Here is a 288,358-nt window from a genome sequence, read left to right as displayed (position 1 = left end):
AAACCAAAGTTCGACACATTGGGTCCTCCAAGTTCCGGAAGTAGCAGGACGAGGAGCACGAGGTTTTTGTATTGAATTCAATGGAATTTTCCTGCGTGGTATTCGACCGATACGAGTATTCGATTGTATTCGATCGAATACTACTCGCTCATCTCTATAAGGCATACCAGCAAAAGATATAGGAAGAATTATAAACTGTCCCTATAAACCCCACAGAGGGAAGGGACTGAGTAAAGGCCTATCTCAGGGTCACCACCCTAAACAGCGTATGCCCTGACCGAAACCATTGAATATATTTTTGGATAACCACTATATACTGGCGATACACCAGTATCAACATACAGGAGAAGCTCTCCCTGGCAGTACCTTCTTAGCATATTGCTAGGGATAACTTTAGAGCCTGGTTTCTACTGAAAGGAAGTGAAATAGGTTAATAAAGTACATTACTAACCCCCCCCCCTCCCCCTCCCCTCTTCTCCTACACAATAGAAAAATAAGGTGAAATGGAATTGACACTATAAAGTTGGTCTCACAGCAGGCTATGTTCCCCTAATTTTTTGTACCATTTTGGCTAAAAGGAGAGCGGATATGTCCTCCTTTTCTGCTGGTATTATATATGCTGACAAATCTGCTTTATCGTACCCAAACACATCGAATAACACACTAACAATATGGTTCTTACTAAAATAGCCGCCACTATTGAGCACAAACAACCTTTCATTGAAAAACGGTTCCAGAGGTACAGATGGAACGAGGGACAGCAGTAATATAGGTGATGTGAGAACAGACAATGATCCTACAATCCTTGCTTTTATGCTTCCCAGGATGGACAGACCAGATGTGCAACTAAATACATAGGGGCCTAGTAGATATGGGAGTTTATGGCTGGTGGATGGGACCACTGTATCTACCCTTGACTGGCTTTAATATCAGAACTCATTCTGTCATGGGTTAAAGGATTTTCCAGGCTTGCTAATTGATGACCTATCCATAAGATGATTAAACTGAAGGTCAGCTAAGGTCAGACACAAGGGAGCGGCAGTGTTCTAGTGATTATTGCGGACTCTTTACAGAAATACAGCCCATTGTACATTATACAGCAGCTATTCTTGATATCACAGCTTAGGCCCTATTCACATCTGCATTTGGGTTTCCATTCGGGGAGTCCGCTTGGGGACCCCCGAATGGAAACCTATAACCATTAAAAAGTGGTTACCTTCAGGAAACACGCGGACTCCATAGACTATAATGGGGCCCATGTGGTTTCCACATGAAACATGTGGAGAGAAAAGTCCTGCAAACATCACTTTTCTCTCCGCATGTTTGTGTGGAAACCACATGGACCCCATTATAGTCTATGGGGTCCACGGGTTTCCTAAAGGTAACCGCTTTTTAATGTGTATAGGTTTCCATTTGGGACACCCAACCGCAGATGTGAACCACACCTTACCCTACTCACTTGACCAATATGACCACTGAATGTAACATTATAAAACCTGTGCTCAAGGAGCATCAAACAGCTGATCCGTGGGAGACCCAGGTGTCAAACCACCACTGATCTTCATCAGGGCATTGGAATGAGGTATGTGTACACCAATAGAAGCATATTTGTCTGGTACAGACAGAAGAGCCTCCAGTCTGGAATCCTCATATGCTATTGGCTACATTTATTTACACAGCTCCGCGGGGGCGTGGCTATAGCAGATGCACAAGTAGCATTAGCAGTCTGGTTCCTACATAATAAGACACCAGTATAGCAAATGGCACATAAATATTACATATTCTGAGTCCCAGGAGCTTCTGGGTATATTTGTGCATCTCACTATTCAGCGAGTTTATGGCTGTCCGTCTAGCTGAGAACCCTGTTCTGTTTTCTGTACAGTAGCTGAAGATTTGTTAATAATGTAGAGGTTAATAAGATATTGAGAGACTGTTCCGGGGATAATCACCTTCCCAGCACTGCTATTTAATGAGAAAATTGACAGTTCAGCCTTGATGAATCCATGGGGTTTATTGCCCGCATAAGCCGCAAGCAGCTCTCTGATTAGCAAGGGAAGGTCACAGATTTCCAATATGTGGAGCATATGAGATTTCCCTGGATAGGATCAGCAAACAGACGCTATCCAGTTCTAGGTGCACATCAACTGCGCAAACCCTATTCACTTTTTATTTATTTATTAAGTTAAGCTACTTGGCTGAAAAATGAGATAAAACTCGACTCCGAGATAGCGAGGTTAAGAGAAAATCGACCCCATTATTTCACCCCAAAATGAAGATGACATGTGACATGGGAAAGTATATACAAAAAGAAGAGAATACGGGAGAAGCAATTTACATTAAAATAGATAGAAAGGTAACAAAAGGAAGGGAAGAAGGTGAAGAGATAAAAGGAAACAAATCACAATTACAACGGGATAGAATAAAAGCCATAAAAGTAAAGAATCCCTAATAACTAAGTATTAACGGAAGGAGAAGGGTTAAGGTGTTCCCACCAGAGACAAGATAAGAGTCTGACCTTGAGATGGAGTGCAATTTATTGTATGGTACAAAGGCTCACCTGACAGTACCAGCCACACCGTGTACCGTACAATACATCATCCAGCCTGACCATCCTCAGAGCCTGGATATGCCACATAGTATCAGCGGCGCTGCTCAGACACCGTCATAACATTCACATCACATTGACACCAACTCCATCTCTCTCCTATAGCGTCCATATAGGCCTTCTTATATTGTAGGGACATCTTCTGTATACTACAGAACTTCACGGCGTTTGTTGTTCTATGTATTTCTGTGCTTAACCGCCATTATGTCCTGGTTCACGACCGGACACATTTTCTGCTTTTCTCGTACGAGTGGTTTTGACTACTATAATGTTATTTTTTGTTCGGGTTATTAATATAGAGCTTGACATAGATATAGATATTGTTCGGGATATATGGAGTGTTATTTTTTTTAGCATATTTCTTTTTCTCGCTAGCGGAATAGAAAACGCTAGTGGGAAAAATAGCGAGCGGCTCCCATTCAGATGAATGGGTGCCTTTTTTGCAGGTGGATTTTGAGGTGGATTCCGCATCAAAATCTGCCTGAAAAAGATTGCGTGTGAACATACCCTAATACACAGTCCAGGCATATTAATGTGACCACCGCCTATTTTTGACGTCAACGTTAAATAACCAATCGCAGAAGGCACGTGTCATCAGCTATCATTGTGGAAGGCACGATGGACCAACACAAGTGTGCATCTATCCTTGCGGACCATGTTCACCCCTACATGTGAATTGGTTTTCCTCAGGATGATGGCATCTACCAGCAGGACAATGCGACGTGTCATAAAGCTCGCAGTGTACGTCGTGGTTTGAGGAGCACCAGGATGAGTTTACCGTACTCCCTTGACCAGCAAATTTCCAGGACTTGAACTCAATAGAGAATCTGTGGGACCACCTCGATCGGGTTGTTCGCGCCATGAATGCTCAATCGCGTAACCTAGTGCAGCTGGCCACGGCACTGGAGTCGGCATGGCTCAACATCCCAGTGACCATCATCACAACGTCCCCTCTCTTCCTGCACGTCTCGCAGCGGTCCGCTCTGCCAAAGGTGGTTATTCTGGATTTTGACAGGTGGTCACATTAATGTGACTGGACTGTGTAGATCCATGGGGGACTGCTCCATATTAAGACAACCAAGAGTTCCATAGGTCCATATGGTCTAGTTTTAATATGGAGGCTCACATTTTTTTTTTTATGTAAAAAATGTGCATACAAAATTTCATGTCATATTACAGAGGTACCCTATAGTGGGACAGATAGAGCTTAGACATCTGTATTAGAGACTTGTAGGGACTCCATATGCTGATACACAAGGTTTATAGATTGCTCTATGCATAAGTCTTTATACTATTGGTATTTTTGGCTTAGTCTACACCATGGTTTCAGAAACATTTTTGAGTCTGGCACCACCAGTCAATCTGTTGAGATACTTGGGCCTCACCAGTAAATAACTACTATTATGGAGAGCCAGACAAATGCCACTGTGCCGTATACAGGATACCCTTACCAGTGGCAACCAAATACCACAGAAGAGCACCGGTCCTAGGGGACCAATAAAACCTGTGATTGACTCTCAGCAATCCCACTGGGGGCACTGAGCGACATTATGATGCTTAGACACAAGCATCATGACATCTGCTGCCCTCCTGACCGCTAAACATAGTCAGAGGCCTCAATGGTCCTCAGGGGCTGCTAATATGATTCAGGAGGTCCAAATATGACACGGATCCACGCAGATACCATGATGGAACCGAGGAGTGGTGAGTATGGCTGTTTATAATGTTTCTGCACCTCCACTTGGTCTCCACTTATTATACACTGAGGACTGAAGAGGCCCAAAGTATCTTATAGGTAGCGAACCACAAACCATTTGAGTTTTTTCGAACTAGGAATTTTTGGAAAATTTGTAACAAATTCAAGTCCTTACGAACCATTGTACTCATCCTTAGTCACTAGCCAGTGAGATGTGTCTCACCAGTGGGGTCCTCCCAAATTTTAGAAGCACTGGTCTAGTCAATACGTAAGGGAAGGAAGCTAAACCCATTTTCGACCATGTTAGAACTACAGAACAGAGTTTTCTGGTCAGTTGGTCACCGACTTGTATATAAATATTAGGCACACGGCTATTTTTCCTTTCAGTCTTTCAGTCTTATACTGTACATTCACGTAGTATATGTATCCTCTGTGTCTACAATATACAATAATATATAGTTTGCACATAAGAGTGCTGTATTATAGGAGTAGTGTCATAACATAGTAATAGAAGTAATAAACCTTCGACTTACGTTGGCCAAGTTGACCAACTTCGTTGGTACTGGCCAACCATTTAAAGGGGTATGGAGGACTCCTGACTCCTCTGATGGGAGATGTTGGGGGAGATTAGGATTAGGCCATTGGTTTGTAACATACAGACTCCTTTTTGGCTTCAGGGAAGATACGTGTGCATATATATTTGCCAATAACAGCTTCCTATCCCTCCATTCAGAATACCAACAGGATTGGCCAAATGAACAGATGACAACTTTGTATGGCCCTCTATTAGATAATTTCACTCTTACCCTATATAGATGCTATACAATGTGAAATAATTGCACGCAAAGGATTATTTACTGCCTTGGTAAGATACACAATACCATATATAAGAGTACAGGTTGTCCTGACACGTCTATTATTACACCAAGGTTAGTCTCCTGACCAGCCCCCATTTCTTGCACGCCTTCACATGTACCTTTTATTATTTTACAGATAGAAGTCCATTAGCTTTTTATTTCTGACACCCAGATAATGTGATATTCTAGGTATCTTTATACCTTCACACCCTTCACAATCTTTGCTATAAAAATAGAGACTATTACTGATCCGATAGCCTTGAACACCCTGCTAACTGCAACCAGAGCTTACAGCGAGGCGGTATTATGTAGATAACACCAGATACTCAGCTGTCACAAGATTAAATTTAACCTAGAAACAATGTGACTCCTTTGGATGACCCCCCTTCTGTCTGCACATCACACTGGAATCCTATGATACACTATATTGTATTGTCAGTGGCGGACATGTGTTCTGGATTTGCTCAATCACAATAATTTCCAGTGTAGAATTTATGACATTTTCCTTCTTCTACTATTACATTCAGCAAGTACATGCACCATAAAATCAATATGGCCAAACAATTTACTGTAGGTAGCTGTCGGCTGAACCCTATCGGGTAAAGATGCATTCACCAATCAGCCTTGCATTAGGAGAGGAGGATGGGTAATGACCGTACACCTCTGGCAGAGCCAATTCCCCAGGGGAACAAGGGATCTGGATTGTTAAAATCCTACATGCCTAATCTTTACTTCCCTAATGTCAGACATGGAGAGACGGTCAGGCGGCCACCATAAATCCCTTCTTCATCACACCATTATGTAACATGAATGGCCAGCTGAGAGAATTGCACTAGCATAGTCGGGGTTGCCTCGATAATTGGGGTTGCCTAAGTAGCAATTCCATCACATATTATTCTCAGAATTATTTGCCCTGGACTGCAATGTGTTGTGAGGTTTTTTTATTTGCACAATTTATTCACTAGCATTTTTATTTTTTGTAATAAAACTTAGTATATTAGCACATTGGTTGAAAGCCTTAAAGGAGCAGAACTTGAAGATTGCTATTACTTTTGTTCTTTTTTGGGAATTATTCATTAGGGATCAAGGCCATCTCTTTGCCATTGTACAAGTGTAACCCCCTCACAGGAGTTACTAATTGTTATTTGGCCATAAAAGTGCCTTACAAGTTATGATTGATTGTATAGGTTGTCATGTTCATTCTGTATTCATGTTCAAGCTGTTGTTCTCTGGTTTCACTTGTCCTAGTGAGCTGTAGTCTCCATAGCAACACACACTATGGTGGATGGATCTGTAGCTGGAACGGGAAATAGTCATAGCAGAGAAAGGAAATAGTATCCTGTAAGCAGCCAGGGAAAGAGAAGCAAGGAGAAGTGTGGCAGTGGCCATCTTGTGTTTCAGACACTGTGTGCTGTGAGGATTGTCACTGCAGCAGCAGGACAGAGAAGCTGTGACAGCGCCGCCATCACTATCAGTAAGAGGACAGGATTATATCAGACTAAGCGGAGCTATAACCCTGGCAGCCTGCACCGACCTCTACAAGGTAACTGAACTTCTGCAGAAGCTCCAGAAGTTGGACCTGCAGACATCTTAGACTCTCTGCTAATACATGGGAAGGTGTCAGCCGGCTACAAGCCACTGTGCTACAGCTCACTGCTACAGGACAAGTGACCAGCAGATGCCTGTTACAATAAAGCAGTGAGCACTTCACCTGATCCTGGCCTGGACATTGCCTTCCTTGTAGCTAAGCCCTGGGCAAATGCTCTTTGTTGGAGTAGAGCACTGGCACCCACATCACCATCTCAGCCCAGGGACCAGCGGGTGTCTCAATACTCCAACTGGCGTCACATCTAACTGACTCTGCCTGTTACCCTGTGCACCTCTCTAGGGAGTTCTGGTGCCTATAAGGTCACCGTGACAGTCCAGGCTCCTGCACGATTCTCCCGGGGTGGTTTTGCAAGTACCTTCACATGTAGGAATTTGCTGCAGATTTGTGGGTTGGATTCTGCCCCTGAATCTGCATTCCATTGTTTCCAATGTGAGGCAGAGATTGCAGCAGGCGACTGCTCAATTTTGCCATGGATTCCATAGTTGATTCAGCCGTGGATTGATACTCCATGTTGATTAGGCCCATGCATTGATTAAGCCTCATCAGCAGAGGAAAGCCGCGATGGAATGCCTGCATCAGCAGGTGGAAAATGAAGAGGAATTTCTACCATTGTTAATGTCCGTTGCTGTCTTCTATCATAGGATGCTTGTAGGACTTTATCTTCCATTATAATAATAAACAAACTTGGTGGAAGATATCTATTTAATGTCAGATTAGCCCACCAAAGTACCTGAAGGTCTGGTGGGTCCTGGCACTAAAATGAATCCTTACGTGTTTAGTGGAAGACTATCCCATTTGGAGATGACTTTGGAGCCATTATTTACCACAAGGGTCTATTTATTATGTGTTAGCTCACAAATAACTGTATATCTTATGGCATATGTCCTGTATGTGCAATGATAATGGCAAAGTTTAAAATGTATCTAAAAGTGGACATGCACATGTTCGATATACAAGTAGGGTGTGTAAGGAGGTCAGACCTTACCCAGGATTTTTGGCAGTCTGGCAGGCATGGCAGGTGAATTGAAAACATAGTATTACTCAAGATGAGTCAGCAAGTGTAACTGTTAAAAACAACCTTACAAGAGGAAATAGGTTTGGTTGATACAGAGTCTGACATAAGGCAACTAGCTTAGCAGTTACTGAAAGTTCTCTATTGCAAGGATCTAGATTGTTTGGCATGTTTGCACAAAGCTTAAATAAATAGAACATAGTCCTTGCAGAGAACTGGTAGATAACCACACAAACACTGAAGGATGACCAATCCATGGCAATTCTCCAAGTGGATGTCCACAATTCCCTTCAGCCAGTCCGTGCAGCTGCAGAGGTCTCTCAATATACCCTTTGCTATTACTCAGCAACAGGGCTGCAGGTGGTGTAATACTAAAACCTAGCCCTGCTCCAGCCCGACTCATAATTGGCCAAACTCTCGCACTCTATCACTATCTTCCTATGCACTGGTAACATCAGGTGTTGTCCCCCACTCACAAGGCAGTCAGCTGGTTGGTCATACTGCTCTATGGTGGCTCAGTGGTTAGCATCACTGGAGTCTTAGGTTCAACTCCAACCAAGGGTGACATCTGCAAGGAGATTATATATTTGAATGGGTTTCTTCCCACACTCCAAAGATGTGATTTTGGAATTAAGGCCAGTTGCAGACAACCATGCCTTCTGTGAATTCAAAGCATGGGCGGTACACAAGGGACATGGTGATGTTCCCCGTGTGCCACCTGTGCATGGGTTATGCTCAGTGCTTCCTTTCACTAAAGCTATTGGAGCCACAGAAGCACGGACCACAAAATAGGGCAGGAATAAGGCTGTATTCACACAGAGTAATGCCAGGCGTTTTTTGTGTGCTTTTTGCACATAGCGCCGCGTTAACGCCGCGCTATTTTGCGGTGGCGTTGACCGGCGTTAATGCGGCATATACGAGGCATTAACGCGGCGCTATGTGCAAAAAGCACACAAAAAACGCCTGGCGTTACTCTGTGTGAATACAGCCTAAGACCTGTTCCATCTGATGCGATCCAGAGTGTTGGCCTGCACTCTGGACCATGAAATTCACGGTCATATGTATGAGCCCATAGAAAAGGATGGGTCAGTGTGCTATCTGTGAAATTCCCACATCACAGTCGTCTGCAAGGGGCCTTAGATCATGAAAATGTCTGACCTATACATGTAATAAATAAAATAAATGGGCATCAGTCACCCATCTCATGGGACATGGTACCTCTCTCTTTGGAACAATGGCACAGCCTTTGTTGCTCCAAATAGTTAATTTGCATATTGACAAAAACGGTGATATCTTGGTTTTGGAGACAGCTAATCACAAAAGGAAAAATACTTGATTCAGATAACATTACCTACAGTGTTGGGCAAAAGTATTGGCACTCCTGCAATTCTGTCAGATAGTACTCATGTTCTTCCAGATAATGATTGCAATCACAAACTCTTTGACATTATTATCTTCATTTAATTTGTCTTCAATGAAAAACCACAAAAAGAATTGTCAAAAAGCCAAATTGGATATAATTCCACAGCAAACATAATAAAGGGGGTGGACGAAAGTATTGGCACTGTTTGAAAAATCATGTGATGCTTCTCTAATTTGTGTAATTAACAGCACCTGTTACTTACCTGAAGCACCTAACAGGTGGTGGCAATAACTAAATCACACTTGCTGCCAGTTGAAATGGATTAAAGTTGACTCAACCTCTGTCCTGTGTCCTTGTGTGTACCACATTGAGCATAGAGAAAAGAAAGAAGACCAAAGAACTATCTGAGGACTTGAGAAGCAAAATTGTGAGGAAGCATGAGCAATCTCAAGGCTACAAGTCCATCTCCAAAGACCTGAATGTTTCTGTGTCTACCGTGCGCAGTGTCATCAAGAAGTTTAAAGCCCATGGCACTGTGGCTAACCTCCCTAGATGTGGACGGAAAAGAAAAAATTGACGAGATTTCAACGCAAGATTGTGCGGATGGTGGATAAAGAACCTCAACTAACATCCAAATAAGTTCAAGCCGCCCTGCAGTCCGAGGGTACAACAGTGTCACCCCGTACTATCCGTGGGCATCTGAATGAAAAGGGACTGTATGGTAGAATACCCAGGAAGACCCCACTTCTTACCCAGAGACATAAAAAAGCCAGGATGGAGTTTGCCAAAACTTACCTGAGAAAGCCAAAAACGTTTTGGAAGAATGTTCTCTGGTCAGATGAGACAAAAGTAGGAAAAGGCATCAACATAGAGTTTACAGGAAAAAAAAGAGGCCTTCAAAGAAAAGAACACGGTCCCTACAGTCAAACATGGCGGAGGTTCCCTGATGTTTTGGGGTTGCTTTGCTGCCTCTGGCACTGGACTGCTTGACCGTGTGCATGGCATTATGAAGTCTGAAGACTACCAACAAATTTTGCAGCATAATGTAGGGCCCAGTGTGAGAAAGCTGGGTCTCCCTCAGAGGTCAGGGGTCTTCCAGCAGGACAATGACCCGAAACACACTTCAGGTCAGCACTAGAAAATGGTTTGAGAGAAAGCACTGGAGACTTGTAAAGTGGCAGCAATGAGTCCAGCCCTGAATCCCATAGGACACCTGTGGGGGAGAGATCTCTTGATGGCAGTTTGGAGAAGGCCCCTTCACATCTCAGGGGGGACCTGGAGCAGTTTGCCAAAGAAGAATGGTCTAAAATTCCAGCAGAGCCTTGTAAGAAACTCATTGCTGGTTACCGGAAGCGGTTGTTCGCAGTTATTTTGTCTAAAGGTTGTGCTACCAAGTATTAGGCTGAGGGGGCCAATACTTTTGTCCGGCCCATTTTTGGAGTTTTGTGTAAAATGATCAATGATTTGACTTTTTTTTTCATTCTCATTTTTTCAATTTGTGTTTTTTCATTGCAAGCAAAATAAATGAAGATATTAATACCAAAGAGTTTGTGATTGCAATCATTTTCTGGAAGAACACAAGTATTATCTGACAGAATTGCAGGGGTGCCAATACTTTTGGACAACACTGTATCTACCTGCCAGGCTGAGTTCTAATGGCTCACTTAAATACTTTTGCACCAGGCAGGTAAGTTGAATTATATATGTTGTGAGAAGGTGACAGGTACAGTTCTATAGTGCTGCTATATCAGCTCCAGATTCCTGACTTATGTGTGGTCCTGTGTGGGTCTGGACTAGGCTCAGCCCCCGGTGTGGGTCCTGAGGCTCGTTACTGACCCATAAAAGGTTGCAGAGCCTTCACTTCAGGGCAGATCCAGGAAGTGAGAAGGTGACTGGGTCTGTCCTGTAGCCCTGAGTCCAGTGAGACCATTTTGTGCTTGTGGTTTTGTGTGGCTGGTAGAAAGCCACACGTATAGTTAGGTTATTACTTCTGTTTAGTTACTCGCTTGGACAAGCATGTTTTTTTTTTGTTTGTTTTTTTTTGCCTGAAGTTAAGGCTGTATTTTGTTTTGCCCATTTTTGCCTAAAGTCAACGTTTATTTATTTTCCAGTTTGTTTATTCTTTAATTTAAATAAACCTGTTTTCTGCACAGTTTGTGTCCCTGTCTTGACTATTTGGGGCCACACCACTGCTTCTACCGAACTAACTTCCCCACAACATCTATCACTATTGAGCCTTACACCATCTAAGTGATCCACCATTGTGAAAACGAGAAGGGGAAGTTAAAAAAAAAAAGTGTCTCCTCTTTAAATACTGATGACTTTCTATATGCATTTCCTACACTTCACGGTTTGCATTCAGTAAGGTTTCCCACCTTCCAAATGTCAACAACTGCCAAATGTAAATCTATAAGGTGGCTATGCAACACATACAATCCCGTGCTGAAAGGACAACAGATGGTTAAACTCCTGCACGCCCGCACTGCTCTCTAACCAGAATAAATTGAAAGCGCGCTTTAGCAAAATGCACCAGTTTAAGGCTTCTCTTTCTTTGGTGCTGCAATACAGGAGAAATTTGGGATTTTGATGACACCGCCACGCGCTATTAAACTGGTTACAGGTTACTGAGCAAGGCTCTGGCGTTTTAAATTCCATTCCAAAGTCATTTTAACCTAACAAAGCAAAGCAGCTGGTGCCGGCACAGTAATAGGGGAAGGCTGGGGGGGCGGCTGTCTGAGCTGCGTGCTAAGTACATAGAACACTATATATTGTAATTGTGGAGGGAAGCTTACAATCAGGCTAAACCAATGGTACGCCGCTAGAGGCGTCAGGTGGCGCGCAGTCGGTAAGTTGTAATTCACGCTCTTCTTAACCCCTTCCTGCCTGCACAAATACATTGCTGCTTGGGTTGATGTCATTTTTTTACCTTATTGAAGATAAGGACTGACGTACCGCACACTTTATAGACGTCTTATCAATGTGCCCCTATTCCCCATCTATATTTCTACTTATTCTAATATTTCATGTACTATGGCCGGTAGACTGGTATTAAAAGAAAATGTAGAAAAAAAACATGTTCCTTATTATCAAAAGGGGCTGTCCCATTATGGACAATTATCCCCTATCCACAAGACATCGGATAAGTGTTCGATCGCTGGGGGTCTCCTTGTAAACGAAGCGTCAATGCACTTGCATGAACGGGACTCCTTTCACTCCTAGGGGGCTACCTGGTTTGTAATCTCTGTCAGCGCCCTCAGCCCTATAGAAGGGAATGGAGATGCACTGTCACTTCATTCACAAGGAAGCCTTAGCGGGACTTTTGGTCTTCTGTCCTTCTGATCACTGGGAGATACAGAAAGGGGATAAATGTCCATAATGGGATAACCCCTATAGGATTGATCCTCAGATGATCGCTACTAGAGATGAGCGAACAGTGTTCTATCGAACTCATGTTCGATCGGATATTAGGCTGTTCGGCATGTTCGAATCGAATCGAACACCGCGTGGTAAAGTGCGCCATTACTCGATTCCCCTCCCACCTTCCCTGGCGCCTTTTTTGCTCCAATAACAGCGCAGGGTAGGTGGGACAGGAACTACGACACCGGTGACGTTGAGAAAAGTAGGCAAAACCCATTGGCTGCCGAAAACATGTGACCTCTAATTTAAAAGAACAGCGCCGCCCAGGTTCGCGTCATTCTGAGCTTGCAATTCACCGAGGACGGAGGTTTCCGTCCAGCTAGCTAGGGCTTAGATTCTGGGTAGGCAGGGACAGGCTAGGATAGGAAGGAGAAGACAACCACAACAGCTCTTATAAGAGCTAAATTCCAGGGAGAAGCTTGTCAGTGTAACGTGGCACTGACGGGCTCAATCGCCGCAACCCAGCTTTCCCAGGATCCTGAATGGAATACACTGTCAGTGTATTCCCGTATACCCGATATATACCCCGATACCCGTTCCAACGGTGTGCCCCCCCACCTTCACCCCAGAAATACCCTGCAAGTCCCCTAGCAATAGAATTGGGGCTATATACACCCACAATTTTTACTACTGGTATACAGTGCCATTGTCTGACTGGGAATTCAAAGAATATATTGGGGCTATAAATACCCTCATTTCTTGCTACTGCCATATAGTGCCAGTTTCTGACTTGTAATTCAAAGAATATATTGGGGTTATGTGCACCCACAATTTTTACTACTGGTATACAGTGCCATTGTCTGACTGGGAATTCAAAGAATATATTGGGAATACAAATACCCTCATTTCTTGCTACTGCCATATAGTGCCAGTGTCTGACTGGGAATTCAAAGAATATATTGGGGTTACGTGCACCCACAATTTTTACTACTGGTATACAGTGCCATTGTCTGACTGGGAATTCAAAGAATATATTGGGAATACAAATACCCTCATTTCTTGCTACTGCCATATAGTGCCAGTTTCTGACTGGTAATTCAAAGAATATATTGGGGTTACGTGCACCCACAATTTTTACTACTGGTATACAGTGCCATTGTCTGACTGGGAATTCAAAGAATATATTGGGAATACAAATACCCTCATTTCTTGCTACTGCCATATAGTGCCAGTGTCTGACTGGGAATTCAAAGAATATATTGGGGTTACGTGCACCCACAATTTTTACTACTGGTATACAGTGCCATTGTCTGACTGGGAATTCAAAGAATATATTGGGGTTATAAATACCCTCATTTCTTGCTACTGCCATATAGTGCCAGTTTCTGACTGGTAATTCAAAGAATATATTGTGGTTACGTGCACCCACAATTTTTACTACTGGTATACAGTGCCATTGTCTGACTGGGAATTCAAAGAATATATTGGGAATACAAATACCCTCATTTCTTGCTACTGCCATATAGTGCCAGTGTCTGACTGGGAATTCAAAGAATATATTGGGGTTACGTGCACCCACAATTTTTACTACTGGTATACAGTGCCATTGTCTGACTGGGAATTCAAAGAATATATTGGGGTTATAAATACCCTCATTTCTTGCTACTGCCATATAGTGCCAGTTTCTGACTGGTAATTCAAAGAATATATTGTGGTTACGTGCACCCACAATTTTTACTACTGGTATACAGTGCCATTGTCTGACTGGGAATTCAAAGAATATATTGGGAATACAAATACCCTCATTTCTTGCTACTGCCATATAGTGCCAGTGTCTGACTGGGAATTCAAAGAATATATTGGGGTTACGTGCACCCACAATTTTTACTACTGGTATACAGTGCCATTGTCTGACTGGGAATTCAAAGAATATATTGGGAATACAAATACCCTCATTTCTTGCTACTGCCATATAGTGCCAGTTTCTGACTGGTAATTCAAAGAATATATTGTGGTTACGTGCACCCACAATTTTTACTACTGGTATACAGTGCCATTGTCTGACTGGGAATTCAAAGAATATATTGGGAATACAAATACCCTCATTTCTTGCTACTGCCATATAGTGCCAGTGTCTGACTGGGAATTCAAAGAATATATTGGGGTTACGTGCACCCACAATTTTTACTACTGGTATACAGTGCCATTGTCTGACTGGGAATTCAAAGAATATATTGGGAATACAAATACCCTCATTTCTTGCTACTGCCATATAGTGCCAGTTTCTGACTGGTAATTCAAAGAATATATTGGGGTTACGTGCACCCACAATTTTTACTACTGGTATACAGTGCCATTGTCTGACTGGGAATTCAAAGAATATATTGGGAATACAAATACCCTCATTTCTTGCTACTGCCATATAGTGCCAGTTTCTGACTGGTAATTCAAAGAATATATTGGGGTTACGTGCACCCACAATTTTTACTACTGGTATACAGTGCCATTGTCTGACTGGGAATTCAAAGAATATATTGGGAATACAAATACCCTCATTTCTTGCTACTGCCATATAGTGCCAGTGTCTGACTGGGAATTCAAAGAATATATTGGGGTTACGTGCACCCACAATTTTTACTACTGGTATACAGTGCCATTGTCTGACTGGGAATTCAAAGAATATATTGGGAATACAAATACCCTCATTTCTTGCTACTGCCATATAGTGCCAGTTTCTGACTGGTAATTCAAAGAATATATTGGGGTTACGTGCACCCACAATTTTTACTACTGGTATACAGTGCCATTGTCTGACTGGGAATTCAAAGAATATATTGGGAATACAAATACCCTCATTTCTTGCTACTGCCATATAGTGCCAGTGTTTGACTGGGAATTCAAAGAATATATTGGGGTTACATGCACCCACAATTTTTACTACTGGTATACAGTGCCATTGTCTGACTGGGAATTCAAAGAATATATTGGGAATACAAATACCCTCATTTCTTGCTACTGCCATATAGTGCCAGTTTCTGACTGGTAATTCAAAGAATATATTGGGGTTACGTGCACCCACAATTTTTACTACTGGTATACAGTGCCAATTTCTAACTAGGAATTCAAAATGCGCAAGGCTCCCGGAAAGGGACGTGGACGAGGCCGTGGGCGAGGTCGGGGGAATGGTTCTGGGGAGCAAGGTAGCAGTGAAGCCACAGGGCGTCCCGTGCCTACTCCTGTGGGGCAGCAAGCATTGCGCCACTCCACAGTGCCAGGGTTGCTTGCCACATTAACTAAACTGCAGGGTACAAACCTTAGTAGGCCCGAGAACCAGGAACAGGTCTTGCAATGGCTGTCAGAGAACGCTTACAGCACATTGTCCAGCAGCCAGTCAGACTCTGCCTCCTCTCCTCCTATTACCCAACAGTCTTGTCTTCCTTCCTCCCAAAATTCCGAAGCTTTACAGAACAATAACCCAAACTGTCCCTGCTCCCCAGAGCTGTTCTCCGCTCCTTTCATTGTCCCTCAACCTGCCTCTCCACGTCACGATTCCACGAACCTAACAGAGGAGCATCTGTGTCCAGATGCTCAAACACTAGAGTCTCCTCCATCTCCGTTCGATTTGGTGGTGGATGACCAGCAACCCACCCTCATCGACGATGATGTGACGCAGTTGCCGTCAGGGCATCCAGTTGACCGGCGCATTGTGCGGGAGGAGGAGATGAGACAGGAGTTGGAAGAGGAAGTGGTGGATGATGAGGACACTGACCCGACCTGGACAGGGGGGATGTCAAGCGGGGAAAGTAGTGTGGATGTTGAGGCAGGTGCAGCACCAAAAAGGGTAGCTAGAGGCAGAGGCAGAGGTCAGCAGCTTAGGCGAAGCCAGGCCACACCCGGAATCTCCCAAGATGTTCCAGTTCGTACCCAGCCCCGAAAAACTCCCACCTCGAGGGCACGTTTCTCGAAGGTGTGGAGTTTTTTCAAGGAATGCGCCGAGGACAGATATAGTGTTGTCTGCACAATTTGCCTCTCGAAATTGATTAGGGGCTCTGAGAAGAGCAACCTGTCCACCACTTCAATGCGCCGTCATTTGGAATCCAAGCACTGGAATCAGTGGCAGGCAGCAACGGCAGGACAAAGGCCGCCTGCCGTTCACGCCACTGCCACTGCCTCTGCCACTGCCTCTGCCTCTGCCACTGCCACTGCTGACTGTGCTGGCGATGCACTCCAGAGGACGAGCCAGGACACCACTTCATCTGCCTCCGCCACTTTGTTGACTTCTACCTCATCCTCCCCTGGTCCTGTCTTATCTCCTTCTCCTGCACCATCAAAGGCACCATCAGGCGTTTCTTTACAACAACCCACCATCTCTCAGACATTGGAGCGGCGGCAGAAATACACTGCTAACCACCCACACGCGCAAGCCTTGAACGCCAACATCGCTAAACTGCTGGCCCAGGAGATGTTGGCGTTCCGGCTTGTTGAAACTCCCGCCTTCCTGGACCTGATGGCAACTGCGGCACCTCGCTATGCCGTCCCTAGCCGTCACTACTTCTCCCGGTGTGCCGTCCCCGCCTTGCACCAGCACGTGTCACTCAACATCAGGCGGGCCCTTAGTTCCGCGCTTTGCACAAAGGTCCACTTGACCACCGACGCGTGGACAAGTGCATGCGGACAGGGACGCTACATTTCACTGACGGCACACTGGGTGAATGTAGTTGAGGCTGGGACTGCTTCCCAAACTGGCCCGGTGTACCTCGTCTCCCCGCCTAACATTTCTGGCAGGGACACGAGAAGAACACCCCCCTCCTCCTCCTCCTCTACCGCCTCCTCCTCCGCCACCGCCTCCTCCTCCGCCACCGCCTCCTCCTCCGCTGTTAGATTGACCCCAGCTGCGAGTTGGAAATGTTGCAGCACTGGCGTTGGTAGACGTCAGCAGGCTGTGCTGAAGCTGATCAGCTTGGGGGACAGACAGCACACTGCCTCCGAGGTGAGGGATGCCCTCCTCGATGAGACGGCAATATGGTTTGAGCCGCTGCACCTGGGCCCAGGCATGGTCGTTTGTGATAACGGCCGGAACCTGGTAGCAGCTCTGGAGCTTGCCGGACTCCAACATGTTCCATGCCTGGCCCACGTCTTCAACCTAGTGGTGCAACGTTTCCTAAAGAGCTACCCCAATGTTCCAGAGCTACTGGTGAAAGTGCGGCGCATGTGCGCCCACTTTCGCAAGTCGACAGTAGCCGCTGCTAGCTTAAAATCTCTCCAGCAACGCCTGCATGTGCCACAACACCGGCTTTTGTGCGACGTCCCCACACGCTGGAACTCAACGTTTCAGATGTTGAATAGAGTGGTTGAGCAGCAGAGACCTTTGATGGAATACCAGCTACAAAACCCTAGGGTGCCACAAAGTCAGCTGCCTCAGTTTCTCATCCATGAGTGGCCATGGATGAGAGACCTTTGTGACATCCTACGGGTGTTTGAGGAGTCCACAAGGAGGGTGAGCTCTGAGGATGCGATGGTGAGCCTTACAATCCCGCTCTTGTGTGTTCTGAGAGAATCCCTGATTGACATCAGGGATAACTCAGATCACACAGAGGAGTTAGGGATAGCATCCGATCCGTCACAGCTGGAGAGTAGGTCCACACATCTGTCCGCTTCACTGCGTTTAATGGAGGAGGAGGAGGAGGAGGAGGAGGAGGAAGAAGAGTTGTCCGATGATGTGATGGTGATACAGGAGGCTTCCGGGCAACTTCGAATCGTCCCATTGTTGCAGTGCGGATGGGTAGACATGGAGGATGAGGAGGAAATGGAGATTGAACTTTCCGGTGGGGCCAGAGGAGTCATGCCAACTAACACTGTGGCAGACATGGCTGAGTTCATGTTGGGGTGCTTTACAACCGACAAGCGTATTGTCAAAATCATGGAGGACAACCAGTACTGGATCTTTGCTATCCTTGACCCCCGGTATAAAAACAACATCTCGTCTTTTATTCCGGTAGAGGGGAGGGCCAATCGCATCAATGCTTGCCACAGGCAATTGGTGCAGAATATGATGGAGATGTTTCCAGCATGTGACGTTGGCGGCAGGGAGGGCAGTTCCTCCAGTAGGCAACCAAGTTCTCACCGGTCCACACAAACGAGGGGCACACTGTCTAAGGTCTGGGACACCTTGATGGCACCCCCTCGCCAAAGTGCCGCCACGGAGGGTCCTAGTGTCACCAGGCGTGAGAAGTATAGGCGCATGTTGCGGGAATACCTTTCCGACCACAGCCCTGTCCTCTCCGACCCCTCTGCGCCCTACACGTATTGGGTGTCGAAGTTGGACCTGTGGCTTGAACTTGCCCTATATGCCTTGGAGGTGCTGTCCTGTCCTGCCGCCAGCGTCCTATCTGAGAGGGTGTTCAGTGCAGCCGGTGGCATCATCACTGACAAGCGCACCCGTCTGTCAGCTGAGAGTGCCGACCGGCTCACTTTGATAAAAATGAACCACCACTGGATAGAGCCTTCATTTTTGTGCCCACCTGTGTAAAGCACCCCAACATGAAACTCCATGTCTGTACTGAACCTCTCCAATTCCTCCGCATCCTCATACTCATCCACCATAAGCGTTGCACAATTCTGCTAATACTAGGCTCCCTCCAACATGATTTCCCCCAACTCTGCTGGTTAGAGGCTCCCTCCACCCTGATTTCCACCAACTCTGCTGGTTAGAGGCTCCCTCCACCCTGCTTTCCCACAACTCTGCTGGTTAGAGGCTCCCTCCACCATGAATTTGCCCAAACTGGGCTGGTTAGAGGCTCCCTCCACCATGAATTGGTCCAAACTGGGGTTTTTAGAGGCTCCCTCCACCATGAATTTGCCAAAACTGGGCTGTTTAGAGGCTCCCTCCACCATGAATTGGTCCAAATTGGGGTTTTTAGAGGCTCCCTCCACCATGAATTTGCCCAAACTGGGCTGGTTAGAGGCTCCCTCCACCATGAATTGGTCCAAACTGGGCTGGTTAGAGGCTCCCTCCACCATGAATTGGTCCAAACTGGGTTTTTTAGAGGCTCCCTCCACCATGAATTGGTCCAAACTGGGGTTTTTAGAGGCTCCCTCCACCATGAATTGGTCCAAACTGGGCTGTTTAGCGGCTCCCTCCACCATTAATTGGTCCAAACTGGGCTGGTTAGAGGCTCCCTCCACCATGAATTTGCCCAAACTGGGCTGTTTAGAGGCTCCCTCCACCATGAATTTGCCCAAACTGGGCTGGTTAGAGACTCCCTCCACCATGAATTGGTCCAAACTGGGGTTTTTAGAGGCTCCCTCCACCATGAATTGGTCCAAACTTGGCTGTTTAGAGGCTCCCTCCACCATGAATTGGTCCAAACTGGGCTGGTTAGAGGCTCCCTCCACCATGAATTGGTCCAAACTGGGTTTTTTAGAGGCTCCCTCCACCATGAATTTGCCCAAACTGGGCTGTTTAGAGGCTCCCTCCACCATGAATTGGTCCAAACTGGGCTGGTTAGAGGCTCCCTCCACCATGAATTTCCCAAAACTTGGCTGTTTAGAGGCTCCCTCCACCATTAATTGGTCCAAACTGGGCTGGTTAGAGGCTCCCTCCACCATGAATTTGCCCAAACTGGGCTGTTTAGAGGCTCCCTCCACCATGAATTGGTCCAAACTGGGTTTTTTAGAGGCTCCCTCCACCATGAATTGGTCCAAACTGGGCTGTTTAGAGGCTCCCTCCACCATGAATTTGCCCAAACTGGGCTGGTTAGAGGCTCCCTCCACCATGAATTGGTCCAAACTGGGCTGGTTAGAGGCTCCCTCCACCATGAATTTGCCCAAACTGGGCTGTTTAGAGGCTCCCTCCACCATGAATTGGTCCAAACTGGGTTTTTTAGAGGCTCCCTCCACCATGAATTGGTCCAAACTGGGCTGTTTAGAGGCTCCCTCCACCATGAATTTGCCCAAACTGGGCTGGTTAGAGGCTCCCTCCACCATTAATTGGTCCAAACTGGGCTGGTTAGAGGCTCCCTCCACCATGAATTTGCCCAAACTGGGCTGTTTAGAGGCTCCCTCCACCATGAATTTGCCCAAACTGGGCTGTTTAGAGGCTCCCTCCACCATGAATTTGCCCAAACTGGGCTGGTTAGAGGCTCCCTCCACCATGAATTGGTCCAAACTGGGTTTTTTAGAGGCTCCCTCCACCATGAATTTGCCCACACTGGGCTGGTTAGAGGCTCCCTGCACCATGAATTGGTCCAAACTGGGGTTTTTAGAGGCTCCCTCCACCATGAATTTGCCCAAACTGGGGTGTTTAGAGGCTCCCTCCACCATGAATTTGCCCAAACTCTGCTGGTTAGAGGCTCAATCCACCCTGATTTTCAAAACAAATGTTGGTGCCAACCTCAACTTACTACAAGGGCCAAATTCACTGCTGGTGACAAGCTCTCCTCACTGCAAGTGCCAAATACACATGTTTCAAGGTGTTTTCCTACTGTCAGAGATGTGGTATTGAGTGTGTAAAGTGTGTAGTTGTTAGGCTGTGATGTTGGGGTAATAGAGGGTCTTTGGTGTGTTAGATGCCCCCAGACATGCTTCCCCTGCTGTCCCAGTGTCATTCCAGGGTGTTGGTATCATTTCCTGGGGTGTCATAGTGGACTTGGTGACCCTCCAGACACGGATTTGGGTTTCCCCCTTAACGAGTATCTGTTCCCCATAGACTATAATGGGGTTCGAAACCCATTCGAACACACGAACATTGAGCGGCTGTTCGAATCGAATTTCGAACCTCGAACATTTTAGTGTTCGCTCATCTCTAATCGCTACCCATGCAATATCTGATGTAGAATAATCAGTCACTTCTATGGAGTTTTGCAGCAGTTCCCTGCACAGCAGATGGATGAATCTGTTCTTGAATAGGAGCTTAAAGGCAGTCCATCAGCTCCCCAGGTATATTCAATTGCTACCACCCCATTATAAAGTATATTACACTGACAAACAACAGACCTCTATTAAGTATGTCACTTATGTAGAGCTTGAGAAAAATAACCTTGAAACTTTGCAAGAAAGGCAGTTGGTGCACTGGGGGCGGGCCCTCAGCTCTCTAGAGCACTGATCTTGCTGCTCAAGTAGGAAGGGTGATGTCATAGCAGAAGGAGGATCAATGCCCAGTGCACAGAGTGCTGTGAGCAGGAGCAGTGCTCCAGGGAGCTTAAGGCCCGCCCCCAGTGCACCAACTGTCTCATTTGCATAACACTAGAAAGTTGTTTTTCTTTTTTTATGTAGATTGTGAGCCCCATATAGGGATCACAATGTACATGTTTTTTTTTCTTATCAGTATGTCTTTGTAGAATGGGAGGAAATTCAAGCAAACATGGGGAGAACATACAAACTCCTTGCAGATGTTATTCCTGGAGGGATTCAAACCCAGAACTCCAGCGCAACAAGGCTACAGTGCTAACCACTGAGCCACCGTGTTCCCGATAAAGTTGTTTTTCTGCAAATCTGAGTATATGTGAATGACGTCACCTGTCCCTCTCCACCAATGACTGTGGTATCTGATAAGCAGCCAGTGATGTAGGTGAGTGATGTCACCAGTCCCTCTCCACCAATCACTGGTATCTGATAAGGAACCAGTGATGTATGTTTATGATGTCACCAGTCCCTCTCCACCAATGACTGGCCTCAGTGATATCTGATAAGGAGCCAGTGATGTAGGCGAGTGATGTCACCAGTTCCTCTCCACCAATCACTGGTCTCACTGGTATCTGATAAGGAACCAGGGATGTACAGTATGTGTATGATGTCACCAGTCCCTCTCCACCAATGACTGGCCTCAGTGGCATCTGATAAAGAGCCAGTGATGTAGGTGAGTGATGTCACCAGTCCCTCTCCACCAATCACTGGTCTCACTGGTATCTGATAAGGAACCAGGGATGTATGTGTATGATGTCACCGTTCCCTCTCCATCGTTTAATGGCCCCAGCAGTTTATGTGAGTCTCTTCTCTTCTGGAAAAGGAAGATCTGGCATGGGAGAGAAAGGGTACAGGACCCTTGCTTGATTTACACCTACCCCAGTCATCCCTGAGTTTGCCCTAATAATGGCCAACCTCTTTAACAAACAAACCATAAAACCCCCTATAATAATATACATATATCTGTTATCATCACAATTAATAGAAGCCGTACAATAAATGTATAGCCTCATTTAGGATGATTAGATTATGAGACATAAAATATATAAGAAATACTGCAGGGAATGCTGCTTTACCACCAACATAAAGTACAAGCTGTCTCACAGTGAACAAGGTGTCAGACGGCTATGTCAAGCCATAAATAAAAAAGACAGTCTGAATAGAAAGAGGAAAAAACAAAAAGACTGATCTTGTCCTCAAGGCGAAAATTATCCTCGTTCTCGAGGGTTAAGTAACAAAATGTATATTCATATAAACAGGCAATAAAAAATATCCTACAACATTACTTAATGATCCTGTATCTTTTCATTCCGCCATGATGTGAATGGTTGGATAAGTCCTTTATACCCTGCTCACAAAACCCATATACTGTATAGAAAACATCCTAAGAAATACGGCGGCTGTAGATTTCTGGATGATGCATGGGACAATAGCTTATAGAAGGACACCAGAGATTACATTATACAGTTTTTCACTTCTAGTCTTCGTTTAGCCTATGGCACAAAGGATTCAAGGTCCAAGCAACTTACAGCCGCTTGAAGTGATGGGAAATGCAAGGAAGAATAAATGACCGATCAATAGGACTAAGACTTTATATACAAAGTTACACAAGACGCCATAAACCTCCCTACATTGTATCTTTAAATATTGTAGAACAGGCAGACAAAGCTCTCCATTGAAATAGAAATCCTTATAAGATGTAGCAGTCTTTAAGAAAAAGTTCATATTGGGTATTCACTTTGTATGACAGCGACTATTATGTAGCATACCATGGATGGAAGATGGCAACATTTGTTTAATACTACTGCATTGGTACATTATAGATATAAGTAAGTCTTTAGAATTTTCTTCCACATCCAACTTCCAAAAGTCATAACGTAATTTTCCCATCAAAGTTGTTTTTCTGGCACCATTTTAGGCATACGTATAAATATACAGTAATATATCTCCCTATATTATAAAAATGAATTCTTGTCTGTTTGTCTATCTGTCTGTCTGTCTGTCTGTCTGTTCTCTATGCTCGACCAAATGACTGGACCGATCTTCACCAAATTTGGTACAGAGATACTTCAGGTATCCGGGAAGGTTTAAGATGAGACTCAAACTTGCTCGGATGTACCGTTGCTGAGAAACAGCATTCCCACTACAATTCCCCCCCCCCCCTTAGCCAAAACACAGCTTCAAGTCTTTCACTTATATTTCAACTGCAATACAGACGGTCACTCCCCATGCACAATCCAACACTGATATCCAAACTGAGATACACGCATCAGAGGATTAGATACACAGATCAGCACAGAGTATCACACACCAGAGGATTAGATACGCACTTCTGCACACATTTCCACACACTGAAGGATTAGATACGTGGGTCTGCACACAGTTCCACATGCTGAAGGATTAGATACAAGCATCTGCACACAGTTCCACACACCAGAGGATTAGATACACGCATCTGCACACAGTCCCACACACCAGAGGATTAAATATGCGCTTCTGCACACAGTTCCACACACTGAAGGATTAGATACGTGGGTCTGCACACAGTTCCACATGCCGAAGGATTAGATACACACATCTGCACACAGTTCCACACACCAGAGGATTAGATATGCGCATCTGCACACAGTTCCACACGCCAGAGGATTAGATACGCGCATCTGCACACAGTTGTACATGCCATAGGATTAGATATACGCATCTGCACACAGTAGCAGATGCCGTAGGATTAGATACGCACTTCTACACACAATTCCACACGCCGTAGGATTAGGTACACGCCTCTTTACACAATACCACACAGGGGAGGATTAGATACATGTGTCTGCACACATTCCCACATGCCAGAGAATTAGATACGTGCGCCTGCACACAGTACCACACGCCAGAGGATTAGATATGCGTGTCTAAATACATTACCACCTGCCAGGGGATTGGATACATGCGTCTTCACACAATACCACACACCGGAGGATTAGATATACACCACTGCACACAATACCACACGGGGGGAAATTAGATATGTGCCTCTGTACAAAGTACCAAACGCCAGAGGATTAGATACGCACCTCTCCACAAAATACCACATGCCGGAGGATTAGATACATGCCACTGCACACAATACCATATAGGTGAGGATTAGATACCTGCATCTGAACACAGTACCACATGGGGCAGGATAAGATACATGCCGCTGCACACAATACCATACGCCAGAGAATTACATACACATCTCAGTACAGAGTACCACATGCCAGAGGATTAGATACGTGCGTCTGCACAAAGTACCACATGCCGTAAGATTAGATATGTGCGTCTTCACACAGATTCACTTGCCGGAGGATTAGATAAGTGCCTCTTCACACAATACCACACGACAGAGGATTAGATATGTGCATCTGCACACAGTACCACACTAACAAGGATTAGATATTTGCGTCTAAACGCGTGTCTTCACACAATACCACACACCGTAGGATTATATACCTTCACACAATACCACACCGTAGGATTAGATACACGCCACTGCACACAATACCACACGGGGGAAAATTAGATACGTGCCTCTGCACACAGTACCACACGGCGGAGGATTAGATACGCACATCTTCAGACAGTACCACATGCCAGAGGATTAGATACGTGCATTTGCACACAGTACTACATGGGAGAGGATTAGATATGCACATCTGCACACAGTCCCACATGCCGGAGGATTAGATTCACACCTCTTCACACAATACCACACAGGGAATTTTAGATACATGCCTCTGCACACAGTACCACAAGCCGTAGGATTAGATACGTGCCTCAGCACACAGTACCATATGCTGGAGGATTAGATAGACGGCTCTGCACAGAGTACCACACATTAGAGTTTTACTCCAGGTTTCCATAGCAATCCAGCCATTTTTCTTCACTGCTGTATGTCAGCTTTAAAGAAGCAGGGCACTGTGGATGACACTGTTACACAAGGTCACATACACACAGCTTTACTACAGGTATCCATAACAACTGATCACAGGTTTTTCACTGATATCCAAAATGAGATACACATGATCACATGACGCTTATGGACATACACACAAACGACATACAAAATACACCAGTGCAAAATTGGACAATTCTTATGGGGCCACTACACAAACAAAAAATGTAATATACCCGTGCGAAGTTGGATCCTCCTGCTAGTATAATATACATATAAATATAATTTATAAATAGAATTTCATTTGGGGGAAAGAGTGAAAAAATAATATGAGGTTGACCATTGTTTTTGGGTATTGCTTTGACAGCATTTACTGCGCAGTACCAAGGACATGTTAACTGCCAATATGACCATTGCAATATCAAATTTCAAACTTTCCTCATATCAATCTAAGTTAGGCTGCCGTTATAAATGACCATTGCTGTCTTCCGTCATAGGATGACAGTAACGGACATTAAACTATTCTGACTGATTTTGTGTCTGCTCTTATTGACACTAATGTTAACAACATGACGGAATCTTCCGTCATGTTTCTTTACATTTGTAACAGTAGATAAAGTCCTGCATGCACAATTTTTTCAGACACAACTTTTTAGGAATTTACAGATAATGCTTGCCATGCTAAGGATTCTGCGAAAAAGATCTGAAGCAGGGGAATAACTTGAGGGGATGCAGAAGGTGCAGTTCCACTGGGGCCCAGGAGCCTTAGGGGCCCATAAGCACTGGCATCAGTATTGAGATTAAATCTTCCATCTGGCCCATAAGCCAAGGAGACCCAAACATCTCCCTAACCACACTAAGGTGGATGAAACTCTTTTGCACATGTAACCATCACTATCAAGAATTCACTGTAGGGATGAGGTAGGGGGCCCGGACAAAAGATTGCACTGAGGCCCACAAGAATTTAGTTACACCACTGATGTGAAGTCCTTCTTGCGTAAAAAGTCCTCCTTGGGGAGGAAAAGAAAACTTGCTCTGGCTCCATCTTTTTGACCGTAGCTAACTAGAGATCAATGGCTGGTTTTCTTGAAACTTAGTAGCCTAATAATAACGGGTCAGATCACTAGATTTCTGGAGTAATCGTTTAACATTGAATTGAACATGGATGTACATAGAAAGACTATAAAGCATCAAAAGACTCTGTCAAGGGGTTGTAGAACTTCTCCTTCACAAACACAAGACCAATGCTTTTTAGGACTACTATCAAGCAGCAAACCCAGTGCACTTTCTAGCCACTGGCAAGTAAATTTTGTATGCCATGTAGTATATCCTGCAGCCATATATGGCTCATACAACTCAGGCTGAGCAGGGGTTAACAAGTTCCCATGAACCATCTTCAGGACACACAATTCCCTTGATTTATATTCCTTTCAGGGTTTTTAAGATCTACGTTATCACATCATACTGTATAATAACAGCGCAGTAATTGTTTTGGCGGATCCTTCCCAGCACTTAATTATGGCGCTGTCACTTGCCGGCCTCTGTCTCGCACAATAACCTTGCCGCGGCAGAATAGCCAGGCAAGGCAATCAACAAAGGGATTGAGACTGACATGACAAGAAGTGGCAAATGTGAGTCCGCTAAAGCTTTTTTGGAAATGGACTCTGCTTTCAATCCTTGTGTCACTCCCTGGGAAGTGCAGAACGAATATTATAGGTTTGTTTGTGCTAGGATCAAAGAGCACAATACAAAGTGGGGTTTTTTTTTCAAGATTTCTGAAGTTCTGTCCTCTCCAGCTGTCTTCACCCATCGTCATAAATAGAGAGCTGGGATGATGATTATGTTAAAGTTGCCAGACGGCGAATGCTGAAAAGTGTTGCTCATTATTTAAATCCCATTTTTATATTAAACATAATTTTTAAGAATTTTAGGTGGTTTTTAATTTTTCATGTTATTATCTAGATTTTAAAAAATTCTAAACATTTTGTAATTCCTATTTTTGCTATTAAGTCTAAAATAGTTTGTGACTTTCTGGAGATGGGCCATAGACACAATAAGGGTGCATTCACACTACTGATACGCTGCCTGATTCTAGCTCTGCTCATTCTGAGCCGTACACGCAAGCACTTCCCATTCACTTCAATGGGAGTGCTCGTAGTGAAAAAAGCAGCCCATTCATTTCAATGGGGAGCGCTCGTATGACGGCTCCCATTGAAATGAATGGGAACTGCTTTATACGCGCTGATTCTGAACGTGTTTTAACGTTCAGAATTAGGCAGCATATCAGTAGTGTGAATGCACCCTAACTTGGTGCAGATTCTATTGATTTGTATGGGAAATTTTTCTTGGCATGCTCTGTGACCTCCAAAGAGGTCATTGCTAAGGGAGGGAGACAAAAGGAGAGAGACACTGAGCGCACTAAGTGTAGTATTTAACCATATAGGTATAGGATATTGTGGATAAGAGATGTATCAACCAGATGGCTTCTTCCCTGATGAGATTGTGAACAATCCCAACCCCCTATATCGCTTGTAGAGAGAGTGGCAGGTGAGAGTGGCAGCGGTTCATCCTTTGCACCAGTGGACCGGAGGAACCATGGACAACAACAATAAGAACCGAGGGTCCATTGCAGAGGATCCGCACTCACTTGGAAGATAAGGCACAAGCCAAGGATTCCAAGATAAAAACTCTTTATTGAGGTGAGTATAAAACAGATTACCATGACACGTTTCGGTCCAAACACAGGCCCTTTTTCAAGTGCAAAGTGAATTTCAGGACTAGCAGCACCTGTCCCATGGTTTGGACAAGGAGAGAGAACAAACCTCCTTATCCAGACTGTGGGACAGGTGCTGCTAGTCCTGAGAGTCACTTTGCACTTGAAAAAGGGTTCTGTGTTTGGACCGAAACGCGTCATGGTAATCTGTTTTATACTCACCTCAGTAAAGAGTTTTTTTTATCGTGGAATCCTTGGCTTGTTACTGACCCCTGTTTTACAACATTGCTGGAGCTGGCCATGGTCCTGAAATTCACATTAGTGCTAGGGGAACTGTTGTGCTGGGCTAAAAAAAAAAAAAAAAAAAAGCTGGAAGGTGACTGATGGTTTTAAGCACTTATTAATGTACGCCAAGGGCTTGGCCAAAAATAAACCTATTTGAGTCTTGCTCACAAATTCTTAACACATCAATCCTGTTCTCTGTACAATGATATGATGCATACAAGAGAAATTGTATCTAATTATTACATTTTTCTAATCTTTACCTTCTGAGAGACAGAACTTTTTTTTTTTTTCGTTTTACACGGTCATATGAGTTATTTTTATCAAGTAGCAAAATGAAGTGAATGAATAAAAGAGAGATCTAAATTCCACCAATATTTGGCCCTTTGGAGGAGGAGTCCTGTAAGTGATGATATGGCCCCCACAGATATAGCCCTGATCTTCTCATCATCCAGTCTGTCTGGGATAACATGAAGAGACAGACGGATTGGAGCAAAGCTACAGCCACAGAAAATCTGTGCTTAGTTCGCCAAGATGGCGGCGGGAACAACCTCCCTGCCGAGTTCTTCCAAAAACTGTCTGCAAGTACCGAGGAGAATTAATGGTAAAGGTCACACCAAATATTGATGGGATTTACATTTTTCTTTTCTTCCTTCACTAAATTTGGTTAGTTGACAAAAATAAACTATTAACCCTTCTATTTCTGAAAACATTCTTGCTTGAAAGCATTTTTTCCCCATCTGCCTAAAAAGTGGAAATGCTATACATAAGGAGATTCTAAAGAAGACCTTTCATGTCCCCTGACATTGGTTGTAGAGATAACTATGGACCAGTCTCTAACCTACCTTTCATGTCCAAAATCTTGGAACGCTTGGTCTATTCCTGCCTGATACACTATGTTTCCGCTAAATCTTTTTTGACCCCTTACAATCTGGTTTTACACTGTGCATCCTATTGGAACAACGCTTACTAAATTCTTCCATGATCCCTTGATGGCTAAAAGTAATTAAATAATAAATAAAATATATTAGTAGTAGTAGTAGTAGTACCATTAGTTTCAGCATCAATGTCACTGCACTGTCAGAAGGGTTGGCCTTACAAATCAGCATCAGTATAGGTCATCAGTATGTGACCTGTTGGGGTCTGAAACAAGGACCCCGCACAGATTAGCTATTCTTGCATCCTCGGGGCACCGAATGTAACTTGTGGACAAGCGGCATATGCAACACTGCTCCTTGCTAAATTGATTAGAATCAACTCCATGAAGTAGACAGGGTTGCAGGCGCCATTCATATTACTTGACTATGAGCAGTGTAGCACCTGCTACTGGTCCACCCAGAGGCTGCTAGAATAGATGATCTGTGCAGGGTTCCGGTGTCAGACCCCAACAGACTATGTAGATAGTTCATCAGTATGACAATTCGATTTGGGGCCAGACAACCCCTTTAGGGCGATCAACCTTTCGACATGAATGGATTGTGTCGAGAGTAGGTAACTTCTGTGCCATGCATGGAGATCGGCAGTGATAGGGTCCATGTGAAATCCAGACATAGTCTCAGTAGATTCTAAAAAGTGGCATACAATTTCATTTCAATGAGTGAAGTGTGGGACCGCTTTATTTCCAGTAGTCATTTGTTTCCTCGGCATTATGTTACAAGGGTATTATTTACACCTGGCATGACTGCACTTCTTGTTGTATTCTCATCTCCCTGTAATTTACCTTCTCTTCGTTAATATGCAAATTTTCTAAATTGGGTGCTGAGAAAATTGGATTTCCGGCAACAGTTGGTCCGAACATTACAACAGGCCGGTAAATCTGCATATAAATGGCGCTGAGAAAAGCGTGTAACCGATAACAATTGAGCACAAATAAGATAGAGTTTGGAAATTACCCTCTTGGGACGCCATTTGTTAGATTAATGCTTTACTTTTAACAATACAAAAAAAGCCAACATGATACAAATGTGTTTCACAGTAGAACTGTATTTACCTCTTGTCTCCTGTGTTTTCTTCTCACTTATTGTATCTGTGACAAATGGTCTTCAGATTTCCGCCCTACACACTCAATCCTCACGTTCAATATCCACTCTACTCGAAACAGTTTCCTTGTGTAAAGACACTTTGCTGCTTCATAATTACCGTAGCTTTTGTATCCACATTCATAAAGAATATCTCCTACCAATAGATTAACATATTCTTCATTATCTTGAAGTCTGGACCTGATGATTTCAATGTTAGGAGTGAGGCTGAAACCTCAATGGCGCCATGCGGGGATGCCGGCCCTCTTCTGTCACGGACCGCGGCCTATCTCCTTTCGGCTGTTAGGAGTTGGGCTGGAACCTCCGCGGCGACATGCGGAGGTTGCTGGCCCTCTCCTGACATGGGCCACAACCTACCTCTGGGGCAGAGGTGATGTTGAGCCTGCTGGAGCCTATATGTTTTAGACTTCCACTCTTTCTCACCATTGGCTATTTGGTCCATTCTGGTAGTTAGCTCTTCTCTGTTGTGTCCTGTGTGTCTCCTGCTTTGATCTCCTGGTTCCGTTTTTGACTCTGCTTTTGCCTCTTGACTCTGTACTGTGCTCTCTCCAGTTAATGACCCCAGCTTGCCTTCAGACTCTTGCTCCATGAACACAACTTGGTACTGCTCTGCTCTCCTGTTACTGACCCAGACTGCTTGACCTCTTTCCTGGATTACCCCTCTGTACTGCACTAACTTCACGTTGACGAATTAGATTGGACAACTTCTTTATTAGTGCTCTGCTACCATCTACTGGCCACCGCCATCCACTCCCTTCTGGTTCTTCGGACCTTCATCTCAACTCTGAAAACCTTCTGGTAAGTGATTTCAGTTTCTGGGTCTAGTGGTGCGCTCTCTGACCCCTAACTGCTCTGTCCGACAGTAGCTTCCAAGTCCATCCCCACCATCAGGGGCTCTGGTGAACATCTCTGGAGGGTTGGGTTTGGTGTGGCTCAGAGTGCACAGGACACTCATTATAGTTTTGTTTCATTTGACCAGTGTGTCTAGTGCTGGGTCTCACTATTTTGCTCAGTGCTGCATCTGTTTCCTAACAGTAAAGTGCTTAAAAGGATATTCCAGTAATTACAAGTCTTCATTGGTGGAGGTCTGTTGGGATTCCTACTGAGGTCTTTTGTAACCCCTATGAATAAATCAAGTTGTACATGTGAGTTGCTGGTCCATTCATCTTTAACCTCTTCCTCCAGCAGGCACCTTTCAATTTTAGCTTTTGACTCCCCACATTCCAAATCCCAGAACTTTTTTTGTTTTTAGAGCCATATGATGGCTTAATGTTTGCAGGAAAAATAGTACTTTGTAAAGATACCATTTAATATTCCATACAATGTCCTGGGAAGCTGGAAAAAAAATTCAGAATGGGGTGGAATTGGAGAAAAACAGTGTTTCTTCAATGTTCTTACAGCCTTTATTTTTATGGCATTCACTATCACCTGTATTCTATGGGCCAGGACGATTCTGGCAATATGAAATTTATATATATGTTTTTTAAGTTTTAATCCGAAAGTCAACATATTCTGACAGCCATAACTTTTTTGTATTTCTTGACTTTACAAGGAGACAGCCGCTCAACAATTTAAATAGTGAAGGGGTCACGGGACTTGCCCAAGCGCCATGGTTCCCTTCAAACGTCCTAGGTGTTGGATGTCCACTGATATCTTATTAATGAAATATCCTAAAGATAGTAAAGAACTGTAATAACTCCTTAAAGGGGTTATCCACCTTTTATAAATCAATGGGCAACATTAGGATAGGTCATCAATTTTAGATAGGTGGGGGTGGGGTTCTGACTGTTTCCCAGAGTGCACAGCTCTCTGAATTGTTTCAGGCTGGGTATTGCTCTACTCACTCACTTATTCTTGATAACGTGGGTTGTGGGCACCATGGCTGTATCCCTTTCAAATCTATGGGACACTCCTGCAGCTCCCATAACTTTTGCTGTCAAGAATAATCTATAAAGGGATGGGGTAGGGGCGCCCATTCAAAGATTGCACTGGGGCCCACAAGACTTTAGTTATGCCAATGCCTAAAAAATTGCAGGGGATTGACAATGTACGTGTCCGGACCATTGTTACATTTATACATAGGAGGTCTGTTCTTGTCATCAAAACGAACGCCCCCTTCTCCTAAATGGAGAGTTGTACCCTATCCTATAGATAGGAGATAATGAAAATGATGCTATGCACACAACTTTTTTGCACTATCCCCACACAAGTGATGCTATAGACAGTAGTTATAGTAATGTCAGTAAACTATCTGGCTCATGTATTTCCAGACTGCATAAATAGAACACACAGGATAGTTGTGGCTGCAGATACAGGATAGTTGCTGGCTTGGAATGGTTAATATTAGAGGTTATACTGCCAGATTTCACACACGGCAGACATGCCTCTGGGAATAGAGATGACGTACAACATAATTGGGCTATTGTGGGGGAGCATAAACAATTACTATAATCTGGAACAAAAAAACGCAACTTTCCAGAACAAGTGGCCTCACCGCTAAAGTCAAATACCAAAAATGTTTCAGAATTTCTATTCTATAAATTTCATACAGATCCCATCAGTCTACATGTCTTGCAACATAAAGCATTGGCCAAAAAGACCACAAAAATTGTCTCTTATTAATGTGTCTTAGAATGCTACATAATTCCAGGGCACAACCACTAAATGTACTTGTCGAGATCTCAAGAGCGCACTGAACACTTTACATAAGGATTGCTAACTGTAGTTCTGTATTGAAACAAGCTTTTAACTTTTCTTCCATTTTTTTGAAATAATAAGGTGAAATAGAAGTCTCAGCCGAGGGGAAAAAAATTTGCAGTTATAAGGCTCTCTGAAAATCTACAACGTGCCCAGTATTCCAAATAACTGCAGCATCCAGGCCTGATGAAGGTCACTAGAAGAAGACCTCAAGGTCATGTTTGTAGTCTAAGGCTTCATTCAGGGGATCGTGGTGCAAAAAGATGGTAGTTTTTCACGGCCTCCCTGAACCCAAGGGGCACCTTTGAGTGTATGGAGGGATCTGTGAAAACGGACAAAGTTAGAACATGACCTATATTTTGATGGCCCATGATATTGAATTTCCGTGGACGTCGCAAGACCATTATTCACTGTCGTGTGAATGTAGGTTAAAGATGGTGATTCTATTTATTGCATTAAAACCTTATGCAAACTCGTGTTTGATTGTACAAAGAACGAAAAGAGAGAAGCAAAATGTATCATGGGAGTAATTTTGTAAATAAGTTGTGCTGGAGTTTGCGTTACACAAAATTTATTAAATGGATGATACATTGGGGCAGTTCCGCCCTGAAAGGTTACTCCACCTTCTATTCCAGCTCCTAACATTTGCAACTTTTTAAAAAAGTTACATTGGTAAGTCTGATGTAAATGATACTAGACAGGATAACCACTTTCCCTATGTAGTTTTCAAATGTGGTGGGTCTAATGGGAAAATTAAAAATTTACAAATTCTTAGAAAAAAAGAAGAAAAAGGAAAAAAGAAAGGAGAGAGAAAAACGAGGAGCAAAAAAAAAAAAAAAAACAAGACTAATATAAAGAGATTATTGGTGTATGAGAGAAGAAGACAAAGAGCACAATGATAGATGAATTGACTTCTAAACTTATTCCATTTAGAAAAAAGATGTCTATGGAGAGATCTAATAGCAATGTGCAAATACATGAAAGGGACAACACAAACAACTTTCTAATGATCTTTTTACTCCTAGGCCAGTGACAATGACAAGGGAACATCCTCTACGTCTGGAGGAGAGAAAGTTTTACCAGCAACATGGAAGGGGATTCTTTACAGTAAGAACAGTGAGGATATGGAACGGTCTGCCCCCGGGATGGAACTGGCTGCCCCAGGAAATGGTGATGGTGGATTCACTGTGCAAGTTAAAAGAGGGCCTGGATCTCGAATAGAAAAAAATTGCCAGTTATGATTTTAGATTTTGTAAGGACAGGGTTGAGACAGAGTTTTATACTGATTGCCAGATTTGGCGTTGGGGAGGAATTTTTTCCTCTGACATGGGTCAATTGGCATCAGCCTCATGGGGGATTTTTTTGGCTTCCTCTGGATCAACACTGTAAAGTTATAGGTTAGACTTGAGGAACATGTGTCTTCATCCAACCTCATTTACCACGTGACTATGTAAGAAAAAAGGGACTAAGAGAGGAAGGAAAGAAGGATCAATCCATCCATCCAGTGGTTAACAAGGTTTGGTCCTTGCCTCCTCAAGAAGCCCTCATTCTGATCTTGAAGGGGGTTGCTCTCTCCCAAATATGGCCCAGAATATCACCTATCCATTTCTTTCCATGACATGAGAAGGATGTTCAGTTCTTTGCACTAGAGCTTCCCTCTGTTCATTCCGCAGGACGTTCCACCATCTATTCGAGGGAAGCTGAACAAATCCTTTCCTGCACACCGTGCCTTCTTACTATGCATCCACTGAGAGAATTATTATTTACAATGACTTATTTCCATAATTCAGAAGATCCAGCCATAGTTCAGATCCTTTGCATGATACATTAATATATGTTTTACTTTAATATCAACTCAGTATATTCCAGTTTATTGGAGCACGAAGAAAATATTTGTCAGTTCCTTTTGGCTCAATATCTACCTGTAGCTGTAAAACCTATTACATGCTTCTGACAGAGAAGACAAGCCTGATGCATGAGTTCCTCTTACAAAATTTCCTTCTGTAATACAGAGAATCAAATTCAAGAGGCATCTCTACCAGTTCTTCGTGAAACGCAAGGTCTACAGCGAAGGACCAGATCTCTCCAGGGACTCCCTAGAACTCCGGCACGCGTCTTGTATATGCTCTAAGGTAGAATCCATCTCTGATCTCCATCAGTTATCACTTGGAGCATGAATTTTTCATCCCCTGTCCTACACATACATGACAATGTGCTTGGCGGCTCAACCGCAGCAGAAATATCACAGATTTTATTCCACTGATCTTCCTCATGTTTAATCCAGAAGCTTCACATATTACTAAAAGGATCTCATTTTATACTAGGCTTTTATCTATAAAAATGATAATATAGGAGGTTTCACAATTTGGCTCATTAAAGGGAACCTGTCACGTTGTATATGTAAATCGATCTACAGATACATGTAGAGCTGGAGGAACTGAGCAGATTGAGATATAGATTTGTGGAAAAATATTCAGTAATTATATTCCCTTCCTTAAATTCCTATTCACTCAACGCTTCTTATTCCTATTCCTTGTCTCTTGAAGTGTAACTTCCATTTTGTTTTAATTTTTTTGTTATTTTGTCAGAGGTTGTTGAACATTGTAAAAAAAATAGCTAACCTATCTAACTTCCTATTAATAGAAAACAGGCTCTAAAATTCTCCCAAGCAACCCTCGAATTGAACTGTTACCAGGGAAATTTGTACTTATTTGTCAAGGGGATGATCGCTTCAAATGGCTGCATCTTTGGGTTTTATACTCCGCAGAACAATGGTTCTGGTATCATGTGAAAGCTGAGATTCTCAGTATAAGTGTAAGTGAATTGCAATAGGAGCAATTCCCCAGTAGCTGCTGGAAACCCTGGGAAAGGGGCACAAGAGACAGTGAACCCAAAGCTGAAACCCTACTCTGCCCCTACCTGCTTGCCTGGTCTTATCCTACGTAATAGGCGGCAACTTGGCGACGGTCCCTTCTTATATACATGAAACACAAAACGCAGACAAGACAAACAACAACAAAGGGAGGTCAGCTAGCCGAGGGTCTAGAATAGTCGAGCAATGCAGTGTCAAAAATCAAGATCCAAAAGAGTAGTCAATAGGGAAAGCCAAGGTCAGGATTAAGAATACAAGAATAAACAGCGAGAGAAAAGCCAGCACGCACAAGGCAATAGCAAGCACCAATGTGAATGTGAGCCAAGAATAAATAGGGAGGAAGAACCCGCCCTGGAGTTGATAGGTGGACAGGTTGTCAATCACAGGGCAAGGCTAAACTTAACTATTAGAGGAGCAGATGGAAATGAAGGTGAAGGCAGACGGGTGTGGTGGAAAATCAATTACAGAGATTGCACAGTGTGAACACTGCTCAACGAAAAACAGAATCAAACTGGATACGCCTCCTGCGCCGTAGCGTGAGAGCGGAGGTTGGCACAGAGACCAGAACAGGCAGAGATGTTAAAATAAGCTGTAAAATAATCAGAGATGTCATTAGTTAAAAACACAGTTAGTGGTAAGTCTGTACCGTTGATATCACAAAAGATCATCAAATGTTACTAGGAGAGCGCCGGACACCACGAGGAGGGGGCCAAAGAGACCCCATGAAAGGCCTCCTTTAGGCTGAGCCCCACGTTGCAAAAAAGCTAAGGCTTTTGTTTGCAAAAGCATTTTTTTTTAGCCATAGTCAGGTGTGGCTTTAACAGAAGGGAAACATGTACGGATTTCCTTTATATCTTCCATTCCATCAAATCTGCAACACAAAAAGTTTTGTTTTTTGCAACGTTGGCCTTAATTTTAAACCAAATGCCCCCATTTTTGTGCACTATCTTTCTTACATTTATTTCATGGTTTTCAGTATGGTGAGAGTAGAAGCCTACAAGATGCAACTCTTTTGTTTTCAAACACATATATTAGGATAATACTGATATACCAGAACATTTTGCCCTTTTTTTTAAAAAAAAATGTTCTTATTGATGAAACAATTCTGATCGTATCCAAACAACGGTGTGGGAGGAAGACAGAAGACAACTGTCCTTGTGTGAATAGATACAATGTGATACAATACACAACACAGATTAACTGTGTTACATCGAGTTCCCTTTGTGTCACCTGACTGAGGACTTTTCCATAGCCGAGACTTGACTGTACAGATTTGTATATGTTTGGGATTGGGGAGATATAAGGTAAAAATAAGTAGTACAATATAGCATGCTGCTTCTTATGTATATAGAACCTATGTATCTATGTTTAGAGATGGTCAAATATTTGTTTAATTTCAGTTGGTTTGGTCCAAATATTCATTGGAGTCAAATACATTTTTCAGGAAGTGTAACTATTATACTTGGGGCTCTCTTCAGACCCCCAGACTATAATATGTAGACCCCCATGGGAGGAGGGTAAACATCACCCAAGAGGCCAAAAGTGGATCCAGAGGGAGCTATGGATGATGCAATGATGCCAGGTGAGATGAGGGAATGACCACAAAAGGTTTTCTATATGTAAGAAGAGGAATATGAAAAGTGTCATCCAAAAAGTGTCATCCATTTTAGAATTTTAGAATTGGCCCAAATAGCAATTAGCTGATGAACAGCAAGCTTCTGGAAAGTGGCTTGGGTCCAATGGGAAACCCATGTGGGTCCTTAGCTGTATGTCATTGGATGAAAGGACCCATTAAAGAGGATTAACTGAGGGTAATCGTAAAAAGGTTGGTATTGGGAGGAGAAAAACTATAAAGAAACCTTCAATCTCGATTTGACCATAAGGAAGAGATATGACAAGACTGTAGAAGGCCTGGTAGAGAAGGTGTGTCCGGGACTCATTGGTCTTAGTCCAACATGAAGTAGAGTAGAGGGGAGTCACTGGATTCTTGGTAAAACACATGCTGGTTATAGCCTCAAAAACCATGTCCACTCTTAAGAAATTCTATTCCACATATATTTTACCTGTATATTCGATAAGCAGTACCTACAGTGTATACCGTGTGGAATGAATGGGAAAAAACATAAAGTCAAAAGGAACGGAGTAAGCCGTATTCATCACTGAGCAATCGAAAAATTGATTTGAGGCGTTCCAAAAATAAGTGTCTACTACTGGATCCCTACGAGGCAGCCTGTAATTCACCAAAGTTGAAGACTCAGTTTGCTGCCCTACATGTAACCACCATGGACAACTCCTGTACCAAGCACCATCTCTCCACCAGATTCTCCCCTAGCTAAGGGGCTTATGATGGGGGTATCATAGTTATCATCTTACATATTAAACTTACTGAGACATAGCATGGCTTTTGTTTCAATGTTCTCGTCTGTAGTTCTGTGTCCCCTATGCTACTGAAGGACATATGAGGGTAATACTAATAGAGTACATCAAGGTGAGGTGTGACAATGATCAGATCAGAAGTTTCCTCCTGCTAAGTGCACTTTTAGAAAGACACAGTACGGTCTCCAAGGACCATGTCCACTGTGCAGGCAAGCATAGGACAAATAAAGGGCACTCTGCTTTTACATCTAAGAGTTTTAACCTCATTACAAGATGGATCTCCGAACATCATGTCATAGCATATTGACTTTAAATGTTTTCGTACAATCACATATTCAAAGCAAGGTATCCACTATTAATTTAGAATGTGTGTTTGTGGAGTTCTACAACTTACAACACAAGTAGTTTGGATACAGGTTACCAGTTGTATTATGTGGACCCTTAAGAGGCCAACAGCTATATACATGTAAAATCAGCCGGCGTCTATCATTAAAGGGGCTGTCCAGTCGTCACATGGGGCTCAGAGGAAATCTCCGTTCCCCCCCCCCCCCCAACTGACCACAGTGATAAGCCATAACAGCTGTAGGTCCACTGCCTAGAACCTCGGTGGTATGGTGTAGTTGTATCAGAAGGAAGAATACCCAGATGATCTCTAAAACTGGAATCAAAGCTTTATTGATCTTCATTACAGTTGCAAAGACAAGTACAAGTACACATAGGTTAAGGCAGGTAAATCATGGGGTGGAGTAAAATAATAAAAAAAATATATTCACCTAAACAGATTCCTCTATTCTAGCATAGGGTCCCCGATTCCTTCTCATGCGGACACTGCTTGGCCTGGAAGTACTGGCCTCAGCTGTCATGTTGGGTACCAAATATGTCACCAGTACCCAACATGTGACTGTTGAAACCAGAGATTGGCCACAAGAGCCATCTTAGCCTCTTCACTTCCTTCCCAGCTACTGCTTGTGCAGGATGGGACAGAGGACCCAATACTGGAATGGAATTGGTGGACATCACTCCTGTTCTCACAGATAATGCTCATTGACACTTTGCTGGATTAGATCTTCAACCTCTTGTGATGTGAAAGCTTTGTTCCAGAAATATTTAAACCAAGCAACTAAATGGTATTCCTATGTCAATTACCACTCTTATACAGCACACCTTTACCCCCAACATAATCCACGTGTTATGATATTGCTAACGTGGGGTCATATTATGGGACATGCCAAGAAATATTTAGATAAAACCTAAAGTTCTGCCTGTGTACGTAGTACCTGCAAATATTATACACTTTGCCAAACCACTGGTTACATAGCACATCCAGACAACAATCACAATGGAACATAATTGAAAGAACACCATTACTTGGGTGAGGCTAACTTGTTTTGGGCAGGGACACAGGGTATGGCCAGTTATGGTTCCCCAACTAAAATTAACCCTCACCATGCTAGGTATTGTAGTTTCACAACAGCTGGAGTCCTACTGCAATAAATCATGATGACGCCCTTGTCCATATGCCCTATCAGGACAAATGGAGATATTGGAGGGGTACCCCTACTTGTCACTTCCCTCCTTCTTTACGAGATGGAATGGATAGCCACTCTGTAGGAACAGCTCCAGTTATGGTAGACTTGAACTATTGTTGTCTTAGAGTCATCTGAATGGACTCCATGTACTACCAACTGGATGGAGGGGTCCCTGGGGTGCCATGAGCAGAACCTGGGGATAGCGACTGATCAACCTATCAGCTGCATTTTTAAAGGGGTGGAAAAAATTCCTTTTAAGGAAAAATTCCTTTTAGAGTCCTTTTAAAGACTCTACTTTTAGATTATTTAGTTCCTATCTACATAAAATTTTCTGAAACTTTTCAATTTACAGCCATGAATTCTGAAAATCTTCACCAATTTACACCATTTCCATCTATCTTCCCTTTAACACATTTAGAATATCCCTCGATACATTTTCAAAAGCATTTAGACTCCCTTTATGTCTAAGTGAGATGTTTTTACCATAGGTGGTATATCTCTTTTTCCACTAACAATCGGTTACTGTAGTTTTGGATATGGATGCATGGAGCGTATAAAGCCGCTACTTTCAAGCAAGTCTGCGTTGTAAATTGGAGCCTCATGTAAAGGATTTTGTGTTCTCTCGGTCTATTCGTACTTTGTTGGAACATGCTTTATATAACAGCCTTATGTCTGGTTTAGTAAACATTTCTATTTCATGAAAAGCTATGCTGGAGCTTTGTGTTGTGTTGTATCACTGCGATTCCTCCTGGAAATGTATCGGTTGATAACTTGGTGTTACTATTCTCTGTGTTAAAAGCTTTTAAAAACTAATGTGCTATCCATAACACAGGCCGTTAGTTTTGGATCGGCTGGGGTCGGTCAGGGACTGTTTCCTAGAGCTTGCAGCTTTTGACATTGCTTAAAGGGACTCTATCATTAGAATTACATTTTACGCTAAACCCACGTCGTAAAAGCCTTAAGAAAGGCTATTCTTCTCCTACCTTTAGATGTCTTCTCCGCGCCACCATCCCGGTTTTCATCCATATGCTAATTTGTTTTCTCATAGCAATGGGGGCAGTCCCCAGCACTCAAACAGCACTGGGGGCGTCCCCTGTGCTGCGAGAAAACTATACAGTGCCGCCTTCTTCTTGTTCGGCGCCTCCGCCTTTTCTTCCTTGTTTCGTCACATTTTCTTCAAAAAGTGCTCAACGCCCAAATTGAGTTTTTCATACTGATGACCTATCCATAGGTCTGTTGCAGCAGCTTTGGAGGTGCTGGAAGCAGCATGTGGACAAACAGTGAGGCAGAGCATGCCACAACAGCTGATCTGTGCGGGATTCTGGTGTTGGACCCCAACAGATCAGATACTGATGACTGTCTGTTCAGGTCCCCGATCTTCCTGACCTTAAGCAATGGCTTAGCCGTGATGATTTCTTCATATGGAGCATCAGTGCTCAACCCCGTGACTGGCTGAAACATTTTTAGAAGAGGAACAAAGAGTGGAAACTGAATGGAGACCCTCCGCTGGATTCCGAACTTATAGATTTATGTACTGTTTATTATCTTGGACTCTCTGAAGCGTTCAACCATGTGATCAACTGTCATAGCAGGTCGGAGCCAATTGAAAGCTTTAAGGCCCATCATATCATAATTTTAGTATACTCTGTTGTAATAGAATATCAATGAAGTTACGTTATACTGCAAAACAAGGTTATTGCAGTATATTGTATAAGTGATGAATTGATCGCATGTTTAAACTCAACAAGGGTAGTAACATAAATGAGAAAAGTTAAAAAATGTAAAGGGATTCTACCATTAAAAACCTTTTTATTCTCCTTAACACGTCAGAATAGCCTTAAGAAAGGCTATTATTCTCCTACCTTTAGATGTCTTCTCCGCCCCGCCATTCGGTTAAAATCCCGTTTGTGCCAGTATGCAAATGAGTTCTCTCGTAAGGGGCGGGCCCCAGTGCTCAAACTTTCCTAGCGGTAAATGGGCACCACCATTATGGGGTGGACCTCCAGCCCCTGAAAAAAGATCCTGGGGAACCGATCCATTAGAATGTCAGTCGGGAGCCTATTGAGGGCTCCCAAGCTTGTCCTTACATGTGCACTAGGCAGCCTGTAATAGAGCTATAGTGATGTTAATGATCAAACAAGGGTTGAAGACCCCTAGGAGAGCTATAAATAACAGTAAAATAAAATTAAACTGTTAAAAATATATAAAAAATAGAAAGAAATAAAAATTCCCTAAAACATAAATACATTAGGTAAACCTAAGTTCAAAAATGCCCAAAACTTATAGAAATATTTTTCCCATTTAGGAAAAAAAAAAAAGAGACAAACCGGCGTTTTTTTTACCTTTTTCTTTTCCCATAAGAAATTGAAGGAAATGTAATCAAAACATCAGTCATGTCAGGCATCTCAATTTAGCTATTATTGCTTTAAGGTTTCGATGCTGACCTGAGAAGCTTCTACAGAGTCAGAATTATCTGAGGCTTATCTCTGAGGATATTTAAACCCTCTTCCTCCTCAGCCAGGTGCCTGCTATTTGTTTGTACCTAGTTTAACTTTCATAACCTGATTGTTTGTGCTGCACTGCTTTATACAGACCTTTAGCTTGATACTGAAAATCCATTTGTCTCCTGATTTTGGCTTTGATGTAACCTTAGGAACTGACCCTGAGCTTGATACTGAAAAACTCTTTGTGTCCTGGATTTGGCTCCGGTGTTAACTCTTAAACTGGCTATTGGCTTGGATGTTCACTGATTTCTCTTCCTGATTGTGATCTGCCTTGTAAGTTTATCATGGGTTCTGCTTTCACTTCTGATTATCTGACTGTTTCTGTGGTAATAACTTGGACTCCAAATTCTGCACAAGCTCATCCAGCTTTGCAGATGGTGAAGGCGTTTGGGTGTCTGGGCCCTATCTCTCAGTGCTGTATAGCATTTAAACAGCTAGTTCTACTGCTCTCTATTGTCAGTCAGATCCTGTAATTTCTGATATTTGCTTCAATGACTTTACCAACAAGACATTCCCCAAAAATAATATAAATTAAAAAAAATACAACTGTCCCCACACAAAAGACACCTTATGAAGCCCCATATATGAAAATATAAAAAGTTAATAGTGTCAGAATATCACGATGCCTAGAAAAAAAAATTTCCTCAAAGTTTTGGATTTTTTAAACATAATCAAAAATATATAAGTTTGGCATTGCTATAATCACAGAATATAGGTAATACGTCATTATTAGAGATGAGCGAGTAGTACTCAATCGAGTAGGTATTCGAAATACTCGTACTCGATCGAGTACCACTCGCTATTCGAATGTAAAAGTTCAATGCAGAACCAGCATTGATTGGCTGAATGCTATACAGTCGACCAATCAACGCTGGTTCTTCTCCTACCTTTAGAAGTCTTCTCCGTGCAGCTTCCCCGCGGCGTCTTCCGGCTCTTCATTCACTTGTAGTGTGGACATGCGCAGTTGGCTCTGCCCAGGCCCGATGCCTGGCAGAGTGAATTCAGAGCCGGAAGACGCCGCGAGGACGCTGCAAGGAGAAGACTTCTCAGAGGATCCAGCCCGACCCTCACTCGTGGACTTGGTAAGTATAATTTGATTGAATGTTGCCTACCCCTGAAACGAGCATTTTCCCCCCATAGACTATAACAGGGTTCGATATTCAATTCGAGTAGTCGAATATTGAGGGGCTACTCGAAACGAATATCGAACCTCGAACATTTTACTGTTCGCTCATCTCTAGTCATTATGAGTGCACAGTCAAAACCAAACCCATAAGAAAGTGGTGCAAATGCAGTTTCTAATCTCACCCCATTCTATATTTATATGGGATATAAAATAGAACCATTACAAAATACAGTTTGTCCTGCAAAAAAATAAACCTTCATATGGATTTGTGAACAGAAAAATAAAAAAGTTATAGCTTTTAGAAGGAGGGCAGTAAAAATACAAAAAATTGAAAATCAAAAAATGATTGCAGCGGAAAGGGGTTAAACAAGGTAGCTCCTCTGGGCTGTCCATGGATTAGGAACAGGAACATAATGAAAGGGATTAATATCTTCTTGCCTTTTTGTATACACTCATTACTGTCTATATTTCTGAATGGCAAGAATATAATAATGGATGGCATAAATGGTGGGAACGAGCAGACGAGAGGAAACGGGGCTCTGCACATTCTCATCATTTATCTTCTCCTGGAGGATACAGCTGCTTTTTAGTGGAGTTACTTCTCACCCCCCTCCATGCAATAAACATATCTAATAATAACACCAGGCGGCATGAAGTGTATTCTGTTAGGGTCGACCTGTGGATACCGCTACAAGATGCTATGACTAAGGGTTTGTTGTAAACCTGAATCGTGTAAGTCCTGCTGGTTTCATGTCTTATCTGGATTTCATGTGATTTATTATAGTTGAGGTTCCTATTACACAAGGCTGGAGCCCTTTATTTGTTCAGCTATAAGATGTTAGAGGCGTAACTTGAAGTTCCTGGGACCCAATGCATGGGACCCCATTCCTACATTATCCCATTTATAATAGTGGTATATTTTGTGTGGCAGAGGGATCTTTGGGGCCCCCAGGGTTCAGAACCAGTATAGACTGGAAATCAGATAGAGATCAAATAAGATCAACCTAAGTGTGGTAACCTGTGGGTCGCTTGGAGGCCAGATGGTAGTTTCAGCCTCTGTAGTGATGCCAGTGCTTATATGGACCCCCTAAACTCTTGGGCCCAGGTGTGACTTCACCCTCTGAACATCCTCAAGTTACACCCAAGGATGTTGGTACCAGATTTTGCTACAACTGCTTTTACATGAATAGGGTCCCAGGCACAGCTGTCCCTACTGGGATCCTCTATAGCTTTATCACCTGCTCCGTGTACTTGTGCAATGATTTATGACCCTATAGGATCTTCAATACCTTGACATACCAGGGCAGCATAGTGACTTGGCAATACTGGAGTCCTGGGTTCAAATCCATCCAAGGGCAACATTTGTAGGTTATTTGTATTTTTCCCCCTTATTTGTCTTCGTTTCCTCCCACACTGCAAAGACATAGTGATAGGGAATTAAACTTGTGAGTAGGGTTGAGCCGATCTTGACTTTTCAGGATTGATTTTAAAATCTGATTTCTGATCATTTTTCATTCAAACCCGATCTCGATCCTAATTCCGATCCCAATGCAAGTCAATGGGATTTTTTTTATTAATCGGAGATTGGATTTTAAAAGCAATCCTATTCACTATACAGCATGGAATCTAACAATTGAACGCTTTAATTGTTAGAATCCACGCTGTGTAGTGAATCACTAAGTAGCCAGAGGATTTTTTTTTAATCCTCTGGCTACTTAGTCCCCCCTGGTGTCCACTTACCTGCAGAGATGGCTGCTCCGGTGCCTGGTGTTCTTCTTCACCTCGCTGCTGCTCCACACTGCTCTTCTCGCCTCGCTGCCCCCTGCCTCCCAGATTAGGAGAGTGTGGGCGGGTTAGGAGAGCGTGGGCGGGTACATGGCGGGGAGACGTACCCGCCCACACTCTCCTAAGCCACAAGCCCCGCCTTCCTAGCTCTTTAAACACTAACCTGGGAGGCGGCGGCAGCGAGGCGAGAATAGAAGCAGCGTGGAGCGGCAGCAAGGTGAAGAAGGAGAACACTGGGCACCGGAGCAGCCATCTCTGGAGGTAAGTAGCTACTAGAGATGTTAGTTTAGTCTCCCATTAGAATGAATGGAGGCAGCGCAGGGGGTTAAGGCTGTGTGCCGGCTGCTTCCATTCATTCCTATAGAACCTGAGCGGAGCCTTCACACTGAGTATACACTCTGCTCAGAATGAGTGGAGTGTATACTCAGTGTGAAGGCTAAGCAAAGCATTGTGGGAAATAGTACCGATCTCGATCCCACATAAAAAGATCGTGTTCGGAATTCCGATTGCGATCGTGAAATTTTCTCGATCGCCGATCGGAATCCGATCTTTTCCGAACACGATCGCTCAACCCTACTTGTGAGTCCTATATAAGACTGACAATGTCTGTAGCACTGCAGAATACGATGCTGCCATACAAGATAGAGAAATAAATAAGATTGGTATGTATTATGGCGTGTTAGTTATATTATATGGTATGTATTATAGCGGGTGTTTTTAAATGGCTTTACATATATAACAGTTTAGCCACAGCAATGGCCATCTGCAGGCTGGAAACAAGATTGTACACCAATAGTATTATAAAAGGATGAAATACACATTATGGATTTTAGATTTGCTGCCTGGGCTGATCAGATTTGTATTCATAATATAACATTTCAACTACTACAAAGTTCTTTGCAAACCGGATTTTCAATCTGCGGATTCCATGCCGCTACATTTCTTTACAGTCAGGAATATATTAGTATGACAATATTTTGGCCTACCCATTTCTGCATGCTAGCGTTACGCCTTTGTGTTTACTAGTCTCTGTTCCTTCTGTATTTCTGCCAGTCTGTTTTGGTGTGTGAGCCAGTCTATTTGTTTCTGTGCACACCAATGCCAAGCTGTCCGAGAGCCAGAGTCTATGTGCAAATATCTCTGTATTCTTTCCAGTCATTCAGATTCTATTGCAATATCTCCGAAACTGTCCAAGCAAAACATCATACATGAAAGAATTATGGGCAATGCATTTATGTTCCCGTCCATCTACTATCACCTATGTTTACAATGGCACAGCTCTTCTCCTACTGTCCACTGAGCATTCTGGAAAACAAGACGAATTGTAACAAGTTTAGAACTGCACACATTTCCAAAAGGATCCTATAAGGAAGGCGTTAAAAACCAGGCACCAGGAGAAAGTAAAGAACTGCAAAGCCAATTATAGAATTGCTGCTTCACATGGGGCAAATAAAAATTTCACCCTTACGCCGGGGCCCTACGTGGCATAAACACAGCGGTTTGGCCACAGCATGCAGAAAAAAATTCAGCATTTTATAGTCCCTGAATGAATCTCATCCACACCTTGCAGAGAAATACGTGCAGCGGACACAGTGGGCTTTCCAAAACCATCATGGTATAATCCTGGCAGTATCCCTATTGGTATAATTATAGAAGAAAGTCCGCAGAGGAAACCTATGTGGACTTTCTGTGAAAAGCAAATGTGATGCATTGTTGCCCCAGTTTATCCAGCAGCACTTTTTTGTATCAGATTGGTATGTGGGGCCTTAGCCTAAAAAATTTTTGCCAAAATTTTAGGGTGAAATTTTTACATGTGCCATGTGGATCTCAGGTTGGATGATCAGCATGCCAAACAATAATAATTTTAGCCAATTGCAAATGGACATTTGGAGTATTTTGATGGCCCTTTGTCGACTATTTCTGCCCTAATAAGTCTGATATGTATGACCAGCTTTGGTACAACAGGTATCATTGCATCATCATTGCTTTATATTATTTGGGTTGTATCTACCACCTTACGCTGTCTACCAATAGGTATTTGGACACTCAGTAAAGTTCTGCGGAGGTGGCGTTATGGTCTGGGGGTGTTTCTCCTGGTATGGACTGGGACCCTTGGTCCCAGTGCATGGTAAACTCAACGCCGATGCCTATTGCACTATTTTAGATAACAGTGTGCTTCCTACATTATGGCGGTTCTATGGGTCAGACCAATGTTACTTCCAGGATGACAACGCCAGCTGTCATGTAGCGAGGTCTACCATGGTTTGGTACAGTGACAATCAGGTTACCCGACTGGACTGGCCTGCGCAGACTTGAACCCTATCGAGCACCTCTGGGATGAGTTGGATTGCTTAACTAAGGGGTGAAGATGACCAAAATTGGTGGAAGAACTTACTTGTCTTTTCCAATTCGAATGGAATAAAATATCACTAGCCATCATACAAGGGCTTGTGGAAACCATGCCCTGGAGGGTTGAGGCTGTAATTGCCACTCGGACCACAGGTGTCCAATACTTTTTGGTAGACAGTGTATATGAAGTTGTAGCTTATCCATCCACATGGTACTATATACCGCCTTTCTCCACCACAGTATAATTAAAGTCTATGCATCTAACAATAAATCCAGCTGTAGTTCACCCATCTCTCTTATATCATATCCATCCTTACTGTTCTCTCCTCTGCGCCTTCCAGCTGAAGTTTATGTCTTCTACTCTTTACCTCCCATTGTACATGGACTCCCCGTGTCGCTTACATCCTGCCAGAGCTCATCCTCGTCTCACTTCACATCCTGTTTAATCAGCTCTGATCAAAACCAAACTATTCCATTCATTCGCCCATCATTTCCACCGTTACATCATTTCTTCTCATTTGGAAGTGTAATTGCAAGAAAAAAAAAAATCTCATCATAAAACGAAGGGATAATAAACTGACATAAAGCATGTGCCAAGGACACTAAAAAAACAAGCATCTGCCACAAGAGAAAACCACAATTTAAGAAATTTCAGATTCTTCACTTTATGTTCTGTAAACTTTCCATCAAAGGATTGAATTTCTTCACAATTTAGTAACAGAATTATGATGGAAGTGGAAATAGATTTTGTGATGAACATGTATATATCGTAGTGTGTGAGTTATAGGTCTAGTTATAAAGTTTCTTCAGGTTATGGATTCATTCATTGTAGGGTTTATGGCAGTTATGTCATATGGATTTGTTGTTAGAATGCCTGGGTAAATCTGAGTGGTTCCTGGCTATAGTAATTTCAATCCATAAACCAGACTACAGATGGTCAATTATGTCCCGGGTGTTAAAGGAGCTTTTCCATGTCCCTGTCTTAGCAGCCTTGCCTGTTGTCTCTTCTTCTCACTTCCGTTATTCTTCAGCAAGCTGGTGGGAGGCAGCTTTGACTGTTTGATGATTAGGGCACCAAATAGATTATTATGATTACTAGAAACGTAATATAAATGCAGATCAAATATTATGCACAGTAAATGTATATTACATTACACAGGTTTGAATAGAACACTTACTATGCTTCTACAGAGAAGGGACTCAGTGTTATCTTTTTGTTTGCTGACTGTATTTTCCTGTAGGCAGAGCTGTACATACAGTTAGGGCCAGAAATATTTGGACAGTGACACAAGTTTTGTTATTTTAGCTGTTTACTAAAACATGTTCAGAAATACAATTATATATATAATATTGGCTGAAAGTGCACACTCCCAGCTGCAATATGAGAGTTTCCACATCCAAATCGGAGAAAGGGTTTAGGAATCATAGCTCGGTAATGCATAGCCTCCTCTTTTTCAAGGGACCAAAAGTAATTGGACAATGGACTCTAAGGGCTGCAATTAACTCTGAAGGCGTCTCCCTCGTAAACCTGTAATCAATGAAGTAGTTAAAAGGTCTGGGGTTGATTCCAGGTGTGTGGTTTTGCATTTGGAAGCTGTTGCTGTGACCAGACAACATGCGGTCAAATGAACTCTCAATTCAGGTGAAGCAGAACATCCTGAGGCTGAAAAAAAAGAAAAAATCCATCAGAGAGATAGCAGACATGCTTGGAGTAGCAAAATCAACAGTCGGGTACATTCTAAGAAAAAAGGAATTGACTGGTGAGCTTGGGAACTCAAAAAGGCCTGGGCGTCCACGGATGACAACAGTGGTGGATGATCGCCGCATACTTTCTTTGGTCAAGAAGAACCCGTTCACAACATCAACTAAAGTCCAGAAAACTCTCAGTGAAGTAGGTGTATCTGTCTCTAAGTCAACAGTAAAGAGAAGACTCCATGAAAGTAAATACAAAGGGTTCACATCTAGATGCAAACCATTCATCAATTCCAAAAATAGACAGGCCAGAGTTAAATTTGCTGAAAAACACCTCAAGAAGCCAGCTCAGTTCTGGAAAAGTATTCTATGGACAGATGCGACAAAGATCAACCTGTACCAGAATGATGGGAAGAAAAAAGTTTGGAGAAGAAAGGGAATGGCACATGATCCAAGGCACACCACATCCTCTGTAAAACATGGTGGAGGCAACGTGATGGCATGGGCATGCATGGCTTTCAATGGCACTGGGTCACTTGTGTTTATTGATGACATAACAGCAGACAAGAGTAGCCGGATGAATTCTGAAGTGTACCGGGATATACTTTCAGCCCAGATTCAGTCAAATGCTGCCAAGTTGTTCGGACGGTGCTTCATAGTACAGATGGACAATGACCCCAAGCATACAGCCAAAGCTACCCAGGAGTTCATGAGTGCAAAAAAGTGGAACATTCTGCAATGGCCAAGTCAATCACCAGATCTTAACCCAATTGAGCATGCATTTCACTTGCTCAAATCCAGACTTAAGGCGGAAAGACCCACAAACAAGCAAGACCTGAAGGCTGCGGCTGTAAAGGCCTGGCAAAGCATTAAGAAGGAGGAAACCCAGCGTTTGGTGATGTCCATGGGTTCCAGACTTAAGGCAGTGATTGCCTCCAAAGGATTCACAACAAAATATTGAAAATAAAAATATTTTGTTTGGGTTATGTTTATTTGTCCAATTACTTTTGAGCTCCTAAAATGTGGAGTGTTTGTAAAGAAATGTGTACAATTCCTACATTTTCTATCAGAAATTTTTGTTCAACCCTTCAAATTAAACGTTACAATCTGCACTTGAATTCTGTTGTAGAGGTTTCATTTCAAAACCAATGTGGTGGCATGCAGAGCCCAACTCGCGAAAATTGTGTCACTGTCCAAATATTTCTGGCCCTAACTGTAACAGTTAGAGCACTCAGCCCCCCCAGAGAGCAGTGATTGATATCATTTGTCCCATCCAATGAGGCAAGTCATGCTCCATGGGAACACGTGTAAACAGTTGGAGGAATAATTTCACATAGCAGGCGAACAATGCAGCATTTAGGAAAACTTTTGAATTTACATAAGCTAGCAGTATAGATAAGATCCATAAGATGTGAATACCCCTTTTAATCCAATTGTGTCAATCTAATTATCAAGCCTTTGTGTCGGGGGCAGGTGAGAGTAGGAGGTTTGTAGCCAGGAGGACAATGTAAGAATAAGACATCAAATGCATATATATCAGAATTCATGTTTCATAACCATCCACGTAGAGGAGTGTGGTTAGGAGACACAAACCTGTCTATGACATTGAGCAGATGGACAATGGCACTTCCAAACCATGCTAAAAAATTTTATCTGTGGAAGGGACTCGGGAGTACAATTTAATATTCATGTTTGGTATGCCTCGACTGGAGAAACATGTGACATCACTTGGTGGGCATACCAATACCTATGTGTAGTACCCACCGAGAGTTATGGCATATTCCCAGAATATATCATATCTGTATTTGGCAGGCAATTAGTCTCCCTGTGTCACAGATGGGAGCTTCCAGGAAGGAGGTACTGTGGTAAAAAAAAATGCTGCACAGTAAGAATGCTTTCAGAAACATAAGTTTTAATAGTTTATTTTTGTCAATCAATTAAATGAAATGAAGTGAATGAAGAAAAGAGAAATTTAAATCCCATCAATATTCGGAGTGACCTTTGCCCTTTGGAGGAGGAGTCCTGAAAGTGATGATACGGCCCCCACAGATATAGCCCTGATCTCATCATCCTCCAGTCTGTCTGGGATGACATGAAGAGACAGACGGATTGGAGCAAGCCTACATCCACAGAAGGTCTGTACTTAGTTCTCCAAGATGGTGGGAACAACCTCCCTGCCGAGTTCTGTCAAAAACTGCCTACAAGTACCGAGAAGAACTGATGGAAGGGTTTTAGATTTCCCATTTCTTTATGTGCTTCATTTTGTTAATTGATAAAAATATATGTTAACCCTTCTATTCTTACATATTTCTAAAACTTTTGCACAATACTGTATATCCAATGCCAACTCATGATAAACAGTGGAGTTATAGGCAGTGTATACAGTGACAAAACCATTGAAAAAGCAATAGCGATATACAATAGCCACTATGCGTCATTAACCCTTCGGCAAACAATAGGAAAAGGCCAGGCCTTCCAGAAATAATGAAACCAAGTCTGTAGTTTTGTAAGTTGACTTTGCTACACATGTTCTGGTATTATGGAGAGATAGAATATGTAAAGTTGCTTGCCTCGGGAACAGTCTCTCAAAACAACTTATCACAGATGGTTGGCTGTGTTTTCTGCTGTCTAGGTTCGCTAGAAAACAGTGGGGAATCCGTGTCTCCTTTTCCCAATATGGAACCAATTCAAAATTCCCTATCTTTTTGTACTGCCTGGCAGTCTGAGTCTGGTTGTCTCCAAAAAGCCCTGTTTGTCTGTCTGTCTATCCTTTGGCTTCCTGTCCATGTCTCTCACTCATTAGGACTTTTTTGGCACCAAGGCAATCACTAATACAACCTGTCAACAGCATTGCATTAAGGGACTAAACTACTGATTTCCATCACAAAGCCCACAATTACTATAAGTTCCCATCTACGTCAAAGTCTTCATCACAGATTCCTGCAGATACCCCTCCCAAAAAAGTCCTACAAGCATGAGTTTTTCATCTGGTGATGTCTGCAAAAAAAAATAATGAACAACCGACAGACCCCATTATAGTCAAAGGGTCCCTCGGGATCATTTGTTTTCTGTCAAAAGGTGGATCAGATGTGAATTCAGCCTTAACAGATCACTAGTGCAACTGTGAGGAATTTTCAGAAGAACCATCAAGAAGGTCCTGAAGTCTGTAACTAGGCAAATGCAATTGGAAAGGAACGAGTCCATTCTCTGTACAAATATAGTAACATAGTAGATAAGGTTGGATAAAGTCCATCAAGTCCAACCTATAAACCCACTAAGGCCGTCTTACGCGCGCTACACATTGATATCAATGGGAAGCTTTATAACCCATTGATTTCAATGTGTAGCACGCATAAGCCGGCACCCATTGAAGTCAATGGGATCTGTTATGAAGCGCCTCACTCTGATACGTGTTTACGTGTCTAAATGAGCGGCGCGTGACTCCGTGGGAACAGGGCCTAAGTTGATCCAAAGGAAGACAAAAAACAAAGACACTGATGCCAATTGCCCCTTTAGAGAAAAAAAATTCATCCCAACTCTAAATGTGACGATTTTACTAAGTTCCTGCTGGATCAACATCCTATCTCCAAAACTTTTTGCTCCCATATACATTACACTAGGTTCCCACTAGCTTTCAGGCGAATCCGCCCGAGATTCTGCTTAAAAAGAACCTTTCATGTCCTCCTGCACATGCGGTTTTGTATACCGCTAGAAAGCTGACCATGCACTGAATTCTGTCAATTTACCTGTTATGTGCTCTGGGGCAAGAGATGTGGATTCTGTTAGTTTCAACACCGATTTCAGCCCACTGTCAGAAGGGCATTTCTGGCAGTCTATCTTGGCTGTGAGGAACGCCCCCCTGAAAGTACTCGTCCATATACTTGTACATGGGGGATGTTCCTCACGGCTTAGTGGCATCGCTGGGAGGTAAGGAATGCTCCTTCTAACAGTGCAAGGTTATGGACTCTACTGTCAGAAGGGGCGTTCCTCCCAGCCCAGATAGACTGTCATGAACGCCTTTCTGACAGTGGGTAGAGATCGGTAACGACACCGATATCTCCAGCCCTTGGGAAAGCCGACAGTGTGCCGAATTCAGAATATATATATCCGAATATATATGACACGAAAGGTCATCTTTATCTCGGCAGAGAGAAAAATCCTGCAGTATACATTTTGCAAAAACCAGAAGGAAACCGGGTAGACCTCTTTATAGTCTATGGACTACTCAAGTTTCCCTGGGTAACTGCTGTTTTAAGTGGACAGGGTTTCCGTGCATTGGGTTCCAATGTGTACCCAAAGGACAGAAACCAAGCGCTAGTGTGAAACTAGCCGTATCACTACACCATGTGGCAACGCGTTCTATAATCTCATCGCTCTTACTGTCTATGACTATGATAGAACCTTTTACTGCTACCTTGTCATAGTTACAGGCCTTGGCATAAAGAGATCATTGGAAAGGCCCTGCCTTGTTTGTGTCTGCCCGTGTACCTATCTTCCATTTTTTTTTCAATTTGTAAGAATCACTTTTAGCAAAATCTTGGTTTTTAAGAACATTTACCCCAAAGACTTCTTTTTAACAGGTGGATGAGAAGCCTTTTGTAATCTGTATTAGCTGAATCCCATATCCAGCTCAATCACGGAGTCATACAAAAGGTTTTCAGGAGAACCACGCTCCTCAATCCATCATAAATAGGCCTTTATAATACAATATAATCCACTTCACAAGCTGCCTGACGGTACTTTGGCTCCCCACTCCCTCCCCGCTCACTCATCAGCTGAGGTTAGGAGGCTGACTGCAGTGTTTATGATGCGAAGGAGGACAGCTGGAACAGAGAAGACTTGGAGAATAAGGCACTAAAATAAATATATTTTATGGAATGTCACCATTTTATTTTCCCAGATGTCTCAAGCATAGAAAAGAAGCCATTGCATACAGGCTAACCAAAGTGTTTATTATAAGAGGATGGTGTCATTACGCTTCTGCTGGCTCACCGATATTACACGTAAAGAGTGTTTAGTCTGTAAATACGAAAAGCATAGACCCATGGAATCCTACTTTACAATTTTGGTTATCAGAATGCTTTCACTGGGCACAATAAGAAAAGACCAGATGGCATTGGCAATTTTATATTATGGTCTAAATGTAGCCATTATAAGGCAATAGACATAACGTATTATCAATACAAGAGATAATGGGCCACATTAGTAAACAGGAGAAAATGTATTCAACCTACCGCACGCTAAGGCTTGCTTGTTAAGATTTAGCATTACAAAAAAATCGTGAAATGGTAAGAAAATGTAAAAATAAAATTGTATTCTTGTTTATGGATCATGTAGAAATAGTATTCACTTAATACAAAAATGCGAAGATATAAATATGTAAATGTAATAATAAAAAAAATCTTTCTATAAAGTGAGTGCATCTTACAGACTGGAGTCAGGGAAACCAAGCAGTTCAACTATGCTTTACCGTTTCCTTCTTTTTTGTTCTTTCCAATCATACAGAGAACCATGCAGCTATTCCTAGCTGCCTTGTCCTCCAGTGTGTCATAAAGAGAACTTTGCAGCTATTCCTAGCTTTCCTGTCCACTGATGTGTTACTATGCAGCTGTTCCTAGCTGTCCTGTCCACCAATGTGTCATAAAGAGAACTGTGCAGCTGTTTCAAGCTGTCCTGTCCACCAATATGTCATAAAGAGAACTGTGCAGCTGTTCCCAGCTCTCCTGTCCACCAATGTGTCATAAAGAAAACTGTGTAGCTCCTTCTAGTTGTCCTGTCCACCAATATGTCATAAAGAGAACTGTGCAGCTCTTCCTAGCTGTCCTGTCCACTGATGTGTCATAAAGAGAACTGTGCAGTTCTTCCTAGCTGTCCTGTCCACTGATGTGTCATAAAGAGAACTGTGCAGCTCTTCCTAGCTGTCCTGTCCACTGATGTGTCATAAAGAGAACTGTGCAGCTCTTCCTAGCTGTCCTGTCCACTGATGTATTGGACAGGAAGGGAAGTATAATGTGATGCACACATCATGTTCAGCTTCCTATAAGAGCCAGCACACATCTCTGAAGCATAGGGAAATTATGAAACCTCCACACCTCCAAATTGAACCATTCTTCCATCCTCTACCACCAAGGAAGAAGCACTACCCTACACCACTTGTGAACCATTTATTAACCTCTCCTTCGACCCTGCATCACCAAGTAAGGAGGCATTACTTTAGTACACCAATAAATAAAATATTAACCCCTTCTTCTATCTTAATTCATTGAGAATAACATATTGTCCACTTATTCTTCTCTAGACAAGCAATCAAATATTATCTATCCTTCTCTATTTTAGATCACCAAAAACTGAGCCATTACCCATTGGAAGCAATATGCACTTTGCTGATTCCCTTCTGCCCCCATTCTGACCTAGGTACCCCACTAGTGGCTACTTCCTGGTCCTTTTTCTTCTCTGTTTCTAAAAACAATTGCTGAAACACCCCCCCCCCCCCCCCCCTTATCTACACCACAGACCCCACAAAATTAACTAGTTACCTGTTCTACTCTATTCTTGTTCTACTCTGGACCACCAAGGAAAGTGTTATTGCTCCAAAGATGTAAGTGCCAATGTAATTGTTGCGCCAAAAACAGTGCTATCTCAGCAACAGAGGTACAATCCACAAGGGGAGGACATTATTAGATTCATGTACCTGTAACGTATATGTGGGGCTGGGTTGATATGGTAAGTTCTGGTGGATCCCTTTATTTTTTTTTCTGCTATGTGGCCCAACAACTAAGGGGACCCAATTCCCCTGATACAGTAGCTGGGATACAATTAGACAATGTGAATGATATAAGGAATGTGGAAAACTAGCTGTACCTCCATTACTTTACTGGGATATCATAGTGCCTGCATGTGACATCAATTTTTGCTTTATTTATATGATGTGATGTCACAGTGTACAATGTGCTCTTTTTGTGTGTGCATTGTACCTGTGCTGCGATGTCATGATGTCATAGTGGCACCTCTGTATACATTATCCCTGCACTGTGACATCACTGTGCATATTATCCCTATACTGTGACATCACTGTGTGTATTATCCCTGTACTGTGACATCCCTGTGTGTATTATCCCTGTACTGTGACATCACTGTGTGTATTATCCAGTGGCGGATCCAGGGTTTGCGGGGCCCTGGGCAATTGACTTTGGCGGGGCCCTACTTACTGGGGGTCTCGCACTTCTAACCTGTACTTCTCAACTGTTGAAGACTAGAAAGAGGGAATAAAATGTGCGGCGCGCGCAGCGCGCCGAAGCAAGTTAGGCCCCGCCCACTTTTATGTTGACTCCACCCATTCTTATTCAATTCTCATGTGATTCCACACAGTATAATCCTCCTACAGTCACCCGTAAATTATATCTCCCCCCCATTTTCATATACACCCTTCATCTACCCCTAGTTTCATGTCCCCCCCTCTATCTCTGTCCCCAGTTTCATGCCATTCTCCCCCTTTATCTGCCCACAGTTTCATTTCCCCCCTGTCTCTGCCCCAGTGTCATGCCGTTCTCCCCCCTTCATCTGCCCCGGTGTCATGCCGTTCTCCCCCCTTCATCTGCCCCAATGTCATGCCATTCCCCCCCCTTCATCTGCCCCAGTGTCATGCCGTTCTCCCCCTCCATCTGCCCCAGTGTCATGCTGTTCTCCCCCCCTCCATCTGCCCCAGTGTCATGCCGTTCTCCCCCTCCATCTGCCCCAGTGTCATGATGTTCTCCCCCTCCATCTGTCCCAGTGTCATGCCGTTCTCCCCCCTTCATCTGCCCCAATGTCATGCCATTCCCCCCCCTCCATCTGTCCCAGTGTCATGTCGTTCTCCCCCTCCATCTGCCCCAGTGTCATGCCGTTCTCCCCCCTTCATCTGCCCCAGTGTCATGCCGTTCTCCCCCCCTCCATCTGCCCCAGTGTCATGCCGTTCTCCCCCCCCTCCATCTGCCCCAGTGTCATGCCGTTCTCCCCCCCTCCATCTGCCCCAGTGTCATGCCGTTCTCCCCCCTCCATCTACCCCAGTGTCATGCCGTTCTCCCCCCTCCATCTGCCCCAGTGTCATGCCGTTCTCTCCCCCTCCATCTGCCCCAGTGTCATGCCGTTCTCCCCCCTCCATCTGCCCCAGTGTCATACCATTCTCCCCCCTCCATCTGCCCCAGTGTCATGCCGTTCTCCCCCCTCCATCTGCCCCAGTGTCATGCCGTTCTCCCCCCTCCATCTGCCCCAGTGTCATACCATTCTCCCCCCTCCATCTGCCCCAGTGTCATGCCGTTCTCCCACTCCATCTGCCCCAGTGTCATGCCGTTCTCCCCCTTCATCTGCCCCAGTGTCATGCCATTCTCCCTCCTCCATCTGCCCCAGTGTCATGCCGTTCTCCCCCTTCATCTGCCCCAGTGTCATGCCGTTCTCCCCCTCTTCATCTGCCCCAGTGTCATGCTGTTCTCCCTCCTCTATCTGCCCCAGTGCCATGCTGTTCTCCCTCCTCCATCTGCCCCAGTGCCATGCCGTTCTCCCTCCTCCATCTGCCCCAGTGTCATGCCGTTCTCCCTCCTCCATCTGCCCCAGTGCCATGCCGTTATCACTCCTCCATCTGCCCCAGTGCCATGCCGTTCTCCCCCCTCCATCTGCCCCAGTGTCATGCCGTTCTCACTCACACACACTCACTCACACACACACTCACCATTCCTCGTTCCCTCGCAGCTCTCTCCCTCATACACATATTGTAGCCGCGATGTGATGACGTCATCACATCGCGGCTACAAATGCCGGAGGCCCGGAGCTCAGCGTTAAAGCAGGAGCTGAGCTGTGACAGCTCCGGCTTTAAACGCCTATGCTTTCAGCTCATCGGCGTCCTACCGCCGATGAGCTGAAATACATAGGCGTTTAAAGCAGGAGCTGTCAGCTCCTGCTTTAACGCTGAGCTCAGTTGGAGTCGGGACATGCCGACCGGGACCATTTTGTTAGGTCCCGGCCGCGCCGCGGGGCCCCGCTAAGTGCGGGGCCCCGGGCAGTTGCCCGGCTCGCCCGGCCCTGGATCCGCCCCTGGTATTATCCCTGCACTGTGACATCACTGTGTGTATTATCCCTGTACTGTGACATCACTGTGTGTATTATCCCTGTACTGTGACATCACTGTGTGTATTATCCCTGTACTGTGACATCACTGTGTGTATTATCTCTGTACTATGACATCACTGTGTGTATTATCCCTGTACTGTGACATCACTGTGTGTATTATCCCTGTACTGTGACATCACTGTGTGTATTATCCCTGCACTGTGACATCCCTGTGTGTATTATATCTTTACTGTGACATCACTGTGTGTATTATCCCTGTACTGTGACATCACTGTGTGTATTATCTCTGTACTTTGACATCACTGTGTGTATTATCCTGTACTGTGACATCACTGTGTGTATTATCCCTGTACTGTGACATCACTGTGTGTATTATCCTGTACTGTGACATCACTGTGTGTATTATCCCTGTACTGTGAAATCACTGTGTGCATTATCCCTGTACTGTGACATCACTGTGTGTATTATCCCTGTACTGTGACATCACTGTGAGTATTATCCCTGTACTGTGACATCACTGTGTGTATTATCCCTGTACTGTGACATCACTGTGTGTATTATCCCTGCACTGTGACATCACTGTGTTTTATTATCCCTGTACTGTGACATCACTGTGTGTATTATCCCTTCACTGTGGCATCACTGTGTGTATTATCCCTGTACTGTGACATCACTGTGTGCATTATCCCTGTACTGTGACATCACTGTGTGCATTATCCCTGTACTGTGACATCACTGTGTGTATTATCCCTGTACTGTGACATCACTGTGTGTATTATCCCTGTACTGTGACATCACTGTGTGTATTATTCCTGTACTGTGACATAACTATGTGTATTATCCCTGTACTGTGACATCACTGTGTATATTATCCCTGTACTGTGACATCACTGTGTATATTATCCCTGTACTGTGACATCACTGTGTGTATTATCCCTGTACTGTGACATCACTGTGTGTATTATCTCTGTACTGTGACATCACTGTGTGTATTATCTTTGTACTGTGACATCACTGTGTATATTATCCCTGCACTATGACATCACTGTGTGTATTATTCTTATACTGTGACAACCCTGTGTATATTGTCTGTACTGTAAAATACACGTTAACCCTGTGTGTAAAGGAAACTAAAATAACTGTACACTTTTCAGGCCCTGGATTTTGTGGGTTGATAGTAACATGTGCCAAAGCCTAGGACTGTACATAATAAACGGTCGTGTCACAGGTGACTGCAGAGGACGCTTCACACTAAACTCTTAAGTGGGCAATAGCGTGGTGGACTATGCCATTACAGACACAGACCTGTCAGACATTGAAGACTTCACAATCGCCCCTGACTCCCAGATTCTACTATACATGAGAACCATGAACAAAACACCCACACATGAGCCCCAACAGTCCGGCCTCTACAACCTACCAAGACATTTCAAATGGGCCAACCACCAGGCCATAGAATATACCAACGCAACCAACCGACCCGAAATCAAGACACTGCTCACAAACTTCCATACAAACACCTATCAGCCAGACCAACAGGGAGTCACCAGAGCTGTGAAGGATCTCAAGTACATCCTACAGACCACAGCAGAACTAGCAGGCCTGAAACGAACCAAACCAATAAGACAAACCAACAAACAGTCCCACAAATGGTTCGACAGCGACTGCAGAGCACTACGCCATACCCTAAGAACAGCCTCCAACCAAAAATACAGGGACCCCAACAACAAGGAGGTGAGGGAAGCCTACAACAATATATGCAAGCAATACAAAGGCACCCTCAGAGAGAAGAAACAGAGGTACCTCTCCCACAAAATAGAGCAACTAGAGGACTCCCTCCAGGACAGCTCATTCTGGGAGACCTGGCACCACATGGGCACAAAGCCCAAGAAAAACTCTCTCCACATCCAAAATGGCAACATCTGGCTCAACTACTCAACTACTGGCACAGCCTCATCAAGACGCACGTCCACAACACCAGAAGAGGCAAGATATTCGCCTGCTTCGTAGATTTTAAGAAGGCGTTCGACTCAGTATGGCACCCAGGCCTACTCCTAAAACTCCTAGAGAGTGGAATAGGAGGAAGAACGTACAACGTCAAGAGCTCCTACACTGGAAACCAGTGCAGTGTGAAGGTGAATGGGAAAAGGACAGCATACTTCCAACAGGCCCGAGGGGTCAGACAAGGCTGTAGCCTGAGCCCAACGCTCTTCAACATCTATATCAATGAACTGGCTACAGCCCTGGAGGCCTCACCAACCCCAGGCCTCGCCCTGAACGACCGGGAGGTGAAGTTCCTGCTATACGCCGACGACCTCCTACTCCTGGCCCCCACCGAGAAAGACCTCCAAGAAAGCCTGTCAGTGCTGGAAAAATTCAGCACCACATGGGCCCGACCCATCAACCAGAAGAAGACCAAAGTCATGGTATTTCAGAAGAAGGGCCACAATAAAGCCTCCACCCCACAATTCACACTGAATGGCTCCACACTGGAGAAAACCAACAGCTACACCTACCTGGGGCTGGAGCTCAGCCAATCAGAAAGTTTCAAAGCAGCAATAGAAACCCTGAAAGCAAAAGCCTGCAGAACCTTCTACGCCATCAGAAGACAACTGTACCACCTCAAACCACCGGTTAGGGTCTGGCTGAAGATATTTGACACAGTCATCTCCCCGATCCTTCTCTATGGCAGCGAGGTTTGGGGCCCAGCCACCTACTCAGACCAGTCAAAGTGGGATTCCAGCCCAACAGAGAACTTCCACCTGGAGTTCTGCAAATACTTGCTCCATGTCCATCGCAACACCACCAACATGGCCTGCAGGGCTGAGCTAGGCAGACTCCCCCTATGGCTCACCATACAGAAGAGGGCGCTAGCTTTCCAGGCACACATCCAGGGGAGCAAGCCCGACTCCTACCACCACCAAGCTTGGCTAAGCCACCTGAGCAAACCAGACACTCACCAACCAAACAACAGCCAACCACCAAACCAAAAACACCAACAGATGATAACCAAGGCCGAAATAAAGGCGACCACAGAGGCAAACAGAGAGCGGTACATTGAAGAATGGAGAAACAAAATAAATAACTCCAAGAAACTCACCGTGTACCAATCCCTACAAAGGGACTACACCATGGCCACCTACCTGGAGAGAATACGCCACCCCAAACACAGACAGACCCTGAGCCGGTACAGACTGAGCGCCCACAACCTAGAGATAGAGACGGGGCGATATAGGCAGACGTACAAGCCACGGGAGAACAGACTGTGCCAGCACTGTGACCAGGGGGCCCTAGAAGACGAGACCCACTTCCTGCTACACTGCACCAAATACTCAGCTGTGAGGGCCGTCTACTACCAAAGACTCTCTGCCCACATCCCAGACTTCATATCTGCAGACGAGAAGAGGAAACTCTACATCCTACTGGGAGAAGAAGAGGCCACTGTGGAGATCGCTGCCCAATACGTGTCCAGCTGTCACCAAATAAGAGGAAGATGAGACTCCACGGACTGTTATATTTATCCCAATACACCCGCCCCACCTCCCCATATAGCGGTCACCAACGAAGAGGAAGATGAGACTCCACGGACTGTTATACCCCAAACCAACCGCCCCGCCCCACCCCACCTCCCCATATAACGGTCACCAACGAAGAGGAAGATGAGACTCCACGGACTGTTATACCCCAAACCACCCACCCCACCCCCCCATACCCACCACTCACCCACCCGAGTCCAACTCCCCCCCACACACACACTTTACTAGCTTTGGCAATGCCAAATATCTATTCGGACGTGCCAATAAAGCTTTTTGATTTGATTTGATTTGATTTGATTAGTAAGGCAGTCATAGTATAGTCGTCTGGTTACTTAGATACCCCGGCTAGGCTACCTCTTATCATCCAGTACATCTTGTTATATGCTAATTATGAGCCACTTATAAGCTACTATACGTCTAATGCACTTGAGTAGGGTTAACAATATCTACTTTGAACAAAAAACATTTCCTTTCATCTATTATTTTCTCGATGAGAGACTTATCAAACTGGAAGCTAAAAATGACAGAAACAAAGACTGAAGGAGAGATAGAAATGACATCACAAGATGACAGCCGAGTGCTGCAGGTCACTGAACGTAGTAGTGCATGGGGGGGAAAACAGGAGACGCCTTACATACCTTACCAATATAGGAAGCTGTCACGGAGCAAAGGTATACGTCTTCCTCCGGATGGTCTTTTGAATCAACACGGACGCAAGAGGTCGGGAGACAACAGCAATTTATTGTAATCCACAAAGTTAGTAGCCGGCGGCGGTCACATCAACCGTAATAACAATAAGTCCACAGAAGTCACAATCCAATGATAACTTTGGCTCCTTGGTCCTGTAACTAAATCCTGGCTCTCTGCAGAGCTGTGCACAGGCCGGCTAACACATACTAACTCCAGCTACAACTATATACTAAGACTGTTACACCTATATCTGTGGGTGGGAAGGGCTGAGTCACAGATCCTTCCCCCCTCACCTATACCAAGGAGAGCAGACTCCCTGTCTACTATGGACAATGCACCATCCAACATCTTCTTGGAGACACTGATCAGATTATCTCCACCCATTGTCCTCACTGGTCCTCACTAGTTAGAGGTATTTGCATACAATGTGCTAACACACTAGACCCTAATCAGCCAACTACACATTGATGTATATAACAGGTTAGAGAATACATTCCACATGAAATATATATTACACATTGCCTATAGTATAGACTCTAACCATCCCGTGACAGAAGCCATCAAAGAAATATGATTAGGATTGTGTTAGAATGTAGAATATTGTAGTTCATGCAGTTATGGACTCCATGATAGGTAAGGGGGTCTGTCAAGAGGAATTATGGAACCAAGCATCAGCCATCTGCCAAGCCAAAACCCCCAACATGCCCTGAACAAGGCTCAAATAAAAAGAGCCATTGAGAGAGACAAAGAGCGGTACATCGAGGAATGGAGAAGTGCAATAAATAACTCCAAGAAACTCACCGTGTACCAGTCATTGCAAAGGGACTACACCATGGCTACCTACCTGGAGAGAATACGCCACCCCAAACACAGACAGACCCTGAGCCGGTACAGACTGAGCGCCTACAACCTGGAGATGGAGACAGGGCGACACAGGCAGATGTACAAGCCACGGGAGAACAGACTGTGCCAGCCAGCACTGTGACCAGGGGCCCTAGAAGACAAGACCCGCTTCCTGCTACACTGCACCAAATACTCAGCTGTGAGGGCCGTCTACTTCCAAAGACTCTCTGCCCACATCCCAGACTTCATATCTGCAGATGAGAAGAGGAAACTCTACATCCTACTGGGAGAAGAAGAGGCCACTGTGGAGATCGCTGCCCAATACGTGTCCAGCTGTCACCAAACAAGAGGAAGGTGAGACTCCACGGACTGATATACCCCAAACCACCCACCTCCCCATATAGCGGCCACCAACTAAAAGGAAGATGAGACCCCAGGGACTGTTATACCCCACCCCCCATACAGCCATCACCAACTAAGAGGAAGATGAGACCCCACGGACTGTTATACCCCACCCCCCATACAGCCATCACCAACTAAGAGGAAGATGAGACCCCACGGACTGTTATACCCCAAATCACCAACCCCACCCTCCCATACCCACCACTCTCTCCACCAACTCCAACTCCCTCCCCCCCACTTTACTAGCTTTGGCAATGCCACACATCTATTCGGACATGCCAATAAAGCTTGTTTGATTCTTGATTGATTCTTGAACAAAGAGCTGCTGCTGCTAATAGTAAGTCAATAGAATATAATGTCCCCTTTTCTAGACCCACATGCCTTAAAGTCCCCCTTATCCCCCATACTGTATACTGCCTTCTTATTGTCTCCCCGATATAGTTTGCTACCTCCTTTATTGGCCTCTACACAGTAAATACCCCTGTTACTGGTCCCCATATTGTAAGAGAGATTTTAGGCTGCCATCTGCTCCAGGACCCTCTGAAGATTGTCCAAATCCTGGACAAAACCCTTTAAGAGTATAATGGCCCACAATAGCCCCTCCACACAGTATAATGTGCCATAGTGTCCCCTTCATGCAGTATAATGTCCCATAGCTGCCTCGCCACACAAAATAGTATCCTATAGTGACCCCTACAGTATTCCTTATGACTTTTCCTAAAATTTTGGGTTCGACTGAAGCTGAATGCACAAACTATTATTATACTTTATGTTGGGGTCTCTTCAGACTCCAGAGTATAATAACCCAGGGAGGTAATTAAACATAACTAATAGTGTTACTCACCTCTCCTCGGATCCGGCTTCAGCAGTCACATGGTCCTGCTGGCATCATTATGCATCATCCCAGTTGGCCCACATAACCACTGAGGCCCAATCACAGCCCTCAGCAGTCTCTGCCATCATTCAAGAGGCCCGAAAACCAGTGCTGTAGCCCAGGAGAGGTAAGTAACAATGGTGTTTATGTTTCCTCACCTCCCCTGGACCTCGGGTCTGAAGTGACCCCAGGGTATAATAATAGCAGTTCTGTTTCAGACAACTAAGGTCTGAACAAAATTGCCAGGTAAACCTCATGAGATGAATACCGTCAGTGCAGCAGTCCTGTTTACCGATCCCAACTCCTACCCACGGCCGTGTCCCCTTTAGCTTCAAGGAGTTGCAATGCCCTCTGACGAGTTAAAGATAAAGCAGAGGCAGCCGTGGGCAGGAGGATTGGTAGTGGACATTACCCGCCAACAGCAGACTGACAAGGTCTCCTATGGTCTCGGACCCCATATCAGCCACTATGGCTGCCATGACATTAATCCGGCCTCTGCTTGAAAATTAAAAACATCATCAAAAAAATTTAAAAAATATGAAATATGTAAAAACATTAACAGGTCATTTCTGGCAACACTTTTCTTATAAAATGGCCAATGTGGAACTTTAACTTTATCCTATATGGTTTTGACAGCCAATTTAGAAACCAATGTTACCAATTCTTCTATTTATCCCTTAAGTATAGAAATAGAAATGAGCAAATCTTTCAATATTCCATCCTTGATTCTCTAAACTTCTCAGACCTGGTGAATCCCGGGCCCAGGAGATTCTTATTAAGGATTTAGTCAGCATTACTCGTATGTGCTCAGATTAATTATATCTGGTGATGTTCTTGTGCTCTGTGATCAGTATGTAAGATATGTGGGAGGAAATATGGAAATAACGGCAGGCGGAGGCACATTTCATATTCAGTCTCTCATTCACAGTCTCTCAACAATGTACTTACCGTTACTTTACATACAGGACCTATGGCCATTAGGGTAACAGTCTTTCAATTTGAAGAGTATATTAGCTACAGTTCTACCACTCTGATAAAGGGGCATTGTTGCTGCAGTTTGTCACATCATCTTGGAATTGGCTCCCATTGTTTTAAAAAAAATAAGCGTCCTGCTCAATCTCGCCACAGATTCCTCATCTTAAGACTCCATGTTAATTCGGCCATTTATCTGGACCTAGTCAGCATCAGAAAGCTGCAATGGAATTTCGATGCCCAAATAGTGCAGCAGAAAATAAAGAGGAACATACCCTAACTATAGCCATCTCTGCCATTCATGTAAACCTGGTCTTCTTTAGTCTAGCCAGTACTCTAGCGGGGAGGGAGACTCCCTCTCCTCTTACACATTATCTTACTGTACCATCATTCTACTTCACTACTGCAGGGGGCGTGGCCTAGCTATGGCGGTGTAAGGACGTGTCTGCCGTGAGCTCCTCTCTGGTATCCCCTCGGGCTGCCCTTTCAACCTCTCCAACCGGCTCTACACTTACCTCCTCATGGGGAGAAACCGTTGCGGACCTTCCCGATCCTCCTCTCAGCCGCCGGCGATGTCCTCTAAGGCCGGGCTGCATTCTTATTTCACCGCTCCGGGTGCCGCGCTGTCCGGATCCAAGATGGCGCCCGCTGAGTCCTCGATGTCTGCAGCGCTTCCTCCTTCTCCCGACAGCCCGCCTCTCCGTGGATCCAGCCGCAGCGCCGCAACACAGGATCTCCAGGCTGCTTCACAGGCTCCCAGCCCTGGCCAGACCTCCGTGGGAGATTAGTCTCAGGACTCCTGCTTCCCCTCGTCTGCCGGTGCTCCACAAGGCCTGCTAGGAGGTACTTTCCCCTCCCCCCTTGCCTCTTCCTCTGCCATGGACACTGACTGGCCTCCATTGTCTCCCTCCTCTGCCCAGATGGCTCCCTCTGGCACCTACAGCACCCCTGTTCTCCCTTCACGGCCCTCCATGGCTGGGAGCTCTGGATTGGGGATGGTTCCCCCTGACCCTGCCTCTCCGTGGCTATCTACAGGGCTCCCTCCTCCACCCTTGCATAGTGGCGGCCCCTCTACTCTCCCTCCTGATAATAGTGGGGGCACTGTGGATACCCCAACATCCCACGCTCCGGTGACCTCTGCTGAGAATTTGTGTTTGGGGGATGCCCTGGGGGAGCTGCGTCGCCTCTCTGCCACCCTTGGCTCCATACCTACTAAGGCAGATATGGAGGCTTATGTTTTGCGCCTGGAACAATCGTATAAGGCTGAACTGTCTGCTGTTTCTTCTTCCGTCCGGCGCCTGGAAGGCCGTGTGACCGCTGTTGAATCCTCTGCCTCTTCCGCCTCTGAGCGAATTTCTGTGCAGGACTCTGTTCTTCAGGCTCATGCCCGCCAACTTCAGCGTTTGACTGATACTATAGACGATCTGGAGAACCGTAATAGGCGGAACGACATCCGCGTCCGGGGTCTCCCAGAATCTGTGGACTCTAATCAGCTGGATGGTGTTCTGCGGTCTGTGTTCAATTCGCTCTTGGATGTTCCCCTGGACTCTCCCTTGGAACTTGATTGTGCGCATAGATCGCTGGGCCCGCGCACGCCCGACTCCGATGTCCCTCGGGATGTTATTTGTCGGGTCCATCGTTACCAGCTGAAAGAAGCGATCATGCGAAAGGCCAGGGACTTGGCCCAGATTCTTTATAAGGACCATCCTCTGACGCTCCTCCCGGACCTCTCACGGCTCACTCTGGCTAAACGTCGGGCCCTCAAGCCTCTGTTAGATGTCCTGACTCATCATCGCATTCCGTATTCGTGGGGCTTCCCGTTCCGTCTGCAGGTCCGCAGGGAAGATCGACTTCTAACTCTACATCGTCCGGACGAGATTCCTTCCTTTATGTTGGCTCTGGGCCTGCCTCCGGTGGATATCTCCAGCTGGCCTTCTTTCTTGGTTAATCCCCCAATACCTCCGCCTCCGAAAGCTCAACGTAAATCCCGCACGTCTGGGCGCTCTCGTGCACCTGCCTCCTTCAGCGCCCCCGTAGCGCAGAGTCCTCCTCCTCCGTGACATGGGACTATGGATTTTTCTGTTATTTTTTTTTTTTTTTCTTCCCCCTGCTATTGTCAATTCCGAGAAGCCTTAATCAGGGGGCTGACCTTTTACGCCAGTATTGGCGTCTCTTTGTATACACCCGAGTTATGATGTGTTTTTGTGCATCCTTATATTTGATCTATTGTTTCATTTTGTTTTTCTTATCTCTGTTTCTTTCTCTTGAGACCGGTTGGATTGGTTATGCTATTGTAGATTGTTGTTGTTCTATTTGCCCGGGGCCTTCCGGGGAGGGGCGGCGCCATTTTTTTAGAAGGCTCGTCTCCTACCGGGGGTCTCGCTCTACTGTGTGGTGCGAGTGTGGTGCCTTCTCGTCACCTTTCCCCACTTTTTCTAGGGAGGTGTCTCCTCCCCCACGTAGTGGTGGTTTGTTTGTATTGTTCTGTTTTGATTTCTTTTTCATTGTCTGTCTCCCCTGTCTTGTTTGGTCTCGTGTCTTCCTCTTGTTCTCCTTTGTCCTGTGCTTTAAGTGTTTGACGTCCTAAGTATGACCTCTGTCAACCTGTGTTCTTTTAATGCAAGGGGTCTTAATACTCCCCAAAAACGCAATCAAATTTTATTTCATTTTCATAAATCTCGTTCTCATATTTTGATCCTTCAGGAGACCCATTTTCGAAAGGATCACATCCCTGACATCCGCAACAGGCATTACCCCACGTGGTTCCACAGCTCCAACCCGTCTTCTAAGTCCAAAGGGGTGTCTATTGCCCTGCATCGCTCGTTACAGCATGAGGTGTTAGATTCGGTTCTTGACCCTGAGGGCAGGTACGTCTTTTTGAAATTACGCATTGGTGGCACAACAGTTACGGTTGCAGGATGCTATCTTCCCAATCAGCAGCAGATGATGTACTGTAGGTCTCTCCTGTGTAAATTGGCTGACTTTAGTGACGGGGTGGTCCTCTTAGGGGGAGACTTTAATTTCGTACTTGACTCGGTGCTTGATGCTTCTCCCCCTTGGGCGGTTTGCGCTCCGTCTCAGCTTCGTAAGCTTCGCTCCTCTCTTCACTCCCACCACCTTGTGAATGTATGGCATCTCCTCCATCCGCAGGGCCATGATTACACCTATCACTCTCCAGCCCACGGTTCGTACGGTCGTCTAGATTTTTTTCTGGTTAGTCATCACGCTTTATCCTGGTCCCCGTCTGCGCAGATTGGCTCGATTCTGTGGTCTGATCACGCTCCGGTCTTCCTTTCCCTTGCAATCCCAGGCCTTTTTTCGCGTCCCTTTAACTGGCGCCTCAACGATAATCTTCTCAAAGACGCGACATGCCGAAATGCAATCTCTGATACTATTCGTAATTTCGAATCTGACCATGCGCAGGACCCGACTCCCCTTCCGGTGCGATGGGAGGCTCTTAAGTGCGTTCTCCGTGGAGTTTTTATTCAGCATGGTTCGCGTCTTAAAAAAGAACGGTCAGCCGGGATAGCCTCCCGTCTTGCCCGCATTCGTTCTTTGGAACTTGATCACAAGCGGACTTTGGCATCTTCCACACTCAATGAACTCCTTAATGCACGGGAAGACCTCCACTCTTTCCTAGACGAGATCTCTATCCGCCAGCGGGATCGGCTGAAAAGACATTTCTACGAACACGCTGACAAATGAGGCCGTCTCCTGGCTAGGCGCCTTCACCCCCGACTTTCAACGACCTATATCCCATGCGTTCGGGACCGCACGGCGCGTCTAGTACACGACCCTCCTTCCATAGCGGGCGCTTTTCGCGAGTTCTTTCATGACCTATATAATTTGAGGGGGCATTATGCCGATCTAGACCCGGAGACTGCACTGAATAAGATAAGGGAATATGTGGCGTCTACTGCCCTCCCTACTCTAGATGCGGATGATAGGTCTGCCCTCGACTCTCCCTTTACTGAGGAGGAGTTGACGGAGGCCATTCAATTGTCCCCCTTAGGCAAATCCCCGGGTCCGGATGGTTTTACCCCTCGTTTCTTTAAAACCTGCAAGACCCAGGTGGCCCCCCTTCTCCTTCGCGTGTTTAATAGCCTGGATGCGGAAACTCCTTTCACGAGCCAGTCCCTTTCTGCTTCAATTGCGGTTCTTCCTAAACCGGGTAAGGATCCCCGATGTTGTGCAAGCTATCGCCCTATCTCTCTCCTCAATATAGACATTAAGCTTTATGCGAAGCTCCTGGCGAATCGCCTTTCTCCTCTGATGCCTCGCTTGGTTCACTCTGATCAGGTGGGGTTCATCCCAGGCCGTGAAGCCAGGGATAACATTTGCAAGACCATTTTAGTTACCAGTGCCGCGCGCTCCAGGGGTACCCCTTTGTGCCTTTTATCTATTGACGCCGAAAAGGCGTTTGACCGCGTCCATTGGGGCTTTCTGCGCGCTACCCTGGAACAAGTGAACGTTGGTTCTAGTTTCTTGTACAAAGTCCTATCCCTGTATGGCGACGCATCGGCGCAGGTCCGTGTTAATGGCTTACTATCCGATCCCTTTCCTGTGCGTAATGGTACTAGGCAGGGTTGTCCCCTATCCCCTTTACTTTATGCTCTTATAATGGAACATTTGGCGATCGCGCTTCGATCTCGCTCTGATATCTCGGGTCTTCCACTAGGCCGGTCTCAGGTTCGCCTAGCTCTTTACGCTGATGACTTATTGCTTTATGTTGCTCAGCCGCGTGACTCCTTTCCTGCGATCCTCGACGAGTTCCGACGATATAGTAATGCCTCTAACTTTAAGGTTAATCTCTCCAAAAGCGAGGCCCTTAACTTCTCCCTCACACAGTCGGAGGTTCTGCAACTAGCCGCTGATTACCCCTTTAAATGGCAGCCTAGCGCTATTAAATATCTGGGTGTTCAGATCCCTTCTGACTCTTCTGCCTTGGTTGAGTTGAATTACCTCCCTCTGCTCGAAAGAACTGCAGTTGACTTGCGGGCTTATGGGTCCCTGGGTCTTTCTTGGTTCGGCCGCATTAATGCTTTGAAGATGGACGTCTTGCCCCGGTTCCTTTACCTTTTTCAGGCCCTTCCGATCCCTGTGCCTCGGCGTTTCTTTAAGACTCTTCAGTTGATGTTTGGCAGATTTGTTTGGGGCTCTTCGCGTAGCAGAATTAAATTCCGGACCCTTTCCCGTCGCAAGACCAATGGAGGGGCGGGGCTTCCTGATCCTTTCTTATATTACCGCTCGGCGATTTTACTCCGTCTCTTTGACTGGCGTTTCCGGGCCTTGGATAAACAATGGGTCTCCATTGAGGCGGAGCTTCTCTCTACCCATCTCGCCTCTCTCCCGTGGATCCCCTCTCACTTTCGGCCGGCTCTGACCCATGTCTCTCCTCTTTCTTCCCACTTCCTGTCCACCTGGGATTCTGTTCGCTCCTCTCTCTCCCTGGCCAATGTCCCGGGTCGCCTGACCCCCCTGTTTCGGAACGGCATGTTTCCCCCTGGCCGCACCGCTCATCGTTTTCTTTGTTGGTCTGCTCTTGATGATGTCCGTTTGGGGTCCGTTGCCGGGTCCACTCCCCTACCTCCTCTCAGTGTTCTACAGGCTTCCTCCCCCGACCTTCTGTTATCTTGGCTAGAGTATAATCAACTTGCTACGTTTCTTCGTCAGTTCTCTTTGCAACCCATCCTCTCCGCCGCCCCGACTGTCTTAGAGTCCGAATTTCTTCGCTCTGGAGTGCCGACTCGAGTTCTTTCCACCCTCTATGACATTCTATTAACAGCTTCTGCGCCCGGTCTCCCTCCCTTCACTAGGGTCTGGGAATCTGATTTGTGCTCCCACTTATCTGCTGCTGATTGGGAACGTTCCTTTTTGTTGACTCATAAGCTGCCTTTGCCCTGTGGTGCACAGGAGAAAAATTATAAAATCTTATCTCGTTGGTACCGTTGTCCGACCCTCTTGCATCGCATCTTCCCCTCTGTGTCGGACGAGTGTTGGCGCTGTGGATCTGCTGTGGGATCTTTCCTCCATATTTGGTGGGACTGCGGAAAGATTCAGGAGTTTTGGTTATCTGTCTTTTCCTTGTATTCTAAGGTTAGTGGTCGTTCTGTGTCCCCTTCCCCTCAACTGGCTCTTCTCTCTCTTATCCCTGGTAAGATTTCTAGGGTCAAGGGTGATCTGCTACGTCATTTCCTGACGGCTGCCAGAACGGTCATTCCACGCCATTGGCGCAGTCCGGTGGTTCCATCCTTGTTGGAATGGCTCCAGGAATTCCTTCTCATTAGGAGGATGGAAGCAATTGTAGCGGAGGATCTGGTGGATTCATCAAAATTCGAGACCCTCTGGCGGCCGTGGATCGCGTTTCAGGATTCGACTGAGTTCTCTTCACTTTTTCCTTAATCTTTCTTCTGGTGTTTTCCTTTTTGGAGTTCGTGGGCGTTTTTCGCCCTTCTTCTCTTTCCTTTATTACCCTGCTCTTCACTTCTATGTTGGTTGTCGTTTTCCTCTCCCCCCTTCTTGTCTTCTGTCTTCGTGGTGTTTTGTCCTCCCCTAGTTCTGTGTTGTTCTGGCATTATTCTTGGGGCCATGCTGTGTCTGCTTATGCTCCTTTTGACTTGTTTTGATTTACATACTGCTGGCACGTGTGCCTCCTGTTTAGCCCGTCTTGGGCTCTGTTTTGCTTTTGCCATTTTGTAATGCTCTGTGACTCTGTTTCTCTATTTTGAAAATTTCAATAAAATTCAGTTTACACCTACTTCACTACTGCAGCAGCTCCTACACTTGTGATATGCTATATGATATGTGCTGCTCTACTCTCCCATAATGGTGGAGAATGCGGGTGCACTCAAGCGATTATGCCATTGCTTTTTACTTTGGCCTCTACTGCTCATTTGAGTGGGTGATATAGAGGACATGGCACTATTCACATGGACCCCTGGATGGTAGATTCTCTAAGAGCAGATGACAGAGATTACAGTTCGGTTGCTTCTTAGGTAGTTCCATCGCTCATCTTCATGAACCTCAGAATACCTGGCAAATCACAGCAAAATTGGGAGCGGCTTGTCAAGGGGACAGCTAAATATGTTACGACCCCTATAACATCAGACCCCTAACTTTTACTGGTTAAGTAAAATAAAGTATTGTGCCCTACTATTGACTTCTCTCACTGACTATTCAGCTGTTGTGGTGCCTGCCTCCCATATACAAGGTCCTGGGTTTAAGACCTGTGCCAGATCTAACGAAAATGTAACCAGAATTGGGAGAATTTACTAACCGATTTATGGGGATATCGTCACTCCTTGGGGAGAGACCACCATATAGGTGTGTGGAGACTTATTAAGCCTTTAGCACTCCACTTTGCAAGGGACTATGGGAAGAATATACAAATCTGTCTTCCATGATATAATTAGGAAGTCAGGTGCCTCAGTGTTGCAAACCAATAGAGGGCCCTCACTGGAATGTGCAAGCCTGTCTTCCCTGATGTAATTGGGAAGACAGAATCTCAGTGATATAATCTCTGATATCACTGAGATTTTGTCTTCCCAATTACATCAGGGAAGACAGGCTTGCACATTCCAGTGAGCGCCCTTTATTGGTTTGCAACACTGAGGCACCTGACTTCCTAATTACATAATGGAAGACAGATTTGCATATTCCTCCTATAACCGATTTATGTCAGTGTCCGGCATAGATGAGAGTAAATGTAGCGGACACAGTCCCTTTGATGTGCCACATTGTTCCTCCTAAACTGGAGTGTCTTATATCTTAAATTTACACCAGTTTCTGACTCTCTTAGATTTCAATTCTGGTGCACAGGAATGCACTTGGGTTATTAAAGGAGTTGTCCAGGAATCTCAAAAAAGTAAAGAATCGAAAAAAGAATCATATTCACCTGTTTGGAATGGACTGGTCCACCGCTACTGTCCGTTCCATCATGCTCAGGCTTTGTGCTCACCGCACGTGACCACTGAGTCCAATCAGTGTCTTCAGCAGTCACAGAAAAGAAACTAGTGATGTCACCAGGTCCATTTCATATAGATGGTACTGAGCTGATGTCATAGTACAGTGTATAGGGCAGGCCAGGTGGAAGTGAATATTAACTAGGTGAGGGAGTCTAAAAACCATGAGACTCCTGGAAAAAATGTCATGAGTTGAGACGTCTGCATCTTGCAAGTATATATAATGTATATAATGCAGTAGATATAGGTGACTATTTACGCTGTGACATCATATATCTTCCTTGCCTTTAGCATTGTATGGTAGGAGTACAGCACTTGTACTGGAAACTTTTATATCTGTGTGTACATCAGTAAAGCTGAGCAAACACAAGCTGACCTTTTGGCTGTGGATTGAGTTTTGGAGGCCGGCTGTGAGATAATAAAAGGTGCTGCATTCTGCTGGAGGATCCCACAGGGCGCAGGCAGTCGCTTATAATCACACATCTTAAGGAGCCCTTCCGATTTATGTAAATACATCCTCCTCGCTTCATGGTAGCTATGCAATTGTAAAAGAAAATATATATTCCTCCCTGTTTTTGGTGCTGGATAGAATTCAGTCAATGTTGAGATTTCAGGATGATTTTAAAATCCTATTTCCGATCATTTTCTGATTGCGATCGTGAAAATTGCTCGATCGTCGATCGGAATCCGATCTTTTCTGATCCCGATCGCTCCACCCTAGTCAATGCTTCTCTATGGGAAAAGTCACTTTTAGGGTTGAACCAATCTTGAGATTTCAAAATCCGATTTCTGATCATTTTCCAGCCGATCCCCATCGTGAAATTTGCTCAATCGCGATCCGATCTTTTCCGATCCCGATCGCTCAATCCTAGTGCTGGTAACACCGCTGAGGGGCCGTGACAATGTATCAGTTGGGGCAAGGCTCTTGAAGCTAAATACAGATGTAGCTCCTCTATCCCGGACTTCAATTTCATAGCGCTTAGGCCCGGTTCATATCTGCATTCGGCAGTCCGCTTGGGGACCCCACAAATGGAATACCTAATGCATTAAAAAGTGGTTAGCTAAGAAACCACATGAACCCCATAGACTATAATGGGGTTCATGTGGTTTCTGCACGAAACATGCGGAGAGAAAAGTGCTGCTAATGTGGGGCTTTAGCCTAAAGGATGCAAAAAACGGAGCTAAAGCAGCTACAAACGGATGCAGTCGCATAAAAAAGGATCTGTTCCTTTCCTTTTTTTGTATGGACACACATATGTCATATACGCTGCATTTTTTTCATGCAATTTTGTAAATGTAGCTTTTCTGCAGCATTTTCTCCCATAATATTTGTCTGACATTAACAAAAATCTCATTAGCAGTTTTTTCGGCTCTGTGTGTTTGAGACAACAAACGGAGATCATAAAATGGCGACTAATTATAACGGTGTTAGCATATGTGGATTTCATCAGGCCTTATCTATTGTTCCCACAGGAGAGAAGTCTCTGCCACAAGTATCTGGCAGAACATCATTCCCTGCTCCCCATGGGTATCTGACCGAGCCAAGTATGCCTGTTTATAATGGAGTCAAGAGACATAGCTATGCTGAATGTGTGCTTGGTGGACTCAATGCTGCTCTAATCTCATGTTATCGAATGTCTGGGGCTAGTGTAAAGGGCCAGCCAAGTATACTGTCCAATGCGCAGAGCGTGCCTTCTGCCAATACGTGTACACTTCTGGATGGAGGTTTATAAAGGCATGCATACACATAAGGGTAAATTTGGCAAAACATATTTCTTGTTCATATTCAAGATAAGCAACCATTTATGCTAAGACCTGTAGCAAAAAAAGATCTGCAAGAGAAAACATGTTGCAACTAGAGATGAGCGAACACTGTTCGGATCAGCCGATCTGAACAGCACGCTCCCATAGAAATGAGTGGAAGCACCTGTGACGCTGACTTTGCCGCCGGCACAGTAGCGTCACAGGTGCTTCCATTCATTTCTATGGGAGCGTGCTGTTCAGATCGGCTGATCCGAACAGTGTTCGCTCATCTTTAGTTGCAACGCATTGCTTCTCTCAGAAAGTCCATAGAGGTTTCCTTTGCACAAATTAATAGCATAGGGTATCAAGAGGCAGCGCTGCACCTCCCATGAGGCGACCTGAAGCGACCGCTTCAGGCGGCGCTATGCTAGGGCCCCGGGGAGGGCGGCATTTTTGCTTACCTAAGCCAGTCCAGGACAAGCTGTCCTGGACTGGCTTAGCGTCATCGTCACCGAGCGGTGGATTGGGGAGGCCGCTGGAGCAGCGCTGCTCCAGCAGCCTCCCCTCATGCTCAAGCAGAGAGCAGGTCCTCTCTGTGCCTGCTCTCTGCCTGCTAACGCCGCTCCACCATGCCCCCTTCGCTCCACCCCGCCCCCTCCTCCCGGGGGGGGCTTTCTGTCGTCCATCTCGGGCGGCAGAAAAGGTCAGTTCACCCCTGTCAAGAGGACTATTGCATATAACACTATTGCGCATTATATCCCTTGTATTCCACATTTTAGCACTTTTCCACTCAGCAGCGTCTTCCTCTACTTCTCAGTTCTCCCTGAGCTGGTGAGTGGACACTAGCTGCTAAGATGTCGCCCATATACTGCACACAGAATACAGAAGGGAACCTGCTCCCTTACAGTATACAGAAGTAATGACCTCTATTGAATATGTCTGGCCAGTTCCAAGTGTATTTAACCTTCCAACAAGCCATATATTCTGTTTTTAAGCATTTTTCCCCTCTGCAGGTCCTATAGCTAATTCTCAGTTCTCCCTGAACTGCTCCTGTATATTGCACGCAATATAGCGTCCCCCATATACTACACACATAAGGTAGAGGAGAACCTATCCCTATTATTATACAGAGTTGTATTGATGTTAATAAAACACTTTATGTGAAATAGAAACTTTCTCTCCACTCTCACTTAGCTCCCACGTGCTCCTCCCCCCTTCCTTCTCCATAGACTTCTATTTAAAGATGTAATGTGATACTTCTGCGAGCTGTCTTCTATTTTGCTCTAGCAAGACATTTGAGAGTGATTGTTGGCTTAGGAAGTTGGGAAGGGGAGAGGGAAAGAGGCAGATAAATGGAGAACTAACCAATTTTTGGTAAAGTTTAGAAGAACGTTTCTTAGAGCATATTCACTTGTACTAAGGGTGTAGTTATCTGGGGTGAAGTGGATGAAGTCGCTACCAGGCCTTGGATTCTGAGGGGGCCCCAAACATCTGACAGATAAAATATACCAGTATTCTAAATGGCACGAGGTAGGTAGGGTCCCCATTACAAATTTTGCACTTGGATCAAAAGTATCTAATCCCAATAGAGATTGTGCAAAAACTTTTGCAGGATTTATGGTGTTACAATGGATTTGGCTTGGGATCTTGCAGTAGGATTTAAAGGATTCCCCATACAGGTATCTGGATTTTATAGCAGGTAACTCCTAGTTCACAACCACAAGGGTAGTTCCAACCAGCAATAGCTGGTATTGCTAGGCTATAGACAAGAATATCGGGGCAAGCAATGGATAAGAACAGGCACTTGAGATGACCCTTTAATAGATTGGGGCATCAGGTGATTGATTGGTGGAAACATTTACCTTTAAGGAGGCCAGAGATAGCACATGCTCCCGAGGGATTACATTGTACGTCCTAGTAACTGCAGCAACTACGAGGACCCTTTAACAAATTGGGGCATCAGGCTATTGGTCGGTGGGAACATTTACCTTTGAGGAGGCCAGAGATAGCACATGCTCCTGAGGGATTACACTGCACGTCCTAGTAACTGCAGCAACTACAAGGACCCTTTAACAGGTTGGGGCATCAGGTGATTGGTGGGAACATTTACCTTTGAGGAGGCCAGAGATAGCACATGTTCCTGAGGGATTACACTGCACGTCCTAGTAACTGCAGCAACTACAAGGACCCTTTAACAGGTTGGGGCATCAGGTGATTGACTGGTGGGAACATTTACCTTTGAGGAGGCCAGAGTTAGCACATGCTCCCAAGGGATTACACTGCACGCCCCAGCATCTAGGAGGTAGGAATAAGAACACTAGGTAGGCGGAATGCAAGGGAGACCAGGGTGCCATCCTAGCCGGCATACAAGGATACCTAATATGAACAATTAAGGTTTTTGGTTACTCCTCATTGCCTTTCTTGTCTGAGACCATTATTGTTCCACTGGCCAACCTGATAGACCACATTTGCAAACTATTTTTCTTACCGTAGGATAATTGATCGTCGCCACGCATTTGCATTCTACACAAATCTAAATGTCAGGCCGTACAAAGCATTCAGTCCAATGTTGACTTCAAAATTATTTCAGCAATGAAAGGTTTAAGGTGGCGAGAAAAGAAAGTTTAATACAATCCCAGAGGACAATGAATATAACAAAAGCCACTCCAGAAGGGAAGGAGGCTTAACCACCTTAATTAAAGCTCCTAGTTATGATCTGGATCACTCGTGCAGAAGGAGATTAGGAGAGAAGAAATGGACGGGCGGGGGGAAAGGAGATTCATTCCGAGGGATCTGTGACATTTCCGCTAATGAAGGAACCTTTCTGGGTGCTCCCCGCGCCGAATGATTTGAGTGGATTGAAATTGACGGGTGCAGTTCTGCTACATGTGTCGGGTAATTAACCCTTCAGGCCGGAGAAGGAGGGTGGCATGTTTGTTAATGGAGCTGTCTTTGTGACGAGCGATGGCCACTTTGTAAGAATTGTTAACAAGTATGAGTAAAAGAAGAGGATGTCAGGATAGGAACTGCGTCTTATAAGCACTGGAGAACCTTAAGGGACCTGGCTAGGAATAGACGTTAAAGCTGCAGGCTTGTAATATATAAAATAACCATGAGGTATTAGGTAATATTTTGGTGAAACTCGCAAGGGTCCTCATGGCTTATGCCAAAATCAAAGATGGTTGATGGCAAAAGGACATCATTATATGTCATATGAAGCCAAGATGCAGACAGGGCCAACTAGTATGTGACCGTCATACTGGCGGATATGAATTGCATTGTCTATCTTATGTAATAGCTTAAGGCACCACCTATACGGGTAAAGCAAGGCCATAATATAAGCACATTTTTGTATCCATACCACAGACGCAATGCAGTAACCCATTGAAGGACTCAGCTCTACCAAAATTTTTATAAGGGGCTCGTCTAAATGCAAAGAGGGATGTTGTTGTAGTAGGTTCCCCCTGGACTTACTGAAAAATAAGTTTCCTGTTTGATGATGGTTAGAGTGCCCTTATATGTAAGTGTAGGATGGAAGTGGTTTTCTGAGATTTTTTTTTCAATTTTTTTTTTCAATTTTTAAAATTTTTAGAATTTAAAATTTTGCAGAAATGTGGGACCAACACAATCTCTGTTACAATCACTTCCTTATTGGTCCTGATCATTGTGCAAGCCACACCCTCCATGAGCTTGATGTCATCACTCATGAAAGCAACAACTGTCTAATCTCTATTGACTGCCAGAGCAGCCAGGAGCAGGTGGAGGCAGGTCCTGATCACCAGACAAGCAAAGCACCTGGTTCACAGCAGGGATATATATAAATATATATATATATATATATATATATATATATATATATATATATATATATATATATATGAGGAATGGTTAATATGGTCATGTAAATTATCATATTCTGAAGTCTCTCTAGACCTCAGAGTATAATAGGTGGAGGCTCAGTGGATGCAAAATATTATACTCCCACCATTCGTCACCTCTATTGGGCCTTTTGGCGGTATCTGGCACTCTCCAGAGTCAACGCTGGGTCCCCTGATCAGGCCACAGCTGTCACATGGGCACTTCAAGCGCCAGAAACTCAATACTCCAGCTAAACTCTCCTCCCTTCTTATGAGGGGGAGAAGACTACACTAACTTGTCTCCTCCTCACAAGAATAATCTAAGGTCAAAGGAACGCACCATCTACCATCTCACTGGTATAGTCTACTTAAAGTCACATCAGGTCCAATGTAGCAAACAGCCAAAAAATATATATATATATATATATATATATATATATATATATATATATATAATAGCAAAAATGCAGACACACAATTGTTAACTCTTTATCAGTGTTCTACTGGGATACTGCAACAACATATGATCATACAATTGTGCTGAACCGGACTTGAATCACTATAGCAAGTCCTGGCATTGTGACCTTAAGAACATTCCATAAAGTAGACCGAGAATCTCAGTTGTATTTTAGTTCTTGAAGATATTACAGCATTTGTTTCCTTTCCCTCCAGTTAGGCCAATTTTGACGATGAGATAAGCGGTCAGGTTGGAATTTGCACAAATGCACTTGCATTACACTTACATGAAATTGGCTTCAAGCTTGACAAACTCTTAAGATAACATTCGGATGCTGTAATTTCTTATATTAAGTGTTACGACAGATGGAGCAGATATCTGTTTGTTTTAGCAATATCCATTAGTGATCACTGTTATTATCATCCTGCAGCACCGTATGGCGGCATTGTACGACCATGGACATACTCTTCTCTAAAAGAAGCGATTCTGGTGAGAATATACAGTAGTATCAGACACAGCATAGCATGTCATGTTTTTTTTTTTGTTGGACTCTGTTCGGGGCGGCTTTAACTTTAGGGCACACGATTCATCTGCACGGGGCTCTATGGTGGTGGATCCTTGGACGAATCAGATGAACCACATGCATTTTAGGTGCTATCCCAGGTGGCAAGTAGCAATTCCAACTCTTTATGGGTGCCTAATACGATGGTGTATGAGTCCATGAAAGGAACCAATCAAAAGGTTTCATATTGGTTGGGATGGAAATCTATACAAAGCACAGCTGAGGTTGTCCATTAAGGTAATAATGCTCTTTTATCTGGGCTATCTTTTACATAGGGCTGCATACAAAAATAATTGATGCAGCCGCAAACAGTTAAAAAGAACTTTCACCAGGTCTGAAAAGTCCATTGACATCCATCATCTGATTGGCGCTGTCGCCCTGAGCATTTTGGTGTTTTGTTTATCCAAATCCATTCAGCCGTTCCAAAGACATAAGCCCTTTTAGTGTTGATCTAAATCAGGGTCTACTAGACAAGTGGGCGGTAACACACACATTGTTACTGCCCACTTGTCTAGTAGACCCTAATTTGGATCAACACTAAAAGGGCTTATGTCTTTGGAACGGCTGAATGGATTTGGATAAACAAAACGCCAAAATGCTCAGGGTAGCAGCGCCAATCCATTAAAGTGACAGGTCCTTTTGCTTTAACGCCTTATTCAATGCACACATTGCACTGAAAATAGGTCCCCATCCTAATCAGACAGAGGCCATACGAGTGCCCTTTTTGCCTCCAGGGTCAACAGAAGACTATAGCCATAGGAAAATGCAGCAGATTGGGCTTTCCATACATATAGAGGGTAACCACAAAAAATGTACTTTTTCTTATGACCAATGGTTGCCATATGCTACTCTGTGGATATATATTGGCATGTGTTGGCGGTATATATGAAAGACTATTCTTGGTATAGTGTATTTTAACTATCTATCTGCCAGCTAGGCTATATAACTGGCTCTGGGCCTCTGCTGCAGTGAAGATTGCACAGCACATACCTGTATCGGAGGCAGACCACGTGCCGGTAATAAGAAAATTTAATGAAGCTGTAATGCGTTCATTTCTCTCTCCCCGGGACCTTCCTTTCTCCCTTCTCTGTCTCTAAGAAGATAAACAGACAGATAGATTAAAGGCATGGGAGAGATGGAGGTGGACGTGTGAGACAAGAGCCTGGGAAACCGAGAGGAAAGGAAAAAGAGAAGAAGCCGAGAAAAGGGAGGAGGAAAGCGAGAAAGAGACAGAGATGGATAAACAAGCATTGAAAAATGACACCGGAGACTTGAAGAGAAAAGAATAAAGATGATAGATAATGGACGGAGAAGAGGAAGAAGGAGGAGGTGAAGCATGTGATATCCACTGAAATACCATTTTATGAAAAAAAAAGACCACCAATAAATTCAGCCTTCCCATAACCCGCAGATTTAGGAATTGAGGATAAAAGTATTGAGAATGCCAACACAAAGCAGATCTGCGGTGTGCGAAGCAGGCAACGCCACAAAGCAACATGTAACAATAGTAAAAAGATACCATCATCACAGGTCTGTGCGTTCCTTGTGGACACTCCATCACGTTTTCTTACACATGTACTAATGGAATTGTTGCACACAACAATAAGAAATATGAATATAACCTTGATAAGCGTGGCATGAAGAAGCAATTCAATAACGTAAAAGAGATACTGGCTGGAGGCTGAAGTGACATAAATTCAGAAAAAGGCTTAAAAGGGGTGAGGATAAAAAAAAAAAGAAAAATCTTGACACATAAGGAGAACCAGACAGGTAGATTTACCGAGGACAAAGAAAAAAGAGAAAAAATAGCAGAAAGTACAAAATTCACTGAAAAAGGACCAAAGATAATGTAGCGGGAGAAGAGACAATACTAAGTGACATCAATATCCTATGTGAGGTCTCCATTCTACTCTCTGTAACCAAAGTATAATATATATATATATATATATATATATAGAGAGAGAGAGAGAGAGAGAGAGAGAGAGAGAGAGAGAGAGAGACAGAGAGAGAGACAGAGAGTGTTTTAGGCTTAGTTCAACCAGAACATTGAATAGGCGAACAATAGTGAAAACCTAGCATGAATCAAAACCAAATATGAACATGATAAACATTAAAATGTCATGTAGATGGCTCCCATGTTGATGGTTCTCTGATTGGGTCATGCAAATGGTTCCCTGGCTGGGTCAAGTAGATAGGTCCCTGGTTGGGTCATGTAGATGGTTCCCTGGTTGGGTCATGTAGATGGTTCCCTGGTTGGGTCATGTAGATGGGTCCCTGGTTGGGTCATGTAAATGGTTCCCTGGCTGGGTCAAGTAGATAGGTCCCTGGTTGGGTCATGTAGATGGTTCCCTGGTTCGGTCATGCAAATGGTTCCCTGGCTGGGTCAAGTAGATAGGTCCCTGGTTGGGTCATGTAGATGGGTCCCTGGTTGGGTCATATAAATGGTTACCTGGTTGGGTCATTTAGATGGGTCCCTGGTTGGGTCATGTAGATGGTTCCCTGGTTGGGTCATGTAGATGGTTCCCTGGTTGGGTCATGTAGATGGTTTACTGGTTGGATCATGTAGATCAGGGGTGCCAGTAGATCGCGATCAACGTATTGGGAACCCTTGATCTACATGATCCAACCAGTAAACCATCTACATGACCCAACCAGGGACCCATCTAAATGACCCAACCAGGGAACCATCTACATGACCCAACCAGGGAACCATCTACATGACCCAACCAGGGAACAATCTACATGACCCAACCAGGGACCCATCTAAATGACCCAACCAGGTAACCATTTACATGACCCAACCAGAGACCCATCTACATGACCCAACCAGGATGTATGGTTGTATAAAGGATGTATGGTTTTATAAAGGATGTATGGGTCGATCGCGGGATGCAGGGATCCCCGGTGTCTGCTTGTTCACAGTGCAGGCTGAGAGTCGTCTCCGGACACTGGCAGGTGGGGCTGCCGCAGCCCCAGCCTGCCAGTGTCCAGAGATAACTCTCAGCCTGTGCTGTGAACAGACAGACAGTGGGGATCCCTGGGCGGCCACAGAACGCCGCTCTCTCCTGCTCTCACGAGCCGCCCGGCCCCACCCACATACACACCTGTCCCGCCACAAGCCCGCCCGGTCCCGCCCATAGACCCACCCCGGCCCGCCCACAGTCCCGCTCCGGCCCCACCCTAGTAGATCTTTTGCCTTGGTCGGCTAATAAAGTAGCTCACACGCTGAAAAAGTGTGAGCACCCCTGATATAGATGGATCCCTGGTTGTGTCATGTAGATGGTTCCCTGGCTGGGTCATGTAGATGGTTCCCTGATTTGGTGATGTAGATGATTCCCTGGTTGGGTCATGTAGATGGTTCCCTGGTTGGGTGACCCATTGGAATTTGTTACCCCCTGAACTAGTGGACATATAGATGGATACAGAAAAGGATTTAGGGCACGAAAACATAAAATAATATAGTGAGATCTTATCAAGATGGCTGTATTTTTTGGTCCATGTAGTATTCATGTGTACAATGAGCTGCACATGGAAAACGCACAGATCCATAGTAGTCCATGCTTCAATTTACATACACTACTTTACTTCATATTGCAGGGGAGAAAGACATGAAGACCATTGGAGACTTGGCAAAGAGATCTATCAAAAATTTGTTGCCGATGCAACTTGGATGGTTATTCATACATCCATGTGGATGTCACCTAAGGGTAAATTCACACCAGTAAAAAAATCAGTTTCAGCCATCTGACTATATTTCTGTGAGTGGTAACACTGTGGGATCTCCGCGTGCTATAGATCATGCAGTGATACCTTCCACTTGGCTAGTCTACCCTAATTTCCATAAACACTTATAACAGGGCTTATATCTTTGGAATGGCTGAACAGATTTCCAAAATGCTCAGCAACTATTAGACTGTTATAGATATGGTGACAAAACCTCTTTAAGCAAATTTTCATCCAAAACTTAAAATAATCCATGAAGAGCCACCGTATAGAGGAAAGGAAGCCATATTGGTAACTATAGTGACAAGTTATAGGTAAGCAAGTTCAAAAGTTCCATCACATATGGCTGCACTTCCTGTTTTTGAAAAAATGGTCGACCCATCTGCATAGAAAATTGCTAATATTTCTATCACAAAAAGCTGATCCAAATAAAGGAGACAAGAGATCCCTATGGCTGCCAGGAAATAAGAAAGTTAAATAAAGAGGAATAGTCAGGACATCCGGTAATTCTCTCCTCTCAGTGTTGACCCCTTTAGAGGAGGATCAGACAGCACCTTGTGTCACAGGAAGCTCCTTCATCAATTACTTGGGAATTGCTTATGTTGTGTATTTAGCATGAAGTCATTATAAATAATTAGTGAACTTGTCTCCTCTTATAATTATATTTACAGTAAATGCCGGACCAAAATTATACATATATTGCGAAGTCGTGTTTGACCTATATCAAATAATGTTAATGCTATGAGGACAGATCCAATTTTGGCCTTAAAGGGAGTTTGTCTGCTTCAATAATAGCGCCCTGGAAGGGTCCTTGAAATGTCACTAATGTTTCATATAATTTAGTCTCATTTACTAGAGCATGTGTTTCTGGATAAAAATGTAATGAGCTTTATCTAAAAATGTTGTTGTTTTTTGTCTGAAAAAAACTCTCTAAAGTTCTCATTACTAGGTGTTTTCCTTCTGAGAAATTCACTCCTTGTTACTAGGGAATTGCTGTCCTTAGTTATCACTGTGAAACAAGACAGGGCCACAGTGAGTGAAGGGAGACAAGGAAGAGGGTACTCTCTTCACACAGAGAGGGAGGGACTGGTTTTCCTCATAGCCTTCTTACATGCCCACATGTTTCTATGCATTCACACTGGACTGAGAGAATCTCACCGCTTACAAATGTCATGAGTCTGTTTTTCTGCATCAATCTCTGTATTTGTAGTCCAGTGTCCCAATATCTCCTATATTATGGTCACTTTTCACCGCTATTTGATTGCTATTTTGCAGTTACTCCTTGCAGGATTCTATGTAAAAGTAGTAGTGGTAGTAATAATGGATAGGGGAAGGGGAGAAGACTGCCCCATATTATACAAATGTAAAATGTGCTGCAGCCGTAATGGAGCTATTTGCAGCAGAAAACTGATAGGACACCATGTATGAAGGCTTATACAGTCAGAGAACTGTCTTCCCTCCAACAAGATCCTACAGATATTTCATGGCCACAAAGCAATGAAGCAAGGTGAAATTGATAATTTTTTATGGATATGCAAATCAGAATGCAAGTGCACTAGGGGCGGGTCAGATATGCAGATTTGCCTACTGATAACCTAATATGTGACAAGTGCCCTGGTTCTCCACAAGAATTGTTGCTCCTTGCACTTGCAGGCTTGCATGGCACTATCTTTGCTGCCAATAGACTTCCTTTAAGGACTAGAAAAATATTCGCTTTTTATCTCCACAAATTCACACGTCCATATCGGTATTATTTTTCTATTATTGTAGATGCATGACTTTGTGTGTGTGTGTGTGTGTGTGTGTGTGTGTGTGTGTGTGTGTGTGTGTGTGTGTGTGTGTGTGTATGGGTGTATGTATGGGTGTATGGGGGAAGAGGGATCTTGTAGAACTTTTAGCTATCATTTTTAAGGTGCATTTAAATTAGTATTTCATTTCTATGAAATTTTTGTAATGATGGAATACATTATAAAAGCAATTTGTCATCTATAAAAAAAATAGTTTTTTTTTTTACATCGTTGACTGGTAATAGCACATTAGCTTTATAGTGCGGGTTGTTATGGATACAAAGGTACCAAATATGTATGTCTTATTATTTTTTAGTGATATTCACTTAATCATAATTGTTTATTCTATTGTTACATCTGTGACTATATTTTAGTTAAGTTATGTTTATTTAATAGTATTTATCATTTCCTCACTAGGAAATTTTTACTTTTGATCATTTATTTTTCGGTGTAATATATTACTCTCTCCGTATCTAAATTGCACAGGCATCTGTTAGGGTACACCTAATGTATTCTCTATTATCACTGGCGGGGGGGCTCAGGGCGTCTTACATAAAACAGTTATCCCTTGACACTTTGCATATGGCATGATCATTGGCAGGCCATTACAGTTGCCCCGTGGCTCTCCCGGCCATCACGTTTTATAACTAAAGCTGGATTCACACCTGCGTTCGGGTCTCCGTTCTATGGTTTCCGTCTTCTGTATGCAAGAAGACGGAAACCACAGACCGGGTCCAGCCGTGAGCGGTGGTGTGCGTTTTATGCTCTCCGCCGCGAAACTGTTTTTTTTAAAGCAGACACAGAGTACTGCATGTACGACTCTGTGTCCGGATTTTAAAAAAACAGTTTCGCGGCGGAGAGCATAAAATACTCACCGCCGCTCACGGCCGGACATCTTTCAAACCCATTCAAATGAATGGGTGAGAGACTCCTGCAGGTTTCCGTCTCCTGCCTCTGTTTTGTGCAGGAAACGGAAACCTGCAGAACGGAGACCGGGCGCAGATGTGAACGAGCCCTAAGGCTGGATTCTACCTGCGTTGGAGTCTACGTAGGAGAATCTGCTTCAAATCAGAAGAGAGAGGGTTTTTATCTCCACCGGTTTCAGTAGAAAGATGGGAAAAAACCCGGTGGACTCCATTATAGTCTATGGGGCCCACAGGTTTCCTTGTGTAATGGCTTTTTAAATGGGCAGGGTCTCCATCTTTCAGTTCCCCATGCGGATCCAAAAGATGGAAACCCAAACACTAGTGTGAACCTAACCAAAATGATGAACACCCTTTACAGTCACCTAATGATTGTGAACTGAATTTTTTATTAAAGGGGTTACCTGGTTTCTGAGATTGGGATAGGACAACAATATTAGACTTGAGGAAGTCCGACACCTAGGACCCTCGCAGATCACCAGTCTCGAGGCAGCGATGAGTGTACGTATTACATTCCTGGAACATTGAAGTCTAAGAATAGGACATTAATCTTAGAAACTGGATAACCCCTTTAAGGTCTAAAATGGGGACATGGGAAGATAACATGGCCACAATACGGAAATTCTTTAAAATCTACATCTAATCTAAATGTGGGGGGAGGGGCTGACTCTCTTGACATAGCCCCGACAATGCTGTCATTTCTAGATCTGGGTGGGCCAGGTAAAGGGGTGCAGTGGCCCACCTACTCTATCATTATACAAAATAAATTGACCCTTGATATACTTGTAACATTGTAACATTTGTAAATTTCATCAGTCCTTCACTAGTTGGGCCATTGGTTTCCCACTTCAAAATCAGGGTCGCATTCTGCTGTGTGAACATACTCCAATGGACTGTATCTGGTATGCAGCTCATCTCCATTGAAGTGAACAGAGTTGAGCTTCAGTACCAAACCATGGATGAGAGTGGTGTTAATAACAGACCTATGTTTTACACAACCTTATGTCTCACAGACTGTGTGAGCGACATCTACGTGAGTCAACCCCGCTCCGAGATTATCTTACTGAACACAGCAATGTGATCCAAAAATGTCCGAGACAAAGAGACGATGAAACAAATGAAGATAAAAAAAGAATAAAGCTAGTGCCAGGGCAGAGCGGCCAGACTCCGCCGACTGCCGTAATAATAACTTCATAAATAATTAGCACTTTGAGGCAGACATTGCAGAATACCGTCTCCTTCTTGTCACATCTCCCATAGGGATATATAGCCATCCAAAGCTAAGGTCTTGATTCCATTAAAGGAGTACAAATGTCCTTCCTTACCTATTCAACAGATTCGGTTATTGGCATGAAATGACCACATTTAACACAATACATGTAATCCATTCATTATATTGATTATATATAGAGATGAGCGAATAGCGTTGGATCAAGTACATGTTCGATCAGATATCAGACTGTTTGAGATGTACGATTCGAGTCGAACACCAGGTGCAAACTCACTAAAAATTTGCATCCCCTTCCACCTTCCCTAGCGCTTTTTTTGCACAAATAACTGTGCAGGGGAGGTGGGACAGGAACTACGACAACGGAGGCATCGAAAAAAAATCGGAAAAAGTAATTGGCTGGCTAAATCAGGTGACCTCCAATTTATACGAACAGTGGATTTAATATCCGGTTCATATGAGACTGTAAATTATGTGACTGTGAGACAGGAATAGATGTACAGGCAGGGTTAGTTAGGGATTACCTTTATTTAGGGGGGAATGTTACTCACACAGCTCTTTGGGGCTCTATCTGGTCGGGATCCCTGTCAGCTTGTGATATGCGCGAGCTTACTTTTTCCCATAGAAATGCATTGACCAGTGTTGATTGGCCGAATGCCATACAGAGTACAGCATTCGGCCAATCAACGCTGGTTCTGCCGGAGGCTCATCTGTGAGGAGGCGGAGTCTAAGATCGGACCAGAATGGAGACTGCTGTGGACCGATCTTAGACTCCGCCTCCTCCGTCAGAACCACCTCCTCCAGCCACTGTAAGCCACTGGTATGGATATGTAGATGCTGCGCATGTGCGGGATTTAGAAGCAATGTTCAATGATGTCAGGACTGATGACAATGCTCTTCCAAGAGCACAAGAGGCCTGGATGGGCATATTTACTGATGACAGGGCTGTGCTCGAGGACTGAAGACAACGCCCCCAGGATCTGTGAAGTTAGTTTGCGTATTGGTTTTTACAGGCATCCCAACAGGTCATCAACATTTAAAGGAATGGTTGGAATTGTCTTCATAGCATACATATTACCAGTGGTTATAAAGATGATATACTCCCTTTATGATGAATACCACCATATCAGGTTGGTAGGGGGTCCAACTTCTGGCAACCCCGAACTCTCTCTCTATCTTCTCGGTGACATCTAGTGCTCTTCTGCGACATCATGTGCCCAGGGCCACTGCTGAGGCCTTTGATTGGGCCTCAGCATTGACATGGGCCCGCAAAGCGTCATGACATCATGACGTTTGGTGACCACCCAAGGTGAGTATAAATGTGTTTTTATTATCTTTGTGACTGCCCTACACCTATTATACTCTGAAGTTCTGAAGTTTATGTTACCCATCTCTAGTTAATTTTCTCCTTTCTGCCAATAAAAGTCTGGGCATAATAAATCTTCTTCTCCTGCCTCACTCCAGTGCACCATAGAGCAGGAATAATACATTTAGAAATGCACAGACTACCAGCCATCAAAAGAATCCAGGAATGAGATCAAAGAAGTTTTATCATCTTTGTTGTGGTGAGAGTGGCCTGTGGGTCCCCCTGGTATACGGGCCGGTCATGGCAACAACCAGTATAGTTACATCAGTGCCCATACAAGTGACCTATGTCAGTACGTACAAAGAGAACCTACAGGTTTCAAATGGCAGAATACCACCCCAATAACAAAGATTATGCGCAAATCTTAACGGATTGTCAAGACCAAAGACCAGTCCCAAATAAAATCTATGTGCTTATTAGTAATGGTGGGTAAGAAAAGAATAACAGCACATGTTCAGGTCCACAGCTTATTTCTTGTAGCTGATGATCATATTTTGGGTAGGCTTTGATAACAGTATGGATTTTGGCACATATTCCAAAATCCATGTGATATCCATCTCAAATTCATGTCCCATTGTTCTCAGGTTCATATGGAAATTGATTTTTTTCTCCTGCAGAACTAAAATCTGCGTCGTGAAAAAATAGAATTGAAATATCAATGACAATGTGGAAAAGTACGATAGGTAGTCACTAGAGTTGATTCAAATAGTATTCGAGACATAGTTTCGAATACCTCACTCCCATAGGAATGAATGGGAGTGGCCAAAAGCAAGGGGTTAAGCACCGGCTGCCGGCATATTCCTATGGAGCGAGGTATTTGAAACTATAGTTTCGGATGCTATTCGCTCATCTCTAGTAGTCACCCATAAATTGATACCAACGAATGGTCAAAGTCTGATGTGAATCCATTGAATGTAAGGCAAAAATCCAAGGGTAAGCCTTAGACTTGTGTTGTGGATTAATTTGTTTTTTTGCTCTTAATGGGTTGTATGGACAAAGATATTCCATTTCCTTAGGTCATGCAGATTGCGTTGAATGTATCCAGCATTATAAGTGAATGGAATGACTGCAATACCAGACGCAAACCGTGGATAGGGGAGGTGCTGTTTCTGGGGAGAGAAAAATTAGACCAGGGGTAGGGAACCTTCGGCTCTCCAAATGTTGCCAAACTACAACTCCCAGCATGCATACTTGCTCTACTGTTCTTGGAACTCCCATGGAAGTGAATGGAGCATGTTGGTAGTTGTAGTTTCACAGCAGATGGAGAGCCGAAGGTTCCCTACCCCTGAATTAGACCCTATTTTTATTTTCAGAAAACCCCTTCAGGAAAGAATTTGGCACCATAGAGACAACTTTTTGGTTTTGTAGCCATACAGAGTAGGGTCTCCATTAGAGATGAGCAAGTAGTACTCGATCGAGTAGGTATTCGATCGAATACTATGGTATTCGAAATACTGGTACTTGATCGAGTACCACTCGCTATTCGAATGTAAAAGTTCAATGCAGAACCAGCATTGATTGGCCGAATGCTATACAGTCAGCCAGTCAATGCTGGTTCTTCTCCTACCTTTAGAAGTCTTCTCCTTGCAGCGTCCCCGCGGCGCCTTCCGGCTCTTCATTCACTCTGCCAGGCATTGGGCCTGGGCAGAGCCGACTGCGCATGTCCGCTTGTAGTGCGGGCATGCGCAGTCGGCTCTGCCTAGGCCCGATGCCTGGCAGAGTGAATTCAGAGCCGGAAGATGCCGCGGGGACGCTGCAAGGAGAAGACTTCTCGGAGGATCCAGCCCGACCCTCACTCGTGGACTTGGTAAGTATAATTTGATCGAATATTGCCTACCCCTGAAACGAGCATTTTCCCCCCATAGACTATAATAGGGTTCGATATTCGATTCGAGTAGTCGAATATTGAGGGGTTACTCGAAACGAATATCGAACCTCGAACATTTTACTGTTCGCTTATCTCTAGTCTCCATTCTTCTCTGCACGGACAATATAAGTTAGCCATTGTATCCCACTCTTCTGCCCTTGGGATGTGAATAAGAACTTGACCCATCACAACTTTTTTAAAACAATCGAAAATTTCTGAGTACCAGAAAATCAAATACTTTCCTTCAAATAGAAAGACAGCAAACCGGGGGGAGTGTATTTCAGCAGGCGGCCATGGTATAAAACGCCAAGTTTCGATCTGTTTGGAAACATACTGAGAGCATAAAATGGCAGGGGGTAAGGAGTTTAATGTAAGAGGAAATAGGACTGACCTGTGTTTATATGATACATATTTCCGAGCTTCCATGTAAGGAGCCCAGAGACATGGGCTGTCAGTTACAATGTACAGGAGACATCAAGCATTGGGTAGCAATATTCCTATTTTTGATATAATCCGGTAGAATATAATAATTGGGCCAATAAAAAACATGGCTCATCTAATAGAAAAGTTGTATTTCAGGCAGAGAGGTGGCCTTTGGGACCTGGAATATATAGGATTTCATTTATGAAAAAAAATATGCGGCTCCCCAGATATCAGCCCTTATAACCTCTTCGGATAAAAAAAGAGTAAGAATCCTTGACGCACGTGCGGTAGAGTAGGTCACCTACCGGGAAGACAGAACTCATCGCTCCTTCGTAGAACATTTAGTATTTTCCGCGAATCGCTACCTAGTTAACCAAGGTGGAATGTGACGTAATCTTGTGTCCATGTGTATCTGGAGTGCGTGATATGCCATTATGTGTAAAATGTGTTCAGCTCTTCTCTATTATCAGTCCCAAGGCTACGGTTCTGAAGATCTGCCGGCAATGTAAACAGGACATGGCTGGGACCAATTTTTATTATATTCCTAAATATAGGCCATGTCATAAATTAGGGGTATCCTCCGGGAGGTAGAGCCCCTAAATAAAATCCACACCAACTCATAGATAGCATAGATCTCAGGGTCCATGGCCGTGTCCACGTGAACATCCTCATCATGGACTCTTTTAGGAAAAAAGATACTTGCGACAACTTTTACAACACTTTTCTGGCAAAGGGACTTAGGAAATGTGTTTCATTGAGTTAATAGCATTGCCCTCTGTTGAGGATCCTCATCTCTTGGCCAGTGTGGAAATCTGAAAAAAAAAAAACATCTTTACCTAGGGGACCTGTCCAGAATTACACAGAAAACCAGAGTCATTTGATTGTACATTGTGTATATTGTGCACTGCTATGTTTCCCCTGTGGAGGCGCTGCAGAGTAATTGAACACTGAGAAGTTCCCCTCCAAAAACAAGTCATCGTTAGAGGTCCCAGCAACAGGACACTGTGATCAGCTTATTCTCTAGAAAAGCCTTCTAAAAGTAGGGATTGTCCAAAGCAGAGAAGCCCTTAAAGAAAACCTGTCAAGTGGATTTTCCCTTTCAGATTTCCACGATCCAGTGATGTCCTTCACTAATCTCTCAGTTGCACAAAGTTGCTTTTAACAACTTATATATGAGCTCTAAGCAGGTGCGTAACTACCAGGGGGCAGCATGGGCCACTATGGGGCATAATACTGTGTGCAAGGGCCACTATGTGGTATAACACTATGTGCAGGGGCCACTATGGGACATAATACTGTGTGCAAGGGCCACTATGGGGCATAATACTGTGTGCAAGGGCCACTATGGGGCATAATACTGTGTGCAGGGGCCACTATAGGGCATAATACTGTGTGCAGGGGCCACTATGGGGCATAATACTGTGTGCAGGGGCCACTATGGGGACATAATACTGTGCGCAGGGGCCACTATGGGACATAATACTGTGTGCAAGGGCCACTATGTGGTATAACACTATGTGCAGGGGCCACTATGGGACATAATACTGTGTGCAAGGGCCACTATGGGGCATAATACTGTGTGCAAGGGCCACTATGGGGCATAATACTGTGTGCAGGGGCCACTATGGGGCATAATACTGTGTGCAGGGACCACTGTGGGGCATAATACTGTGTGCAAGGGCCACTGTGGGACATACTACTGTGTGCAGGGGCCACTGTGTGGCATAATACTGTGTGCAAGGGCTACTATGGGGCATAATACTGTGTGCAAGGGCTACTATGGGGCATAATACCGTGCGCAAGGACCACTATGGGGCATAACACTGTGTGCAGGGGTCACTATGGGGCATAATACTGTGTGCAAGGGCCACTATGGGGCATAATACTGTGTGCAGGGGCCACTATGGGGCATAATAGTGTGTGCAGGGGTCAGTATGGGGCATAATACTGTGTGCAGGGGCCACTATGGGGCATAATACTGTGTGCAGGGGCCACTGTGGGACATACTACTGTGTGCAGGGGCCACTGTGGGACATACTACTGTGTGCAGGGGCCACTGTGTGGCATAATACTGTGTGCAGGGGCCACTGTGTGGCATAATACTGTGTGCAAGGGCTACTATGGGGCATAATACTGTGTGCAAGGGCTACTATGGGGCATAATACTGTGCGCAAGGATCACTATGGGGCATAATACTGTGTGCAGGGGCCACTGTGGGACATACTACTGTGTGCAGGGGCCACTGTGTGGCATAATACTGTGTGCAAGGGCTACTATGGGGCATAATACTGTGTGCAAGGGCTACTATGGGGCATAATACTGTGCGCAAGGACCACTATGGGGCATAACACTGTGTGCAGGGGTCACTATGGGGCATAATACTGTGTGCAAGGGCCACTATGAGGCATAATAGTGTGTGCAGGGGCCACTATGGGGCATAATACTGTGTGCAGGGGCCACTGTGGGGCATAATAGTGTGTGCAGGGGTCAGTATGGGGCATAATACTGTGTGCAGGGGCCACTATGGGGCATAATACTGTGTGCAAGGGCCACTATGGGGCATAATACTGTGTGCAGGGGCCACTGTGGGACATACTACTGTGTGCAGGGGCCACTGTGGGGCATAATACTGTGTGCAAGGGCCACTATGGGGCATAATACTGTGTGCAGGGGCCACTGTGGGACATACTACTGTGTGCAGGGGCCACTATGGGGCATAATACTGTGTGCAGGGGCCACTGTGGGACATACTACTGTGTGCAGGGGCCACTGTGGGGCATAATACTGTGTGCAAGGGCCACTGTGGGGCATAATACTGTGCGCAGGGGCCACTATGGGGCATAATACTGTGTGCAAGGGTCACTATGGGGGATAATACTGTGTGCAGGGGTCACTATGGGGGATAATACTGTGTGCAGGGGTCACTATGGAGCATAATAGTATGTGCAGGGGCCACTATGGGGCATAATAGTATGTGCAGGGGCCACTATGGGGCATAATACTGTGTGTAGGGGCCACTATGGGGCATAATACTGTGTGCAAGGACCACTATGGGACATAATACTGTGTGTAGGGGCCACTATGGGGCATAATACTGTGTGCAAGGGCTACTATGGGGCATAATACTGTGTGCAAGGGCCACTATGGGGCATAATAATGTGTGCAAGGGCTACTATGGGGCATAATACTGTGTGCAAGGGCCACTATGGGGCATAATACTGTGTGCAAGGGCCACTATGGGGCATAATACTGTGTGCAGGGGCCACTGTGGGGCATAACACTGTGTGCAGGAGCCACAATGGGGCATAATACTGTGCGCAGGGGCCACTATGGGGCATAATACTGTGTGCAAGGGCCACTATGGGGCATAATACTGTGTGCAGAGGCCACTATGGGGCATAATAGTATGTGCAGGGGCCACTATGGGGCATAATACTGTGTGCAAGGGCCACTATGAGGCATAATAGTGTGTGCAGGGGCCACTATGGGGCATAATACTGTGTGCAGGGGCCACTATGGGGCATAATAGTGTGTGCAGGGGTCAGTATGGGGCATAATACTGTGTGCAGGGGCCACTATGGGGCATAATACTGTGTGCAAGGGCCACTATGGGGCATAATACTGTGTGCAGGGGCCACTGTGGGACATACTACTGTGTGCAGGGGCCACTATGGGGCATAATACTGTGTGCAAGGGCCACTATGGGGCATAATACTGTGTGCAAGGACCACTATGGGGCATAATACTGTGTGCAGGGGCCACTGTGGGACATACTACTGTGTGCAGGGGCCACTGTGGGGCATAATACTGTGTGCAAGGGCCACTGTGGGGCATAATACTGTGTGCAGGGGTCACTATGGGGCATAATACTGTGCGCAGGGGCCACTATGGGGCATAATACTGTGTGCAAGGGTCACTATGGGGGATAATACTGTGTGCAGGGGTCACTATGGGGGATAATACTGTGTGCAGGGGTCACTATGGAGCATAATAGTATGTGCAGGGGCCACTATGGGGCATAATAGTATGTGCAGGGGCCACTATGGGGCATAATACTGTGTGTAGGGGCCACTATGGGGCATAATACTGTGTGCAAGGGCCACTATGGGGCATAATACTGTGTGCAGAGGCCACTATGGGGCATAATAGTATGTGCAGGGGCCACTATGGGGCATAATACTGTGTGCAGGGGTCACTATGGGGGATAATACTGTGTGCAGGGGTCACTATGGAGCATAATAGTATGTGCAGGGGCCACTATGGGGCATAATAGTATGTGCAGGGGCCACTATGGGGCATAATACTGTGTGTAGGGGCCACTATGGGGCATAATACTGTGTGCAAGGACCACTATGGGGCATAATACTGTGTGCAGGGGCCACTGTGGGGCATAACACTGTGTGCAGGAGCCACTATGGGGCATAATACTGTGTCCATGGGGCCAATATGGGGGATAATACTGTGTGTAGGGGCCACTATGGGACATAATACTGTGTGCAAAGGCTGCTATGGGACATTATACTGTGTGCAGGGGCCACTATGGGGCATAATACTGTGTGCAGGGGCCACTATGGGGCATAATACTGTGTCCATGGGGCCAATATGGGACATAATACTGTGTGTAGGGGCCACTATGGGGCATAATAGAGCACGCAGAAATGCGGGGGGGGGGGGGGGTCAGGGTCTTCAGCGTCGGTCGAGGGGGGGGGGGGCATTTCAAAAGTTCGCCACGGGACCCCACCATTTCTAGTTACGCCACTGGCCCTAAGTAGTCCGGGAGGTCGGTATCTGTTTCTTCTGGTCATGCCTTGCATCCTGGCAGATGTGATAGACACTTCCCATGCTGTGTGGCGCTACCCTGTGAACTACCATCCCTATCCACCACCCGATGTCACACACACATCATTGTGCCTTCTTCTATCTACATTGTCCTGAGCAGAAGCCTCCTAAAGCTTGGGACAATGTAGAGAAAAGCAGGCACAAGCAAGATGTGGCTAGGGTGGCTAGCAGGTGATGTCATACAACAGCAGGAGACCTGTCAATCACACCTGCCCAGACACAATTTGGTGACAGTATGACCAGAAGAAGAAGGTAATGCCCCTATGACTACTTACAGCTCATCAGCATCCAAGGATCATATGTTTTTTTAATTAAAATCATGAAACATCACTTTTGTGCAACATGAGATTGGTGAAGGTCTCCATTGGAAAGGTGTAATCCAGCTGTTAGATATACTGGGTCTTCTTTAGGCTTGGAAGAGGATTTTCCACCATCTCCACCAACCACAACTCTTTTCTTCCTCCCTTGACTCCAGCAAAGTTGGAATTTTTTTTTATTAGCCCCCGCCATTCCTGAGCAATCATTTCTCTGCACTCAATATACTAATTTCGCTTTCTACGATCAAGTGGGCGGTCCTTGTTTATCTGCACTTGCCAAGGACCACCCACTGTATAGTAAAGAACCTAAATATCATAGTGAGTGCTGAAAGAGCACCAATTGCTCAGGAACAATAGGGGGCCGACAAAGAATTCCATCTGCGCCCAAATCTCCAATTACAAAATATAAGGGTCCGTTCACACGGTGAGGAATTTGGTGTGGAGCCTCCCATTGACTTCGGTGGGTTCAGAAAAAGGAACCCATTGAATTCAATGGGAAGGTTTTTATACAACGCTGAAATTCCACGCCATTTATCTACGTGTGAATGGACCCTGAGGCGTTGGAGTCCGTGGAGGTGGTAAAAGGTCCCCTTTAAATTGTAGTGCCCTGTTTTGAAAACATAACATCTGCTGATATCTTGCAGAATTTCCCCAAGTTTGGCAATATTTCCTCCTTCTTTCGGACTGTTCGAACTATTCCCAACGTATGACTATTACTTAAGGATTTCGATCTACCGCAGCCCCTGCGCGTCTCCCAGACATCACCATTGATACATGACTCCCAATGTAGTGAGCATTTAGTAATCCTTCTTGTGTGTGTGAATGTGCGCATTCATTTGTATTCTTGCATGAAGCACACAGGCGCACACATGCCCACAGACACACCAATGGAGCGCAGTCTAGCAGGCATACAAATAGTGTTATTTGGTCTTGATTAATCATGCACAGACAGCGCGCACAAGCACATCCACCTCTCTCCCCCTCCTTTCTCATCTGAAGCTCAACATTATACAGCTCCAGCTATTTAATAAGGCATCAACTGGACTTGACCATACCGAGAACAAGGAGCAGGGGTGCGGGAGACGAACAGGGAAAGGATCACATCCATAGTTACTCCTCATCTACTAATACAGCCATAAAAATAATAGTCTAGAATCTCCGCGGCGGGTGGACATTAGCGATAGCCTAGACGACCTCGAGGACTAATGCTTTAAAGTACCCTGACTACCCTGCCACCCCCACTTCAGCGCAGTGGTCTGATCCAGTGGGTAGTATGCAGCCTCTAGTCCCTTGATGCTGTTACTTTGTATCCAGCCTGGTACAGCAGCTGATACATTGTATCTGAGCATCTGCCCTTTTCCACACTTCCTCCTACCTCTCCTCCTACCTTCCTTCTATTGACTCTCTTCTTCTTCTTGTGACCTTTTTACCTCTGACATTTTCTTGCTCCGGTGAGTACTTTTTTGCCTTTTTTTACATTCTTTATTTTTCTTTTCTTCTTTTTTTGTTTTTTTTTCTTTGTTTTTTTTTTTGGTATCTGAAAAAAAGGGGACAAAAATCGTCGACTTCATTCGATCTCGCTGTGTGCTGTGTTCTAGTGAATGTCACAACTTTTAGGCTCTGACATTTTTGTTTATTTCTTCTAGGGGGGGGAAAAAAAAAATGGATATTTTTCCTTAAAAAAAAAAAAACCCAGATAATTTTGGGTTTGTTTCTTATTTCCTTGTATTTTTATATGATAGATGATTAAAATCTTCTCTGATTTTTTTTTTCTTGTTTTCTTTTCTTTGCTTTGTTTTATTCTTTATTTTTTTGGGTTTTTTTAATGAATTTTTTTGCAATGAAGTAGGACTGTTTTTGTGTTTTTTTTCTGAAGTATATGTATTGGTGTGGATAAATGTAAATAAGCAATGTGGCAGTCTTTTTTTGTTTTTTTTTTCTTTGCGACGCCAAGTGATTTTAAGCGATTTTATATCTGATATGAAGAGAACGTTGACGTTATTTAATGGACACCTCTGATGACATACAGGCCTGCATTGCATTGCTCGACACTCTGTTTATGGCCTTTCTGTATGGCGAAGGGTTAAGTCCAACACATGACGGAACGAGATTTAAAAATGATTGTATTGTTAAGTTGTTACCCATTGGACAGAATTGCAATAAATGATACCTTAAACAGATAGCGCTTTTGTATGGATTTTTGCAAGAATTTGAGATTTCACAGGGTACGGTGAATTTTGTCTTGCATGCTCCAGTCTGCTATGGTCTTTGATGTTGCCGTATTTGTGGATGGAATTTTGCACTTAAAGGGTTTCTAACCAGATATCTGTCAAACTAATAATGGGATAGAGGAATTCTTCCTATACTGTATGTATTCGGTCCTTATTGAATTATCACTACAATGCCCTACCTTGTGGAATAGGATCAAAGCATCTATAGATTTGTAGGAGTCTCACCTGAATTCGGCACAGCAGTCCCAATGCAATGCAAATGTCTGAACTACTTCATTGAGATGGTTGCTAAGATCTGAATATTTCATTTATTTTTTTTCGTGTTGTCGTATCAGTAACAGGGTCTCTGGTTGTCAGATCCTGCTCGGTCCATCCTACAGACGAGGTCATTGCATTTATGTTGCTCTTTTATTCTGTCTGAACACCAATTAAGAATGTGGGCGTCATATGGGAGAGAAAGGGAAGACGGCAGAAATGAAGGGGGGGGATGAAAAGTTCACCTTGGCACTGTATGTCTATGGAATTACATAATGTCGTATATGTGCGGAGAATGTCAAGCACCCGTATACCGAACAACATCTAAGGGAACAAAACTTTTTCAATTATATACATATATATAACTATATATTTCTAAGTTTAAAATGTTATGTACTGTGTAACATAGTGGTATACTACATATATATAGAGGAATAATACTGTATATATACATAGTGGAATACTACATATACATAGCGGAACACTACATATACATAGCGGAACACTACATATACATCGTGGAATACTACATATACATAATGGAATACTACATATATATAGAGGAATACTACATATACAGTATATAGCGGAATAATATATATACATAGCGGAATACTACATATATATAGCGGAGTACTACATATACAGTATATAGCGGAATAATATATATACATAGCGGACTACTACATATACATAGCGGAGTACTACATATACATAGCAGAATACTACATATACATAATGGAATACTACATCTATAGAGAGGAATACTACGTATACATAGCAGAACACTATACATATACATAGCAGAATACTACATATATATAGCGGAATACTACATATACAGTATATAGCGGAATAATATATATACATAGCGGAATACTACATATACATAGCGGAGTACTACATATACATAGCGGAATACTATATATACATAATGGAATACTACATATATAGAGAGGAATACTACGTATACATAGCAGAATACTACATATACATAGCAGAATACTACATATACATAGCAGAATACTACATATACACAGCGGAATACTACATATACATAGCAGAATACTACATATACAGTATATAGAGGAATAATATATATACATAGCAGAATACTACATATACATAGCGGAGTACTACATATACATAGCAGAATACTACATATACAGTATATAGAGGAATAATATATATACATAGCAGAATACTACATATACATAGCGGAGTACTACATATACATAGCAGAATACTACATATACATAGCAGAATACTACATATACATAGCGGAGTACTACATATACATAGCAGAATACTACATATACATAGTGGAATACTACATATATATAGCGGAATACTACATATACATCGTGGAATACTACATATACATCGTGGAATACTACATATATATAAGGAATACTACATATACATAGCGGAGTACTACATATACACAGCGGAATGCTACATATACATAGCACAATACTACATATACATAGCGGAATACTGCATATATATAGCGGAATACTACATATACATAGCGGAGTACTACATATACACAGCGGAATGCTACATATACATAGCACAATACTACATATACATAGCGGAATACTACATATACATAGCGGAATACTACATATACATAGCGGAATACTACATATACATAGTGGAATACTACATATACATAATGGAATACTACATATACATAGCGCAATACTACATATACATAGCGGAGTACTACATATACATAGCAGAATACTACATATATATAGCAGAATACTACATATACAGTATATTGCGGAATAATATATATACATAGCGGAGTACTAAATATACATAGCAGAATACTACATATACATAGCGGAATACTACATATACATAATGGAATACTACATATATAGAGAGGAATACTACATATACATAGCAGAATACTACATATACATAGCAGAATACTACATATATATAGAAGAATACTACATATACAGTATATTGCGGAATAATATATATACATAGCGGAATACTACATATACATAGCAGAATACTACATATACATAGTGGAATACTACATATACATAGCAGAATACTACATATACATAGTGGAATTCTACATATACATAGCGGAATACTACATATACATAGTGGAATTCTACATATACATAGCGGAATACTACATATACATAGCAGAATACTACATATACATAGCGGAGTACTACATATACATAGCAGAATACTACATATACATAGCGGAATACTACATATATATAGCGGAATACTACATATACATAGTGGAATACTACATATACATAGCGGAATACTACATATACATAGTGGAATACTACATATACATAGTGGAATACTACATATACATCGTGGAATACTACATATACATCGTGGAATACTACATATACATAAGGAATACTACATATACATAGCAGAATACTACATATACATAGTGGAATACTACATATACATAGCGGAATACTACATATACATAGCGGAATACTACATATACATAGCGGAATACTACATATACATTGCAGAATACTACATATACATAGTGGAATACTACATATACATTGCAGAATACTACATATACATAGTGGAATACTACATATACATAGCGGAATACTACATATACATAGCGGAATACTACATATACATAGCGCAATACTACATATACATAGCGGAATACTACATATACATAGTGGAATACTACATATACATTGCAGAATACTACATATACATAGCGGAATACTACATATACATAGCAGAATACTACATATACATTGCAGAATACTACATATACATAGTGGAATACTACATATACATTGCAGAATACTACATATACATAGTGGAATACTACATATACATTGCAGAATACTACATATACATAGTGGAATACTACATATACATAGTGGAATACTACATATACACAGCGGAATGCTACATATACATAGCGCAATACTACATATACATAGCGGAATACTACATATACATAGTGGAATACTACATATACACAGCACAATACTACATATACATAGCGGAGTACTACATATACATAGCGGAATACTACATATACATAGCGCAATACTACATATACATAGCGGAATACTACATATACATAGTGGAATACTACATATACATTGCAGAATACTACATATACATAGCGGAATACTACATATACATAGTGGAATACTACATATACATTGCAGAATACTACATATACATAGTGGAATACTACATATACATAGCGGAATACTACATATACATAGCGGAATACTACATATACATTGCAGAATACTACATATACATAGTGGAATACTACATATACATAGCGGAATACTACATATACATAGCGCAATACTACATATACATAGTGGAATACTACATATACATTGCAGAATACTACATATACATAGCGGAATACTACATATACATAGTGGAATACTACATATACATTGCAGAATAGTACATATACATAGTGGAATACTACATATACATAGTGGAATACTACATATACATTGCAGAATACTACATATACATAGTGGAATACTACATATACACAGCGGAATGCTACATATACATAGCGCAATACTACATATACATAGCGGAATACTACATATACATAGTGGAATACTACATATACACAGCACAATACTACATATACATAGCGGAGTACTACATATACATAATGGAATACTACATATACATAGCGCAATACTACATATACATAGTGGAGTACTAAATATACATTGCAGAATACTACATATACTGTACATAGCAGAATACTACATATACATAGCGGAATACTACATATACATTGCAGAATACTACATATACTGTACATAGTGGAATACTACATATACATAGCGGAGTACTACATATACATAGCAGAATACTACATATACATAGCGGAGTACTACATATACATAGCTGAATACTACATATACATAGCGGCGTACTACATACACATAGTGGAATACTACATATACACAGCGGAATACTACATATACATAGCGGAATATTACATATACATAGCGGAATACTACATATACATAGCGGAATACTACATATACACAGCGGAATACTACATATACATAGTGGAATACTACATATACATCATGGAATACTACATATACATCGTGGAATACTACATATACATAGCAGAATACTACATATATATAGCGGAATACTACATATACAGTATATAGCGGAATAATATATATACATAGCAGAATACTACATATACATAGCGGAGTACTACATATACATAGCAGAATACTACATATACATAGTGGAATACTACATATACACAGCGCAATACTACATATACAGTACATAGCAGAATACTACATATACATAGCAGAATACTACATATACATAGCGGAATACTACATATACATAGCGGAATACCACGTATACATAGCGGAATACTACATATACATAGCGGAATACTACATATACATAGCGGAATACTACATATACATAGCGGAGTACTACATACACATAGCGGAATACTACATATACACAGCGCAATACTACATATACATAGCAGAATACTACGTATACATAGCGGAATACTACATATACATAGCGGAATACTACATATACCTAGCGGAATACTACATATACATAGCAGATTACTAAATATACATAGCGGAATACTACATATATTGAATACAAGGGTTTGACCTGTAGTCCTGGTAGTCTTGGCATCTGGGGTTGTAACCGGATCCCAAACCTTTTAAAGGCACATCATGCATCAACCTCTAAATGGCTGGGCAGTGCCATATAAGTGACTGGCAGTATTTGGGGACTGTATGATATCGTTACTTGTACGTGGTGTACAGTGTTGGCCAAAAGTATTGGCACCCCTGCAATTCTGTCAGATAATACTCTCTTTTTTTCCAGAAAATGATTGCAAGCACAAACTCTTCGGTATTAATATCTTCATTTATTTTGCTTGCAATGAAAAAACACAAAAGAGAATGAAAAAAAAAGGTCAAATCATTGATCATTTTACACAAAACTCCAAAAATGGGCCGGACAGAAGTATTGGCCCCCTCAGCCTAATACTTGGTAGCACAACCTTTAGACACAATAACTGCGCACAACCGCTTCCGGTAACCATCAATGAGTTTCTTACAAGGCTCTGCTGGAATTTTAGACCATTCTTCTTTGGCAAACTGCTCCAGGTCCCTGAGATGTGAAGGGGGCCTTCTCCAAACTGCCACCAAGAGATCTCTCCCCCACAGGTGTTCTATGGGATTCAGGGCTGGACTCATTGCTGCCACTTTACAAGTCTCCAGGGCTTTCTCTCAAACCATTTTCTAGTGCTGACCTGAAGTGTGTTTTGGCTCATTGTCCTGCTGGAAGACCCATGACCTCTGAGGGAGACCCAGCTTTCTCACACTGGGCCCTACATTATGCTGCACAATGTGTTGGTAGCGTTCAGACTTCATAATGCCATGCACACAGTCAAGCAGTCCAGTGCCAGGGGCAGCAAAGCAACCACAAAACATCAGGGAACCTCCGCCATGTCTGACTGTAGGGACTGTGTTCTTTTCTTTGAAGGCCTCTTTTTTTCCTGTAAACTCTATGTTGATGCCTTTTCCTACTTTTGTCTCATGTGACCAGAGAACATTCTTCCAAAACATTTTTGGCTTTCTCAGGTAAGTTTTGGTAAACTCCAGTCTGGCTTTTTTATGTCTCTGGGTAAGAAGTGGGGTCTTCCTGGGTCTCCTACCATACAGTCCCTTCTCATTCAGACGCCTACGGATAGTACGGGGTGACACTGTTGTACCCTCAGACTGCAGGGCAGCTTGAACTTGTTTGGATGTTAGTCGAGGTTCTTTATCCACCATCCGCACAATCTTGCATTAAAATCTCTTGTCAATTTTTCTTTTCCGTCCACATCTAGGGAGGTTAGCCACAGTGCCATGGGCTTTACACTTCTTGATGACACTGCGCACAGTAGACACAGGAACATTCAGGTCTTTGGAGATGGACTTGTAGCCTTGAGATTGCTCATGCTTCCTCACAATTTTGCTTCTCAAGTCCTCAGACTTGACAGTTCTTTGGTCTTCTTTCTTTTCTCCATGCTCAATGTGGTACACACAAGGACACAGGACAGAGGTTGAGTCAACTTTAATCCATTTCAACTGGCTGCAAGTGTGATTTAGTTATTGCCACCACCTGTTAGATGCCTCAGGTAAGTAACAGGTACTGTAAATTACACAAATTAGAGAAGCATCACATGATTTTTCAAACAGTGCCAATACTTTTGTCCACCCCTTTTTTATGTTTGGTGTGGAATTATATCCAATTTGGCTTTTTGACAATTCTTTTTGTGGTTTTCCATTGAAGACAAATTAAATGAAGATAATAATACCAAAGAGTTTGTGATTGCAATCATTTTCTGGAAGACAATGAGTATTATCTAACAGAATTGCAGGGGTGCCAATACTTTTGGCCAACACTCTTTGCTTGTGTTATTTAGGAACTCGATGAAACTGTGCAGAGTGTAAAGTAAGGCTAGCCCAGGCCATATAGTTATTTTAGCATAAATTTTTACAGTAGTGGAATATTTTATATGCTACCTATTCACAAATGGGGGCAATAAGTTGTAATAAAGGGTTATGTATAAATTCCCTATATATACCTAAATATATACCGAATAAATCTACTTTTTAAACCAAAGTTTTATGTTAAACATATTTTTAAATTTTTTAAAAATGTTTCCATGTTTCTATCTATATTTAAAAATGTTCACTCTGACCAGTAAGACTAATTATAGACTGACATGTTCCCTTTCTGTAGGGGTTTTTTCTTGCAACAGTCACCTCATGGACAAGACACACAAGATTACAATTGAAAATAACACCTCTATAGATAAAACCATATAACAATCATCATTGCATCTAATACTGATAATAGATTATGTCACAGCTTATCAATTCCCCATCTATCCACAAAACATGTCTGAAATCTATGGAAGAGTTTTCTAATGAGGCAGCTCCAGACTGTTGCTGTCTATGGCCATGACAAAGCAGAGGAGAATCTCAGACAAGATGGCCACCGCCATAATCAAGTACAGAAAATGGAATAAAAAAAATTCCAAAATCATAAAATAAAAACAGATTTGAAAAAAAAAAAAGATAGATTTCATGATCTAGTTTTACCTTTTAAGCAATGTTTCGGTTGATATTACGCCATTACGCTGTAATGTAGGGTATGGGTTGGCACAACCATACATATACATATGCATAATGCTACATGAATATGGACTCCAGGCTGGTGGAGATGGAAGTCTCTTGAGGACAGTCATTGTAGCTTGTCATAATGTCACCATGGCCTCCGTCTTCTGTTTTTTCCTTGAATCTCATGAGCATAATCGTAGCTGAGACTTTATGACTTGTTAATGTCAGCCGTATATTCAGTCATTATTGGTATAATGTGGACACCAGGGAGTATCGTCTAGGATCGGAGTACTTCTACTTCTCATAGACCAAAAAAAGCATTTTTCCAGCAAACCAAGCGTTAAAATAAAACGTAACTTTTACTTATAAGAAATAAAACATGGTATTACATCATATAACAACATATAACATACATCAGAAGGTAAGAGTTACACAATAGAACACACATCAAATAGTGAAAGTTATATGATAGAACATAGAACACATATAAAGAGGTGAAAGTTCAACATTTCTCCATTTTATTTGAAAAAAATTAATTCATTTAGAAATTGATGGCAGCAACCATATCTATCATTGTGTAGCATCACCTCTTTGGAGGTTTGGGAGAGGAATGTTGCCCCATTCTTGTCCAATATATCATTCTAGCTGTTTTGCCCGGTGTTTAAATCCATAATGCTCCAAATGTTTTCAGTAGATGAATGGTCTGGATTGCAGGTAGGCCACACAGACGTTGTGAAGCCATGTTATTGTAATAGATGCATTACGTGGTTTAACATAGTTTTGCTGAGGCCTTGCAAGGCCTTACCTGAAAGAGATATTGTCTGTTTTGGAGCATATGTTGTGAAGCCCCCATATTGCTCAGCATTGATAGTACCTTTCTAGATGTGTAAACCACCCATGCCATAAGCAATAAAGTGAACCCATACCATCAGAGACACAGGCTTCTGAACTGTGCACTGATAACTAGCTGGATGGTCCCTCTTGTATGGAGTCCACAGGACATTCATGGGTTTCATTAAGGGTTCCACATTTTGATTTATCTGACCACGGATTAATTTTCCATTTTGCATCAGTCCATTTTAAATAAGCTTTGGCCCTGAGAAGATGGCATTTCAGGACGTTGTTAATATATGGCTTCTTGTCTGTATGATACAGCTTCACTTGCATTTGTGGATTGCAGGGTGATTTGTAGTCACAGACCAAGATTTCCAAGTATTCCTAAACCCATGCATACATTTCCATTGCTGATTCATGCCTGTTTTAATGGAAGTCCCATCTAAGGGCCTCAGGGATCATGAGCATCCAACAGTGGCTGTTAACCTTGTCTCTTGTGCTCATGGATTTCTCCAGATTCTCAGAATCCTTTGATTCTACACTGTCTACCAATATGTATTAGGACACCTGTGGTTAGACGTTAAGGATAGACGTTAAGGTGGTCTCTCCCTAAGGATAGACGTTATCCCCACAATCTGACACCTGTGGTAGAATAGAAAAACAACATTTATTCCTATCCAATAGTTGGTAGAGCCCAGCAGATGCTTCCTTACGGATGGTATTGAGCGACACAATACTCCCGGACGCCTGGTGACACTCCTGGTGTATGTGAGCCATCGGTTGGGTGCGGTTTCTCTGGCCAGCACTTGTCGGTCTCTATCTTCCAGTTTCGGGGGTCTGCCGACTCGGGTCACATTCCGACAATCACCGTTCACCTTCCACTTGGTAATCACATAGGCCACTGTCAATTTTGGGTAATTCAGTTCGCTTGCTATGTCCCTTAAGGATCGACCATTTCTGTGTACCCCACAATTACCCCTTTCTCGAAATCGGACAACTTTGCACTTTGTGGTATCTTGCATGCAACTAATGCCAATGCTGTTTCCTATTTAGCGGAGGAAGGTGTGACGTACATCACGACCGCAGATTTCTTCATTTACATGGGTGTCCAAATCCTTATTGGTAGACAGTGTATTATGTACTGTAGGTTGTGGAATATTCAATGGCTTTGCAATTTTATATTAAGAAACATTTTTCTGATATTGTTTCACAATTTTTATCTACAGTTTGGTGAACCTTTGACCATATTTGCTTCTGAGAAACTCTACCTTTCTAACATGGTCTTGTAATGGAGTGATGTTTCTTAGTTAGAAATTGACCCTCCAGATGTTCTTCATTACTACCCCTTCTTACTCACCTTCTGATATGTCATACTTTCTATTGAGTAACTTTCACCTACTGATATGCCTTTTATGTTCTGTTGCAGGGGTAGGCAACCTACGCCACTCCAGCTGTTGTAAAACTACAACTCCCAGCATGCATACTTGATCTGCAGTTCTTGGAACTCCCATGGCAGTTAATGGAGCATGATGGGAGTTGTAGTTTCACTGCAGCTGGAGTGCCGAAGGTTGCTGACCCCTATTCTATTGTGTAACTTTCACCTTCTTATATGTGTTCTAATGTGAATAAAATGTGGTTATGTGAGATTTCCAAATCCTTGCATTCTTGTTTTCTTTACATTTTACAGCTGTCCAAATTTTTTATGAAATTGAGGTTGTACTATACTACCAACCATACCTGGATTTATGGAAATTGGCCCTTGATCTAGTGAACTATTCAGACTGCAATATTTGAAGGCAGGGGGGTGTCCACCCCCCCCCCCCCCCCCTCCTTTTGACATCTGCATTGTCTTATTCTGGAACAACAGTGTAGGATTATAAATTGGACTTAATGAGGAGTCTATCACCTGAACCCAGTATATAAACCCAGTCCCGCTGATAGATAGTTTAGGGGTACCTGAATCTAATGGTGTCTTCCACTTGGGAATCAGTGCCGCCTCTTCTGGGATATCACTGTTTTTGGCAATATGCAAATGACCTCTTTGGGACATTGAGAGTGTGACCGTTTACCTCAATGGAGCAATGGCCACGCAATTTTTGCATCCAAGAATTAAAGCTATTAATATCCATGTGACTGGGCCACAGCAACGTGAGTATAGCTATTTGAGGGTGCTGAGAACAGCCAGACCTGAGCCCTAATGCCTGAAGGGGCCCATAAGAAATACCAAGTATACACAATGACCTATGGCAAGAAGGAAACCCTGGTAGAGATTTGCACCTTCTTTGCACCTTATTCTTCTAAGAACTAAAATAATAATAGGTGGAATCTTAATTTTGAGAACACCCCTACCCACTTCCCCATGGACTGTAGGTTAAAAAGGTCAGATGTAAGATTATATCCTCTATTTAATCCCATCAAAATATACATGTTACGTGTTTCCCTAAAATTAGTAGCTAATGAGCGCCTTGAAAAATGAACCAAATACCCACTGGGGACACTGGTGCGATGTGCGGAGACGTCAGCCTGATCGCTCTCCACTGCCTAAAACAGATGTCTGCCTTTGACATGTAAATAATGGACAGGATTGCTGCTGAGTGATATTATATGACAGGTCCTCTTGAAGTAGATGCCCATATGCACAGCAGAACGGTACGCCGTGGTATGTTAGCATTGGATTTCTACTAAATTAAACTCAAAGGGAGGAATTATATTTACCTGACCTGATTATAGTACAGTATAATGAAGTGGGGATGGATCAGTACACTGGAGCTTTGTTGTGCTACTTTGATGAGTCCTCACAATTTGTGAAAATTTGTGTGACAAATCCAGGCAAGTAATTTTTTTAGTATATACTTCAGTAGTCAACTATTACTTAGAAATTAAGTATCAGATCCATCCAGTCATTTCCAAGTGTCCTCTTATACTGTTGAGTGTCCATTGGGCTCGATCAAGCAACATGGTTGGGTACAACAGTGGCTGCACCCACTAAATGACCTTGTTGTTATAGTGGTCTATACGTGGAATTATGTGTGGCACTTCCCTACCTATAAGGATCCATCTTGTATCATCTATAGTAGCATATCCTACTGTAGGTGTAGGGAACCTTCGGCTCTCCAGCTGCTGTGAAACTACAACTCCCAACATCCTCCATTCACTTCCATGGGAGTTCCAAGAACAGCAGAGTAAGTATGCATGCTGGGAGTTGTAGTTTTGTAACAGCTGGAGAGCCGTACGTTTCCTACCACTGTCCTACTGCGTCGCACACCCTATTGTTGTGGACTCAGTGGCGTAAATACCGGGGTAGCAGTGGTAGTGGCTGCCACAAGGCCTGGGACATTAGGCCATTGCCTGCTGGAGTAATCCCAGCAGGTAATGGGCCTTGTTTGCTTACTGATCCCTGCTCCTGCTCTCGACCGCCTGTGCTTCCCCTTCAGCAGATGCAGCTTTGATCAGGAGCAGGGATTGGTAAGTGAGGCCCGCTATCATTATACTTCTGGCCCTTTTCAGACCCCCCAAGTATAATGATTGAAGATCGAGGGGAGGTCAAGGAACATAAAAGACACTGTAACTTACATCTCCTGCGCTCCGACAGGCTCGAGCCTGTTTGGTGACACCAGGCCAGCGTCCTTAAGCGTTGCAATGCAGATCTGTCTCATGTGATGTCTGGTCCATCATTGAAGGTGGTTGAAAACAGTGGGGAGTACAAAAGGGTCTTGATTTCTTTTAAGATAATAATAAGATCGTATGGTATGGGTACTAGATTTCTGGAAAAGGGACATTGCTTTGGGAATTTATTCTGGTTGACATTTGCGTCATGGATATTTTTTTGCCTTTCCCTGCATATACCTCGTCAAATTATAGGTTGGACTTAAAAGGGTTTCCACATCTCCAGGATTATCTTTAAACTTGTAGTTTAAGCTAACTAAAGTGTTTTACCCATTACATTGCTTTATCTATCTTGCTCTGTTTAACAGATACTGCTCATTATGCTTTCTCAGTATTTATAGCTCCATGCCTAAGTTTCAGACCACCTCTGCTCTTTAGCTGCAGTGGTCAGGCTGGTGATATCAGTCCCTGTTCTCGGCCGCTCTATTCTTTTCTCTTCACTGTAATTGATGGCTGATGCAAAGTACATGTAGCTGCTGATCCCTAATAAGGGATAGAATAGTGCCTCTTGTCTGTGAATGTAAATCCAGAGATAACAGTGTGCAGATTAGAACAAGCAAGGCTTTGGAGCACACTGCTGGCAGGCATGAACTGTCCGCACAACTAAGCCCACCAACTAACTTGTCACAGAAACCAGGGAGAGGAGAGGAGAAGGCGAAGGAGAAGGGAGGAGAGGGGAGGAGAGGGGAGGAGAGGAGAGGAGAGGACAGGGGAGGGGAGGAGAAGGGAGGAGAGGGGAGGAGAGGAGAGGGGAGGAGAGGAGAGGGGAGGAGAGGGGAGGAGAGGAGAGGGGAGGAGAGGAGAGGGGAGGAGAAGGGAGGAGAGGGGAGGAGAGGAGAGGGGAGGAGAAGGGAGGGGAGACCCTTAAATCGTAAAACCCCTTAAACATTCATAATATACGTATTTTTGGTACAGCAAGCAGCATACAGCAGTGTGAGTATATGCCAACACTCTACAAAACATCTATAGACAAATCCAACTTTTTCCCCTTTCAATTCTGGTACAAAAAATAGCCTTAAGATGTTCTAGTATCCAAGGTTACAATCTTCTATAAATTGTATGTTAAAGTCCTGACTTCCTGCCAGGCATTCATGTAGCCTTCAAAATGTTTTCTTCCAAGTCTGTAAATGCGCAGGGCATAATGGGGCACACTTTCATGTCAACAATGCCAGACTTTTTGTGAAATTGTATAAAAATAATGCCGCTACGGCTGAACACCATAAAGATGAAGCCCCACGAACACCTGTATGCTGGGAAAAGAGAGTGCAACTTCCATGTTCATGCTATGGGAATTACATATTAGTTATTTTCTAAAGGTTTCTACCACATTTTCACACAGAGACATGGTGGGGAGCTGTGCCCATGTGCCCAGTTTTGGCTAGGTTCACATCAGTGTGGAAGACTTGGTCGGAAAATGCTGCACTACTTTTTTTACAATAAAATTACAGATACCATTACTGAAAGCCCATTATAGTCAGTGGGGTCCATTGGGCACCATTGGTGTCCATCATGAAACAGGTCCATATGTGGGGAAGGTAGCTCGGTAGCAGCAATGGTGCGGACCCAACAAGTCAGAGACAGGGACACAAAATCTTGTAGAAAGGGGCAACACGGTAGCTCAGTGGTTAGCACTGCAGCCTTGCAGGGCTGAAGTCCTGGGCTTGAATCCCACCAGGAACAACATTTGCAAGGAGTTTGTATGTTCTCCCCGTGTTTGCATGGATTTCCTTCCATTCTACAAAGACATACTGATAGGAAACTAAATGTACATTGTGATCCCTATATGGAGCTCACAATCTACGAAAAAATAAATACCGTATTTTTCGGACTATAAGACGCACTTTTTTTCCCCCAAATTTTGGGGGAAAAGAAGGGTGCGTCTTATAGGCCGAATGTGGCGCCTGGCACCCGCTCTAATAGAGAGGCGGAAGCCGGCAAGTGATAGACGCCATTACAGGTGCCGGGGCCTGAGACATCGCTGCCCTGCATGAAGCCAGCAGCAGGGGCGATGCTATTCCGCTCCTCCGTCCCCCCCGCCGCTGGCGTCATGCAGAGCAGGGCAGCGATGTCTCAGGCCCCGGCGTCTATCCCTCCCCGGCATCCGCCTCTCTAGTACAGCGGATGCCGGGTCAGTATCGGCGGCCCCTTCTCCCCCGGGGCCGGTCCCCACCGGCCCCGTACCTGTAAAGATGCAGGCCGGCTCCTGCGTGGCGATATCGCAGGAGCCGACCTGTTTGGGTGACAGCCGGGAGCCTAATGAGGCTCCCGGGCCTGTCACTGCTGTATTAGTATTGCGGCTGGGTCTATGACCAGCCGTAATACTAATAGACAGAATGTCCCATAGACGGCAATACAGTTGTATTGCCGTCTATGGGACTTGCGATCAAGTGACCGCAGGTTCAAGCCCCCGGGGGGGAATAAAATAGTAAAAAAAAAAAAAAAGCTTTAAAAATATATAATAAAAATATGAAATAAATAAAAGTTCTAAATCACCTCCTCTCCCTAGAATATATATATATAAGTAGAAAATCATATATCATAAACCACCGGGGTTTTTTTTCAATAAAAGGTGATCTAAGCAATAGATATTCCCCAAAATGGTATAACTAAAAAGTACTTCTGGACCCGCAAAAAAAAACACTCTATGCATCCCCGTACAGCTGCAGGGTCACCTGTCAATGTGGCCTTGCAGCTGTTGCAAAACTACAACTCCCATATATTAAATATTTTACCAGTTTTTGCTTCAAAATTTTTTTTCCCTATTTTCATCCTCTAAAACCTAGGTGCGTCTTATAGTCCGAAAAATACGGTAAATCTTGTAGCAAACAGGTTTATTTAGAAAAAAAAAACATCAAAATAAATAAACCTTCATCTCAGGCACAAAAGGAGAGAAATAAAATAAAACTTTAACTTAAGGCAAAGGAATGGGAAACAAAACCCTGCTTGTCCGAGCTCTAAAAATCAATAAGTACTAACTGTACAGGTGGCTTACTACCAGCCACACCAATCAACAAATAACTCAGACTCTCAGTGTGTCAGGCCACTTCCTCTCTCTTTCAGGACCTGCCCTGAAATGGCCCAGTAATGACCCCAGGACGCACACCTGAGGCTAAGGCCTACTCAACACCCGCACAGGACCACACATAAGTCAGAAATCTGGGGGAGATATACCATGACTCCAGCACTCTGCCTGTCACCTTCTTTGTCTTCTCTAATTTTTGGTAAATCCATATAATCACGATTTAACCAAATCTTGGATGACGTCAAAGTCTTCCCGATCAGTCTTCTCTGGCCAGTGCCACGCAGGTATTGACTTGACAATTTCCTATTTTAGACTTGGAGAAAGTAACTGCATTTCTAAGTAAGACACTTTAAGTGAAAGTCCTCCTCTTACCACTGTGACAGTTTCAGGTCATTCTGCTCTGATTCATTTTTATTGCAGAGGCTGGAGCTCCATTTTTATGATACAGAGCTTCAAACTCCGGGCATGGACAAACAAATGTGAGGGTGTTAGTATCCACCACTAGGGTAGCGTAGGAATTAGAGAGGGGCGAACTGCTTCATTATCAATCGGGTTTGACCTGAATATCCCAAATTGTTTGGTTTTTAACTAACTGGGGAATCGTCTTGGATGACTAAACTCATTTCAGATGGCCACCATGACTTATATTGTTGTAAATTATTATACTGTGGGGTCTCTTCAGTTCCCAGAATATAATCGGTGGAAGTCCAGGGGAGGTGACAAAAATAAAAAATATTCATACTTAGCTTCCCTGACCTTTCTTGGGTCTCTTGTGGGGTGCCTGGTGTTCTCCTGGTGGCGTAGGAATGCCAAGCATCATGACGTCAGCATGCCCATGTGCCTGCTGAGGTCCAATCACAGGCCTTAGTGGTAATCCCAGGTGCATGATGTCACCAGGAGACTGCTGGACACCATGAGGAGGCCCAAAAGAGGTAAAAGAAGGTGAGTATGAATGTATTTTTTATTATATTTTTAGACCATTCTTGGTCCGCCACTCATTATCCTCTGGGTCTGAAGAGAATTTTAAAATTTAGGAATTTAGACTAGGCAATGCAAGATTTATCACAGTGACTGATGTTGAATAATAAATCACGGCCGCAAAATAACGCCGCGTATACAATCCAGCTTTTATGGCGATCAAAGTATCACACACCGTATACGTGCCACATCACGCGGCACGTTACTCCGTGTGAATGGACCCTCTGTCTTACATTGTTACACGTTAAGCCGTACTATCTATCTTCTAAATGTGGGTCACTATGTTATTACTGTTGCTCCTAATATTGTGGCTTCAGGCAGCTTTTCCGTTATGTGCCATGGGGCTGGAGATTTTCATGGCGTTAGTTTCGTCACCGATCTCTACCCACTGTCAGAAGAGCATTACTAACAGTCTTGCGTCATCACTAGGCTGTGACAAATGCCCCCTTCCCAACAGTACTGGGGGACATTTGTCACAGCTCAGCATTATTGTGGGTTGATAAGGAATGCCCCCCCCCCCCCCCCCCCCGACAGTACAAGGCTATGTTAGAGTACTGTCAGGGAAGACGTTCCTCACAGCCCAGCTAGACTGTCAGGAACGTTCTTCTGACAGTGGGGAGAGATCAGTGTTAAAATTAACAGCACTGATATTTCCAGCGGTATATAAAACCGCATGTGCCCGAGGACATGAAAGACCCTCTTTACGCTTCTACAAATCTCACGCTAATACATATGGTCAGGAGGAATCACTGTTGGCTGACAACAATTGATGGACATCATTTCTTGTCCTGCATCTTCCTGGTTTGCAGTCTCTTAAGGAATTTTTTGCTTATTGCTCCAAAGATATCAAAAAATCCAGGCAGTCTAATTTTCTATAGAACAGTCTCCACTTAAAAGGTTGTCACTCATCATATTCACTGCCTTCATTCTGGATGTCCCTGGTTTTGTTCTGCCCTGTCAGTCCCATCTTACTGAAAGTGAGTGTGTCAGAGGCAGCCGGCTTATTATATATGACAGTGATTAGATGCTTAGTGCTAGGAAGACGTATAGACAAGACGGGGTCACTTGGGTCTGATAGTCTCTGTGACCTTGAGCCTGCTCGCTGATCCTAAACAGAACAGATGTTCTTAACCCTTGGTCCTAGATTAATGGCAAATAGACCGTGAAATCAAGAAGAACAAAGAAGCTAATGGTTCCATCCACTATTATTCTATACGAGACGCCATTTATACCTTCCAAACCTTCCCAACACTGCTTTTAGTGGAAGCGCCACAAATGTACATGACAATGACAGCCAAGGGTATAGCAAGGAATCATGGGGCCCCTAGTAAAACCTGCAATAGGGCCCATTGTCATGAGAACACGAGAGGTTTAGGGGATTTTTTTTGTCTATACTCTGTTTACTATCCTTTCTGTGTTTCATTATATTTTCCCACCGTTGTCTTCTGTATTCACAGTAGGTGACCTTACACCCTTATCAGTCTAAAGGGGACCACGGGTGAAATTTAAAGGGGTTGGACAGAATTTTTAAATTTATTATTAAAATTTTTATTTAAGTATTATTTAAGTTTTTTATTCATCCTATCTTTGGGAAAGGCCATAGATATGTATTCTGTGCAGTGCCCCTGCACAGATCAGCTGTTCGGAGTGACTTCCAGCACCTATACTGGAGCTGAGTTGCAGTTACATTTCCCCGCCATTATAAAAGGTGGGGAGACTTCTATCTCATGCAGTATAGGGGCTGGAAGTGATATGGAATAGTAAATTCATGCCGGTGTCGCCTATTGGCCTCCCACTGATCGGATATTTATGGAAATAAACATTACTGGTCAACCCCTTTAATAAGGAATGATTTTTTGCTCACCTGTGGGCTACCACTGTTGCATAGCCCTATAGAAGCTGCTATGTCTATAGTGACAATAAAATGCATTTCATTGTCCATCATCTGATAGTCCTCTATAAATTTTCTTAAAGGGGTATTTCAGGATTTAAAGGGGTTGTGCATGATTAGAACCCATGGCTGCCTTTCTCTTCTCATATCCGTTGGTCACATGGCAAAGCTACATTTCAATGGCATTTAATGCCATCTATCTATCTATCTATCTATCTATCTATTTATGTGCCTATCTATCTATCTATCTATCTATCTATCTCCTATCTATCTATCTATCTATCTATCTATCTATCTATCTATCTATCTCCTATCTATCTATCTATCTATCTATCTATCTATCTCCTATCTATCTATCTATCTATCTATCTATCTATCTATCTATCTCCTATCTATCTATCTATCTATCTATCTATCTATCTATCTATCTATGTGCCTATCTATCTATCTATCTATCTATCTATCTATCTATCTATCTATCTCCTATCTATCTATCTATCTATCTATCTATCTCCTATCTATCTATCTATCTATCTATCTATGTGCCTATCTATCTATCTATCTATCTATCTATCTATCTATCTCCTATCTATCTATCTATCTATCTATCTATCTATCTATCTATCTATTTATGTGCCTATCTATCAATCTATTATATCTACAGTATCTATCTATCTATCTATCTATCTATCTATCTATCTATTATCTATCTATCTCCTATCTATCTATCTATCTATCTATCTATCTATCTATCTATCAATCTATTATATCTACAGTATCTATCTATCTATCTATCTATCTATCTATCTATCTCTTATCTATCTCCTATCTATCTATCTATCTATCTATCTATCTATCTATCAATCAATCTATTATATCTACTCTATCTATCTATCTATCTATCTATCTATCTATCTATCTATCTATCTATCTCTTATCTATCTATCTATCTATCTATCTATCTTCTATCTATCTCCTATCTATCTATCTATCTATCTATCTATCTATCTATCTATCTATCTCTTATCTATCTATCTATCTATCTATCTTCTATCTATCTCCTATCTATCTATCTATCTATCTATCTATCTATCTATCGGTTTATCTATCTATCTAGTTCTCTAAATCTGTCAGATTTTTCTAAAATGTTTGATAACAACTGAAGGAACAAGTTTATTTAGTTATATCATAAAGTTACGGAGACCACAGACCCATTTGCAGTTGGAGGGCTGTGAAATTATGCACATAATATTAGGAATATAACATGACATTTAGTCTACTTCAAAGGCTTAGATGTTCTGCCTCACTGCTAGAAACCTAAATATACTGCAAAATGCAAAAGGTCTAGAAGACAGATTCTACCCATACAAGGTCAATGTGATGTTGAGGATTACCAATGTCACTTACAAATACAATACACATGCAGAGAGGTGACTGGACATTCACAAACAATCTCCAGTGTCGGTATGAAATGAGGGAGCAGCCGAGTGTACACAACCTGCGGTATTATTATATCTTGTTTGCCACGATGAAGGCGGAAAGAAAACATGAAAGAAATATACAGTACTGAGCAAAAGGATTTTGCAGAGTGGGTGAGAGAATGCTACTGAGTAATAATAAATTCAGTAATAGAAGGGTTAATACATTATTTTTTTTATAAATTAACAAAAGGAAGTGAATGAAGAAAAGAGAAATGTAAATCCCATCAATATTTAGTGTGACCTTTGCCCTTTGCCTTCCATCAGTTCTTCTTGGTACTTGTAGGCAGTTTTTGAAGGAACTCGGCAGGGAGGTTGTTCCCGCCATCTTGGAGAAGTAAGCCCAGATCTTCTGTGGATGTAGGCTTGCTCCAATCCTTCTGTCTCTTCATGTTATCCCAGACAGACTGGATGATGATGAGATCAGGGCTATATCTGTGTGGGCCATGTCATCACTTCACTCCTCCTGCAAAGGGCAAAAGTCTCCATAGTCTTCTTTACTGTAAGACTATAGAAGTCTCTGCCACTGGTGGTTGTCATGGTTGAGACCCTGTAAATGTTCATCATATCTGGACATGAGACATCAATTCAGAGATTTATTCTGATATATTTGGAGTCAGGATGGAATGTTCCCCTTATACCGGGCAATTTGCGCCCTTCTTATAGAAATTCTAGGATGGTCTTTATGGACATTTGCCTTTATTAGCAGTCCTATATGTGTAACTATGGCGGGTAAACCGTATGTAGGAAATATTCCCAATACTAACAGGCTATGTTTAGCGATGAAGTGTTTGCCAGTAAAAGTATATTCACACATGACAGATTTGCCGTAGATATTTTTGCAACTTAAAAACTCATTTCCATATATCTGAATGGGATTTTTTTTTTGCTGGTAAGATTTAAATTTTGATTTACAAATTTTGGATTTATCATGGTTGTAATTTATATATTGGAGACTTAACGGAGTGAAGAAGTTTTTACTCTTTGCTCATTGGCACTTTCAGGGCATAATATAGAAGGACAATCTTCTGCTAGGTTCACATCTGCACCTGGTTCTCTGTTGTTGGCACCCAACAGGGGCCTAAAAGAGGGAGAGTAGAGATGAGCGAACAGTAAAATGTTCGAGGTTCGATATTCGTTTCGAGTAGCCCCTCAATATTCGACTACTCGAATCGATTATCGAACCCTATTATAGTCTATGGGAGGAAAATGCTCGTTTCAGGGGTAGGCAACGTTCGATCAAATTATACTTACCAAGTCCACGAGTGAGGGTCGGGCTGGATCCTCCGAGAAGTCTTCTCCTTGCAGCGTCCCTGCGGCATCTTCTGGCTCTGAATTCACTCTGCCAGGCATCGGGCCTGGGCAGAGCCGACTGCGCATGTCCACACTACAAGCGGACATGTGCAGTTGGCTCTGCCCAGGCCAATGCCTGGCAGAGTGAATTCAGAGCCGGAAGACGCCGCGGGGAAGCTGCACGGGGAAGACTTCTAAAGGTAGGAGAAGAACCAGCGTTGATTGGCCGACTGTATAGCATTCGGCCAATCAATGCTGGTTCTGCATCGAACTTTTACATTTGAATAGCGAGTGGTACTAGATCGAGTACGAGTATTTTGAATACCGTAGTATTCGATCGAATACCTACTCGATCGAGTACTACTCGCTCATCTCTAACGGCGAGCCAGGCCGCTGTTTTAGCAGTGACACATGGACAATGGCGGACCCCATTGACTGAAACTGGTGGAGAGAAAAGTCTTCCAATGTCAACTTGAGTTCAGCAATGTGGACATACGGAAATGATAGCATTAATAACTAATCCCTATTATATACACAGAGGTAAAGCTTCTTAACACGGGGACTACACAAAGCTTACATAATACAATGTATGATTATGGAGTATGGCAGCAATTATAAGACGTAATACGCTGTTCTGGAGCTATTATCCTAATACCAATCTCCAATCAATCCTCTAGAAGACGTCTTAATAGATACTTTACTTTCAATTAATGTAATAAGCTTTACAATGGGTAATGCTTGTCCATAAGAACCCATTTTTATTTTGCCCTATGAACTGTCCTTTAATCTAATAATACTCAATCATGTGACGCGTCTTCTTTTGCATTTCTAATGTTATTACCAGATGACTAATGGGTAATAAACAGCATAATTCATGTAGCTAAAGAATACAAAAACATTATAAATGCATATATATAACCCATTGCAGTATGAAAACATTATAGATACATATACGTAATCCATTCCAGTATAAAAATAATAGTAAGAAAAACGAAGGGCCTGTATAAAAATCTGAAAAGTAATATCCCTCATGAGATCGATGCTGTTACCCTGAGCATTTTGGTGTTTTGTTTATCCAAATCCATTCAGCTATTCCAAAGATATAAGCCCTTTTAGTATTGAGGCTAATGAGGATATATTAGGTGGGCAGTAATACTGCATGGCATACAGCACACAGAGACTCCACCCACACAAGGTTACCACCCACTTGGCTATTAAACCCCTATTTGCATTAATAGTAAAAGAGCTTATATCTTTGGAATGGCTGAGCAGATTGGGACAAAAACCCCAAAATTTTCAAGGTAATGGTGCCTATCACTGGGCTTTTCAGACCTATTGATAGGAATTCCTTAAAGTGTATCATCAGACTGATGTTATGCATGGACAAAAGATTGGCCGATTAAAGGAACACTCCAGATAAACAATGCAATGCTGTGATACATTGTGAGCTTAGGAGGCAGTGCACAATAAAGAACACACGAGGCAGAAGTCCTGCACTGCCCCTATAGGTCCTGCAACACTTTTTTCACTTTAAGGGGGTATGACTTTGGGGGAAAGCGCTTATGTTTGGTGGATAGGGTGTGACTTTCTATGCATCAATGAGTCGGTTTTTCCTGGAGTAAGCCTTTGAAGGGAACCTTTCACCTTGAACATGTAGTCTAATTCATGGGCAGCCTACCACAGAGCTGGAGGAATTGACCAGATTAATATAGTTGTATGGGAAAAGATCCAGTATAACCTTTCATTTATTGATCTAAAGCTTTGCTCATTCTAAGTTTAGGAGTCCAGTGGGAGGTCTTAATCAATGAATGATAGTATTCCTTGTCTAAGTAGGCGTAAAGATAGCTCAGTTTCCCATTAGACAGTCAAGCACCAGCTTCACTGGCATAGGACACCATTGCAGGACTTACACCCCATTCACATCTGTGTTTGGTAATCTGTTCGGGGAATCCTCACGGGGACACCCCCCCTCCCCCCGAACGGAATACCAAACGCACTGGCAAGTGGTGTGCAATGAAAGCACACGGACCCTGTAGACCATAAGGTTGTCCGTGTGCTTGCCGCGAGATCTCCACAGGGAACATGCAGACAGAAAAGTACATCCCAATCTACTTTCCTGTCCACATGTTCCGTGCGGAGATCTCGCGGCAAGCACACGGCCCCCATTACAGTCTATGAGGTCCGTGTGTTTTCACGGCACACCACTTGCAAATGCGTTCAGTAGCCTGATCAGGGGGTCCTCATGCGGACTCCCTAAACAGATTACCAAACACAGATGTGAACCAGGGGTTAGACTGCAAAACTAGCCTAAAATGTCAGCAGCCCACCTAAGTCTCCTTAGGTCTCCGCCGGCAAAGTCAGCGTCACAGGTGCTTCCATTCATTTCTATGGGAGCGTGCTGTTCGGATCGGCTGATCTGAACAGTGTTCGCTCATCTCTATTGGGTATATGTATACAGATCCCCATCCCATAGGCTTACAGTATTAGTAAATGACTGTGTATGGAATTAACCCTAATCTTGGTAAGGGGATAAGACCAACTAGCACCAATTCCTCTTGTAGTCTCCAGTGGTTGGATCACGCCAATCCAACTTCAATCACAACATCGTGATGGTTTTACAAGCCTAATATGTGTATTACAATTTTCACCTACCACCCTATGTATAAAACCAACCTATGATAATTTTTAGAGGGAAACCAAGTACATTATAGGCTTTGTAAGGTTAAAACCCCCTTTAACTAGTCCTATAGAAAATTTCCCAATCCACAATCTACTGCCGCAGTTTTTTTTTTCCTGACGGCTCAGAATTAATGAAAGTTCTTTCAAAGAGAACAATGTGTACAATAACATGCAGTAAGTGGAGATCTGATATTAAAATTAGCTGCGGAATATTGGTTACTATGTCTGGGCCACACAATCTGGTAATGGTTGTGTGCAAAACAATTTATAGAAAATGGCAGATGATATTAACAGGATTTTTAATTAAAGAGCAACTATACGAGTAAAGTAACATTAAATGCCACGGAAAAGGGAGAGTCAGCATTTACACTTTACTACTTTAAGACCGCGGCCTGTGCTTACTAAGCAGATTATATAGAAAGCACAATGGCATAGCGAGGACACAAAACCTTTACTAAATGCATAGGTCAGGTGCCAAGATATTAAGGTGCGTTATCAAGTCATGGTTGAGCACCAAGTACACCCTTTTTTAATGCAAAGTCTGATAGTGGAATCCGAAACCGTGGGGGAACCCGTCTATAACTTGCCAATGCATGGAGGGATCCCTGACCAGACATTTCTTATGCATCCTTGGAATGGTGCAAGCTACCTTACTTTAATCTAAAGGGACATGTTATAGTATAGTAGGATTTTGTTTTCCGAAGGTCCACAAAGCACTGGTAGCACAATTTCCAAATGTGTAATGTTGCTACAAAGTAGAGACAGACTCATTCTATTAAAAGTGAGCCTTTCAGTGATTTCCACCACCCAATCTAATAGCAGGATATCATAGAGGGAGAGAAGCTGAGCTCTGTGATATATAGGGTTATATGATAGAGGAGAGAAGCTGAGCTCTGTGATATATAGGATTATATGATAGAGGAGAGAAGCTGAGCTCTGTGATATATAGGATTATATGATAGAGGAGAGAAGCTGAGCTCTGTGATATATAGGATTATATGATAGAGGGAGAGAGGCTGAGCTCTGTGATATATAGGGTTATATGATAGAGGAGAGAAGCTGAGCACTGTGATATACAGGGTTATATGATAGAGGGGAGAAGCTGAGCTCTGTGATATATAGGGTTATATGATAGAGGAGAGAAGCTGAGCTCTGTGATATATAGGGTTATATGATAGAGGAGAGAAGCTGAGCACTGTGATATACAGGGTTATATGATAGAGGGGAGAAGCTGAGCTCTGTGATATATAGGGTTATATGATAGAGGAGAGAAGCTGAGCTCTGTGATATATAGGATTATATGATAGAGGGAGAGAGGCTGAGCTCTGTGATATATACGGTTATATGATAGAGGAGAGAAGCTGAGCTCTGTGATATATAGGAATATATGATAGAGGAGAGAAGATGAGCTCTGTGATATATAGGATTATATGATAGAGGAGAGAAGCTGAGCTCTGTGATATATAGGATTATATGATAGAGGAGAGAAGCTGAGCACTGTGATATACAGGGTTATATGATAGAGGGGAGAAGCTGAGCTCTGTGATATATAGGGTTATATGATAGAGGAGAGAAGCTGAGCTCTGTGATATATAGGGTTATATGATAGAGGAGAGAAGCTGAGCACTGTGATATACAGGGTTATATGATAGAGGGGAGAAGCTGAGCTCTGTGATATATAGGGTTATATGATAGAGGAGAGAAGCTGAGCTCTGTGATATATAGGATTATATGATAGAGGGAGAGAGGCTGAGCTCTGTGATATATAGGGTTATATGATGGAGGAGAGAAGCTGAGCTCTGTGATATACAGGGTTATATGATACAGGAGAGAAGCTGAGCTCTGTGATATATAGGTTATATGATAGAGGGGAGAAGCTGAGCTCTGTGATATATAGGGTTATATGATAGAGGAGAGAAACTGAGCTCTGTGATATATAGGTTTATATGATAGAGGAGAGAAGCTGAGCTCTGTGATATATAGGGTTATATGATAGAGGAGAGAAGCTGAGCTCTGTGATATATAGGGTTATATGATAGAGAGAGAGAAGCTGAGCTCTGTGATATATAGGGTTATATGATAGGGGAGAGAAGCTGAGCTCTGTGATATATAGGGTTATATGATAGAGGAGAGAAGCTGAGCTCTGTGATATATAGGGTTATATGATAGAGAGAGTGAAGCTGAGCTCTATGATATATCCTACTAATATTATAAGTGTGAAAGTTTGTGTGTTTGGATGTTTGGATGTTTGTGAGTTTGGATGTTTGTTCCTCAATCACGCTAAAAGGCCTGGACGGATTTGCGTGCAATTTTCCACAAATATAGTTTTCCCTTAGGATTGAGTCACAGGCTACTTTTGGTGCCACTAAACAACATGGCTTCCTAGCAGGAGACTCACAAAAGCAGGACTCCTAGCCCCAGCTATAGACTCACACACACTGCCTGGCATTTCCTGCCTCAACTTGCCTGCACACTCCTTACTGTCTCCTCAGGAGTAGCCCTCACTCTACTCACTCACATTTACATATAGCTTTCCACTATATAACACATCACATTGTCTGTATCACGACATACACAATACAACACGTCACATTGTCTGACACAATACAACACATCACATTGCCTGACACAATACAACACATCACATTGCCTGTATCACGACATACACAATACAACACATCACATTGTCTGACACAATACAACACATCACATTGTTTGTATCACGACATACACAATACAACACATCACATTGTCTGTATCACGACATACACAATACAACACATCACATTGTCTGTATCACGACATACACAATACAACACATCACATTGTCTGTATCACGACATACACAATGCAACACATCACATTGTCTGTATCACGACATACACAATACAACACATCACATTGTCTGAATCACGACATACACAATGCAACACATCACATTGTCTGTATCACGACATACACAATACAACACATCACATTGTCTGTATCACGACATACACAATACAACACATCACATTGTCTTTATCACGACATACACAATACAACACATCACATTGTCTGTATCACGACATACACAATATAACACATCACATTTGCTAGCCCACCAAACTTTTTAAAGCACTTTTACAGTTTCACACGTCTGTGTCCGCCCAATTCTCAAATCACCGCAGACGAAGTCGCGGGTAAAAGCTAGTAGGATTATATGATAGAGGGAGAGAAGCTGAGCTCTGTGATGTATAGGGTTATGTAATAGAGGAGAGAAGCTGAGCTCTGTGATATATAGGGTAATATGATAGAGGAGAGAAGCTGAGCTCTGTGATATATAGGGTTATATGATAGAGAAGAGAAGCTGAGCTCTGTGATATATAGGGTTATATGATAGAGAAGAGAAGCTGAGCTGTGTGATATATAGGGTTATATGATAGAGGAGAGAAGCTGAGCTCTGTGATATATAGGGTTATATGATAGAGGAGAGAAGCTGAGCTCTGTGATATATAGGGTTATATGATAGAGGAGAGAAGCTGAGCTCTGTGATATATAGGGTTATATGATAGAGAGAGAGAAGCTGAGCTCTGTGATATACAGGGTTATATGATACAGGAGAGAAGCTGAGCTCTGTGATATATAGGTTATATGATAGAGGGGAGAAGCTGAGCTCTGTGATATATAGGGTTATATGATAGAGGAGAGAAGCTGAGCTCTGTGATATATAGGATTATATGATAGAGGGAGAGAGGCTGAGCTCTGTGATATATAGGGTTATATGATGGAGGAGAGAAGCTGAGCTCTGTGATATATAGGGTTATATGATAGAGGAGAGAAACTGAGCTCTGTGATATATAGGTTTATATGATAGAGGAGAGAAGCTGAGCTCTGTGATATATAGGGTTATATGATAGAGGAGAGAAGCTGAGCTCTGTGATATATAGGGTTATATGATAGAGAGAGAGAAGCTGAGCTCTGTGATATATAGGGTTATATGATAGGGGAGAGAAGCTGAGCTCTGTGATATATAGGGTTATATGATAGAGGAGAGAAGCTGAGCTCTGTGATATATAGGGTTATATGATAGAGGAGAGAAGCTGAGCTCTGTGATATATAGGGTTATATGATAGAGGAGAGAAGCTGAGCTCTGTGATATATAGGGTTATATGATAGAGAGAGAGAAGCTGAGCTCTGTGATATATAGGATTATATGATAGAGGAGAGAAGCTGAGCTCTGTGATATATAGGGTTATATGATAGAGGAGAGAAGCTGAGCTCTGTGATATATAGGATTATATGATAGAGGAGAGAAGCTGAGCTCTGTGATATATAGGGTTATATGATAGAGAGAGAGAAGCTGAGCTCTGTGATATATAGGATTATATGATAGAGGAGAGAAGCTGAGCTCTGTGATATATAGGGTTATATGATAGAGGAGAGAAGCTGAGCTCTGTGATATATAGGATTATATGATAGAGGAGAGAAGCTGAGCTCTGTGATATATAGGATTATATGATAGAGGAGAGAAGCTGAGCTCTGTGATATATAGGTTATATGATAGAGGAGAGGAGCTGAGCTCTGTGATATATAGGATTATATGATAGAGGAGAGAAGCTGAGCTCTGTGATATATAGGGTTATATGATAGAGGAGAGAAGCTGAGCTCTGTGATATATAGGTTATATGATAGAGGGAGAGAAGCTGAGCTCTGTGATATATAGGATTATATGATAGAGGAGAGAAGCTGAGCTCTGTGATATATAGGGTTATATGATAGAGGAGAGAAGCTGAGCTCTGTGATATATAGGATTATATGATAGAGGAGAGAAGCTGAGCTCTGTGATATATAGGATTATATGATAGAGGAGAGAAGCTGAGCTCTGTGATATATAGGTTATATGATAGAGGAGAGAAGCTGAGCTCTGTGATATATTGTGTTATATGATAGAGGAGAGAAGCTGAGCTCTGTGATATATAGGGTTATATGATAGAGGAGAGAAGCTGAGCAGCGATATATCCTATTAATATTATAAAGGTGAAAGTTTGTGAGTTTGGATGTTTGTGGTTTTGTGAGTTTGGATGTTTGTGGGTTTGTGTGTTTGGATGTTTGTTCCTCAATCACGCAAAACCCGCTCCACCGATTTGGCTGACATTTTCCACAAACATAGTTACTACACTGGATTGCGCAATAGGCTACTGTTCATCACAATAGCGCACATACATTTTTCCCAGGACCCCCACAAAACCCAAACTCACATCACTATCTCTGCAATCTCACACACTTTGGACCATATCAAGCCACAAAATTCATATTACCCTCTACAGCAGAGGTCAGCAACCCCTGGCACACGTGCCAAGAGTGGCACTCCTGCCATATTTCACTGGCACACATGCAGCACAGGACCTGCAAGAGTTAAATGAAGTCTGAGGTCCCTTCAGTGCTCTGCTAGAGCTGAGGCATAAGGACACTCCCCTTTGAGAGGGGTGCAGGAAACCCAGGGGGTGGAGCTTAATCGCTCAGGTTTGTGCCTGCTATAGTGGTCTGCATCCTGCAAAGATTCCCCGAGGAGGAGAGGAAGCTGATAGCAAAGTGAAACTGAAAAACACACAGGTACCTAGGATTACTATTCTCATTAATGTCAGGCATTTGGGGTTACTAGTTTAGTGTTAGTAACTCCATGTGCCTCACATTAATAGGAATAAGCCCCATCATGTCCCTCATATTAACCCCTGTGTGCCTCATATAAAGGTTACTAATATGTGAGACATGGAGGTACTAATAAAAGACCTCAATAATGAAGATACTTAATTATTACCTCCAAGTCTCTCACATATCAGTAACTCTTACACAAGGGTTAATGTGAGGGACATGATGGGGTTAATTGCTATTAATAAGAGGCACATGGAGTTACTAAACTGTCATGCACAGGGCCAGACCTTATGTTGCTTCCTCAAGAGTATCCTGTGCCCAAAACTTACATGTACTGGCGGAAAATAACAAATCATACAATGTCGTATATCCAAGTATATTCACTTGTAATACCTCTGTCCCAAAGACACTATGTACAGTTTATAACAACACCGTATAGCGGCTGAAATACAAATTAACTTCAACACAAAAGTCTCATGTGTTCTCAGAATTACAGCTACAACAAGATACAAAGTTACATTTCATATCCCATACCTTATACACAGTACGAAAACCGTACCCGCGCCTGTATATACCCACTGCTACAATCACCGCAGACGAAGTACCAGCTAGTAGGGTTATATGATAGAGGAGAGAAGCTGAGCTCTGTGACATATAGATAGATAGATAGATAGATAGATAGATAGATAGATAGATAGATAGATAGATAGATACAAGGAGAGAAACTGAGCTCATATATATATATAGTTATGCAATTTGGAGCTGGATATCTGAGTAAATCCTGATAGGATAAGATAACCAAAGTAACAGAATAGGTGTGTGACTGTTTGTTTTCCTTGAATTGGCGGATATGGAGGACATATAGTATGAGAGTTTACTTATTGATGTTTGCCAGAGTGCCTGATGGAGTTCTGAGTAGGGGTCTACCATCTATGATGTTCATCTACCCATATTATAATTCCACTGCCCAGACCTTTCTTGCCATTGAGGTCTTGCCCTGTACTTACATGTGTGGTTCAGAGTGGTTGAATACATATTGTAGGTCAAGGAAACAGCCAAATGGCATGTCTACATAAGTAAAATGAATGATCCTGCGTTTATCCTCAAAGGTCATTGTACAGTACTTTCATACATGACTGCATTATACATACACATGAGTATAAAACATATGGTATGCCACAAACTGGCTGAAAAAACAAATCCACTGACCTTTTAAGTCTGTATATTAAAAGGTTAAATGCTCATGTTTGAAGCCAACAAGTCATAGACTAAGTTAGTATATCTTACAATTTACTCCATCAATTCACAAGAGATCTCTGACACGACTGAGGCGTAGCACTGTGCATATAGCATGGCAGGTATGAAGTGACCTATAGAGAGACTATTCAAAAGGTCATTACTGGTCTGCGTATATGGTCATGGACAGTAGTGGCATTCAGAGAAGAGAGTTGGTCCTACACAAAGGTCAAAATGACCTCCCATTATGGTCCTATTAAAGCTAAAGGACCTGGCGTTTGTTTCCTCCACAATGCCTATTCCACTGTACTTGGGCCAATTCACTGTGCCATGTTTTTACTAACCATTGTGTATTTTACATGGGCCCCAGTGCAAAATGTGTAAAGGGGCCCCCAGCTACCATTAAGCTACCAAACTACAGTATATAAATATATGTAATGTAGCAGTAATGGACCAGATCGATGGGGGTCCAATTCTTGATATCCTATTCCAAAAATCTTCTGTGATTGTGCATTGCAACTTTCTAAAGATGTAACCACCTTTTTTTTTTATTACTGACATCAGTTTAATGTTCCCCTTCATCTGCCACCAGTTTAATGTTCCCCTTCATCTGCCACCAGCTTAATGTTCCCCTTCATCTGCCATCAGTTTAATATTCCCCTTCATCTGCCACCAGTTTAATGTTCCCCTTCATCTGCCACCAGTTTAATGTTCCTCTTCATCTGCCATCAGTTTAGTGCCCACCTTCATTTGCCATCAATTTAATGTTCCCCCTTCATCTGCCACCAGTTTAATGTCCCCCTTCATCTGCCCATGTTCTTTCATAGGTGGTTCAGTGGGGTGGTGTGAGGGTTAAACATACTTTTGCATCATACTTCTGAGTTGTCAGAGGTCACTGTCTTATCCAGTGAACCAGAACTCGGCTGTCAATGTATTCCTATGGAGCTCATAACAAGGCTCTCCTAGGAATGTATTGAGTGCCTGAGTTCTGGTATTCTGAATAAAACAGAGACAACTCAGAAGTAGGTCCCGTGGGGCAGCATAGGAACTACATCTTCCTAATAACGAAACAACATTAATGTCTTCATTGGTTTGCTCACTCACACTCCATCTACTTAGTAACGGTAGTGCAGGGCATTGTAGTTTTGGCCCATTCAGCTGAGCCATTTGGACCCCCACCAATCTAATATTGATGGCTTATTCTAAGTGTAGGTCATTAATTTCTTGATCCCAGTAACACACTAACATAGATTCTTCATAGTTTATATTGACATAAAAAGAGCCGCGTAAAAAAGAGACAATGGATAGTAAAAAAGAGAAATTCATGCCAAATTCGTGCAATAAATCGACTGAGTGTTGTAAACAATAGCAGTAGAAAACCTATAGCTAAAGGGCGATGTTGTACTATGGTTAGCGCCAATTTAAAGCTGGATATAAAGTGACACTAAAAAAAACCACAACAATGTATAAGTAGAAGAGAGCTGACAACCTAAATGCGGCCTCAATTTATGTTCCTCTTTTTAGCACTCTAGACCCCTTACCTGTCTGTTTCCAAGAGTTTTGCAGTCCGAGGTTACATATCATTTATATGACTATGACTCACGCACAATAATGTGATATGGAGCCTCAGATCGACTCAGATGTTCTCATGTTCCAAAGCAGAAAACCCAAATGTGTCTGGTGACAAACACTCTGTGCTTCAGAATCACACGACTATATAACAATCCTACCGATGCCCGGGGCCTGTACATTTCAATAATACAGATTCAGCCTCTGCATCTCTGAAGTTCTGTTATCGCAGTATGCCACCGATTTAGGAATTTTAATGTCCTGCCCCCTTAACTCTATAGTATCCAGGATTGTCTCATAGGCAGCGTTGCTATAAGGCAGGGGTGACCAGAAAGTTCATCACAGTCGACCGAAGGGCAAGTAGATCTCAGTGTTAGGCCACCAGGTCAGAGGTGTGAGTTAAAGCTCCTAGGACCTAATGCAAAATCTATAATGGCGCCTGTATGTATAGCTCCCAACCGTTCCAGGTACAGTCCCAATTTAAGACTACTGTCCCCCCATCCCGGATGGTTTACCGCTTGTCCCGCTACACCCCTGAAGTGTTTTGGTTGTTAAACTTTTCCCCGATCACCACCAGCTCTTATCCTAGATAAAAGACTAAATACTGTACTCAGAAGGACCTGTCTGATATCAGACGGCCACGTGACTGTGTAGGCATGTATTTGCTAGAAGAAAAGTTGTATACATGCAGGGGAGGAAGATGGAGAGATGTGGGGTGTAAGGTACTGTGTGGGGAGGGTGAATTTGAGGTTCAGGGTGGACTGTGTGTGGGGGGAGAGATGTGGGGTGCAGGATGTACTGTGTGTGTTGGGGAGAGATGTGGGGTGTAAGGTACTGTGTAGACAAGATATGGGGTGTAAGGTACTGTGTGGGGAGGGTGCTATGAAGTGCATGGTGGACTGTGTGTGGGGGAGAGATGTGGGGTGTAGGGTTTACTGAGTGTGTGTGGGAGAGTTGTGGGGTGCATGGTGTACTGTGTGGGGGAAGCTGTGGGTGCAGGGTGGACTGTGGGAGGGGAGATGTGGGATGCAGGGTGTACTGTGTGTGGGGGAGATGTGAGATGCAGGGTGTACTGTGGGGGGAGAGAGATGTGGTGTGCATGGTGTACTCAACGAGAAATGGATGTGAATGGGTGGGGTCAATTTAGAAGTGGGTGGGGCTAATTCTTCTTCAGCCCACCCACATTTTGTCCCTCTTTCTATTCTATAAAAGTTGGGCGGTAAGCCTATGCAATTCGGGGCTGTTTAACAGAATGGTATTTTTTATGTGCCAGACACCTTTGGGCCACCTCAGAGTCCAGGGCCTGCTAGCAACCTTTACCACTGCACCCTATAGATACGTCACTGCACTGCAGGTGTCATTATTATATACTCTAGAATAAAACAGGGTGAGGTGCGGGGATGGCATAGTCACTTAGTAGGAAAACATGTTTGTTCTGAAAATGTATTTAATGACCAAAGCTAGTCATATATATTACAAAAATCTCTCCAAACCAATGATTTAGGTTGAAATGGCCCACCATCTAAAGTAAGGTAGTTTGCAAAAGGTGTGGAAAAAATGCTACAAGCCAAACCCACATATCTGCATTCTGATTTCAGTTTGCGGAGTCCACTTGGGGACCTCTGAATGGAAACCTATCTGCATAAAAAAAAAAAAAGTTACCTGAGGAAACTCCCATAGACTATAGTGGGGTCCATGTGGTTTCTGCTCAGTTTCCACACAAAAAATGTTGAGCGAAAAGATCTGCTTTTCGCATATTTCTTGCGGGTAGTTGACCGGAAGGGCCTGAACACAGATGTGAACCGGGCCTAAGAATGCTTTCCGAAATAGAAGTTGTAATAAAAATTTTTGTCAATTAACAAAACGAAGTGAATGAAAAAATTTTTTATGTGACCTTTGCTCTTTGGAGGAGGAGTCCTGGAAGTGATGATACGGCCACCACAGAGCCCTGATCTCATCATCATCCAGTCCGTCTGGGATTATATGAAGAGACAGAAGGATTGGAGCAAGCCTACATCCACAGAAGATCTGTGCTTAGTTCTCCAAGATGGTGGGGACAACCTCCCTGCCGAGGGCAAAGGTCAAACCAAATATTGATGGGATTTACATTTCTCTTTTCTTCATTCTGTTCATTTTGTTAAACTATTAACCCTTCTATTTCTGACAGCGCTCTTACTTTGCAGCATTCCATCCACATCTGCCTAAAACAGTAAAGCACTGTACCGTATATGAGGTTACGTGATTCCTCTCTGACAGCTGATGTCAGGGTAAGAAAGAAAGGGGCATGCTGAGTTTTCAACATCCCGATCCTTTCTTGCCAAGGGAAATAAGCTTCTATGGGGACCTAGATCTGAAGGGAACAGAGGGCCCTGGCAGCCATGTATTCCCTTATCCCCATTGAATGAATATTCACTGATATCCGAGGTTGCAGGATAATGATACATCTGGGAGATACGGCTGCCGGCTGAACTAACATTCGTCTGACAATTATTTCATGTGTATGCCCACATTGATGGTGACTGCTTTCACTATTAGGCTTAGACCACATTACACCTGAGCCATACTATTAGCGTGTACGCCAAAAAAGACTTTCGGGGTCTATATTAAACATAAGTATATGGACCTATCCAGTGGCGTAACTAGGAATGGCGGGGCCCCGTGGCAAACTTTTGATATGGGGTCCCCCACTGACCGACGCCAAAGACCCCGACCGAAGGACCCCCTCCCCACCCGCATTCTTGCGTGCACTATTATGCTCCATAGTGGCCCCTGCACATACTATTATGCCCCAGAGTGGCCCCTGCACACAGTATTATGCCCCATAGTGGCCCTTGCACACAGTATTATGCCCCATAGTGGCCCCTTCACACAGTATTATGTCCCATAGTAGCCCCTGCACACAGTATTATGCCCCATAGTGGCCCCTGCACACAGTATTATGCCTCATAGTGGCCCCTGCACACACTATTATGCCCCATAGTGGCCCCTGCACACAGTATTATTCCCCATAGTGGCCCCTGCACACAGTATTATACCCCATAGTGGACCTTGCACACAGTATTATGTCCCATAGTAGCCCCTGCACACACTATTATGCCCCATAGTGGCCCCTGCACACAGTATTTTGCCCCATAGTGGCCACTGTGCAAAGTATTATGTCCCATAGTAGCCCCTGCACACAGTATTATGCCCCATAGTGGCCCCTGCACACAGTATTATGCTCCATAGTGGCCCCTGCACACACTATTATGCCCCATAGTGGCCCCTGCACACAGTATTATTCCCCATATTGGCCCCTGCACACAGTATTATACCCTATAGTGGCCCCTGCACACAGTATTATGCCCCATAGTGGCCCCTGTGCAAACTATTATGTCCCATAGTAGCCCCTGCACACAGTATTATCCCCCCTAGTGGCCCCTACACACAGTTATTATACCCCATAGTAGTCCCTGCACACAGTATTATACCCCATAGTGGCCCCTGCACACAGTATTATGCCCCATAGTGGCCCATGTGCACAGTATTATGCCCCATAGTGGCCCCTGCACACAGTATTATCCCCCATAGTGGTCCCAGTGCACAGTATTATGCCCCATAGTGGCCCCTGCACACAGTATTATGCCCCATAGTGGCCCCTGCACACAGTATTATGTCCCATAGTAGCCCCTGCACACAGTATTATGCCCCATAGTGGCCCCTGCACACAGTATTATGCTCCATAGTGGCCCCTGCACACACTATTCTGCCCCATAGTGGTCCCTGCACACAGTATTATCCCCCATAGTGGTCCCAGTGCACAGTATTATGCCCCATAGTGGCCCCTGCACACAGTATTATGCCCCATAGTGGCCCCTGCACACAGTATTATGTCCCATAGTAGCCCCTGCACACAGTATTATGCCCCATAGTGGCCCCTGCACACAGTATTATGCTCCATAGTGGCCCCTGCACACACTATTCTGCCCCATAGTGGTCCCTGCACACAGTATTATCCCCCATAGTGGTCCCAGTGCACAGTATTATGCCCCATAGTGGCCCCTGCACACAGTATTATGCTCCATAGTGGCCCCTGCACACACTATTATGCCCCATATTGGCCCCTGCACACAGTATTATCCCCCATAGTGGTCCCAGTGCACAGTATTATGCCCCATAGTGGCCCCTGCACATAGTATTATGCCCCATAGTGGCCCCTGCACACTGTATTATTCCCCATATTGGCCCCTGCACACAGTATTATACCCTATAGTGGACCCTGCACACAGTATTATGCCCCATAGTGGCCCCTGTGCAAACTATTATGTCCCATAGTAGCCCCTGCACACAGTATTATCCCCCCTAGTGGCCCCTACACACAGTTATTATACCCCATAGTAGTCCCTGCACACAGTATTATACCCCATAGTGGCCCCTGCACACAGTATTATGCCCCATAGTGGCCCGTGTGCACAGTATTATGCCCCATAGTGGCCCCTGCACACAGTATTATCCCCCATAGTGGTCCCAGTGCACAGTATTATGCCCCATAGTGGCCCCTGCACACAGTATTATGCCCCATAGTGGCCCCTGCACACAGTATTATGTCCCATAGTAGCCCCTGCACACAGTATTATGCCCCATAGTGGCCCCTGCACACAGTATTATGCCCCATAGTGGCCCCTGCACACAATATTCTGCCCCATAGTGGTCCCTGCACACAGTATTATCCCCATAGTGGTCCCAGTGCACAGTATTATGCCCCATAGTGGCCCCTGCACACAGTATTATGCTCCATAGTGGCCCCTGCACACACTATTATGCCCCATATTGGCCCCTGCACACAGTATTATCCCCCATAGTGGTCCCAGTGCACAGTATTATGCCCCATAGTGGCCCCTGCACATAGTATTATGCCCCATAGTGGCCCCTGCACACAGTATTTTGCCCCATAGTGGCCACTGTGCAAAGTATTATGTCCCATAGTGGCCCCTGTACACACTATTATGCCCCATAGTGGCCCCTGCACATAGTATTATTCCCCATATTGGCCCCTGCACACAGTATTATACCCTATAGTGGACCCTGCACACAGTATTATGCCCCATAGTGGCCCCTGTGCAAAGTATTATGTCCCATAGTAGCCCCTGCACACAGTATTATCCCCTCTAGTGGCCCCTGCACACAGTATTATACCCCATAGTGGCCCCTGCACACAGTATTATCCCCCATAGTGGCCCCTGCACACAGTACTATGCCCCACTGTGGACACCCATGAACAATTATTATATTCTGGAGTCTTTTCAGACCCCAGAGTATAATAATCGTAGACCGAGAGGGGATACACACATAAAAAACACTGTTACTTACCTATCCCTGGCTCTGTTGCATTCCTTAGTGGTGTCGGCCATCTTCGATGGCGTTCGGGATGTTACTTGATCCGGGACGCAGGCCCTGGTCATGTGACATGAGGGACATCACACAAGTAGGCCCGAAGCCTGTCTGGAGCCCTGAGAGGTAAGTAGCACTGTTTTATATGTTCTCTTTTCTCTCCTGGGCCTCTGATCATTATAGTCGGGGGTCTGAAAGACCCACACATGAAAGGACCAAAAAGAGTCCTCCACCAGGCCTCTCTATAACACATGGCTGCAGAATCAGACTACACCATGGTTTGTTTGTAGTCTGTAACCATGGAGACACATAGGTATGCATACTAGAGATACAAAATGGTAGAATTCTTTTTAATGGAGTCAATTTGCAAAGTTATTCGTTCCGTATAGATTGAGCCAATAGGAAAGAGTGTAAAAGTGTCCACATCGAAATACCAGCAATATATATCTTAAGGATGCCATTTTTATTATCATTTCATAAATTTTTTCCCTTGTTCTAATACGTTTAACACAATGACAATAATGGCACCCGCTAGTTGTTAATGTGCAAAATATGCAAATATAATACAGTAGTTTGCATATTGGCTGACATGACAAAGTATTTTTCAGGATACATGCCAAATCTCAATGTTTACGACTTGCTGTCACATCTTTTGTATGGCCATATTTTAGCGATCATATTAGTTACTAATTTTTGTCAATTAAATTCGGAAATCAACTGATATTATTTTCATTTTGTACCCATTTTCTTAAAGGAGAGGAATCTAAGGCTAGGTCAGTATTCTCATAGGAGCAGATACAAAATTAGCTAATTTACGCCATTGACTGTAATGGAACCCATTGGCTTCATTTTGGGAGTCAGTAAGTTTACCGGTTCAGACAAGATAACCCAGTATGCCACCATGATTTTTTGACAGTACTTGAGATACAGATATGATCCTAGTACAATTAGACAGGACTGTGCCCACTTTACGTAGAGGACCTTTCACCACCTCCACCAAGTCCAGTTCTTTGTTTCCTACAATAAGTCCCATTCACTGATCCTGGCACAGTTGGAGATTTTTTTTTTCTTGTCCCTTAAGTTCCAAATCTTGAGCACTCAATATTACTAGTATCAGCACTGAATATGCTAATTAGGTTCCGTGAGCGGCACCTACTGATGGATCCAAAGAGTAATACGTGGCAGAGGTAGTGAAAGGTCCTCTTTAAGCCTCATACACTTGGCTTCTCTTTGTTGTATAGAGCTCTAATTCATCACCTTATAGTATGCCTCTGATTTCATTTGGAGACAGATGGGGATTTTTGCGTTAGCCATCTTTCATTGGATTCCATATTTCAGGAGAATTCTGAGATAAACTCCCATAGAAACACATTATTTTGAACATTCCATCGTGTAGGGTCCATCCCTCAGTAGAGTCACAGTGAAGAACTCTCTTCTCAGTCAGCTTCACTTGTACCATGGGACTTATTGTGGCAGTTTGCAACCATCCATACAAAGCTTTGGCGTGTATATAATATTAGACCTAATGTTAAAATTGCATGTATTTGTCAACATGTAGGACACTGTTCACACCTTACGGAAGGTTCTTTTGAACTCTGAATAACTGTTCCCACTTGAGTGCTAGCGCAAATGGTTTTGCTATACTCGGAGTAGGAGTTGATGACCATCCACCAACAAGTATCTAAACCCATATGCAAATTCAACTGTGGTCTTGGTTCATTATACTATTCCCGCTGATTATTGCGGTGTGCTCTGGGCGTTCTTATGTACTTATGAACTTTTAGCGCTCTGTTCACACCATTCTACCCATGTGGGAATATTTTTTGAACTCTAAATAATTATATATTTGCTTTACTAGATACACGTTTGGTAATAGATGACTTACTATGATGGGAAGAATGTGACCCCATGTGTAGTGGCAACTGTGGCACAGGTTCATTTTATTGTGCCTGCTGGGTATTACTGTGCCTCCTAATTTTGAACGAAAGAGATTTATCCCTAGGTTCTTCCAGTCTGTGGCAGATTGGCACATTACTCTTGGTGTATAGGTTCATGCTGTTTTTGGCCCAGAGCATTTATTGATTTGATTGATCGATTGATTTAGACTATAATAGACTATAATGGGGTCTGCCAGGTTTCCACCCAGTTTCCATGTGAAAAATTCTTGCAGGACTTTTCTCTACACATTTTAAAGTGGATTGGGTAATGGAATCCCTGAATGGAGACCGAGCACTGGTGTAAACTTAGCCTGAGGCGTAAAGCTCAATCAAAAACATAAAAGCAGGGGTGTCACTTAAGACTCATGGGTCTTGGCGTGAGAGTCCCTCTGCTACTTTTCCCACCAACCATCAGCTGTGTCCCATCTGTACATTTTTAGAATTTACATATACTTCTCATTCTGGACCCAGACCTCCCTGAAGAAGTGTTCACTACATGTCTGTGCACACACCTCCCCACACACTAATTATGTCCCTTTTTGCGGCACAACCTCCCTCCCCAGTATCCCTCCTTAACCATATTCTGGCCTGCTGTCATTTTTTATTTCTTTCTGACAGTAAAAGGCTATGTATAATAAATCTTCTGTTCCTCCAGTGCACCAGTCGGCAGGGGTTATACATATACAATGAACAAATTACTACCCATTAAAGGAAATCAGAAAGGAGATCAAAGAAGTTTAATCTACCTTAATGCCCTGCGGGTGACCTGTGGCCCCCTTCGCTTATGCTCACTGTTGCAGTTGCAACCACAGCCATTCCTATAGCTATACCAAAGATCTACAGCATTTGTCATATAAAATATCACTTCTGATCCAAAGGAAATTACTTTTTCTATGACCGGTGCCGTTGATCATGATATATCTCCTTCCATAGTCTTCGGAGAAAACAGAGCCATCGATGTATTCTTGGACTACCCCCATAGCCCTGTAACATTACTCGCTGTCTGAACCACTTACTTGACTCCTTAGCTAAACGGAAGAACAAGTATTCACTTCTAGTTCCTTCAAAATAGATACAGAAGGTGTGGGAGGTGAGAGCCTGATCATACACACCGGTTCTGAACGGTTCCCGCCGGGGATTGTCTGCCAGGAATAAAATTAGACACCATTAAAACAGAACCGGTAGATGGAGGAGGGCGAAGAGAGAATTTTTAGAAGGGCTCTAGATGGAGACCAACGCTTGTAGTTGGTTTTTATAGACTTTTTGCACTTTTTGCTCACAGTTAGGATGTTAGAGACGGCTTATTTCCTAAGATTACTTAAAGGATGAAGAACTAAGTACTATTCCTACTAGAACATTACTTAAAGTTCAAGACTGTTTTAATGTAGCCATTGCCGGCTCAGCGGTGATTTCTATGCTACTTTGAATTAGGCATAGACCTGAAGCATGCACTTTCAGAACATGGAGCAGGGATATAAAAGCCTAAGTATCTTAGATCTTTTGCACAGATGACATCTCAACAATGCCATGAAAAGAAATTGAATAGGCAGTTTTAGGATAACAGAACATGTCCTTCTTTAACATCAAAAGACCATCGCTTGTGCCCCCACATAAAAGAAATTTGTTCCAAGCGCGAAAACCGCCCCACCCCAATCTCTGGAGCTGCACTCTAGAATTTTCTGCTGTGTCTCAGACACCCTTCAGGGCCTGACATGGAGAGTTTGTGTCTCCCACGGACTGTGTATCCTGCTGTCTCCCGACATCAGCATCAGAGAGCAGGCGTATTGCACCGCACAACCTCCTCTGATCTGCAGAAAAGGCTGCCGGAGAAACAATAAAATGTCTCCCTCCGATCGGTATAAAATATGTCAACGTATGGATGGTAATGTGTGTTGTGTTTTCTATGAGTAAACTCATTATGTAGAGTGTTAGAAATAATCGAGACGCATATATGGTATATTATATGGCTAGTTATACTATACAATACATGGAAGCGATTCATGGTACCTGTTGTCACTACAAGACTGCTGCACCCCCAGATGACCCTGCCTTACGGTAACATTGCATAGTCTGGTGGATAAATCTAGAAAGCAGAGTAAAAAACATTAATTTTCTGGAATTTTAACTTTAAAAAAAAATTGAGCCAAAAAAGCCATTTTTGAGCCAAAAATGTTATCCTCGTTTTCTTCACTCCTATCACTTTCCAAAAAAGTGGGCAAGTCTAGATGAGGAGAGGTGGGCTTGACATATTTAAGATTACTTATGCCAGAAAAATGGCAGGAGTAACACCACCTAAAATATATTGTAGCTCCTTGGTCGTAAGGATTTCAGTTTCAGGCACAAAGACTTCACAAAACGTACCACAATTATTAAAGGGGTTATGCCACAAAAAGTATTTGTCCTCTATCCATAGGATAAAGATCTGATTGGTGGGGGTCCAAAATATCTTCCTGAAAATGGGGGTCCCTTCCCTCACTGCATGATCAGCCTGACCATAGCTAGGCTGAATGTAGGCATATTGGTGGTAGATGGTGTTCCTCTTGACCACCAATAATATCTACATTCAGCCTGGCTATGATCAGGGTGAAAGTGTTGAAGGGGACAGGACCCTCATTCTGGGTTATCGGGGGTCTTAGCAGTCAGACCCCATTTATCAGGTATCCTAAGGATAGAGGATACGTACTTTTCATGGCATAGCCATTTAAGAGACCTTTGGATCATTGTACTGTAGAGCATCTCATGCCAACGAGCCAAAGATTAAGGCTGGTGTATAGAGCAGGGTTCTTCATAAATATTCCCTATTAGCTTTACCTGACTTGAGTTAAAATAAACAATGGGGCAGATTTATGATGACTGGTCTTTGTATCCCCTGCAAAGGCAGAGGGTGCATGTCCATTATTGTATCTGGAGTAGATTTCAGGGATCATTAAATGATCATACATCTTAAAGTAGGCCCAGACCACGTCACACCCATCACCATGCTTTCTTCCAGGAAAGTGGCAAGGGTTGTGCAAAAGTGAAAAATAGTCGTAAATCCTATTTGTGACTTTCTTGTGCCCTGTATGCCAGTAAATTGGTGTACAAGTCATGATAAATCTCCCCCCATAAACTTGTGCTTAGGTAACATTTACGTGATAGGAAGGTACAATCTCAGACTGTATTGAGATACATCCCAATTCCTTATACACTTGATTTTCACAGTTGTGCTCTCTATGTTCTCCTTGGCCATGAATATTTTGAACGATTGGTCATTGGTAGAGATGAGCAAGTAGTATTCGATTGAGTAGGTATTCGATCGAATACTACGGTATTCGAAATACTCGTACTCGATCGAGTACCACTCACTATTCGATTGGAAAGGTTTGATGCAAAACCAGCATTGATTGGGAGAATGCTATACAGTTGACCAATCAACGCTGGTTCTTCTCCTACCTTTAGAAGTCTTCTCTGTGCAGCGTCCCCGCGGCGTCTTACGGCTCTGAATTCAGTCTGCCAGGCATCGGGCCTGGGAAGACCCGACTGCACATGCCCGCTTGTAGCGCGGGCATGCGCAGTCGGCTCTGCCCAGGCCCGATGCCTGGCAGAGTGAATTCAGAGGCGGAAGATGCCGCGGGGACGCTGCAAGGAGAAGACTTCTCGGAGGATCCAGCCCGACCCTCACTCGTGGACTCAGTAAGTATAATTTGATCGAATGTTGCTTACCCCTGAAACGAGCATTTTCCCCCCATAGACTATAACAGGGTTCGATATTCGATTCGAGTAGTCGAATATTGAGGGGCTACTAGAAACGAATATCAAACCTCAAACATTTTACTGTTCGCTCATCTCTAGTCATTGGTCAGTGGAAAAATACAGAGCCATGCTCTATGTTGGTCCATTTTGTGGACCAATCACACCCATTATAGTCCACGGATCAGCGAAAATCTTGAAAAATCATGACCATTTCCAAAAACAGACAACACAAAAAATTCTAAATTCTCCAGGACTGTGTGTCGTCCGTGGAGAACATCCGTCAAAAATAGAAGCGTATAATCATACATTTCTGGAAGGGATAACAGTGGAACAACACAAGGCTAAGAAAAAGATTCTCCAGAATTGTGATTTTATGAAGAATCCCGTTTTTTTGTTTTACTAGGGGCGCCGACAGATCATCTCCCCACATCGTAAAATTCCTTTTGTTGTATTGTTTCATTTAATGTGTGAAAGCTGCTTATCTTGGTTCAGGCAGTATAAGAGCGCCGTATGTCGTTTACCTTTTGTCTGGTGGTGATAATCATCCGATCATATTTAGTTACCGGTAGAAGGAGAGGTTTGTCTTTACCATTGTGAGCACAGTCCTGACATTTCGGGATTCATAGGCAGGAAAATAATCGTCAAATTACCTATGTCGAGTGCTTGGTTTTCGGTTTAGCGTGGGCTTACACTTATGTTGACTCCGATGGGGGATTTTTTTCCTCCTCTTTGAAAACTTGGCAATTCAAGTACCCCAATAAAATAGGCCATGATTGCTTCTAGTCAACCTTGCTGACCGAGCCATTTGCTCTGCATGGGTTTTCATGAAGTATTAAAGAACCCTGCGCCACTATTAGTTTACCTTGGAACCATTCGCACATGACTCGAGTCTATTAAAAGAGTGAAAACATCCCTTCTCAGTCAGTTCCTGCACCATTTCGTGTCACCATCAATTACATCTGATGTTCGGGGTAAACAGCACCGGAATATCCAGTGCCCTCACCTGACAAGGAGAACAGATTGATGTTAGCACACCATACTGTACATATCATATCATCCCCGGAAGAAGATAATCGGAGAAAATGGAGATTGTCAGATGCCTCGTATGTCTTTAATTACTAGCTCCATGGGTCGCCAGCGATTCGAGAAAACACATTTATCTTGCAACGAAAATATTCCGTCCTTTTAATGATACAGTGGCCCATTTTATTATTTGTTCTTTGCATTATGGGCCAGGGGCCAGATCGCATGACAATTTTACAGGGCAAGCAAATTTCAGTAAAGCATTTACCAGCATCAACAAATCCCACAGTTCAGTGAACATTATATATTGTAGCCGAACCCTTATACTAATTTCAAGCACATAAAAATAAAATAACCCAAGCACGTCCTCGGAGAACGGGAGGGGAATTAAGTGATTGAGAATGCCGTAAAAGCAAGAAGAACACCCATACTCCAATGGCCAGTTTTCATGGACATCCCCTATGTGTGATATCACATAGACAGACTTTGGCTTAGGCAAGTCGTATGCAGGCTTATTAGGGATCTACAATGTGGTTAGTTCAGGTCATTAGACCTTTGGTTGGGCATCTTCCATGTGGCCAATAAGCCATGGAAACCCACAGATTCCCCTAACCACACTAAGGTGGATTACACTCCTTAGCACCCGTAGCTAACACTATCAAGAGTTCACTGTAGGGATGAGGTAGGACAAAAGATTGCATCGGGGCCCACAAGACTTTAGTTACACCACTAGACATCATCATGTCCCCTTTATATACCACCTCTGCCGCTTTGGGCACTAAATGTGCCAGCCTTCCCATTATTGGCCGTGACTGGCCCATAAAGGATCCAATAATGGGACTCCTTGGTGGCCTGGGAGAGTTGCCTGATTTTCTAGAAGTCCGGGAGATCAAAATTTTTTCAGGGGCCCCCCAAAGTTTTCAGGAGGGCTGACAAGTATTTACAATACGGATAGATTGATATATAGGTTTGTGGGAATAGATTGCGTATAACCTGTCATTTATTCATTGAAATTGCATTAGTCCTGTGACTCCAATTGTAACCGTTGAATGTGGCTTCAGGTACACCTGTCCAAAAACTGGTTTTAGCTAGGTGCAGAAACACATGGGTACTTTAAGCCTCATGGCTACTGTATATTCACATGCAGCACATTTATTGCAGAATTTCTAAGCCTGCACTATTCATCTGAACAAGGCTCCCAGATATGTATGTGCTTGCCGCGTACACAACAGTCAGAAACATGGAACTCATTTTCAGGTGCAGAGATTTGTGCAACAAATCTGCCATGTGTGATTAGACCCTAACTATAGTGTTATGTGTAAAATAAAGCAGTACTCCAGTAACAAGATGTTATCCCCATACAAAGGATAGAGTATAACTTGCTGATCAGTAGGGGTCTGACACCAATCCCAAGAAATTGCGTGTTTTTTGCCATTTCCCTGTTGATTTTAGTGGGTAATGCCAAAGATAGCTGAGCGCTGTGCTTCGGCTATCTCCTGTGGTTATCTTCTTTTTTTTTTACATGTAGATTGTGAACCCCATATAGAGATCACAATGTACATTTTTCCCTATCAGTACGTCATTGGAATATGGGAGGAAATCCACGCAAACACGGATTCGAAACCAGGACTCCAGCACTGTAAGGCTGCAGTGCTAACCACTGAGCCACCGTGTTGCCCTCCTATGGTTATCATTGAAATGAATAGACAAGCAATATGCACTTACGACCTTCCATTCCATGTAAAACAATCCAGTTCTTAAGATCAGTGATCGACCCAGCGTTTGGATCATACCATTCAGCAAGTAATTCCCATCCTTTGGGGGTAAACCCATTGAAGGGGACCTTTCACCACTTCCACAAAATCAAGTTCTAGGCATCTGTTAATAGACACTGCTCCACTGATTCCGGTACAGTCGGAATTTTTTCTTTAGCCTTGACTCCTGATGTGCTATTTCAGCTCTGTAATGTCAGAAGGGGCGGTGTCAGGCAGGGGACGTGATTCAGAGCTCCAATCAGAGGCAGCCAGTGTCACTGCTCAGAATCACACCCCTTGTCTACTCCTGCCTGACACCGCCCACCTGACAGGACAGAGTCTAATTAGTATATCAGACACCAAAATTGCTCAAGAATGGCGGGGGCTAGAGAAAAAATTCCAACTGTGCTAGAATCAGTGGAGCAGCGACTGAATTAAATGATGTAAAGAACTGGACTTGTTATTGGTAGTGAAAGGTCCTCTTAACAAATTTAAGGGGTAACTTATCACTTCTTTACTATTTCCGTTGCAAAAAAAATTACACTATGTAATCTTATGGGTGAAAAAAACCCACCATACATACATTTAAGTTCCCGAGGAAATTTTTTCACCAAATGAATACAGTCTACAGATTGTCACATAGATAGTATAGATTTTCGATCCAGAATTTCTTCATAGGCTTCAATACTACATGAAAATTTCTACTGAAATCTTCCACATCAAGTGCGCCACATTATTTCCGACAGTAATTCCGCTCATTTACGTGTGTTTTGTTTTTTTTTTTGCTTCGGAATTATTGTTGCTACTGCACTTTTTAGGCCAACCCTACATATATTAGGGGACATTGACCTACGTAATAAGGAGAAGTATCAGACGCAGCAAGTGATATACTCCAAAATAGAAGACGGGACTGAATAAGACGAGAGATAATGAAGGAAACGAGAGCTCATCTGCGCGCTTCACATAAGGATTTGGCAGGTGCAGATCTTGGATATTTGCATTATATTGATACCACTAAAATTTGCAGCAATTATTCCTTTTTTTTCAGCAATACCATGTTTGCCTGGGTCAGCCCATGGAAATGCAAACAGAGCAGAACATAACAGGGTTTGTTGTCCCTGCTAGAAACATAAGACATGAATGGTTTCTTGGAAGAATCTTCAGCACAGTCTTTCTCTTAGGCCAGGATCTTTGATGTGTTGTGACCTGCTGGGTCGTATTGCCATGGAAACTGCTCACTAGGTTTTCTTTGACTATTTATGCCGCTTTAATATTGTATTTTCCACGATTTTAATGGTTAAAATAAATTTTCATAAAACCACAAAATGGAGAGTTTATAACGATCGGGATTTCTAACATTAAGAAATGAAATTTCTGTCCAAATGAGCATGACGAATACGATTTACGCCTAACCCACATAGACGCAGGGCAAAAACATATTAATAAAATACAATTCCCTTTATTAATAATCCAATAGCGGAAAAATAAAGCAGTAGATTATTAATGAACAGATAATAAATTAAACAGTAAACAAGTCGAGATAGGGATGAGAAAAAAACCCATAAAAATGATAGAAAAGTCTCCGCTGCAAAATTTCATCAACAGCTAAAAATAATCTCACGTAGAATAAAAAAAAATGACATGTATAATTCCCAAAAATGGGTCCAACGGGCGAAACTATGAAGGACTTAAATAAGTAATTATTAATGTACATTCATTGGCAAAGATAATACAAGGAAGGAGTTGTGTAATGGAATGAAACGTCTTCAGTGTGAATGTAAGGATGATGTATGTAAGTGATATAATATGAATATTTACTGAGGAAGACTGTGCAAAACAAAGGAGGCTCTTTGGGCCCTCCTAGCCTGGATACGGTTGGGCATGGGGGGTTTACAGGTTGGTCGGGCATAGGGGTGTATAGGTTCTGTATGGTATCTTGTGGCATATTTGACCAGGGCCTCCAGATCCTGTACACTCGTTGGTTGCCAAAGCTGGTGACCCAGCCAATCCCATAAAACTGGTGACTGGGCAGGCCAAGGGAATGTTGCAGTTTGTACAAATATTGCAGTGTGGGGTGAGCATTATCCTGCTGAAAATTACCAGTTGGAAGCCCTGCCATGAAAGACAACATGTGTGGGCACAGCATGTCCTGTACATATCACCAAGCTGTAAGTGTCCCTCATATCGCTACTAGGGGTGAGGTTCTCTAGATCATCACACCATCAGGGGGCAGTGTGCCGCTTCACAGCAAAGACAGGATTGACAGGATTGAAGTGCCCACCACAAAGGCTCCATACTCTGCAACCTTGCAGTGCTGGAGTCCTGGGTTCGAATCCCACCAGGAGCAACATCTGCAAGGAGTTAGTATGTTCTCACCGTGTTTGCGTGGATTTCCTCCCATTCTACCAAAAGACATACAGATAGGGAAAAAAAAATTTACATTGTGATCCCTATATGGGGCTCACAATCTACATTCAGAAAAAAAAAAGCCTCCATACTTTAAATCAGCTGTTGTCGGATCACTTTGTAATGGCCAAATAGATATTTAATGTGCTTTTTGTCAGGGGCTGGGCAAGCTGTGTTCTTCCTTACTTCTACTCTTGAGTAAAGATACAGTATCTTATGATGAGTGAAGGGACGTGGACAACTTTCGGGTGTTTTTAAGTTATATGTGTCTGCCCAAGAAAGCATATACAGTCCTATGAAAAAGTTTGGGCACCCCTATTAATCTTAATCATTTTTAGTTCTAAATATTTTGGTGTTTGCAACAGCCATTTCAGTTTGATATATCTAATAACTGATGGACACAGTAATATTTCAGGATTGAAATGAGGTTTATTGTACTAACAGAAAATGCGCAATATGCATTAAACCATAATTTGACCGGTGCAAAAATATGGGCACCTCAACAGAAAAGTGACATTAATATTTAGTACATCCTCCTTTTGCAAAGATAACAGCCTCTAGTCGCTTCCTGTAGCTTTTAATCAGTTCCTGGATCCTGGATGAAGGTATTTTGGACCATTTCTTTCTACAAAACAATTCAAGTTCAGTTAAGTTTGATGGTCGCCGAGCATGGACAGCCCGCTCTCAAATGATCTGAAAACAAAGATTGTTCAACATAGTTGTTCAGGGGAAGGATACAAAACGTTGTCTCAGTGATTTAACCTGTCAGTTTCCACTGTGAGGAACATAGTAAGAAAATGGAAGACCATAGGGACAGTTCTTGTTAAGCCCAGAAGTGGCAGGCCAAGAAAAATATCAGAAAGGCAGAGAAGAAGAATGGTGAGAACAGTCAAGGACAATCCACAGACCACCTCCAAAGAGCTGCAGCATCATCTTGCTGCAGATGGTGTCACTGTGCATCGGTCAGCAATACAGCGCACTTTGCACAAATAGAAGCTGTATGGGAGAGTGATGAGAAAGAAGCCGTTTCTGCACGTACGCCACAAATAGAGTTGCCTGAGGTATGAAAAAGCACATTTGGACAAAGCAGCTTCATTTTGGAAACAAAAATTGAGTTGTTTGGTTATAAAAAAAGGCGTTATGCATGGCGTCCAAAAAGAAACAGCATTCCAAGAAAAACACATGCTACCCACTGTAAAATTTGGTGGAGGTTCCATCATGCTTTGGGGCTGTGTGGCCAATGCCGGCATCGGGAATCTTGTTAAAGTTGAGAGTCGCATGGATTCCACTCAGTATCAGCAGATTCTTGAGAATAATGTTCAAGAATCAGTGACGAAGTTGAAGTTACGCCGGGGATGGATATTTCAGCAAGACAATGATCCAAAACACCGCTCCAAATCCTCAGGCATTCATGCAGAGGAACAATTACAATGTTCTGGAATGGCCATCCCAGTCCCCAGACCTGAATATCATTGAACATCTGTGGGATGATTTGAAGTGGGCTGTCCATGCTCGGCGACCATCTAACTTAACTGAACTTGAATTGTTTGTCCAAAATACCTTTATCCAGGATCCAGGAACTGATTAAAAGCTACAGGAAGCGACTAGAGGCTGTTATCTTTGCAAAAGGAGGATCTACTAAATATTAATGTCACTTTTCTGTTGAGGTGCCCATACTTTTGCACCGGTCAAATTTTGGTTTAATGCATATTGCGCATTTTCTGTTAGTACAATAAACCTCATTTCAATCCTGAAATATTACTGTGTCCATCAGTTATTAGATATATCAAACTGAAATGGCTGTTGCAAATACCAAAATATTTAGAACTAAAAATGATTAAGATTAATAGGGGTGCCCAAACTTTTTCATAGGACTGTATCTGTGATATGAGAAAATGGAGTCCTTTAAGAAATTGAATTGGCCATTCACCATCCTTGATCCTTGATCGATGCAGTTGTTTTAAGGAAAGTTTTTCTAATATGGTTACATTTGTCATTTGCACTGATCTCATAAGTTCTTTGCTTATCGTACACCAAAGCAGAGAAGGACCGGCCATATACTTTACCAGGATTCCTGGAGGGATGGTCCTATTGATCCCATATTGGACCATTTGCCTTCTAACCCTGAATATAAATCATACTTATGATACTAGTTTTGCCTTTACGTTGTTCAGGGGAACTGGGGGACCTGAACAATGGAGAGATACGCTGAATGGCAATAACACACTGAGTCTGGCAAACCCCTTTGACTATATCAATTATATCAACGGGGTCTGTCGGTTCTTATTGTTGTATTTAAACTGTTACCAGTGGAGAAAAAAGAACAATCTCATTCTCCATCTCTGCATCATCCATGATGGAGAGGGAGGGTTATGCACCAGTGTGTCCATCACATGGCTATGGACTGTCTATCACATGACCATGGCTTGTCTATCACATGACCATGGTCTGTCTATCACATGACCATGGTCTGTGTATCACATGATCATGGTCTGTCTATCACATGATCATGGTCTGTCTATCACATGATCATGGTCTGAATTTTATCCACTGTAAGTAATAGTATGAATGGCAACAAGCAGAGATCCACAAAACCATGAGGAATTGATACAGAAAGTATATTGGAAAATCTTTACATAATATATTTGCTGAAGCTGGACAACCCCTTTAACTCCACAGAAAACAAGACATTGTAAGCCAGACAGCTTCTCAGTTCTGGTTGGAAAGTAACTATGCTAAATGGATGCTGGCTGCACAAAAGGGAACATCTGCTGCAGTGAATTATCAGTCCCTCTTGTAGGGAAAGCAGCTCGCTTTAACACCATGGTACGTAATGTGTTAACTAAGAGGCAGTGAAAACTGCAATTAGCTGCACAATTCCAATTACCAGAGCTGCACAGCAATTAGTTCCAGCCTGGTCTTTAGCTGTGCGCAGGGTAATTACATTGCTGTAATTACTTGTATCCGCGCAGATTGCCATCAATAGGAGAGAAATATGCACACTGCAAAAAACATGGCACTGGCAAATCTGCTTGGACCTGGAGGCCTTCAACAATACCAGGGGCACTTCTACTGCCATCATAGGAGGCATAACTGGTGACAGATATGTATATTATAGACAGCTAGTAAGAACACATTAACAAAATACACATTTTTTTGCCACCCAGTTTGGCTAAAGGTTCTCCACTCAACTTCTACTCTTCTGCTTGACACCATACCATTGTTGGCCAATGTTACTGACTAGTTTTTTGAGACAACAGCTGAACAGCTGAGCTCTGTGATATATAGGTTATATGATAGAGGAGAGAAGCTGAGCTCTGTGATATATAGGTTATATGATAGAGGAGAGAAGCTGAGCTCTGTGATATATAGGGTTATATGATAGAGGAGAGAAGCTGAGCTGTGTGATATATAGGGTTATATGACAGAGGAGAGAAGCTGAGCTCTGTGATATATAGGGTTATATGATAGAGGAGAGAAGCTGAGCTCTGTGATATATAGGGTTATATGATAGAGGGAGAGAAGCTGAGCTCTGTGATATATAGAGTTATATGACAGAGAGAGTGAAGCTGTGAGATATATAGGGTTATATGATAGAGGAGAGAAGCTGAGCTCTGTTATATATAGGGTTATATTAAAGGAAAGAAGCTGAGCTCTGTGATATATAGGGTTATATGATAGAGGAGAGTTGCTGAGCACTGTGATATATAGGGTTATATGATAGAGGAGAGAAGCTGAGCTCTGTGATATATAGGGTTATAGGATAGAGGAGAGAAGCTGAGCTCTGTGATATATAGGGTTATATGATAGAGGAGAGAAGCTGAGCTCTGTGATATATAGGGTTATATGATAGAGGAGAGAAGCTGAGCTCTGTGATATATAGGTTTATATAATATGTTTCTGTTTTCTTTTCTTTCTCAAAACATCATCGCCCTATGGGTTGTGTCTGTTATTAACATTTAAAGTGAATGAATCTGAGCAGCATTACTAGACACAGCCTATGGATAAGAGTGGTGCTATTTCCAAGCAGACCCTATTTTCCAGTCTTGGACAACCCCTTTACTCTTATATCCTCTAGAAGACATTTTGTACATCGTCGCGTAAGTTACTAATTCTATATAGTAGATTTTACAGGAGGTTAAGAAAAAAATGCTCCTACGTCAATGCAGTTCAGTAAAGATGTGTTATATAAAAGTGGTTTCGCGCAAGCGAAGAGCAGGTTGTTTTCCTAGTGTAAATTTCAGATCTACAAGTTATTTTTATCACAGCATGACGCGTCTGTGAAAACACAGATGCTCTGAGGCATCTCTGTTCTACCAAAACAGCTAAGAAACACCATTTACAAATGCCTTGTTTTATGGGGGTACAAGTCGCAGCAACTGCTAAGCTCAGATGTTCTTTGCTCAGGGCCACCAGTGGGAAAGCACTTGCGTAGATGAGGCGAATTACCATGTCATTTCTATATTCCTCTCCGAAGCTCCAGCGATGGTTTGTACCTGAAGATATTAGTTTTACATATTTCAGTAATAAATCGGTATCTGCTCATGGATGCAAAACAATCTAATGTGGACAATTCAAGCACTGGGTGATAGCAAGAGACACAAAGGAGGCTTTTGATATATCTGATACTTAAAGGGGTTTTTCATACTAAACATATTGATGACCAATCTAAAAACTGGTCACTAATAACAGATCTGATACACAGAGAATGGAGCAGGAAGCAGACAGCCCTGTTCTCTATGTTGTGGCTGAAATGAGTCACTACAGCTTAGGCCCGGTTCACATCTGTGTTCGTGTTTCCGTTCGGGGAGTGCGCTTGGGGACCTAATCCGAATAAAAAAGTGGTAACCTAAGGAAACCCATGGACCCCATAGACTATAATGGAGTCAGTATGATTTCCACACTAAAAATGTGGAGAGAAAAGTGCTCTTTGCAGGACTTTTCTCTCCGCATTTTTCATGCAGAGAGGGGAACGAATTGCTCCGAACACATTGTGAACTGGGCCTAAAATTGTATTCAAATGAATAGGAATTGATCTGCAGTACCTGGTCTGGCCACTACACAGAGAACAAAACTATTTGCTTCCTGCTCCATTCTCTGTGTATCATCTGCTGAGAATAGCTGGTCAGTGAGGGTATCATGGTGTTGGATTCCCACCAATCTGGTATTGATGACCTATCCTACAGATAGTGTAGTGTAATGTAGTGTCCTCCTGATAACCAGTCCTGATGTCCTTATTGTGGTCAGGTTATCTTCTCATACATGTAGTGTCCTCCTGATAACCAGTAGAGATGAGCGAACAGTGTTCTATCGAACTCATGTTCGATCGGATATTAGACTGTTCGGCATGTTCGAATCGAATCGAACACCGCGTGGTAAAGTACGCCATTACTCGATTCCCCTCCCACCTTCCCTGGCGCCTTTTTTGCTCCAATAACAGCGCAGGGGACAGGAACTACGACACCGGTGACGTTGAAAAAAGTAGGCAAAACCCATTGGCTGCCGAAAACATGTGACCTCTAATTTAAAAGAACAGCGCCGCCCAGCTTCGCGTCATTCTGAGCTTGCAATTCACCGGGGACGGAGGTTTCCGTCCAGTTAGCTAGGGCTTAGATTCTGGGTAGGCAGGGACAGGCTAGATAGGAAGGAGAAGACAACCAACAGCTCTTGTAAGAGCTAAATTCCAGGGAGAAGCTTGTCAGTGTAACGTGGCACTGACGGGCTCAATCGCCGCAACCCAGCTTTCCCAGGATCCTGAATGGAATACACTGTCAGTGTATTCCCGTATACCCGATATATACCCCCGATACCCGTTCCAACAGTGTGCCCCCCCACCTTCACCGCAGAAATACCCTGCAAGTCCCCTAGCAATAGAATTGGGGCTATATACACCCACTATTTTTGCTACTGCCATATAGTGCCATTGTCTCACTGGGAATTCAAAGAATATATTGGGCTTACATATAACTTCAATTCCAGGGAGAAGCTTGTCAGTGTAACGTGGCACTGATGGGCTCAATCGCCACAACCCAGCTTTCCCAGGATCCTGAATGGAATACACTGTCAGTGTATTCCCGTATACCCGATATATACCCCCGATACCCGTTCCAACGGTGTGCCCCCCCACCTTCACCCCAGAAATACACTGCAAGTCCCCTAGCAATAGAATTGGGGCTATATACACCCACTATTTTTGCTACTGCCATATAGTGCCATTGTCTGACTGGGAATTCAAAGAATATATTGGGGTTACGTGCACCCACAATTTTTGCTACTGGTATATAGTGCCATTGTCTGACTGGGAATTCAAAGAATATATTGGGGTTATAAATACCCTCATTTCTTGCTACTGGTATATAGTGCCATTGTCTGACTGGTAATTCAAAGAATATATTGGGGTTATAAATACCCTCATTTCTTGCTACTGGTATATAGTGCCATTGTCTGACTGGGAATTCAAAGAATATATTGGGGTTATAAATACCCTCATTTCTTGCTACTGCCATATAGTGCCAGTTTCTGACTGGTAATTCAAAGAATATATTGGGGTTATAAATACCCTCATTTCTTGCTACTGGTATATAGTGCCATTGTCTGACTGGGAATTCAAAGAATATATTGGGGTTACAAATACCCTAATTTCTTGCTACTGGTATATAGTGCCATTGTCTGACTGGGAATTCAAAGAATATATTGGGGTTACAAATACCCTCATTTCTTGCTACTGGTATATAGTGCCATTGTCTGACTGGGAATTCAAAGAATATATTGGGGTTACAAATACCCTCATTTCTTGCTACTGCCATATAGTGCCAGTTTCTGACTGGTAATTCAAAGAATATATTGGGGTTACGTGCACCCACAATTTTTGCTACTGGTATATAGTGCCATTGTCTGACTGGGAATTCAAAGAATATATTGGGGTTACAAATACCCTCATTTCTTGCTACTGGTATATAGTGCCAGTTTCTGACTGGTAATTCAAAGAATATATTGGGGTTATAAATACCCTCATTTCTTGCTACTGGTATATAGTGCCATTGTCTGACTGGGAATTCAAAGAATATATTGGGGTTATAAATACCCTCATTTCTTGCTACTGGTATATAGTGCCATTGTCTGACTGGGAATTCAAAGAATATATTGGGGTTACAAATACCCTCATTTCTTGCTACTGGTATATAGTGCCATTGTCTGACTGGGAATTCAAAGAATATATTGGGGTTACAAATACCCTCATTTCTTGCTACTGGTATATAGTGCCATTGTCTGACTGGGAATTCAAAGAATATATTGGGGTTACAAATACCCTCATTTCTTGCTACTGCCATATAGTGCCAGTTTCTGACTGGTAATTCAAAGAATATATTGGGGTTACGTGCACCCACAATTTTTGCTACTGGTATATAGTGCCATTGTCTGACTGGGAATTCAAAGAATATATTGGGGTTACAAATACCCTCATTTCTTGCTACTGGTATATAGTGCCAGTTTCTGACTGGTAATTCAAAGAATATATTGGGGTTATAAATACCCTCATTTCTTGCTACTGGTATATAGTGCCATTGTCTGACTGGGAATTCAAAGAATATATTGGGGTTACAAATACCCTCATTTCTTGCTACTGGTATATAGTGCCATTGTCTGACTGGGAATTCAAAGAATATATTGGGGTTACAAATACCCTCATTTCTTGCTACTGGTATATAGTGCCATTGTCTGACTGGGAATTCAAAGAATATATTGGGGTTACAAATACCCTCATTTCTTGCTACTGCCATATAGTGCCAGTTTCTGACTGGTAATTCAAAGAATATATTGGGGTTACGTGCACCCACAATTTTTGCTACTGGTATATAGTGCCATTGTCTGACTGGGAATTCAAAGAATATATTGGGGTTACAAATACCCTCATTTCTTGCTACTGGTATATAGTGCCATTGTCTGACTGGGAATTCAAAGAATATATTGGGGTTACAAATACCCTCATTTCTTGCTACTGCCATATAGTGCCAGTTTCTGACTGGTAATTCAAAGAATATATTGGGGTTATAAATACCCTCATTTCTTGCTACTGGTATATAGTGCCATTGTCTGACTGGTAATTCAAAGAATATATTGGGGTTATAAATACCCTCATTTCTTGCTACTGGTATATAGTGCCATTGTCTGACTGGGAATTCAAAGAATATATTGGGGTTACAAATACCCTCATTTCTTGCTACTGGTATATAGTGCCATTGTCTGACTGGGAATTCAAAGAATATATTGGGGTTACAAATACCCTCATTTCTTGCTACTGCCATATAGTGCCAGTTTCTGACTGGTAATTCAAAGAATATATTGGGGTTACGTGCACCCACAATTTTTGCTACTGGTATATAGTGCCATTGTCTGACTGGGAATTCAAAGAATATATTGGGGTTACAAATACCCTCATTTCTTGCTACTGCCATATAGTGCCAGTTTCTGACTGGTAATTCAAAGAATATATTGGGGTTACGTGCACCCACAATTTTTGCTACTGGTATATAGTGCCATTGTCTGACTGGGAATTCAAAGAATATATTGGGGTTACAAATACCCTCATTTCTTGCTACTGCCATATAGTGCCAGTTTCTGACTGGTAATTCAAAGAATATATTGGGGTTATAAATACCCTCATTTCTTGCTACTGGTATATAGTACCATTGTCTGACTGGGAATTCAAAGAATATATTGGGGTTACAAATACCCTCATTTCTTGCTACTGCCATATAGTGCCAGTTTCTGACTGGTAATTCAAAGAATATATTGGGGTTACGTGCACCCACAATTTTTGCTACTGGTATATAGTGCCATTGTCTGACTGGGAATTCAAAGAATATATTGGGGTTACAAATACCCTCATTTCTTGCTACTGGTATATAGTGCCATTGTCTGACTGGGAATTCAAAGAATATATTGGGGTTATAAATACCCTCATTTCTTGCTACTGCCATATAGTGCCAGTTTCTGACTGGTAATTCAAAGAATATATTGGGGTTATAAATACCCTCATTTCTTGCTACTGGTATATAGTGCCATTGTCTGACTGGGAATTCAAAGAATATATTGGGGTTACAAATACCCTCATTTCTTGCTACTGGTATATAGTGCCATTGTCTGACTGGGAATTCAAAGAATATATTGGGGTTACAAATACCCTCATTTCTTGCTACTGGTATATAGTGCCATTGTCTGACTGGGAATTCAAAGAATATATTGGGGTTACAAATACCCTCATTTCTTGCTACTGCCATATAGTGCCAGTTTCTGACTGGTAATTCAAAGAATATATTGGGGTTACGTGCACCCACAATTTTTGCTACTGGTATATAGTGCCATTGTCTGACTGGGAATTCAAAGAATATATTGGGGTTACAAATACCCTCATTTCTTGCTACTGCCATATAGTGCCAGTTTCTGACTGGTAATTCAAAGAATATATTGGGGTTATAAATACCCTCATTTCTTGCTACTGGTATATAGTGCCATTGTCTGACTGGGAATTCAAAGAATATATTGGGGTTATAAATACCCTCATTTCTTGCTACTGCCATATAGTGCCAGTTTCTGACTGGTAATTCAAAGAATATATTGGGGTTATAAATACCCTCATTTCTTGCTACTGGTACATAGTGCCATTGTCTGACTGGGAATTCAAAGAATATATTGGGGTTACAAATACCCTCATTTCTTGCTACTGGTATATAGTGCCATTGTCTGACTGGGAATTCAAAGAATATATTGGGGTTACAAATACCCTCATTTCTTGCTACTGCCATATAGTGCCAGTTTCTGACTGGGAATTCAAAGAATATATTGGGGTTACAAATACCCTCATTTCTTGCTACTGCCATATAGTGCCAGTTTCTGACTGGTAATTCAAAGAATATATTGGGGTTACGTGCACCCACAATTTTTGCTACTGGTATATAGTGCCATTGTCTGACTGGGAATTCAAAGAATATATTGGGGTTACAAATACCCTCATTTCTTGCTACTGGTATATAGTGCCAGTTTCTGACTGGTAATTCAAAGAATATATTGGGGTTATAAATACCCTCATTTCTTGCTACTGGTATATAGTGCCATTGTCTGACTGGGAATTCAAAGAATATACTGGGGTTACAAATACCCTCATTTCTTGCTACTGGTATATAGTGCCATTGTCTGACTGGGAATTCAAAGAATATATTGGGGTTACAAATACCCTCATTTCTTGCTACTGGTATATAGTGCCATTGTCTGACTGGGAATTCAAAGAATATATTGGGGTTACGTGCACCCACAATTTTTGCTACTGGTATATAGTGCCATTGTCTGACTGGGAATTCAAAGAATATATTGGGGTTACAAATACCCTCATTTCTTGCTACTGGTATATAGTGCCATTGTCTGACTGGGAATTCAAAGAATATATTGGGGTTACAAATACCCTCATTTCTTGCTACTGCCATATAGTGCCAGTTTCTGACTGGTAATTCAAAGAATATATTGGGGTTACGTGCACCCACAATTTTTGCTACTGGTATATAGTGCCATTGTCTGACTGGGAATTCAAAGAATATATTGGGGTTACAAATACCCTCATTTCTTGCTACTGGTATATAGTGCCATTGTCTGACTGGGAATTCAAAGAATATATTGGGGTTACAAATACCCTCATTTCTTGCTACTGCCATATAGTGCCAGTTTCTGACTGGTAATTCAAAGAATATATTGGGGTTATAAATACCCTCATTTCTTGCTACTGGTATATAGTGCCATTGTCTGACTGGTAATTCAAAGAATATATTGGGGTTATAAATACCCTCATTTCTTGCTACTGGTATATAGTGCCATTGTCTGACTGGGAATTCAAAGAATATATTGGGGTTACAAATACCCTCATTTCTTGCTACTGCCATATAGTGCCAGTTTCTGACTGGTAATTCAAAGAATATATTGGGGTTACGTGCACCCACAATTTTTGCTACTGGTATATAGTGCCATTGTCTGACTGGGAATTCAAAGAATATATTGGGGTTACAAATACCCTCATTTCTTGCTACTGGTATATAGTGCCATTGTCTGACTGGGAATTCAAAGAATATATTGGGGTTACAAATACCCTCATTTCTTGCTACTGCCATATAGTGCCAGTTTCTGACTGGTAATTCAAAGAATATATTGGGGTTATAAATACCCTCATTTCTTGCTACTGGTATATAGTGCCATTGTCTGACTGGGAATTCAAAGAATATATTGGGGTTATAAATACCCTCATTTCTTGCTACTGGTATATAGTGCCATTGTCTGACTGGGAATTCAAAGAATATATTGGGGTTACAAATACCCTCATTTCTTGCTACTGCCATATAGTGCCAGTTTCTGACTGGTAATTCAAAGAAAATATTGGGGTTACGTGCACCCTCATTTCTTGCTACTGGTATATAGTGCCATTGTCTGACTGGGAATTCAAAGAATATATTGGGGTTACAAATACCCTCATTTCTTGCTACTGCCATATAGTGCCAGTTTCTGACTGGTAATTCAAAGAATATATTGGGGTTACGTGCACCCACAATTTTTGCTACTGGTATATAGTGCCATTGTCTGACTGGGAATTCAAAGAATATATTGGGGTTACAAATACCCTCATTTCTTGCTACTGGTATATAGTGCCATTGTCTGACTGGGAATTCAAAGAATATATTGGGGTTACAAATACCCTCATTTTTTGCTACTGGTATATAGTGCCATTGTCTGACTGGGAATTCAAAGAATATATTGGGGTTACAAATACCCTCATTTCTTGCTACTGGTATATAGTGCCATTGTCTGACTGGGAATTCAAAGAATATATTGGGGTTACAAATACCCTCATTTCTTGCTACTGGTATATAGTGCCATTGTCTGACTGGGAATTCAAAGAATATATTGGGGTTACGTGCACCCACATTTTTTGCTACTGGTATATAGTGCCATTGTCTCACTGGGAATTCAAAGAATATATTGGGGTTACAAATACCCTCATTTCTTGCTACTGGTATATAGTGCCATTGTCTGACTGGGAATTCAAAGAATATATTGGGGTTACAAATACCCTCATTTCTTGCTACTGGTATATAGTGCCATTGTCTGACTGGGAATTCAAAGAATATATTGGGGTTATAAATACCCTCATTTCTTGCTACTGCCATATAGTGCCAGTTTCTGACTGGTAATTCAAAGAATATATTGGGGTTATAAATACCCTCATTTCTTGCTACTGGTATATAGTGCCATTGTCTGACTGGGAATTCAAAGAATATATTGGGGTTACAAATACCCTCATTTCTTGCTACTGCCATATAGTGCCAGTTTCTGACTGGTAATTCAAAGAATATATTGGGGTTACGTGCACCCACAATTTTTGCTACTGGTATATAGTGCCATTGCCTGACTGGGAATTCAAAGAATATATTGGGGTTACAAATACCCTCATTTCTTGCTACTGGTATATAGTGCCATTGTCTGACTGGGAATTCAAAGAATATATTGGGGTTACAAATACCCTCATTTCTTGCTACTGGTATATAGTGCCATTGTCTGACTGGGAATTCAAAGAATATATTGGGGTTACAAATACCCTCATTTCTTGCTACTGCCATATAGTGCCAGTTTCTGACTGGTAATTCAAAGAATATATTGGGGTTATAAATACCCTCATTTCTTGCTACTGGTATATAGTGCCATTGTCTGACTGGGAATTCAAAGAATATATTGGGGTTACGTGCACCCACAATTTTTGCTACTGGTATATAGTGCCAATTTCTAACTGGGAATTCAAAATGCGCAAGGCTCCCGGAAAGGGACGTGGACGAGGCCGTGGGCGAGGTCGGGGGAATGGTTCTGGGGAGCAAGGTAGCAGTGAAGCCACAGGGCGTCCCGTGCCTACTCATGTGGGGCAGCAAGCATTGCGCCACTCCACAGTGCCAGGGTTGCTTGCCACATTAACTAAACTGCAGGGTACAAACCTTAGTAGGCCCGAGAACCAGGAACAGGTCTTGCAATGGCTGTCAGAGAACGCTTACAGCACATTGTCCAGCAGCCAGTCAGACTCTGCCTCCTCTCCTCCTATTACCCAACAGTCTTGTCCTCCTTCCTCCCAAAATTCCCAAGCTTCACAGAACAATAACCCCAACTGTCCCTGCTCCCCAGAGCTGTTCTCCGCTCCTTTCATTGTCCCTCAACCTGCCTCTCCACGTCACGATTCCACGAACCTAACAGAGGAGCATCTGTGTCCAGATGCTCAAACACTAGAGTCTCCTCCATCTCCGTTCGATTTGGTGGTGGATGACCAGCAACCCACCCTCATCGACGATGATGTGACGCAGTTGCCGTCAGGGCATCCAGTTGACCGGCGCATTGTGCGGGAGGAGGAGATGAGACAGGAGTTGGAAGAGGAAGAGGTGGATGATGAGGACACTGACCCGACCTGGACAGGGGGGATGTCAAGCGGGGAAAGTAGTGTGGATGTTGAGGCAGGTGCAGCACCAAAAAGGGTAGCTAGAGGCAGAGGCAGAGGTCAGCAGCTTAGGCAAAGCCAGGCCACACCCGGAATCTCCCAAGATGTTCCAGTTCGTACCCAGCCCCGAAAAACTCCCACCTCGAGGGCACGTTTCTCGAAGGTGTGGAGTTTTTTCAAGGAATGCGCCGAGGACAGATATAGTGTTGTCTGCACAATTTGCCTCTCGAAATTGATTAGGGGCTCTGAGAAGAGCAACCTGTCCACCACTTCAATGCGCCGTCATTTGGAATCCAAGCACTGGAATCAGTGGCAGGCAGCAACGGCAGGACAAAGGCCGCCTGCCGTTCACGCCACTGCCACTGCCTCTGCCACTGCCTCTGCCTCTGCCACTGCCACTGCTGACTGTGCTGGCGATGCACTCCAGAGGACGAGCCAGGACACCACTTCATCTGCCTCCGCCACTTTGTTGACTTCTCCCTCATCCTCCCCTGTTCCCGTCTTATCTCCTTCTCCTGCACCATCAAAGGCACCATCAGGCGCTTCTTTACAACAACCCACCATCTCTCAGACATTGGAGCGACGGCAGAAATACACTGCTAACCACCCACACGCGCAAGCCTTGAACGCCAACATCGCTAAACTGCTGGCCCAGGAGATGTTGGCGTTCCGGCTTGTTGAAACTCCCGCCTTCCTGGACCTGATGGCAACTGCCGCACCTCGCTATGCCGTCCCTAGCCGTCACTACTTCTCCCGGTGTGCCGTCCCCGCCTTGCACCAGCACGTGTCACTCAACATCAGGCGGGCCCTTAGTTCCGCGCTTTGCACAAAGGTCCACTTGACCACCGACGCGTGGACAAGTGCATGCGGACAGGGACGCTACATTTCACTGACGGCACACTGGGTGAATGTAGTTGAGGCTGGGACTGCTTCCCAAACTGGCCCGGTGTACCTCGTCTCCCCGCCTAACATTCCTGGCAGGGACACGAGAAGAACACCCCCCTCCTCCTCCTCCTCTACCGCCTCCTCCTCCGCCACCGCGTCCTCCTCCGCCACCGCCTCCTCCTCCGCTGTTAGATTGACCCCAGCTACGAGTTGGAAACGTTGCAGCACTGGCGTTGGTAGACGTCAGCAGGCTGTGCTGAAGCTGATCAGCTTGGGGGACAGACAGCACACTGCCTCCGAGGTGAGGGATGCCCTCCTCGATGAGACGGCAATATGGTTTGAGCCACTGAACCTGGGCCCAGGCATGGTCGTTTGTGATAATGGCCGGAACCTGGTAGCAGCTCTGGAGCTTGCCGGACTCCAACATGTTCCATGCCTGGCCCACGTCTTCAACCTAGTGGTGCAACGTTTCCTAAAGAGCTACCCCAATGTTCCAGAGCTACTGGTGAAAGTGCAGCACATGTGCGCCCACTTTCGCAAGTCGACAGTAGCCGCTGCTAGCTTAAAATCTCTCCAGCAACGCCTGCATGTGCCACAACACCGGCTTTTGTGCGACGTCCCCACACGCTGGAACTCAACGTTTCAGATGTTGAATAGAGTGGTTGAGCAGCAGAGACCTTTGATGGAATACCAGCTACAAAACCCTAGGGTGCCACAAAGTCAGCTGCCTCAGTTTCACATCCATGAGTGGCCATGGATGAGAGACCTTTGTGACATCCTACGGGTCTTTGAGGAGTCCACAAGGAGGGTGAGCTCTGAGGATGCGATGGTGAGCCTTACAATCCCGCTCTTGTGTGTTCTGAGAGAATCCCTGATTGACATCAGGGATAACTCAGATCACACAGAGGAGTTAGGGATAGCATCCGATCCGTCACAGCTGGAGAGTAGGTCCACACATCTGTCCGCTTCACTGCGTTTAATGGAGGAGGAGGAGGAGGAGGAGGAGGAGGAAGAAGAGTTGTCCGATGATGTGATGGTGATACAGGAGGCTTCCGGGCAACTTCGAATCGTCCCATTGTTGCAGCGCGGATGGGTAGACATGGAGGATGAGGAGGAAATGGAGATTGAACTTTCCGGTGGGGCCAGAGGAGTCATGCCAACTAACACTTTGGCAGACATGGCTGAGTTCATGTTGGGGTGCTTTACAACCGACAAGCGTATTGTCAAAATCATGGAGGACAACCAGTACTGGATCTTTGCTATCCTTGACCCCCGGTATAAAAACAACATCTCGTCTTTTATTCCGGTAGAGGGGAGGGCCAATCGCATCAATGCTTGCCACAGGCAATTGGTGCAGAATATGATGGAGATGTTTCCAGCATGTGACGTTGGCGGCAGGGAGGGCAGTTCCTCCAGTAGGCAACCAAGTTCTCACCGGTCCACACAAACGAGGGGCACACTGTCTAAGGTCTGGGACACCTTGATGGCACCCCCTCGCCAAAGTGCCGCCACGGAGGGTCCTAGTGTCACCAGGCGTGAGAAGTATAGGCGCATGTTGCGGGAATACCTTTCCGACCACAGCCCTGTCCTCTCCGACCCCTCTGCGCCCTACACGTATTGGGTGTCGAAGTTGGACCTGTGGCTTGAACTTGCCCTATATGCCTTGGAGGTGCTGTCCTGTCCTGTCGCCAGCGTCCTATCTGAGAGGGTGTTCAGTGCAGCCGGTGGCATCATCACTGACAAGCGCACCCGTCTGTCAGCTGAGAGTGCCGACCGACTCACTTTGATAAAAATGAACCACCACTGGATAGAGCCTTCATGTTTGTGCCCACCTGTGTAAAGCACCCCAACATGAAACTCCATGTCTGTACTCAACCTCTCCAATTCCTCCGCATCCTCATACTCATCCACCATAAGCGTTGCACAATTCTGCTAATACTAGGCTCCCTCCACCCTGATTTCCCCCAACTCTGCTGGTTAGAGGCTCCCTCCACCCTGATTTCCACCAACTCTGCTGGTTAGAGGCTCCCTCCACCCTGCTTTCCCACAACTCTGCTGGTTAGAGGCTCCCTCCACCCTGCTTTCCCACAACTCTGCTGGTTAGAGGCTCCCTCCACCCTGCTTTCCCACAACTCTGCTGGTTAGAGGCTCCCTCCACCCTGATTTCCACCAACTCTGCTGGTTAGAGGCTCCCTCCACCCTGCTTTCCCACAACTCTGCTGGTTAGAGGCTCCCTCCACCCTGATTTCCACCAACTCTGCTTGTTAGAGGCTCCCTCCACCATGAATTGGTCCAAACTGGGCTGTTTATAGGCTCCCTCCACCATGAATTGGTCCGAACTGGCGTTTTTAGAGGCTCCCTCCACCATGAATTGGTCCAAACTGGGGTTTTTAGAGGCTCCCTCCACCATGAATTGGTCCAAACTGGGGTTTTTAGAGGCTCCCTCCACCATGAATTGGTCCAAACTGGGGGTTTTTAGAGGCTCCCTCCACCATGAATTTGCCCAAACTGGGCTGGTTAGAGGCTCCCTCCATCATGAATTGGTCCAAACTGGGGTTTTTAGAGGCTCCCTCCACCATGAATTGGTCCAAATTGGGGTTTTTAGAGGCTCCCTCCACCATGAATTGGTCCAAACTGGGGTTTTTAGAGGCTCCCTCCACCATGAATTGGTCCAAACTGGGGTTTTTAGAGGCTCCCTCCACCATGAATTGGTCCAAACTGGGGTTTTTAGAGGCTCCCTCCACCATGAATTTGCCCAAACTGGGCTGTTTAGAGGCTCCCTCCACCATGAATTTGCCCAAACTGGGCTGTTTAGAGGCTCCCTCCACCATGAATTGGTCCAAACTGGGGTTTTTAGAGGCTCCCTCCACCATGAATTGGTCCAAACTGGGGTTTTTAGAGGCTCCCTCCACCATGAATTGGTCCAAACTGGGGGTTTTTAGAGGCTCCCTCCACCATGAATTTGCCCAAACTGGGCTGGTTAGAGGCTCCCTCCATCATGAATTGGTCCAAACTGGGGTTTTTAGAGGCTCCCTCCACCATGAATTGGTCCAAACTGGGGTTTTTAGAGGCTCCCTCCACCATGAATTGGTCCAAACTGGGGTTTTTAGAGGCTCCCTCCACCATGAATTTGCCCAAACTGGGCTGTTTAGAGGCTCCCTCCACCATGAATTTGCCCAAACTGGGCTGTTTAGAGGCTCCCTCCACCATGAATTGTTCCAAACTGGGGTTTTTAGAGGCTCCCTCCACCATGAATTGGTCCAAACTGGGGTTTTTAGAGCCTCCCTCCACCATGAATTGGTCCAAACTGGGGTTTTTAGAGGCTCCCTCCACCATGAATTGGTCCAAACTGGGGTTTTTAGAGCCTCCCTCCACCATGAATTGGTCCAAACTGGGGTTTTTAGAGGCTCCCTCCACCATGAATTGGTCCAAACTGGGGTTTTTAGAGGCTCCCTCCACCATGAATTTGCCCAAACTGGGCTGTTTAGAGGCTCCCTCCACCATGAATTGGTCCAAACTGGGGTTTTTAGAGGCTCCCTCCACCATGAATTGGTCCAAATTGGGGTTTTTAGAGGCTCCCTCCACCATGAATTGGTCCAAACTGGGGTTTTTAGAGGCTCCCTCCACCATGAATTGGTCCAAACTGGGGTTTTTAGAGGCTCCCTCCACCATGAATTGGTCCAAACTGGGGGTTTTAGAGGCTCCCTCCACCATGAATTTGCCCAAACTGGGCTGTTTAGAGGCTCCCTCCACCATGAATTTGCCCAAACTGGGCTGTTTAGAGGCTCCCTCCACCATGAATTGGTCCAAACTGGGGTTTTTAGAGGCTCCCTCCACCATGAATTGGTCCAAACTGGGGTTTTTAGAGCCTCCCTCCACCATGAATTGGTCCAAACTGGGGTTTTTAGAGGCTCCCTCCACCATGAATTGGTCCAAACTGGGGTTTTTAGAGGCTCCCTCCACCATGAATTTGCCCAAACTGGGCTGTTTAGAGGCTCCCTCCACCATGAATTGGTCCAAACTGGGGTTTTTAGAGGCTCCCTCCACCATGAATTGGTCCAAACTGGGGGTTTTTAGAGGCTCCCTCCACCATGAATTTGCCCAAACTGGGCTGTTTAGAGGCTCCCTCCATCATGAATTGGTCCAAACTGGGGTTTTTAGAGGCTCCCTCCACCATGAATTGGTCCAAACTGGGGTTTTTAGAGGCTCCCTCCACCATGAATTGGTCCAAACTGGGGTTTTTAGAGGCTCCCTCCACCATGAATTTGCCCAAACTCTGCTGGTTAGAGGCTCAATCCACCCTGATTTTCAAAACAAATGTTGGTGCCAACCTCAACTTACTACAAGGGCCAAATTCACTGCTGGTGACAAGCTCTCCTCACTGCAAGTGCCAAATACACATGTTTCAAGGTGTTTTCCTACTGTCAGAGAGGTGGTATTGAGTGTGTAAAGTGTGTAGTTGTTAGGCTGTGATGTTGGGGTAATAGAGGGTCTTTGGTGTGTTAGATGCCCCCAGACATGCTTCCCCTGCTGTCCCAGTGTCATTCCAGAGGTGTTGGCATCATTTCCTGGGGTGTCATAGTGGACTTGGTGACCCTCCAGACACGGATTTGGGTTTCCCCCTTAACGAGTATCTGTTCCCCATGGACTATAATGGGGTTCGAAACCCGTTCGAACACACGAACATTGAGCGGCTGTTCGAATCGAATTTCGAACCTCGAACATTTTAGTGTTCGCTCATCTCTAATAACCAACAATAAGGACATCATGGCTGAGTTTCTAACAAGTCCCAGATCATAGAAAGAGCCTTCATTCATGGTCAACCGATCAAGACAACAGATGTCACCATTTGGTTAGAACATCTTAGAAACTTTTTGAAAAGTTTAATAATTGATATTTGCCAAAAAGTTCAACTTTTAATGGCCTACAAATGTAAATATAGTTACATCTATACAGAGCCAAAGCCACTATCCTATTAATATTATAAATGTGAAAGTTTGTGAGTTTGGATGTTTGTGGGTTTGTGTGTTCGGATGGTTGTTAGTCAATCACGCAAAACCCGCTTGACCGATTAAACATAGTTAATACACCCCATTGCGCAATAGGCTCCTTTTCGTCACAATAGCGCACATACGTTTTTCCCAGGACCCCCACAAACAATCGTATATCGAAGTATATTAACCTGAAATACCTCTGTCCCAAAGTCACTATGTACAGTTTATACCAACACCGTATAGCGGCTGAAATACAAATTACATTCAACACAAAAGTCTCATGTGCTCTCAGAATTACAGCAACAACAAGATACACAGTTACATTTTATATCCCATACCTTATACACAGTACGAAAACCTTACCCGCGCCTGTATATACCCACTTCTACAATCACCGCAGACGAAGTCGCGGGTACCAGCTAGTGTAATATAAGAACCACTGACATATATTTATTTCCATTGTGTTGATGGGGGGAGGGGTACATTTCTTTTTCTACACCGAGGTGGAACTCCTATAGCAAACAATCCTGATCCCTAAGAGAAATGACTGCAAGGTATTTTTCATAAGTCAAAGGCATATTCCTGTTTACTATGTGCAATGGACGGAGGAAATATGAAGACGGACATTCTATAATCTGTCCAGATAAGAGAAGATAAGAGCATATTATACCCTGGGGTCGGTAAATACAAGTCAGATTAAAACAAATGCCTCAAAAAAGCCAAAGTTTATATTTAAAGTGCAGTTGCAAATAATAAAAAGCTTTGGTATCAGCAGCCCGGAGGTGAATGATGACAGGATAAATCAATGTTATAGGGTCTATCTAGACCACATCCACATCTTCACACAAGTTGTCTTTAAGCATTTGGCAGTTGCACATAAAATCCGCACAAGCAGCTCTGTGTTACATTGTTAAGGCATCCATACATTCCCGAGGAGCTGCATGGGACTGACAAGCCCAAATCATTACATTTGTCATGTCAACTCATTGTTATTTAAGATGCTTTATTGGGAGGTGAACCTTAAAGGGAATGTAGCTCCCAAAAAATTGCTATTTTAAAACCATTATACTGATAAATATTCTTTATTATATATATTATTTTTTTTTTCGGATTACAGTTTTTCTGGGTTTTTTATTTTGTTGTTGTTTTCTGTGCATGATTATAGAAGCAGTCTTAACTGTTGAGCTGCTGCTAACAGCATTCAGAGATTTGCTTTACAGCAGCCACAGGAACCTGTAGTCTTGAGATGGCTCATTGGGGGCAATTGATGACTGTACTTATGTCAGTTTTGTGGCATAAAAAATCTCAAGTTTTTGTGCAATTAAATTTACACTTTTTTCTGTAAGGTGAAGGACTGTGGGCAAAGCTTAGAGGAATAGCTATGGCTTGGCATAGAAACTAGTGTAAATTATACATCAAATCAAATATGAGTTACCCGTTACTAGTTGGTGTACACTGAGTTTGTAATACACAGAGGGCCAGAGATCCACCTGATGTATTAATAAGTATGTGGTTCTTAATAAATCAGGCATATCCCCCCCAGCACAGAGGAGACTGTGATATAAAATGTTTATGCTGGGTTCACACCAGTGTTCGGGTCTCAGGCCGGCAGAAGAGGGAAACCTGTCAGACCATGTCCAGCCGTGAGTACCACTGAGCGTTTTATGCTCTCCGAGGCGAAACCATTTTTTAACCCGGACACAAAGTCCTGCATGTCCGACTCTGTGTCCGGTTAAAAAAAAATGGTTTCGCCGTGGAGAGTATAAAACGCTCACCGGTGCTCATGGCCGGACACTTTCCAAACCCATTGATTTGAAACATGACTGCAGGTTTCCGTCTCCTGTCCAGTTTCGGGCAGGAAACGGAAACCTGCATAACGGAGACCAGGCGCAGATGTGAATGAGCCTTACCTTGATAAATCTACCCCATAGAGTTCTTTAGGAGATGTTGTGGGCATACTTTGTTACCTGTGCAAAGTTCATTGTGCAAGGTGGGTGGATCAGCTGTGACCATCACCTACTGTGAATGGTGGATCCTGTGTAATCTGTATATTGGTGTAGCCTTTCATGTTAAACCTGCCCGTGCTCATAATAAGATGTTTTCTGAAAAGTGATCCCCACAGAACAAGAAGTGTTAGACTATTAAGAGGCTCGGTGGTCAGAGTGAAAACAGCAGTATTTTTTTACTTTTTTTTTTTACATATACTGACATGGGAAATTAAACATACCTTTATAGAATTGTTTGGCGGTGGCTGTCCCCTTACCTTCCTCGTACTTGGTCTACTACTATGTTCCTTGCCCTAGCAGCTCACTTCAGTTTGTATTGACCTCACCAATTTGCCTGATGAAAGGCAGTATAAGCCTGAAACGTTGCAGATTTGACAATCAAAATTCTTGGTGTAATTATTATGCGGCTCTCGAGCTATGGTTTACTAGTGTGAGGGTCAAACAGTGCATAAGGTATAAGGTAATTGGTACCTAAAGCCAGGGGTGTAACTTGAGCGGGTGCAGAGGGTGCAGTCGCACCAGGGCCCAGGAGCCTTAGGGGGGCCCATAAGCTCTGGCATCAGTATTGAGATTGCAGCTTCCATAAGCTAAGGAGACCCACAGATCCCCCTCACCACTCTAAGGGTGATTAAACTCCTTAGCACCTGTAACCATCACTATGAAGAATTCGCTGTAGGGATGAGGTAGGGGCCCCGGACAAAAGGTTGACTTTAATTACGCCACTGAGTAAAGCTCCTAAATATAATTTGGTGCTTATCCAAACTTGGATCCTGATGGGAGGAGAAATGTGTAAAGATGCTTATGATCTTAACCTACATCTTAGGGTACAATGTCTACGAGCAAAGCTTTAATATCAGAATTTCACCTTAAACAAACTTTAAATCCTTAAGATCAAAGGCTAAGTTTTATAAAATTTTATTACAATAGGATATTTTTGCAGCTAGGGCATGTGTCAGGTTTTACAATCACATTCTTTTTGCTAGATTTTGTTAGAAATGTAGTGTATGGAGATCCAGCAGGGAGACTCCAGCCTCCAATGATTGAGGTCATTGGCTCATACGTTTCACTGTGGGGACTCCAAACCACTTTAAGATTTGTAGAAAGGTGTAGGCATCTCTGCTGGCACAAAAGTGTATCCACATAAAGCCTGAAGAGCTATCAACTGAGAGCAGTTATATCATTCGCTTAAAGAGGACCTTTCATCAGATCGAGCACAGGCGGTTCTATATACTGCTGGAAAGCTGACGGTGTGCTGAATTCAGTGTACTATTGGCTTTCCCGATCTGTGCCCCGGGTAAAGCGCTATCAGTCCCGGTACCGTAGCTCTTTACAGTCAGAAGGGCGTTTCTGACAGTCAGTCAGGAACGTCCTTCTCCACAGCAGCGCCTATAGCTCTGTAGAGTGTGAGCGGGGAGGAACGCCCCCTCCCTCTGCTCACAGTGCTTGTCCATAGACGAGTATTATCAGGAAGGGAGGGGGCGTTCCTCCCCGCTCACACTGTACAGCGCTATAGGTGCTGCTGTGGAGAAGGCCGTTCCTGACTGACTGTCAGGAACGCCCTTCTGACTGTAAAGCGCTATGGTCCCGGGACCGATAGCGCTTTACCTGGGGCACAGATCGGGAAAGCCAATAGTGCGCTGAATGCGCTGAATTCCAGCAGTATATAGAACTGCCTGTGCCCAATCTGATGAAAGGTCCTCTTTAAAGGAGTGGTCCAGAGTTTTAAGTGGTTGTCTGACTCATAGAAAAAAGTTTTAAAGGGCATGGAAAGTGTACGAATTAAAAAAATAAACTTAACTTTGACTGGTCTTCTGCTCCAGCGATGACAGTGTGGTCACATTTTCAGTCCTTGCCTTGGCTGAAGCAGTGACCTGAACACTAAAGAAATGTCACCACTATCAGTACAGCAATGCCTGGAAACTCTGGGGAATGGGCTGTCAGGGCCGGTAAAAGATTTATTTCTTAATTCACATGATTTCCAAGCCCTACTTAAAGTGTATCTCCAATTATAAAACCACTTTTCATAAAATTGCATGTAAATATAAGAAACTTTGTAATATATCTTATTAAGGAATGTGTTTCAATTAGTCTGTTTGTTTACATGGAGTCTGATCCACCTAAAACACAGAACTGTATGGAGATGGGAAGGTAGAGGAGGAGGCCGTTAACTGATGCATTGCCTTATTCTGTACAGTGTGACCTTCATTCACATCTGTGTTCGGTATTCCATTCGGGGAGTCTGCATGGGGACCCCCCAAACGGAATACCGAACGCAACTGCAAGCTGTGTACCAGTGAAAGCACATGGATCCCACAGACCAGACCTGGGCAATGTACGGCCCGTCGGCCACATCCGGCCCTCTGATTGCTTCTGTCCGGCCCGCATAGCTTTTGGAAGTTTGTTCAAGGACCTGTGATGACGTCATCACAGTCTATCACCAGGATAGGCTATGACTCATTAGTGGGTGGAGCCAAATGGGACTGTGTGCTTGCTGCAAGCTGCCGGCAATGGAGGCTGCTGGATGATAAAGAAGAGAGAAGAGACAGCATGTGTGAGCAAGAGGGGGGAACTAGGGGCAGATGTAGGGAGGCAGTTAAACTGAATGCAGATGGAGGGGGGACATTAAACTAGGGGGCAGATGGAGGGTGACATTAAACTGGGGTCAACTGGAGGAGGATATTAAACCATGGTGGGTAGCTGGAGGGGGATATGTCTGCCTCTAGTTGTCCACAGTTTAATGTCCCCCTACAACTATCCCCACCGTTTAATGTCCCTCTCCAGCTGCCCCAGTTTAATATCCCCTCTAGTTTCTTCTAGTTTATACTGGGGCACCAGAAGAGGGACTTAAAACTGTGGGGCATTTGGAGGGAAACGTTATAATGTGGAGGTGTATAATGTTAGGTTGACTGTAGGAGGATTATACTTTGTGGGGGCACATGGAAAGATGATTGAGAATGGGCGGAGTCAGCGTAGAAGTGAGTAGAGCTAAATTTTCCGCGGCTGCATGGCCCTCTAGAACCGTTACAATTTCTCATGTGGCCCCATGGGAAAATTAATTGCCCACCCCTGCCATAGACTATAATGAATCAGAGATTGTGAACTACTTTTCTGTCCGCATGATCCCTATGGATATCTAGCGGCAAGCACACGGACCCCATTACAGTCTATGGGGTCTGTGTGCTTTGACTGGCACACCACTTGCAGTTGCAGTCGGTATCCCGTTCTCAGGGGTCTTCATGCGGACTCCCCCGCATGGAATCACAGATGTGAACGAGGCCTTAGAGTTTTATCTTGAACATACAGAAGTGTCAGAAGGGCTCCCTCACTCACGGACTAGCAGAGGGCTATGGCTACATAGTTCTCCATAGACTTCTTGATATCAGCTTGATTAAAGGAGAAGGAAACATATTTTTAATAATATATATTACAATGTTTCTTATATTCACCTGTACTACTCTTTTATGAAAAGTTGTTCTACTATTTGAAGTACACTTTAGTTTTTTACATCAGGCTTTATCTTAAAAAAATGTAAAATCTGCAAAAAAAAAATTAAAAAAAATTCTGCATTTCCACAACATGAGGCCTCAGCCTTGCAGTGCAAGCTACCAAGACATACTGGGAGTTGGAAATCTGTAATACTTGGACAGCCCCTGGTCTAAAAAATACAGCACACAGGTGATATGCTGAATATGTCACCACACTATGTAAGCTACTACAGATGTCTCAAAGTTTAACTTGACATTTAAAACCCTTGGAAATCTAATGAGAATTCCTGCAGGTGGAAACGGATCCTGGGCAAATCTCAGGAGTTGCAATCTGTATAAAAGGTATGTGCTGGACATAAGTTATTGAGGGAGCCCTTTTCATGAAAACTGGATTTCAGCCCGGAGAGAGCCCTGTAATACATTAACTACCCTGTGACACAAAACTTTAGGCTAAGGCCCCACCGTTGCAGAAACACTGATTTTTTGTTGCAGATTTTGCTGAGTTTTTTTGAGCTAGAGCCAGGAGTGGATTGAGCAAAAGGTAGAAGTATAAGAACTTCCTATATATTTCAAATTCCTTTTGTATCCAGTCTTGTCTTTGGCTGCAAAAAACCGCAGCAAAAATCTGCAACAAAAAAAGCTGTGTTTCCGCAACGTGGGGCCACAGCCTTAATGTGACTTTTTCATCGGCTTGTGTTGTATTCTATGATCAGATATAAGTTTGCCGCAAGTTATAAGTGTTGAGGTAAACTTTGCAATATCTGTGTGCTATCAAAATCTGGAATGAATATGCTCACGTAATTTTAATAAAAATCTGAATTTTCAATATTATCTGGAGTTAGACTTGAAGAAACGCCGCAATCATCCGATCAACAGCATGAAATGGCTTTTAGCAGCTTGCAAGATCTTCCATATCCTAAAAACCATTAAAAACTATTTCCATATTCTTCTAAGTACTCTTCTTTTAGAAATGTAATTCTAAATGCAATAGTAGATCTATTATATAATAACACATCCTTAGTTTAAAGGCCCTTTAAGATCCGTATTACTATATAAAAGGAGGCTCATCGGAAAGCCATAATGCACTTACCCTGACGCAAAGTGGTGCCGTCATTCTGTACCCATTTAATGTTGTTCTTTTATTAAGGATCAATTTAAATGGCTGCCCCGGCAGACTGCTTACAAAATATACTTTGTGCTTTTAGAGAGAACGTGTCCCCAGGACAGGATTCATCTCCAAGTAAATGTAGGACTACATTTGAGAAGTCATTTTCAGTCCCAAGATCTGAATTTTTTTTTTAAGGTTTCCTTGCCACCACTGGATTCATATATTCGACCATTTAATGCCCTGGTGACATACATGGATCACAATAGAAGTCTATGGATATCTATGAATGGATGTTCCAACTTTTTTCCAATATTAAACTTTCATTACTGATTTTTTTCTACAGCTTGCATGTTTTCTCATACATTGCAGGCTGCTCTGTCCTGTTAAGAGTCCTCATCGGATGGATCAGTCTGTAGCCCATATCTCGGTTAACCTGACAAGCCATTAACATGTTGATCAAATTGATAAAAATTTAGCCGAAATGTGCATTTAAGAGAACTATAGTAAGAACTGTCAGACAGACAGATTTTAAGCTGAATGGGACACAGCAGCCTGCAATGTATGTGAATGCAGAACACAAAGAATTGTTATCAAGACCTAATGAAATAATAACTTCACACCAATAAAAGTACACTGCAATAACAAACAAAAATGCATTCAAAGGTCTTCATAGCATATAAGCGAGGACCGAATGTGGCATCCCCAACGTGTGAAGCTCTACCTCAGTTTTCAAATTGATTGTTAAATACGACCTTTCACCTCCTCCACCAACTCCACTCCACTGACTCAAGTTGAATTTTTTTCTCTCTAGCCCCAACTTTTTCTGTTTGGTACCTGATACGATAATAAGGAACTCAACTGTCAAGTGGGTGGTGTCAGAAAGGAACAGGCTAGGGGATGTGATTCAGAACTTTGATGCTGCCGGTCTCTGGTTGGACACTGAATCACAGTCCCTTCTCCTTCACACCACCCACTTGATGGAGCCTAATTATCATATCAGGCACCAATTGCTCAGAAATGGTGGGGGCTAGAGAAAAATTTAACTGTACTGGATTCAATGGAGAAGGGCCTATTGGAGACTGCAAAGAACTGGAATTGGTGAAGGTGGTGAAGGGTCCTATTTAAGTGTCTGCATTGATTTGGAGGTAAACCTGTTTTCTAGACAAATTAGCCATTGCGGCATCATCAGTGTCGCCTCGCGCGGCTCTACTGTAATACGGTTTTACATTTTATACAAAAAAAACTATAAATTTATAATATAATCTGTGTTTCCATTTTCTCTGTATTTTCAATATCTCTGCTTACTGGATGTGAACATTTTTGCTTACAATCATAGGCTAAAAACCGCTACACATACACTTCTAATAGAGGAAACCACAGCCAAGGTGATCAATTTCATCAATAGCAGCAGAAATCCCTGACCTGAGACTTTGTTGCAATGTATCAGTCCAGAGTTTATGCATTAGTGCATTGCCTGAACCGGAAATATTGTATCCACCCCTTACGCTAGGTTCACACCTCTGATCGGGTTCCCCAAGTAGACTCGCCGAATGGAAACCTAATCTTCTTAAAATAAAGGGATACCTGCGGAAACCTGCAGACTCCATAGACTATAACGGGGTCCACCAGGTTATCACTCGGTTTCCGCCCAAAAGGGGCAAAAACCACGGAAAGAAAAGCGCTGCTTACAGAAAGGGGAACAGAATTCCCGAACAGACTTCAACCGCTGGTGTGAACCAAACCTTAGATGAAAACATAAATAGATCGGTACAGCTTTTTCTAAATTATTTTAGAGTAACCATACCACCCTATAAATGTACCCCTATATACACACCTTAAAAGAACTCTATTCATAGTTATTACCACCAAAATACCTACAACTGTTACATACATGGTAGCCCAAAGTTATGGAGACACCAGGGTTGTCCAAGAGTGTGGAGATGGCTTAATAAATGGAAATTGATGGCTGCCATGTTGTGTGTGGCATGTTGGTAAGGGGAAGGAGGCAACACTGTGTGGTGCAGTGTTCAACATGGTGGCCATTTTGAGAGCGGCCTTCTTGGAACCAAGTAGATTTTTTCAAATGGGAAGGGGTGCATGTAACGTGTATTTAATGGAGATACATACACATATGTAACCTCAGCAACACAACACACCACCGTTTTCCATTTATTCAGGTGTCTCCATACTTTTGGGCCATCCTGATGGCAATGTTTTCCAAGACTTTCCACTTTCCACTTTTGGTTCGAATGCTTCCAGAATTGTCCTTTGTCAAATATCCTATGTTAACCCCTTCTACACCCCTCCCATCTCCTGCAGCCTCCTTCCTCATGTGGTGTGATTTGGGGCCACCCCAGAATCAGGTATAACCGCTACCGTAAACCTTTCCTTGCTATGTCCCTGTCATTGTTGTAGAATATATTGAAATTCACAACAAAAATAAGAGTAAACATTTCTATACAAATATCGTTTCTGGCAAAATATGTAAGGTCGGATTACCAAGAGCGTTTAGGTGCTGGGTGGCGGTGGCCCGCACAATAAGGGCAGTATACAGACAGAGAGTATTTTTAACTTGCATGCTGGGATTTGGAGAAAATGAAATGAAGTGCTGACAGATAGGCAGCTCCCGTTCTCCTGTAAGTAGCTGACCTTTCTGCAAAGGGAGCTGTGTGAAGGAGATAAGAATATTTAACAGCAATTAATGTCATGTCAGATGGGAAGAAACAAGAGCCAGAATCAGTCAGACAGAGCCCAGACTTCCCACCTGCAGATACCAGAAATGTCACCGAGGCCCTATCTGCATCATCGCCTGGGGACACAGCAGAGGAAGCAGGCCGGAGCTTATACCAGCCGTGAAATCCACTCCTCGGATACACAGGCACAGTGCACACATGAGATTGTTGAGGGGTACATTCATGAGGATCAGGGGCACAACTCCATTTTTTATACGGAATATAATACCTAGGGGTTCAGTTCCTGGTATGGGATTATCTATGGGATCTAATATGGGCTACCAACTTGCTGAAGAACTGGCCAGGGAGCTATAAATAAAATCAGGGATTTGTGAGCTACTCATGGATAGTTGCTTATTCCATGCCCTAATATTTTATATAGATCTCCACACCGGAAATTCACTTTAAAGGGAACCTGCCACATGGAAAATGCTACTTAATCTGTAGGCGGCATATTATAGAGCAGGAGGAGCTGAGTAGATTGATATATAGGTTTGTGGGAAAAGATTCAGTATAACTTGTCATTTATCCATTTATATCTCAGCTTTTTCTATGTTGAAAAGTCTAAGGGCTAGTTCACACGTGAGTATAAGGGGAGGTTTTTGACAGCGGATTTCGCGTCCAAAACCTCCCCTTATAATGGTGGTCTATGGAGACCGCCGGGCTTCTGTTCTCCGCTAGCGGCGAGCTGCTGCTAGCGGAGAAAAGAAAGGAAATGCCCTTTCTTCAGGCGGAAGCCGCGCTGTCTCAGTCGCGCGGCTTCCGCCCCCCGCAGCTCCCTCCTATGTCGGCTAATTCATTTGAGCCGACAGCAGAGGGTTAAGCCGCGACAGCGATGGTCGCGGCGGGCGGGTTTTGACAAGAGAGAGACGCGGCTCGCCGCGTCTCTCTCTGTGTCAAAACCCGCGCGGGCAGTTCACGTGTGAACTAGCCCTAAGAGGCGGAGCTCTAACAGCTATCTCCATATATAGGCGTAGAGGGGAGGCTGTCACTCACTGATAGCTCCGCCTCCTTGACCTTCCAACATAGAAAAAGCAGATAATTCAATGGATAAATGACAGATTATATTGACTCTTTTCCCACAAACCTATATATCAATCTGCTCAGCTCCCCCTGCTCTATAACATGCCGCCTATAGATTGGAAATCAAGTTTCATGTAAGTTTCCCCTTAAGGGAGTTGATTGGAATGGGAAAAACAATAATCATCTCCTTATTTCCAGCAACACAGGTATTGCAGCTTATGCCCATTATAGTGGTTACCAAGTGAATCATTTTCATACAAAAATAATGCAAAAATGAATTTGTTTTTAGCCTTTTTCTTTTATGTATTCTTTTTGGTGTTGGTGCTTCTGCTGAGAGTGAGTTTTGTGCAAAATCCATCTCCTCCCCTGTATGGTAATAGACAATATATTCCTTTCAGGCCAGAAGGCTATTTCTATTGTGTTTAGTACTGTGTAAATATTTTACACCATGGTGGAAAAAAATTCTGCACAGTAAGAATGCTTTCAGTAATAGAAGGGTTAATAGTTTATTTTTGACAATTAACAAAATGAAGTGAATGTAGAAAAGAGAAATGTAAATCCCATCAATATTTGGTTTGACTTTTACCCTTTGCCTTCCATCAGTTCTTCTCGGCACTTGTAGACAGTTTTTGAAGGAACTCGGCAGGGAGGTTGTTCCTGCCATCTTGGAGAACTAAGCACTAGAGATGAGCGAACACTAAAATGTCCGAGGTTCAAAATACGATTCGAACAGCTGCACACTGTTCGGCTGTTCGAACGGATTTCGAACCCCATTATAGTCTATGGGGGGAAATGCTCGTTTCAGGGGTACGCAAAATTCGATAACATTATACTTACCAAGTCCACGAGTGACGGTCGGGCTGGATTCCCCTTGAAGTCTTCTCCCGGCGCAGTGCCCCCGCGGCGTCTTCCGGCTGGAATTCACTCTGCCTAGGCATCGGGGCCTAGGCAGAGCCGACTGCGCATGCGCGGTTGGCTCTGCCCGGCCCGATGCCTGAGCAGAGCCGACTGTGCATGCCGGGCAGAGCCGGATGCCTAGGCAGAGTGAATTCCAGCCGGAAGACACCACGTGGACGCTGCACGGAAAAGACTTCTAAAGGTAAGAGAAGAACCAGCGTTGATTGGCAGAATGTATAGCATTCTGCCAATCAACGCTGGTTCTGCATCGAACCTTAAACTTCGAACAGCTAGTAGTGTTCGATCGAGTACGAGTATTTCGAATACCGTAGTATACGATCGAACACCTATTCGATCGAACACTACTCACTCATCTCTACTAAGTACAGATCTTCTGTAGATGTAGGCTTTCTCCAATCCTTCTGTGTCTTCATTGAATCCCAGACATACTGGAGGATGATGAGATCAGGGCTATATCTGTGGGGACCATATCATCACTTCCTGGACTCCACCTCCAAAGAGCAAAGGTCACACCAAATATTCCATATGAAATTGGTGCCACCTATTGGTACATTAAATACTCATACATTTTATTAGGAACTGTTATTGGGGTCCAATTAACAGGGATCAATAGTGGTAGATGCTAGAAGTGGGTAAAATCAGGTGCCGCCTGGTATGCCATTGAACCAGTAGGTGGCGCTTCCTCCTGAGACTCTTAATATGAGGCACCAGCTACTTTATCCACATCAAACTAAGCAGGTTAGGGTTAGTGTTGCATATCGGAGAGGCATAGTAGGTCTCAACTTCAACATCCCAACAAGCAAAAATGCCAAGACTATGGATGTGTTAGCTGTGACGGTAACAGATAACAGTCCCAGGGCTGAGGCACTGACACCTGTTGGACCCACCTATAATTATATCCCAATTGGCTAGTCTCAATCATGAATCCATACTGTAGTCCTGTATGTGTAGACTCTACAGAGCAGATTTTATAGGATTTTTTCATGGCTTCAAATGGGATCTCAAGTTAGGAAAACTCCAGATAACCCCAAGCCTGTTTGGTTCCTTAGAAATGTAGCTTCTTTCGTTAACTCAGGTGTGATTTGGGCAGAACCCCATTTCTCTATTTCTTCTCTTTGCATGAATGTGTTCTATAATTACGACGAGCCTTTGAGAGATTTCAAGCTGTTACTGACAATGGATGGAACCAAAAAGCGGCCCCTAAGAAGGGAATGTAACCACTTACGGAGAGTCTCTTGAAATGTTATTTACTTGACTGTTTGCTTTGCTCACATCTCTCCCACCCTTTAGCGCTTTTTCTCTACGTAGGATCTTTGGGGACGTTGATTAATGAGCTGGACAAGCGATTACACCAGGGATTAATTAGTGTTTGCGTTTGGTGATAGAGCGCTGGACCCAGCTGGTCTTCAGATATTTCCTGCTCATCTATCTTCCACCGCTGTGATGCGTTAGCAGGCCGGGGGAAGATTCCTCTTCATATTGCATGATTATCTGAGACTGCTCACTGTCTGGCGGCACTTATCTATTACCACTAGTCAATATCCATCACTCTCCATCTTTTAGAGCAGCAGCTTTCAGATCTGGATACCGCTGCACAGAATAAACCGGTAGTCTTGGCATTTCTGGCCTAATGACTTGAGATTCCGGGAAAAACATTGAAAGTTCAGTGGGTACAGCGCCACTCTATTCTGCTGTCCCATTCAACGATGACAATCAATAATCTATAGGCGTATACATTACCAACTCTGCTTAGAAATGCGAGCACCACAACTATTGCATTACATTACATTTATTGAATGGCTAGACGGTAGACACCAGACAAGCAGCCTTGAAACATGATATATGCTGATGTAAGTTACCCTACAAAGCATAATGAAAGATTTTACTGGACTTCCATTAGCAGATTTTTTAATGAATGGGGCACAGTCGATAAAGCGTTACGATTCTGCCTCTGTACACTGTATAGTTCAAGCATCTGGAAAAACTAATTGGGCAGGGTCCAAATGTAGGACCCCACTGATCTCATACGGATGACCAATTCTGAGGATAGGTCATCAGTATCTACCCCCTAGGATCAGAAACAAGGTCGCAGGGCAGTATATACACTAATCCTTGTGAGTTTGGGGATTTTTTTTCATATGTTCCTTATCTGCCTTCTAAAATACATACATTTTTAATTTCATTGGTCAATATAGTGAGGATTTATTTTTTAATTTTATTTGGCACCATTTTGCCAGCTTCCAAAAATTATCTGCGAATACATCCACAGCAGTGCTATATCCTCACTGTTCCCTTGTGTACCCTTTGCTTGGCTTTATTTTTCTTGCTGCTCCTTGTATCAGTTATTTACATGCAGTGAATCTGTGGACAAACTACATTTCCCATGATTCAGCTGTGTGCCCTCACTCTCTGTGGACCCCTCCCTTCTCCACTCTCCCCTGCAATGAAATCACAGGTAATAAATCACTCCCTCATACAAAGTTACGTGCTGCTGTGATGTTTCATTTGCTGGCTGCCCTGCTCACAGGGAGCTTGTAAACGGAACGTCACAACTGAGGTCAAAGACCTGAAAATAAATCAGATAAACAGAGCTGAATTTAAACAGAATATACAAACTGGATGACTCCTTTAAGGTTCTTGGGTGGATCCATGTGAAAATAACACCTACAATTCTATAATTATTTGTTGCATTTTGTTCCTACGGTGTTCCCACTGAATTAAAAAATGAAATGGCAACCTTGTTTTACTTACCTTTTATCATTACGGAAAAAAAGTAATTTTTAAAAAATGAATAGAGATGAGCGAACAGCGTTCGAACGAGTACATGTTCGATCAGATATCAGGCTGTTCGAGATGTTCGATTCCAGTTGAACACCACATGGCAAACTCACTAAAAATTCGATTCCCCTCCCACCTTCCCTGGCGCTTTTTTTGCACCAATAACTGTGCAGGGGAGGTGGGACAGGAACTACCACAACGGAGGCATCGAAAAAAAAAACGGAATAGTAATTGGCTGGCTAATTCAGGTAACCTCTAATTTATACGAATAGTGGATTTAATATCCGGTTCATATGAGACTGTGAACTATGTGAGTGTGAGACAGGGATAGATGTACAGGCAGGGTTAGCTAGGGATTACCTTTATTTAGGTGGGAATGTCACTCACCCAGCTCTTTGGGGCTCTATCTGGTCGGGATCCCATTTTCCCATAGGAATTCATTGACCAGCGTTGATTGGCCGAATGCCATACAGAGTACAGCATTCAGCCAATCAACGCTGGTTCTGCCGGAGGAGGCGGAGTCTAAGATTGGTCCACAGCAGTCTCCATTCTGGTCCGATCTTAGACTCCGCCTCCTCACAGACGAGGCTCCGGCAGAACCAGCGTTGATTGGACGAATGCTGTACTCTGTATGGCATTCGGCCAATCAATGCTGGTCAATGCATTCCTATGGGAAAAAGCCAGCTCCCGCAGATTGCAAGCTGACAGGGATCCCAACGTAATACAGTGACTTGGGCATGTTAGATGCCCCCAGACATGCTTCCCCTGCTGTCTCAGTTGCATTCCAGGGTGTTGGCATCATTTCCTGGGGTGTCATAGTGGACTTGGTGACCCTCCTCTTAACAAGTATTTTTTCCCCATAGACTATAATGGGGTTCAATACTCGATCGAACAGTCGAGTATTGAGCGGCTACTCAAATCGAATTTCGAACTTTGAACATTTCACTGTTCGCTCATCTCTAAAAATTAACAATTTGCCTGGGGTCCCCGTGTTCTGATGACTATAACTTTTTTATTGTTTTATTGACAAAGGTATATCAGGACTCTACTTGCAGGGCAAGCTGTAGTTTTTATTGGTACTAGAGATGAGCGAACAGTGTTCTATCGAACACATGTTCGATCGGATATCAGGGTGTTCGCCATGTTCGAATCGAATCGAACACCGCGTGGTAAAGTGCGCCAAAATTCGATTCCCCTCCCACCTTCCCTGGCGCCTTTTTCGTACCAATAACAGCTCAGGGGAGGTGGGACAGGAACTACGACACCGGGGGCATTGAAAAAAATTGGAAAAAGTCATTGGCTGCCGAAATCAGGTGACCTCCATTTTAGACGAATAGTGGATTTCAAATCCGGGTCATATGAGAATGTGAACTTTGTGACTATGAGACAGGGATAGCTGTACAGGCAGGGATAGCTAGGGATAACCTTTATTTAGGGGGGAATGTTATTAAAAATAACTTTTTGGGGCTCTATCGGGTGTGTAATTGTGATTTTTGTGAGATAAACTTTTTCCCATAGGGATGCATTGGCCAGCGCTGATTGGCCAGAGTACGGAACTCGACCAATCAGCGCTGGCTCTGCTGGAGGAGGCGGAGTCTAAGATCGCTCCACACCGGTCTCCATTCAGGTCCGACCTTAGACTCCGCCTCCTCCAGCAGAGCCAGCGCTGATTGGCCGAATTCCGTACTCTGGCCAATCAGCACTGGCTAATGCATTGTATTGGCGTGATGAAGCAGTGCTGAATGTGTGTGCTTAGCACACACATTCAGCTCTACTTCATCGGGCTAATAGAATGCATTGGCCAATCAGCGCTGGCCAATGCATTCTATTAGCTTGATGAAGCAGAGTGTGCACAAGGGTTCAAGCGCACCCTCGGCTCTGATGTAGCAGAGCCGAGGCTGCACAAGGGTTCAAGCGCACCCTCGGCTCTGATGTAGCAGAGCCGAGGGTGCACAAGGGTTCAAGTGCACCCTCGGCTCTGCTACATCAGAGCCGAGGGTGCGCTTGAACCCTTGTGCAGCCTCGGCTCTGCTACATCAGAGCCGAGGGTGCGCTTGAACCCTTGTGCACACTCTGCTTCATCAAGCTAATAGAATGCATTGGCCAGCGCTGATTGGCCAATGCATTCTATTAGCCCGATGAAGTAGAGCTGAATGTGTGTGCTAAGCACACACATTCAGCACTGCTTCATCACGCCAATACAATGCATTAGCCAGTGCTGATTGGCCAGAGTACGGAATTCGGCCAATCAGCGCTGGCTCTGCTGGAGGAGGCGGAGTCTAAGGTCGGACCTGAATGGAGACTGGTGTGGAGCGATCTTAGACTCCGCCTCCTCCAGCAGAGCCAGCGCTGATTGGTCGAGTTCCGTACTCTGGCCAATCAGCGCTGGCCAATGCATTTCTATGGGGAAAAGTTAGCTTGCGAAAATCGCAAACTGACAGGGATTTCCATGAAATAAAGTGACTTTTATGCCCCCAGACATGCTTCCCCTGCTGTCCCAGTGTCATTCCAGGGTGTTGGTATCATTTCCTGGGGTGTCATAGTGGACTTGGTGACCCTCCAGACACGAATTTGGGTTTCCCCCTTAACGAGTTTATGTTCCCCATAGACTATAATGGGGTTCGAAACCCATTCGAACACTCGAACAGTGAGCGGCTGTTCGAATCGAATTTCAAACCTCGAACATTTTAGTGTTCGCTCATCTCTAATTGGTACCAATATTTAGTATGTATGAATTTTTGATCACTTTTTATTAGTATCTTTTGGGTGAATCAAGGGTGACCAAAATACTTGCGCATTGTGGGTTTCTTTTATAGTGTTCACCATACAGAATAAATAACAATATTTTGGGATAGTGTGGACTTATATGCACATGGGGATACCTAACATGTTTGTTTATTACATTTATGTGTTTTTGAAATTAAAAAGTGTTTTTTATCTATTTACTTTTTTTTTCTATTTTTCCTGTCCCATAAGGGTCACTTGAACCTGGGATCTGCTGATCCACAGTGCAATGTACTGCAATACATTGCAGTATTGCAGTACTTTGCACATAGGCTGACTATGTGAAATAGGCAGTCCCTCGGATGAGATTGTGGGGGATCTGAGGGGTAGAAGGGAAGTCGATTTTGCCTCCAAACCACCCAGATGCTGTGATTGCTATTGATCATGGTATGTAAGGGGTTAAGCCACTAGGGTTGGATTATTTTCCGGCTCCGGCGGCTAGTCCCGGGTCTTGGCTGTGTAATGCAACCTTGACCTGGAAGTCATGCCGCAGGCACAGCTTTTTGCCCGAGGCATGAATGCACCATACTATAACATATATAATATAATAACATAATAATACAGTGTAGAGCAGGAAAGGGTTAAAGGAAGTATATCGCTAGGGTGAAACATATTTAATCAGCAAAACTTTTAGGAAAGGCTCACTTGAATTAAATGCCTTTTTTGCCAAATTTGTGAATATGTAAATGAGCAATGTGGAGCACCAATGGTGGCTCAGTTTCTCCCCACTCCCTTCTTTGAATGACGGTGCCCTGGAGGTATGTTCCCCTATGTTCTCACATTCACACCAGTATTTTAGACCAGTCAGTGTGTGGCATAGCAGTTTGGAGCAATGGAGGTGCTGAAGACTACTCATTTGTATATTGAGAAGTAAATGAATATCTCTACAATGGAACCTGAACTTTCATGGGGAAAAAAGCGTTACATTCAGATGATCCTGAACCATCTTACTGTGTTACTGGTTTAATCTGCTTCACCCTGGCGACATGTTTCGAATGATTCCCAATCAGGACTCCCATAATGTATATGGTTTTATGGACCCAAATGGATTTTCATACTGATGTCCCATCCACTGGAGCAGCCTGTGGGCATTGGAAGTTTCTGAATTCCCCAGGCCTATTGCTATACAGTGGATAGGAGCAGATTGTATGCACTCCTTGTCCACTGCAACAGCTTCCCATATCTTGAGGCCAGGGGTGTAACTTGAGGGGGTGCAGAGGGTGCAGTCGCACCAGGGGCCTTAGGACGCCCATAAGCACTGGCACCAGTATTGAGATTGCAGCTTCCATCTGTCCCATAAGCCAAGGAGACCCCAAATCCCCCTAACCACACTAAGGTGGATTAAACTCCTTAGCACCCATAACCTTCACTATCAAGAATTCGCTGTAGGGATGAGGTAGGGGGGCCCAGACAAAAGATTACACCGGGGCCCACAAGACTTTAGTTACGCCACTGCTGGAGTCTGCTAGAACAGCTGATCTGTTCTGGGTACAGGTGTTGGACCCCCTTAGATCACAGACTGAGGGTCTATCTGGTCAATAGGTCATCAGTATGAAAAATCCAATTGGGGCCAAAAACCCTTTAATTGGTAGTGAGAAAATTAACATTGGATTCTGCAAAAAAAATAAAAAAAATCTCAGGCAGAACTGATGAAGAAACACTTGAAGCTTGTGGACCCCAATGCAAAATCTGTTACAGGGTCTCCCCAACAATCCTATATCCTTTATAGTACTAGTCTTCTCACATGGGTGGAGGAACCTAAAGTCATGTCCCGGGAATGAATAAAAATTTTAGCGCTGCACACTGCAATGAAAAATACTTTACTTAAGTGTGAACTTAACCTTACTTTGCCGTCTATTTTGTTCTGAAGCGCAGATCAATACCCTCCTACATCTCAAGGGAGAATTTCAATAGCTACATTTATTAAGGACTTGATGTTTCTTTGAAGCTACTTGAAGACGAATCTTTCACTGTAACTACAGTTCTTATCTTAGTGAGAATGTATAGTTTTCATGGCAGCATCCTGGAAATATATAGAATAAGTACAGCGCCACCTGAACCTCTATGACATCTTTACAAGTATAATTCCTTCCTATAAAATAGAAGTATTCCAACTGCAGAGAATCAATCCTGCCAGCAACTTGAATGGGTTCACCCACATTATTCCCCCAAGTGTGGGTTAGGTCCTATGGGATGTGTTTAGTAGCTTGTTATACTTCTGCCCTAGAGGAGGAAAGATTCACTAGCTGGATTCTAATTCTAATGTCAGATCAGATGCAACTTGTCAGACAGCTGCCAGGGGCCTCTCTGTGATGCTGCAAGCTGCTTACGTGTGATATGACAGAGATAGACAGCGTATGAACCGTAATTGTGCACGTATGACTGTATACGGTTTGTATGTACTTTTATAACCGCAGTAAGTTATGACATTGCTATATGAAAGGGAAACGGGTTGTGTCACCCAAGGAAATGTCGCTGGTGCATTAGAAATTATTTCACGTATTTATTTGAGTGGTTCGACCGTAGTGTTTGGTAGCTGGGATTCACTTTTATCCAAATGGGAACACTAATGGTTATGGTTGTCCTATGATCAAGAATACTGTATTGGCTGACTCTGTACACTAAAAGGGTATCGCCATCTTCAGGATCATATATAAACCTGATAGCTTAAATTATTTGAAGTGTCTTATCCAAAACATTGTCTTATCTGTTTTATCCTGTTACCCAGATGGTGCTTAATATGCCTCCTCAGAGTTTACATTGTGGCCACCTCTGCTATCTAGCTGCAGTGGCTGGACTGGTGCACTCAGTCCTCCTTCCCGGTCACTTTTTCTTCTCCTTTCTTCTCCTCTCCCCTCCCCTCCCCTCCCCTTCCCTTCCCTTCTCTGTAATTGGGGTTAATGGAGATGTCGGTCAGATCTTCCAAGTGCACTTAGTTGCTGAGACCTTATAAGAGCTAGAACAGTTCTTAGTCAGTATTTCTGTTACCTCTGTATGTAAATCCAGAGATAACAGTTTGAAGTTTATTCTCAGGAGCACATACAGAGATAACAGAAATACTGACTAAGAACTGTTCTAGCTCTTATAAGGTCTCAGCAACTAAGTGCACTTGGAAGACAAACTATACAACTCACAAGTAAACCGGCCCACCAACATTTCACTAAAACCAGAAAATAGAGGAGATCAGATGAAAGCCTTAGAAAATAAAACCCTTTTGGGTTACCTGAACTAAAGGTGCCCGTATACATTCAATTAAAATCAGTTGAATCCAGTTATCTCAATGGAACCAGTCGATTATCTTATATGTATGATCCCCTCCGACTCTCTCCTGACAAGTGAGAAAAGTCCAACATGATGAATTTTAGTACTCAATCCCTATGTTCTCAGTGAAGATCATAGGTGCCTGGCGACAATGTATTCCCTTTTCCAATTCACACGTGCATGTTTGGCTGGTATATATGCAATTGAATAGGAGAACACTCATGCATGTGGCTCTTTTGAAGTTGGGTCACTGATTTGGCTGTCTCCACAACTGCAATGGAGAGGGGCACGTGTTGCCTATTAGGTAGAATTGATGGATGGCATATACAAAAATTCCCTATACCATAGAGCTTGTAGGTAGTCACTCCATAGGAATCCATTTTATACACCCACAAATGTTATTGATTGGTTCTTAAAAGTCCAAGAACAACTAAGAGAATTGGTTACTCATTTCAGCTAAAAAGTCTTAGTCATGGCCATAGCCATTATATTTTAGGCACAACACTTAGTCGATTCTTATAGGCATATGGACTTTTAATGGACAGCCGATAAAATTATCTGAGTTTTAACTGGATTCCTATGGAGTATAGCTCTACTGTAGTAAGCTCCAAACTGGTCTGGTATATAGTATGCATAGGGCTATTCTCGTAGGTGCTCGCCCTATGGACGTATAATGGAAAATCAATAAAATATATGTAGTTCTAACTGGATTCCTATGGGGTGACTATACATTTGTTTTCCTATATCGCTGTTGCCTAATCCTACAGGCTAGTCTGGGCGTACACATGGATGCTCAGATACATGGGATATGTATGGCCATTCTTGTAGGTGCTCGCTCAGTGGACGTATAATGGAAAATCAACCAAATATATGTGTTTCTAACTCAATTCCTATGGGGTGACTATAAATTTGATTTCCTATATCGCTGTTGCCTAATCCTCCAGGCTGGTCCGTGCACACACATGGATGCTCTTGTACATGGTATGGTGAACTGAGTTTCTTCCAACCAAAGCTTCTTGAAACCTCAAGGCCTGTAAACGAAACAATATTTTACATAAACAACCTATTTTTGATGTACCAGACATGGTCTTCTCATCTGTTTAACCTCAGTTCGGTCATAGTAGAAGACGTAACAGCTAAAATTTCAGAAGATATATTCATGCAGTGTCGCCTTCTCACAATGAATGGTTTACTGGTCCCTTTATAAAACACCTTTATTCTAAGTAGACGTGTTTTCCTTCTGTCTACAGGTGCCATAAGCAATCTGCCGTGTCTTCAGATCAAACATTTCCCTGCATTTGTTAGCAGACAATCCATACCAGGTAAGAGAGAACATATGGTATAATCCGCTCACCGTCACAAGTGGCCTTTGCCTGGGGCGACACAGATTTCATAGAGGCAGAAACTTTGCCAAATTTGTGCTTATCGGCAACCCTATAGATATTAAATCATGCAGGATTTACTGGGATGGATTTCAAGATAAGCATGTTATGGAACTGGGTATATGCGCTCGTCCAAGTTTCTCCGTGATTCATTGTAGGTCATAAATCAGGATGTTTATGGGGGGAAATTTACTGAATGGCATGAACATCAAGCATCAAATCAACTGACGGCAATGTCAGGGAGCATTACATTTGGGTTTCCTTACTCATTAATCAAGATTCAATGTCCCCGAGTAATGGCCAGAAGCAGCGATAAGTCAATCATTCAAGTTAGTAATTCCGTCTGCTCGCCATGGAAAAAAACATTTATCCCACAGGTTATATTACAGATCAATAGAATATATATATATATATATATATATATATATATATATATATATATATATATATACATACATATAGAATTAAGAATATTTTGCATAAAGTACACAGCAGGATTCATCCCAAAACCTTGGCACAGGCTGCACTGAGCATATCGAGGATACCGCCAGCCAAAAATAAAAGCTTGATTGTGTTCCTGGACCCTTAGGTGCCATAACTGTGTGCAGTCTTTATGTTGTAGGCTTCATTTTCTGTGCACTACATTTTATTATGCCTTCAATTTCTAAAATTGTATACAATCTAATTGTCAGCCATATTAGTTTTCATATGGCTGGTATTTCTATCACACCCCCACCGTTTCTCTATCACAGTAAAAGTGACAACTGATATTCCTGCACTTCCTGTTGTCTCGCAAAAATAGCCAATATCTGCATTTTCTGTTCTCTCCCCAAAATGGCAAATATACTTGCACTTCCTGGTGTCTTACAAAATTATGGCCAGTATGGACAAAATCCACACACTTCTTGTTGTCTCACCAAAATGGCCAATATGGTCAATATACCTGCATTTCCTATTGTCTTACAAAAATGGTCACCCATTTCCTGTTTGTTAAAAAATGGCCAGTTTACAGACACACAGTAAATCCCTGGCAAACTCATGTAAGCAGCCTGTCACTGGGCCCCCAGCATATCAACCCAGCCTACAGATAGATAGGTTAGGATCACCAGAACCCAGGATATCACCCCAGTCCTGCAGAGCTAGATTAGTGTCACCAGAAACGAGTATATCAATAAATCCCTGCAGATAGATAGGTTAGGGTCACCTGAACCAAACAGTTTCACCCTTGTGGATCGCTGCCTCCATTTCCAAGATATTGCCTTTTTATATCAATACCCTCCTCTGTCCCCGCTCCCACATTTCCCCACATGATATGATGCCATCTCAGGCTAACTTTATATGTCCAAGCTCCATCCACATATTACAGGACACCACTAGTGACGGCTCATAAAGTTTTATGTTTGTGTAATGACAGTCACCTCTATTACAAAAGTGTCTGACCTCTGTATAAGCAATGCCGCCCCTGCTACCTCTTGTGTCACCCCCTCTACCTCATAGATTGTAAGCTCTTGCGAGCAGGGCCCTCAGTCCCATTGTGTGAAATGACTTTCTTTGTAATGTATCTTTCTGTCTGTATTTGAACCCTACAAATTGTACAGCGCTGCGGAATATGTTGGCGCTATAGAGATAAAAATTATTATTATTATATTATTATTAGAGATGAGCGAGTAGTTAAATACTCGATATTCGATATTCGTTTCGAGTAGCCCCTCAATATTTGACTACTCAAATCAAATATCGAATCCTATTATACTCTAAGGGGGAAAAATGTTTGTTTCAGGGGTAGGCAACATTCGATCAAATTGAACTTACCAAGTCCATGAGTGAGGGTCGGGCTGGATTCTCAGAGAAGTCTTCTCCGTGCAGCGTCCCCGTGGCGTCTTCCGGCTCTGAATTCACTCTGCCAGGCATCGGGCCTGGGCAGAGCCGACTGCGCATGCCCGCACTACAAGAAAATGGCCGCTTACAGTCAAATTGGCCATTTTCTTGTAGCGCAGGCATGCTCAGTCGGCTCTGCCCAGGCCCGATGCCTAGCAGAGTGAATTCAGAGCCGGAAGACGCCGCGGGGAAGCTGAACGGAAAAGACTTCTAAAGGTAGGAGAAGAACCAGCGTTGATTGGCCGACTGTATAGCATTCGGCCAATCAACGCTGGTTCTGCATCGAATTTTTCCATTCGAATAGCGAGTGGTACTCGATCGAGTATGAGTAATATCGTAGTATTCGATCGAATACCTACTCGATCGAATACTACTCGCTCATCTCTAATTATAATCAATATACCAATGCTCTTTAGAGTAGTAAGGGCATTTTCATTGCTCCAAAGAGCTGTTTCTATGGACAGACTCCCTTTACATATCTGAACTACTAAAATATCATGTTATTATACATAATGCTAGAATTATCAGTTTTTGGTCACCCTGCTTCCACCGAAAATAGAAAAAGTGATCGAAAAGGCATATGCACCCCAAAATGGTACCAATAAAAACTACAGCTCACCTAACAAAATAAGCCCTCACACAGCTCCATCACTTGAAAAAGAGAAAAAGTTACACGTATAATCACATAAAACAAATTTTATTAAAAAAAGCAAATCATCCTGCAAAAAACAAGCCACAGTACTGTATAGCTATGTCAACAGAAAAATAAAAAATAGGTATGATGCTTGGAATCTTAGGAAAAAATTACAAAAAAAATTGACATGTCCGTTATGGCCAGAACCTAGCTAGGGGAAGGCAACAGAGGCATATGTCCCAGGAGCGGAATGCTAGGGCTAGGGAGCCTTATCCTTTGCAACAAGTTTAAGAAAGCCTAGCTCCAGCTCTATTATAAGGGGTTAACACATGGAGTCGTTTCATTGTGCACCCTGAGGAGTGCACCCTTACAGTTTCTGGTTTATTATTCAGCTTCCTCTTAGTATTTTTATATACATTATACTCCATAGAATAGGATCGCCACGATCTCCGCTAACCCCATAAATCAAGGACACCAATGACAAAATCGTGTATATAAGACGAAAGTAGCAACCACTTCATGAGTACCTATGTCACTGTGAGCGGTCTATAAGCTGGAGCATGTATCTTTATGACAACTTGACAAGTCTATGTGATCAGTGAACTTGGACAACCAGTGCAGCCCCTCCTATATACTCTCTGTAACCTTTTACCACAGCACAGTATATAGATGAAGGGTTTTTTATAAGAAGAGTGAGAGTGGTAATGATGAAAATATCGATCCCCTAACAAAAGGGAGAGGGAAAAAAAACTTTAATCAAGCGCATCCGTCTACCCAATCCAGAGGGAGCTGGGGAAAAATAGAGCGCGGCCTACCCAAAACAGTACCCCTGCCTAAATGAACCTGCTCATCGGATGGATGAGGAAACCCTATCTCATCCATCATCACTGCAAATAAGGGAGAGGGGACTGTGTGTCCACGAGGGGGGGAGGGGAGAGCGTCGGGAGACTGATGATACTGCTAGAGAAGGAGAGGAAAAATGATGAAGAGAACGTGTACCATTTTGGTTTCCACATTACTGAAGGAGATTTATCATCTTCACTTTTGGAGAGTGTTGTAGGCCATACATAATTGTAAAAGGTTTAGAGAAACTGAATGGTGCTGCTTTTACTATTAACTAACAGAAGATATATATATATATATATATATATATATATATATATATATATATATATATATATATACACACACATATACCCTATACTGACCCCAATATGTGCAGTAACAGGTAATGAACTTTCCTTGACATGTCCGATACTGTCAGACATCAGCTGGATATCCTATCTAACTGCCGGCCACATAAGTTGAGATTCAGTACAATGACTGTATGACTAGCTGAAGTTGTACCCTGCTCCCTTCCCATAACTAGTTAAAGGGTTTATGCTGCAAGGAGAGAACAGGATATCCTCACCCCGTGATGTACATTCACCCAGGCTGACTGTAGGTATAACACTCACTTCAATGAGAGCCCCAAAGATTGCCAAGTACTCCCATTATAGTGAATAGCAGTGCTGTCCACAACCAATCACACATTTGACATGGCTGCGGTCACACTGTATATGGAATGAAGGAAAAGGACTTCCTTTCTTGGGATCAGTAGGGGGTCTCAACGGTCGACCCCCCACTGATCAGGTATTTATCCTCTTTTCTATGGATGGAGGATAAATATTTTTCTTGCCTAACCCCTTGAAGGTAAAGATTGCATATGTTGATCAAAAATCATCACTTAAAGCTACACATGTTGGGCCCAGTTAAGGGTACAAAAAACACCTGATAGTTTCCCTTACAGGCTTAGGTCCCACAATGTGGACTCCAGCACAGCCACTATATGGGGAAAAAAAATATGTCTCTGCTCCCTGTATGGCATTCTGACACAGCTGACGTTAGGCTCACACCTGCATTCAGCACTCCGTTCTGTGGTTTCCGTCTTCTGCATGCAAAAAGACAGAAACCACAGACCGGGTCCGGCCGTGAGCGGCAGTGAGCGTTTTATGCTCTCCGCTGTGAAAATGTTTTTTTTTAATCCGGACACAGAGTACTGCATGTCCGACTCTGTGTCCGGATTTTAAAAAACGGTTTTGCGATGGAGAGCATAAAACGCTCACTGCCGCTCACGGCCGGACATCTCTCTCACCCATTCATTTGAACCCCCAATTCCACAAAATCCCAATTCCTGCAGGTTTCTGTCTCCTCCCTCTGTTTTGTGCAGGAAACGGAAACCTGCAGAACAGAGACCGGGCGCAGATGTGAACGAGCCCTGATTGGTACAGGGTCTATGTGTCGGACCCCTACAGATCTCAGTTATTCTGAGGATATGTCATCAGTATTAAAATTGGCAAGGGAACCAGAACATCCCTTTAAAATATATTTGATTAAAGGGGTGTTCCAAATCATAATTCTATTATTTAATACTGCTGCTGAGGGGCCCTTAAACATAACAAACCATTACTCATCTCTCCCCGAACCTCCGTTACATCAGCCGGTGGAATGAAATACAGATAACATATTACATATTCCTGCTCAAGTTATTTAAAGGAAATATATAATCAGAAAATAAAATATAGAAGTCAGATCTTTATTGTAAGCATATATTTAAAAACTTTTTCATGTTTTATTGTCTATTAAGACAGAAAAATAATAAAAAACGAAGATTCCAGTTTCCCTCTCATCACTAAACTAGACTCAATAGGCCGTAACTTTCTGTTATTTCTAACTTACTTTTTCGCTTTACTGTATTGACTGAGAAAGATTAGACAGAGCAATCTCATCTACATTAGATGGTAACCAAATTTAAGACAGCTCTCGTATACTGCTAGAGGCCAAAATAACTTGAATAGGGCCTTGATGTCTTGAGTTAAATAATATTAAAAGTAACTTGCAACAGATCATTGAAGATCCAATTATTATTGAATTATTCTAATTGCAGTATTTGGAGAAAGGAAATAATTTAAGAAGAGGAAATTGGCGTCTACTTCATAGTGGTTTTTCCACTTGGTCAACACTTTAAGGAAATTAGTTGAAGCAGATGAACAGTACTGACATAATAATGTAGAAAGAAGACAGCATCACAGGCCACCGCTTGGAACAAATATCTGCCTAGCTACAAGCTTTCCCCATGGGTCATGTTCCTCAAGGTCCAGGTTCCCCCATTCTTATCACTTCAATGAGAGCTCAGGTGAAGTTCACTGGCACAGCCATTACATAGTGGACAGAGCTGGAGTCTACTTCCCACTTTATACAGTGTGCAGATCCAGCAATCACAGCAGTTTATTGGTTGGGTGGTCAAGTGTTGGACCCCTACTTACCTGATATTGCTGGACTACCCTATGAATGGGACATTGATATCAAGCCTTGGAAAAATTCTTTAATAACAAAAAACGAATGCTTTTCAAAAGGCGTAAAAGGTCTCACAGTAGGTTATCCTATTACAGAACCAGTTGTTGGACAAGGCGCTGAAGGAGTGTAGTATACTACTTGGAGGAATTTATTTTACAGTACCATAGTAAAACCCTGTGTAGGGCCTCTTGCAAGCAATGATAAGTTGGGAAGCAGGGTTTAAGATGTTAAGTAGAAGAGCCATATACATCTTCACAGATGAACATACCGGATGTGCAACAGGAGCTTGCTTCTGTTCCAGGATCTATGGTCATTTCCATCCATGTCTCTGGTGGGTTAGCACATCAGTGAGGCATCCTTTGGAGAGTCTGGTAGTTTTCTCTGGTTAGCACCCCACTGCTGTCTTTAGATTGACAATTGACAAGGGGTTAATATTCTTTTTTGCACAAGATTGGTTGTGTTTACTCTTATCCTGTCCAGACAGTTCTACTATTTTAGCATAGGTGGAAGAAGAAGGAAGGGATGGCTCTATGATGCTATGTTCACAGCTGCCCCCAGTTCTCTATTGTTTTGGCCCATTGGATGCAAAGGTTACATGGGCTTCTATAACAGAGCACACCAATGTTGACAACCAAACAGCACACACCAAACGGAGATTTCGTGCACATGTGAACCCAGCCTTAGCCATCTGATCATCCACCAAGGAAGTCAAGCAAATGCTTTGATTTCCTTTTTCTTCATTCCAACAGGTTACTACACTAGTTATAGCTTACTCGACATATGTGCAAGAACAGGGGCAACCATCTCCTCCCTAGTATTTTCACTAAGGCTGGGTTCACATCTGTGTTGGTGGAATCAGTTTCTGTCATTCATCGAAAGTTTATAAAAACTGATTAGAAACCCCATGGATTTTAATGGCTTTTCAAAACCATCGGCCAGTGCCCATTTACCATTTTTGTAAGCATGGCATCTCTTTTGGATGGAGAGAAAAGCCCAACTTGCAGCACTTTTTCTCTGTCTAAAAAATAAGAATACTCAATGGATAGCAACATTGAGGTCTATGAAAGGTGGACACAACTGGATTACCAACGGATGGTAATTCGTAAGTGTCAATTTTGTAATCCCTCTTCATTCTTACTTGATCATGCTCAGAATGAAGATAAAGGGGGAAAAAAGAAACAATTTGCCAAATACAGACACTTTTTTGATGTATACCCATTGACAGATCCATCAAAAAAGTCAAACCTATTACGGTATGCTCTATGTAACTGTCTGTTTTTTCACTAATCGGTGGAGTTTTTTTATGGATTTGCAATGGGCAGCTTCCAGATACAGGTACAGATGTCAACACAGCGTAACTTTATAAAGAAGACTTTATGGTAGTGGGTCGGAATTATAGAGAGGGTACTCCAAATGAAGGGTAGATGAGTGGTATTCTTCCTAGCCGTTGCGAGCCTCCAGCAGGCGTGAGCTGCACCTAAATTATAAAGAAGCTCTGGCTTCTCAATAATATATAAAGCATTCTCCCATGCTCTAGAATTGATATGTATGCCAGCCAAAAACTGGCAAAGATTTAAGGTATAACTCACACCAGCTTTCTGACATGTCATAGTAAATCTTTCCAGCCAAGCCCCCCTTGGTCTCCATAAAACATCCAGGTATGAAAAAGGGAAACAACATAGAATGACCAGATATTATGGCGACTGTTCTAAAAGGCAATGTTGCTTTGGTATAGACCACACCAAATGTGGTCATATAAGCAATGAAAGAGTTACATTTTGGGAGGTGCAAGTGCGTTGGTTTGTGTCACCATGATCCACTTTGTACGTGTCCTTGGCAGACACAAACACAGTTCGGTCACAGCGGGGAATATCCCTGTCACAGGACTCTATTAGGCATCCCGCGTGCTTAATTTACATAATGAGACTGATTTGCATAGGCAACTTGTGTAGTGAGTAGTTTATTTGTCTGGGACGTGGCCAGCGCTCATTCCCAGATATGCGACGTCTCGCCAGTTGGCAGGATTGCTGATGTTGGTTCCTCGCTGCAACACAGACTGATGGATTCAAATATGCCACATTTATTTCCAGAAATCTCATAGTGAGATCTATTCTCAGCAACAATCTCTCTACAATACCCATTATAAATGTTAACAATATCTGTATTAGATGCCCTCAGGCACTAGAGACTATTGCTGAAGCAAGGAGTCGTGGGTTTGTGTCTGTCTGGGGATAGGATTTTTAGCCAGCAATTTAGTGTGACTAGCCGTCTTTTTATGTTTATTTTGGGTTTCATTCTGTATCACAGATTATCTCTAAAAATGTAAAGTTATTCCAAAAAGAAACACAAGAACCTGACATTGCTATATGTCAACTGCAGTAGACGCCAAACCAAAACAGATCCAATGAAACTTCTCCAAACGACCACCTCCTTATTGCGACCACGTTTTCTGTGGCAGGATTCCAGTTCCATCTTGGAGAGGGACACCAGTTTTAGGTGGTTTTATTGTACTATGGACATGGTTACGTTAAGGGGGATTTCTGACCCCATTACATATTTCGTACTGATGACCTATTCACAGGATAAGCCATCGGTATCTGGTCTGTGGGAATCCAACACTTGTCACCAGAACTCAGTCCAATCATTTGTTCCAACAGCCTCCAGGCACCAAAACCTACTGCAGTCGACGGAGAGCAGAAGAAGGCCCCCAGAACCACGACTATAGAATGGATAGGGTTGTAACTCCACTCTTATTATTTAATTAGAAGACTACTTCTGACCCATGGAGGCTACTGCAACTTATGTTCCTTTATGTCATTTAACCTCAACACCTCGACTATTGTTAAAGGGGTTGTCCCATTATACACAGTTATCCCCTTTCTGCAGGACAGGGAATAAGTGTCTGATGACTGGGTCCCTCAGTGATCAGGAGGATGGGGGACCAAAGTCCCCATAAAGGCCTCCTTGTGAATGGGGCACCAATGTGCTTACGTGACTAGAACTCATTTCACTTCTATGTGACTCATAGAATTGTAATCTGCAGCAAAACCCGTGGCCCCATAGAAGTAAATGGAGCTCTGGTCACGCAAGCACAATGGTGCTCCATTCACATAGAGGGGGAATTTCAGTCTTCCTGATCACTAGAGGATCCGGCAATCAAGCCCCCCAGTAATCAGACTTTTATCCTTTTTCCTGTGCACAGGGTTATAAATGTCCATAACAAGACCACCCCTTTAAATGTTATTTGATTTGATTGATTGATTGATTTTTGCTATTGTTTAGCAGTGTGCTTGGTGAACATTTTTGCAATATACTTAGTTAACCTATCTAACTTCCTCTTAATAAAAAAAAGCTGTACATTTTAATCTTCTAATTCTCATAGAAAATCTTACTGAATACATCTTCATAACTCAGACAAAATAAAGATTTTTTAAGTCTCCCATTCAACCAAAAGACAAACCTTCTTCTTAGTGTTAAACAGTACCACCATTCAAGAGCATAAAAAAAATCTTATCCCAAGGATGAAAATGGTAAAGAGAAGTAATCAATTAAAGTAATTAAGGTATCATTACGTTGAGACATGCCAAGACTAAGCTGGACAAATCCCAGGCGTTAGGTTTCCACTGTGCCTACTAGTGCCTTGGGTTAATTGTATTGATGCCAATGATAAATATCATTCCTGGCTCCTTAGTACCTTGTTGGCTCCTAGATTTTACACTGTTCAGCTTGTAAGATCAATGTTGTCCAACTTTGTCTAAACATATTCTAATTTACAGGATATTTTACTAATTAAGACTAATGAAATTCAGTATTTACTGAATAGTCACCAAGTGTAGATCACAGTTTTTACTAGAGATGGGTGAATCCATCCCATAAACTTAATTTCAACAAATATTTGTGAGGTTCGGGCCTCCAGTTCGTTTCAAGCCAAACCTGTTTGGCACAAACTAGACGTGTTATTATTATACTCTGGGGTCTCCTCAGACCCCAGAGTATAATAAGTGGAGGGGGAGGTAAGTAAAAATAAAAAACAATTATACTCACCTAGCTTCACCAATGGCCCCATGGCATCCTCTGAAGGCATCACGCTGTCGTCAAGTGCCTGTCAGAAACTGTGTTTAATCATCATGTGAAGATGCTGATGTGAAGATTCAAGAATCTCCACTAGTGGCCACTGTTCTCAAGTGTTTTTTACTCCCACCAACAGATGCCACTGTTCCCTGGCTCTTTCCCAAATTCAAGATGGCTAGTATTGTTTCATGTCCATGACCAGCTTGTTTCCTGTTTTAGGTCTATATAAACTCAGAGCATATTCAGACCCACACTTGAGTATTGTGTTTATTCCCAGTCTCTAGCACTGAGGTATATCTTGCTCAGATTACCTTGGCTCCGTGTGCTTACCTGCTTGTGTACCGACCTTGGCTCTGTCTGCTTACCCGCTTGTGTACCGACCTTGCCTCCATCTGAATACCCGCTTGTGTACCAACCGTGCCTCCATCTGAATACCTGTTTGTGTACCGACCTTGGCTCCGTCTGCTTACCCACTTGTGTACCGATCTTGCCTCCATCTGAATACCCGCTTGTGTACCGACCCCTGTCTATCTACCGACCAAGTCTTCTACTCCACAACATTTGCTGTGCTTCCTGGCTACCAGATCCCAGCTGTATATCATCAGTATCGTAACAGCGCCATGATGTTGGTGTGTAAAGGCCCAATCACTCTCCAAACATTACACCAATACAGAATATGTTGGTGCTAAACCAACAAGATCATAAAAATTGCTGAATTTCTAAATATGGCCATATACATTAGATAAATTTTGGTCAAGTTTTTAAGCTATGCAAAAAAGTTGGGGACACCCAACTCTCCTCAACAGATCTCTCACAATCCTTTCGTTCTCAGGGGAAATAAGCCACGGTTATGGCTTTTTGGTAGCAGATTATACCCCTTTACCCCCCAAAAACAAAAGTATATTCAGCTGAATATTCATTAATACCAGTTTTGGCCCAAAGTTGTTGAGAGTGGATAGCCAACTAAATAAGGGATATAAGGGTTTCATCACTGGAATTTTAGGTAAAGCAAGCATCTAAAGAGGTTTGGACCAGCCTTGTAGATACTGGAGACCAAACAGTCTCAATGCTAAAGTCAGACTTACTTACCACGTACCATTTATAATACTGGTGTCTCCTTTGGAAGTAGGGAAACCTTTTGGCCCCCTCGGGCATCAGGAGCTGGGTGCTACTTCTACCTCTTGCTCCCTTCCCTATAGCTATGTTACTGAATATATGCAATACCATGATGTATGTGATATTTTTGTGGTTATTTTTTTACATCCTTTTACATCCTTTATGTCTAATCTTAACCAGCAAAAAATTTATCTTAAATTACTTCCCAATTACATAATCTCGGAGCCATCTTCTAAATAAAAATATGACCTTATCAGCCCGCCACAAATTATTTTGGCATTAGGAGCTGGTGGTATTTCGTCAAGCTAATTACTATTCTAATCTCAGAATCTTTCTAAAGGGAAATAAACTTGTACAACTTTTCCCATAAAAACATTTTGTCCTTAGTTAAAACACAAGTAGAACATAACCGATCTCCAATGTAATGCAATCCTGGGTTTCGGAAAGGTTAGTTGAAAGGGATGCAATCTATTATGCGAGCCTCTTAAGTACACAGTGGCCCCCAAAGAGGTTTTATTTTTTACCAGGACAATGCCCACCTACTCTTCTACCTGGCACGCATCTGGTAGCCTAGACAGATTGCAATTCAAAGAAATGCGCTCTTCAAACACCACATCCAGGGAACGACTGCCAAAATGTAATTACCTTCAGCAAAGGCTGCTTTTGTTTTAATTAAAGGTACAAACGAGCCTCCAGCAGATGGGAGATGTTTGGTGTTACGGGAAGAATCGGTCTTTCTACTTAACTCTTTCCTCGGAAAGAGCAAAATAAAAACAAAAATATTTTTTTATTCTACGTCTTTGGTAATCACGAGGATTTTTGGAAAGCATGACAAGAGTATTTATAAGGACTGGTGGAGTAGATAATGATCATACTTGACCTTCACGAGAAGAGAGGTTGGCAATTTTTCAAAAACACATGCCAACAGTCATGGCAATTCACAAAGAAGAATTTCGAAAACCACACAGTGAAATAAAATATATATTATGGAAATAATTACTTCTCCCATCCATACTGAAGTAATTGAGCGAACACATAATATGGATACAATTATACGACATATAGGAATGTGGTCATGTGTAGCAAAGATTAGACCTGGTTTGGAGAGTTGTCGTAAAGCTCAACCTCCTAGTAGTACTTAAGTATATTCTACAAACCATGAAGTGGCCTATATTGAGCTCTGCACACCAAGGTTATGGCATCAAAAAGTTGAAAAATAGGTTTTGTGGACAAAAAAATGTAAACAATTTAGACTACTCATTCCAGTAATGGATCATGGGTGGAATAGTGAGTGTGTTGAGCCAAATGAGTTGATGGAGTCCAGATTTATCAAATGTGAGTTTTCAAAAACTTGCAATAAAATTGTCTCAATCTCACTCTAGTAAGGGGGTGGTTTTAGAAGATTCAGACTCAGGCCGGGGCCCAACGGGCTGGAAATGCTACGATTTTCGGAAATGTTGGCGTTTTACAGTACTTGCAAAATGGATGGAATTCATGCAAATCTCATCCCCACTTTGTGGAAAAAATTGCAGCGTGGACACTCTGCAATTTCCAAAACCATCGCAGTTTTGAAAATCGCAGCATGTCAATTATATCTACGGAAACGCTGGTGGCTTCCCCGTAGATACAATTGAAACAAAGAGTCCGCGGAGGAAAACTCCATGAACTTTCTGTTCAAAGCGCTGCGGGAAGAACCGCAATGCGTTCACACTGCGGTTATCCCCACAGCGCTTTAGCGCTGCGTTTCCGGCCCATGGGGCCCCTGCCTTAGCCTTAAAGGTGATTGTCAAACTCCTTTTTATTGATGATCTATCCTTGGCTAAAACCTCCAGATAAAACAGCTATGCTGTGGGTTTTAAATACTCAACATGTCCATATTGCTGTCTGTACAACCCACGACAAACTCCAGAGAATTGTGCACTTGTGCCACAGCAAAAACTTGTTACTGCAGCATTCAGGGAGACATTATGCTGAATTACCCTGATGGAGGGTGTCAGTCCCATTTGTCACCAACCTAACTGTACAGTTTAGACTACCCTCGTAGCTTCGGAAGCTCCAACAAGCTTAGACAACTCATAAGCATTCACCAGGAGAAGATGAGACAATCCCAGGATACATGGCAGAGATCATTTAGGAAGTTTACTATCCATAGCTGTCAGAACTACATATGCAAAATATTGTTGACAAGCCGAATTTTTCTTTTGCCTCTGAGTTGTTTCGTGAGCTCGGTAGACGTTACCTGGTTTTGGTCTGAACTCACTGAACCCTTATTGAGCAGAAAGGTCAAAGAGAAAATCACCTGGGAAACAAAATCAGTCAAAAAGTACCGGTAAAAAGCAACGGAGGTAAATATTAAATGTCTGTAAATGTCAACCGACTCAAAGCAGGTTAGTTATCTGTAAGGCGTAAGTAAGCTTTTATAAGGTTTTAGCATTCAGCCCAATATGTAAGTGTGGAACATTAAGGGCAGCTTTTATCTTTGAAGCAAGAATCCAAAACCAGCCATGGCTCATAAGAAGAACATATCACCAGGAAATAAAACTTCTCATGTTCTGTCCTGTTATAGGCATGGTTATTGCCATACTGCTACACCATTTCTCAGTTATACTAGGTTATGGCCTCTATGAAATGGACACCTTGCCACCCATATCAAGTTCTGTTATGGTATTGTGGCACCACCAAGCAAATTTTCAATTTAAGAGTCTAGGTGACAATGGTCATGTAAGGGTGACCATTTTGGCCATCGCACATTTTTTCAGGTTGGAGGTATAACTAAGAGGCAAAGATTCTCAAGGCAAGAACAAGTTATACCGCTATACCAATCACTACTAAGGACACACATAGACTATTGTGAGCAATTTTGGGTCGCAGAATGTAAGAAAGACATGACTGAACTATAGAGAGTGCAAAGAAGGCGACCAAGACAAGTAGGAGAATGGGTGGATTGGTGTACAATGATAGATTAACAAATTTGGGACTATTCAATTTAGAAAAATGATGTCTACGGTGTGATCTAAGATGAATGAAGGGACTGAACAAAGAACTTTCTAATGATCTTTTTACTTTTAGACTGGAGACAGTGACAAGGGGACATCCTCTAGTCTAGTCTAAAAACACCAGTATTGCATGCAGGGCCTAATTTTTTTGTCTTGCCATTTTTGTACATAGTCTTGCCATTTTTTTTCTAGAGTGTTTTTTATTATTATTATTTATAAAGTCTACAGTAAATCTCTTCAAAACTGGCCATGATGAGTTTGGAAAAATCTCAAGCAAAAAAATTAAATAAAACAAAAAAAAAACCTGTAGGGTTACAGGTCAATGACTATTGACTAATCTATAACGACTAAACACAGTGATTCTTTAAAATTGAAATTCAGTAAAAACATGCAAACAAAAAAATAGAACTGTGCAACCAGCCTAACCGGTTCTTTGGCTTTGGACATCCCCTATTTATCATATGGATCCCTTGACAATAAGTTGATCACAATCAGTTTCCCTGCTGGGACTCCCATTAATCATTTGTAGTCTGTGGGGGAAACTGGTAAAACGCGATCAATTTCCCTACAGCACCTCCACAGGGAAAGTAAAGTATTACACAGTGCCAATTTAAATGGGTTGCCTATTTAATGCAGGACAGGACCATGTTGAGTTTTAGGGTGTCCCCTATGGCATCACATCAAAATGAAACTTTATATCGAAATCAAAGAACAGTCTGTGTAAGGCATAAAAACACTAAGTCCTCCGTAATAAAAGATGCTCTGTATAGGTGTTCTATGCTCTGAATAAGAGAAGGGGTTCCTTGTTGGGGACTCACCTAGGTTAACTCAGATTGTCCAATTGGAAATTTCAAAAGAGTTGCCAAACCGGTTAACCCTTTCAATGTAGAAAACAACCAAAATGCAATTAATTTAATGTAAGAATTTATAACTTAAACAGGATCTTTCACCTCATCCACCAACTCCAACTCTTTTTCTCCTTCAGTAGTCTCTGCTCCACTGATTCCAACACAGTTGGAATTTTTTCTCTAGCCCCCACCATTCCCAAGCAATCAGTGGAGGTACTTTCAACACAATTATGCTCTCTGTTGTCAAGTGGGCGGTCTTTGTCTATCTACTCTTAATAAGATCCACCCACTTGAGAGCAGAGAGCATAATTGTGCTGAAACTAACAGCACTGATTGCTTGGGGACTGTTGGGGCTAAAAAAAAATCCAACTGTGCTGGAATCAGGGTGCAGCACCCAGTGGCATAACTACAACCATAGCAGCAATAGGGGCTTCTACATGGCCAATGACCTTAGGGGCCCCCATTTTTTTAAATTGGCTATTATCTGATTATTCCAGTGTGAAAAAGGCCAATTTTCACTTACCTATCCATGTTCCTGTCCTGCAGGGGCCCCTGTTACAGGTGCCTTCAAATGATCCAAACAGTAAGGAACCCTGTTGCAGTCTCCAAGACCCCAGACAAAACTTAACCATGGAGCCCTGTCTTTCCTAGTTGCACCCCTGGTCGCGCCTACACTGACAACTTCTGATTATAAAGGTTTGTGTCATGCTTAGTTCCCCCTGTGGTGGCGCTGCAGGAAAAATGGACCCTTGCTGACAAATTTCACCTAGATTACAGATAATCTCTGGGAGGTTCGATAGACCGTCAGTTATAATCAGATTATATTCAAGATAATTCCCACCTCCTACTTTGCCTTCAACATCCCTCCATCAAGGATCCATGGTGACACTGTCTTAGAGGAGCTTAAGGAATGTCTTGCTATTTTTATATGATCTAAATTTCTTCCAGGATGACGATAGATAGATAGATAGATAGATAGATAGATAGATAGATAGATAGGAGATAGATAGAAGATAGATAGATAGATAGATAGATAGATAGATAGGAGATAGATAGATAGATAGATAGATAGATAGATAGATAGATAGGAGATAGATAGATAGATAGATAGATAGATAGATAGATAGATAGAAAGAAGATAGATAGATAGATAGATAGATAGATAGATAGATAGATAGATAGGCACATAGATAGATAGGCACATAGATAGATAGATAGCTAGATAGATAGATAGATAGGCACATAGATAGATAGGCAGATAGATAGATAGATAGATAGATAGATAGATAGATAGATAGATAGATAGATAGATAGATAGATAGATAGATAGAGATAATGTTTAGAGTGGCATCATTGAATGTTAAGAGTTCTCACAGTAGAACCACTTGGTAGCTCAGGGGTTTATCACTCATGATAATGAGTCTTAGATGGAACCAATATCACTGTTTAGCATGTGCACATTGCATTTCGATCCAAATCACAGGCTTCCTTTGCCACAACATTATCACACAGTTGTCCGCGTACAGGAGGATTCTAAGCACCATTGACATCACACAGATTAAAAAGAAATTTAGAAACGAGTGATAGTGGCATAAAAGCCATTTTGGAAAGTCTCGTTGATGAGCGGGCACCTGGAGCCTATAATGACCAAATATTTCCACACATAAATTTCTATGCATCAACAAGTGTCTAATTTAAGTAGTGTTGCGAAAAACAAATAGCGCAACGTAATTACGGTTTTTGTATCCAGCTTGTTAGAGATGGATCTGTTCTCCCCTCTCCATGATTTAATCGAGCTGCCGGAAAAATACAGCGATCTGCCTGCACAGCTCAGCAAACCACAGCGAGCGACCCATTAAATCACTCAGAGACAGCCGTACACTTTATCATCTAGTACGAGGACCAGATGCTATTAGGAGTGAAGGGAGGGAGGAGGCATTAACCCTTATGGGCCAACAGTCTGAATGCCGGCAAAGGTCGGATTTTGAGACATGAAACATCATTTTCCAACAAAGATTCCGATTATCAAAGTCGTTTTCAAGAAGTATGGAAATTCAAAGCGAAATATTCAAGATGCGCCCAAAAAAACTTGTCATCAAAAGATATAACGGAATGGTTTGTAGAATCAGAACTAAAGATGGGCGAACCCCAGAAGATTTGTTTCATCCTGTGTTCGGATAAAGCTAATCAATAAGAGAAATTATTATACTCTGGGGTCTGTTCAGACCCCAGACTATAATAGCTGTAGGCCCAAGGGAGGTGACAAAATTAAAAAAAACTGTATACTCATCTTCTGTTACCTCTTCTTGCCCTCCTCACCGTGTCCGGTGCTCTGTGTCTTCTTCCTCTCGACATCTGGCGCTCTTCTCTGAGGTCACTGCTAAGGCCCAATAATAGGCTCGCCAAGCGTCATCTCCCTTGGGCCTCTGGGATCTGAAGATTAGAAGAGACCCCAGGGTATTAAAAAAACAAAAATTTGGAATATTCGGATGAATCCAGTTCATTGCGAACCAATTTACCCATCTCTAATCAGAACACTTGACATTCATGGCGTTCAGGCCAGATCTGCACAGAGATCTGTTCTATATGATGACTGCCACAGGAGGTTTTAAATAGAGTCTACCAACTCCTCAAAAATATTCAACACCATTAGCATATTACAATAATAAACAATATCCAGTGTTGAGGTCTTATGCAAATGAGGTGGGCGAGGAGCATTGGGTCATGGATGAGTGATGTCATAGCAGTGAAAGGATCAACTCTATGTTTTTGATTTTCAAAAACAACACCACTCTTATCTACAGACTTAGTCTGGTATTACAGCTCAGCCTGTTCATTGGAATGGGGCTAAGGTGCTATATACCACATATAAACCATGGACAAGACTTTTCTAATCCTAACAACTCCATTAAGCCCAAGCTTAATGTCTGCATGCTTAAATTTACAATAATTAAGGATCTGTTCACACTGGTGGTTACTTTCAGCATTTTGGATATTTTGAAGGTACAAATAGTATATCCTGCAGAGCGTTCCATGCTGTCAAATACTATCAAGAATATGGATTTGAAATGGCTGTGTTATAAGAATGATGGTGCGAACCAAGCCCTATATTGCCATGTAACTGTTGTATAAAGGGATCTTGCCATGCGGAATGTAAAGTCAACAGAAGCTTCCGATGACAAATCTGAATCAGGTTTTACGTACAGATGTAATATTCGGGCTCAGCGGTTAGCAATGTTGCTTTGCAGCACTGGGGTCCTGGCCCACACAATGATATTTGGGCATGCAAGAGTAGTCATGGCCAAAGTCACTGGGGTAAACTTATTAAGACTGGTGCGAGAGATTTATGAACAGGCTGTGACCTCTTAGGGTAAGTTCCCACAGGGTTTTTGGACCAGAACCTGAGGCGGAGGCCGCCTCAGGTTCCGGTCCGAAGTACATGTAGCTACGACTGGATCCCGGAGCAGTGCACAGGCATTCAGTCACACACTCCGCTCGGGATTAGGCCCAAATGATTGGGTCTAGTTGGGTGGAGGGAATGTCTTCAGGCGGATGTCGCGAGGCGAATACGCCTGAATGAATTAGCATGTCGCTTCTTTTTCCAGGAACTGGAACAAATGGCTCCTGGAGAAAAGAACTGACCGGCTCCCATTGATTTTAAAGGAAGCTGTCTTTTTGGTCGGGATTTTGAGGCGGATACAGCCTCAAAATCCCAAACAAAAAACCCTGTGTGAACTTACCCTCAGGAACCGGGGTAGATTTACATTGTTATTGACAAAAGAACAGTGGCGTGATTTAGGACCAATACACATTTGTGTTTGGCTTTCCATTCAGGGAATCCACTTGAGGACCACCGGAACCTGTAAACCTGTACGCACTAAAAAGCAGTTACCTAATGGAAACTCATGGACCCCATAGACTATAATGGGGTCCGCATGGTTTCCACTCGGTTTCCAGATGAAACATGCGGAGAGAAAAATCCTGGAAGCAGCACTTTTCTCTCCTCTGAGCGGAAACCACATGGACCCCATTATAGTCCATGGATTCCATGAGTTTCCTTTAGGTAACTGCTTTTTAATGCTCATGGGTTTCCATTCGGGGGGTCCCCAAATGTGAACCGGGCCTTAGAATAAGTCTGTCAAACTAGGCCCTTGCCAATACCCGCGACGACCATATACGCAAAATGTAGTGGGTAAAGTGCAGATCGGGGCTAGAGGCACACATTTACCTGGCGCTAAACGTGTACCTCAATATCATCCCACTATGCCAGTAACCTTATAGTGCATTGTATTTTCCAACAGGTTACATAAGTAGTTCAGAGGCATTTTTCTGCAAAAAAAAGTGTTGCGGAAAACACCTAATAACATACTGCAAAAGAGCACAACGTGACACACTGCCCCCGTCTTCATCACTGAATGATCTTTTTTGTTCACAGCATTTATGATGTATTTTTCTATCATTGTGGCCAATGGGTGTTGGATCTAAAAACTGATATTTGCGGATGTCAATTTATCATTAGTTGAAATCAGTCGGGAAGGAACCAAAAATCTACCATTGAGCCGAGGGGTATTGTTTCTCCGTCTTGCTTCTAGCAATTATCAGCCTGTCACATCTCTTGACCCGCGTCCTCACCCCGTGTGCCCTGACCATGCTGGCAGAAGCTCAAACCATGTATCTTGCTGCCTGTTTAGAGCTCTTTATTAGGGGACGCAGATCTCAGACACATTGCTTGAAACCTTACCCAACCTGTGGTCAGAGTAGCAGGACCTCAAGTAGAATGACAGCGGAGATTAAAGCAAATAAATGCACATTGACCAGCTTGACTTCCTCTCAGTCAGTATGCCAGTCTGGCACAATCTCATGTGTTACTAGACCAATTTCTCCTGGTAACATGTGTAATAAAAGTTATTTTCCTTCCCAGTCTGGTTTCCTTTAATGGAGTCCTCGGGGATGTACTGTCGTTTTATTATTAGGCTTCTTACTCTTGAAGAAGAATAGGACTTTTCCATGTACAAGTAGTTCTCCAAGATGGCGGGAACAACCTCCCTGCCGAGTTCCTACAAAAACTGTCCCCAAGTACCAAGAAGAACTGATGGAGGGCAAAGGTCACACCAAATATTGATGGGATTTACATTTCTCTTTTCTCCATTCATTTTGTTACAAGACAAAAATAAACTATTTTAATATAGTTACACTGAAGATCTGATCTAGGCCTTTTAAGACTGTTCCTGGATCCCAGCGGTCATGTGATACACCATCCCTGCCTTTGCTATGGAGAGGTCTAGCTGTGTAGGTATGTCTTTGCAGGGTTAAGTCTATAGTGAACGGGTGGTTTGGAACCAGTTAATGACCTAGTCGCCTGACTTAGGCCCGGTTCACACCTGTGCATGGGTTTCCATTTGGGGAGTATGCTTGGGGACCCCTCGAATGGAAACCTAATCTGCATAAAAAAGCTGTTACATTAGGAAACCCACGGACCCCATAGACTAAAATGGGGTACGTTTTAGTCTATGGGGTCCTTTTCAGCCCTTTTCTCTCCGCATAAACGGAAGGACCCGAACGCAAATGTGAACCGGGCCTTTGAGATTCTCAGAAGACAAGCCTATACATCCTTTGATCAGTGTGTGCAATGTTGTATGTGCAACAGTTGATGATTCATTAACAAGTTCTGTACACGAGACTGCTGGGCCTTTAGAATCAAATTCTTTGGAAGAACCAAGGTTATCTAGTGCTACTTATAGTAGAAGACCATTGGGTCAATGTGCATTTCTAGGAAGTAGGAAGGTCTTGCATTGAAAGCTTACTAAAGAAATAGGAATAGCTCCTGAAAGTTTTGCTTTGCGATATATTTCCATAGCAGCAATCTACTGTATTATTACATGCTTGGCATACCTATGCCAGGGTGAGAGTATTTCTTACTATACATGGCGCATCTATTCAGACTCAGAAGTGGAGTAATATGAAAGAAGGACCACCTCAATATCCATAGAAACAACTGATTCCTGTTGTTTGGTCTTGAGGAGCGCAGATCCTGGGTTTTTTAGGACTACTAAGCCTAAAGCACAACGGCACAAAGATCTGACGAAGGGTTGCGTTCTCCTGAACACTGTAAACCCTGAAACACGTTATCCAATAGAGCCTGAATTATTCGTATCCCTTGGTATTCCAGTTGTTTGGCCTTGAGGAGTGCACAGCTTGGATTTTTTAGGAACTATAAGTTCCATTTGCAAATATTCAATGTCCATATACCCTTATATGTAAGACAAGATAATGGAGTGAATCTCCTATACCAATCTTAATCCATTCCTCCTCTGGTGTGGGATGCACTAGAAAGTGTTGGAGCCTCTTACTAATTCTGTCATCTCTTGGGAAGTCCCATATGCTGGAACTGAAATCTACACTAGCAATGGGCTGGCATAAATTTTAGCTATAACTTATGTCAATTTTCTGGTGCAATTTATAAGAACTCCATCAGGCCAAGGAACTCCATCAGGCCAAGGAAGCCCTGTCCTGCCTTGATGTCCACCTCTACCCATTGTTTTCTACAGTGGTCAGTGTGGCAGAGAAAGAAAAAAGTGGGACATTTTTGGCACCAAAATTGTGCTACTTCTACATCAGACATCTGCAGTTTTGGGTGATAGATGAGACTATTGTGGTGCATCTCTGGTGCATGGTGTTACGTTCGTGTCTATGCCCAGACCCAGAATCCGGACTGCAGACTGCACTGCTAAGGGAACAGTGGAAGGAGACTATCCCTGAAGCTACAGCGGCTAGCTAGGCCCTGCCTGCGGGTGGTGGTCAGCTGTTCCCAATCTAGCCTTGGCCCCGACAACTCATGGCTCTCTAACACAAAGGCCTAGCCGACAGATAGGGCGAGAGCTACAAGAGAGCTAGGGACTGGGGATACTAAGGTGGTCACCCCTACAGAAACCAAGGTGCAGCTGCAGACACAACAAACAGGATGGGATGTGCTGGACAACAGACACGCAGCACAACACAATACATAACAAGAGACTGAGGAGAGGGACAGTGGAGAGGTGAGGAAAGGGTTAACACAGGACTGGGGGCAAACAAACTGGAACCCAAACCTCAAACAACCAGATAGTGCCAGGCAAACAGAACTGAAGGACAGGGTAGAGTAGAAGTGCGGAGGGGAAAACCAGACTCACACACAAGGCAACACTCACACCACTTCCAAGTCAGTTGTAATTCCACAAAACTCTCCTCCTCCCAGAGCCACGAATTCCAGTTGGTTACAACAAAAACCAGCAACTAGTGAAGCCAGCCCTCCTCCTATCCAAAGAACCTCAAGTATATTCTGAAGGCCGATACTCAATACCCAAACAGATGGCCTAATGGCAAGGAAACCACTAGAAGACTACAGAACACCGGATCCAAACCCCACCAGAAAGATTTCTTATACAAGTCTTCAGGTCGTGACACATGGCCCTTTTTTGCGCGATAGATGGAACACACTTTCCATACTTTGCTTCGATCGTCACTGTCTATGAATGTGGGGAGAGGGGGGGCAATCTGGTGCAGGACAAGGATGCCTTGGTCGGACATTTTTATTATAACTCATGCCAGAAAACTGGTGTATCATATACTGGAAATCTAGGCCAAATACTGACTAGTGTAGATTTCCATTCTGGCGCGAGGGCATGTTCCTAATTTATTAAGGGGCAGGAGAGTTTTAATAATTCATGTACACCTCGCGCCAATTGGGGCCTTTATTAAGACTGGTGTAGGAAACGCCAGTCTATGTAATTACCCCCCAGAGGACATAATCTGAAATACATATTAATCTCTTTTTATACCATGTTATTTATATGGGCATCTAATAACCAGTAAGTTGTATTTGCGATATATTATTGGTACTTCTATTACAAGTTCCCTTCACCTAAAGGCTCCAATATCTGCAACAAAGGATAAAAACAGAGTCAAACTGAGCAAGCAACAGACAGAGCGAGATAGCACATGTGCATCCAACTGTGCTCCCTGGCACTTGTGCCTGTTTGCAGGCAGCTGCACATCGCTGAAGCAGTCTCAGTTAACCAGCACCTGCGTAGCCCAACGCTCCATCAAGCGCGTAACTGCAAACACAGTGGTGACTCAGAACTACTGGCTGTATAGCTCCAGGTCAACAGAATCAAGCCTTTGAAAGCTAGATGCTTGAGGAAAAATCCATATATGACAAATGTAAGTAATTTAAAGTCACTACCTTGAAATTGCAAAACAGTACGCTGAGATAAAGTAGATATAAAGGCCAACAAAACAATGCAGATTTCTCAAAAAAATCACTCAATATCACATGCTTATGCGTTCCTATAATGAGGCACACCCATAGAGACACAACCGAGCAATCGAAACCCAGACAGCCACCTGTTACCAACAGTACTTTGTGGGCTATCGTATCAAACGTTCCCCATTTTCAGGTTCCTTTAACACTTTCAGGCCAATTTTTGTTCATAACTTTTTTATTTAGATTTTTCTTACTGGTGGTCCATGGGCGCCGCCATGTTGATGACGATCTCGTTCCCTGGAATAAGATCCGAGGGCAGCGATCCATTACTGTGGCAGCCAGGAGTCTATTAAAGGATCCCATTCTTGTTATCAGGCAGCTTGTAATAGAATTCTATGAATTTTACAATTGAATTTTTTTCCAGCTTCCCAGTACATTATATGGAATATTATATGGTACCGGTATGAAGTATAATTTATCTGGCAAATATTAAGCCGTCAAAAAAAGTTATGGCTTTTAGAAGGTGGAGAGAAAAAATCAAAAAGAAAAAAAAAACGGCTGCATTGGGAAGGGGATAAAATCTGCAGCACTGGTGCTTTGTTGTGCATGCTTTAGTCGCAGCATGCAGATGATACTTGTTTAATGGGAGTCTGTCAACAGGAAAATCAGTATCAAACAGTATCATGTAGGGCGACTTCTACACTTTCCAAAAATGCCTTTCTTATTCTGAATTGCAGCTCCATTTTCTTGAGTATCAGAATTTTATTCTTATATGAAAAGGGCTTTAGGGTCGTTTTTTCTCCTGCTGGGGCTTCACTCTCTGCTTTAACTGGCAGATGTACCCCACGTGGCCTTGGTCTTAGAAGAAGAATTTACCATTGGTAGCTCCGGTGCTTAAATTGGGAAAACATTTTAGGGGGAACTCTGTGGCCCCTGTACACAGTATTATGCTCCATAGTGGCCCAGTCATACAATATTGTGCTGCATAGTGGCCCCTGCACATACTATTATGCCCCATAGTGTCCCTTACACACAGTATTATGCCCCATAGTGGACACCCATAAACAATTATTATACTCTGGGATCTTTTCAGACCCCAGAGTATAATAATCGGAGACCCAGGGGAAGATACAAACATAAAAAAACACTGTAACTTACCTCTCCTGGGCTCCAGCGCATTCCCCGTTTATGTCGGCTATCTTCAATGATGGAAGAGATGTCATTTGAGTCGGGCTTTCATCGCAACGTATAAGAATGCAAGCCTGGCCCATGTGACGTCTGTGACCTCACCAAGTAGGCCCGAAGCCTTCTGGAGCCAGAGAGGTAAGTATCAGTGTTTTTTATGTTTCCCTCACCTCTCCTAGCCCTCTGATCATTATACTTGGGGGTCTGAAAAGATTCTTTATACCAGAACCGGTTCTTTATACCGGAACGTGTTCCAGCCCAATTTAAGCATATGGCCTGGGATGGGGAAAAGCTGATCCTAACAAATCGTGATGAATCGTTTTGTAAAGATGGAAGTCATGACACCCTGGCCTATTAAATCCAGTAGATGGTTATTTGGGGTCCACTATAGGGCAAGGAGTTCTTTCCAATAGTTCTCCCCCACCCCCCGTAGCTCATGAGGCATAAATCTATGACCATACCATTGTGATGTATTACTTAAGTACTTTTTATTGCGTGGCATTAATGCAGTTTTCATTACTTTGATATTAATGTTACATTACTCTATATTAATGCAAATTTTATTGCATTTTTTCCCCACATGATTAATGTTAATTTTATTGAGCAGGATTAATGATAATTTATTGTCAGATTTTAATATAGGGTGGTATTCACTCCTTCCTTTATTGCACAGTATTAATTGTTCGTTGTACTGCATTATTATTAATACCCTTTTTATTATGTTGTACAAATGCTCATTTTACAGTTTGTGCTTTCATTTTATTACAGAATATTAATGCTAATGTAATTGCGCAATAATTGTGCTTATTTTATTGCCTGATATAATTGCTAACTTGATTGTACACTTAATTATTAATAGTATTAAACAGACATTTATATGGCAGTTTTGGCCAATAGTCTTGCGATTATTACTGTAGATTACAAATACTTACATATGAATAATATAATTATTGTTTCTTTTATTGTGAAATATTAAAGCACATTGGTTGGCATTATTGCCAGTAATTCTATCCGGTACCAGAACAGATTTCAGTGACTCATTTCTATAGGGATTATAAAGTTACCCTTTTTCTATTCAAACAAGTTTCATGAAAATCAGGGGCTTCAAGTAGGTCCTTGTGGATCTAAGAATTGTATCTAGAAGAGTAGATGGAGGATATATCTGGAGAACCTGATCTGGAGGTATTGGGAAACACTAATACAATGGGGAAAGACTGTGGGAGGCCACTACTGGAGAACCATGGTATTACAAAATTCTCATTCAAATGAATAGCCTGGCACGTAAAACACCAATCATGTATTGATGTCCTACCCTGATAGGTTATCAATATATAATACCCGGAATCTCCCTTTAAAGGAATTCTATCATTCAGAAAACCCTTTTTCAGCTAAACATATTAAAAAGGCTATTCAGGTGCTGCCTCTAGTCCTGCAAATGACCCCCTGTGTTCTTGGAAAAATGAAGAAATAGTGTATTTAAATGAGGCTCATCAAGCACCCTTGGCACCCAGCACCCAGGGCCTGGCATCCGAGCACCCCCCACGTCATATCTTAGAAACGCCCCTCCATTGCTTGTACTCCTTATGCCCTCCTCCTCCAGACATCCTGTACCGCCCATATCTTCTCTATTCTCACTCCGACCGTTGATATCTTGGGTATGCGCAGTACCGCTCCATTCTGAGCGCTATTGTGCATGTCCGAGCGCCATTTTGTTGTAGAGAACTGCACAACCGTACTGTGCAGTTCTCTAAAACAAAATGACACTAGGACATGTGTAGTACCGCTCAGGACTGCTCAGAACCGCTTAGGAGGAGGGCATATGGAGTACAAGCAATGGAAGGGCATTTCTCAGGCCCTAGGTGGCCCTGGGGAACGCCAGGGTGTTTGGTGAGCCTCATTTACATATACTATTTCTTCAACTTTCCAAGAAACCGGGGAGGCATTCTACATGTTGCCAAGTATGATGTAGTAATGCTAGGATCACACTAGCATTTGGGTTTCCGTCCTTTGGGTTCGCTTGGAGACCCGAAATATGCACACCCTATCAGCCTTAAAAAGCGGTTCCACACGGAAACCCATGGATCCCATCCTACTAATATTATAAATGTGAAAGCTTGTTTGTTTGTATGTTTGTTTGGCTGTTTTTGTGTTTGTTACTCTTTCACGCAAAAACGGCTAAATGAATTTTGATGAAATTCGGCACATAGATAGATTGTAACCTCGATTAAAACATAGGCTACGTTTTATCCTGGTAAAAGATATGGCTTCACGACTGTTATGAATTTATGTTCACATACTACATTAAACAGCTCTTGGCAGCAGACTGATAAAGACAGGTCTCGATGTAAACGCATAGATAAGTCTGAGTCAATTGTGAACAAGTATTTGCATATTATCTGTTCTGCTCCAGGCAGTGCTGACACACTGGATGGGAAAACACCTTTCATCCAAATTGGCCGTTTGCCAATTTTAAACATGCCGGGAAAAAGAAAATCTAATTTGTCACAAAATTCTAAAACTACAAGAACTATGAAGGTAGCCAGAAGTCACAGACTTCTCCTCAAGAGAAGCTGAGGGGCATCATCGACACCAACAATACACTCATTATATGGCGTCCCAGTGAGCTTCTGAGATGCTGGAGCAATCACAGGCATAACGTGAGGAACAAGTTCAGCAGCAGGACAGCTTGAGAGCTGCTGAAACGCCGAAGCAGGCAAACTATGGACAGCAGCAATTTGGTGAATATAGGCGATCATCAACGCCAATAAGATGCAGACGAAGTCGCGGGCAGAGGCAAGTAGACTATAAAGGGGCCACAGGGTTTCCACCTGGTATCAACCAAAAATGGCAGAGAGAAAAACCCTCCTTGCCGGACTTTTCTCTCCGCCGATTTTAAGTGGAATTTGGGAAGGACAGGTCCGAATACTAGTGTAAACCTGGCTTAAGTATAAACGTTGCTTGTGTTCTGTAGAATTTCTGCATCTATAAAACAGTATTAAATTACAGTAAAGTCTATGAGGGCACAGAGCCCATAAAAAAAAAACTACAAAATTTTGTACAAAAGTTTAAAAAAAAAAAAACATTTTTGTGCAAAATTCTGACTTCTCCATCACATTGTGACATTTTCATGTCTTGTATACCAGAACACTGGCAAGCAAGTCATAATAATAATAATAATAATAATAATAATAATAATAATAAATTTTATTTCTATAGCGCCAACATATTCCGCAGCGCTGTACAATTTGTAGGGTACAAATACAGACAGAAAGATACATTACAAAGAAAGTTATTTCACACCTGCTCGCAAGAGCTTACAATCTATGAAGTAGAGAGGATGACACAAGAGGTAGCAGGGGCGGCATTGCTTATACAGAGGTCAGACAATGTTGTAATAGAGGTGACTGTCAGTACACAAACATAAAACTTTATGAGCCGTCGACAGTCGTGTCCTTTAACATGTGGATGGAGCTTGGACATATAAAGTTATCCTGAGATGGCATCATATCATGTGGGGAAATGTGGGAGCGGGGACAGAGGAGGGTTAAGGGTTTACGTTAGACATTGTGATAGGCCTGTCTGAAGAGATGTGTCTTTAGTTTGCGTTTGAAACTGTAGAAATTGGGAGTTAATCTGATTGTCCGGGGTAGAGCATTCCAGAGAAGTGTTGCAACTCGGGAGAAGTCTTGTATACGAGCGTGGGAGGTTCTGATAATAGAGGATGTAAGTGTTAGGTCATTGAGTGAACGGAGAACACGGGTTGGGCGGTAGACAGAGATGAGGGAGGAAATGTAGGGAGGTGCGGCATTATGGAGAGCCTTGTGGATGAGAGTGATAACTTTATATTTTATTCTATTCAGTGTGAATAGAGTCTAATACATACATTTGGGCCCATGGTATAATACAATCATTCCAGCTGTCATGGACAATACTACATGTCTTCTGTAAGGAATATCATATAATAAAGCAGTACGGGTATAGGTGTCATTACCAAATCATCTTGTCTATTACTTATGCTGCAATATCACCATAACACTACATGGTGAACGAGTGACAAGGCTCATTGCTGTCACTGTGGAAACAGATGAAGCCTGTAGGCCGCACTCCAGCGTGGAGATGCAGTTACTATGGCACCCATGAATCAGCCCTATTATTAGTTAATGGCGCTGGTATTGTCGTCTACAATATTTGTTTTGAAGTGGAGATTAGAGAGAAGGTTAAGCTGAAGCTTTTGGCTTCCAGAAAGTGTCAGATCCGAAAAGACGAGCAGTACTAATGTTATTTTCAGACATACCCATGCAAAGTACTTAATGGGAGAAAACAGCAGTATACAATAAATGCGCACTTTGTGCGATACGATCTGTTATAAGGCTGAGGACAAAGGCAAATGACTGGATGGCGTCGGTAAACATAATCATTGGCGACGGTGTAGTCGCACACCACCTCATTACGCCATTAGAGTTGGTAAACCCGGAGCAATGATATGTTATATCGCTTCGAGACCAAATAAACACAGGGTTACACATCATTGGGTTAACAATTTCCCTTCCCGCTATAATGCACTGAGGTGTGGGAATATAGACGGGAATGGTCTCCGCTTTTTATTTCATTAAAAAAAAGCACTACAATGGAGGACTATAAACACAGACATCAAATATTCATACAGTCACCGAGCGTGAACCGTGGCGAAATAGTGAATACAGTCCATTATATTCATGATCCAGTCTGAATTGACTCTATATACACAGATATGTGATCCACCCCTACCCCAGTATTTCATGAATTTGCCGTATTATAAGCGATTTACGAAAAGTGATATGGCGGTAGATGTGTATAAGGAGAATACGCTGGTGGTTATAGCATGAACTGAAGGCCAAGTGAGAGCAAAGCAGGGTAGAGAATAGGGCTGGGCATTCATTGAAAAGTAACCGGAATCAAACATCAACCAGGATTTCAGTTCAGGTATTACAATATTTGCAAAGTTCTACCTGCTGTTTAGTTCGGACCAAACGTGTTTGAATCAGAACTGTGATTATTATTATACTCACCTCTCCTGGGCTCTGGTGCAACTCTCACTGTCTTCAGGCCTTATGGATTTTGTCAGGAATCAGTGGGGCACATGGTGTTGTGACGCGAGCATCATGATCTATGTGACCAATGAAGCCAAATCCAAAATAACCTAACTGGGGTTCGCCCAATACGTACGGTAAAAAGGGTGTGGTTTAAAAGGGGCGTGGACTAAATAATCGCAATGGAGGAAAAATACCCAATTAATCGCAATTTTGATTCAGGTCATAGCCTAGTAGAGGGAGTACTATGCAGATTTTCTTCTTGGCACTTGCACCCTGCACTTGTCATGTAACTCAACAGGGCACATTTATTATTACAGATTTCTGATGTAAACCTTTTTTTGATGCCATGTGCAACAATCATTGTCCCAGTTGGCGTTTTTTGCTCCTCCTAAGTCATTATCATGAAGGTGTAACTGGATACATAAATCGGAGTTGGCATCAATTACGATAAGTATTGGGAGTTGGTGCAAATGATGATAAATATCACGCACGGCCTACATCCATACTCATGAAAGTGACGTGGGCAGTGCACAATGTACTAAGTTGCAAATTTTTGTGCAAAATCTGACATACAAGACATAATAAATTTTCCCCAATATGGAAGATTTATGAAGACTGGTGTATTCAAAGTGCTACTGTGAGGGCTTACAGGACAGAAATCTGAGACAAGATCTAAGCCAAAAGCGACTACAATGTTGGCACAGTAGTTGTAGAGTGGGCATTCAAGAGGGGCATAACTTGAGGGGGTGCAGAGGGTGCAGTCGCATCGGGGTCCAGGAGCCTTAGAGGGCCCATAAGCACTGGCACCAGTATTGAGATTGCAGCTTCCATATGGCCCATAAGCCAAGGAGACCCCAGATCCCGCTAACCACACTAAGGTGGATTAAACTCCTTAGCACCTGTAACCATCACTATCAAGAATTCGCTGTAGGGATAAGGTAGGGGGCCCCGGACAAAAGATTGCACCGGGGCCCACAAGACTTTAGTTACGCCACTAGCATTCGGAATTAATTCTACTGGTGGGTCCTAGCCATGGGATACAACAAGGGCTGCAACTTTTCCATTAGGGCTCACACACATGGCACAAACATGTGCATGGAGCCTGAACTATGTAACTGTCCTTTTTTTAATATGTATACGGAGAAGTTCTTTTCTAGAACAAAACCTTTTAGTCTAGAATTCCTCCATGTATATACGATGGAACATACCTCTATTATTATCCTTTGTATGAGAATTGGAGGTTATAGGGTTGGATCTATAGTATGTATGGCCTTGTGCACAAGCTTTCACTATGCGTCTGAATGTAGCTGCAACATCCAGTTAGGGTTCATGCTATTCAATGATATGATGAAAGGCTGTTTTCTATTCTTACATGTTGTAAAGCTTATTCTCTATCTTTTTTCAAAATTGTAATTGGATTATATATTCAGGGCTGAATTTTCAATTAAAATGTACCTTCAGCTATACAATAACTTCCAGAAGTGAATAGTACAGGTTAATATATATAGATTGTGAGCCTTATATGGGACAGTGATGGACAATATCTGTAAAGCACAGCGGAATACAAAATAAATAATACATTTCAGAAATGTGTTTGCTTCTCCATTTATCAAGCCGAGTTTCTTTTCACATATTAGTCTACAGAGAGGGGAGGGGGAGAAAACAGGCCGCTGGAAAAGACAGAACTAATTAGTGTTGCTACACTCTCTTATTCTGCTACATAGTTATGTATCACAAGAGGACTCTACCAGTGCACAGAATGGGGCAATAAATCAATTAACAGCCACCTCCTCCCCCTCCCCTCTCCATAGACTTCTGTGTGCAATCTTGATTCAGATTCTATCTAAACAGACAAACAATGTGAAGATAAGGAGAAAAGTAGCCTAATACATGGAGAAGGAGACAGATTATTACAAAGCTTCATTTATATTATTGATTTCTAAAATTAGTTTATTGTAAATTGTTTTATAATTGAAGGTAGACTATAAATACTTACCTATAGATGGCGCTATGTTGAAGGAGGCTTTTATATCAATTAGTTGTTGATGCTATGCCAAGTAGTGCAGTAACCCTCACCAAGTGACGGAGCTTGTCGTGTTTTTTACCTCTTAAACACTATGGCCTGGATGTACTAATAGCTAAACAGTGTAAACCTAGTTCTCAGTGACTGGTGCTGGGTGATAAATCTGGGATATCTTGCAATAATAGCAATAATTTTCTGGGAGAAATACTTCATTTTCTGGAAAAATGTCAGGGGTGTTAACAATTACGGCCATGACTGTATATAGGCAGTGTATAGCATCATATTCTTAACAAGAATTGTAGAGTCCCCGGATATTACTCTAAAGGAAGGCTGTCCAGTTTTAAAGGGGCTCTATCATTGGAATAACGTGATTTATGATATTCATATGCCTGAATAGCCTTTAAAAAGGCTATTCAGATGCTGCTACTCGTTTTTTAAAAGACCCCCCATTTCTATTACATACCCGTAAAACCGATATGTAAATGAACTTCTCCGTGCACCCTGGGCTTTCCCCCAAGGCACCATGCACCCCCCCCCTGCGTCATACCTTGAAACCGCCCCCTCTTTAGCTTGTGCTCTGAGAATTCCTCCTCCTCCTCCGTCCATGTAACTGCCTCCATCATCTCTAATCTCACTCCTGCGCATTGAAATGTTGGGCATGCGCAGTAACGCTCCCTTCTGAGAGCTACTGCACATGCCCAAGCACCATTTTCTCGTGCACAATGAAAGAAAGTGTCTTTTTAAAAAACGAGGAGCATATGAATATCACAAATCACATTATTCCAATGATGAAAGCATTGATGGGTTCGGAGTATTCTGATTCCTCTGTATAGGTGTAGATCTACATTAGGAAAACCGCTAACTAGACTATAAGCTGTAGAGAGCGGCAGCGCAGGCGGCATGCTGTGCATATCAAACAGAATCTATTGCAATCATTTTGTCATGAAAGTTTGCTATTAGCATTAAGGCTGAAATATACATGGAGGAACCAGCCGAGGAGCAATAATGTCCTTTAATCCAAAACCTCATTAAGAGCTTGTTTGAGTAAAGAGGAGAAGGTAACCATTAGCGAGAGCCCGGCGTGTGGTGGATAGCATATGGAAATGGCTCTATATCATTACAAGACTGACTTGGATCACATGCAGCGGCCACCGCCTGTACTTGGTGCCGTGAGCTGGTCAAGCCGTTCTGATGTATAAAAAGACTTCAAAGAAGAACAAGATTCCTCACATCTACTAATCATGGTCGTTGTTGTTGGGACTTCGCCCATTTTGTTGAGACTAAATTAGTAGAGTTATTTATATGTATCGTAATGGGGGTAAAATTTTAGAATAACTTTGGATTTACATATATCGAGGTTCATTATGAAGCTGGCCATACAAATTAGAGAATTGTGTATCAGGCGGTCCAACTTTTTGTGGGAATCTGAATTAGCAATTTTGTAGATTTCAACATGCTGCATTCTCTGTTGGGGCTTAATTGAGTTTAGGATGAGGTTTTGCTGTGTTTTTTTTTAGCCAAAGCCAAGAATGAAGAGGTTCTAATACTTCTACCTTCTGCTCAATCCACCCCTGGCTTTGGCTCAAAAAACTGCAACAACAAAAATGTGTATTTCCACAATTCGTGGCTTCAGCCCAGCGCCGCACCTCCCATGAGGCGACCGCTTCAGGCGACGCTATGCCGGGCCCCCGGGGAAGACGGCATTTTTGCTGACCTAAGCCAGTCCAGGAAAAGCTGTCCTGGACTGGCTTAGCGTCACCGTCTCGGCAGCCTGGCACGGGAAGCGAGCGGTGGATTGGGAAGGCCCTGTGGACGCAGCGCTGCTCCACCGGCCTCCCCTCACGCTCAGGCAGAGAGCAGGTCCTCTCCCTGCCTGCTCTCTGCCTACTAACGCCGCCCCGCCCCCCTTCGCTCCACCCCGCCCCTCCTCCCGGGGAGGGGGCGGCTTTCTGTCGTCCGCCTCAGGCGGCATAAAAGCTAGGTTCACCCCTGCTTCGGTCTTAAAAGGCTATTGCCGTCTCTGCAAATTGCCATAAATCCTCATCATCTGGGTGGGACTTACAGAAACAGATAATTGTTTCTATAAATCCTATGTTGCTCTCTAATGTTTCCGTAAAAAGGATAGTGTCACCATAGATATCCTTTTCTTAACCGTTTTTACGTGAAACACATTTTTTTAAGAATTGTTGATGATTTTTTCAAATTTTCCATGTCACTATCTATATTTTTAAAAAATACAATATCCTGCAATGTTCACTCTAGCCACTAAGCCTAATCATAAACTGGCACACATGGATTTTTATTGCAGCTACTGAGTTTACACCCCTTCCCTACAAAGAGCATGTCTATGCTATAAAGTAATTCAATAAATATTGTTAAAAATGCAGCTCGAGCAAAATGGTATACCCTATAACCATGTACAGAAAATAGAATAATATAATAATAATAATAGAATAAAAAAATCTACAAAAAAACCCAAAAAATCTGGTCTTAATAAATAAAAAAATGCAGTACAGTCAATGTAATTCTCAGGAAGGTGAATGGAAGCTATGGAAATAGCATAGTGCATTTAGCTACGCTGTTTCTGTGACTGTAGTGTTCTATTACTATGTTTTTGTAGCTCCCATTCACCCCTATGAGAGATATAGCAACCAGAAAGAGTAGCTCCAATTGCCAGTTTCCGTAAATCCCCCCTTGGTGGTTGAGGCTATGACCTTCCACTGTTAATACTAGCTGGGCCAGTGATGTGTTATCCTTGTAGCTACTTCATGGTCCCAGAAGAGGGCGTATCAATCAATCAATGTCGGAGCGGCCTATCTGAGCACCAGAGGATCTTCCGGTGGGGCCAGAGTCTAACATTAATTGTTCGGCAGAAGACGCCCAAATTTGAAGAGTACTATAACCTATTTCCTAAGAGTTTCTGGAGGATGGGCCCCTTGAATGACTTTATTTGGTGGGCCCAGGGTCTAACAATAATTGTTCAGCAGAAGACGCCCAAATTTGAAGAGTACTATAGTCTATTTTCGAAGAGTTGCTGGAGGCTGGGCCCCTTGAATCGATTTATTTGGTGGGCCCAGGAAACTCAATCCAACACAAAGGATTCATCTCTGGTAGATCTCTAGAATAGGGGACTAGAGGCTACGAAAATTTTGGAGAGTGCCCCAACTTTGGCCCCAAACTAGATTTTCTGTTTTGGCAATGGTTCGGTATACATTTGCTTTGATATTAACCCCGTGCACAGTCCACTCATACGGTAGTATGATGTAGATATTTCCAGCCGCTGTCCAAGTGTCTCCTATCCCCTGTATTGTGTACCCCTCCTCTTACACTGCAGATACATTGCAGGCACACACAGCACAGATCAATGTCTCCCATTCATCAGCTGAAATCCCATAATTGGGTGATTTAATAATACATTTCTAAAAGCTTTGCCTCTTGTCAGGAAATGATTTTCATTTAACAAGCCATCAGTTCACCGAGTGTTTTTTATGCCTAATTGATGACTGACACATATTCAGACTGAGCCCAAAATCTAATCATTCGCCTTCCTTTCTGTTTTAATAAATTGCTCATTGTAACAGTTTTAATTTCCTTCAGAAGCCGAGCACGGTCATGACAAGGTTGTCACATGCTCCGGGTAACAATCGCTGCCATATCCTCAGGTCAGCCGATGACTAATTTCTATAATAGAGGCAACGAGTAAAAAAAGGAATAGAATAGTTCATTTAATGAAGAAAAATTCAGATGACGTCCAAATGTAGGTTATTTGTGATATGGTTAAGATATGCAGCTTATTACAAGTATATTAGGTGATATCCATAGGACTAAGGCTGGGTTTACCTCTGTTCATTGGAGACTTTGTTGCAGAACCAGCTGAAAATTTTCTGCGCACGGCTTTTCTCTCTGACAGGTTTTGGAATGGCAAATATCCGACGAATACTTGGCGATCTCCATTATAGTCAATGAGGTCCGCCATTGTCCATGTGTAAACAGCAGTCCGGCTTTCCATCATTCCATTCCCCTGGTGGACCTGAACGATGGAGAACACAATGCTAGTGTGAACCTAGCGCAACTTCTCACTACATTTGGCCATTACATTAGGTGTATGGGATCGACCTTACCTTGTAAGACCTCTTTTAGGCCCCATGTACACGACTGAGTGTGCCTTCCAAGGAGGGGTTCAATACTCGGTTCCATGGAATATGGAGCATGCTCGATCCATTTTTCTATGCTTTATGGTGGTCATTTTTGCAAATCTGGAAGCAGAGCTATCTTGATACCCAAGTCATCGATTTGGTCAACCCAAAGAGGCGAATGGGTCTGTAAAAACCCCAAAAAAACCCTGCATGGATCTCTTTACCACACAGTGGAGTCTCAGCTTGGTGGTGTGAATAGAGCGTTAGTAAACTGGAACCAGCTCTTGTACTCCTTGCTGCAGACATCTATTCCCTGGTGTACGGGATGTTAAGTCTAGTCATGGATAAAGCAGAGCTTAACTAGACTATATACTAATCTGTAATAATACCGCTACATTATATATTTACCGCACAGTGTAGAGTGACAGTCCACCGAGAACGAAGCAGATAATCCGCAATAATAACATTTGCAGACTGGAAACGTTTACCTAGCTAAAGTAATGGCCATATAATCCCATCCTAGGCCTGAAGTCACCCTGACACGCAAGGCCTCAATGTGCACTTGCAGTGTGGTTTATTCTATTGCCTTCGCTACTACATTGGGGTTTCTCAGTTGTAGTTTAATTGACCCAGTAGTAATATTCCTAAAAAATTTTCAGCAGGGAGGCCACCACTTACCACACGACATAGTAAGCTATAGCATGCCTTAGTGATCAGATATTGTACATTGTAAGGAATCCCTCCCTAAAAAGCCGGGTTCACATGGAGTATTCTGGCTCGTCATTTGGTACGTAGACGCCGCGGGTGGATTTGCGGGTCGTATACGCTCCCATTGTTTTCAATGGGAGCCGGTACCGTACACGCGGCGCTATTTTGCAGCTGTGATTTTGCGGCGGCTGCAAAATAGCGCCGCGTGTACGGTACCGGCTCCCATTGAAAACAATGGGAGCGTATACAGCCCGCAAATTCTCCCGCAGCGTCTACGTACCAAATGACAAGCCAGAATACTCCGTGTGAACCCGGCCTAAGGGAACATATACTATGCTGAGTTGTAAGGCCTAGTTCACACGGGCAGCCACGTTAGAATAGGACCAAAATACACCTGCTGTGACTGTCGCAGCTTCCGACAGTTGCGGATTCCTGCTCTGGAGTAGGCCCAAATGAATGGGCCTAACTGCGGCCTTTGCCTGAAGAAAGGGCAGCTCGCTTCTTTTTTCCGTGAGCGGCAACATGCCTCTCACAGAAAAAATTAAGCTAGCGGTCTACATAGACCTCTGTTGTGAGGGGGCGGATTATGACGTGGATTCAGCGCCAAAATCTGCCCCCTCTTGCCCCACATGAACAGGGCCTTATACAGAATCTGTAACCTACTATGGGCCTCTGATTTTATTTGAAGGCAGGCGGTCTTTTTCTATAATTATATGGAAACTTCCATTACATGTCATATATTGAAGGTTTTCCCCCTAGAATTAGAACACCCCTATACAACATCGAAGCACACACCTTTGCCACATGTATGAGTCCTTATTGCAACTTTAACAACAATCTTTAAAAAAAATGTAAATCTGAATTTATGGGATTTTTTTCGGGGAACTGCTAGGCCATTCCCCTGGCTAGCCTAAGTTGAAGGCTTGAGCATCGCTGGGTTGAGATCTGCATCGGGGTCGCCATTTGGATACAAAATGATCAAACAAAAAAGTCCTGCAACTCAATGGGGTCTAAGTTGGGCTGCGTTCCCTCGCAGCATAAACCCCACAGCAAAAACTGCGGCATTTTACGGTCCCGACAAAGAGGATGGGATTTGAGCGAATCCCATCCACACATTGCAGAAAAATACCCGCTTTGGAAATGCTGCAATTTCGAAAAGCGTTGCTTTTCACAGCGTGTAAATAGAACCTACAGAAATACTGTCGTTTTCCCTATAAGTATAATCGAAGTAGAAAGTCCGCAGATACGCTTACGCTGCATTTATTTCCGCAGCCTTATCCTTACATAGGAAACCTGCGTCAGTTCCTGACTGGTGTAGATGTTCATTCTGGTCCTGAATTATTAAGAGACCGGCGTTAGCACCAGTTGCGGACTTCATTAAGGCTGGTAAACAGAACACCAATCTTAATCATTTTCCCCCTGTGTGTACGAACAGCCGAAAAGGCTTTTACAGAATCCATGACAAATCTGTTTTAGAGCAGATTCCAAGTTCCCTCTGAAGTATTGCCAAGTTTTAATTAGGTTCCAGTAATATACAGAACTATCATATGAGTCTTAGGCTTGCGGAAAAACTGCCTTTCCTGATGCAGATTTTGCTGCAGTTTTTTGAGTGGATTGAACAGAATGGAGAAGTATAAGAGCTTCCTATATACAGTTCATATCCCATTCCTCTTGGCTTTGGATATAAAACTTGCAGCAAAATCTGAAACAAAAAAGCAGCTTTTCCGCAATGTGGGGCCTCTGCCTTAAAGGTAGTTTCAAAACTGTTGACAGTGCTATATTGGTACCTAGGAGCACTCATATAGGTTGTAAGACAGAGGAACCCATGCTATAATCCCCCTTGTGCGTGACCTGTGGTAGCTCTAGTACTCTTCTTAAAAACAGAGAGGTCCAGTTAGGGAGCATTAAAGGGAGTCTGTCACCAGCAAACCAGTCAGCCTTACAGGTAGATAGGTTAGGGTTACCTGGGTCATACACTGTGTACCACTTGTGAATCGTTGCCTCTGTTGCCAAAATATTGCCATTTATCTAAATATGCACAGGAGCTCTTTGGAAGAAAGAGGGGGTTGTCATTGAAGTGCTCAAATCCCGGTGGAGATCCAAGGGTCATGCATTGAGATAGTCAGGACCTATAAGTACCTGGGTGTGCTCCTCAATAATAAATTGGACTGGGCCGACCACATGGATGTGCTGCACAGAAAGGGCCACAGCAGGCTCTACCTGCTCAGGAGGCTGAGGGCCTTCGGAGTCCAGGGGCCACTTCTTAGGGCCTTTTTCAACTCTGTGGTTGCTTCAGCCATCTTCTTCGGTGTGGCCTGCTGGGGGTTCAGTATATCAACCAGGGACAGAAATAGACTTGACAGGCTGATCAGAAGGGCCAGCTCTGTCCTGGGGAGCCCCCTGGACCCAGTACAGGTGGTGGGTGACAGAAGGATACGGTCCATGGTGACCTCCATGTAGGAGAATAAATCCCACCCCATGTATGAGACCTTGACGGCACTTAGAAGCACTGTAAGTGACCGTCTGCTTCACCCCAAGTGTCAGACGGAGTGCTATCAGAGGTCCTTCCTCCCAACCGTGATCAGGCTGTATAATCTACATCAGCCCAAGCAAGGAGAGAGAGCTAAATGATCCTGAAGTCTTCTTTCTTTTTTTTCGTCTTTAGCTGCTTTTGAATCCTAGTATTTTTTGGTAGCCTATGTGTCTCCTACTGTAATATATTACTGTGTATTATCCTGTATCTGTAAATTATCCATACTGCTGTAACACACTGAAATTTCCCCATGGTGGGACTATTAAAGGATTATCTTATCTTATCGCTCCAAAGAGGTGAACAGCAATACCCCCATTACTCCTAAGAACTCATTTATTTATGACAGAATGGCGATCTCTAGACAACTGAAGCGCCAATTCACAAGGAGAAAACACTATTTGATTTAGGTGACCTTAACCTATCTATTGGGGAGGGTGATTTTCTTGGGTCTGCTGACAGGCTCCCTTTAACTCTGTTTTCCCTGAACAAAGCATGAATCCAATAATACAGCTATTTATGGAAATTTACCATACAAAATGGTGAACGCTGGATCCTAGAGGGACCTCCTCAGCACAAGTCCATAAAGAAGAGTATAGGGGATCGATACAAGGTTTATGGAAAACCAGATAGTTATGAGGTCATGTTAACCAGCACAAGAAAGGGTCCCCTTGTAATGTTTACCTAGGGCCCCGCCACCTCTGCTTATAGGAAGCTTGAGATACTTTGACCTAGATATCCACACTGCTTCTGCTGACATTCATGAGGTGGGAGACAAATTACTCGTATAGCTTATCAATGTGCGTCTGAGCTGATGTGCGGGTCACGGTAAGTGGCAAGGATACAAATCAATAAAGGCAAGCACAAACTAGACGGTAGGTTTGTTAAGGAAACGTTAATGAGATTCTGAGAATATCATGTACTGCATGTCCGTAATCGCCCAAGAAGTCTAAACACGAGCTGACATTACTAATACTAGCTGCCTTATTTTAATACACGGCAAGCAGATCTTATATATAACCAGACAGTGACAATTTCCACAGTATAAATTGTTCACAGTTAGTCTGACAAGTGGCTCAAGTTGTGACTCAAGATGTGATTACAAGGCTAGAAAGACGGCCAGATACATAAGGTCTGCAAAAACAAATTCTAATAAACCAAACATCATAGTTGGTAAGGAAAGCCTTGGGGCCCATATAGACCTAAATCTGGGGCCCACTGTTCCCGTATAATTCAGTGATAAGTGATAAGAATAGTATAACATTATGCAAATTATTTTTATTATTGAAGAAATTAAACTTAAATTTACAGGTGGTTGCCTAAATTATATAAAAAAATATTAATGGTAATATGAATATTAATCATATAAATTCATATTATATATATATATATATATATATATATATATATATATTTATAATATATATATATATATATATATATATATATATATATATATATATATATATATATTTGCAGTTCTGGACAGGTGTCTGCTCTGGATTAATGTACCCAATCAGACCTGTAGAATTTGGCACTTCTGAACCCTGCAATTGGTTGCAAACCACTGTCTGCCAATAAGCCGAGACCTCGTGGATCAGTAGAATGACCAATGTTTCTGACCCAGATAGTACACAAAACCCTGTTGTCAGTTGCCTTGTGAGCTGTATATAGAGACTGTTCCTGTAACTACTTGCTTGCAAATGTGTTTAGAGACTGTGCCTATCACTACTGAGAACTGCCAGGATCTGTGCCTCTATTGTGAAATGTAACTGCCAAGTATTGCCTGATATTGAGTAAACCTCAGTTCAATTACTGTAAGATCTCTGCCTGTTCAGGTCACTGCGCCACCCTCTGCTCGCGTGCTGCGGCGCAGGAGGCGTGTGCAGTTTGGTTCTTGGCTTAGAGTTCTTGGTCGCACTGTGTGAACACAGCTGTAGTTCTGTGATTGAATTTGCACCACACCTGTCTTCTGCCCTTGGTTGCCTCTGTTCATTACGTGTTAATTCGTGTGATTGACAGCCTGCCTTCCTGTCAACTCCAGGGCCGGGTTCTTCCTCCCCTATTATATCTTGGCTCTCAATCACACTAGTGCTTGCTATTGCCTTGTGCATACTTGCTCCTTACTGTCACTATCCTTGCTTGCATTCTAATCCTTGACCTTTGGATTTCCTCACTGACTATTCTTTGGACTCCGATTTGGCACTGCATCGCTCGACTGTTAATGACCCTTGGCTAGCTGACCTCTTTTTGTTGTTGTCCGTCTTGTCTCCGTTTTGTGTTCACGTATACAGGAAGGGACCCTCTTCGTGATTGCTGCCTATTACATAGGATAGGGCCTGGCAATAGTAAGGGACAGTTGGGGGCTTCAGCTTAGGTCTCACTGTCTCTTGTGTCCCGTCCCAGGGTTCAAACAGTTACTGGGGAATTGCTGTCCTAGCAATTCCCTAACAACTATATTATCTCTATCTCCATCTCATCCTGTGCACCCTGCACAAGGTCAATGGTCATAAGCCACACCACAAAAACTGACCGTCTCACATGCATATATAATGCAGTCGGATCATACAATATATAATCACACAGAATAAATCAACTTTTGCAACCATAATCTAAAAAGTTATATTTATAGCCCACATTTAGAACTGAATCCCATCAATGGGAACAAGTTTGAAAGAAAGTTTTACTTCTTGAGGAACCAGTAAGTTTGAACCCTCTGCTTGTTTCCATCCCATTTTTTGGCAAACCACAAATATAGCCATAAAGGTCTCAAGATCCCTGGCCAGGAACATCATGTAGTTTGTATCTGTACTTAACCCCCACAAATGATAATTTTCAGGAACTTTTTTTCAATTAGCTCCAGAGATTCGTCCATCCCTGCAATGTATGTGAATGTGAAGTGATGCAGGATAATTCAATCTCCTAAAACATCTCACTAATTGTCTTGTAGAAGCCTGAAGAGTATGACATGTTTATTTCAATTTCCAGTTATCGCTTTATAAACAATGCGAGCAGCCATGCATGCACTGTACAGTATAGTAAAAGTGACATCTCTCAGATTCGCTTCTCTTACGTTGATAGATGAAAACATGAATGTGATGCGGCAAACGTACCATTGCGCTATAGAGACGTTGTATGGAAAGGAAAATTGTTGTAAACCATATCAAAAATGAGAATTTTCTATATCTTCTACTAGAGGCATTGGTAAATCTGGATTTAACTCGCCACCAAAAATACCACCAAACTCCTGGATATTGACTGTTGTCCAGCGATGCAAACTGTAAATGAGACCTCCATTTGGTACTGTATATATGCAGGGTCTTGATGGACAGTCTGTTCTCTAGCTGCATAAGCCATATGTGATGTCCTATCAGTTTTTCTGCTTCTAATAGCCTCATTACGGCTGCAGCACAATTTACATTTCTTTCTGAGGCAGGGAGTTTGTACAATACAGAGCAGTCATCTATTATAAATACTACTGGCTTACTTTCATGTCATTCTGCCAGGAGTAACTGTAAAATAGCAGAAAAAAGTGAACATAAAATAGGTTATCCAGAGACAACGGACTGCAAATCCAGGTTATGATGCAGCTAAAACATCCCTGACACAGAAAAAAAGAAATCTAAGCACAATCGGGACATCAGCTTGCTGTCTATGACTAACATCCCACCAGCAGTATCACAAGCAGCTAGTCAGAAGTTGACAGATATACATAGACTCTCCTTAGAGTCCTTGTGAGCAGTGAGCTGTGGCAGGTTTCTCTCAGAACAGTGTAAAGACAGGAACAGGTGTGTGGAAACATGTAGAGGCTATGAAGAGAGATCTACCCCTCCCGACATCACTTTCCGTGTTCCATCTTGAGTCTGCTGGTTTCTAAAGACAGAATTTTAGTAACAGGGAGTGAACAGCAAATGAGGAGGGAGAAATATAGTGGCAGAAACTGTAGAGAGGATTTTGAGGCAGAAAACAGCAACTTTTTAATATAAAGTACATTATATTTTGGTCCAGAATTGCATGATTGAGTCAGTGTGACAAGTTTTCTGAAAAATTTGCAGTGATCTCTGCTTTAATTTTAATTGGTGATTAATTAAAAATTATCATAAACAGAAAAGCAGGCAGCAGGGGAGGCCTAAAAAAGCCCCGATGCTTATCTGTTTCCTTCCTTCTGCTGTATACAGAATGGCTGAAATGGTGACATCACGTTGACTGGACCCCTGGAGTTTCTACTACTTAAAGTGATGATAGGCTGCAGCGGTCCCATCAATGTGATGACACCATTTCAGCTGCTCTGTATACAAAGTGGCGGGGACATAGAAGAGATTCGGATAAGTATGAATGCATTTTTAATTTAAAATTCTCCCTTGGTGCCTGCATTTAATTTTATCATCTCGGGCAACCTATTTAACATTTATAAATATAAAAAACTTTAGCGGCCTGCAGCTGCCACTAGAGGAAAGTTAGAAGCCGCGTGAATACTGAATAAAAAAAAAACTGCATGCAGTAAGCTATCCCTACAAGTGGCTTCTTCAAACCTATATTGTATCACATAAAGGGATTGTCAAAGAGTAGGGAAAAAGAATCTGACTTGGCCTGGTTGATCATTTTCATCTAAAATTGCTTGCTTGGCTATTTTCATAACTCCCATAGAAGTGAATGGAAACAGTTGCGCATGCGCGGCCACCACTCCACTCACCTCACTAGAGCGAATGGGGTAGGGAGACCTACTTTTCTGGAGATAGGTGGGCGTCCCTCACCTGTGGGAATGCCACTCTTCTCCACTGTACTTGTTGGACATACAGAGTGCACCAAACAATATGTCATTAACTATAAGACACATACTTAACTATTGCTGACACTTAATCCCTTTCTTTGTATTTCAGCCTCCGGGGAGAAAATGTCCCTGAAAGCCGCTACAAGCAACATCACCAACAAAAATGATCCCAAGTCCCTGAATTCTAGAGTCTTCATTGGCAACCTAAACACAGCAGTGGTGAAGAAGAGTGACGTCGAGTCCATTTTCTCAAAATATGGGCGTGTTGTTGGATGCTCGGTGCATAAAGGATATGCTTTTGTACAGTACTTGAATGAGAGGCATGCTCGGGGCGCGGTTCTTGGGGAAAATGGACGAGTACTGGCTGGTCAGACGCTAGGTATGTATAACCTGGCCTAGCCAATGAGTGGAACAGTCGGTTATTGATGTTCTGTTCCTTATATACTTATGTACAGTACCCCATTTACTAGGTATTTACTGAGTGTAAACTAATTGCCTACTCTATATACTACTCTACTCTACATACTATCATGTGTAAGGACCAGTGGCATAACTACCGTGGTAGCAGTGGTAGCGGTTGCCACAGGGCCCGGGACATTAGGGGGCCCAGTGACAGCTGCTACCGCTGCGTTTTTTTCTTTTTTCTTAACAGGCTGTTACCCGCTGGAGTTACTCCAGCCAGTAATGGGCCCTATTTACTTACCGATCCTGGCTGGTAATGAAATGGAAAAAATGAAATGGAAAAAAAATTCATTTGTGCCATCGTCCATTGTGTCGGCCATTGTTCTGATCAGTGGGGGTTTGAGCAGTCGGACCCTTATTGATCTGCAAATTGGATAGGGGATCATTTGCTTTGGTGGGAAAACCTATGTAACTAGACTATACAAGGCCCCATGTACAAAAGTAATATAACACGAGCTGCAAATTGTAGAACCCATAATACAACACCCATAGACTTCTATGTGGCCCTTCCATACTTATGCATGCCTCATACTGAGGCTCTTTCTTTCAGGTTAAAATATGGCAAAATAGTCAGTTCACGTTGCCTTTTTTCCATTATCCATAGAAGTGAATGGGCTTCTTTGACCAATACAATGGATACACAACACAAGCAGACCACGTCTATATCCACATCTGAGCATCTGCTCAAGTATTCTATACAGTATATGTCATGCCAGGTTACATTCTGGAGCACGGGGGTTACCTATTTGGATGCCACATGGGATTAAACATCTTACCACACCACAGAGTCTATGTGCTATACTCCATGAGCAGACATCTTCCCACAACAGGAAGGTCCACAGTGTTGTCTAAAGTAGAGCAGGGGAATGAAAGGTTTAGCAAATGTCCCTCAATGTGTATACAACAACACTGTCCTCCAGATACAAGTGACATATAATGTGCGAACAGCTAAGGTCACTTTGTAAATATGAAATAAGTGGATGTGAACATGTTTTTCTTCTTTATGCTTGGAGGGTTTCACACCTCCAGGATTTCTCAGTGCCTCTAAGAGGTCTTCACTTGTAGAGAATTTTCCCAGCTTCCCGAACCGTACATTAGTGTTAACTAAACATTCGGCAGACGCCGGGATTCTTGTTTTTTTATGGTTAGACAACGTAACCAAAGTTTAGCTTTGTTAATACTCTATGCCATTGGTAATGGTTGCTGAAGGCAACAAGGACGTTTCTTCCATGAGAAGCTTTTGACATGTGAGGCCCATTATGTCTTTATTATTGCCATTACGAGACGAGTAACACTCTGGTCTACCTTGGTGATGACTGATCTTCGTAAAGAATTGAGAAATACTTTAGAACTAATATTTCTCTATGAAGGTAAAGATTTATGGAAATGTCTAGGACGTGGTCAAGGTAGACCAGCCTGACATTAAATGCAGACAATAAGTTCTTAAGGACAAATTAAGGAGATTTTGGAGCAGCAAGAATGCAAGATTGTCAACGTCATATGTCAAGATAATCTGTGGTGCTGAGATAATGCCGGTATATAATGTTTGACTTTTTCATTTGTTCGGTTTGGATAAAATATTATTCTGATCTTCTTGGTCAAAGCAATGTCATATAATTTTTCTTAAGTCCTCTTTGGACAAATTTAGCTAAATGATTGTAGTTAATATTGCTCGGACACTTCATGGTAGATTACGTCCATCATAATCATTGTGTAGTAGATCAAAGGGTCTACCTAGGACAAGATACACTTTACATGAATTGAAGCCAGTCCAAATATTCTGAAGTCTGGAGAACAGTCTTAGAATTCAAGTACTGCTCCATTCTCTTCTCCTCTGGCCTACCATGTCCAAATGAGTCCACTGTCAAGATAGCGTGGGAGGGGGCAACACGGTGGCTCAGTGGTTAGAATTGCAGCCTTGCAGCACTGGAGTCCCGGGTTCAAACCCTGCCAGGAACAACATCTTCAAGGAGTTTGTATGTTCTCTCACGTGGTTGCGTGGATTTCCTCCCATTCTACAAAGACATACTGATAAGAAAAAAATATGTACGTTGTGATCCCTATATGGGGCTCATAATCTAAATTTAAAAAAATAGATAGCATGGGGAAAAATGCAGCAAAGTAAGACCTGGTTCACATCTGCACAAGGTTTCTGTTCAGGGGGTCCCCCCCAAATGGAAACCCAATCAGCCTAAAAAAGTGGTTACCTTAGGAAACCTGAAGACCCCATCGACTCTAATGGGGTTTGTGTGGTTTCTATTCGGTTTCTGTGAACCAACCCTGAGAATAGAAGTGTTAATAGCTTATTTTTGTCTAAATCCCACCAGTATTTGGTGTCACTGCCAGGAAGAGTCCTGGAGGCACAGGCTTAGCTATTAGGGGTGCAGTGATAGAAGCCACTCCAAAGATTCCTTTGCCACCTAAATTATAGCACTATACTAAATGTCACAATGTAGATCGGGGTCCTGTTACAGATTCTGGATTGGGGCTCAGGGGATTCAAGTTACATCTCGGCCTGAAAGTGATGATATGACACTCGCAGTGCCCTGATCTCCTCAATCATTCAGTCTGTCTTAGATTACAAAACATGGATGCTTCTGGATCATTATTATTCCAAATTGCCAAGTATATAAGCAGTGATGTTTTTAAAATGAGGGCTGAAAAAGAGGGCACCTTCTGAGCTATGTTGACACGGGTCATGTGGTGGCTAGATGACTAGGTCTTTTATGGTGTTCCAAGTGTGCAGTGCTTGGTACAGTACAACAGGTTCATGGGCATCCAAGTAAGTGGGGAGCGAAGGCTATGTTCACTGGTTATGGGGTTCTTGTGTAGCAATAGACCCATGCTGACTCTGTTCTACCACTAAAAAAGCTTACAATGGGTACATGAACATCAGATCAAAACCGTGCCGAATAAGGTGGCCTGGTCTAATAAATCACATTTTCATTTACATCATACGGATAGCCTGGTATAAGTGCAATGATTGCTTGGGGACAAGATGGCAGGATATGATACTGATATGAAGCAAGTCAGCAAGGTCCAGCAATGTTCTACTGGGAAACTTGTCACGCTGGCATTCATGTACATATACAATATTGCTGTAGACCAAGAATACCACTATATTCTAATGGCAGTGAGTGGTATCTTTCATCAAGATAATGTGCCTTGCTACCCTGCACTTAGGACTGCTTGGAGGAACACAGCAAAGAGGTCTTGGTCTCCAAATTCTCCAGATATCATTCCGATTGAGCCTTTGTGGGAATGACAGGTGTGACCCATAAAGTCTGCAGCTTACAGGACTTAAAGGATCTGCTGCTAACTTCTTGGTGCCAGATACAAAGATCTTGCGGAGAACATGCTTTGATGGGTCAGAGCTATTTTGATAGCACAAGGGTGACCTACACCTTATGACCATTGTAAATCTTGACGTGACTTGAAGTGGTTCCCATCTCTATTCTATGTGATAAATCACCGCCTTCTCTGTGTGCCATGCTGAATCTTTTACTGCTCTGTCTTGCTAGACAATTACTGCCCCAAGTCGGCCGTCTAGACCGCAGATATCAATTAAACCTATTGTACTGTAGTGAGGAGTAGACTTCAGAACTGCTGATCTTCTCATCATGAAGGGCACAATACAAGAGTAGACTAGTGAACTTTCAGAAATGAAGGCGCCACCATTATTATATTTCACAAAAACACGAGTCAATGCATTCTTGGAGATGACTTTTAAGAAGTCTTAGTCAAGTGACTGTAATATTTGCATTTACTTCTTAACATTACCCTTAGGTCTTCATTAGAAGGTCCTTTGTATTAGATTAATAAAACTCATCGTATTCCAGATCTCTTTCATAATTGGAGCCTAAAGACCCTCCATATTTTCCTCCTTTCATCTGCTCGGCACCTTATATCCTCTCTCCGATTTCCGTGCACATTTCGCAGCTGTTATGGAAGGCCTACAGATTATGGATCCTCTAGCAAATATTATAAAACGACACTGACACCGTGACTTGGTGGTTGTGGACAGAGCAGTAAATCTTCCGAATGACTCCTCAGGATGTTTTAAATCTGTCTCTGCGAGGCAATGCAGGATCCTCCACTCCATGATATGCTTGCCCTCCCTGGCCTGGCAGTGCCTGGTATAATATACGGCGGGTTCTCCTGGGGCTGGCACACACAGCCATGCTCACATTACTTGCTGTAGAGCTGGTTGTCAGCTTCATGCCATGATTTGCGGGGTAGCGGCTGGAGCAAGCAGCAACTCATACATCAGAGAGGCCATGGCAAGGTCAGCAGTGGAGACATGATCATGAGAACAGAAGACGGAGTATTTATAACATTACGCAATGAATGTCAATGCGCGTGGAGCAACCGGCAATCAAGAGAGACGTCTTTTAATGGTGCTGAAAGTGACTTATTCGTGAAGGACCATTTCTTTGTGCCCTTCTTTAAAAAACGAAATGCCGCATGGCTCCTATCCAGCTGATTTAAGCAATGTGACATTTATGGCTGTCTACCAATGAGCAGTCACGTGGGTTAGTTCTCACGTCCTTTGTAATACTCAATATCTTTTATGTGTCAAAAAAGATAGCCAGATAATATTATAAGATTCATATTTAGATAACCAGAAAAAGTATCATTGACAGAGGTCTCCATAGAATTCAGGATGCAAGACTGGGCATAGTATATGGTGGGGCTGTTTCTGTGGAAATAGAAGAAAATATTCTAATGTCTATGGGAATTGCAAGAAGATCAATTCCCCAGTAGCTTCTGGTGAACCTTTGGAGGAGGAGCACATAAAAACATGAGCCCTTAGCTGAACAGAAGACAGAAAACAACTGGGCGATAGTCCCTTCTTAGACATAAGTGATGACAAAGATCGTAGAGAACACAAACAACAACAAACGGGAGGTCAGCTAGCCAAGGGGTCAGTATCAGTAGAGCAGCGCAGTACAGAATCAAAATCTGAGAGAATAGTCAAAAGTAAAGCCAGAGGTCAGGAATATGTAAAGATATAACAAACAGTAAAGAGCAAATAGCCAGTGTGCACAAGGCAATAGTAAGTGCCAAGGTGATCGTGAGCAAACAATAAATAGGAAGAAGAACCTGCCCCAGGCTTGATAGGAAGATAGGCTGTCAATCACACAGCTAAGGTTAGTCTTACACGGCCGTATTCAATGTACGATCTGCAAGTTGCTGATCAGCAACATAGGCTCCGCAGATGTCCGTGTCCTGCCGCACTCACCCATAGAGTTCTATGGGCAAGTCCGTGTAGTTCCGTCCTATAAATTGAGGACCACGGTTGCGGCCCGGCCACACTACGGACCATTTGCGGACATTACAGTCGTGTAAGACCAGCCTTAGGTGAATATTAACTATTAGAGGAGCAGAGGGAAACCAAGGTGAATGATATGGGTGTGGTGGAATATCAATTATGCAGGTGAGGGAATAGGAAATTGTGTTCAGACAATACAAGAAGAACCCGAAGCAAGGAATCACAGCCGGACATGCCTCCTGCGCCGCAGCATGCGGCCGGAGGATAGCGTCGAAGCCTGGATGGGCAAGGATGTTACATAATGCTTCCTCATTTCATTTCCTCATCTCCGATTCTGTCTCATATTATACTTACACCTGTGAAATATATAAAGAAATCATCTCTATATGTCCTAAGAGATCCTCTATATAGTCCTGCAACTGTTTGTAAGACAACTGGCTGGAGCAGGAACCTCCTTGTTGTGCCCTGTTTTCAAGACAAAAATATCGTTAAATGGGATATCCCGGAATTGAAAACATGGCTGCTTTCTTCTTCTAGTGGACACATGGCAATTCCACAGCCCCGTTCCCTGGTTTCTAAGGTTAACTGCTTATTAATGCATTCGGTATCCGGAGCGGACTCCCCAAACAGAATACCGAACACAGATGTGAACCAGGCCATAGATGGAGTAGATCAGCAGACTAACATCTTTGTTCTCGGCAGGATTACTACAAGACTGAGGGCAACTATATTTATCGTTTACCTGTAGCAGTCATTTTAGGGTTTAAGGATGTGTGAGGCCAGGGCCCAACGTGGCATAAATACTGCAGTTTGGTTGTAGCGGAAACGCCACAGAAAAAAATGCAACGTTTTACAGTCCCTGCGTAGTGGATGGGATTCTAGTGCACTATGCAAAAAAATGTGCAGCAGACACAATGCGATTGCAGTTTTGGAAATTTCTGCATATCAATTGAACCTACGGAAATGCCAGCGGTTTCTCTATAGGTATAACTGAAGTACAAAGGCTTTCTCTGCGGAGTTTCTTTGAAAAGCGCTGCGGGAAAAAACGCGATGCTTCTTTGCTGCGGGCTGCTACGTGAGGCCTTAGCCTAAGGCCGGGTTCACACAGAGTATTCTGGCTCGTCATTTGGTACGTTGACTCTGGCGCTATTTTGCGGCCGCTGCAAAATAGCGCCGCGTGTACGGTACTGGTTCCCATTGAAAACAATGGGAGCGTATACGGCCCGCAAATCCTCCCGCGGCGTCTACGTACCAAATGACGAGCCAGAATACTCCGTGTGAACCCGGCCTAAGAGTTCAGAGATCTGGGGTTTGTCTAGTGTGCGCAGGGTTGTGGCGCCCGTCTATGTCAGGCTCTATAATTAGGACCCAGGCTCATGGATGTGACAGCGACATTTCGTCTATGGCCATTATAGAGTCCTCAAAGAGGTTGGCGGCTTAGATGCAGTTTATTTTTGCAGATGAATACAACAGAAAGTGACTCCTGACATGTTATATTATATGCTGTGTGTACAGGAATATTCTATCCTACAAGCACTGCTTACTAGAAAGCCTCCGTACATTGCCTTACAGGCCTCGTGCAGACGGCTGTGTCATGGGGCTGAGCCATTAGATTGAGTTATTGTGTCAATGAATAGAACGTTCTTATCAGCTTCAATTCCCAGACTTTCCGCTCTCTTTCTTAAAATTACCTTTCAGTATTAAGACTTTCAGTTCGGGGCCGGCATTTATACACTGGAGTATCCAGCAAGACGCTGGATACTTCCATGCTGCACACCTGTCTAGATTCATTCTGGATTGGAGCTTCCGTTAGTCTCATCATTGTAGATTCCTCCTTATAGGCTAAGGCCCCATGGGACGATACGCTGTGGGAAAAACCGCGGCGGGAACGCATTGTGGTTCTTCCCGCAGCGCTTTGAACAAAAAGTTCACTGACTTTCTGTTACAATTATATCTACGGGGAAGCCGCCAGCGTTTCCGTAGAGCAAATTGACATGCTGCAATTTCCAAAACCGCACCGGTTTTGAAAATTGCAGCGTGTCCGCGTTGCAGTTTTAAACGCAAAGTGGGCATGGGATTCGCATGAATCCTATCCACTTTGCAGTTGATGTATAACGCAGCGCTTTTTCCCGCGGTGTTTCCGTCAAGGGCAAATCGCGGCATTTCCGACCCATTGGGCCCCGGCCATAAAGTCAGATATTTAGCCGTATCTTTAGTCCAATATCTCCTCCTGATAAGACGCAGGGTAGCTCACTGCTTAGTACTGCTATCTTACAGCTCTGGGGTCCTGAGTTTGTATCCAGCCAAGGGTAAATTGTACGGCGTTAGTATGTTCTTCCCATGTTTGCATGGATTTACTCCGGCCATTTCTGTTTCCTTCCATATCAAGTGAGTTTGGAGTTTAGATTGTGAGCCCCAATGGACGGTGACAGTTACAGAATAGTTGGTGCTATACAGTATAAATGAATACATTGATGGATTTCAACCAATCCTAAATTATGGGAAAAAAAACCTATGTTATAATATTACCATGCAATAAGTAAGAAGGTGTTATATTGTCTGCTGCCAGAGGGAGAAGGAGACCAACTCTGACCACAGCCCGCCCACAGGTTAGCAGCAGCACCAAAACTGAATAAAAGGGTATTCATTTATGGTACAAACACTGCAAAAACTGTTATTAACAGCATTTCAGGAGTATTAAAATAAAAATTACTCATGGAATAGCCCCTGTAATAAATTCTACTATGTTAAGAGGGTTTTCTGGGCTACAGATAGGTCACTAAAATCAGATCTGTGGGGTCTGATAGCTGACAACCCCACTGGTCAACTACTGACAGCAGGTGATACAGAGACAATGGAGCAGGCAGCAGAGAGCGCTAAGCTGAGTACCTGAGGTTAAGTCACCATAACACAGAGAACACTGCTGTCTGCTTCCTGCTCCGTTCGCTGTGTACCAACAGGGCTGGTTGGTGGAGGTGCTGGGCATTTAATTAAGTCGTCAAACTTTTTTAGCCTGGAAAACCTCTTTGATCCACTCCCTATGAATTGTTCCTAGCAGCTTCTAACATTGTTGTCCTCGGCTGGACCTTTGGGGCCTGTTTGTCTATGCGGAGGTTCTACCTGTAGACTGGTGGCGGGCTAGCTCATTACTGCACAGAAGCTAATACCACAGGCCTTCAGCGGTTTCACCAGGGTAATTCATTAAAGGGAATTCTCTGTAGACCATTAAGATGTAAACCAACGACGCTGGAATATCTTGTTTTATGAAAATGAAAAAGCGAGGAAACGCTGACATTGTCAGATAAGGGGTTTTATGTGAGTAAATTAAATCATAAGCAATAAAGCTCCTGGAACACTCAATGTATCGCAACTTTCTCTACAGATATCAACATGGCTGGGGAGCCCAAGCCCAACAGACCCAAAGGACTGAAACGCGCCACTGCTGCCCTGTACAGGTAAGAGATTAGCGCAGACACCAATGAATAATTCCTGTTATCTCCATTTTTTTTAAGTCCTTCAAACTGTAACGTCAATGACATATAAAAAATACATTGTGCAAAACTGTGCTCCATCCATTTAACTCCCAGGAAGGATAGATACAGTGTAGTGCAGTATTATATGTGTATTACAAAGGGGGCATGGCTATTGGCACCACCTAGTGGCACAGCAGTATATCACAGACATCTGTCTCATCACCATCTCCAATTTCAAAGGGAGGGGTGAAGTTGTTTTATCCTTTGTGTTACCTAGTGATTTTAGTAATGTGGGAGGAGATGTGAAAACTTGCCATAAATAGGACAACGTCTGACATAGCTAATGAATGAGCGCGACTGAGGGTGAAGGACGATTCCTTTTACATTCAATTCAATTAAAGAAACACTAAATCTAGAGACAGGGGCATATGTAGGATTTTCTGGGGAGGGGTGGTTGCAAGGGGCAGACTCTCTCCATACACTAATATTACTCTTCTAAGTGCCCAAACACAGTATAATGCCTCCTCAGTGGCCCCACACGGTATAATGCTCTGCTATATCCCCCACGGTATAATGCTCTGCTATATCCCCCACACGGTAAAATACTCCAGCTTAACCCCATCCTTCAGCGTGTCATACCCCATCTCAGGACCAACACATTATAATACCCCAGCTCAGGCCCCACACAATATAATACCCCCAACTCCCTACACAATATAATGTTTCCAGTTCCCATGCAGTACAATGCTCCCTGCCCCCACACAGTATAATGCCCCCAGCCCTAAGACAGTATAATGCCCCATCTCAGGACCCACACAGTATAATGCCCCAGCCTGCACTCAGTATACCACCAGTCACTACAAAGTGTAATGTCCATAGTTCCCACACAGTATAATACTCCAGCTCAGCCCCACACAGTATAAGGCCGGGTTCACACGATGTCTTTTGGCACATAATGTGCCACGTAGACGCCGCGGGAGCTTTTGCGGGCCGTATACGCTCCCATCGTTTTCAATGGGAGCCGGTACCTTATACGGGGCGCTATTTTGCGGCCGCCGCAAAATCACGGCCGCAAAATAGCGCCGCATATACGGTACCGGCTCCCATTGAAAACAATGGGAGCGTATACGGCCCGCAAAAGCTCCCGCGGCGTCTACGTGGCACATTAAGTGCCAAAAGACATTGTGTGAACCTGGCCTAATACTCCAGATCAGCCACCATATAGTATTATGCCCGATCTCAGGACCCACACAGTATAATGCACCCAATCCCCACATAGTATAATACTCCAGCTCAGCCCCCATATAGTATAATGCCCCAGCTCGCACTCAGTATACCACCAGTCACCACAACGTGTAATGTCCATAGTTCCCACACAGTATAATGCACCCAATCCCCACACAGTATAATACTCCAGCTCAGCCCCCATATAGTATAATACTCCAGCTCAGCCCCCATATAGTATAATGCCCCTAGCCCGCATTCAGTATAATACCAGCAGTCACTGCAAAGTATAAATTCAATTCACAAATAGTAAAATGCCCCACCCTCCGCACACAGTAATATCCTCTAGCTCAGCCCCACACAGTATAATACTCCAGCTCAGCCCCCATATAGTATAATGCCCTTAGCCCACATTCAGTATAATACCATCAGTCCCTTCAAAGTGTAAATTCAATTCACAAATAGTAAAATGCCCCCCCTCCCCACACAGTATTATCCTCTAGCTCAGCCCCACACAGCATAATGACCCCAGCACCCACACAATATAATGCTCCAAGCCTCCAGACAGGACAGGGCCCAGGAAATTGGTGTTGAGTCTCTTTCTCCATACTCACCACTTCCTTCTCTGTTCCTGGTGCCGACACACACTATGTCAAAGCAAAGCTGGCACACAGCCGGAGCGAGGAGTCCTAGGAACAGTAATTACTAAGAACCGTACTCACCACTGACTCCCCAGGCCCTTCTAGTAGACAATAAGCACTTCCATCAATAGTGAAGGAAACTCTCATTGGTTACTGATGGGGCCCTAGAGCCAAGGACTGATGGGGCCCTAGAGCCAAGGAGCCGCCAATCTTTATCATTATTCAGAATGGTGACTGGCCGAGGTCAGAAAGGGGACAGTTTTAACTGGAAAACTGCCCCCTATGTACACCCCTGCCTATAGGTAAGATATAGTCTCCCCCGCTGTTTGCTAGCAATTTCAGAATAATCCTGATACCGTCTTGTAGAAATCCTGCAGAGAACACAAGGGTTAATCTCCTGAAGATCAGTCCCATGACCTAGAGAGGACGGGACTTGTCCTGCTGCAGACAAGACAGATTGGGAAGTCCTGCTCCCGCCCCAGCCAGTTGTCTTCTAGGGAGGATATGGCAGAGCATCTGGGAAACCCACAGAAAATTAGTTTATATATGTATCAGATTTTAATATAATATTAGATAAATTAGGAACAAGTAGGTTGCGCACTGGGATATTTGTATTATTTTTATTAGATTTTTGGTGTTTAGTGTCCCATTAATGGATGTGGGCTGCAATACCATAACTAGCCTACGGACAGGGGTGGCACTGTTCCTGGAAGAAAAGTAGCCTTATTTTTCTAATCCTAGATAACTCCTATAAGCCTAGTACAATAATATGAAAATCCTGTATCACATATTCCATGAGAACAGATGTACAGTACATTGTGTTCATCTCAGCTTATAGGTGTGATTTCCACCGGGATTTTTTTGCTCATTTATTTTTCCTTTATTGATTTTTTTTTTTTTTTTTTTTTTTTGGATTTAAAAGATTTGGATTTTGAAAAAAAAGCATAATATCAGAATTTTTCTAACTGAAATTTACAATTGTCACATACTGAGATATTTAGCTCTAAAAATCGGTGTTCCCATAATGATGACCAATTCGTAGACAATTGATAGTTAAAAACATTTTCACGGATATAAATAATTAAAAATCTTACAGAGTTCTTGAAATTTTCTCTAACCCTCTTACGCTAGGTTCACACCCGTGTTTGGGAAACCAATCTACTTAAAAAGCGGGTACCCGTGGACCCCATAAACTATAATGGGGTTGACTGGGTTTCCACCCTATTACTGCCCAAAAAATGCGGAGAGAAGAGTCCTGCTTGTAAGATTATTAGAAAAAATATTTAAAATTCCGGCGTGAACACATCGCGGTTCTTCCCGCAGCGCTTTGAACAGAAAGTTCACCGAGTTTTCCTCCGCGGACTTTCTGTTACCATTATATCTATGGTGAAGCCGCCGGCGTTTCCGTAGATATAATTGACATGCTGCGATTTTCAAAAAGCGATTTTACCAGCAGCATTTCTGGCACAGGCAAATCACGGTGTGTCCGGACCGTGGGGCCCCGGCCTAAATTGGCTTAAAACATAGTGTAGAATGCTCTTAAGGCTCCTAGGAACACTCATACTCACCTTCCATTACCTCGCATTGTCCGGTGCTCTTCTGTAACATCATCTGCCCAAGGGTCACGACTGAGGCCTATGATTGGGCCACCAGAAGTCACTTGGGCACGCTGAGTGTCATGACGTCATGATGCTCAGCATGTGAAGGTCACCGCTAAGCCCCAATCAAAGGTCTTAACATTGAACCCGGGCCGATGACATCATAGAAGAGCCCTGGACGCTACGAGATAATGGAAGTTGAGTGAGTTGTTTTTTTTTTTTATGTAGATTGTGAGCCCCCTATAGAGATCACAATGTACATTTTTCCCCCCTATCAGTATGTCTCTGTAGAATGGGAGGAAATCCATCTCCACCCCAGAGTATAACATGGCGGCCATTTATGTTCACCCAAGCCAAACCTCTGAACAATATGAACTATTTGGGGCGATACCAGGTTTGTTACGAGCCGATTCCCTCATCTCTAATCATCAGTATATGATCTGTGGGGGTCCGACTCTTAGACCCTGCATAAATCCGCTGTTCCTGCAACCTCCAAGTACCAGAAGCTGTTGCTATAGAAAGGGAGTGTGTGCAGGGTGCACATATTTGGGTAATCGGAGCAGAGCCAAAGTCTTGTCCACTGTATGGTGGGGGTTCTGGGTAACTACAGCTCCATTCCTATTACTTATATAGGAGCAACCTACCCATATTCTGGTGCATGGAGGATGCTGGAACAGCTGATTTGTGTGGTTTCTGGGTGACGGACCCCCACAGATGAGAAATTGATGACCATTTTGTGTGTTGGGGTCCCTTAAAGATCTGGAGCTCCAATAAGGAGTCCTTGCATTGTTACTTGTGCATTACCATTGTTGAGAACCACAGACTCAGAGCCTTGAAATCCCTTACTAGAAATATCTGAGAGGCCTATATGCACAGGGCTGACATTTCCCTCTGGCAGTAAAAGGGTTATCACGCCACAATTATCTTTTAAAACCAATTAGAAAGGCTGAAAGTATAAAAGAAATCGGTAGCGGTTTTGCAGTAATTTCAGAGGCAATTAAAATAATTATTGGATTTCTCGTATTAAGGATTTATCGGGGCCTTGGTACAAAAAAAAAATCTAAACCCAATCCCATTAAGTTGTAAAGTCTTGCCGCTTTGAGCGTAAATTACAGATGACTTCAAAAGAGAATTGGTTAAACAGCATCATTACAGTAACCTACATCTCGCCGAGCGGAGGACAGGGATCAAATAGGGTCTTGTGACAGGAGTGTAATGCATAGCGTTTAATATGTGGTTCATACGGACTGGGCAAAGACCACATTACAGTGTCCCCAATGTGAAAAAGTGGAAAAATATTTTCCATAAGCAATAGAGATGAGCGAACACTAAAATGTTCGAGGTTCGAAATTCGATTCGAACAGCCGCTCACTGTTCGAGTGTTCGAATGGGTTTCGAACCCCATTATAGCCTATGGGGAACATAAACTCGTTAAGGGGGAAACCCAAATTCGTGTCTGGAGGGTCACCAAGTCCACTATGACACCCCAGGAAATGATACCAACACCCTGGAATGACACTGGGACAGCAGGGGAAGCATGTCTGGGGGCATAAAAGTCACTTTATTTCATGGAAATCCCTGTCAGTTTGCGATTTTCGCAAGCTAACTTTTCCCCATAGAAATGCATTGGCCAGTGCTGATTGGCCAGAGTACGGAACTCGACCAATCAGCGCTGGCTCTGCTGGAGGAGGCGGAGTCTAAGATCGCTCCAAACCAGTCTCCATTCAGGTCCGACCTTAGACTCCGCCTCCTCCGGCAGAGCCAGCACTGATTGGCCGAAGGCTGGCCAATGCATTCCTATGCGAATGCAGAGACTTAGCAGTGCTGAGTCAGTTTTGCTCAACTACACATCTGATGCACACTCGGCACTGCTACATCAGATGTAGCAATCTGATGTAGCAGAGCCGAGGGTGCACTAGAACCCCTGTGCAAACTCAGTTCACGCTAATAGAATGCATTGGCCAGCGCTGATTGGCCAATGCATTCTATTAGCCCGATGAAGTAGAGCTGAATGTGTGTGCTAAGCACACACATTCAGCTCTACTTCATCGGGCTAATAGAATGCATTGGCCAGCGCTGATTGGCCAGAGTACGGAACTCGACCAATCAGCGCTGGCTCTGCTGGAGGAGGCAGAGTCTAAGATCGCTCCACACCAGTCTCCATTCAGGTCCGACCTTAGACTCCGCCTCCTCCAGCAGAGCCAGCGCTGATTGGCCGAATTCCGTACTCTGGCCAATCAGCACTGGCTAATGCATTGTATTGGCGTGATGAAGCAGTGCTGAATGTGTGTGCTTAGCACACACATTCAGCTCTACTTCATCGGGCTAATAGAATGCATTGGCCAATCAGCGCTGGCCAATGCATTCTATTAGCTTGATGAAGCAGAGTGTGCACAAGGGTTCAAGCGCACCCTCGGCTCTGATGTAGCAGAGCCGAGGGTGCACAAGGGTTCAAGTGCACCCTCGGCTCTCCTACATCAGAGCCGAGGGTGCGCTTGAACCCTTGTGCAGCCTCGGCTCTGCTACATCAGAGCCGAGGGTGCGCTTGAACCCTTGTGCACACTCTGCTTCATCAAGCTAATAGAATGCATTGGCCAGCGCTGATTGGCCAATGCATTCTATTAGCCCGATGAAGTAGAGCTGAATGTGTGTGCTAAGCACACACATTCAGCACTGCTTCATCACGCCAATACAATGCATTAGCCAGTGCTGATTGGCCAGAGTACGGAATTCGGCCAATCAGCGCTGGCTCTGCTGGAGGAGGCGGAGTCTAAGGTCGGACCTGAATGGAGACTGGTGTGGAGCGATCTTAGACTCCGCCTCCTCCAGCAGAGCCAGCGCTGATTGGTCGAGTTCCGTACTCTGGCCAATCAGCGCTGGCCAATGCATCCCTATGGGAAAAAGTTTATCTCACAAAAATCACAATTACACACCCGATAGAGCCCCAAAAAGTTATTTTTAATAACATTCCCCCCTAAATAAAGGTTATCCCTAGCTATCCCTGCCTGTACAGCTATCCCTGTCTCATAGTCACAAAGTTCACATTCTCATATGACCCGGATTTGAAATCCACTATTCGTCTAAAATGGAGGTCACCTGATTTCGGCAGCCAATGACTTTTTCCAATTTTTTTCAATGCCCCCGGTGTCGTAGTTCCTGTCCCACCTCCCCTGCGCTGTTATTGGTGCAAAAAAGGCGCCAGGGAAGGTGGGAGGGGAATCGAATTTTGGCGCACTTTACCACGCGGTGTTCGATTCGATTCGAACATGGCGAACACCCTGATATCCGATCGAACATGTGTTCGATAGAACACTGTTCGCTCATCTCTAATAAGCAACAATTTCTTAGATTAGACACATTATTAATAGGTCCTCATGCACATAGCAGTGCGGCAGTACACGGGAGTTCTATAGGAGGGTGCTCGTGTGCTGCCATATAGTGCTACATATGATACATTTCAGAGATACTCTCCTCTAGTGTGATTTTTTAAACAAAAAATATTTTTGATATACACATATTATACACTGAGTGGCCAAAAGTCATGGGAAGGTACCGGATGCACCGTTAATAGCGGGTCGCCCCTCCTCGAGCCCTGATAACTGCAGCAAGACGACAAGGCATGGACTCCACGAGGTGTTGGAAGAGTTCTGGAGGGATATTGATCCACGCAGTCCACAATTGGTCCTGTGTAGTTGGTGCTGGGTCGATGGAGCGGACTGGTATCCATAGCATCCCATAAATGCTCTATGGGGTTGTGGTCGGGCGAGCGGGCAGGCCAATCGAGGGTCGTGAGGTCACTGGTGTGTTCATTAAGCCAGTCCGGTGCCACCAACGAGCAATGACATGTTGCATTGTCCCGTTGGTACACAGCATCCCTATCAGGGAACTCCAACACCAGAAAGAGGTGCAGATGGTCTGTCATAAGCTGCACGTATCGAGCACTGGTTTATTGATCCCTGCACCCGGACAATAGGGCTCAATGGTGACCATGAGAATACAGTCCAGACCATGACTGTGCCACCTCCCGCATGGATATGTCCCTGTTGACATGTAGGATCCATGGCTTCATGGGTCATACGCCACCCTCTCACACGCCCATCGGCTCTGTACAACTGGAACCATGATTCATCAGACCATGCTACATGCCGCCACTGTTCCATGGTCCAATGACGATGGTCGCAGGCCCATGCCAGTCTTCGAGCTCTGTGTTGTGGTATCAGCAAAGGGACACGGGTCGAGTGTCAACTATTGAAGCCTATGCGGTTCAGTTCTCAGCATACAGTCCTGGTAGAAATGTGGTCCTGCAGCCCCACATTCAAATCGGCGGCAATTTGTCCAGCAGTAGACCGTCAAGAGCCCCGTACGACTCTGTGGAGGTGATGTGACATCCGTTCATCGAACACTCATGGTCGACAGGTACGCCGGTTTATACAGGTGCCAACATTGTCTCGGCGATATTGCAGGTCCACCCAAGACACTGTTGACCTCGGAAACCCAAATCTCTAGGCAATCTCCAAAATGCTATGCCCCATGCGTCTTGCACTGATTATCATCCCACGTTCAAAGTCACTTAACTCGTGACGTGCTACCATGTACACAAGACACCTGTCTGCATCAGATTGCGTCACACTGTTTGAGCGTCATATCCGATACAACCGGCACTGGGACACGCCTTCCCATGACTTTTGACCACTGAGTAAAAATATATATATATATATATATATATATATATATATATATTTGACATTATAGGCAAGCAGATATACAGTATGGATCTGATACACTTTCATGGGTGCTGTACGACGGCTATGTACAGCCCATAATGTGCATGAGGCCTTAGGTGACAGCAATGGACATTGATTAACGTTAATGTGAACCCAGAAAACTAAGAAAAAATTGTTGTATATTATATTGCATGTTGCATTCCACCCTTAGAAGCATAAGGGGAGAGATTTATCCAGTTACAGTCCCTGCAAAAAGGATGGGATTCTAGCAAATCCCACCCACCCATTGTGGGAAAATACACACGCAACGGACACGCTCTGATTTCCAAAACCGTTGCCGTTTTGGAAATCTCAGCATGTCAATTACACCTATGGAAATACCAGCAGTTTCCCTATAGGTATAATGAAAGCAGAGAGTCTGGCGTATCAACCAGCACAGTCCCTAATGTACCTTATAGATGCACCATATGGTGGCACATAAAGTAATACAGATCCTTAGGTCAGTGTATGCAGTTATCATGCGTGAACAAGTCCACAGTATACAGAAATAATGTTATAATGTAGCAATATGTTCTTCCCATCTTCACATAGTCACCAGAATGTGTACAGAGTGCGACTGGGATGGCAGAAGAGTGTCCCAGCAGGCAACAGGTTAAATATGAATGACATCTTTAATGTGTAATTTAGTGCTGTGCAGAGACCAGGGGCGATGCTGTGAAGTTGACTGGATGGAAGGCTCAGGGGGAATCCTCTGGGGAGTTGGGGTAATGTACATGAAATAGGCTGCAGGAGATACTTTGCTTTGCAGACACTTCTCCTCATCCCTCCTTACCCACAGAAGCTTTTTGGGCCCAGTGTGCTTGCAATTTATAATTCTCTCTATTCTCTTCACAGCGGCTACGATTTTGACTTTGATTACTACAGAGATGACTTTTATGAAAGGTGAGTGAAGCTGCGTGGATGCACTCTGACCTATTTTTGTTCTCCGTCACAGTGTGAATTGCATTCAAGCGGCAGGGGGGAGGAGAGAAATCAGAGACGGTAAAATGCAATCACATCTCTGCATTGTCAGACAGCACGACGGGAGGGATGACAATAATGTGCTCAATCCTTCAACCAACCCCGAAAGAAAGAGCCCACAAGATCTATCTGGAGTGTTAATCATAATTAGGAAGGGAGCAAAGAGCATTATGGGGGATTGTGTGTGCCGCGGATCATAAGAGTGGTCATTTGGCTAGTTGAGGAAAATGGAGGATTCCAATGAAATAGCCTCCTATTGCTTCTAGTCATACATTCTACCAATGCATGTGCTTGAAGTCAACCACTGGGGGCATCATAATGGTGACATTAAAGGGAGTCTATCCTAAAACCTGGGCAGGGGGGCATCTAAAGATCTTCAGGGGGTCACAAGCCAAGTTGAAAAGTTTCTTCTCCACACTGCAGGATTCCAAGCTGCCAGAAATACTAATTGCCTGAATTTATCGGAAACTTTGATGCTCTCCCAGTTATATGACCAGTCACGTGCAGGAGCGGAGCTTGTATAGTAGCTCTTTGTATGAAAGAAACAGGGCTGCCTGTGGGAGGAATAATAGGGAGATAGCAGTGCTAAATGTGAGTGTGGGGGAGGTAGCAGGGGTGAGCTTGTGGGGGAAATAGTGGGTGCATCAGAGTGGAGTGTGTGGGGGGAAATGTGAGTGTAGCAGAATTTAGTGTGGTGAGAATGTGGAAGTAGTAAAGCTGTTTTGGAGGGGTATGAAGGCAGCAGAGCTCAGTGTGTGCGCGAAAAGTGAATGAAGGAATACTGACTGTGGTGAGAAGTGGAAGTAGTAAAGCTGAGTGTGTGGGGGGAAGTGATCATAGCAGAATTGAGTGTGGTGATAATGTGGAAGTAGTAGAGCTGTTTTGGAGGGGTATGAAGGCAGCGGAGCTGAGTGTGTGGGCGAAAAGTGAATGCAGCAATGCTGAGTGTGGTAAGAATGTGGAAGTAGTAGAGCTGAGTGTGTGGGGGGAAGTGAACGTAGCAGAATTGAATGTAGTGAGAATGTGGAAGTAGTAGAGCTGTGTGGGTGGGGCATGAAGACAGCAAAGCTGAGTGTATGGAAGGGGTGGGCTGTATGCAGGAAGGAAACAAGAAAGTAGCCCAGTTGTGGGTGTAGAGGGAATGCATCGAGGTAGCAGAGCTGTGTGTGCAGAAAGGAAAACATGGGCAGCAGAGTGGTTTATGTGTGTGTGTGTGATTGGGAAAACATGGAATAGCAGAGCTGTATGTCCAGAGAATATGGAGGTAGCAGAACTGTTGAGGGGGGAGAACACGGAGGTAGCAGAGCATGGCATGTGAGAAGGTAGAATATGCAGACCAGAGGCGGTATACAGCTGAATAGCATAACAGAAGCCAAATATAGCTAAAGCAAACAGTGCTTCCCCTTGTGAGCCGCTGCCTCCATTGCTGAGCTATTTCTGTTTTTGTCAATATGCAAATTAACTCTTTAGAGCAACAAGGACATTAGCGGTTACATCTTGGGAAGAATAGCTACACCCATGTTGCTCCAAAGAGCTTGTTTGCATATTGTGAAAAACAATGATATCTCGGCAATGGAGACAGCTATTGGGATGGGGGCAGTGGCGTAACTAGGAATGGCGTGGCCCCGTGGTGAACTTTTGACATGGGCCCCCACCAACGCCGAAGACCTCGACTGACCCCCTCCTCCTCACTCTATTATGTCCCTTAGTAATCCCTGAACACAGTATCATCCCCAATAGTGGCCCCTGCACACAGTATTATCCCCCATAGTGTCCCCTGCACACACTATTCTGTCCCACTCTGGACACCCATAAACAATTATTATACTCTGGGGTCTTTTCAGACCCCAGAGTATAATAATCGGAGACCCGGGGGAATAAAAACATAAAAAATTACTGTTTCTTACCTGTCCCCCGGCTCCTACGCTGTCTTCTCCGCTGCCGTCCTTCTTCTATGACGTCGGACGTCACATGACCCGGGAAGCAGGCCGGGTTCATGTGACGTCAGGAAGGAGGCCTAGCAGGATCGTGGAGAGGTAAGTAACAGTGTTTTTTACGTTCCCTTACCTCTCCTGGTCCGCCGGTCATTATACTCGGGGGTCTGCGGTAGTTACGCCCCTGGATGGGGGCACTAATCTACAGGACGGGGTTGATATACTGGATTCTGGTGACTCCCTTTAAGGGCTTATCTGAGAGTTCAAAAAATGCAGCAAATATCCTAAAATAAAAAAAAAGAACTAAAAATAAAGCAAACAACAGAAAAACTATTCACCTGTTCATTTCTATGTCAATCCACTGCGATACACCGGTGACCCCCGCTGGTCTGTGTTTGCAGGCGGCCAGCCTGTCACATGCTTTATAGGATGGCATCACATCTGTGTGCTCAGTGGGTATGGCAGGATGTAGGGTACGTGCCCGGTAAGAGCAGCAACACATACGGTATATAACTAGTATCATGTTAGCCATAGGTCAGACATATTACTCAGCTCCATACAATGATACGTATACTATAGAAGCACACTATTCCCAGACCTTGAAGGGAAGGGGTCCAACCCTGGTAAGAAGCATCCTCTTTGGTACTCCACAGGAGAACATTGTCATGGTCCTTTCACTTACGTTGTTTTTGTCCGTTCTTCTCTTCCATAGTTGGGACAGAAGGGGCTACATATTAATATGGATCCATCTAACAGATCCCGGGAGACCCCATTGACTATAATGGATATCTGTTGTATTATCCACCACATCACTGCTTGCAGGACTTTTTCATCCATGACTCTAGATGGACATAGTCTTAGCACACTATAGGACAAGGAATTTGTCCAAAACAAAGGCATGGAGGGTTAAACAAATTTTGATCTTTGCTATGGGTCTTCCTCTCCCCACTCACTTTATACCATAGTTTGCGCAAACAGCAATACAAGGGTAAAATATTGAGTGACTATGATCAAAGGTGGTTCACATTTTACTACGTTTTCCAGCCTAGAGGGTCTTCCTCTTTTGCTCCCTCTTAGTAGTTTGAGGACATATGTCAGAGAGACCACGGGACCCTTACCCATTACTTGCCCACATTCTATCACGACATTGTCTGCTTTGACCATTGTTGTGCAGAAAATTGTTTCCTAGATCATAGCACTGGGATATTTGCAGCAATAGAGGAGAATATATATATATATATATATATATATATATATATATATATATATATATAGTTATATTATCTGTATTTTTAGAGCTATATATTTAAGAAGCTGGCAGATTTGATCCCCCGGTCTCTCACCCCCAACCTGCCCTTCAGGGGGCTCCTCATTAACCAGCAGGTTACAGTAAGCAAGTGAGAAGCCTTGTATACAGGGTATCCTAGGTATAAGATCTGGTGATGGACACAGAGCCGTCGCTTGCTTTCCTCTTTATATAGCTCATATATAAACACATGAGTTACTGTGTAATTTACTAAGAAACCAAAGGTGTCAAACGTGGGGGAATTAAAAATACTAAGGGAATTTTTCCACAAAATGGTCATCTACGCAGCCGCCTCTTAGACTGCAGCTTGATGGCACGGCCATGGATATCCGGTGTGGAGTCACAGCTCCCCCTGCTGACTGCTTAGTGCAAAACTCTTAAAATGTTTCACTAGTGTGTGCGAGTGTGGTCATTGATACACCGGATAATATTCCATATCTATCACAGAAGCAGTGCATGGTCCGGTCATAAGAAACCGGGAAGGCTCTGTGCACGGTGCTCTGCCATCTACATGAGCCTTTAACCACTTAAAGGGGTTATGCAGGGACAATATTCCCTTCATTGGATAAGCTTTATTACTAATATGTGTCCAGGCCCTAATGACTGTCGTAAAATACATATCAGTAGTTATTATTAAAGTGTAAGTAAACTTTTTTTATAGTAGTAAGTAATGAATACAAGACATCTTATACCGCCCTGTCCATATGACCTATTAGGGAAGAGATATCCTAAAGGGGTTCCCATTCTTGAGTCCCACTCTAGCAGAATCAGCCCAACCATGTATAATATAGGCAGCCATTTATTTACATGTCTGGCCTTACATTGGCTTCCCCAAGATGGAGCTGTTAATAAAACCTGAGATATCTACTTACAAGAACACACAGATTGCAGTTCACTATAAACAGAAAACTCCACAGCAAGTGGACATAAGATAGAAAATGTCGCCTAAACGTGTCTTCTTTATCTCTCTTCCATATAGGTTGTTTGAGTATCGAGGCAGGGTGTCGCCCGCTCCTCGGGCAGTGCCGGTGAAGCGCCCCCGTGTCACAGTACCTCTCGTACGACGAGTAAAATCAGGTCTTCCAGTCAAACTGTTAGCAAGATCAGCGGCCATTACGGGGAACGCAGCTAAGCTGAGATGTAAGCTATATTTAGGACCTAGAAAGTGACTTGACGCTGTGCTGAACAACATTGACAGTGTTCTGTATTTCCCTCGCTGCTTAGTAAGAAGCAATGAGATTCAGGCCATCAAGTCAGAGCTCACACAGATCAAGACGAACATTGACGCTCTCCTGGGAAGATTGGAGCAGATAACAGATGAACAGAAGCCATGTGCAGGTTGGTTCACTGGGACTCAAGTTACCCCAACACTTTCTGGCTGAACAACCCCCCATCCGACTGTTGGGTTTCTCTGACGCCCCTTAAATACACATAGGCCAGCTATATACATTAGATTTCAGATGGCCATCAAGTGGCTGTCCAATCATTCATTGGATTGTTTGTATGTCCGCATCATGTGAACATACCCCACATTGTGGAAACGCAGCTGTTTTTGTTGTAGATTTTTCTGCAGCTAAAGCCAGGAGTGGATTGAGCAGAAGGTAAAAGTATAGGAACTTCCTATATATTTCTCATTCCTTTTGTAGCCATTCTTAGCTCATAAAATCATAGCAAAATCTGCAAGAAAAAAAGCTGCATTTACACAACTAGGGGCCTTAGCCTAAGGGGCCACTCAGACGATGGAAAATGAAGAGGAATTTAAGGTGGACTCATTTCAGATTCCTCCCCATTTTCCAGCCCTGTGTTCCCAATGGTGTAAAGTCAAAGCTGAGCTTTGAGTTGTTGCCACATCTTTTTCTGGATGATTAGCCAAAGATGAATGAGGCAAATTATTGGGTTATTTGGCATATGCAGCTACAGAAACCGTAACAAGATCAGGAAGGATGCTTATTTCTTCCAGTGTCCTGGGTTGGCCTCTATCGCCCATTGAAAACAATGAAATGCAGATTCCATGCGGAATTTAGAACTCATTTCGAGTTGGAATCTGCCTCAAAACCAGCCCCAAATTCTATCATTTGAACATACCCTAACAACTAAACTATAAAGGGACAATTACTTACCGTATTAAAAAAAAACCGAGTAAATTGGTTGATAATTGGTCAAAAGTAGCCCATCATGGTAAACACAGGAATTTTTTGCCTGGTAGCCAGGCGCAGGTAATCTGCTTTTGGTAGACTAAAGTCTAAGCGTGCTCACAGCATCTCCATGCCCGATCGCATGCCAGTCATCAGCCAAGTGAATGGCTAGCTTTTTGCTGGGGACACACAAGGCCAACACGCTGCAGATTTTCAGTAATTTTTCCGTATGTTTCTCTGCAAGCTACCATGGCAAAAACAAAAACTTCCCAGAATTGCTGTAGGATTCCTACAACTTTCAAACTTTGCATTGAAAAAATTGGTCCCAAAGAGTGTCGCACACACTGGTTCCAAAAAGTGAGCAGGGCTACGACTCATCTCCTGATGGCAACACCAACACAGCTATGGTCACTGACTACTGACAAGTAACGCCATTGACTTTCTAGATCCTTGGCATTGACTGCCACTAGAGCTTCAACCTCATGCCGCTATATATATATATATATATATATATATATATATATATATATATAGGCTTCCTTTGTGTAGTATTAGCGCTTATTCTCTAGAGAGACGCTTGGTAATGATCAATGTGTGCAATTAATAGTTAACTATTTCTCTGTATATTTAATGCATGTTACCATCTGCCGCTTACCCCAGCCATAGCATCAAGGAAGAAATCCGACTGCAGCCGGAGCGAATTCTCCCAAGATGACAGCACATCAGAAGCGGGAGACACTGTCACAGACGAGCCTCTTAATGGCGATGAGGGAGAGGAGCTTGTACATGATGACTGCACAGATGACCTGGTATGAACTGCGCTCTAAAGAAAAGACAGGAACTGTGAACCTAGGAAAGTTACCTGCTAATGGATTACAAAAATTTAGCTTAAAGGGAGTTATCACCATCAAAATCTCCTCTAAATCACCTATATGCAGTTGTAGGGGCAGTTAGTGACATATTGAATGTACCTGACATGTGGCAAAGTGCAATGGAGCTGCTCAAAAATTCAGCCTTTATTCCATAGGCAAATGATCGGTTTGGTGCACTCAGGGCGGGGTCACACCTCATGATTTTTATGTGGTCACCAACCAATGCCACCCACAAAACCAAAAGACTAAGACTGGCATGTATCATGAACAGTGATTTGGAGCGACCACAAAAGAAGATAGTGCTCCAGCAGTTATAGCTCCGCCCCAAGTGCACTAAACAGCTCGTCTGCATATGGAATAGTAAAAAAGTGGAAAAGTTTTTCTTAGCAGCAAGATTGAACTTTGACACAAGACAAGAAAGAAAGTTGACTGTGTCACTAACTGGCCATAAAACATTATATAAGGCCTGGTTCACATCTGCATCGGTAATCCATTTGGAGAGTCTGTATGGGGACCCCCCGAATGGACTACCGAACACATTGGCAAGCAGTGTACAGTGAAAGCACATGGACCCCGAAGACTAAAATGGGGGTCCGTGTGCCTTCCGCACAGACTCCGCACGGAACATGCGGACAGAAAAGTAGTTCACGATCTACTTTCCTGTCCGTATGACTTGTGTGGACATCTCGTGGAAAGCACACGGACCCCATTATAGTCTATGGGGTCCATGTGCTTTCACTTCACACCGCTTGCCAATGCGTTTGGTAGTCCGTTTGGGGGGTTCCCCATTCGGACTCCCCAAACGGATTACCGAAGCAGATGTGAACGAACCCTTGGTGTTTTTGGAACGTGAGCATAGAAGGGTGCAGAAGAATAATCACTGCATATACCAATACATTATGTAGGAGGCAGATACAAGAATTTTCTTTATAGAATTTTTTTTTTTTAATTTTTAACTAAGGTCAATTTAACAGGTTAAAAATTTATCCTGGGCAACCTGGGTAGATCATAAATATCAGATTGTCAGGGGTCTCACAGGAAAAGTCCTATTGACTTGAAGTGCCGTGTAGTGTTTTACACGCCAATCCAAAATTAATGGCCTATCCTGCATATTGATCATCAATAACATACTCCTAGAATACCCCTTTAAGTTACAGTAAATCATGTGCGTGTCCAGGAAATTTTTATTTAGGCCGTAAATATCTTATTGGTGGGGGAGCAGGTAAGCAGGCCTTCACACAGTCAGCTGCTTGGGCTACATCCAGCCTGTGTACTATATACTACACAGAGCTTTTTTTGTAAAAGAAAAAAAAAATCACACAAAAATTGACCACATTGCCCTATTTCAGATAATAATAATAGTAATAATACATAATATGAGATACAACCCCGCTAGAGTTATAACTGGTCATGATTCCTTGACACTAAGCCTTGGCCTAAGTACAGTCAAGAAGTTTCCATGGATACTTATGGCGGTACTTATAGGAGAGGACACCCTATATTCTGAATTACAACAGTACAGTCCTGTTGTGGCGACTTCCTGGCACTTACGTACCCCTACCCAAACTCCTTCCCATACTTGCAACTGTTCCCTCAGGTCTGGTTTACAGCTGCATTTGGTATTCTGTTTGGAGAGTCCACTTGCCCCGCTCCCACCAATGGAATATTAAATGCATTAAAAAACGGTTAGCAGAAAAACCACACAAACCCCATAGATTATAGTGGGGTCCATCTAGTTTCCACACAAAACATGTGGAGAGAAAAGTACTGCTTGCAGAATCGCTCTCAGAGCCATATGAGGTCTTACAATGCTAATGCATTGCAAAAAAAACGGCTCTTCTATTTCAGGCTACTCTATGTAGCCTGCAATAGAATCCATTCACAAGGCTCCCTACTGTCATGGCAATGGGATCCTGGACTCGGAGCTTGCTGGCGGCACCCATGTGTCGCCGGGGAAAACGGCAGCACCCACGTGCCGCCGGGAAAATGGCGCCTCAGTCAGCTTTGACCGAGGCACCAGAGGAGTTAATGCCCACGATCAGTGCGGGCACTGAACATGGGAATTAGCGCTGGGTGTCTACTGTATAAAATAATAGACACCTGGCGGCTATGGTGGCCGCTTAGCTCCTGAGCGACTGCCATGTTTAAATACCTGGCATTTGCCGTAATAGTACGGTGGATGTCGGGAAGGGGTTAAAGGTGCAAGGAACTGGACTTGAAAAAGATGAAAAATCCTCATAAGTCCCTACATGGTGTGGGGAAGTTATCTCGGTAGCAGCAGGGTTGCAGACCCAAACAGTCATGGCAGCCACACAAAAATGTGCAGCAAACTGGTTTATTTACAAAAAATACAGGAAAGCAAATAAACCTTGACTTCAGGCACAAAAATACAAAACAAAACACAGCCTTAACTTCAGGCAAAAATAAATCAAATCTCTGCTCGTCTGAGCACTAACTACACAATAACAAAATAATACCTCACTATACGTGTGGCTCTCTGTCAGCCACACAAACAAAAACAAGCCAGTCCAACTCGGTCTCACCAGACTCAAAATGTCAGGGCAACTCCCGCCTCCTCTCACTCCCAGGTTCTGCCCTGTATTGCAGGTTCTTCAGCCTATTATGGGCCAGTAATGAGCTCAGGATCTACACAAAAACCGCAGCAAAATCTGCATAAAACCCCCCCAAAAAGTTGAGTTTCTGCAGCACAGAGCCTCAGCCTTAAAGGGATTTACAGCAACCAACTTGGTGAATACAATGATCATATTCTTCCCCTGATGTGGATAATCTACATTACCTGTAGGATAGGTCTCCATGGCGTGGCAGCTGCATGCACCAGACACCAGGCCCAATAGCAGTGGCCAATAGCTACACAATTTTGTAGCCATTTGCCATCCCATGAAGGTTGAGGCCACATGCGACTACCGTAGAGTGGAAACCTTGCCTTATATTCAGTAACAATTAAAGCCACCACTGCTCCTGATATTACCAGGCCCCTGACTGTCTCCCCAGCCTTCACAAAGAAGAAAAACTCTTGTAGATAACCGACCATCATTAAAATTCTGCGGCTACAATCTCACATTGAGCAGCCTTCATTTACCGTGGCCCAGAATGGCCATTATCTGGGAGATAAACGAGACGGGTAATTAATGGCAGGCCGAGAGTACTGGAGGTCGGCTTCACTGATTCACATCTTTGTCTTACAGGAGAACAGCCACTATACAAACTCATCTCTCCACTAACAAGGTACGGCCCGGATTCCTCTAAATACCGTTCAATCTTAATTCCACATTCTTAATAAGCCTCCAATTATCCGGGATTATTTCTTCCTCCACCGCTGTGAAAGGGGAACAATGTTATTCTAGTCCTCTGTTCTCTACATTAGATCCAATGTCTGCATATGTCAGGGAGGAAAACGCGTCAGTTTTGTCTCTTGAATAAAGGACCTCTTACTTGTATACAGAATGTATGAACAGCGCATAAAAGAGACTGTTATACCACATTATATTCTACATATGACAGACACTTAGGGTATGTTCACACAGCGGAATTTGGAGCTGAATTTGAGGCAGAAGGGCCCAAATGCTTTTAAAACGGATTCACACAGGAGTTTTTTGGACCAGATTTGACGCGGTGGCCGCCTCAGCATCCGGTCCAAAAAACAGCTAGCCGCGACTGGATGCCGGTGCATACACGTTAGATAGCTGCTGACTGACTGACACTAGGTTCACACCAGCTTTGGGTTTCCGTCCTACGAGTCCAGATAGGGACTCAAAAAATGGAAAATATCTGCTTAATTAGTGGTTACCTAGATCCGAATTCCCTAGACCAGGGGTCCCCAATACGTTGATCGCGATCTACCGGTCGATCGCGAAGGACGTATGGGTCGATCACGGGATGCAGCCAGGGATCCCCGGTGTCTGCTTGTTCACAGCGCAGGCTGAGAATCATCTCTGGACACTAGCAGGCCGGGGCCTTGCACTCGTTTGCAGTCAGGGCTGCGGCGGCCCTGCCTGCAAGTGTCCGGAGATGACTCTCAGTCTGCGCTGTGAACAAGCACTCCAGACACTTGCAGGCCAGGGCCTTGCACTCGTTCGCAGTCAGGGCTGCGGCTGTGATTAAGCGCTCCGGACACTTGCAGGCCGGCAGCAGCAGGTCCAGGGGATGACACGCTCCCCGCTCTTAGGGATGAAGGGAGCCAGGGTGCTGCTTGTTCACAGCGCAGGCTGAGAGTCATCTCTGGACACTTGCAGGCGGGGCCGCCGCAGCCCTGACTGCGAACGAGTGCAAGGCCCCGGCCTGCCAGTGTCCAGAGATGATTCTCAGCCTGCGCTGTGAACAAGCAGACACCAGAGAGCTGTCTACTGCTTTCACGCTCCGCCCCACCCACAGGCCCCACCCACAAGAAGTGGGTAGTAGATCTTATCCTTTGGTCAGTTTATAAAGTAGCTCACATGCTGAAAAAGTGTGAGCACCCCTGCCCTAGACTATAATGGGGTTCGTGTGGTTTCTGCCCGAAATGGCGTTTGCTGGACTATCTTTAGTATAGGATCTGTGGGGGTCCGAGCACAGATTAGCCTATCCTGAAGCTACTAAAGTGGACGGAGAGTGGAACTAGTCTTCTCCTACAAAAGTACTTGGAGCGGAGTTGCAGTCCTGTCCATTCTATAGTGGGTGACACCAGGGAAGAGAGAGACCATACAGTGCATGACATGACAAATGCAAAAAACAACAAAAACATTCCCAATAACATATTAATAAAAATTCGAACAATATACCATATCTACACCAACATAGAAAGAATCCAACATAATGCTAGGTCAAGAGATAAATAAAAAAAATTATGGGTCCCAGAAATATTTTTTCCCCATGAAATAGGCTATTGGTGAACAAACATAAAGACCAATATAAATTCGGCATCCCTATAATCATATCAGCCCATATAATAGAGTTAACCAATTAATAAAAATTAATCAATAAATTACATGCACCTCAAAACTGTACAAGTAAAAACTACAACTTGTCCTGCAAAAAAAAGCCCTCATACATCTTTGTTAATGGAAAAATTAAAGGTAAGGCTGGGTTCACATGGGGTTTTTTGGGACCACTGGATATTCTATTATGGACCTTTTCTACCCCACCATTGCAATATCCTGCAGCGCTGTACAACCCCATACACACTGCTCTGCCATATACATGGCATTATAGGGCCTACCTGCAGTCCTATGGAAAACTACAGAAAAAAGTCTATTCAAGCGCAGCTATGTTCCAGCATTATCTGCTATGAGATGTGACAGTCATCTCCATATTGTCTTTACAGTTGCACGAGACGGCTTCTGATCTGTGAGGAGTGACGGCTATGGTTCTGTATATGGACTCCTATATTCTGCCTCCCTGAGAAACCAGAGCGTTGGCTGGATTTTCAGAAAATGTAAAAACATGAAGTATTATTTATCATTTTATAATATGAGACAGCAGTGACCAGTCTGGTGAAGGAAGCACACACCGTAACCTGCGAGGATGGACCGCCACAGGCCGAAACGTGTGCCATATGTTGTAATCCCATACGTTCTATGCTGACGGATATCTGACAGAACAGTCTGATACATCTGAGGTGTAGCTAGGGTGCACTGGTGGGGTGTGTAGCCCTCATAGAGGGTGTCAGAGGGACGCAACATATCATATCATAACATATCAGTATTTCGCAACAGTCTTTGTAAGCCAAAAATAGGAGTGGGTCACAAACACAGAACAGGTGCAAATCTTTCTATTATGCCTTATCTCTGAGTAGCCACTCGTGGTTTTGGCTTACAAACACGGATGTGGGAATAAGGCCTTAGGGGACATGTACAATATGACTGATAGAAAACAAGGGGTGATGGGGAGATGTCTGTTAGGATGCAGCAAGTGTCTGAGACAAGGCCACGAACCGCACCAACATGCTATTTATCATGGATTTTGTTAGGTCTTTAGAACTGGTGACCTATCCTTGAAGATCGACAGGGGTCAGACATCTGGGCTCTCGCCATTCAGTTGTTTCCATAGTGCACAGTAAAATCTGTGGCCTCTTCGCACTAAACCAAGCACAGAACCGCATTTGTTACAGCTTGGTATCGCAGCTCAGCTCCATTAACTTAAATGGGCCTGAGCTGTGATTAGGCTATGGGACCGGCGGACATGACGCCACATGGCCTGTGAAGGTGAAGTTGCACTCTGGAAATACTATCACTTAAAGCAGCTGATCCGTGCGGTTTCCGGGTGCCGACCCCTACAGATCTTCAGTTGATGGCCTATCCTAAAGATCGGATATAAACCTGGGGGAAACCTTTAATGGCCATGTGGTTTTGTGGGTAACACAGGCACAGTCATTAATGCCAAGACCCTTATTGGACGCAATATTTTACAGGTAAATATCAGTCTTGTCTATATAACTGTGTAGGCATTAAAGGTGTTTCTAAGACTGATGGCCAATCCTTAGGTCATCCTATAACTGGGAACCCCACAGATCACCGGTATCAAGGCAGCGTGGGACAGCCATACAAACTGTAGTGGTATGTGTAAGTATTAGGCTACGTTCACACGGGGGGGCGGTGAGGTGGATTTTGGCACCGAGGGTGACACGAGGAGCCGCCTCACTCTCGGGTCTAAACCCGCCTGCTATGACTGTCGCGGCTTTCCCCTCCGGAGCAGACTCAAATGAATGGGCCAACTCCGGAGGTTGGCTGAAAGGACAGACTGCTTCTTTTTTCATGCCGCTCACGGAAAAAAGTAGCCTGGCCATAATCCGCCCCCTCTGTGACCGTGTGAACGGGCCCTTAGAGCACTTCCCCATACAGTAACACACGCTATACCTGCACGTCCATTATACCCGCCCATAGGTGCCCATAGGGAGCCTGTGTGCTGCTAAACAGAGTCTATGACCAAACTGTAACCCTGGTAAGAAACCATTTAGTGGTATTTTTCACGATACTTAGGATGTATCGCGAATAAACATGTTTTACAGCTAACTAGTACATTTTGCCATTACGTTGAGTAGAAAAACAAACAAGCAGCAAAAATGTACCAATGTAGGCAAACCGTGCTATGTAGCGTTCTTACTTTGCAGCATTTTTTCACATGCATGCCTAAAACTTTTGCACAATACTGATTTTAGCGGATCCAATCACAGACAACCCAAGAGAAGCTGTCAGCACCTACAAGCCACAATAAGTCAAAATCACCATAAAATACACATTAAGGCCATAGCTAAAGCGCTGTGGAAAGAATTGCTGCGTGAACGCATTGCGGTTCTTTCCGCAGCACTTTTAAGAGAAAGTTCACGGCGTTTTCCTCTGCGGACTTTCTCTTCCCATGATATCTACGGGAAGGCCGCCGGCGTTTCCGTAGATATAATTGACATGTCCGCGCTGTGATTTCTTCCGCAAAGTGGGCATGGGATTCACATAAATCCCATCCCCTTTGCTTGCACTGTAAAACGCCGCGATTTTTCCCGCAGCATCTCCACTGCAGGCAAGTCGCGGCGTTTATGTCCCGTGGGGCCCCGGCCTAATGGAGTCTCTTGTGGATACTGAAATTTGCAGCATGTGTATTATATTGCAGGACTGCCACAGTGCAGAGGCCAACACTTATAGGGTAAGGATCCCTTGTAGCGAAAAAATACTATGGAAAAAAATCCAGGAAAACACATTACGTTTGTTTTTTCGCTGCATTTTTCATTGCACTTTTGCTTTTTTTCCTTCCCTTTTTAAATATATAAGGGAAAATGCTTGCAAAAGTTAACACGCTGAGTTTTGGCAACCTGGGCCCTTAGCCTTGCCATAAGGTGTATTTTTCATCCATATTGACTCTGATACTATGGTATATTATATTGTAGTAAAACATAGAGGTGTTATGGAGGCGTAATACAATAATGTGCTTAAGGCCTATAGGATTGTATTTTCATGTTTCGTTGACTTGTATGGGGAGAATACAGACATGTCAGGGATTATCAATAAATAAGGCCTAATTCAGACATAGGTATTCTAACCATATTAACCACTCAAATTCTGGACCAAGTCTAAAGTAACATATAGTAGATCCCTAAGTTGGTTCTAAAAGAACTTTGGGGGCGGTACAATATCAGAAAGTTGTATAGTAGATCCCTAAGTTGGTTGTAAAAGAACATCGGGGGCAGGTACAATAGCAAGAAGTCCTTTAGTAGATCCCGAAGTTGCTTCTAAAAGAACCTTGGGGGCGGGTACAATATCAGAAAGTCCTATAGTAGATCCCTAAGTTGGTTCTAAAAGAACCTCAGGGGCGGGTACAATATCAGCAAATCCTATAGTAGATCCCTAAGTTGGTGCTAAAAGAACCTCGGGGGCGGGCCCAATTTCAGGAAGTCCTATAGTTAAACATGGGCACAATATGGCTAACTCTTTTGGGTAAACTGAGAAACACAAAAGCCTAAAAAGCAATATGAAGAACATACTTGGCAGCAGCAATCCGGACGATCATGTATGTATATATCTATATACTTCTGCTCACCTTCACAGAATTGTCCTGTACTGTTCTATGGGCCGTTTTATCACGCTTTTTGCTGGGGTCAGCAGGTTCCTGGCGCGATCTCCTCATTTTACACTGGTCACTGGTCTAGTGGGAGTCACTTATTTACACGAGGGCAGAAATGAGCTGCTGTATGTAAATATAAGGGATGTAATTACAGATAAAGATAAAAAAAATGTTTTCTAACTTTTTTTAAATACCTTATTTCAATACAGATAAATGTACTGTTAAAATCTGGGTCTTTCTTGTGATGTGGGAAGTGAGTGCATAGTCATAACAATAAAAGCTGATGGTGATCACCAAACTCAGGTGGAGAAGGATAGGATCACACTGATCTACAGTATATACTTGTGTGTAAAAACTCTATTGTGTCTACTTATGGAAAGCGTGTAAAATCTGTGCTATCTGATGCTGTAAATAAAGGATCCTGTAAAATAATGGTCTGATCGCTTATTATTCTGACGGAAAAGTGCAAGACAAGGCCGAGGTCAGCATTCCTAAAGGAATAGATAGCTGTTTTACAACATGCTGACTGTTATTCCTTCTGATCCCTCTATACATGGCCAAGTATGCAGGTATTCTTAATAAATAGGGAATAAAACACTGCTAGGTACCTCTTAAAGGGAGTGTGTCACCAGAGCCCAGCATATCAATCCAGCCCCACAATAATCTGCCCCCTCATATTCATTACTGATGCTCTGCTAGGAGTAACTGTACAATAGCAAAGAAATAGCTGAGGAAAGCCAAAGTGATCATTATATAGGAGATCCAAGATAACTGGGCTGTATGTATAGGGCAAATACATGCAGGCCTGATACAAGAATAGAGCAATCTTTGAACACAGCCAGTCAGGGTACGTTCACACAGAGATTATTGCAGGTGGATTTTGACACAGAATCCGCCTCAAAATCTGCCTGCAAAAATGGCTCCCGTTGACTTCTGTAGTAGCTAGTAGAGGAAAAAAAGAAGCAAGATGCCCGGTCTCCGCAGCTCGAGACACGCTCCTATGGGGCCCATTTATTCCGGCCTAATCAGGAGCGGTATGCCACAACAGAATGCCGATAGTGCATTGGCAACCTGTCGCGGCTGGCCGCGCAGAATGTTCACACTGCAGAAAAGGTGTCCTCAACCTGTGACCATACCCTAAAGCTGCTTGCTATCTGTGAATAACATCCCATGTATAATCACGCAAGCAGCCATAAGTAGATACAAGTACATTGAAGACTATTCTTGCATTATAAGATGTGATTTGCAGAATCTTCGATCCTTTGCACAAAGCAATTTCCAGACTTGAGAAGAATCAACTCATCCCCTTTTTTCAAGAGCGAAAATAACCTCCCCCTCCACTTAATGTGATCCCATCTTTCTTATCTAATGGATCAATGGATGAACTTCCTTGGTGTGAACTCCAAATTAGCTAGAAGGTACACATCTAGTGACAGGAACTTTAAAGAGGATTTTGGGCTTTGACCCTTACACCAAGAGATGTTTAAGGATCCAGTGGTAGGCTGCTGTCATTATTCACCACTCTGTTCCATGCTTCTGCATCGGGACCTTCTAAAGTAAGGATGGTGGCCTCCATCTTGGTGGGGGACACTTATTCTCAGCTGCATTGTGTATCCCAAGGGACTGCAGCGTCTAGACAACTAGATAATGAAGTCTATTATACCAAAATCAACCAGATTTTAGCAGCCATTGTCTTAGAATACTTTCACAACTTTTTGCTCTTTGCCGCTGTCTTGTCTTGTCTTACACACATGATCATCTATGTATGAATAATACAAGGACCTATAACTAGGACAAGCCTCAACGCTACAGCACACGAGCAGAGGTGCCAGAGCGTAACTATAAAACCAGCTAAGACCTTATTCAGACTCTCCCTATGATAGTTAGTTTGGGTCATTAGATTTGGGGTCAGCATGGGACACAAGCCTCAGGACCTGTGACCACAATATGAATGCATTAAAGTGTAGATGAGGCCTAAATGTGACCCTGTTAATAAGGGTGAATGCAATCTATAAGAGTGTCTATAAGGCGCCCCTAAAGGGTGGAAGGTCTTGTTAGTCACTGCTGGAGTTTCCGTCAAAAGGATATGACAGTGTTTCTTCTAGAGCAGAGCCGCCACTTCTCATATCTCCTCCAATATCTCTACCAAGAGCTCAGGAGACAGCGACCATAAGGTGCCCATAAATACTGTGTCAGTCAGCACCCGACAAAAGGCCACTCGCATTCTACTCTTGCCTAATAGTTAAAGCAGTAGCACTCCAGGATGCTGCAATAGAGCAGTGCCTGCAGTCCGGCTAGGCACTCCATGTAAAACCAGGCTGCAAAGCACCCAAGTATTCATAATTGGCAGGGGTCTCAACAGTCAGACCCCCACCGATCAAAAACTTACCTCCTATACATAATCAGAATATCCCTTTTACACAAAAGTAGTCACTAGAAAAGTCATTTTAAAGTTTGGTACATCTGTAGATGACCCGAGACTCCTTCTATGGGTGATGCTGCCACCTGCTGGATGAACATACTGAGATATAACAGATTGCTCACTGACAAAGACATGACCAGTTTATAATTTTAAGGGTGGGTTAGTTTTTTTGGGGGTTTTTTTTTATGTAGATTGTGAGCCCCACATAGCGCTCACAATGTACATTTTTCCCTATTAGTATATCTTTTTTTGGAATATGGGATGGAAATCCATGCAAACACGGGGAGAACATACAAACTCCTTGCAGATGGTTTTTCGCCCTTGGCGGGATTTGAACACCAGGACTCCAGCGCTGCAAGGCTGCAGTGCTAACCACTGAGCCACCGTGTGGCCCCGGCTAAGGGTGGGTTAGTTTTAACAGTGAGAAATAGAATATCAAAAATAAAATCCAGAAAATAAAAGTATTTGATCCCTCTAGAAAACAAGACTTACCATACATACTCGAGTATCCCCGAATTTTTCAGCAAAGTTTTTGTGCTGAAAAAGCCCCCCCTCGGGGCTTTAAAAAAAAAAAAAAAAGTTGTAAATTCCTCCTTTCCCTAGAATACATACAAAAGTAGAAAATTACTGTGAAACACATACACATTAGGTCTCCCTGTGTCTGACAGTGCCTGGTCTACTGAATATAGGGGATCTGCAGTGCTCCTCTTCAGGAAGGGGTTAATAGGAGCACTGCAGATCCCCTATATTCAGCCAGGCTGAATTCCAAGTGGGGGAAGAAAAAACAGTCCTCAAGCTGAGGGAAGGGGCAGACAGGCAACCAAAACACCCCGTCCCCTTCCCCAGCAACTACTGCACCCAAAAACTCCGAGCATTTTAATTTTTGAAATTTTCCAGTAGCTGCTGCATCCCCCCCCCTCGGCTTATACTCGAGTCAATACGTTTTCCCAGGTTTTTGGGGTAAAATTAGGGGCCTCGGCTTATATTCGGGTCGGCTTATACTTAAGTAATACTTGTTGGTGACACCCTTGTTGGCGCGCACAGCAGTCAGAGGTTTTTGTAGTTGATGAGGTTGGTGCACATGTCAGTAGGAATTTTGGTCCTTTCTTCTTTGCAGATCATCTCTAAAGCATTAAGATTTTGAGGCTGTCGCTTGGCAACTCAGAGTGTCAGCGCCCTCCATAAGCTTTCTGTGGGGGTTAGGGGTTTCCATTGTACTGGCAATTAGAAAATGTGACATGGCACAGAAACTATTCCAGCAAAATCTGTTCTCCAAAACCGAAATAGCGCTCTTTCCATTCCATGCCCCGCCATGTACCCATACAGCAGATTATGGCCACATATGGGGTATTGCTGCGTTCAGGAAAAATTATTTAACAAATTATGGGGGCCTTTTTCTCCTTTAACAACTTTGTGAAAATGAAAACTTTGGGACTAGTGACATTTTAGTAATTTTGAACCTACACATCCCAAGGTTAGTAAAATCTGTGAAAAGGCTGTGGGGTCAAAACGTTCACTATACTCCTTGATGAATTCTGTGAGAGGTGTAGTTTCCAAAATAGGGTCACTTTTAGGGGGTTTCCATTGTTTTGGCACTCTAGGGGCTCTGCAATTGCGACATGGTGCCTGAAAATTATTCCAGTAAAATCTGCTTTTCAGACCCCCAGTGTCGCTCCTTCCCTTCCATGCGTTGCCATGTGCCCAAAAATCAGTTTACACCCACATGTGCACATATTTCTGTGCTCAATGAGGAACACAACGCGAGATGCGTTTTCTTCTTTAGCCCTTTGTAAATGTGCTAATGCTACGGCTAAATGAATGTATTCGTGAGGGAAAAAAAATGAAATGTCTAAATTTCAACTCCATATTGTTTTAATTCCTGTGAAATGCTTAACATACTTTCCAAATACTGTTCTGAATCATTTTAGGGGTTCCGATTGAAAATGGGGAGATTTATGGGAGTTTCTAATATATATAGGTCTAAATAATCCCCTTCAGAACTGAAGTTTATTCATCTTTCTAACATTGATAGCATGTCCATTAGATAGGGCATTCATATTATATCTGCAGGGGTCCAACATCCAGAACCTCTGCAGATCAACTTTTCAGGACAGTGCGGCTGCAGGTAATGCTAACATGTATACATCTATGGCGAGAACAACCTTGAGCAAGCCATCAGTTGAGAAACTACAACTCCCAGCATGCATATTTGCTCTGTTGTTGTTGGAATTCCAACACAAGTGAATGTAGTATGCGGAGTTATAGATTTACAGCAGCTGGAGTGTGAAGGTGGCGGACCCCTGACCATGTCACACGAAGATGCTCCAAAGCAGCAGCACTACATATATGTAGGTTTCTATAGTCAGGTTATGAGATGCATATAGAATAAAACCCAGGATTACATGACTTTACCAGAAAGGCCCTAGACATCCCAATGCCCACAGTATCAGGTACTCTGACCCGGTCAAACCACGTCTGTGACATGGTTGCACTCCCTGCTGTCCAGCCCAAACACACCAAGTCCTGTCTGCAGCTGACTGTGTACTACTGACCTCTCACATAGCACCCTGTAGCCCCTCCTTCAGAGTCATATATCAGGTTGTCTACCACCTTTATAGGCAATAGATATCCTGAGATATGGCTTTCTGAAGTACCTTCCCAAAAACCAGCCATGAGAACTATAAAAATAAAATGCCCACATTGATCTTATAACAGTGAGACTGGCCATCTGACAACCTTCTTATTCCAGCACTGCGGCAATCATATAACCAATTCCCTGACTGCTGCAACCACATGAGAGGGGCAAGAGGGCCACAGATTCAGAGACCGGCCCCTACAACACCATTTAAGTGGCTTGGAAGACAATCTGGTAATGGTAAACCCTTTAAAGAGGACCTTTCATGGTTTGGGGCACAGGCAGTTCTATATACTGCTGGAAAGCCGACAGTGCGCTGAATTCAGCACACTGTCGGCTTTTCCGATCTGTGCCCCGGGTAAAGAGCTATTGGTCCCGGTACCGTAGTGCTTTACGGTCAGAAGGGCGTTCCTGACAGTCTGTCAGGAACGTCCTTCTCCACAGCAGCGCCTATAGCGCTGTACAGTGTGAGCGGGGAGGAACACCCCCTCCCCTCCTGATAATAGTCGTTTATGGACAAGCACTGTGCAGCGCGTTAGGCGCTCCCATTTTTGTTCTTATTTCCTGCCATCTTTTTCAGTATTAATCTGTTTTTAAAAATCTTCAAAAGATTATTTCAAGTCGTTTTCTGGAACAAGTAAATGTGGCATGGCTGTCAGGATCTTCAAGTGTGAACATAACCTTATGGATAAGATCTACATTTTTTAGTATAAGTGTGAAATAATAATGAGAATACATATTTGCAGTAAAGTTTCAATTGTTGGGATTCTTTTCTTTTACCAGGACTAAGACATCTACATAAATAGGCCAATAATGGCACAGTGGGTGTCCTTCCTAGACTGATCAAGTGTATACAGTTAGGGTAAGTTCACACAGGGTTTTTTGGACCAGAACCTGAGGCGGCCTCAGGTTCCGGTCCAAAATACAGGTAGCTGCAACTGGATGCTGGTGCAGTGCAGTGCGCACTCCGCTCTGGATTAGGCCCAATGAATGGTCCTAATCGGGAGGGAGGGAGGGTCTTCAGGCAGATGTCGCGAGGTGAATCCACCTGAAAGAATGAGCATGTCGCTTCTTTTTTTGCCGGTTTGAAAAAAAGAACTGACCAGCTCCCAATGATTTCAATGGGAGTCGTCTCTTTGGTCAGGATTTTGAGGTGGATATGGCCTCAAAATCCTGACCAGAAAACCCTGTGTGAACTTACCCTTAAAGGGGTTGTCCAGGGACTGTGAATCTACTTAAATGTTCCAAGTTAATTCAGCTGATGATCAGAAGGTTCCGCTGCATCACAACCCCCAGGACATGTCATCCAAGGCAAGCTTCAGGTTCTGGGGTCACTCCGTTTCTCCCCCCACCATCGATCTCACATGATTACCTATTTTATACATTGTATTCAGCCAGCACCCATGATACAGATAACTAGTAGTGACCACAGGAAAGGAGACAGAGGGAATGGAGGCCAAAAGTGTAGGCTCTGATCACAACCCAGTGTCAGAGCCAGTGCAAAACCCCTAAGTAGTCACCTACAAAATCATGGATGAAGAGAGTAGAGAGACTCCCTGGAGAACCCCTTTAACAGCCCTAAAACCTACCGAACTGCAAATCCAGCTCTGGAGTACATGACGTACTGTAACTTGGTACTAATCACCCAACTCATTACAGTGACCAAACACGAGAACAAGAGAAAACACAAAGAATAAAAAGGAAGAACACAAAGAAAGTGGGATTGTTCTGTGAATGTTATAATAACTTTAATGTACTTTTGCATTTTACAGAAGTCTGGTTAAAAATGCATATTCTTCCCCTTTATCCTCAAGACAGCCGGTAAAACATTTTCTGCGAGTGATGCGGTTACCGAACGCTCAGCTTCACTGTCGAATTTTAGCGACTCCTTGCGCAAGAACAGAAAAATCAAGCCAATATTTTCTTGCCCAGTCTGACATAGAAATGGACACCACTCCCTGACTATCAGATTGTGGCCCAGGATCCATAAACAGCACTTGTAAAATCCAACCGGGCAGACAAGCTGGCTAGTTGGCTTTGGCGCGAAGCTGTGCTCTCTTGCCCGTGACAGCCTGGAATCCAGTTTTGATGCTAGCCACAGAACAGCGAGAATGGCAGGTTTCACACTGCAGGAAATATAACCTGGTGTCCTTCTGAAGAATGGTGTCTGGCGACCGACAGGTGTGACAAGTCACGTATTCCTCTGTTAGAGAAAAGAAAAAGAGGAAAAAAAGAAAAAAAAAAGTAAAGAAAGTGTGTTAAAATTCATACGTGGAAAGCTTATCTCCAGACTACGCATGTGCGCAACAAAGTATTGCTGATCTACAAAATTGGGAAGAAGATACAACAGGACTTGACGGGGAGAAAGGAAGGAGAATGAAAGCGCAGGAGAAACGTAAGCAATGTCCTCCACATCACGGTGAACTCAGACCTGTTCACATGGCAGTGCACCGGCATCCCGCTCCTGATTAGGCCTAATTGGGAGTGAGCACCACGGACGCTGCGCCTATCTCAGCCACGGGAAGAAAGGGCATGTCGCTTTTCCCCACTAGCTAACACACACACAAAAAAAAAAAAAAAAAAATGCGAGTGGCTCCCATTCAAATACACGTCAAAATCCGCCCACAAAAAACTGTGTGAACTAGCCCTTATGCTCCTATTCTGTACAATCATGGGAGAATAAGGCTGGTTTCACACAGGAGTATCCAGGCCGTGAAAAACATACCAGATTTCTCTGACTGAACACCGAGCTGGGACTTTGACTCTAAGAACCAGGTTCATTTATGATGCTGGGAGCTCCTGCCTCCCCACTGGAATATAGTCGAACCATACATAAGCATATGGTAAAGTGACCTAAGAGTCTGAAACGACTGCACATGGCCTAGGAAGGGCTGGGTAACAAGCTGCGCCAGGGACAGCTCATGGGTAACCCTTTTGCAATTCGCTGCAGTGGCAATGTGTTCCTCTAACAGCTGCTGCAGCAGAAAACGTCAGAAGTTGGGCGCTTTTTGCTACAGCACAAGTTATGGAATTGCAATATAATGACCCCTTAGGCACATCCTCTGCTGGCCCAGGAGACAATACACCAGTATTCATTAACCCCCTCCACAGGTCCTTCCAATAAGAAAAGGATCATCTCAGACTTCCAGAATATACACCGAGTAGAGAGTTTAGCCTTAGAAGCTGGTGGCCATTTTACACTGAACGATTAATAAGAAGGAATCATGTATAATAAACTAGGCTTTATCCACTTACTGTGGTGCTGGTGACTGAGACCGCTGTATGCTTAAATACTGAATCAATCGCAATATCAAAGAACCAATAAAACAAATAGCACTTACTAATATATCTCCTCAAGACGTTCTCTATCTGTTTCTGCTGGAATCGACCTTTGATGACTAGCTGGTTGTTACCATCTATAGAGCCGCTGCAAGAAATAGCAAGCAAGGGGTCAGAAAACGAGTGCAAATACTCAGCCATGCCACAAGACTGCTAGAATCTAAGCGTCACCCAGATTTCCAGGCATAGTTATCTTTAATCATTGCATTTTACTAATACATATTTTGACCTCGGACCTATGACAAAAGTTAATCTGATATGACGGCTAAAATATTAGCATGAAACAAACTTGCATGGTGCAAAAATTGTTGGGCGAAGGCTACACAAGTATGAGGTCCGATACTATCAAGTGCCTACAGACCATAAATTATATGTGAGTCCACCGGACTTACCTAGTACCCAATTCAGCTAATAGGAATGCCAGTAAATGTTTCGGCTGACGATGTAATCTGGAAATAATTATAGATGGAATTAATAGGCATCATAGAAAATGAGATAGCAATGATTATATAAATCCAGATCCTGCGCAGGAGACGGCACTTACAGTTTGCAGATGTCTGTGAAGTTCACAAATGAGGTTTTCTTTGTGCCTACTCGGACAACCTGGGGCGGCTTCATGACAAATTTTCGTTTTTCTCCAGCTACCATGTCTGGATTTTTCTCCCGCATTATATTAAAAACTCTGTTTAGAAGCTGAAAGGAAACAAGAGTTGTCAGTCAGAGGATATACCGCTGTCATCCGATCAATATGGATACACGCCATGGCTCTAGGAAAGATTCGGACCACAGTGATTGAGCGCTCACCTCATCATACGTGTAATCTCTTTCGGTCCCAGCCCATGCAGGTCCATGTAGAGAACTAAAGGAAATGCCATCGTCCTTTTTATTGTCTTCCTCTTCGAAGGCTGTAACGTTAGGCACAAAAAGTGTCACAAAACATACATGACAGAAAAGTGTGACATTCAGCCCGTGCTATGTAGGTTTTGAGCCAAGGCCCCCTTACGTACGTTCATCTTTATCAATGGTGTCGTCATCCTCTGGGAATTTGACATTTTTCTTTTTCTTCTTTTTTGTCAGCATGAATTCCAAATCATCTTCTTGGGACTCCGACGCTTCTTGAACGTCTGCCTCTATTTTAAGATTCTAGGATGAAAAGATCAAGAAGTTTTCATCGTGAGCAGATCTTTAAGACCCTGGATAATCCACCTGTACCGTAACATGGATGTCCAAACAGGACTGAAAACGTGTGCCGATCGGATGCCATGAAAGAGCTAGATCCGAAACCTATCCCAAGCCAAGTCCAGTGTGAATGGGAGTTATGCAAGGCCAAAATGAAGGCCCTCCCTGTGACCCCACTACTACTACTACTACTACTACATTTTTCAGATAACTATTTCAGTCCCAAATATTATTGCTACCTCCTCAAAGGAGTCTTGGGGGTCTCCGACAACCAGGCATGTATGGGCCACTCTATTACAATGCTGTATTAAATTGGTGCTGAAGAAAAAGACCTCAAAATGACCTCTGTAAAGAGATGTACTGGTGGCAGTCTTAAAAAATAAAATAAAGGGGTATTCCAAGACTAAAGACATTGATGATCTATCTTTAAGACAGGTTATCAATATCATATGTGGGGTCAATACCTTGTACCCCACCAAGCCATATATTGAGAAGATGACAGGCAGAGTGCAGTAGTCCCACTATATCAGCCCCAGATTCCTGACATATACACTCACCGGCCACTTTATTAGGTACACCTGTCCAACTGCTCGTTAACACTTAATTTCTAATCAGCCAATCACATGGCGGCAACTCAGTGCATTTAGGCATGTAGACATGGTCAAGACAATCTCCTGCAGTTCAAACCGAGCATCAGTATGGGGAAGAAAGGTGATTTGAGTGCCTTTGAACGTGGCATGGTTGTTGGTGCCAGAAGGGCTGGTCTGAGTATTTCAGAAACTGCTGATCTACTGGGATTTTCACGCACAACCATCTCTAGGGTTTACAGAGAATGGTCCGAAAAAGAAAAAACATCCAGTGAGCGGCAGTTCTGTGGGCGGAAATGCGTTGTTGATGCCAGAGGTCAGTGGAGAATGGCCAGACTGGTTTGAGCTGATAGAAAGGCAACAGTGACTCAAATAGCCACCCGTTACAACCAAGGTAGGCAGAAGAGCATCTCTGAACGCACAGTACGTCGAACTTTGAGGCAGATGGGCTACAGCAGCAGAAGACCACACCGGGTGCCACTCCTTTCAGCTAAGAACAGGAAACTGAGGCTACAATTTGCACAAGCTCATCGAAATTGGACAATTGAAGATTGGAAAAACGTTGCCTGGTCTGATGAGTCTCGATTTCTGCTGCGACATTCGGATGGTAGGGTCAGAATTTGGCGTCAACAACATGAAAGCATGGATCCATCCTGCCTTGTATCAACGGTTCAGGCTGGTGGTGGTGGTATCATGGTGTGGGGAATATTTTCTTGGTACTCTTTGGGCCTCTTGGTACCAATTGAGCATCGTTGCAATGCCAAAGCCTACCTGAGTATTGTTGCTGACCATGTCCATCCCTTTATGACCACAATGTACCCAACATCTGATGGCTACTTTCAGCAGGATAATGCGCCATGTCATAAAGCTGGAATCATCTCAGACTGGTTTCTTGAACATGACAATGAGTTCACTGTACTGCAATGGCCTCCACAGTCACCAGATCTCAATCCAATAGAGCATCTTTGGGATGTGGTGGAACGGGAGATTCGCATCATGGATGTGCAGCCGACAAATCTGCGGCAACTGTGTGATGCCATCATGTCAATATGGACCAAAATCTCTGAGGAATGCTTCCAGCACCTTGTTGTATCTATGCCACGAAGAATTGAGGCAGTTCTGAAGGCAAAAGGGGGTCCAACCCGTTACTAGCATGGTGTACCTAATAAAGTGGCCGGTGAGTGTATGTGGTCCAGTGCAGGACTGGAATAGGCCTCAGCCCCAGCTGTGGGTCCTGAGACTTGTACTGGGCCATAAAAGATTGCAGAGCCTTCACTTCAGGGCAAATCCAGGGAGTGAGAGGAGGTGCCTGGATCTGTCCTGACACTGTGAAACTGCTGAGGGCGGGTTCACATCTGTGCCCGGCTTTCCACTTTCAGGTTTCTGTCTTCTGCGGACAGGACACTGAAACCCGTTAGACAGTGTCCGCCCGTGAGTGCTTTGTGCTCTCCGCTGAGAAACAGTTTTTTTTAACTGGACACAAAGTCCTACATGTCCAACTTTGTATCCGGTTTTTAAAAAAAAAACCAAAAAAAACGGCTTCGCTGCAGAGACCAGTGGACACTCACGGGCGGACACTTTGGAAGCCCATTCAAGTGAATGGGTTTGAAAACTGACTGCTGGTTTCCGTCTCCTGTCCAGTTTCTTGGGCAGAAGACAGAAACCTGAAAGCGGAGATCGGGCACAAGTGTGAACCCGCCCTGAGACAGTACTGTGCTACTTTGTTTTGTTTTTTTTGGTCGGTAGTAAGCCACATGTATAGTTATGGGGTTTTCTTTTTATGATTTAGTTAGATCTCGGACGAGCAGGGTTTTGTTTCCCATTCTTTTGCCTGAAGTTAAGGCTGTATTTTATTTTTGCTTATTCAGTGTCTGATGTGAAGGTTTATTTATTTTTTTGCGGTTTATCCAAATAAACCATCGTATCCCTGTCTCTGACTGGCAGGGTCTGCACTATTGCTGCTACTGAGCTACCTTCCCCAATAAAGGTCACCAAAATGTGTACTTGTCAAACTTTCCAAAAAAGAAAAAAAAACAACAAAAAAAAAAACAATGCTAGATCATAAGGTCACGGCATCCTCACCATTCCAATTGCCATATGGCACCGGCCTTAAATAGTTGCCATTTCTATAGCACATAATTCAGCATCACAATATTATTCCTTACCAAATCCCATTTCTATTTCTACATACCTTTACGCCTTCTTCAGCTTCGTCCAGGTCAAACTTTTTAGTTTTCTTTTTCTTCTTCTTCTGATTGAAGAAATTTAAGTCATCCAAGTCATCTGGTGCATCTACGGCAGCAAAATGATACTCGAGTGAATTCGCCATAACTACTCAGTAACACAGTGCAACACTTTCTGGCTGTGGTAAACAGACTGAACGTTCAGCCATCTAACATTAGCCCCACATCTTGGTGAAGGTGCTGACTGAAGCATTGTGACCCATTGTTTAAGGACAGTATCATTAAATGCTGAATCCGTTTTCCTCCGGAAGAAAAAAGCAGCATCCCAGGGTGTCTGGCAGGCGGCCTAGTCCTCCCACTCCTGCTGAAATACAGACTAAGGAGTCTGGCAGTGGTAACTATCCAAGGGACAAGTATCCCGGCTTAAAGGAATTGTCCCACAGGCAATATTTACCCGTTATGCATAGGTGTCTGATGGCTGGGACTTTATGGGACTGCCAGAGTACAGGACAACCATATAAAGGTTTAGGAGAGTCCTGAGTCCACCCTGATAGATGTCAGAAGAACGTTACCTCTCCCCATTGACAACACATGTATGCATGCACCTATAGGTGGCCACGTATCATGTGTTTATATGCCAGAAGCCAACGTCTGGTTCGGTAAATCCAAGTACAAGCAGTTTGGATAATGTGGTATATTTCCAGAGCCCTTGTCACTGTATATACACCAATATACCTGTAGATATGCTACTAAGGGCCCCTATGACATGTTTGGTCGATCTACACCCCTATGCAGGTGACTGACACCAATGGAATATCTCTGTATACCTTTTTTCTTAAAAGACTCTTCATCCAGGTCGGCATCCTTATCTTCCACAGGTTCCGGCTCAACCTCTTTGGTTTCGGGAACCTGTGTCTCCTCCACCTGCTGTTCTGCCCCTTCTTCATCCAACATGAAGGGCTTCTTCTTCTTCTTTTTCTTCCTGGTCATGGTAGGGTCGAAAATCATCTAAAAGATAAGAGTTAGCAATTTACTACGGTTATACAGAAAACAAATGTATGATATACATATATACACGTAAAGGTGAATGGACCGAAGTGTGCAGTTTTGGCTCTCTACACTTTATTCCTGGCTGCTGTGGCTCCTGACATCAGCTGATCTGTACGGGTGCTGGGTGTCACACCAACCAAATGGATATTAAAAAGGTAACCTGGGACTATAATATTGGTGGCTGTGGCTTCTTCACAACTTACCAAGCACAGCGCCGTACCTTGTATAGTGGCTGTCCTTGGCATTACAGCTCAGAATCATTCATGTGAATGGGACCGAGCGGCAACATAACCATGTGAAATGATCCCAATGGTATGAGTAGGAGTTTAAGACCCAAGCCCTGAAATCCTCCTTTCATCCTCAATGAAGATCTGTAGTAATACAGTAAAGACGACGACGATAGGAGCCCTGGTCTCATGTCGGAGAAACAGGAAGTTTTTTGACTCGTCCAGATAAGGTTTTTGCAAGTCAGACAAGTGGTCGTGTTAACTGCAATGGCAGCAAAATCTTCCGCTCACAGTTTATTGCTGCAGATTACAGGATTCAGCGGGAAAGAAGGACTGACAATACAAGTGAAAGCAACAGAGGCAACTAAAAAATGTGCTGGCAGCTCAGTTTTAGGTGCTTTATACCTTAATGTAGGGTGGCAGAAATGAAACAGTATAGTACTGGTATAGCGGTCTAACAGGTTTGTAGATCCTTGACAAGCTTATTCTGTGGGTGATGACAGACACTAACCAAGGACTGCGCTCAGGTCACTGTACATTAACAGGATGGATATTTCCTGGGCCAAATCTGCTTGTTCTTATAGAAATCTAGGCTAATAACCGTAAAGTTGCTTGTCCGAAAGCCATTTTATGTTTATGGGCAGTTTTAGAAGAAGTATAAGTTTTTGGAGTAGATATAAAGTAAACCATCGACTATAAAGGCAAGCCCTGGCAGTCTTAGAACTGTAGCCCATCACAGTCAGTGCAATAAAGATGGAAATGGACAGCACTGACCATCCCCAGATATCTCCATTTCACCAGTCATACCGTTATTACACATGGGGTCACGCAGTGTCTCTGTAATATAGCAGCATCATTTCAATTTGGGAAGTGAAGGCTGCAAATAACGTTGCAAAAAGTATTATAAAGTCATGGTAGGGCTTGTAAATTTCCATCTCTGAAACACTAAAGTTACCGACATGACTGTACCATGGTACGCAGGGGATCACAAGCCCCAAATACAGCCCAGGCCTAATCCTTCATTCTAGTGATCACATCCAGTGCAGTGTAGTCAGTTGGCCACTAGATGACAGCACAAATAAACTCATGTCTACATGAAGGGAAGACTAGATAAACTCTGCTGGCGGTACTGTGATGGGGAAGTCCAAAAAAACATAAAACTGGTTTTTTTTTTCCCCTAATATTACCCCATACACCTAAATATACACACACTATGCAGACAATGATGACACTGCTGCGCAATAGAGCAGTAAAAAAGAAAAAAAAAAATTGGACAGAGGCTGATGTAAGATAGAAAACGGGACCGATATAACAGGCAGAAACCGGGACCGATATAACAGATAGAAACCGGGACCGATGTAACAGACAGAAACCGGGACCGATGTAACAGACAGAAACACCATAAAACCAATGACTGAGCTCATTGCATAGTCACCTGTAAGTGCAGCAGATGCGGTATCATTGTAGGGTGCCCCAAGTATGGGGACAGTATTGCTTTACTACAGTCTAATACAGAATACACCTCATAGATAGACACCTCTTCACCAGTGACTGACAGGGAGTCATGTAGTAGGAGAGGGGCAGGAGAGGAACGTTCCAATCCTAGACCAAAGGCCACTATGACTATGAGTTGCTCACTCTATTAGGTTATATTACCAAGCAGCAAGAACGTATGATGGCACTCGGAGGAAATAATGGCAATGAATTGCTTGCATGAGACTGGCTAACTGCAAGATGGCTGCACTCAGGACACGATGCCGGTGGGGAGATTACACCATCATATTAGATAGGTCAGCAAGCCAACACCCACACCCTATAAGATTACACACGAGACGTGCTCTTAGGGTGCATTCACACTGAGTAAACGCTAGCTTATTCTGAACGTAAAACACGTTCAGAATAAGCGGCGTCTAAAGCAGCTCCATTCATTTCTATGGGAGCCGGCATACGAGCGCTCCCCATAGAAATGAATGGGCTGCTTCTTTCACTCCGTGCAGTCCCATTGAAGTGAATGGGGAGTGCTGGCGTATACGGCAAGCTCTGCTCATGCCGGAGCGTATACGCCGGCACTCCCCATTCACTTCAATGGGACTGCACGGAGTGAAAGAAGCAGCCCATTCATTTCTATGGGGAGCGCTCGTATCCCCGCTCCCATAGAAATGAATGGAGCTGCTTTAGACGCCGCTTATTCTGAACGTGTTTTACGTTCAGAATAAGCTAGCGTTTACTCAGTGTGAATTCACCCTTAGTGGATTAGCTGCTGTGGACGAATCCTTTGTGATATACAGTGGCAGCAAAGTCAATGAGAATTCATCCATACACAAGAAAAAATTAAACGTATCATCGGTGTGGGTCTGCAAGCTGCAGGATGTCCATGTAAGCCCTATGTACACCGGGGAAACCGAACCAGAAAATAAGGCATCAGCCAGACTTTGTAGCCCAAAAGCAGTCAATGGACAGGGACTCTGTGCACCACAGTGATATATGATGGGGGAAGTCACGGCCTACCCTCAGGTTTGTATATAGCACTGGTGACAGACCCTCGAGTAGTCTCAGCACCATAGATCACTATGATGTAAGAAGTCACCGTCTCCTGTCAGCATACAGCTGATTGTATGGACCCGATGGGAATCCGGCAGAGCATTCATTCTGTGTGGAAATAGGCCTTAGTGGTGACGCTTGGACAGGCGAGCGATCGGCTGTAGCAGTCACGTGACTGATGTAGGCGGCCTGATCACAGCAGAGACCACCAACCATGTTAGCTGTAGCAGCAGTATAGGTCAGGTCATTATACAAGTTTCTCGATAAATTCCTGGAAAGCCCTTTTGACTTCCCATGGGAGATGAGGCCGACTGCGACATCACTGGGAAGATATCTATTACAGCACAGGGATGGCAGATTAGATGTGACTTAGGTATCAGTGTCTGATGGGAATCCAAAGTGGCTGCAACCCCCAAGCACACTACTAAGCAAGCGCAACGTTACGACCTTCCATCGTGGTAATATAATGGGCCATACATTAAAGGGATTCTACCATTAAAACTTCTTTTTTGTGGATAAGACGTTGGAATAGTCTTTAGAAAGGCTCTTCGTCTCTTACCTTTAGACGTGGTCTCCACTGTGCCTTTCCTTAGAAATATCGGTTCTTACCGGTATGCAAATGAGTTCTCTTGCAGCGATGAGGGCGTCCCCACCACTGCCAGAGAAATGTCTCCAAGCACCGTCTCCTTCTTCATCCGCCGTGTCATCTTCAATGTCTTCTAGTGCAGGCTCGTAATTTCTAGCAGAGCAGACTGCGCAGGCGCACAGGTCACGGGAAAATGGCCACTTGCACAGTATTATTAGTGGCCATTTTCCAGTGGCCTGCGCAGTCTGCTCTGCTAGAAGTTACGAGCCTGCGCCAGAAGTTACATTGAACATGATGCGGCGGACGAAGAAGGAGGCGGTGCTTGGAGACACTTCTCTGGCAGCAGTGGGGACGCCCTCATCGCTGTTTGAGCGCTGGGGCCCACCTCCATCGCTGCGAGAGAACTCATTTGCATACTGGTAAAAACTGGTATTGCTGAGGAACGGCGGAGACCACGCCTAAAGGTAAGAGAATAGCCTTTCTAAAGGCTATTCCGACATCTTATCCACAAAAAAAAAAAAAAAAAAAGGTTTTAATGGTAGAATCCTTTAAACATACATAGCGTACCTACCTGGTGCCCTGTATTCTGCAACTAAGTCACAGACACACCCCTGTGATAGACCGGGGGAATTACCAACAATACTATACCAGAAAACTGACAAATCTTACACAAGGATCAAGGTCTCTGATGTTCAGATCCGCATGGGGACACAAAAGACAGAGAGCCTGTCCGCTAAAAAGAGCAGTTACCCACACACCCCATAGACTATAATGGTGTCCACTGGTTATCTTATCCTTATACTGAAAGCAGCAGAGAGAAATGTCACCTATAACAGACACTGATATTAATATGTCCTTTTTTTTAAACCGATACATTTAATGGCTCGATTAAAAAAATCAGACACTTAAGCATCAGTTAATGTTAGACTTTAATAATAAGAGACGCTTGACATCCGTCATGAAACAGTTTTTCTTAACAGAAACAGAAGTCCTGCAGGTAGGAATTGTTTGTCCCTGGAAAAAAAAACAAAAAAAAACAAACAAAAAAAAAAACGGACATGTGACAGATTGTGTGTAAATGGATACAACATAAAATCTCATTGAAGAGAATGGAAATCTTCCTTTTTTGTCTGTAGATTGTGAGCCCCATATAGAGATCACAATGTACATTTATTTCTCCTATCAGTATGTCTTTGTAGAATGGGAGGAAATCCGCACAAACACAGGGAGAACATACAAACTCCTTGCAGATGTTGTTCCTGGCGGGATTCGAACCCAGGACTCCAGCGCTGCAAAACCGCAATGCTAACCCCTGAGCCAACATGTTGGAGAATGGAAATTTTAACAGATTTGTGACTGTTCAGCTAGTGTCCGTAGCTAAAATCGTGTAGCGGACAATAGTAAGAGACACTACTGACGGGGGCCTCTAAGGTGCTCCATATCACTATTGATAAAACATTGGCGGAGCGGGCAGCAATATCGGAGCGCTTTGGGCCATCGGATTTATATCAGTCCCTAACTGATGTAGATTTGAGGTCAGACATGCAGGACCATTGGAAAGGAGTCAGAATTGGCCAAGGCAGCCATGATTACTCCTATCTACATTCAATAACACGGGGCCCCAAAGCTGAACACCCGCCAGTAAGCTGCAGCACCCCCTCTATGAGGTAGTGCAGATAGAATAGTTACATTGAATCTGGGCTGCACAATCCATTAAATTAATTCGCTGTTTCCAAGAAACAAATTTCGGCTGTTAATTGGAATTGTGAAATCGCCATTATCCCCACCCAGGAGTCCGATACAGTCCGAGCAGGATTTCACCATAGTCTGTAGTTGGGAGGGAGGACGAGGAAGCTGCATCACGTATCAGACTCCTCGCCAGGGGACTGAATATTAGCTTCTTAAAGCAAAATTACGTAAATCGAGATTATAATAAAGAAAAAAATTCATTTGTTATTAAGCCTTGTAATGTATTCCTGCTGCGTCTCCTTTGGGTACGTCCATGTTTCGCCGCGGTCTAGTCACATGGGCATTCAGTCACGGAGTATTCTGTCGCGGCTTTAGGCACGAGGCGAACAACAGAATCCACAGTAAATTCCTCGGCTTGGGCCTGGTATGGCGAGGGCTACGGCTACATGGGGCGAGGGCTACACGGGGACTTTTGCTCTAGCACTTATTGCGCAACTAAAGTTCACCAAGACATCCTGCACCAATGTTAGAAAACTCAGCCGGACTCCGACCCCGGACGCAAATCCCCCCCAAAAACAAGCAGCGCTGAATCTTTTGGCGCACAGATGTGGCAGATGCATTGGGGGTCGCAGTGGGACTATTTACTAACAGTGAAGAAGTTGCCGGACGATCTATAGTCATGGGAAATGCCCAATTCTAGTGCAAGCAGTGCAATGGGGGGGAGACTGGCATAGGAAACGCCAGTCCTAATACATCACCCCACAGTACTGAAGCCGAGGGGGGGGATATAACTTCTAGCCAGGGCCCAGCAGCCATTTTATCTTGGAGCATGGATGGTGAGAAGTGAATAATGGCAGAGGTACAAGGGGCAGCAGCAGATCCTACCAAGGACGTTTTCACAAACCCCCCACATTCTGTACAATATAGGAGGCAGCAGTGAGTATACAGGGCTGGGAGCTTGGTAATATAGATACTGGATATAGGTGTAATAAATGAGAACCGCCTTGTGTGCATGGGAGCTAATACACAGCACGGTAGCGCACGTATCACACAGCAGGCAGGCCGGGGATACGGAGCAGTGTGCAGCGCCCCCTCCTGCACCGGCGCCCGAGCACTGCCTACCATGCCGCACGGCTCAGGCCTCCCCTCCCTCAGCCGGCGCGCACATGTGCCCCGCGCCCTCGTGTTTCCGCCTTCTCTCACCTCGTCTCCAGACATGATGGCGTCGTCTCCCGATGCGGCTATGGTATACAGATGGGCAGTCTGCACGCTGTACTGTGTCCTACTCGCTGCTACGTCCGTTTCACCCGGTCTCTGCTCTTACATCAGCTTCGGCGACTCACACGCCTGTGCGCATGCGTACTGGTGGCCGTGACGTCAGTAGCACCGCGACGAGTCCAATGTAATCAGTAGGCGACACCGCGGTGCGGCCTGGGACATGTAGTTATTGGGCTGTAGCGCTGTGTAACGTGCGAGGTCGTTCGTGTATCAAATTCATCACATAGCTGGCAACAATGAGTCTGAAGAAAGAGAAAATTGTATCAGATTTTTTTTAATTTTTTTTTTATATATAGCTGAAAACCTTCCCTCAAGTATTACACACACTATAAGGCTTCATGCACACGACCATGTGCATTGTCATGCTAGATGTGTTTTTCAGGCCTAGCACACTGATCCACTCATTTCTATGGCCCCATATACATGATCATATATAGTCAGGAGTCAGAGGTCAAACTTAGGACTGGACCTAGTCTTGTTTATTTTAGATGAAGTGAATGGGTCCGTGTAGGCATGAGGTGCGCGTGATATCACCCATGTGCTGACCCTGCCGCCTAATCATGGCCTGGCTACACAGTCGTATACGGGTCCGTGAGAAAACAGCGCAGATGGCACATGGATGATCTCCGTGTGACCTCCAAATATCAATATAGTTCTATGATGGGCCCGTGCCACAAAATTGACAGAAATAGGACCAATTCTGAGTTTACCCCAGGCTTACAGAACCAGGATAATGCATGCAAGTATGTATGGTGACCTTAGCAAATAGGTGAGTGTGCTAGCTATGTGAAACAAGAATATGTTAGATTATCATTATGCTCCACATAGATCCCATTATAGTATACCTAACCATAGCATGCAGATAAAGCACATGGCTGTGTGCATGGAGCCCAAGGCTCCAATCATATTGCAATGTCGTGGTAGCTGCTACTGACAATTTGTACAATTGTGCCATGATTGGCATCCACATGCTTGTGGGGTTTTGTCATCAAACACTGTGAAGATTGCCCAGCGCTGCCCTCTTAAATACACCAAACTTAAACTATGTGGACCTGTGCTCACGCCAAGCTGCCGTTACGTAATAAGGGACCCTTATGAATGAGGATTAAATCAAATATGTGGATATTTGGAACGCTTGTATGAGATACCTATAGAGAAATAATAAAGGAGACTCCATATAGTGTGGGGAAGGTAACTCGGTAGCAGCAATGGTGCGGACCCAATCAGTCAGAGACAGGGACACAAAATCTATAGGAAACACGTTTATTTAACAAAAAAAAAAAACACTGCAAAATAAATAATTCTCCACATTAGGCACAGAAAATGAACAAAATAGAATACAGCCTTATCTTCAGGTAAAACAGTGTGAAACAAAATCCTGCTCATCTGAGCACTAACTAATAGTAAATACTAACTGTATGTAAATATTTACACAATACTGAAGACTCCAGGACAGACCCAGGCACCTCCTCTCACTCCCAGGATTTGCCCTGAAGTGAAGGCTCTGCAGCCCTTTCTGGGCCAGTAACAAGCCTCAGGACCCACAGTTGGGGCTGAGGCCTATTCCAGACCCGCACTGAACCACACATAGGTCAGAAAGCTGTGGGAAATATACAAGACTCCAGCACTCTGCCTGTCACCCTCTCACCATCGTTATAGTTATACAAAAGACAAAAGTTCTGCCGCTTCTCCATGTTGTGGAATCAAAAGCTTATAACCTGACTTTAAATTCATCTATTGGTTTTAGAAATGACTCATATGAAAGCTGAAACCCTCCCAAATGTGTTTTTTATTAAGAAAGTAAATTGGCTTCACTGTCAAAATATTGATCATTTAATGAACACAGAAAGGTCAGATTTTGGCAAGACGCTTTAATGCACCCAATCCTCGTGTACAGTCTCGCCGGTGCTCACTAATTGATTGGTTGATTAGTGTGTGTGTGTAAGAAGAACTCCAGCACCCCAAACCTTCACTTGAACTGCAACTTCACCATTGACAACATGCCAAAAATCAACCCTGTGACCAAAGCCTTGATTATCAAGAGGCTGAAGACCAGATCCACTGAGGTGGCTGCACCTTTAATGTGTCTCAGCGTCAAGTACAAAGAATTTAAAAAAAGATTTGAACAGACTGGAGATGTTTTTGACAAGCCCAGGTCAGGAGACCCCGCAAGACAATGGCTCAGGATCTATCCACGGTGTAGTTCCATAACTAATCACTTCTGAGAACAGCTGCTCAGTGGGGGTGCTGAGGGTCTGACCGCCTTCAATCTGATATTGCTGACTTATTCTAAGGCTTGGTCATCAATATTAAAACACTGGACAACCCAGCAAGCTAGGCATGGAGAAAAAGATTTGCTGAGCAACACACAAGGGTTACCTTAACAACCCCTTTAAAGGGTTATGCCATGAAAATGATTAATCCTCTTTAATGGGGGTGCAACGGCTGATCCTGAAAATGGACGGTGTTTTACTCCCATTGAGAATGTAGTCTCGGGGAATACATTCAGTGCTTTGGCTCATTGCGAAGATCCCGTTGAAATGAATGGAGCAAGGGCACCGGGGCGTAACTTGAGGGGATGCAGAGGGTGCAGTTGCACCGAGGCCCAGGCAGTGGCGGATCCAGGCTTTGCGGGGCCCTGGGCAATTGACTTTGGCGGGGCCCTACTTACCGAGGGGTCTGGGGGGTTTTTTTTGAAAAAATTAGCCTTAAAAATGCATTTTTCAAATGCGATTCATATTTTCTGCCATTACATTCTGACATTACAATAAATACAATGCAGTAATACTCACACTGAAGGGCGCGTCTAAATTCACTGCTGGGGGTCTCAGGAGTCAGACCCCCACCAATCAGGAATCTATCCTCTATCCAATGGTTAAAAGCCAAAGTACCATTCCTAATATATTCTGCTCCACAATTCCTAGTGGGGCCAAACACATGTGTATTTACTGTCACAGAACTTCAATATATAATATTACTAGCATCTGTCCGCCACTTTGTCCGCGTGTTGTTGTCGGTAACGACCCGCTTATATGCCTGCACATGTTGCTGGTGATGATCCGCTTGCACCCGTTTCTTGGGTCTGCTACATCTGTATATATGTGCAGTATACCCAGGTGTGCTCCGGTTCCACCCCGACCCCCCAAGCGCATCACCCCCACCCCCCCACGTGCCCCCTCCACCCGCACAGCCACTCCCCCCCCCCCCCTCCCCAGCAGAGGTGGAAGAGCACATATCCCCACCGCGCAGAGACTGCATACGTATGCTGCCGACATTTGCCCCAGCCTCTCCCCCCCCCCCCCCCTCCCCGGCACAGTTTGAACTCCGAAATCCCCCATCGTACTCACAGTGGGCCAAGACCACGGCTGCAGGTTCACTATGCTGCCGACCGTCCATTCGACGCCATTTTCTTGAGTTTGCACAGTGCCCGGTTTCAGCCTATATAGTTCCGCCCACACAATAGCACCATTCGATCCGAGAACAGCTGAAGGACCTGTGATGACGTCATCTCGGGTCCCTTAGCCTAGCCCAGTGATGGCGAACCTATGGCAAGCGTGCCAGAGAGGGCACGCAGAGCCCCCTCTGCTGGCACGCGTGCTGTCGCCCTGATCGCTCACTAACGGCGAATCCGATGCAGGATTCCCCGTTAGTGAGCGATCGCTGCCTTCAGCTGGTTGTGCAAATGCGCATCCAGCTGAAAGCTGTCAGTGTAGCTCAGTGTAGGCCACGCGTACTACGCGGCCTACACTGACTACAGAGTGTGACCTCTGAACAAGCGCGGGCGTGATGACGTAA

General features: G+C 43.5%; 2 protein-coding genes across 4 annotated transcripts; one reads left to right on the top strand and one right to left on the bottom strand.

Moving 5' to 3' along the window:
- The first annotated feature begins 98,289 nt into the window (after window positions 1-98,289).
- Window positions 98,290-262,553, top strand: RALY (RALY heterogeneous nuclear ribonucleoprotein). 3 transcript variants are annotated; one of them, XM_075277575.1, is made up of 10 exons: window positions 98,290-98,497; window positions 187,962-188,033; window positions 231,749-232,018; window positions 240,756-240,828; window positions 249,928-249,975; window positions 254,273-254,433; window positions 254,518-254,631; window positions 256,089-256,237; window positions 259,507-259,546; window positions 261,621-262,553. In XM_075277575.1, the coding sequence occupies exons 3-9, from the start codon at window positions 231,763-231,765 to the stop codon at window positions 259,540-259,542; spliced, it is 837 nt and encodes a 278-aa protein (XP_075133676.1). In that variant the 5' UTR covers window positions 98,290-98,497; window positions 187,962-188,033; window positions 231,749-231,762; the 3' UTR covers window positions 259,543-259,546; window positions 261,621-262,553. The 3 variants fall into 3 exon arrangements, with proteins under 3 accessions (XP_075133676.1, XP_075133674.1, XP_075133675.1); XM_075277573.1 differs by lacking the exons at window positions 98,290-98,497; window positions 187,962-188,033 and adding an exon at window positions 223,123-223,156; XM_075277574.1 differs by lacking the exons at window positions 98,290-98,497; window positions 187,962-188,033; window positions 259,507-259,546 and adding an exon at window positions 223,124-223,156.
- A 9,074-nt stretch (window positions 262,554-271,627) lies between these two features.
- On the bottom strand, window positions 271,628-284,651 carry EIF2S2 (eukaryotic translation initiation factor 2 subunit beta). Its single transcript, XM_075277503.1, has 9 exons — window positions 284,489-284,651; window positions 278,020-278,200; window positions 277,201-277,301; window positions 274,251-274,386; window positions 274,048-274,148; window positions 273,788-273,936; window positions 273,636-273,692; window positions 273,246-273,331; window positions 271,628-272,107 (listed from the first exon to the last, which is right to left on the bottom strand). Exons 1-9 carry the CDS (start codon window positions 284,501-284,503, stop codon window positions 271,932-271,934), a joined length of 1,002 nt encoding a protein of 333 aa, XP_075133604.1. The 5' UTR covers window positions 284,504-284,651; the 3' UTR covers window positions 271,628-271,931.
- Between the last annotated feature and the right edge of the window lie 3,707 nt (window positions 284,652-288,358).

The sequence above is a fragment of the Leptodactylus fuscus genome, chromosome 6 (genome assembly GCF_031893055.1).
Source record: "Leptodactylus fuscus isolate aLepFus1 chromosome 6, aLepFus1.hap2, whole genome shotgun sequence".
In the NCBI taxonomy this organism is placed as follows: Eukaryota; Metazoa; Chordata; class Amphibia; order Anura; family Leptodactylidae; genus Leptodactylus; species Leptodactylus fuscus.
The sequence above is the reverse complement of the archived record's forward strand: the minus strand, read 5'-3'. Positions and strand labels throughout refer to the sequence as shown.

Coding starts and splice junctions, on each gene's coding strand:
- RALY (XM_075277573.1), top strand. CDS start 223,123: ATGCTCCGGGTAACAATCGCTGCCATATCCTCAG. Junction 232,019..240,755: donor ACTGGCTGGTCAGACGCTAG/GTATGTATAACC, acceptor CTTTCTCTACAG/ATATCAACATGGCTGGGGAG. Junction 256,238..259,506: donor ATGACTGCACAGATGACCTG/GTATGAACTGCG, acceptor TTTGTCTTACAG/GAGAACAGCCACTATACAAA.
- EIF2S2 (XM_075277503.1), bottom strand. Junction 274,149..274,250: donor CACCATTGATAAAGATGAAC/GTACGTAAGGGG, acceptor CTAACGTTACAG/CCTTCGAAGAGGAAGACAAT. Junction 273,937..274,047: donor GAGATTACACGTATGATGAG/GTGAGCGCTCAA, acceptor GTTTCCTTTCAG/CTTCTAAACAGAGTTTTTAA.